Below are 243,793 nucleotides of genomic sequence, written 5' to 3' on the forward strand. Positions count from 1 at the left end.
TGGGTTGATGACTCATGAAGACTCACATTACTGATGTATCTCAAATCGAAGCTGTCGGCAGTTCCCATGACTCCGGCGTAGAAGATCCAGGTTGGATTGAGGATCGATGTCCGCCCACAGAACGGCTCCTGGTCGATGACACGAGTTCCGTACTCGTTGCCCACGGCCGCTGACTCATAGTCTTGGGAGTAGTGCGCTTTCCCGCCCCCGCTGGACGTACATTTGACCTTCATCATATCTAAAATTGCGTCTCGCACCTGCGGATGAAATAGTGTTGCTTTTAGATTAAATTAGATTAGAATTGTTTTTGTTTCATGTGCCCGCTGAAGAAGCATTGAATTCTTATAAGCAAGCAACCAACGGCTTTGAGTCTCCTCTTCATGACTTCGTAATGAGGATAAACTGAAAATGCATTGCCTTGTAATGGAGCGCAACCAATACAATCAGGGTAACCAGTGATATCGTTATTTATAATTTGCGGTCTACAGAAGAAACTGAGCAACTACCAAGATACGCGTAGTTTTCAGTCTAAGGGAGGGATGACATATTGCTGTTCATTGTATTGTGCGTTAGCTTGCATAAAATGACTGACTTAAAAAAATGAATATGATGTCTTGTATAAGTAGCTCAAAACTTAAGCTCTTAAACCTTGCCAGCTTAGTGCAACACCAACTGAGGTCGCAAAGCTCTCGCGAATGGTTACGACCCGTGTTGCGCATTAAAGTTTGGAGAGTGGTGGTTCGCTAACATACATTAAAAAAAAAAAAAAAAGTGGTGGGGATGACTATTGCGCAAACTTTGTTTGGAGGAATGTAGTCTCAAAATATAGTGGCTGGCGCAAAGACTGGTTTAGCCCTTTCAAGACACGAGAGTTGTTTGGAAAATCTGACAAAGAAACAACAAGAACAGCAATCCTGTCCTACACACAACATGAGCAAAAGGGCGCCATCACTCAAGACCATGGAACAATAAAAGCTGGCCTAAAGTTACCCTCTTTATATGGAAACCGAAATCATGAATACATGTAGCTATATGCACTCACTTCATCTTCGGTGGAGTCGAATGTCAGCGTAGAGGAGGTTTGGCCATCGTAGAGGATTTGGAACTGAGATGGTTTGGTGCCGTTAACATGCCCATGGGTAGTCCGAGTAATGTTCACCTGGATGTCGAGTTCATTTGTTGCGTCTTCTATCAATGCGTATGAGGCTGTGGGGTGGGATGGGCAATGATTATCGTATCAAATTAGTGACACATTAACCACCATTCATGAAGATGAAGACGCATTAACTTTTTCCAACAACTGATCGGCAAATTGCCCTTCATCGACGTATATAAGCACAGATTATTCAAATTTTAAATTGATTTGCATGAATACCCAGTACCGGCTGCATGCTGTGAGGATTAGAACTAGGACTGGCTGTCTGGCGGAGTCTCGGTAGTCTAGGGGATACGACGCCTGCCTGGTAAATCAGGAGATCGTTGTTTCGAATCCAGCCCTAGCACGCATGTCAACGATGTTTATCATGGCTACTACTAAAACATTCAATAATCGGTACTTATTTACATCGAAGAAAGGCAATCTCTCGATCAGTTGTGAGCTAAAACAACATCCGTTCTGAACGTGATCATAAAGTTTACAGACAGTTAGCAGATTAATATATTGAGTCAAAGAGGCGCCCCTATGTTTTGCTGGAGGAGGGAGGAAGAGTATATGAGGGAGGCGGAACACAGGATCCTTCCCACCTGCCTAGGGAGAGGATGCGCAAGTGTGGGACATTAATTATCATTCCATCGCGTCTTCTGGGTCAGTCTTATTTTACAGAACGATGTACATATGACCAATTGAAGGTGTTAATAAGAGATTTCTTAGAAATATTACCTAACATGCTCATAGTTCAACTTGTAAAGCGTTTGAAAAGTGTAACATGTAAAAAAGAGCAAATTGAAATGTGTATGGTCATAAAAAGTAGAATTTTCGTGGAACTTAGTGGTTCTAAAGGTATGACGTATAATCGATCAATAAACTTATATTTAGATATGTTGTTGTAACTCACCATAATTGGATGCGAAAACGACTCTGTACACAGTTGTGTCCCCTTCTTGATAAGATGTTACTTCAACTGGAGTGGCTGAAAGATTTGCCAGGCCGTTGAGGGCGATTTGGACTTCCAGCGCTGAGGCCCCAACTTCCAACTCATCTGTTCAATCAGCGGAAAAGGACATGTGTCAGGCAAATAATGAATAAAAAAGTATACAGAGTGGAACACAACAAGATTTCATAAACACTGTGCTACCCCATCTCATGAATACAGCATGATATGAGATGATATACACACGTTTTATAAAAAAATCACAACTTTCAATCAAAATAAAAAAAAAATACAAACGCCACTGTACGTAATCATCCACACAGAAATAGCAACACGCTGGAATTGTGCTAATACCAGACACTTTGATTGCACACCCATAACAAAAACCCACCCCAAACAATTGATTATCAAAAAAGTGTGAATGAGATTTTATGGCTATACAACACTCCTGCTAAAGTCACTGAAGTTCAACACTCCTAAAAAATAAATCCAAAAGCTAAAGGCCTCATATTAGCAAGCTGCAGCATATTAACATAAATTAGTACAACTTCATCTTGAGTAAGTGAATGCCACAGCCTACAGATGATCGAAACGTCTTTCTGAAGTGAAAAAAAAAAATGCACATACTAATATCATATCTATTCACATGTCATTGTGGTGTGTTCTTCCTTACAGTAATTATTAAAAAAATATGAATATTGGGCAAAGTTTTGTGAGTTTCCCATGTTAATCGTTACACTCTTGCTTCAAGCAAAATTTTACGCAAATCGAAGCGCCTTCAACATGTTTCACATTCTACGCCGAAAAGGATTTTTAAACACAGCTACTAGTAGCTAGTCTTATCTTACCAGTCGTTTCGCCTCCATAGGCAAGGATGAAGGCACCGGCATACTCGTCACCACTGCCTTCGTCATCAAATGTGGTCATGTTTGCGGTGCTGTTACCATCACTGGTGTAATTTGCTGTGGTTGGGATCGACGTCGAGTTCGAGGCATCACTTGTGGGAGAGTTGGTGGTGATCCAGCTCTCATCGTCGTCATCACAGAAGATGCCGACGCAACCGTACCCGACCCTGATCTCCTGCACTTCGTGTAGCCCAGCTCCGTACGTTATAGACTGAGGGAGGGCAAAAAGAATGTTACATTCGGTAAGGTAAATTAACACAACAGCAGCAACAACTACATCACAGCTCAAATATACCACAAATTGAAACAATTCCATTTGCGAAAGATTTTTTTTTTTTTTGCTTACTAGTAATGTCTTGAGCAGCCAGCATCGACCGACAATCTCAAAAATCGCTGATTTAACTTAATTGTTTGAGTATGTGTGTTTGTGCGTGTGTGTGTGTGTCTTTTTTTTTCTGCCTTGTTCATATCACTACTGTATCGCACCTTCTCTATGCTGTTCTTCAATTCTGAGAGCGTGAAACGTATAGCGTTTCCTTTTGTGCGTAGAGGTTGACGTCGAAAACAAACAAACAAACAAACAAACAAACAACAACCACACAAATAAACGAAATCTTTAGACTTGTTAGATGCTTAAGAGTAAAGAGTTCAAACCTGAACTTCATTCTGGACGTCGGAATCGATGAAGATACTCTGTTCTTCGCTGACGACGCCGGAGTACTGGGAGGCTATGAGGGGAGTGTCGAAGATGAAAACACCAACTTTGAGGTAGTCGTTCCCTACCCATTCGCGCATCCGGGCCTCGAAATAGTAGTTCTCGCCTGCCTGGAGGTACATCATGTCAGACGTCTGCTCCTCATAGCGAGTGAAGCTGTTGGTAGCATGGGGACACTCGGCTATCTCCTCCTGCGGGTTCGGAAACAGATAGACAGATAGATAGACAGACAGATAGACAGACAGAAAGAAAGACAGACAGACAGACAGACAGACAGACAGACAGACAAATAGATAGATAGATAGAAATATGGATAGAAAGATAGAAAGAAAGAAAGATAGATAGATAGATAGATAGGTTGATAGATAAATAGATAGATAGACAGATAGATAGATAGATAGATAGATAAATAGAAAGATGGATGGATAAATGGATAGATAGATAGATGGATAGATAGATATATAGAAAGATAAATAGATAGACGACAGATGAATTAATTAACATATGTATAGATAAATCAACAATTGAATGAAATAAATGAATAGATGAGCAGACAACAATGAATAAAAGAATACAAATATACATAGATATTTGCATGATATACGTATAGGCAAATGAACTAATAAATGAATAAATAAATGCATGATCTGTCCGAGTCTACTTCAACGCTTTATATCAGTATGCTTATCTTAGTATACCCCCCCCCCCCCAACTTTCTGCGAAATGGTTTTGACAACGACGGTCCCTGCAGTGACACCTTGTAACGTTACAAGACAATGAAGCAATAGTCTAGTCATTTTTTTTTTTTGTCTGAAAATTTCTATACAATGAGACAAGACAGTTTTAAACATTCAAGTACGTCGATGGCATTGAATATTAAATGAACGCTGTTTGATGGTCGAGGGAAGATCAGATACCTTGTCCGAGGGAAACGGTGTCTGACTGAAATAAAGAACAGACGCATCGTCACTGTAGATTAAAAACGAGTAGTTCCCATCTGATGGGGGCACGAAGAATCCTCGAAGGCGAGATATGTACTGGTCTGACTCGCTACACAATTTGTAGTCTGGTGAGCTCGAAAACTCGCGAGTCTCGGAGCAGTAGTCCGGAGCTGATGTGTTCCAGAGGGAATCATCTCGCAAGCTACAGACGGACAGTGAACAAAATGGAGAATAACTTTGTAAGATTGCATGACAAAAAGTATGAGGTACTCAACCACATGTTTGGTGTTTGTTGGTTGGTGGGTTTGTTGTTTGTTGTTGTTGGTTGGTTTTGTGTGTGTGTTTGTGTGTGTGTGTGTGTGTGTGTGTGTGTGTGTGTGTGTGTTTCACATCTTAAAACAGAACGTAGAGATGAAACATAGAAAACTACGAGAAAAGAAAATAGCCACATATATACACGTTGCATGAATTATGCAAAACAAAGTTACGAACAACAGGGAAAATTTATTGCAGTATTAAAGGAACAGAAAAAAAAAAAAACATCGGGTGGGAGAGTAAGGAATTAAGGGGATATTGTTTCAAATCTTGCTGATACTCACTCTCCGTAGGTATCGTGCCAGACCTCACGCGTGATACCGCGTGCCCCGGGAAACACCGTTGCGTTGTTGTGCAAAACTCGCTCGTTTGCTGCATTGGTGCGACACAGGATTTCTGTGCTGCTGACGTTGTAAATGTCACAAGGAATACCTAAAGACGAAAAGGAGGAACAATTATGCTAAACATGTTGCCAAGTGACAAGCAGATTTGTAGAGCAGTTACTCAATAGAAGAAGCGAAATGATCATAAACAAACACATGGAAACATTTCAAAACAGTAGGTTATATACATGTATAGAATTATGGTACAGGTTTACTTCTTTTCTTGCTTGAGTTTGGTTTTGTTTTCAAAGAAGAAAAAAATAAAGATACACACTAAACAATCAAATCTCAACAAAGACTCACATTATACACTGCGTTTCATTTACCACGGTTTATGATTGATATTGGCCTTTTGTATCGACACGATGTACCAACACCATTTAAAGGTGCAGGATTCTTACCTCCAATGAAAACGGCCAAATCCGGATCGGTGTAGTCGAAGTACGATCCTTCAATAACCACATCGGTGCCTCCCGAAAGACTGCCCTCTTGTGGCGAGACAGTTGCAACGTCTGTGTTTCGTAGAACACATTGGAACCAATGGAGGGAATGAGAGGAAGAGACAGGCACAGCGAAAAAGAGATATGGAGAGAAATGGCAAGAGCGAATTAAGCAACATTCATGTCCCCGCATTTTTTATCAAATCAAACGGAATTGTAAGAGTGTATATTGAAAACATAATTGGCAGTAAAAGAAAGAGTTCTTTTACTGCCAATCTTTTCTTTGTTTTTCTATAAAGAGAGTTAATCCAGATTTAAATCTTACCCTGAGAATCACAGTACCTAAGCTTTACAAGAAAAGTTCACATGTATTTGTAGATCCTATATGGGACAGCAAACGAGAAATATTGTTCAGCTTTTGTTCTGTTAACAAAATATCATTCAGATTAAGATTACATGAATATCTGTATCAAAGTACCGGTATTTTTCATGCATAAACGCTTCGTCCATACCACTGTGCTATGGGAAGTCTTCTTTTTGAAATATATGAAAATTATGAAAAAGAACCATGAGTTCAATTTACCCATTCACATTTCTCGAACATAAATTCATAGATTGCATGCCCATTCGATTCCAATTCGAATGAATAAACAAAATATGATGCTCGTAGGACCTATCAATTTTTGTTTCAGCAGCAGCAATCTCGAGTTATATTATTGAGCAAAAACTGATTAAGACGCGTGATCACCAACCATTATTATATTAGCCTCAGACGTGCTTTAAGAGGCATGACTGATTTGAAAGGTACTTGTCTGTCAGCAAACATAGATATCAATTACTGGGACTAAAATGTCACACCTGCATGTGTCTGGTAGTGGTAGAGCTTGTGCTCGCCGCTGACGAAGAGCGATGCCGGCTCGGACAGTGACCGACCGTACGAACCAGACACCAAGTATGTCAGGCGATAAGAACCTGCAAGAGATAAAAGACAATATAAATTCAATCACAAAACAAAACATAAAATACTCGAGAGGAGCCTTTATATGAAACCATGATGTATCATTATCATTTCATGAATTCCTAATCAACACGTACGTGGCAGTAACTGTCATGATGTCACAATCTGTTTGTGATATTGCAGTGTAATTTGAAACAGAACTTCATATAAGAAACAGAAATAGAAAAAAAATTACAATTCTAAGCATAAAAAGACGATATACAATCTTGCCGCTTCGCAAATATGTCTCAATAAATGTATTGAATTTTGCTTGCTCGAGTGTTTGCAAAGTTTCTGATTTTTTGTTTTACCGTGTGTACGGCATAAACGTGTTTCAAAGGAAGCAAGATAAGTTGCATTCTTCCAAAGTTTGGGAAATGAAGAGCTTAATTCCTTTTGCAACACTTCATGAAATAGTAATAAATAATCTGCTTTTACACTAGGCATTAGAAGATTTGATTACCTGAAACCTCTCCTAAAACTCGTCCAAAAACAGATGGAGGTTCAGTCCGTATACAGTAAAAAGCAAAGATCTGTCTTGTATCATAGTCATTGACGGCAGAAAGACTGTGCCTAGACAAGTCGAATTGTCTTTTAAGAATTAGTATTTGCATTCATATATCTTGCGCTGGGTGTCTTTTGATAAGTACTGCAATTTCATTTAGTTTTCGTTTTTGCGTCAGCAGCAGTTTCTTTTTTTTATTTGCACTTTTCATTTGTCGCGATAATCACTGTATCAGAGAAGAGTTCTCCACGAGGTGATCACATGATCGCCTATAGACAGACTTTCTCTGCAGACATAATGGCGCTCTGATTGATCAAGGCAAGAGTAGAAAAGAAAGAAGAGATCGATAAAGAATTCTATGGGACCTGCTGTTCAAGGAACGACGATGGACGGACGAAGACATAGATTTTACGTAACAAGCACCATGATGGAATTCTATAATCATCAGCTATGCGTTCTTGTTTGTGTGGCTATAGCCATTAGTTTCTTCAACTGCAATTTGTCTAGTACGTCAGCTAATCCTACAAAGTCATGCGAAGCAACTGCCCTATGTGAATATGAACTCGCCTAATAGAGAAAGCACGTTTAATTTGAATTCATATTCTATGCAACAACAAAAAACAATTCCTTGTTATATACCCGCTAAAATGTTACAGCAAATAAACTCTAAAACATGAATGATATCTCTAAGTCTGTATAAAGGTCTACGCCTATCATACCAAATGCTCCAACGACAATCTAGAACATTGTTATTTTTCTCCTGTGGGATAGTTCGGATAAGTTAGACATTATTTTGTGTAAAAAAGGTTAGATATGTCAGTATTTTAGGGAAATATATAAAGAGTTTGTATGCAAAAAGATAAACGTCATTCAGAATTTATTTGAGTAAGACCATCATAAAATAGAGCAAAATTTGATATTTTCAATTATGCTGCTCTCGTTATATTGAAATCATTATTTTTAAAGATATTATTAGATATTATCACATACGTCTCATTAAATGTCCTTAATTTTACAGCAGCTTCGATCTCAAGTACCTCAGGTTAAATGATAAAAATGGATATGTCGGTTTTTGCATTTAAACTCTTCACCTCTGTCTGAATTTGTGAATATTTTATTATATCTCCTTTGATGTTCGCCAAGTTTGGCTAACCCATCATCGACGCCATTTCAAAATTGTCAGTGTTTCAGCGTTCTTCCTGAAACACTATTAACCATGACGTGCAAATAGCATGAAAACGCTTTGACTGATTAATTGATTGAAATCGTCGCAGCAAGATAATGAGGGATATTGAGGTCGGGAGAAAGCAACCCCGACACCGATACGGTTCAGTTCAATGAGCTCAAACTTTTTGTGTGTGTTTAAACAAAAGATTATGATAACCCTTGATGACTTAACACCTATGACGGTGTCCTTACAATGACTGATGACAGAAAGATGACAGAAGTAACAGCGGTCTGACACCTCTAGCAGTCAAGCAGCCAATATTGACATTTGGCCACTAATCAAACATTTTGCCAAGTATCACGCAGTTTGCACAAACACCACTTCCCTTGTCATTCTAAATGATGTTTATTAACGTATATCTCACACCGGATGAATATCGCCCTTCGAATCTTCCAGATGAGCGCTCATTATGAGTTCTGTTTCGTGGTTACCAAGGAGAGGCGATGTCAACAAGTTAACCAAAAGAATTTATTTACTCAGGTGGAGCCTGTCGTGTCTGAACAACACCGGACAATCACAACATGGAAGACCGACGATTTAATGACGTCGCCGTTCAACCGTAAGATCACTCATGCCAATTTGATCAGTCCTGAAATTTTGTCGCTGATCCGTGATACTGACAGAAAGGTTACTAAAAAACATTAAAATGCGCATGAAAAAAGAAAACCATTTACACTTCCATCCATGCAGAGAGAGACGAATTTCGCATTCACGCACATTGTTCACACGGGTTGACGATATACTGTATTCCCTCAGTTTTTTTTTCCCTCCTATTTTCGGTGGGGGGAGGGGGAGCTACGGAATAATGACATACGTCAGTGGAATCACAGATTTTCTGTAAAGACGAAATATTGTTTTTTACTCATTGTATTCTCCAATCTCTCTTTTCTTTTGCTTTTCTTACACGCACGCACGCACACGCACACGTACACAAACGTATCATCTGGGCCCTGTTTTATGAAGAGTTAAAATTGATTATAAAGTTGATTTCTATGATAAGTCTATGGCAGCCTGTGTGTTAAGGTAATTTGAAATATATTTTATTAGATCAATTTAAATTTCCTTACTTCACGGTCTTCCATAGACTTACAGTTGAAATCAACTTTATAATCAATTTTAACTCTTCATAAAACAGGGCCCTGGACTCTTAACAGGATATGCACACTCAAGCTGTGTAACTTACCCACGAGAGTCGAGTCGGGCCGACAAATGATTTCGCCATACTGCGAATCCTCGCTGTCGAGTTCGATGCCGTAGCTGAGATCGTTTCACGAGAGAGAAAAATATTCAAGAAATATGTGACCAACTGCGATGGAAGTATTGATCAGCCACTCCTCCTTCTCCTTCAAAATGGCGACATGATAAGTTTCCACGAAACTAAGCCATGATTGGGTGTAAGGATTTGCCCTATCCCACGGAAAAGATCCACTCCAACAGTGTTTCTTTAACAGATATGCGCTTCAGACGGCCTATATAATTATGCAATGTACCACTCGAAGTTCCCTCAAAAGTGCTGTCAGTGGTCGTCAAATCCGAAATTTACGTTTTGAATTTATTAAAATACATACATAATTATATTTCAGGGCTCTTTTTTGTTGTTGCTTAAAAAACGGACAGAAAACAAACAAACAAACGGGAAAAAATGACTTGACACTTCGTAAAGTAAACAGATTACGGGAAAGCAACCTACTATGGGAAAGAGGTTATTAAAACCAGTACGAAATTTTAAGAATTAAAGTATTATGCAATACTGGACTCAATATGAGTCATTAAGCATTTACGTGAGCACAGTAAAATAATGGAATTGAACAACATCTCACCAACCCCTCCCCAAACTGATTGGTAAACATTTAGCCACTCTGATACTCACAGTTCTTCCGTGGCCGGATCTTCTGGATCGCAAATAATCTGAGGCCCCCAGTAGATGCTAAAGTAAAGAAAAACATAGGGAGAGGAGATTGTTTAAACAGTAGAGAACAGAATCACACCCACTGCGTTTTTTCCATCATCCTTATTGTATTTCCGTATTCAATGATCTCTGTCGCCGTAGATATATTGATTTTCAATCAGCCTATACAAATGTTATTTGGCAAAACAATCAATTTTGACAGAATAATAATCTCAGAAATGAATTCTCTTGAGAAAAAACAATGAAAAATAAAATTTGGAATAAATACATTATCAGACAATGCATATATCATTTCAAATGATCCATTTTAGGTTATTGCAGACCATTATTTCATAAAAGGGTCAATGTTACTTAGCGTAGCTAACCATCCTTTTATTCACAATATTATCATCATTAGCTCCATTAGTTTTCATGCATCACGCTAATATGTAAATTCATATAACTAAGGAGGTATACAAGGCCAGCAATGTAAAAACCATGCTTGTTCCCGCAAAGGGTTCATTTTCTACTACTTTACAATAATATAAACCTTACCTTACCCCTTCTTACCCCATAACGGCACTACACTGCAAAGCAACAAACACACACACACACACACACACACTCACACATACACACACACACAAACACAAAGAACAACTTATTCCTTTATCCTTGAACAGTATATACTTAACACGCTTTCTCATGCTTAATATTCAATTGGAAGGAAATTGTTTCTGAAAAAAAAAAATCGCCATCGCTAACACGCGCATAAGCATTGAAAAGACTGTATACTTCCATTCACACTCATTCACGCGTATTCTGTCTCTTCCTCTGTTCACTCTCTCTCCTCTTCTACTTCTTCTTTCATAATATCATGTGCTCTAATTTGCCTGACGTGTGAATATGAAACAAAAGAGACCAAATACGTACCGATTAATGAGCAAGTAATCATCGTCATAATCTTCGATATCCTTTTCTGTAAACTGAAGCGAGTCGTAGTATTCGGTGAAAATCCGTCCGCGAATAGTCACTGGTGAGCCTAGTAAAGAAAGAAAAAAGAAAAAAGAAAAATTGTTTTGGAACTTTTTCTGTCTTTAATATGTTGCGCTATTTTCCCCTCAATCATCATAATTGAACGTGATTTTTCATCTAAACTGATGTACAATGAGGTGTACATTTGTTATTTTTTTGTGGTGTCCTTATATTTTTTTTATTTTCATTTCCTTATTTGAATGTACTTCTCAAACTCTCATTTCACCAACGTTCAGTGGATTTGATCTACCCCTTTCGGTCCAGTCCGAATGTTGTAGCAATATAAAACTGCTCCACATACTTTCAGATGTGGTGTGATAACATTTCCCACTGTTTTTTCATAATTTTCTGTATTCATTATTACGGTATACATGGAGAAAATCTAAAATGATTGTTACAAGAGAGAGAGAGTCAAAGGTCGTAAATATGTATATGAAATGATTAAATATGCGCAATATCATTGAAAAATCAAGATACTTATGTAGAGGAAATGTTTATTGACATCATGACTATTCCAATAATAGCATATTGTCTGAATAGAGAGGTATATAACATGCATGTTAAGGTTCACGGAGAGCGAATGCACCCACGCCATGAACATTATATGGCAAGGGAATTCTGAGTGAGACCAAAATGTGATATAAATATAAATACAAAATATATATATAGTTGTTTACAATACCAAATTATGCGAGATTCTTTCAGGCATGATCATAGTGAAGCACACCACCTCAAGAACAGACCTTTTCCTCGTTTGATTTTTATTTCGCCTGGATCTTTCGAGTCTTGTTGAATTGACCTAATACTCGGTTATAATCAGGATTTTTGCATAAACTTTTATGGCTTGCACAGAGATCATATATTATTGACAAAGCAGTGTCCTTTGGGGTCAAATGGGGCTAGCTTGGCCATTTATTTTTTCTAATCACCAAATCGCTCGTGTACCTTTGGCGGAAAAGTCAACAAACCAACGACAAGTCGGCCACTGTATGACAAACCATTATGCAGTACACAAAGCAACTGAATTATGTGTGATTTTTACATGCAATAAAACAAAAAAAGTACCCCCCAAAAAGAGATCAGCAACTTGACTTGAAAATAGTTCAACTCCGATGATAAAAAACATAAGCACGAACATGCTATAATTCGAGAAGTTGACTTCGATCTACTTAGATAATATAGATTAATGATAAAGCAAAAAAATTAAAGCACTGCGTGTCTGGGAAAGAATCTATCATTCACGAATGATAAACTCAAACAACCTTCATAACGTTTACGTCATTAGCACTGTCATCACTGAAATCATTACCATATTTTTTTTTCTCAATCAGTGGTGAGGCAGCTGCACAGTATAGTAAAAGACGGCCGGTTTCAAAATCATTCTTTCACGCTTCTTTAAGTTTTCCCGTCCGGTGTCGTCAACATTGCAAATCATTTAACAATGCGATCAATCGGTTTCGAACGATTTGAATGAACACCGAAATCAACATTCAAAAAGCTATGTAATTTATCTAATTCAATGTCGTCTGGATGCATGCAATTTCATGATTCTCTTCAATAAACGTGTATAAAAGAACGTTCATACTAACAAAGCAAAACACGTAAAATGCATTGAAATTCGCACTTGCACCGCTCTGATAATCATGACTGGCAAACATTTACAGCATTTCGGCGGTGTCTTTTTTTTTTTTTTTTTTTTTTTTTACTGCTTACGTCGTCGTTGTTGTTGTTGTTGTTTTTTTTTTTTACTTTTCGCCCACTTGCATGAATTGGGCAAACTCAATGTTCTTTGAAATGAGGCCATTGCCTTATACTGAAATTTCTAAGTCCATCGACAAACTGTTATCCAAGCAAGAGCTCACATAACTGTGATACAGATACATTCATTAATACACAACTATGGCCTCGGCTCGAGGAGAGTATACATGAATAATCTACACTCTAGGAAAAAAAAAATAATTAGGGCTAAATCGATTGGGGCAATGGGAAGTGGACAATAAAACAAAATTTGAAAATGAAGATTAAATTATAACGATTAAAAAGTGAAAAGAGGTGAATATGACGTGAAAAAAAGGTATGACTAACATAAAATTACAAAACAAGCTTAACATGTTACGTGAAATTGAATGTGAACTTTACAGTGCGAGGTGTGTGCCTATAAATGAACTTTAATGGATAATTTGGGCATGCTGTGTGAAATTGAATGTCTTCCCAGCTGGTGCGAAAATGATGTATGGCAACTTCGCATTATCATATTGAGTGACATTCTACACTGAAAGAAGTAAAATCTATCAGAAATTATACAGCATGGAATTTAATGCTCAGGGCATCGCCTATTCATTTTATTTGAATACAACTCTGATGAAATCGGTGGGGGGGGGGGGTATTGAGCTTGTCCTCTACATAGCGACACATTACATGATGAAATGATTTTACCAAGCAAAGACGAACAGATTATCACTACAACCTAACCAAAACAACACAAAACCAATGTACAATGTGACGGACGTAAACAATGGTAAAATGAATTGATAAATTTAAAAGGCGTATATAGCGTAAAAAGACAGAAACAAGCTTGGCCTTACCTGGTACGTTGTACGTAGGAGTGACCGAACTAATGGTTGGAGTTCGACCTGATTTATACTGTAAGAAAACATGAATGAGATTTTGTGAGATTTATACGAGGTACTGCTGTCACGGGATTGTTCGTTTTACTTTGTGGCAGTGTTAAGAGTACTTAGAAAGATCTAAGAGCAATCTCTTTTTGCGGGGAAATACAGTTGAGCTTTTTTTTTTCCCCCCACAAATAGAATTTATTTACTTATCACAGTCACGTACTGTACAAACAAATGTCACATTATTATGATACATAAAACAAATAGCACACTCTGATAGGCAGCTACATACAGTCTAAATAATATCATGAATACGATTCCAAATTATACTGGATACAAAACCTTTAGTTTTTTATTCAGACATAATCATCTACTTTCTTCGCTTGCTTTAAAAATTTGCCAAATTTGGCAAAAATCAAATGATTTCCTTTTATTTCGGGCAGAAAACATGAAATACTTTGCACACAAATAAACCACATTGTAACGTTTTAAGTTCTCTGTAGAACCGAGTACAAAAGTTCTTCTAGTAATTTGAGTTTGATTCTGTAAGATAAGTTCCTCTATTTGAGAAATTGTGTAACATCGCATTCCCAAATTAATATGTAATTGTTTCTGTGAAACAGAACGTACAGTGGTCGGTGCTAGAGATTCCCATTGCAAAAAGTAATTTATTGACACATCAGATATATTTCTGTGCAAAATGTTATATTGAAAATAACGAAGTCTTTGATTGAGGGTAGATCTATAAGGAACATTGTATATATTGATCCATTTTGGTAAGATATTTCTTCCCATTTCTTTTCAGGTTAAGGTGGTTAAAATATTTTGTCGCATAATTTTCGGTGTATACATTCTCATACTTTGGTTAATTTAAACAAATTAGATATTGTATCTTCTGCTTGGGTCATTATATCGTTATCATTCACTAATTTCTTTTCAATATGCCTTTCCACTCTAAATGTATTGCAGTTGATCTTTGAAATACAAGTAAGCCAATAGACATTTACACATGTATATAATACATACATATACCTCCGCCAAGGGAGGAGGTTATGTTTTCATTTATGTAATGTAACCATTGCACATGCAATAACTTAGGCTGTTCTTCGACATTACAACAGGTTTGGTTCGCAATATGAACGTTACTACGCAACTGTACCAAACGTTAACTCAAGCTTTGATAATAGTCTTTAAGACAGGCATTTTTCCCGAAGCTTCTTACAACATACTTGCATAGATGAATAGAACAGACACAAAAGCGGGGGAAAGCAACCCATAAATCTGGAAGCCAGAATAATGCTGCTGTATAGTCACCGTCGAATATTCCGTTTGTGTATATGTGAGTATAATGTGTGCGTCGTGTTGTGCTTTTTTATGGACTTTTTTTTTTTCAGGTCTTTTGCTTGCGTATACTAAACTTACGTGTTCCAACGCAAGTTCAGATGAAGATTTTTTTTCTTTTCTTTTTTTTTTTTGGCCTGTTTCAACGTGAGTTGAAGCCACTATTTTACATTGAGAGCAGTGATTATACAGTTTGATTATCACATTTAGTACATAAATTTAATAAAGTTGTGTCACAAAACATCCTGTCATATAGCAACAAAACCGCAAATGTAAGGAGATATCACTAATTTTCTCAATAGACCGTAACTGTGAACGGTTTATTTTAGAAACGATTTTGATAAACCTAACGTTCGCATTTTGTATATTTAACAATATTAAACATTGATGATACTGGATAACATTTTTACATTGGTTGTTTTTATCTCTAACTCACATTTTAGAACTATTTTGAAACACTAAAGCTGTTGTGTGTATGTGTGTGTGTGTGTGTGTGTGGGGAGGTGTGTGTGTGTGTGTGTGTGTGTGTTTCATCTGCAAATTATAAATAGTGGCTGTAAGATAAAGATGTTGGATTTTCAATTCTCGACTTTGGATTATTTCTCGACGATGCACACTCTTCCTTTGGCACCGCCGAATCTAAAGCCGAGGAATTAACGGGGCAAGTGCAAAATAAGGATTACCTTCTATTAAATTAGATGATCAGGACTTGACGAACCGTGGTAGCAACAATTACCCTTATTTTAGAACAGGAAAAAAACTTTTTTATTAAGCTATTATGGCTTTCAAGGTCACTGCTCTTTATTTCTTGCAAAATACAAATCACAGTGACATATCATGGTATTTTATCTCGCATGTAAACTGCAGGGGGTCTATTATTGAATAAAAACAGATTTCTGTAGACCCATTTTGAGCGTTGAGCTTATGCACAAACACAAAACTATTCCCGCGCGGGGGTAAATTCCTGACTTTGTGAGAACAAGGCGAACGCTCGTCGAGTACTATAGTAACGAGCAGGAAGATTACGGCTTCATACAATATTTCGCGGTTGAAAATCTTTCTTGATTTTCTCTTTATTGTATTTCCTCGTCCGTTCTTTCTATTCCGCATAAATGACATCCGAGAGTGTAGCTTTTCTCTTTGCAGAAGCAAAACGTGCCTCGCAAAGAGAATTGAATGTCGTTCCTTGGCGTCGATTTGTGCACCAAGGCGCGGAGACACTCAATAATGCTTGACGTAAGCGACAGATTGCCCTGGATTCGGTTATTGAAAGCTTTGATAATGCCTTGACTACGGCCTCGGCAATCTTGCTGAACGCGATGGTGCTCTGTCTTGCACCAATTGGCGGACATTCTATTCAAAACCTGACGCAGATTACAAGCGCGGGTTGGCGTAAACATTGCGTTGCTATGGCAGATGCTGAATGGGTTTCCAATGATGGAATTTTACGAGATGATCACCTCAGTTAATTTCACCCAGATACCTCTAAAATGTATGATTAAAAAGAAAGAGAGAGAGAGAAAAAAAAAAAACCCACCTCAAACATGCAGTTAGAGGACCTCGAACAGTATTGTCCTCCGAGCTGCTCGATGGACTGACCGTCGACTTCGATGTAGACGTCGAAGTATCCTGCCGAAGCAGATCTGGGCAAGTCAAAATGAGAAATACAGGATTAAACATTTGCGGATGCAATAATTGACATCATGATTATAACACATATCGCCAGGAAGACTTTACTTTTGATATTTTCCTTCCTCCTGTCTAATTTGTTATAAGTGTACCAACTTTCTCTTTTCTTCTTCTTTTCGCATTCAGAGGAATGTTATTCTTATTTGTGACTTTAATTCTTTAACAGGTCTGACTTGATACAGCCATCGGCGCAGAAAATGCGCGATGCACTTGACAAATTAATTAAAGTCTATCAATTCTGTGTGACTTATGCGCATTCATCACTTCATGATTAGAACCTAACTTCATCTTCCTAAATTAAAGTAAATGTATAGAAACGAACGGTGGTATTCAACCCTCCTGTAGACAGAAGTGGGAACAGTTGACAAATGTGCCGTCATGCACATTCTAAATCAACGTTCAATAACGACAGTTTGCAGGAAATGCATTATAATCTAATACGGGCATGTGTTTCCCTCATTCCTACGTATTTTTATGTGTATGTTATACCACGCTATTAACATTAGAGGAACATTTAATTTGACCAGTTTGAACTTAATTTTTGAACGTACCTGGTGTCGCAAACAATTTTGTCTTCGTTGGTGAAATAGTTTATAACGTCACATTCGACCGATGTCGTTTCGTTGACAAACCACACCCGGTTTCCCTTGTCTTCGTTGCCCTCACCGAAGCTGAAAGGGTCGTTACTGAAGCCTGAAACCATATCATGAAAGATTAAATACATCTTATTAAGCTCATTATTAAAAGGTGCGAAGCTGTTGTCAGAATATCTATACTCCATCCCATTTAATATCTTGGGGTTTTTATTCAGATCATATTAAGATCTATCACTATAGTGAATTCATATCAAATAAAGATTGTGGTGTTTAAATTGTCAAACAAACGCTTCTTTCTTCTTCTTTTTTTCAATTCAAGTCTTTGGCCCGAAAAACGGCAGCAAATCGCTAACCAGCCTGCCTATTTTTATCGAGTCAACCAAGATAAAGCTGGAAGCAGCAAAAAGGCAGTTTTGAAATGAATAGTTTAAAATTGAATTTAGTTTTCGTTTTCTTTTAAGAAAAAAAAAACACATTAAAGCCTCGGATCAGTCTTAACCTTTGTTTGAACGAAAATTGTTACACGTTATCACAGTCATAAGTTTTCAGGTTTGATATGATCAATGCTTTCCATTGTGTCCTAAATTATTACCTATAAACTTAGGTCTTTTGGACCCAGTAACATCTAACATATCACCTGGTCACTGAAGTACGTTTTCTTTAAGATATCTTGACGTTACCTCCTAAAAAAAATCATCACTTGAATCAATTATATTGAATTAGATTTATGGATGTTTCTTGTAAGGCGGAGTTAGCAATCTGTAATCCCCTCACCTGATGGAGTTGTGTGATATAACTCCATCACTTCCCAAATCAGAACCAATTTGCATTTACTTGTAGTTTCCCGAGGACAACTTTGATGTCGGTGAAACTTTTGTTGTTGTTCTGAGATTAATAGGCCGCATCACATTTGAATTCATTACGAAACTCCCTCGCTGCATGTAACATGGCGGCGCACTGACAAATATCATCGCCTAAATGAGGCGTAGCAAACAAGACCTTCGGCTTTATTTCATCTCTTGAGCACATTTCCCCGTCTCTACCTCTCTCTCATCTCTCCCTCTCTCTCTCTCTCTCTCTTTACACTTTTGTGTCAATACAAACTGTCGAACCTCAACACAAATTGATTCCACGAATCTTGTACACAGACGTGCGATCTTGCTCATATATTCCCCTCCCCGCGAAAAGAAAAAAAAAATAAACAGGACAATTACTGTATACCGGCCTATGCATTGCAGAAAGAAGACAAATAGGGACAAAACAATGATAGAAACAAGCCATCTTCTTCAAGGAACCACTTTAATATTTACGAAAATTGATGACGTTCTCATGATTTCGATGACTAAATACAATTATTTTCATGTTTCATGATGCGTCTCTTGCCATTTCTAGCGGCGTCCAGATTTTAGAACATCTAAAAATTAAGTTACAAATACGCGTGTTCATAATTTCCATATGATTATACAGTACAGATTCATACAAATCATGTGGATATGATGATTATGGTAATCAGATAATATAAAGAATGCATTATACCCAAAGAGTTTGTTTGTTCGTTGTTCGTTATGTTTGTTTCTTTTTTTCTCTCTCTCTCTCGTTACGCACTTCTGCTAGTACTCTCTCTCTCTCGCCCGCCAACCAGGGCAACATTATGGAGTGTGTCTCAAAGATAACACTTGTCACAAAAGGCAATTACCGGGCAATACTCTCTGCAGGGCAGCGTTTCTAGGCAAACATCGAGTACAATGACTCGATCATCAGAAGAGCGCGATAACGCGTTTACAAAACAGGGGACGAAATCTTCGATAGTGTCGTACCGACACGGTGTTGACACTGCCTTCTGGTCATTAACTGTACGGGATGAAGGTGAACAGCGGCGGAGTGTACGCCTTGAATGTAAATTGGTGTATATTGGTTTATTCGGGGACGGGAGTCTTATCTATGAAAGTGGCGTGATGAAGAAGCTCGTCTAAGAATACAGTATATAGTTCGCATTATGTAATATCAATCGATCGATATTACAGCTTGATACGGCTTTCACAACAGACTGTCAAAATGTGTCATTCAGATTGATTGCGTTATTTACATATGCTGAATGTTAAAGGTTGTTCGTCAAACAAGTAGGAATATAACATTAGGTATAAATATCCATTTATATTATATATATATATATATATATACATGTGTATAATTATCTGAATTTAGATCTTTCAAGAATATGAACGTACATGTACTGCTGCAAGCTATGCGACAAGCTAGATTGTGGCAACGATAAGAGTAGCATTTCTTACAGGCAATTCCGACAAATTCGACAAAATTCCCTGTTTTTCAAGTTTGTGACTTTAAATATCTGATCGAAAGTATTACGGCAACTGAGACAACACTTCATAAGCATGTTCTCTTTCCGGTGGATGTTGGTATCGGTTTCATCCGTGGATGCTGAGTCTTACCCGATCCGTAGATCTCCACCCTTGTGGCGCCTCGTAAACTCCCCTGTCTCGGCGTGATGTAAGATACGACCGGAGCGCTCAGGCACGATTGTAAGCAACCTGTTGGGAAAAACAAAAAGAAAACATAGACATGTTTCAAAAGTGAAATGTCATCCTACTGCACTTGTTAGAAGGAACTTTGCCTTTTGCCCTCATTCAATTTGAAATAAGAAGCAGAACAAACATCTGAACAAACATATTACTGGATTTTATACATATTTAAGGTCTTTCCGGACAGTTATTGCACCTACTTATTTTTAAAGATGAGATGTTTGAGAAGCCTCTGACAGTGTCAGAGTGCCATCATCTTAACTTTTATACGTGTATTTTTATACTTTGAGGTTCAAAATGAATAATAATCTTCTTCTGCACTTTTAGAAATTTGCTTACTGAAAATTAATCGTCTATTTAGTAACCAATGAACTAGGTTTGCCCACGAACTTTGTAAGAGCAAAGGCCATGGCTCGCTTCTAATAAGAATTTAACCACAAGTTACCAAGTCTGTTTAGTTCTCAGGTATTGCTGCTAACTTTGTTTATTTTTGCTTGGAACATGAAAAAAAAAATTGTGATGCAGTTCTCAGATATTTCTTATCATGTTAATTCACTTTAAAATTTGATCGTTATTGGTTTTGGGAATTGACATGTCTCCGAGATAAATAAATAAATAAATAAATAAATAAATAAATAAATAAATAAGTAAATAGATAGATAGATAGATAAATAAATAAATAAATAAATAAATAAATAAATAAAATATTTAAATGAATAAAGATATGAACAAAGAAAATAAACAAATAGATAAATAAATAAAAATGATAAATAAATAGATAGCTAGATAACTGAATAAATAAAAAAAAAATGACGAGCAAAGAGAAAATAAATGGCGGTGGATGCAAAGTAAGGAAAATCTAATGACCGCTTATCCCACATAGATGTTGACTACACTGGAAGCCACCATATAGTAAAAAAAAAGGGGGGAGGGACAACACAAAAAGAGAAAGAATACAGAGAAAGGAAAGGGAAAAAGGAAAATTGAAAGGCAGTTTGAAAACAACCATTCATCCAGACGGTACAATCATACGATTTCAGGCAGGGAAGAAAAAAAGAACTCGGCTTGCAAATCCCGTCTGAGAGGAGAAAGATACCCAGGGCGTCGTTCTAAAGTAATCGCCGTGAGACAGGGCTTAATGAAGCCTTTATGGACGAAGGGTCTGACAGTCCAAAACCATAATTGCCTCCGACTCAACCTTTACCTGGGAAATGAGTTCCTACACTATTTACTGGGAAGAACTTTCCGAAAGTCTTATAAATAAAAAAAAGAAAGAAAATGAATTCGAAATTAAACTTCGTGCGACGTTTCGCCGATTAAGAAACAAGCAGAAACATTTCAGAGATTACATTTCGACTGGATGAATAAAAATCTACATCAGATTACAGAGAAGTACTTCCCTTAAAAATTTTAAATGTAGCTGGAGTGAAAACAGGGAATGTGTAATTGAGGTCGGACCAATGCTCAACTTTTCAGGTGAAAGTGAAGAGAGAAAGACCTACAATCACTTTTGTACTTGACTAAACACTCACTTTTTTGACAAAGAATATAAGAATATGGTATTTGATTATTCGCTTGTTATTATAAAGTTCATGCGATGACTTTGTCCGTAAGAGAATGTCCATTACCTATGCTCATTCGTTACCAACTTTTCGAAAAGTTTCAGTATCATTTTAATCGTCGTACAGCATGTCACTGCATGTGGAGAAACTGACCGTTTATACTGTACTTTTTGTTACTTTCAAAAGGCTGTGAGAATGATTTTGCTTGATTGTCTTCAAATTGCCGCAAACAACAATTAGACAGCAACTTAGTTGTTTTGCGAGACAAGAGATTATGTGCAATGTTCGTTTTTCCGAAGGTGAATTAATCCGAAAATAAAATAAGGTTTGTTTTACGAAGGGTCGAAATTCCTAAACATTCTTTTCCAACACCTAGACGTGGGTGATATTCGTAAAATGAAATAATTCTCATTGATCGTAATCCCGAGGGTTCGTTAATCCGAGGATAAAAAGTTTCGCAGTTCTGAAGGTTTGTTAATTAGAAAATCGGAATAACGAAACTTCGTACTAATGAAATGACACCGAATTTATAAACATATTATGAGTAACATATTGCATGTGCATTTTAGTCTTAGTCATAGTCATGATGCCATTGCCACAGACATGACTTATTTCCAAATAAAAGAAGAAAGACTTTCATTTGCATATTGTTGAGTGTAATGAAATTTACTACTCTGCGAGTTTGACATCATTCATCTCTTTTTCACCTGATTTATGTCGACCTGAATAAGTAGTTTAGCTTTAACTTTGATTGGAATTGGAGACAAATAAGGATGAAGCACTGATAGTATGCATGTATGTGTTGTTACGTTGTTATTCATTTCTAGCTGATAAGTTAAAGTCGCTGAATGGCGAACACCTCAAGAAAATGTACAGTATTTTTTTTTTTTCAGATACATGGAAGCATTCGGGTTTCTCTTCTGATTGCTTTAATAATACTCCCAAATATCAATTTTCATCTTTTTTTTTTCTTTCATGCTGAGAACACAAGTTATTTATTTCTCTGTGGAAACAGATAAAACTCGATTACGTCCAGCAATGTTTCAACAAAGTGTACGCATGGAGTGGAGGGGGATCGGCGTTTTATCTTTTGATTCTCAACATCTAGCCTTTATCTTTAGATCCGAAGTTGAATTAACATAACAAGCATTGCATGGGCAAATACTCAAAGGAGTGGTTTCTGTTTATTTTCATGTATCATTAATTTTATATTATAAGAATGTTGACCTACCGTTTCAACAGGCTTTCCCAAAATCAAAAAGAAAGGAAATGGCCCCCAAATAATTGTGTTATTGTTGAAATGAAAACAAAATCAATAAGATGTATTTCACTGTTGATGTACAGTCATGACTGTAAGCAACAATTTCCAGTTTAGAGTATGTTTGCGAGCTTGTGCACGCATTTTTTTTTTTTTTTTGCGAGCTTGTGCACGCATTTTTGGTAATCACAACTCATCGCACAAATGGAAACTTTAGCTCTATTCATTGTTACCTTACAACTTCCGATGTTATGCCGTCATCACTAAAGGCAGGAGAAAGTCTAAAAGAGTGGACGAAAGCTCACCCATAAATTGCTCAAGGTTGGTAGAAGCCTAACTTATGCTGCATGTATAGCTTCCTATGTTATAATGGAGGTGTACCCCCGTCCCCCTCTCCATCCCACCACAGCTCTTCTAAGTATGCTGGATTTGTTGTTGTTGCTGTCGTCATTATCTATTCTATTGAACTTTCCAGCCATTATCTCTCGAGCTTCGGGCGGATTACGCTTAAACTACAATGCCACTTTTGACATCGTTTCGCTTCAATGTCCCCTTTTCCCATCCTCTTCCTAATGCTCACAAAAGCCTTGATATACAGCAGCGAGCTTTGAGACATAAGATATAGGTAGAAAGAAATCATGGCCTCTATCAAGAGACGGTCCAGAGAAAGTTTACTTATCACATCACCGTTGTGGCTTCAAGACGTTCAGTGTCTCATCTTATAGATCCAAGTTCTCCGTCAAAAGAGATCCAAATGTTAAGTAATCAATTAAGATTGAAGCCCTAAACTGGGCTCATAGAAGACTCACGAAAGACTTGATGCAGTAATTAAAAATACATAACGTCTTTGACCTAAATAATTGTAGTGGGTTTTTTTTTTCCATTTTCGTAAACATTAAACCGGTAGATTAAATCGGCAGTGTATCTGACTACAGACAGAGTCTCGTGTCTTTAGACGAGGACAGCATTGTTTGGTTGTACCATGGAGCTCTATGGTTGTACACCGGGTTAGTGTACTGGGCGATTTGAGTCCTTTGTCTGAGCCGACGAGGACATGAGAATCCATATATCCCAGGAGTTTCTAACCTCATTGGTGAAGTCTTCCTTCGAGCGAAAAAAAGTGATTTCTCTTTTTAAACTATTTTTCTGGAGTATGCAAAAATAAATGCCCAAATACTTTTCTTAAAGAAGCTTTGGACATCGCAATATTTGAACTAGTGTACTGTAGCGTTTGACAATTTGTTAACGCATTGCGTAGTGCAAAGGCAAATTGATAAAATGAGTTGCAGCGAAGAAAAGAGGCAGAGAAGTGAAGAGAGCAAATATTTTGGACGAATCATCCTCTTACTTGCTAACATTTGTCCGAAAGAGTTATGTGGTAATGTAGACTGTCAAGATTTAATCAATACTGCCAAAGATTTCCCCTAACTACTTGCCTAAAGCAATATCTACTCCAGAGCTTGGTGTTTGGTTTGTTGAAGCAGCCTTTCCCAGTCTCAGCCTGGGAATAATGTCTGTTTGCCCAGTACCATCCCGGCAGTTTCTGTTATCACAAGAGGTTCATCAAGTAATATTCGACCTGTCCTTACTGTCAACTCTTAACGAGTTCATGTGATACTCAAACAGCGTATGATACCACTGAATTAAAGGCAATGATGTAATATCATCATGATGTAGGTATGTACTCACATGCGACAATGACGATTACCACGAGTAGGTGAGTGCCGACCTGTCTGCGGCAGGGCCGGTGTGCTGCTAGGGACGCCATGCCTTTAGGTCCTACGCCGTCAGGCGGTCCAAATGACAGCTAACAAAATTACCCTTTAGTCGGGTGCCTAGGCGTTCTCATCTGAGAGCCTGTCCTTTGACCTGGGACTCAGGAAATTTTGAGTCAGATCAGCATGAGAAATAGTATTTTGGAAGGTTAATAGCGAATTATGATACCACGTTTATGCAATACGAACTCCAAGGCAGTTTCTTTAATCTACCTTGAGCGTGTTGCCACTACTGGTCTAAAACCGACGACCGCATTCTATGCCAAGCCTGAGTGAGCATTGGAACTCTAACAGAGGCCGGATGATCGATCCCAAGATCTATTGTATCTGATGTAAAAGCCAAGCAGCTAGACTAATCCTAGAACTGTCCAATCCCGCTTAGACTCTCACAAAGATTTCTTTCTCCTTCTCGCCTTCTCTTTCATAACACAGTTTGCACAAAGCAGCTCATCTATTAGATAGTTCAGGTTGCTGACGTCACTAACCTCTGTCAGGTAGACCAAAACTCTTTGTCAGTTCTGAGACGAATCGATCGAGCTTTCCTTCTGATTTGGTGGCACGTTATAGTACGGGAGAAATATTACGCAACAACAATCTCAAAGCCTCCACACGCTTGTAGAGGAAAATATCCCAGCATTTACTTAGTCTTAACCCAGTCCCTAGAATTCTGAAACGATGAGCATTAATTTTGGTCTCCACAAAAAATACGCCATCGCTTACACGTGATCGCATAGTTTGTAGAAATTAATTCCCACTTTCTATGAACAACTGACAAATATATTTTCTTCATATGAATATTAATTGCTATTATGTCCATAAATCATCATCAATCACACATTTCTGACAACACAAAAGTTCTTCTACGATATGGCAGCAAGGACTCTTTTGTAACCAATCACGCAGTCGTGAGGGAGGTCGACCTGGCATTTTGAGGTTGGCCTAGATATTTTGCCCGATAAGAGCTCCCCAAGCAATGTTGTAATCACTTTAATACACAAACTAGGTGGATGATAAGTGATACCATCGTTCCTACGATTAAACCGATTGAATCTAGTGTCTTGTGTCTTAAACCATCAGTCACAATAAGACAAAAACTCCCGAGATGTAAACCAGACCAAGGTACGCATTCTATTTCTTTTGCGGGAGTGAAGTTTGGAAATCCTTTACCCAAAGTATTCGAGAGGAGAGGACAAGGTTTGCATTTCATACAGATCTGAAATTTCATTTCTTAACAAAGATTGATGATAAAGTATAACTTTATTATTCTTGAACTGAATTTACAGTTCTTTTTGATTGTCAAAATGGAGATTCATCAAAACATTATAGGTAATTAATATAAGTGTATGCTATGTATTATGATTATGTACATATTTTTGTTTATTGTATTCATGTTGTCATACTCTCATGATCTTGCAAATATGTACGTTATGTATTCGTGTATTCATGTAAATACGTTTGTTATTGATATACTCACCTCAACTCAGCTCGTGTTCGTATTGATATTAGTATCTAACACTATTGTGGACACTATCTCAAATGTTAGAGTTTACGTTGGTGCCACGTATTCTATATATGTATTTATATAATATTCAAGGCGCTGTTTATGACAATGACTTTTGCTCCATTAAAGTAAAAACCTGTCAACCTGGGGAGGACAATATCCCATTTAAGATTCAGTGAACTTCACATACCACATCATATGGGCACCAATATTCTATTATTCCAATAATGATAAAGAGTTTAGGTGAAAAAAAAAACAGTTACAAGATTAAATTTTGTTGGTTTTATGTGTTTTGTGGTATACATTATTAAAAGATGTTTGTGTTACCGTTTCAGTGTTAGTGTCGCCTTGATGAATATATCTATCTGTCGATCTATATTATCGATCTATCTATCAATATATATCTGTATCTGTCTGTATATATATATATATATATATATATATATATATATATATATATATATATAATGTGTGTGTGTGCGTGCATTTATACAGATATCATCTCCGATTGATCCTGAATACACAATAGTAGATTATGTACTAGAAATGCATAATTTGTCCAAGTATTATATCACGTTACAGATTTGCTCGAGACTAACATCCTGACTAATTTCGGCGCAATTGTAGCGTGAAATATCCAGAATGGTGCATGGCAGATCATTCATCATATCTGATGTTGACTGAAACGTATCTATAAAACTGATCACCTATGCATGAATTCATAATTACATTACACAATCGTGTAGACCATTGAATAATGACGAAAACGATTTGACATCACCGATAATTTCATAAATCACAAATCAAGTTAATAATATACATAATGTATTTATGTATGTTATACTACTAGTTTCAACACCTCAAGATATATCACGCGAAAAGAGTTATTATTGTTATAATTCTTACAATCATAAAGAAATTGAGAAGAATCATGATAATAAATGATATTATTAACAGTACAAATAAGAGCAGTAAATGTGTCAAGACTGTTCATGAAACCGTCTAGACCCTAATATTCATCTCGTAGCAGACTAAACTGTCAAAGCATCGGGCTTTAACAAACAACACCCGAAAATGTTGTTCTCCTCTGTGTGATGTATTATAATTAGCGCTACTCTGTCATATTTATAAAAACAAAATGAAGTTTTTGATCTCTATCCATCTGTATGAATAAATGAACGAATAAATGTTCAATATACGTGTATTTATGTATATATTTATGCAATTTGAACGTGTAAGTTTATGGAAAATGCGCTATATAAATGTATTGTTGTGATTATTGTAATTATTATCATTATTATTAATATCATTATCATTATTATTATTATTATTGTTATTATTATTATTATTATTATTATTATTATTATCATCATGATCATGATCATCATTATCATTATCATTATTATCAGCTCATGACTCCTTCTCACCTCCACCTTCCCCATTCCTAATTGAACTACAGAAGGCTCCCTTGTGAAGGGCTTTGTAGGGTTTTCAGTTTTGTGGTCAATGTCTGATGTGTTTGTTGTCACTTTACACTTCTCTGCCCGTACATGACATTCTAAATTCTTAATAACGGTTTTGAAGGGAATGCACATTACAAGCCCTGCTTTTTAGCTTCCCCTCCAATTCTTAACATTTTCGAAATGTAGTAAATACAAAGCATCTAGGCTTCACATTTTTTTTTTGTGTGCTCATCTTTATATTATTTGGATACTAGTTTATTATGTAGCTTAGGCCTATATAGGTTTGTTATTGTTGGGTGTTTTTGTTTTGTTTTTTGTTTTTTTTGCTTCATAATGCTTGTTTTGTTCGATAATATTGTTTGTTGAAAATTAAAAGAAAATAAACGAAATGAAACATAAATTGGATAGACGATTAAACATGTATTATAAACACATAAAAGACGAAGGCATAAGATATGGAAGGGTTATTTGTTGTACGCATCTTTTCCTCAGGATCAGTCGCATCAAAGTCTGAATCGGAAAGCCCGAAGAACGGCCGAAGATACGGAAGACTAGAAGGAGACATGCGCGTGGCGCCAGCCAGCACTACAGGACGCAATTTGGGAGTTTCGAAGTTTGTTTGTTTGTTTGTTTGTTTTGCGATTTGCATACCCATAGACGTATTGATTTGACGTACAATTTTTAACCGTCAATAATAAAAGTGACAACGATTCAATTCAGTTAATTCCTTCTTTATGTTCAATTCCAAACATTATACATGGACAACGCAACCGTCAATATAATGGCATATTTCTTGTAACTTAGTGTCACAATTACATGATCAGTAGGAATACATCTTGCGTCAGTATAAGGACTTGATGGAAATGAAAATTGAGGCATCAGGAACTGGACGGAAAACTTCATTTCACTGAAAATTGATTGTTTATCACAGGCTTAATTTGTAACCATATATATCACACTTTTGTCCACAGAATCAAGGATTTATTATCTTATTTGTATTTTGAAGACTTCCAGAACAATAAGGTATGTTGCCTGAATGTTTGTGGTATATTGATCGGCGACTTGTTTTCTCAAATGCTACGGAAGACAATTGTGGAACAACCACAACTTGTATCAATAAGATGCGCATTCCAGTGTCGCCTTAAACTCGGCAGAGCATGGATACACCCTCGCGACTTTCTATCACGACTGCAAAAACAAATTGTTTGTAAGAAAGTGGAAACTTGTGAATGGGTTATGACCTCATGATCACGTTTAATTGGTTTGCATATAAGATTGCACGAGTTTAACATACCTAACTTATGACATTGACTTCGCATGTTCAATAGCTTTTGGGGGTCAATATCTTTCTGAATTCTTCTGTATGTTTGACTAATTTATCCAGTTAAAATCGTAGTTTTGACTTAATAACCCAGTTAAAATCGTCATTTTGACTGTGGTGAGGGGATTCTCTGTAACGTATAGTCCCGTACCGTTTGTAAAGGCAAACATATCGAATGCAACCGTCGCAGTACTATCTTTTTAATCGATAGCTTACAAATCACCTGAACAATACTATTATTATTTGCCTAAGGTTAAATGTAAATGATATTCTTTTCATGACACCAGTCTATTATGTTTTAATTTCTAACCGATATAATTATGTTGGATAGTGTACTACTAGCATGAAAAGAAAGATGATCTTTACTATTAAAAAATAATGTAAAAACATTAACTTTATACACACCATCAGAACAACGATAGTACCGGACGGAGATCTAAGAGGCATATGGTAAAAAAAAACAAAATGGATCTTCTTGCAAGGTATCAGTTGGAGGGGGATGCGCGGTCCAGTGAAAGCAATTACTTAGATAATTACGCAAATGAGGCAAAGTTTCGTCAACTTGTGTTTTGGTGTTTGTTTGTTTGTTTGTGTGTGTGTGTGTGTGTGTGTGTGTGTGCGCGTGTGTGTGTTTGTGTGTATGAAAGTAGAAAATATAATATTCCAAATTCACACTCTAAAAAGATCCGGGTCAGTCTGACCCGGAAAGGGTTTGTTGGGGCCACTCTCCGTTCCGCGTCAGAAATGACAAGGAATGGGGTCAGATTTTATGACCCCATTCAGAGTCATGAATCAGGCCTGTCATGAATTGGGTCAGAGTGACCCCATTCCGGGTCTTCATGACCAAAGTCCAAGTCATTTTTAACCAGGAACGGAGTGTGCCCCCAACTGACCCTTTTCCGGGTCAGTTCTGACCCGGATGTTTTTAGAGTGCAGGATTACTGAAGTGATGTGATCCAACCGGACGAAGCAACTACTGAGAGTTCTTTTTTATTTGTTTTGTTTTGTTTTGTTTAGTTTGTTGTTGTTGTTGTTGTTGTTGTTTTTTGCTGGTGTCTTAATTTGATGTTTGACAGTTCGTTATCGTCTTCTTGCTTCGTTACTGTATTTGCTTGTCTTGTATTTAGGCCTACATCAACACGTAAAGTGATCAGAAAATTTTCATTTTTCCCCTCAGTCAACATTCAATGTTTGGAGGTTGTATTGGAATGTCAAATGTATTTATTATAGGCCAAGTAGTAAAAAAAAAAAAAACGACGAAAGGACTGATAATTAGTATTCATCATAACAAAGTAAACTAAAAAAAAATGCAAGACTTGCTGTCAAAATAGAAAATGGGGTAAAAACGCCAAGATGCTAACTACCCACTCGCTTCGCTGTAATTGGACTTGCGGAAATGGGAAAGAATGATTATGACCATGATGACGTCAGCCATTTCTTAGAAATCAAACTGTGTGATGTGAATGAGTACAGAATCCAGTCAAAAGCAGCACATAGCAAAAAAATTGCATGTGTCATTCACAGTCAATGGGGAGTTTGGCGACCATCACCACCACTACAAAAACGAAAACTGAAAGGGGATTAAGGATGAATACTTCTGTCGATTGGCTAGAGGCCGCTCCGACCCTGAACGGGTCACCGACCATGGTTAGTCACGTGTACGATTAAGAACGACACGAGTGAAATGATCTCCATTGGGGCGTTACTTAAAAAAAAAAAAGTAGCTCGATGGTCCATCACAGTGTTAAAGTGAAGGTGGATAAAAATTGATAACTCGTCATACAGGTACGATGTGGACTAGAGCAGTGCTTCTCAACGTTTGCCGCATAGCTCTAACAGGTGGCTCTCACGAGGTCTTTCTAAAATTTAAAAAAACAGAAAGATTTGTATTCGATCTACACATGTAACTGGGTTTCAGAAAACTTTGTAGGAGCCGGAGGGGAAAAGGGGGTTGAAAAGGAAGGGATGAAAGGACGAGGCTTACATCAACCAGGATGTCATGATGACTTACGTATAGGCCGTCCATGGAGGCGGGGCTAAATGCATTGAAGTTATTGACAATAAAATCTATGTCAACAATATTAACCCAGTATCATAATTTGCAGTGTCATTCTGTGATTTTAATAAAGAAAACCGCATCTATTCTCAGTTTCTGACACCTTTATAATAATTATTTGTCCAAAACAATCGAATCCTTTTCGAAAACACTGATGCACCTGCCGCTTTGGCTACTCGAGTGGAACGCCCGTCATGGGTGCTGTACTCGAACAATAGACTTCAGCTTCGATCAAGGTAAGGTCAGGTACGTGTTATTACCGCTGAAGTCAAAAGGTCGTTCGATTACATGATCAAGAAACTCGCTTGGAAAGGCTGATGATCATGATGATACTGTACAATATTTTCATCGTGTTTTGACTTTTGTGTTCGCTGTGGACAGCAATGAATAAATGATATTCTGGCAGTGAAATAGAAAGTTAAATGCTCTTGAATGCTAAATGAGATCATTTTTCTATCTGCTATACAGTTTGTATATGGTAGAATGAAAAGTAAAAGGAGCGAAATGTTGTACAACATGTATACATTAAGCTTGAACATCCGTCATGAAATGCCCTCCTACCTACTCGTGTTGAAAGGTATAATGTTCCCTGTTTTCCCTGTGGAACACTTAAGTATCTTAAAACTGTAAGACAATGTTTTTTAAGGAAGGGAGCAAAAAGGGCTTCTTATTCTTGTTATAAAACTTTAAATTTAGAATTGTGCAGATTGATTTTTGTTTAATGCAAGATCACGGGAGTACAATTATTTGCACAGTTTCACTTAGTAAAAAAACAGCTTGTTGGAGTAAACGTTATTGAAACTCAGAAAAAACCTATTGAGGTATATTGTTTAGTATGACGTTGACCCCATATGTTAAAAAAAAAGGACATGAACGATAACTGCAGAAGTTGCAGTAACTGTCATGATAACTATCAATCTTGGCTCACCGAGTTAAATGTATCCCTAAAATTGAAAGGGAAATCTTTTGTACTTAATTCCGGAAGTCTGAAGGGTGGTTATAAAACGCCTTTCCTCCTGCAATTTGCTGCAGTAATGTGCGGTTAGCTGCTTCGGAAAAACAATCAATATAAGGCAACAGGGAATACTCGGTACAGGCAATAGATCGATTACACACCAACCCGCATACCTTTACCATCTCCAGGTTGTTTAAACACCTTTGACCAACTACTTGAAACGCTGAACAGGTCCTGTTCGCAGTGAAGTATTAAAATGCATAACAAGCAATGTCTGTCTAGGGTGTATAGTCTGAGAGTTCGTCGATTGAGTTAAAGCACTGTAAAGGGGAACTTTCCTTAGACTAACTATGGATTAAGCAAATACAGAAGAACAGTGATACACATCAGCAGATATTGAAGAAAACCGGACAGTCGGTCAAGAACTTTGGTTTTGGTTGAAAACTTGTGCTGCCCTCTCTAGATACGAAATGAATAACATTGTTTGCTGTCACAAGTGTACTACAGTATGAACAAAGGGAAACACACTTAAATGTATATATATATATATATATATATATATATATATATATATATATATATATCATTATTATTATTATCATTATTATTATTATTTTTATTATTATTATTACCTGTCTCCCTTGCAAGGCATGGGAAAATAATATCGTGGGGAAAGTGTGATTGTTATACAAGATTGCACTTTGTGAAATCGCCTCCCGCCCCATTTTTTTTGGTACCATACATAGGAATACATAAGGTGTCACTCCCCCCCCCCCCCACACACACACACACACATACTTCTTCTTTTTTATCACTCGGAAGTGTCACTACAAATAGAATGAAACCTTGAAGTGTGAGTGTAAGTCCTTTGTTTTAGAGCCGAAGACCATTTTTTCTTTTGCTTGTTCGCTGATGAAACCCGGAAGTGGGCCCCCACACTTTTAAAAACGTAGCGCCGGCCATGATGTGTACATGTTTATGGAGATATCTGAAGTCTAATACATAATTTGCTGTCAAAACTTCACACTATGACGTCAAAGATCAGAATTTCTTCAGTATTCTAAAAGTCAATCCAAGCATATTTACGACGTAGGAACACTGCACTGATAGTGCATTTAACGTATCAAAGAGAAACGCCATTTACGTCCAGTTTCCTTTGACAACAACGACGACGACAACAACAACAGCAAAGCCCATGAAAAGAAAATATTTCAAATGAGCGAATGAAAATGCGAAGAATGGATGTTTAGAGTTCATTATCAGTTCCACGAAACCTTTTTGATGGGGCAACAGACTCACACGCACAAATTATGAAATGCGATAGGGTCTTCATCGATCGGAAGCTAATAGCAGTATAATATACCAATAAAATCATGATGGTCAATAAACATTATATTTCAGCAACTGAGAATTCTGCGAAAACAATTATTGAATGAATGATATAGTTTATAAAAAAAGAGCTGCAAATCGAGTATTGAAAACGAAGTATTGACTGGGAGGCAAATACAAAGGAAAACTTTTTAAAGAATAAGTTTTAACCCCGTTCTCAAAGTACATCGCAATCCTCAGAGACACAGTTATAAAACGATAAAACAATATTCAAGAAACAATGTCATTTTGGGAAGACTCTTAGGAGAACGTTAGGGATTTTGTCTCTTTCCTCTTCGGATTTCCTCTCAATTTTGTCTCTCTGTCTCTTTTTTGTTTTTGTTTTTTTTTTGTCTTTCTCTTTGTTTGCTGCATTTCTCTTGTATTTCTCCTAGTGAGCGTTGTTTGGTTGGTTTGGTGTCAGTACAACGTATTAGTTCGATTTGAATTTGACTTTTAATATGTTTTTTTTTTTTTTTGTTATGGGGGCGCGTGTTCGTAAAACTTCGTTTTCCTTGACAATTTAGAATTTATGTATCTTTACCTATGTCTGAATGTGTTTATCTGATTGAATGAAATAAATACGAATTCATTTGTTTGCTAGGCAGCTAGTGGTTGATGCCTTTAGACATGCGCAGTAAGGCGAAGTTAAGATGGTACCTCGATGTGTTATCATTATATCAATCTTACATCGTACTCACAATGTGTATCAAAACACCAAACAGAACGAAGTCTTTCGTAGAATTTTGGAATTACTGCCTACTTCAGATCGAACGCACGACGCTGTGATTTCCAAACGAGAGAGAGCGCGCGCGCACACACACACACACGCTCACGTGACTGTATACTATGTCCAATTATCTATCTATTTATTTATTTGTTAATATCATTGTTATTGTTATTATTATTATTATTATTATTATCATTATTATTATTATTATTATTATCATTATATTTGATATTACATTACAATATTTTTTATATCATTATATATCATAATGATGTATGTACTGTTGCACTGGATATTTGCCGTAATCGTATCGCTGTTCTGCTTGTGTTCAGCTCTGTGTTGAAAAATTGCTGGAGATTTTAAAGGGAATGGCTAGTAACTGATCAGTGGCAATCAGTGGGAATGCTGGGGGATGATTGTTCCAATCCTTATGGGATTCATTTAAGAGTACATTATATATCTATTGTGTGAAAATTATTTGCTTCAGAATGGTCTCATATTCAAGTAATGTGCAGTTTAATGTTTCCAGGTTAGCATGCCTGTACAGTGACGGGGCATTAAGCTGCACATTACTTGAATATGAGACCGTTCTGAAGCAAATAATTTTCACATAACAATATAGATATATAATGTACTCTTAAATGAATCCAACAAGAATTGGAACAATCATCCCCCAGCATTCCCACTGATTCCCACTGATCAGTTACTAGCCATCCCCTTTAAACGTGATGTTGATCCATGTGGTTGCATCACGATGCAGTCTCATGAAGTACGTGCTGTAGGCCTACAGGAGAAGCCTTATTTAGAGCGAAAAGGCGACTCGGCGACTTCTCTAACTCGCTTATACATTTTACGTAGGTGGTTTCATATAAGACAAGAAGGGAAAAAGGCGACTTCAGACTAGCAAAGGTGTCAAGACACCTCCTTGTCTCCAAGCGGAGTTTAGAGAAGTCACGTCCTAAACAAGGCACCTAGGTGAGTTTCAACAAGTCGCCTTCTCGCTTTTTTACATGCCTTCTCGTCCTGAACAAGGTACCTTACAGGGGCGGATCCAGGAATTCCGTAAAGGGGACACCTTTACAAAATTTAAAAGGTGGTGGTGGGGGGAGGGGAGGGCATGCGCTCCTTTCCCATTTGTTTCTTTTTATTTCTTTTGTTTTATTAAAAAAAATAATAATAAAGAGGGGGGGGGGGGCGCCCGGTGCGCTCCCCTCTGGATCCACCACTGCCTCAGCCTTCTGGAACACTCTTTGTGAACAAAGCACCTACGCGAGTTTCTGCAAGTCATCTTCTTGAGTGTCTAAACAAGACATCAATAATATTATGTGCGAGTTTCGATTCGTCCGTTTCTCATCCCCTCGCCCTAAACAAAGCGGTTTGGCGAATATTAGTAGGCGAAGTCGTTTTAACGTCTTCTGATCTTGAAGCAATTAAGGCACCTAGTAAGAGTTTTGTCGCCTTGCAGCACGTTACGTTTAACCTTCTGTAATTGAGGCTTTGCGCTCGTGGTGTGCATGCAGTAGTTGATTTAACTGCGGTCTTTTCCAACGTCAGAAGGCCTCGAAGTCATTGTATACGACGTAACCACAGATACCCGAGCCCGTGCTTATGTGCTAGAAATCCAACGAACAATAATTATACTGCTATTGATTACAGCTGGGACCTCGCACTTCTCGGGGCTAATGTTCTTTGTGATAGAGTCCCAATTGAATCGATTGGAAAGAAGTTGAACCGACCTCTCGATAAAGATGCTGAACAAAGTGGGATTAAGATCTTGGCTTAACAATGGTTAAGAGAATGATAATTTTACATCTGCTTTTCATCGCCAGCCGATTACCAGCTGAATCAAAGACTTCGTTATTTTCAATACAAAGTTCAGCGCATAAATATTGGTGATAATAAATTACTTTGTGCATTGGGAATCTCTAGCACAGACCTCTGCACGTTTTGTTCGAGCTCCATAAAAAAAAAATACACATTTGTTTTGGGAATGTGGTGTTACACAAAGATCTATTTCTCAAATACCGGAAATTATGTTACAGAATCAAACTCAAATTACTCCCAAGTACTTTCATACTCGGTTCTAAAGAAAACCATAAGTGGTAACCATAAGTGGTGTGTGTGGGTTTTTTTTTTTTTTTTTTTTTTTTTTTTTGGTATGCAAAGTACTGTATTTTTTTTTTTTTTGCCAGAAATAAAAAGAAATCATTGGATCTTTGCCAATTTAGTCATTTTTCAAAGCAATCGAAGAAAGTTGATGAATATATGTCAGGAAAAAAAAAAACTATAGTTTTTGTATTCAGTAGTAACTGAAATCTTCTTTATACTATTTAGATTGTTTGTAGCTGTCTGTCAAATCGGTGCTTTTTTTTTTAATGGATCATAAGTTATCATGTCATAATTATTTGCACCTGAATATTGATAAGTGAATAAAAATTCTTTGTGGAAAAAAAAAGAGTACCAACTAAAATAATATAGAGCCAAAATAATCTTTAAAGTGTCCTATAAAAAGGCTGCTACTGATGTGTTTCGGTGGTAATATTGCACAATATTTCCATTTCCAATACACTGTACGTTGATGTTTTTCCCCAAATTCAAAATGCTTTCATTTCCAGAAGGTGCAATGTGTTATCCAACAAAACACAACAAACATACATGTATATAAAGCATAACAAAACAAACACACGAAAAGCTATGGACTTTCAAGCGCAATATTGATCATGTGGGATTTACTATTCAGTAAGTCTTCTTGTTTATCTTTTCCACGGTATGACTTTGTTGTGCATTCATTGGTTGTTGCTAAGTCTGGAAGGCTATGGGAAGACCTCGAACGAGCCTCGTTGCCAAGTAACCCATTTGACGTAAGTTGGTGGTATAAAAACTTGAATACGTTTAATGACCCGGTTCACTGTATACGTAACAATGCAACATCGTTCACTGCCTGTAATTCCATCAGACGCTGTTTTTTGTGACGACTTAGCCACTTAAGAAGCACTTACATACCTATGATCAGACGTGATCACGTACAGGAAGAAATGTAATATTGAGGGGTCAGTCATTACATTCACTTTCTTTTATCTTTTTCATTTTCTTATTGGGCGCAACAGCTGTGGTCTTTTAATACGACACCAACGTCGCATAGGTAACAAGTTGGACACAGTCCATCAGCCAATCAGCTTTGAGCTTTTAAACTCTTCCTATGGCATTATCAATACCAGAGCTCAAACTCAAGAGTCTCCTGTTGAAGCGCGATCCTCATTATCCTTGTTTATCTTCAACTCCAAACAAAAACGTTTTGTCGGGGTTTTTTGTTGGTTTTTTTTTTCAAAATTTTAAATGTTTAATCGCACTCCTTGACAAGCGTCTTCAGTTACCACATGACTGAAAACCCCGAGACATATTGGAAGTCGAGTGGAGTAAGTGCATTCATTGATCACTGATAGACGCCTAAGAAGTTTATTTCTAAACTCTGGGTGTCAAAACTCAATGGAGTCGAGACATTATACGAATAGATAATAAGATGGACTCGTATCATGATTAAAAAGACACTAAATGATATACAAGTATTTTGAGAGTATGAAGAGACCGAGGATCCATTTTAGTAAAGTCTTATTCAGTGGCGGATCCAGGGGGAGCGCATCGGGCGTGCCCCTCCCCTTCATTTTTTTTTTCCAAAACAAAAGAACCGAAAGAAAAAATGGGGGCGCATGCACCTCTTTAATTTTTGAATTTTGTAAAGGTGCCCCCTCTTTATGGAATTCCTGGATATTTTAAATACATGTACCTTAACAGACTCCTTTACATCAATAATACGGGAAGCAACACTTCTTTCAATCGTGCTTAATGTTCGGTAACATAATCATGGACCCTGAATCAAAGACTTCGTTATTTTCAGTATAAAATTCTGCATGGAAATATTGGTGTTAACAAATCAATTTTTGTAATGGGACTATCTAACACTGACATCTGTACGTTTTGTTCGAGCTCCATAGAAACAATTGAACATTGTTTTGGGAATGCGCTTTTACTCAAAGGTTTACTGCTCAAATTCAAGAAATTATGTTACAGAATAAAAAAAAACTCAAATTACTAGAAGTGCTTTTATACTTGGTTCTACAGAAAACCCAGTGTAACAATGTGATTTATTTGTATGCAAAATACTTAATATTTTCTGTAAGAAATAAATAGAAATCATTACATTTTAGCCAATTTTGCCAATTTTTAAAGCAAACGAAGAAAGTAGACGAATATACAAGTATGTCTGAAAAAAAAAACCCTGAAGGTTTTGTATTTGATATTGATATGGAATCGTATTTAATTATTTGGATGTTGTGTAGCGGCCTGTAAATTTTGTATTATTTGTCTCTATGCGGATATGTGACATTTATTTTGTACCTAAATTTTTAAGTCAATTTGCTTGTGGAAAAAAAAAATGGACTACTGAATGATGGATGATTACAGTTTGCACGCTCAAGGATTAACTCTTAACAAACATGAGAGATTAACTGCATTCTATCAAATTCGAGCTCATTAGCGTTTAACCCTAACTAGGCCGGGGGGGGGGGGGGGGGGGGGCGACGTTCCGCGCGATATATCGCTAACGCGAAAAGCTATCGCCGCGACGTTTCATGACTTTTTTCTTTCGAGTTTCCCGCATCTTTTGACACCAAATTTGCGATGCCCGGGCGCGCGGTTCCAAAGTTGCGCATAAATATGTACGTGCATGTCAGACCAAAAATTGCTCAAAAACGTGAATTCGTGTACAATTTCAATATAAACTGTGCTTACAGGCAAATTTCATAAAAGCATGATTATTTTGGGGTTTTATTGATTAAAATCAAATAATAACATATTTTCTTGTTCGGAACAATGTCGCGGACAAGTTTCATCGAAAAAACAATGAAAAACATAAAGTTAAAAAAAACAAGGAAATACATAATAAACTAGAAATATCACTTAAGGTGATTAATACCCCCGCCCCGTGACGACAGTCTTACTCAAGGAATGATCTTTCCTTGATCTTCTGCCATTTAAATGCCGTTACTATGGCAACGCAGCTTCCGACACGTCCGAAAAATATGTCTTGCACATCTTCCCACCAAGACTATTGTGTGTGCCACATTTCATAAGCTTTTGTCAAAAACTGAGGAAGTAGTTCAATCCACAAGATCTTTCCTTGATCTTCCGCCATTAATATGCCGTTACCATGGCAACGCAGCTTCCGACACGTCCAAAAAATATGTCTTGCACATCTTCCCACCAAGACCAATGTGTGTGCCACATTTCATGAGCTTCAGTCGAATACAGAGGAAGTAGTTCAATCCGCAAGATCTTTCCTTGATCTTCTGCCATTTATATGCTGTTACCATGGCAACGCAGCTTCCGACACGTCCGAAAAATATGTCTTCCACATCTTCCCACCAAGATCAAGGTGTGTGCCACATTTCATAAGCTTTGGTTAAAAAACTGAGGAAGTAGTTAAATCCGCAAGATCTTTCCTTGATCTTCTGCCATTAATATGCCGTTACCATGGCAACGTACTTTCGGGTACTGTCAAAAAATGCGTCTGGCACATCTACAACCAAAGGCACACATCTGTACCAAGTTTCATGGAAATTGGGCAAAAACTGAGGAAGTAGTTTGCAACACAAAATTTTCCATCATTTTGGCTCATAATATGTGAGCTGTTACCATGGCAACATACTTTTTGTCACTGTCAAGAAATGTGTCATGCTGACCTATATCCTAAGACAAACATTCAATATGAATTCCATGAGAATTGGAAGAACACTGATGAAGCAGTTTTGCCATGAAGCATTTTGCCCTATATTTTACCAATAACATGCCGTTACCATGGCAACGCACTTTTTGCCACTGCGGAAATATGTGTCTTGCACATTAACATATTCAGATGAACATCTGTACCTAATTTCATAAAAAATGATCAAAAACTGTGGGAGGCGTTCGCGACGCAAGATTTGTACCCATTTTTGCACATAATATGCCGTTACCATGGCAACGTACTTTTGGGTACTGTCAAAAAATACGTCTTGCACATCTACAACCAAAGGCACACATCTGTGCCAAGTTTTATGGGAATCGGTTGAAAACTGAGGAAGTAGTTCGCGACGCAAGATTTGCAACGGACCGACCGCCCGACCGACCGCCCGACCGCCCGACCGTCCGCTGATTCCTATATACCCCCTTCAAACTTCGTTTGGCGGGGGTATAATTAAAAAAAAAACAATAAAATACTCAGGAAATCTTTTCTAATGGCGCAATTTTTTTCTCTTATATTTGCTCAGGACACTAAAAAGAATATTTACACAAAAAATGTGCCCATTTTGAGCTTTATTTAGTAATTTATACCAAATTGTCTGATTTCATGCATCATTAGGCATAAATTAGCATAAATGATAATTTTAACAAAATTTAACTTCGTGGTACTTTAGATTACATCACAGGCAATGTGTGTGCCAATTTTCATCGCGATCGCGCGGTCGACGGCCGAGATCTGGAGGGGGGCCTGGGAGGCCCCCCCGGCTCTATGATCTACCTAAATAGCCCGGCCTAGTTAGGATTAACTTCCCATTTGCTCAAAGATATAACCTTCAGCGCATTTACACTGTGGTATAGTGGATAAGACTCCCGATTCAAATCAAAGGACCGAGGTCGAATCTAGCTCCGTGCTCAACGTCCTTGGATGATCCTTTTTTTTTACCAACCACAGGACCATATTCTTCTCGACCCAGGTGTATAAATGGGTACCTGGCAACAGTAGGGTAACAATAATGGCAGGGTCCTCTGGTAGAACAGTGGCAACACTGACGAGACTACCCTGGATAAAGAAGACCATAATATTATCATTACTGTTTCATTATCATTACTAATATGATAAAAATTTAGCTTTTATGGACTTTGACAAATACACTGAAGTAGTCAAGGAGGATGTTTTAGCGTCAAAAGAACAATTTAATGACCACATGTATAATGTAATATTATCTTATTTGTTCATGCACATAATCATGCATAATCATACATATCTGAATCTGAATGACTTTTCATTTTATTTTATCTTTTTTTTAGAAATTCATTCTTTGTGTTAATTAACAAAGTTTACTGTCATTACGTCTGAAAAGAAATTTTCACGCAAGATTCACCGCTGCAAGAACATACCAGACGGTTACAGCGTTTCGTTATCACTTTGCTGCTTCATATTACCCGCAAACTTGTCATTTTTGTGACATGGCTTATCTGCCATTTGGACAGCCCAACCATACAAGCTAAGACCAATATGTCACACATTCATTTGGGAACAAAACGTTTGCATAAAATTTGAGAGCATAGTGCAGTACTGAAAGAGAAAAGATTAAAGCATACAAATGGTGTCCCAAGTGTTGCTGGGGTGGGGGTGGGGGAGGAGCTGGTTTTGTAACGTGCCATCAGATTTTTGACATGGCCAAAGCAATCCTACATCAACCTCCAGTAATTACTGCCTAGAAAGTATACTTGGAAAGTATACTTAGAATGAAGAAGACACGCAGAAGAAACCCACATATGCCACTTAAAGTACATGATTCCCCCCCCCCCCCCACCCCCTCCCTTGAATTATAGCTGTAGTGGATGCAGGTACTACGTGTACAGAACTGATACGTAATATCTAGTAACAGTCTTTCTTTTCTTTCTATTGATCCTATTTCACAAAGTCAACGAAAGGAGACACAAGTGTGAGCCACTACTTATAGCATAAGTATACCTTGACACCAGCTGGTTTTGATTGCAAAGTCACGTAAGACTTTTTATTCCTTTTTGTGCCATTTATTTTTTCTTCCCTTTTTAAATTTTGCCCAGGGTAGACATTCATATGGGCATTCTCTGACAAAAAAAAAAAGAGGAAAAATGCAATAAAAACTTAAGAAACAAACAAAAAAATAAAATACCAATGTTCAAACTGCTGAATCAGAAATGATGGACCATTTCCAAATACAATATCAACACACTAAACTGTATGGAGCTTACTGCATACTTTGAGTAGAAAGTATTATCTGGCATTGAACTTAGACATCTGCATAGTTTTACAGAAATTGTTGGTCTAGTCAAAAGTCAGCTCTCTAGACACACTGTTTACCAAAAATCATCTTTAAAAAGGAGATGGGTTAGGCCATCGGGTTGGGTCAAAATATTGCATGATGTCCATGTAACAGAGGTATCAACTTCTTCATTTCACAACGAAGATGCATTGTAATTTTAAATGTGGTTAGTGAATATGAACTTTGTCCCTTGCTATAGTGACGCATGTTTAAATCAGAAATCTTTCACAGATTTGCTGCACTGCGGATTATTTTCTTACCTTCATCACAGGAGCATCACATTTATATAACACTGGCGTTAATCTCTGGTGTGATATTGCAATACCCATGATGCTTCAGCAGTAAAACTTCGTGGGATACTGTTTTCTTTCTGAAGTCATTACTTGCAGATATTTGACTGGCCTTGATCTTTAGTTCTAGTACATGTATGTTACAAAAGATGACACAACCCTGTGGAATGGCCCAGATGTGAAATACTGCGTGTTTGCACTCATTTGTCTGTGGGACACGTTAAATAGTGATCATTAGCATATGACCTTTTGGGTTCACATTCGTACACGAGATGTGTATATGAATTATATCACAGGTATTCCATGATGAAATCAAATCTGCCGCCGACCAACCTGTGTGTAATGACCACCTGTACAAAAAGGCCATCTATAACATTCCCTCAAGTGGCTACTGCATACAGGTTGACAGTACTTTCATTGTGGTGCACACATATCACACACCGTAATACAACTGAGTAAATGTCTGCAACAGCAGATCAGATTTCTTTGTCAATCACTAAACTCAAATGTAAATAATTTCTAATGAAAGATATAATCCCTACCTTTGCTATGTTTAGTCAGCTAAAAACCCTTAACTATAAAAGAGATACCGGTATGCATTCACTGTGGATTATTTCTTGTTCCCAACTGATCATAGTCATACATAAATGTCATTCTGGAGTAATCAACATTTAAGTTACGCTATTGCCTTAACATCCACATAATGCTGTGAATGCTTAGCTTACATATTTTCATCATTTTCAAGAGAATTTATACAAAAACTCCTATTATTTCAATGTAAGGAGTTGTACAATATTATTTGCACATTTTCAATTCAGTTTTTGAGCCTAAGATATCCCACAGTGTGTACCAATGGGGGAGAGTGGCAGAGGGAGTAAAGATAATTTTTGCTAATAAATCTTTACAAACAGTACAAAATTATGTATAATCCAGAAGTTGGTAATTAAATTTTCAAAATGACAGCAGAAAAGTAATATCTTATTGCTTTTGTAATACACTTCTTTGGAATTCTGCTGTTCAAATTTCTTCATGTATCTTCGCATACCCTAAAAAAAAGGAAAAATAACAACAACAACCTCACCTTTCCTAAAAATTTTGAACATGAGAGTTCAGATGAAAATGATCTGAATAGTAGATTAAGAAACCACATGAAAATAAAACATTACAATCAAGATAACGACGCTTCACTTCATAACAGTTCACACAAAAACAACACTGTTTGATAGATAATTCAAAAGTAGAAAAAAAAATCTTGTGAAATTGTAGTTGAAAGGAAAATGGTCCCTTGGTGGATAAAAAATGGGAAATACATGAGATTGTCTTTATTAAGCTTTTCCCCTGATGCCACTTTAATTAAAAATGGCAACGACTCAACCCTTTACATTCATGCTCAATGGAGATTTGTGATCTTGGATACCGAGACACAATCCTATTCACAGAGTACATTGTATTTCCAATCATATCTGAAATCTCTGTTTGGCCTAAGCATGAGATTTGAGCACCTTCCTTACAGAACCGAGGGCATTGTGATGCAGTGGGCAAGACTCTTGATACTGAAATGGAGGCTCCCAGTTTAGGTCCTGCCAAGCGCTTGCATTCTTGGACGAGATGTCTTTACCCACCCTGTCCCTCTCTACTGATGTGTCTTAAAGGATGCCTAACAATGCAGGGGTAATAATAATGGCAGGGTTCTATCTCTGAAAGAGGAGTGCTCAAACCAAAGAAGCCACCATTGCTGAATAAGATCATAATTATTGTTAATATTCTTATCATTCTTACCTCTAAACTGCCAAACAGGAAAAACTAAAATGCCTGTAGAAACTGACTTCCTTTGTGGCATCAAAGGCACCAACACAAATAGATTCAACCAAATACATCAAAGGTGATACATGTATAAGACAAAGAACAGTAATACCAATACTTTAGGCTCACACACATATTTGAGCCTGATCCCCTTTTTCCTTTTATATCCAAATGAGGTCACATGAACCGGTACAAGCCTTTCTTTTGTTTGCGAACAAATGTTCTCCACTTCACTTCCGTCATTTATCAAGGTTCTCCTTTTCAGCCAGATGCCTGTAGAAGAATTGAACGGGAAAACATTTTGAAACATACAGACTGAGAGTAAGAATTTCCAATGATGGCTACAAAGTTGGACTGCATACATTTCCGCTAGCAAAAACTAAATTTTTTTACTTTATATTCTGGAAGAGGCATGAATTCCAGTAAGGGTATGTGAAATGTTATGGTGACAGACAAAACATCATTAATTTTGGATCTGACTGAACTTTCAGTCAGTTATGTACAATAGTCCTGTAGGTTCATCTGGCTTGCAAGTGTTTGTAGATATTCACAAACCAGTAGTGGTGTGAGTGAATTTGGCAACGCACTTTGTTCTTCAGATACACACGCATGACACACCTCAAAAACACCCTGCAATAGACAACATACATTCTCTTGCTCTCTCTATAACACACTCGGATATCATGCCTTTCTCCTCTCTACTTTTTCATGATCTATGCCCAACAAAATGTTCTAAGTTCATGGCACTACTTTTGAAAAAAAACAAACAAATAAACAAGCAACACATCAGGAGCGGATCCAGGAATTCTGCAAGGGGGAGGCGCCTTTATAAAATTGAAGGGGGGCAAACGCCCCCTTTTTTTAAATTTTTATTTCTTGTTTTAACAAAAAATAAAGAGGGGGTGCCCGTCCGGTGCACCCCCTTCTGGACCCGCAACTGCACATGTATGCATGTTTGAGACTGATCATCATCTTTATCTCACCTCCTTGCACTGGCAAATAAAGCAGCTTTTCTTTCTTGTAGAGATTTTTGTCTTTCAACTGAGGACTTCCCGAATGTAGCTGCAGCAAATTTGGTGCACTGAAAAAAAAAAGTCAAAATCACAACAAGAATATCACAGATATAAAGTGTATCCCACGTAATGTGGCATAAATGCTAGACTTCCATGTTTGTTTCTTCAGAAATGTGCAACTCCATTGCCAGGAACAAGGATATTAATGCTCTAAAACACATGCTTTAATGAAAGATTATGTGAACAGGATAGTTTCCCACATGGTTCTAGCAAATGCAGATTGATTAGGGAAACGTTTGGGTGTTTCTATGTGCTGCCCTCATGTGACAGGATCTCTACAATTCATTTTTCTAGGATAGTAGAATATCGAAACAGCACCAACTATGATCATTCAGAAGGCCTGGAGAATTGTAATATGCCTAAACCCTATAAAGTTCAAAGCCTAAAGCCAAAGCCAAAATCCTCATGACACAGCTCTGTGAGTTACAACCATTACCAAATGCCTTGGCACATGAGCACTGATATTGTGCCACAATATTATTATGAGTGTCATGTTGGCTTAGAATTGACCGCACAATCTCTATGTGCAAGAGTTAAGTGTCAATACTGCTTAAAGCATATCACCCTCGCTGCTAGCTTAACATGCACAAAGTTAAACACAGATGCAGTTAGACATGGACGAAGTTCTGCTCACTGAGGGGGACGTCGACTGTGAAGCGGCACTACCGGTCCCTGGTTCATCCCGGGGCGACTGGTTGGGGTGCGGCCTGGGAGAGTTTGCTCCTCCTATCGACGAGCTCCTCCCAGCATCCGATGTGGTAGGGACCTCGGTCACATTCTCTAGTAGATTAAAGATTGTGGCATCCACAGAATTGGTAGACTCTGAGGGGGAAAAAAAGAGAGAAAAGTACAAAAGAAATTCACTTCATGGAGAAAAATGAGTGACACAATTCTGTCAGAGTGAAACTGACATTTGTGTATGTGTGTGTGTGTGGCCTTTTTTTTTTTTGCTACCAAGAGAGGGCGCAAGTCAGGGTGAGATCTCACATAAGCTATGAGACAGGGCAGTTGGATTTGAGAGCTGGTCATGAGAGGTTGTCCAAGGATGATTTAACACAACAATACCAGAGCCTGACAATTTTTCCCCAGATATTCAGCTGTCATCCTTGGTGCCCTCCTTGGACATATAGTGGGGGGCCTTGCATGTGTTATTTTTGATTTTCAGTTCAAGTTGATGTAAAAGTTTAATTTTTGGTACCATTGTGTAGGTAATTGTCTATAGATCAATTTTGGTTCGAGTGTCAAGCACACAAGTAAGAAATACTCAAAATGGCCGCCAAAATCCAAGATGGCCGCCAACTTCTAGACTTTTGTCAAAAAATTGGATAAAACTCTCCATTTGAAGTGATTTAAGTGCTGAACCTGATATTTTCAAGGGTAATGAGATTATTGGACACATTTAGAAATAAAAACAATTAATGCCTTTCGCTTAATTTGCATAAATTCCACTTTTTAAGCTTTTTTCCTTAAAAAAATACAATTATTTAGAGACAAAATGTATATAAAAAATGAAATAATCACAAGGAACTGATAATAAGGAAAGAATTACAGCGAAATCTTCCAGAAATGTCCTAAAATACATTTTCAGCACATCCGATGAATAGGGGGTCAATAGCTCCATGTTTTACAGAGGCATTATACTCCAAAGAAAGGTCCTGGAACTGCTAGCGCACCCATTTGAAGTGATTTAAGTGCTGAACCTGATATTTTCAAGGGTAATGAGATTATTGGACACATTTAGAAATAAAAACAATTAATGCCTTTTGCTTAATTTGCAAAAATTTACATAAATTCCATTTTTTAAGCTTTTTTTCCTTGAAAAATACAATTATTTAGAGACAAAATGTATATAAAAAATGAAATAATCACTTTCAAAGCAATGTATCGATACATTGCTTTGAAAGTGATTGCTATACAGAATCAGAACGTATGTGAGTTTTGTCCTGGAAGCTCATATTACAGGATATAACAGTAGTTGTTGAATTCATGTTCATGGAATACAGCAGTGAACACAGAAATGTACACATGCACGTTACATGATCAGGAGTTGATATTTTCACATGTTGTTAGATTTGCGAATAGTACCCAGATCGCAGAATTCCAACAAATAACCCCAGGAAAACAGGTACGGTATGAAGTCTCATTAATAAAGATCGTCTTTGATGCGTTTGAGGTGACAAAAAATGATGTCAAGTATCAAAACTAAATGCAATCGTAGAATTTGCTTTGTGTTTGCTCTGTGTTGTGGGCTGCTCAGGTACAGCCCTTTTGCGATTTATACAGCGACTGGGCTGTGTATAGTTAGTGTACAGTGTATTTCGTCGCTGGGGTGACAAAACCTCGTATCTCAAAATTGTCAAATGTTCAGGAGAGCGAAAAAACATGGCGGCCAAAGCACTATAGTGAATGGGAAAGCCTTCTCTTTGACATGTCATGGTGGCTTCATTTTTGGAGTAAGACAGTTAGGATTTGGCCAAGACATCACTTGACCCATTATTTGACCATTAAGCTAAAAAAAAAAATTTTGACATTTTTGAGATACGAGGTCTTGTCACCCCAGCGACGATTTACATAATACATGTATGTGTATGCACAGGCCTGTCACATCATTATCACAGCAAGTCATGACTGGTACTCTTAGTGGTCTCAGTCTGGTGGCCCCTGGCTGGGCCCCCTGCCTTGGGCCAGCACTTAGGCTCCTGGCCTCGGCCCGGCCTTGGGCCCCTGGAGCCCCATGGCCACCGGGCCACCGGGCCACCGGGCCCCCGGGCCTGGGCCCACTTGGGCTCTGGGCCCCTGGTTCTGGGCTAAGGCCCGTGGCCTTGGGTCCGGCCTTAGGCCCCGCCTTTGGCCCGGCTGTACTTTGTACATGGTCTATGTGAAATCAAGCTTGTCTGTAACTGTATAATTACAAATAATTACAAATAATCACAAATGATCAACAGGTCCATACTATGAATATATGAATATATAAATACATGAATATATGAATATATGAATATATATGTGAATATATATATTATTATATATGATTATATAAATGTGATCAGGCATTATGTTACGGTGTCAGATCTGCAGTCATTCATATATAGTAAATTTTATGCATGTATAAATGCCGCTATGAAGTAACTTAATGCTCTACCGGGAAAACCGTTCCTTACTGGTAAAATATTGTCTTACCGATCTGCTTTCATTCAAGCATTACCGTTTGAAAACCGTTGCAAAGCTGACATGACTACCGGGAAAATACTCACGTAAAAAGAGGGCTTACCGTTGGCACAACTTTTACAATACCGTACCGTTGTTACCGTACCTTTACCGATAGCGCGCGAGTACTGCAGAGCGCGCGCGCCCGCAAATCTGTACTTCTACTAAAGATAGTAGATAACAAGATACGAAGGCGCGCGATAAAAATGGACACATTATGGCTACCTTACATGACGGTACAAAAGAGAGCTAAGTACAAACTCAGTACACCTTGGAACATCATTCATTTCCAAAGGTAGTGGTATCTTTATTATCTTAAAAAGATTTAAAAATTATAGTCGTAGCTTTTTTTTCGATTAAGGGGATTATTTTGAAGAACGAGATTTTAGAGTAATAAGGATTATTTCGTGGAGGTAAAAATTTGGCAACAACATGATCTCACAATCAAAACGCTTGATAAACAACAACAACATCTTCAAAGACAGCGCGTCTCAGGCAAAAGACACACATCACCTGAGACGCGCTGTCCCTGAAGCCGCTGCTGCTGTTTATCAAGCGTCAAGGTATAAGTGTCCTTGTTGATGTCGGTGTCAAAATCCTAATGTCATCAATACTGAAAATACTTAAAAGGGATGACTAGTAATTGATCAGTTGGAATCAGTGGGAATGCTGGGGGATGATTGTTCCAATCCTTGTGGGATTCATTTAAATATACATATCTATTATTGTGTAACGATCGCCCCGTCACTGTACAGGCATGCTAACCTGGAAACATTAAACTGCACATTACTTGAATATGAGACCATTCTGAAGCAAATAATTTTCACACAACAATAGATATATATTGTACTCTTAAATGAATCCCACAAGGATTGGAACAATCACCCCCCAGCATTCCCACTGATCAGTTACTAGCCATCCCCTTTAAGTTAGGTTAAAATCGTAACAAACTTGGACAAATGACATGAAGGCTGAAATGGCAGCCAACCCTATTCATAACCACACAAGGAAAACATACTGTGGTCGTAATGGTCATTGTAGACAGGCTCGATGCTGTATGACTGTACTGTAGAACTGACTACCATTCACATACAACTGTGTGCTTGTGATTTGCTTTTTGTCACGCTTGCACATTCTGTTTAGGTGTTTTTGTATGTGTCTTACAGCTTATGAATTTTTTTCTTGTCTAATCATGTCAGGCTGAATGAAGACAAAGATGATTTTCATTTAGTGAGATATGAACCCTGGTCAAAGGGCAATTGGGCTTCCAAGCCCTAAACATTGCCTTTTTTTAAATGAAATGGTCCTGGAAAGGGGCACGAAGGTTTAAAGAACTGACAGGGAAATATCGGTTGACAACCCTGAAAGAGGATATTGTGTTTTCCCTATATTTTCTCGATCTGAAGGTGATTACTGATGCTCCTTGAGGGATTGAGTGGATGTTGTGCACAGTGACACTGCAAGGTTGTCCAGTGGAAACCAAATTTGCGGTCGCTACACACAGGTTCCTAACTACATGTTTTCTCAGCGGGGGATTTCGATGTGGTTGTAATTGGCAGGTGGTCATTATGGTGATTGCTAGAGCAAGAGTGGCTGTATTTGAATTTATGATCATCATCATGTAGCATACTTCTCAATCTGCCCTCTTCATTATGTGAATACGATACCTGGTGCATAGAGTCCACATGAGCTCTGTATGTCCACTATGAATAGTCTCATTTTGAAGGTGGATGTGTCAAAATGTAGTCTTGGGAGATGTGTGAACATATCACACATATGATCAAAATCATTTAAATATTTCCTTGAATGTGGGGAAAGGAGGAAATAGATATTTCCTGTACCTGTCACTATTCCAGCTGTCATGAAAAATCCATTGGATACCCAAGTATTTAAGTGCTTGGGTCAGATGGAATGCTTGTCTAGTCTTACTAAAATACTCAATGACCTTTTGGTAGTGGTTCATTGCTTTCCCTATAAAAAAAACAACAACAACAAAACTTAGTTAGGGGTGTATATTGACCTCTAAATTGAGGTTTTCCCAGACAGTCCAGATCACTATGGAGTGAAGGAATTGAAACCTAGGTAATCAGGACCTTTGTCTGTGTGAACGACCCTCACATCCTGCAGGTCGATGATAACCATGTGCTATCTAACGTACACTTTTCCACATACACACACACACACACACACACACACACACACACACACACACACACACACACACAAAATCTACCATACTCGCCCAGGTGAAAAACTGAAAGTCAAGCGCCTGCTTCTTATCTGACAGAGTGAGTTAACCTATCGTCTAATCAGCCACACTCTAGTCTCACTTGATTATCTGGGCATATCAAACTCAGAGTGCTTTGACCCTGTACATGTAGGCTTGTCATGCTGCTCTTCAATGATAGTATACATTTCACTCAAAAATCATTAATACTTTTCAAGCAGTAGGTAGCATTTGTTTCATTTCACTTAAATAAATGTCAATTATGGACCCTCTGTAAATAAAGTAAAGACCACAACTAATATCTCCTTCTCAACTTCAACATCTTTCATACCAAGGATTTTTATGGTGCTGATTGATATTACTGCATATGCCAAAAAATTTGTGCGGTTTTAATTTTTGAGAATTTTGTAAGTCAGGTGCTATTCACGAAAATATTGACTCTGATCCCAAACATGAATGTCACATGCAAGTATGAATTTCTCCATACAGTATTGCACTCCACAATTGCGAATTTAACCACTCGAAAAATCGAAAAGTCCTGATTTGCGAACAATTAGACGCTCTAATCATATATGGTGTATGTGGTAATTATGTCACATTTAGTGGTGTTGCTATCCATGGAACGAAATGGCTCCAATCACAAGCTTAGAATCCCACCTCATTCCAATTTTCACATCACACCCATGGATTGCTCTTGTACCTAGATCTTTCCTGATGATGTGCTGGGGTATGTGAGGCAGTACATCATGAACTTGTTTGACCATTCTTTCAAGAGGTCCATCCATCTCAGTCGTTTGCGGTTTCTCTTTCTCAGTAGCGGCAGGGGAGTGAGCAGGAGCTCTCTCTGAAAAATGAAACAATCAAGCACAACAGTGAAAACAAAAAGAGCCAAACAAGTCAAACATATAAAGTAGTACAAAGCAATACACATAATGCTTACATGAGTACATAATATTTCAAGGAACTTTGAATCACATCACTTTAAAAACTTAATCCAACACCATAATACACATGCACAATATTTTTCATATAAAGTCAGAGTCAAATACAGCTTTCTTCGCAAGAACTACACACATGGTCACTGATACATATATTATGGTAAAGTGAAAAGGATAATAGCATACTTAATGTCAATTTAGAAAAAAAAAATAATAATCCTATCCACATGATACAGCTGTATCTCTGAATACTTTTCATTACAACTTTTCAGTTAAGCAATGTGTCACATATCATGTGAATAAAACTGATCTTGGCAAAGAAACCAGCTCAGTCACATGGCAAAATACAGTCCAGATAAGAACCTGTGAGACCTGAAGGCTGCCACGATGATAGCTCTCTTGGTACAAACCTGGTAATCTTGAGTCGACGCTGATCCTCTTGATATGCTCCGCTTTGTCCGCACTCGTAAATGGAGTGGCCTCCACGTTTAGAGCCTGTGCCATCAGCCCCTGAACGGCTCCCGAGTACTCGTCCGCCGTCTGGTAACTCTCTCTTTTCACAGTAGGTAATAGCCTGAAAGGTACACATATCGAACAGGTGCCAGTTTATCAATGTCTTTGATGAGTATATTAAGCTAACTGGTAGATATCGATTGTGTATATTAGTTGATGTCAGTTCCACTGTACCAGTCCCAAGTTAGTATATTTGATGAATAGTGTGAGTGGGTTTTTTTTATTATTATTATTAGTAATTTGAAAAAATGATAACATTGCAGGTTCATTCTTTACTTTTAAAGAACAAGATGTGTAACATTCCATTTCAATTCTACTTGAGATATCTTGACCAAATATTTTTCCATAGTTGTCACATTCATATCTTTTTTGTATGAAATTACTTGTGGAAAAAGGAAATTTTGCAATTTTCATGAGCATAAGTGTGGTAGGTCAGTAACCACTAAAAGTTGCTTTTGCCTCACTTTCACACACATAAGACAAAAACAAAAACGTTCTGTACATGTATCTTCCTGTTTGATCAATCATTGCTGAAGGGCAAAAGTCAACACACAACAAAAACATCCTCTTACAATAAATACACAATTGCCTCAAACTGCCTCATACCAAACAGAACTTGAGTTTTGCAATGGCACAAATTGCCAAAACAGAAAAAAAAATACATTAAAACTAGAAATGTCGCTATGGCGACTGGTGTATGCCTCCGCCATAATGCATGGTTCTCCTAATAGGTCTATAGTACAATGTCTTTACAATGTGTGATGACAGTTTCACACAATTGGCAAAATATTAAAATGACAGGTTTGCCACAAATGTGCTGAATGTTCACTTTCCTAGAACTAGGTTCAATTGGATGAATGATTAAAACGTCAGAGTGCAGGTATTTGGGGGAACTGATGATTTTCACTTGACTTTTGACCCTTTTACAAGTTTATGCATTGAGTAATTTTCAAGGTATTGAGAAAAAGTATAATTTCAGTATCAATTGGTAAAATAGTATTATCGAAACCTGGCCTTTGACCTTTGACCCCACGGTTCCAAAGAGAATCACTGTTAGGTAGAACATGCATAAATATGTAAGTTTCATGATAATACCTTGAGTTACTTTTGAGATATGGAGGAAGAAGTGCAATTTAGCACTTTCACTTGACCTTTGACCTTTTGACCTTTGACCTTTTGGCAAGAAACTTCCCACAGAATATATATTGGGTTATACATGCATACATCAAGTTTTTTAAAAATCCTTCAGGCATTGCATAAATATAAGGAAAATAGTGATATTTTGAGGCGTTGACCTTGACCTTTGACCCCCTGACCTTTGACCCATGACCCCCAACTTCCCTAGATAATCACTGCCCATCGGTACATGCATATATACTAAGTTCCATGAAGATACCTTGAACCATTTGCGAGATATGGAGAAAACATGAAATTTCAACCTTTTTTTCACAAAATAACCTGTGACCTTTGACCTTTGACCCCGTGACCCTAGAATCGAAACAAAGTATTATCCCCCAAGGATATACCCTCATACCAAGTTTGATGCAAAACCACCTCACGGTTCTTGAGATATCGACAAAAACAAAACGGGACGGACGGACGGACGACCCGAAAACATAATGCCTCCGGCCACTTCGTTGGCGGAGGCATAAAAAATAGAAAACAAGTTTGTACAGATTTTATTTTACAGCATGCTCTGTATAATTTGTAACAATTTACGTTTGTGTGGGGTTTTTTTCTGTGATCATTATTTTCTATGTGCTGGGCTATCATTCGTTCACAAAGAAGATAATCATGTGTCTCAACAAATGCAGTTAGACAATTGTGTAAAATCAGCAGTCATCATAAAAGTATTTTGTGGGCAGTATCTGCACAGCTAGTCTGCAAATGGCTCATCTTTGTTAATCTGTGGTCCAAAACAAAAATTTTCCTCATTGAAGTGTATGATCTCAATTGGGAAGTCCTCCCCTTCACACCCACACTCCAAAAATAACCTTTCTCGTGGGTGTAGGGAAATGTTTTCCCATTCAAAAGCTCAATTTTGCAATGTTTTGAATTACCAGAATATTTACAACTGAGAATTCTTTTGCATTTGGGAGGATTGTGCGAGATAACATTGTTAATGATGGTAAGCTCACAACCACAGACATACAAATCAAAGTGGTGACAATAAATCTTTAATGATATTTCTCTGCTACAGCATTTCAGCCTGGAGTAAAAATGCCTCCATTTTCCTCTAACCTTGGCCTGGCCTATTGATTCGGTTATAATCCCCTCCATTCTCCAACAACAATGGAAGGCCAGAAAAGTTCAGATTTGCGATTATAGTTTGCTATTGTGCATACATCAGCAACTGAGCTGCTCTTTATTATGTATCGCTTGTTTGTCAATTAAGTGCAAGCAGTGATATTCATTTGGGGATCTGGTGGATGTGTCTAAAGTGTGAATTGTGCAAGCAGACAGGTCAACCGTTCTTACCCCCTTTATACTGAGCAAAAAGGAGGTTGTGAAGCCTCCTACAGCAGCCTCGAGCAGCCTTTTAGCTCAGTATAAACAGACAGAATTCAGAAAAGGAGATCCGAACAGGTCAGGTTCTGAAACCACCTACAGGGGGTGGTTTCAGAGCCTGCCATAGCGGTCTCACAGAGGCTCGGCTGCAGTTTAAACACTAGGGGGTTCGAAAAGTCGCTTTTTTGACGACCTGGAAGTTATCGCTAAAGGCCATTGCCAGCTAACAATAACAATCCAGCTGTCGCGATGAACCACCGCTGATAAATGCCATGCAACTTGCACACTCACGCACTCAATTTCATTTGTGTAATTCAAAAGCCTGAGCCGTATATCATGAATGGAGACAGTTGGGTCTGTTAGGGCCTGCTTTGGGCATAATATAAACAGATAAGTGACCGCTTTTTCAAAGCAGGGTTCTGAACTTTCTCGAGAAGGCTCTGAAACCTGCTCACATTGTAAACAGGGTATCTGATGCTTGAGCAGGAATCGTACCTGAGACTGAAAACTGTGCAGGGCACAAAGAGAAACCAGAGCATATCTTGCCACAGACTGCTACCGACGGCTTCAATGCTGATGTTAACCACCGGTCTGTCGGCAGTGAGGATCAGAGGCTGTACATCTTGGTCTATGCAAAATGCCCACGTGCTGCAATGTGAAAAAGAGGGACCAAAAAAGAAAAAGAAAAAAAGAAACAACTACCAGCATCTCTTTATTAAATGAATATACAAGTCTTATGCTTGTTTATGCAACATAATTGGATTACATTACACTCAAATAAACAGATTCTTGTAAATTCAATAACAGCATTCTATTAAGATATCACTATGACTATTCACATACACTTTCCTTCATGTCCAATGAGCTACAGAAGTTCCAAATATGCCTCAAGTGTTATCACAATATCTTCCTTAGACTCTTCCCGTACTAAACAAGCACTGGCTGATTTTTGTTTCATGGAAGTTGGGCCTGAAGATAATCAAAGTTACCGGTATGTGGTGTTGAGTTCACAGCATAAATCTTTAAATTCAATTTACAGTAGAAAAAGAACATTATATATTTACATGGCCAAAAAAAAATTGTAGCCTCTGGATTAACATGTGCATTTTCGAAGTGCTTAACAATTACAAAAGGGAACAAACATATACACTGTAAATGAACTATGAGTACAGAATAATCCACGATTACATAATCATTGGTTCTTTTCTTGAAGTGAAATAATGGGTTTTGAGGTTCTTTTTGAAACTGTCAGTGGAGGAATACGACTGAATATAAGTATGGAGTTCATTCCAGAGAAGTGGAAAACTTACTTTTTATAATCACATGATTTTTATTCCATGACCCACAATGTTGACATAGTTCTTGCTCCGCCTAATGCCACTTGTCAATGTAGCACCACTTTAAAGGCCTTTTTTGCATACTCTGTATGGCCAATACAAGTAATTGATACTGGCAGAAGAAATATCTTTAAAATTTTCTTACCATGACTGTAACACTTTAGCGTACCAAAGTGTGATGTCATAGCCATTCATTGCCATGGAAACTGGTTCTAAACAACCTCACCTAGCCCGAGTGTCTATGCACACCTGGTTCCAGCCCAAGCTATAACATTAGACTGTGACATCATCATTTACGTACTCTATGCACATCTCTTTCAAACACTAAACAGCACCCACACCGTTACGGTGACCGCGCTTTCTCTGTCTGTGCCCCCTTCTCTGGAACAACCTCCCTGCTCATATTCAGTCCTCAACCTCCACTGACATTTTCCAAAAGAAATTAAAAACTCATTTATTTCACTTAAAGAAAAGAACCAATTATTATGTCATTGTTGATTATTTTGTACCTGTAGTCAATTCATATATATTTTGTTCTCTTTTGTTGATTGTAAAGTGCTTTGAAACATTTTTATCTTAAGCGCTACATGGAAATATTCCATATTATTATCATTATTATCATATGACAGCAGCCAAACATAGTAGGTAGAAGGGGGAGAAGAGTGCACCTGAACTTTAGCAGACCAGCTCTTCCATTTGTCATGGCTCCTTCAGGGAAGGCAAGTACTGGCAGAGTATTTTGTTGGCAATGCCTCTTCACGTTGTCCAGGAATACTTGTCTGCCATCAGCTGCACCCATGCTGGTATACCCCAGTGTCCAGCTCAGGATTGAGGGTAAACTCCATACGTTTGGCTTTAGTGGTCAACATGGCCCAAAACAAAACAAAAACAAACAAAACAAAACAAAACAACAACAATATTAATTACTGCTTAGAACGAGCATCACTCATATCATATACAGTACATACATCAGTGTCCATCATATATTGACTGAACAGTTGAAGTTGAGACATTCTAGATCAAGCGCCATTAGCACCCTTCAAAGGCATATACCAGCGCTACACAAGAAGCCACCATCATCATCATCAGGATTGGTACACATTCTTTTTACACACTGACTCATGTTCTTCAGACTGTGTCTACATACAATCATTCACAAAAGAGTTGTAATATCGAGTTGTGAAATACACACACATATGACAAGATTCTTCATGGTGGGTTAGTCCTAAAGGATACATAATGTGAGTGGGTAGACCTCTCCTACCTAGATGCTGCAATGTGAGGTGTATCAGGGCAATTATCCCCCCCCCCCCCCCCCCCCGCCTGAATACTGGTTAGTGATAAGGTAAGTGTAAAGATTAGGGTTAGGGTTAGGGCTCAGTTTAGGGTTAAAATTTGGGTTAGGGTTAGGAATAGGGTCAGGGGAAGGGTCTGGGGCAATTGCCCAGGGGGTAATTACCCTAGAACCCTGTGAGGTAATAACTCAGCTTTAGATGATTCGTCAACTGCTTCCTTTTGCCAATAAAAGGCAAAATACATACATAAATACTGTCACTCTGAACAACTCTCTTGTACTCACGACAACTGATGGATACAGAAGCGAAATGACGAAGTGATCCAGAACTGAGATGTGATTGACAACGAGCACTTTGGCATCTTCGTCTCTCGGCTGACCACTGGAAGGGTGGATTACTAGGCCAAGGATGAGACACATCATGCGCAAGAGATATCTGGCAAATGAAGGCACCCGTAGTGCACACTTCTATTAGATGTATTACCTAACCAGGTTTGTAGTGTGTACGGTCTGTTTGTTTGGGGTTTTTTCAGTAATCTTGATTTCATTCAGTACATAATTACTGCACAAATCATAAACTTCCACTAAAAAGTGTATAAAGCAGGCAAATGAAAATTTCAGTGCATGCACTGATTGCAATCATCAATCATTTGAAAACAATTTTTTAAGCTCATGATACAAGCATACTGTGTATGCTGAATATTTCGCGAGGGTTTTTATTTACGCAAGTTTTCACGAGTCAGGTGCAATTCACGAAAGTAAAGACACATGAAAATATTGACTCTGATCCCGATGTGGATGTGACATACGCAAATACATTTCTCTGTTCAGTACAGGACTCCACAATCGCGAATTTAACCACTCACGAAATCGTCGGTAAAAATTTATACTAGCAAAATATATGGCGTCTACAGTAATTTCCTAAGAATTGCATTTGTGCAAAAATAAATGTAGGAGAGGGTTTGAATAGAATGATTATGTTGGTAAACATCCTATAGCATCATCTAGTTCCTTGTCTCTTAATTTATCTACACATCATTACATATCATGTACAATGTACAGTGTAGTTAGCAAAATTTGGCAATTCCATGAATTTAGCCACTGCCATATCAATGGGTGACTCTCAGTTTTCATACAAGGAAAATGAAATTAAACTAGAAATGTCGCAATGGCCACTGGTATGCCTCCTCCATAATGCATGATTCTCCCAATAGGTACACAGTACAATGTCTCCACAATTTGTGATTACAGTTTCACATAACTGGCAAAATATTGAAATGATAGGTTTGTCAGAAATGTCTTGAATGTTCACTTTCCTTGAACTATGTTTGCTATTGTCTAAGAGTGCAGGTACATGTATTTGGGGAATTGAGGATTTTTACTTGACTTTTAACCAACCCTGTTACAAGTTTATACATTGAGTAATTTTCAAGGTATGAAAAAAAAATGTGTACCGTAATTACAGTATAAAATAGATTTTTTTTTTTTTCATTATAGCCTGGCCTTTGACCCTTATGTAACCTTTGACTTTTGACCTTCTGGCAGGGAATTTTCCCAGAGAATATCCTTTAGGTAATACATCCTGTACATATATTAAGTTTTAAAAATAAAAAAAAAAGCATTGCATATACTAGTATATGAGGGAAATAGTGAAATTTTAAGGAGTTGACCTTGACCTTTAGCCCTGACTATTGACCCACGACCCCTAAATTCCCTAGATAATACCTGCCAGTCAGCACATGCGTATGTACCACGTTCCATGAAGATACATTGAACCATTTGCGAGAAAAGTGAAATTGTAATGTTTTCACTGACCTTTTCACCTTTTCACCTTTGACCTTTTGACATGAATCTCTCTGGAGAATCTTTACGCAGTAGTACATGTCTACACTAAGTTTCAAGAAAATACCTTTGGGCATTGCATAGATATGGGGGAAATAGCAACATTTTTTAGCATTTGACCTTGACCTTTTGACCTCTTGCCAATTTCACTAAAAAACTACTCAACTAATTGCCCCATCATACGTCATCCTTGGACCAAGTTTGGTGAAAGTTGCTTCGTCCAGTTCTGAGTTATCGCATACTTAGTAAACAGATAAACTTTAGGATTTGACCTTGATCTTTGACCTTTGACCTCTGTCCAATTTCACTCAAAAACTAATCAAGTAATTGTCCCATCATACATGTACATCATCCTCAGACAAAGTTTGGTGAAATTTGCTTGATCCAGTCTTGAGGTATCGTGTAAACGGACACAATTTCATGATTTGACCTTGACCTTTGACCTTGACCTTTGACCTTTGGCCAATTTTACCCAAAATCTAATCATGTAATTGCCCCATCATACTTCATACTTGGACCAAGTTTGGTAAAATTCCAGTCAACATTACTAAGTTATTGAGTAAATGAATGCGGACAGATGTACGGACATATGGATGTACGTACAGACGGACGGACAACCCGAAAACATAATGCCTCCAGCACCACTTCGTGGCGGAAGCATAAAAAGCTGACATTCTGAAAATTTAAAATTGGCCAATAATCACAACTGTGAGATCAAGAAAAATTTTCAGTTTCTCGCAAAACCGTTTAAAGCTACTATTGTCAATCACGCAATATGCAATATCTACCACCATTACGTCTTCATTCTACGGAATTAAAAGCACACAAAATTCATCTTACCCAGCCCAGCACACAGACACAAAAATACTCATGCCAAACTATCTACTTTTAAACAGTATGCAAAACAATATGCAGGAAATAGCTTGTATGTGTCAGTACCTCCTGATGGGCAATTGCTTGGGCAGAATGCATGCAATGATGAAAACGTGAAGACCGATGAAAATACGTAGAAGAGCAATGAGGAGGCCCAGGGGCAGGTACACGGCAAACAGGATTGCTGTTTTGCTGTCCTTTATTCTGTAACAAAATCAAAACATTTCATATTTGAAAAGAAGAATGATACTTGACATACTTTACCCCAGAAAACAAAATTACAGAAAATAAGAATGAAAAGCTGCCTATCTGAGTCTAAATGAGTCATACAGAATGCAATATCAACAAAAGATTTTCAATTAAAGCTGTATTTGTGTACATATAAACACTATAATTTTGCCGTTCAATTTCAAGCGCCTTTCTCAAAATTGAGTTCCTGCATTCTGGGCATATGCATGACTGTGTCCACACTTGTTTAAAGCTTGGTGTAGAAATTCTTATGTTGTTCATACAAGTTGAACCTTGTGTGTATAGTCACCTATCCATATGCTGTACAGTGCGCTCCCATTATAACGAACACAGTTATAACGAAATTTCGGTTACGGCGAAGTAAAAATTCAGGCCTCAACATTATCCACTCTATCTCATGCTTTTTATTGTTTATTTGGTCAGTTATAATCAAATTTCGATAAAATAACGAAAGAAAACTGCCGGTCCCAAGTACTTCATTATAACGGGAGTCCACTGTACTCTGCAATGTTGTCTGCTAAAACCTATTGTTTGCATTACAAGCAATCTTTATGAACAAAAGAATTTCACATGATTTCTTTTTTCTCACTCAAAGAAGAATAATACCTGGAATGGCAATCGTTAGCAGATGATGTGTCATAGTTTATGAACAATAACTGATCATAATCCGGGATAATTCCATTGAATGGAACACTTGTAAAATTTTAGATTGCATTACTTCACTGCTTGGACTTTTACATGGGAAAAAAAAAGAGAGACTTTTTTTTGGCACCTACAGTAAACCTCGGATAAGTCGACGTCGAGTGAGTCGAAAATCACTTAACTCGAAGCAAAATAAAAAGTCCCGATTTTTCCCTATGTATTTTCTCTAAGAAATATTTGGATAAGCCGAAGTACGAGAGTCGAATTTCGGCTGTGTCGAAGTAAAACATTCAGTCCCTTTTGTACAAAATACACGTTGTTTACATCACTTGAGCCGAAGAAGATTTATCCGGCATTCTCATTACATAGAGGAGAACAAAAAAATCGGCATGTCGCAGAACCCCGTCCCTGACCTGCTGCAGGTAAGCATGCACACTCACCGTACCGCTCCGCACGCATGTCGAATACTGTACATACACATGTATACATCATTGTATACACACAGCACATCGATCCATATTTTATCCATACACACAGCACATCCATACTTTATCCATGTCAAGCCAGAACTCCTTGGTCAACCAATCGCTGCTTTAATATTTTAGTGACAGGCCAAGTGGGCGGAGCTTGTTTGTGCCTGCCCGGCTGGCTGTATAGTTTTGTTCAATGGAGGTGGGATGGGCCTGGGAGAGTGTTTGTCTCAGGGTAGGTTGACAGAGATGGCTACCTATGTTGCACCATAGACATAGCACAAGCATTAGCGCAGACATTCTCAGAACTACGTTTAACTACTAGTATTGATACAAATTCCATGTTCAATTTAGAACAAAATAAGAACATTATCTTCAAGAACAAACAAATTTGAATGCAAACACACACACGCACGCACACACACACACACACACACACGCATGCAAATATACTATAATACATGTACATAACTGTGAGTCGAAAAAAATCGACTCTCGCGAGAGTCGAAGTTCACTTAAGTCGACGCATTTTTGTCAGTCCCGAGAGCTTCGACTCATGCGAGGTTTACTGTATATGCTTCTTTTTCCCCAGATTGTTAGACTTTGACCTCTTGACTAAGATATGTACAAGAACATGTACGAAATCAAAACATCTCAGTACAATTACTTATCGTCACTGGGGTGACAAGACCTTGTTTCTCAAATTTTGGTGAAAATGACCTTTAAAAAAAAGAATAATGGTCAGATAATCAGCTGAGTGATGTATTGTCCAAATCCTTGCTGTCTTTTACCCAAAAAATGAAGCCACCATGCCATGTCAAAAAAAAAAAAAGAAGCTATTCCATTTGATATAGTGCAGTAGTGCTTTAGCTGCCATGTTGTTTTGCTCTCCTAAACATTTGACATTTTTGACAAACAAGATTATGAAGGTCAACTCAAACATGGATTTGCATACCATTACAAAAAAAGGGGGGGGGGAAGAATATGATTCTGAGAGAGTGGCTATTGATACATGTAGACCACTGGAGTAATACAGTATGCACCAAAAACTGCAATTCCTCTAGTACTATCATTGGTAAAGATGGAACTGTAACAGGCTGCTGCATAAACACAAACATTTCAACACTCAAGAAACCCACAACAATCCAGAGTCATGATACATGCACATTAAAAAAAAAGAAAAATCACACTTCTGAGAAAGCACCCCCTTTGTTCCCATTGTACATCATACCTTTGATGACTGAACAGTTGAACTATTTCTACTGCCATCTTGAGGGTAGTTTCCAGAAGTATGTTTCCTCTCCAGACTGATATTCTGAAACAAAATATTATAACAAAAAGACAGTTGACTGCAGTGCTCAACTATGACTATGTAAATATGACTATGACTACGTAAAAACTCTATGACTATGTAAAAATAGAGCAGATATGTTTAAAATGTGATGTAAATTGAACAATTCAATGCCCCACCCCATTGCTGTATAATTTGTAATTGTAATGGTCATCATTCTACCATCCCGGGATAGACTCTTGTTCCAAGGAGCTGCTGAGAAAGGGATTAAGACTTCAAAGTTTGAGGTTCAAGGTCATGTTCATGAGAATTAAACAATGAAACATGTCCCATTGTGCAATGTCTGCATTTTCTTTCTCTGTCAAAAGGACAATTGCAATGCGAACAGATGCAACTGTAGACAAACAAACAATTGAACAAAGACAACTAACACAGGATTTACACCATAACTAGCTCTCAGACATATTGACCAGGTAATTTATCAATTATTTGACAAGTTTGGTTACACATCTAAGACAACTCTAGACCATACAAATGTACAGTAGGGCTTGGGGCCAAAAGCAGGGCCACAGGCTGGGCCCAAGGCTGGACCCATGGTCTAACGTTACGCCCGAGGCCCGAGGCTGGAGGCCCAAGACCGGGCCCAAATCCGAGGGGGTGCTCGCAGTGCTCACAGGTACACTTGTACAACACTGAACAGTCAACAGTCAAAATACAGTATCTGATGCTGAAAACTTAATTCATCACTGAACGTCTGAAGTTTTGTGAAAGGAATTGTACATTGTATTATTAGCCATGGACCATGGTTTTGGTGCTGGGCCTGGTACTGCCATTTATATTAGACACAATAAACTTATAATACCAGAGTCAAATGCTGACTTTCTTCATTTTATAGTCTTGAGTTAAAAACTTGAGAACCACAATGTAAATCCAGTGGGCAACTGTTCTTCAACAGTCTGCATGACACATATGGTCTCTGAATGCACAAGTGAAGCATTCCGTGATAATAATTATTTTATAACAAAACACCTCACTTACTCAGCTCAGCTCAGCTCAGCAGGTTTGACGTCAGCGATCCAATGCCGTCTTCCTTGTCACTCGCCAGATACGCGTCTTTCAGTATGTGGGACTGCGACTGGGCAGTGTGAACAAACGCATTACCACATCCCACCACCACAGCTGCCTTAAAATGACTGCGTCGAACAGGTCGTACGCTCTCTTCTGTCTAAATAAACATCGAATGCAATGTCGACGTCGATTTATGCATATGAATATAATAAAACTCTTACATTTGGCTTGACCTTAGCTTACCCAGCAAGTTCTTCAAGGGGTATAAGGATAACCGCTCCGTAGGTCAACACGCTCGTGTACAGCTGCTTTCGCAAACTACCTACATGATCAAAGGTAGGATCCTACGATAACACCATTGAAGATCCTACACTACGTGTAAGATCTTTGATACACGAGAGAGCAGTTGAGAGTCTACATTAGGGGAGGGGTGGAGGGGGGCTCGTGTAACCCGTATATAAATTTAAAGGGATTGTACACTAGGCCCTACTGGTTGAGGTGAGGATTTCAAGAAGGATTCAACGTTTATTATTTTGATGAAAATTGGCCTTGAAATGGCTGAGATATCAACAACAACAAAAAAGCGATCCTAATAAAATTGATAGGCCACGACTTTTATTAGGATCTCTTTGTTTTTCCATGTTTTTAGATATTTTTTTAGATAGGCCTAGTCATTTCAAAATCGATTTTCATAGAATAAACTTTTGATTCCCCTTAGAATTGTATGCTCTTTAACATTTCATATAGAGTGGTTTCTAAATATCTCGCAAAACGTTACAAGCTGAATCCTCACCTCAACCAGTACAATCCCTTTAATGTTGTATTTTACGGTCCTTTCAAATTCAAATTCAAAAGATTTTATTTCCATATAAAGTAATATAAAACAATATACATAACGCTTACATGAGTAGGCCTACATAATATTCAAAGGAACTTTGAATCACATACTACAAGTAAGTTTCAGCAAAACATGGATACAATAGGCCTATTATAATGATATCAACTTTGGTTTTTAGATAAATAAACAAGTAGGCCCTAAGCAATACAATTCTATTTTGTAACTCTAGGCCTATATGGAAAAAAGGAATTCACAAGAAAAGCATAGCTTGTAAAATTTGTGAATTACTCTAGGATATGAGGGCATCTCAAGATCCGTAAAGGACTCCATGTATGAAAATTTTGATATCCTGACTTCAAGCGAAACAAACAGAAAATTTAAGGACTACTATGACAAGGACAAGAACGAAAGAAGGGACGGAACAGGCAGGAAAACAAACTAAAGATAGGCATAACAAAGAAAGGGAGAGAAAAAAAAGTGTCTACAATAATTCAGTTATCTGGAAAGGTCACCAAGACAAGGGTAACTTAAACAACTTAAAATTCTGTATAAATTTGGCTTATAATAAAATACAAACTCTTAATGATTTGATAGATACTTATCATTTATTCATTCATTTGTTTATTTCTATGAAAATGACAAAAAAAAAATATCTATTTGTTTGTTTTTGTGAGGATGACAAAAGATTTTTTTTTTCAGTTTTGATTGAAAGGAAGGAAAAGTCAGAGCATCTTTTAGAGTATTGTCAAGACTGTTCAGAACCTCGACTTTAGGCCTACATGGGAACCGGGACGTTGATTTTTGCTGCCACTTGTCACTTACCAAAATCCACCAAAAAAAAAAAAAAAGAAAAACAAATACAAATACAAAGGTCTTCACAGTATTCGCTGCCAATTCTTTACCAACATCGCCTGAAATTCTATATTTTCTGCAAAAAAAAAACAAACTAAACAAAACAAAACAAAACAATACAAAAGTTGGAGAGCCTAAAGAGTCAGGCCCTATATCTTCTGGAGAAAAAAAAGAGTGGGGGTCCAGTTGCTCCAGCCCTGTTATCTACAGCTGCTAGCCTTCTGCCCTTAGGCCCTATTAGCAATTCTAGGACCTACTACAGTCGACTCCCATTCAAATTCCTCGGGACAGTTTTCTGTCGTACTATATCGAAATTTCGTTGTAACAGAACTCTAACAAGAAAAGATATGGAGCTAATAATATTGGGGCCTGAATCTTCAATTCGTTGTAACCGATTCCGTTATAATCGTGTTTGAATAATATACAAAACGGGAGTGCACTGTACCAGCCTGCTTGCTATTTAGACTGGGTGATGCCAACCAGTTTGCGTGAATGTGATCTGTTATGGTGGGCACATACTCGCCCAACAGCGTGTGGTCATGTTTGGTGGCCCGGGCACCCCCTGAAGGGACAACGTATAATGATGGATATGGATATTTATTATTGATAGTCTACATGAATTAAAAGCAAAACTTGATAGCGTTTTTTACATAGTATTGTTATCATCGATAGAAGTAGAGGTCTATGTCGACATATACGTCATTGTTACATAAACAATATTTTTGTTGTCACTATTACAGTACATGTATTATCAATTATTTTTCATTTCTATTTTTTAATTTATACTTATCGAGACTTGCCAATGACTTACACCCAATAATCTGGAAATAACTCATTATTGTCATCACTGTCATCTTGCATTAATACCATCTCTTCTATAAAGTGTTATGTATACACCACATTCAATAGATTTCAGTAGTGACAAAAATCCCCCTAAGATCGAAATACAGTATACATTCAGATCAGGAAAAGAAAGAAAATACGGGACCAAATTATACATCTAATGATTTTCAATATCATGCAGTACTGCATAAGAGAGTGGACGATCTTTGCATACTGTACTAGTAATTGCGTACTAGTAATCTATTTCCTAAAGCACATCGGTTTTGAAGCTTAACCCCTAATTCACGAAATTGTATGTCGTCATCATGTTTTCACTGAATGGTTGCGTCTTTGTTTTGGAATCTTGCCAGTCTTCATTATTTTATTTTGATAGTGTTGTATCTCACGGCTGCCATAACATACACAATAAATTATAGATGAAAATGGAATTGCTAAGTAATTGAAATTGAAATTAGACGTTTATCTATGTTTAGGCCTATATAATGTGTTTACAGTGCTCTTCAAATCCGTGTGCTATATTTACTATATAGGTTACAAGGGTATGAAATATAGATTTGTATTAATCGGTGAAGGATAGAGAGAGAGGGGGGTGGGGGAGAGAATGTTAATCAATCCCATATCAATGTGTTGCGTTATTTTTTTTTTCATTCATCAATTCAATTGGATTTCTACCATCTGCAACAGATGAGTTGGAACAGCATGCAATGCGGCGTGTTGATAGAGCCTTGTATACCAGACAGCGGTTACAGTTCGTTATTCCGAAGGTTCGTTGTTCCGAAGATTCGTTATTCCGAAGATTCGTTAATCCGAAAATGTGATAAGGTTTCTTATTCCGAAGGTTCATTAATCCGAAAATGAAATAAGGTTCGTTTTTTCCGAAGGTTCGTTAATCCGGAAATGAAACAAAGCTCGTTACTCCGAAGGTTCGTTACGGACTCTATTTCATTTCGGATCAACGAACCTTCGGAATAACGAACCCTATTTCATTTTCGGATCAACGAACATTCGTAATAACGAACCCTATTTCATTTTCGGATAAAAGAGCCTTCGGAATAGCGAACCCTATTTCATTTTCGGATTAACCGTCCTTCGGAATAACGCCATGAACGTTCGGAGTAACGAACCCTTCTTCACTTTCGGATTAACGAACCTCTAGGTATAAGGAATTTGTGTGTTTCGGTTTAACGAACCTTCGGACTAACAAACCTTCGGAATAACGAACCTTCGGAATATATAACGAACAGCACCCCCAGACAGCTATAGGGGTAATACGCTTGTATGGTACAATGAGCGTATTTTTATCCGACCTCTGGTTTTTAGTCACAGTATCCTTAGAACCCACGATTTACATTTTAATGAAATGAGGGGCATTTGTCTATATAAAGAAGGGGAATTGTTGGTAGTTGTGTCTTTTTCGGAATTTATTGTCCTATCTTTCCCAATGGGCCTAAGTGTCTTCAATTCGTGTTCGTTTACATTTCATCAGCAGCCACTCGCAAAATCCTGATAAAGATATCCCACGGCTTGGTCGAAATTGTTGAATCGTCTGTACTTCTATCCGCGTTGGAGTTTATGTGACGAAAATGAACACAATTCTATTTTGTTTGTGTGTGTGTTTTCCATTCGTTTAACCCCCCCCCCCCCCAATCTGTATAATCGGTTATGATAACGGTTTTGTCTGCAAATTTCAGGAAGTAACCTGGGAAGACGAACAATTACACACACACAAAGGTGCTTCATCATTGTGTTTGTGGTTGTCTTAATTTTTTAAGACTGATTATTCCAAAGGTTTATCGATCCGAAAATATAAAGACGGTGCGTACTATCGAACCTTCGGAATAACGAACCTTACTTTATTTTCAGCTTAACGAACCTTCCGAATAACGATTTTCCCCTTTGTTTTCAGAATAGTGAATCTTCGAAAATACGAACTGTTTTAAAGCATCTCATCATACACTGAAGACACTAAGCAAAATACTCCGGAAATCATGTGGCTTCGTAGTGATATAGGACTGTCTTTTCCTGGCAAAGGACCTGACCTTTGATCCGACGAGCAATCGTGATACTACTTTTTAGCTTACAAAACCAAACAAACAAACAAACAAGCAAACAAACAAAACGACTGCAAATCAATTCTTGCGTAAATCATGTAAATTATAGTCACTTCGTTGGGGCAATCGAGCATTGTTTATACCCTTTATTTAAATCCAGCTATACAATAATTACCAATAGTTTACATCCCTTCTAATATCACTCGTATAGGGAACGAAAAATGGTAGTGAATTCGACTGTACAGTTCTGTTTGTGATCACAATGAAAATCATTCGTAGTATCAAATCTTTATTATCCGGAGGTTAGATACTCTGTCATATTATAATGGCAGTGAACGATGAACTAAAATCCAACATTTCCTTTGAGAATGTCCTCTCCTATAGCAATGCTCATATTTAGTTTGTTTCGCAATCCCACTGTTATTTGTTGTATTACGTTTGGGGGAATGCACCCTACAACCATTGCTTTTTAGCATTCCTCCTCATTTCTAGCATTTCTGTAAATTATGTATACTTTTAGTGTTTTTCAAACGTATGCATTTCCTTATGATGCATTGTGATGCAATCTATGCATTCAACTTCTGCATGTTTCTGCTGGAAATGGAAAGAGTAAGTGAATGAATAAATAAATGAATGAATGAATGAATATTAAAGGCATAATTTACTATTTGCAGATGAAACAAAAACCCAGTAATAGTGCTTTAAAATAGTTCTAAAATGTGAGTTAGGGATAGAAACAACCACTGTAAAAATTTGAATCCATACAAATTGATGTTAAGTATTGTTAAATACACAAAATGTAAACAATACAGTTACGATATATTGAAAAAAAATGCTGATATCTCCTTATATTTTAGGCTTTATTGCAAAAAAAAATAGGATATTTTGTGATACAACATACCTACACATATGCATCAAATGTGATATCTTGAACATTTTTTGAATCACTGCAACCAAAGGTAAACTGGACCTTTAAGTTCGATCCAAAGTAAATTGCATTCAAGGAAATAAAATTATGCAATGCAAATGCATGTTGACTTGTATACCCTGATCATCACTAATAACTATGTGGCCAAAAGAAGATACCTAGATATGTGCCATACATTTTTATAATAATATTTCTACTATTTTTCTTTAGATTACTTGGATGACATGCCCACAGAAAAACCTGCCAGGCCAACATTCTCCCTGTTGAGGTTATGAATCAACATACATTATTATGATCAACACAAGTCAACATGCATTTGCATTACAGTCCCTCTTAACTTTGCGAGTAAGACGAGTAGTCAAGGAAAACTGAACCCCTCCACTGCAAACTCAGAACAACAGCAACAACAACAAGAAAGTTAAGAACTGAATTTCAGTGACTGATTATTGAGATGTATATAGGATCCCTCATAGTGTCCACACCGTTTAGGCTTCTCTGAATTCAAATCAGCAGCTTTACCAACACAACGGAAGCTCCACAGAAAAATGCAGCATGGCACAATGGGCAAAGTAAACATGTATGTCATTAAGGGGACAAAGACGTCGAAATGCAAATATTTTCCCCGCCTAATTTCAGGAGACTCCAGCTCGACATGATATAGGCGTGGCAGTTAACACAGTTCGTAAAACACAAAGGATGGTTGACTGTAACAAACAATTATTTCGAAGACAAGCAAGAAAATATCAAGTGAATATCATTACCTGTATTGCTGTGTCGTTTATCCATGAGATACATCTTTATGTCTCAACCGTGTGGATACATTTCTAGTCCCTAAATTATGCGTTCCTGTGTTCTTTCTGTGTAGGCATGGTATAGGTCCTGTGTGTGAGGGGGGGGGGGGGGACTGCATTGCAATGAAATGGAAGGTACATCTAGATTATTATTGTTTGCGTGATGGAAGGGTACAAGTAATACTTTGGCCTTCATCGTGCAGATTAAGCAAATTGCTCAAGGCAAAATTAAGATTTTGTCTTGTTTAATCGATAAGCTTATACAGGTGTGTGTGTGTGTGTGTGTTTGTCTGTCTGTCTGTCTGCCTGTCTGTCAGTAGGAGTGCGTTTATACATACGAAGGAATGGACCAATATGAGTACAACGAATTGAAATTGAAACAGTCATCCACACTTGAATTAGTTTGTCATTGTAATCCATTGCCCTCCATGCCTGTGACGTCATGTCGACTGGTAACATAAGTAAAAAAAAAAAAAAAAAAAAAAGCGACGCGGTTTTTTTGCACAGGTTTGATGCAATATGAAACATAGATTTTATGTGCTTGAAGGTACATATCAAATGGCTGAATAAAAAAGTAGAAAAAGGAACTGTATGACTAACCTCCTTAATTGGCTGCTTATATCTCGAACCTTTTTTGACGTTAATCCGAAGGTTCGTTGGTCCGAAAATGCAATAATTTTCGTTATTCCTAAGGTTCGGTAATAATAAAAAAATAAAATAATGTTCGTAACTTCGAAGGTTTGATAATCTGCAAATGATATAAAGTTTGAGAGGGGTAATTTAAATAAGATAGATTCGTTATTCCAAAAAAAAAAAAATAGGGTTCCATATCCCGAAAGTTCGATAGTCCGAAAATGAAATAAGGTTCGGTATTCCAAAGATTCGTTAGGCCGACAATGATATTACTGTTTTATAATTCTTTATTTTCTAAAGCCATTCACTCGGGCAGCAATTGCTCAGATGAAATTAATAATATCAAGATCCTTGATCTACGCCACGTTTTGCTGCAACACGTGTATGACGTGATTTTTTCCGAAAATGTACACATGTAGCATATCCTCCCCTGGCACTATTCAATTTTCATTACGTAATTTCCAATCATTTTTCAATTGCAACACGGTATCTTTTCACTAAAAGAAGCTTATTTCATGTTGGAAATTACGAAGATTTTTTTCACTTTCGAATTAACCTTCGGAATAGCGAACCCCGTTTCATTTTCTGATTAATAAATCCTTGAACTGTTGAAAACAAACATTTTGTTTTTCATTTCCGGAATTAAAAACCTCAGAAAAAAAAAAAAAAAACGAAACAAATTTCATTTTCGAATCGACGAACTCTTTTTTCATTCCCGGACTAATGGAGCTTCAAAATAAAGAACCTTCAACCTCCAATTGCTGATAACCAAATATTTTGTCGTATATATATATATACATTTCAAATTGATGACGTCCATGTTCTGCAGACCTGTCTAGATGTATCAGTTTGACGGACACGTGCTCTTTTCGAAAATGCATATCGCCCTCCGCCGGCACCATACCCAATTTTCATCGGGTAATATCCAACGATTCTTCAATCTCAACATCGTATTTTGTTATAAAAGGAGTTTATTCCATCTTAGGATTTACGAACCTTAATCATTCTAAATATTATATCAGCAAACCCTATCTAATTTTCGGGCAAACGAACCCATTGTCATTCATTTTCGGAATAACGAACATTATTTCATTTTTGGATAAACATACCTTCAGAATCACAAACTTCATTTCATTTTCTGACCAGCAAACCCTTAAAAAGGGACCTTTTTTATATTCAGATTAACGGACCTTAGGAATAATGAACCAGAATTCATTTTTGGATTAATGAACTTTTTTTCATTATCGGACTAATGAATCTTAATAATTTTCATTTTTGGACTAAAGACCCTTCATTCTTTGCTAATAGAACTTTCGGAATAACAAAGTTTATTTCATTTCCGGAATTAAAAACCTTCGGAATAACAAACTGTCAATAACAAAATTGTTGACGTCCCTGTTTCTGTTTATACCTACATGATACAACAGGCTTTCTAGTTACAACAGTTTTCGAAGCGCTAGAAACCATAAGTGCGATATAAATATTCATTAACGAGACTCTTTACATGCATTATCTAGAACATACAATTTCAGAATGGTATGTTTTGATAACAAGGAATCCTCAAAGTGACTGAGATGACATCACTATTCATTAGAATCCACATGATTTGACAGCAACAGATTTCTTAAAAGCGTCCTGATGTATTCCTCCTTTTGAACCGTGGACCAGCGGCCTTTTGTGTATTATGCGATGTTTTCGCAAGCCAGTTTTGTTTCGTGGTTTGTTTGCAGACTTCCAGCCATCACCCAGGCTTAACCCGTGTCCTCCGAGACTCAGAAACCTGCCTGTACTTCGAACGGTATACCATCGGGTTCCCGGAGGCAAAGGTTTAAGTAGAAGCTTTCACTTGGCTGTCATCGCTGTTGTGTCGCCGAAGAACGTCGAAAATAATCAGAAACCGTAGAATATCGGCGAGACTATATCTTGTCTTTACGTTACGGTCCGACTACCTAGGAAGTAGGGTAGACTGAAAGAAAAAAAAATATCCTTCGAATCTGAAAGATCTCGCATTAGTCCCTCACTCTTCTTCATTTCATAACTGTGAAAAATGTTGAATTGAAATGTTCTCCCTTTCTCACATCTGTTGACCTGTAGAAAATTGTGAACTAAATTTGAAGACACTACATTGGAGATTATGTTATACTTACAAACAATGTGTGAATGCTGTCTTACCTGTCCGTCTTCCAGTCAAGCTATGTAACACTGAAATTAAAAGGAAAATAAGATCAAAATCACATCTTGTTTTCCAGAGACGATGCTCGTTACCTTTTGAGGCACCGTTTCCAATGGCGTCATACTTACAGCTACTGGCAAGAAAAAAAAGTTTTCCAGTTCAAGTTTTCAAGTTTTCAAGTTTTCTAATTCGAATGTATTACATTTTTAAACAATACAGGTAAGTGTGTATGAAAGAATACACATAAGTGTGTAAAGGTATTCTCTTCACATCGCCACCTTTAATGGCATATCCAGTGTCATTAAGGAGAGCAGTGCTTATGACACAGCATTTCTCCGACGCATCGCGAGGTGAAGCCATATTATTCACGCCATGAGAGCACAGCACACCGTTTTAATTCTGTACGAGGAAAACTTGCCGCTACCACATTTTTTTTTCATCCCATGTAAGCATTCAGTGAGGCTAAACCAGTCCCCCTAAACTTCGTTTGATAAGTCTGAAGAGATTCTCCCTTTTCTCCTTGCTGCAGTTTTATTAAGTGCTCGATTTGTGCCAAAGTGCTTCGTCACAGGTTTCATGGCCAAAACCTTTTGGATGATGGAGAGAGCGCCTTCTTGATTGCACACTATCCATTCTTTTCATCCACTCCCCCCAAAAAGCTTGAGTGAATTTGTTTTGGCCGCTTCGGTCATGAAAATAGCACTAAACAAGCAGAGGGTCTGAATAGAGAAAGCCCCTAATCCCGGTCCCTGTGCCACAAAGCGCAGAGACTCACAGTCTCGCTTTTGTTGTCTCGCTCCCACAGAGACCCCAGCAAAAGAGCGCACAGATTTGTTCGTGGCGGGTGAGATCGAGACCGACACTTTTTTCTGGGCTGCCGACGTGTCTCCTAAACAATCCGCCATATACCTTTTCACATCATTTCATGATTGCCATGTCGACACAGTTGTAGCTCTGTGGCCTTTGCACGCCCACGATCCACAGAGGTCGCTGACATGATTTTCATGAGGTATAAAGATGTAGATCTGAGTTACTTCTGTGAGATATAGGTAGTCGCCATCGTTTGTGTGTGTTTTTAGCACGTCTTACGCAAGCTGAACACAACGGGGACTAGCGGTAAACGCTCGTAAGTACATCCAGACTCCTAGTATGTGAAACTCAAAAGAGATTTGCAGTTCTGTAACTTTAAAGCTTTATGTTGGGATGTGCTTCTTAATTATCCCTTGCTTGAGGTATCACCTTCTAGTGCTCCTAAGGTGAGCAGGTTTCATGGCTCACTTCACAACTCGCTATAAAGTTACAAAATCAGTAATGTCTGGGCAATCTCGATAATGTCATGTTTAGACAGAGGTTCTGTAAGTGCAGGTAAGCTGCAGCATGCAAAGCTTTATGTCACTTGGTAATACTGCTATTCATTGGCGGGTAACAACGTGTGGATGTATTTAGTTTGGGAATGGGCATATACGGTGTGTATGCATATTACGTATAATATATATTATCTGGCATGGCTACTTTAAATTGAGGGAGATGATCTATGTTAGTTGTATTAAGGTGCCTGTTCCTGAAGGGTATAGGCGTCTCGCCCTTGAGATTCATTGTCACCACTTACACCGTCATTTACTACATGTATGCATGACATGAATTTACGTCACTATTAAAAACAAGCAATATTTTTTTTTGTCTCTCCTGGAAGGAAGAGGTGTGATTGCGCAAGAAATTCTTGGAATACATGTGTTATATTTAACACTCGCCATGTAGTTATTTCATTTGTGCAATCGTATATGAATATATATAGAACTGAGATTTTCAAAAATCAATTGCTGTTTGTTTGACGTCATTCAAAGGTACATTTTGAAAATTGGAGACAGAAATACCCATTTGATAAATGAATGAATGAATAAATAAATAAATATATCAATTAGATAAATAGATAGATAAATCAATCAATCAATAAATAAATAAATAAAACCAAAATTATACCTGAGTCATATTTTGCTTTAAGTTTGATAAATGATTTAGCTTGAATTCGTGGTTCCTTGTTAATAGAAGTTAGCTTAACTGATGAAACCGACTGATTTTTAGCTCGACATTATAGAGTATTATGGGTAAGATATGTCGAACATCGTTGAACAAACTGTAAATGATTCAGCCAAATGCACGATCTTTGTACAGCCTCTCTGTTCAGCCATTCGTCAGGTGGTCTGTCATTTGAAGACGAAATGTTTCATGAATTGAGATTAATAGGTATCTAATCTCCTCACTAGTGGTAGAATGGTTTGCTAATCATAATTATATTCGAAATCTATGCGCACTTAACAACCGGAAAGCTTGCTCAAATCTTTCTCGTCATTCGACAACCGATGCATGCACTTGATAAATATTCATTTAGATATTCTTTACTGCAGACATGTATCACCTCTTACATTGCCATAAATTTCTTTTTCTCCCTGTTCATTCTGTCTTCCTTTCTTCAACGTAGATATGTATGTATGTATGTGTGTGTATGTGTGTGTGTGTGTGCGTGTATATGTGTGTCTAAGAATATGTGGTGGTTTTGTTACGTCACCAGAGGGTACTGATGCTGCGTTGTCGCCACTGTTAGTTTTAACCGAAGCTATGCAACTTCAGATTCCCTATGCTTCCTTTTGTTTCCGTTACATTGTACATGCAAACAGGCAAACACAAGCACACTATCGCTTCTGCGTAACCTCACAGCACTCAATGCTTCAGTGCTTGTGCTCCTCCCAGCTTTAGATTTTGGTTGAATTTGCAAAACAAAACAAAAATGATTAATGTAAAAAAAAAAAAAAAAAAAAAAAAAAAAAAACGTGTCATGAAGGTCGACATTATAGTTATCTCTTTCTTGTTCGATTGTGCCCAAACACAATTTGTAGGTCTTCAACTCGCCACAATGAAGCACACGAATCATCGTCAGATCATGATACGACATGCTGTATTAATATTCCAAGACCAACGCCTAAATTGATTACCAAGGCAGACTCGTCGACAGTAGTATGTGTCGGATAATAGGGTGCCTTAGTGTGCAATATACATTGTATAACTTTCGCGCAATGATGACACATGTCACGTGTCACGTACCTTAACCTATATTTAGATATGACTGGAAAGTACAATCATAAGTCAGCTAATTTCAGAGGAGGGGGTCTTTTTAATAAGAGATCCCACACCATACAAAGTTGACCTTAAAGGGATGGTGTAGTTTTGGTTGAGACGCGGATTCTTTTTTTTTTTTTTTTTTTTTGAGAGAGAGAGAGAGAGAGAGAGAGATAATTAGAAACTACTGACACGAAACATTAAGGAGCATGCAATTCTGAGAGGAAGTGAAAGTTTATTTGACAAAAATCGGTTTTTAAATAGTTGAGATATCAAAAAGAAAACAAGGTAAAACACTTTGTATATGGATATCTCAGCCATTTCAAAACCGAGAAGAATAATGTGGATATTTATATCCTTGTACACAACAAAAGATAATAACAATATGCCTACATCCATTGAGCTATAGTAGTCCCATGTCATATATGTGATATGTGTTTGCTCATTCATTATCATTATCTCCTTTGTATTTTGATTTTAAGTGAGAGAAATTACTCAAGTTTTGTACGAATTGCATATTTGTGAAGCGAGGGTGTTATCACCCATTAAACCCACATATTGGATTTTGAACGATGTAAGTTTCTTGAAAACAAGATGAACTCTTTCCTGGTCTGGTTTTCTTGAATCTTTGACTTCTCTGTCTGAACTTTCTATATCAATAAAAATTCACATGTAAGTAGAGTGAAGTTCTTCTTTTAATCAAGCCTTTTCCTTGATTCCTTTTATTTTGGTTTATCGCATTTCATTCCCAAAGACTTATTCGTCAGCTATTAAACCGTGAAGAATCACAAGACATATGGCTTACACTTCAAATTTTCAGTATTTTTCTTTTAATTGCACTTCCACTGTCAATCAATCGCCGAGATTTGATTGATCATTTAAGACAATTTAAAGAAATATATTAAAAATTATCATTGATAGTAATAATACTCTCAAAATTGGCCTTCAAATAGATTGAATGATCGGCGGAATGTTTTTCACTGCTTTGATTAAAAAAAAAAAGTGCTTATATGGTTAAGGTAATTCCTCATTTCATAACCGACCTCGACCCCAACCATGCTTTCATCCTCTGTTAGCCGGATTAATTGTCAACCAGTCTTTCAACTATGTTTGGTTTATCCAGGACACCCAAGTTTGAACGAGCACACTTCTGATTGAAAGGAATTATGTGGAGAAACTTTGTTTCAAGATGAGCAGAATTGACCTTCATTTACCGGGTAAGTCTCCCATTAAACATCTCTACATGCCTGTACGATCTTCAGCTACTACAAAGTTTATAATTTCAGATCTGAATTGTTTGATCATCTGTTGCTGGGTTTTTTTTTTCTCTAATTTTGTTGGACGTTTCATTACTTTTCGTTTGCCAGAAATCTTGCCACTTACATATCCCGGGAAAGGGGACTATCATTCGAGGTGTTTGTACCAGACACCAAGATATAACATGTCGGATGTGACGTTACTAAGGTTCAGATTTCGATGAAAATGCACAAAACAGACGAAAGTGAGGGATACTTTGCAAAACAAGGCCTTATTTTGTCAGGCACAAATCAATAGGTTGCCTATGCCAATTCTAATGGCATCCTGCAACCATTTGTTCAAGTTATGTGTGGTTTAGGCAATACACGTAAAAAAAAAAAATGAGGACTATAATCACCAGGAGCCGCTCACTCGATAAAATCTCCTTCATTTCCTGAAAAAGCCAAGCCAAATAATATCAGCTTTATAGTAAATGATACGGTGTAAATATTTCGTACACAGGATTCAAAGTGACAATTAAAAACAAACAATGATGATGCATGAATAATGTGATAATCACGAACTTTATTCTAAACCTTAATGACAGAATTGAAAGCAAGCGATATCATCAAGTTTGTCACCAGTGTACGCCCAACGAATCTAAATTCATAGCAAAATGTTATCAAGGAACTGAGAAGGCTGTTTTGGTGTACATATTGTAGATACTTTGATATTATTGTTTGTTTGTTCCCGGAATTTTCATTCTTTTCCCCTTTTTTTGTGGTTGCGCATTTTGATGCAAAATTTTCCTTTGTCATTGGATGTCTCCTATGCCTTGTATGGCACACCTTTAAGCGTGTTTCGCCGTAACAGATGTGCCATCTATATAAGACACTGCCTTACTATGAACTAATCAATATGAAATATCACCACCAAGTATACGTAAAATATGTTTATCTCAAAACCTGCCCCTGCAAAGCCTCTAATAATAAGGCGAAAACTTGACATGTACTTCTTTCCCTTTTCCATCGATTTCTCCCTGTAAAGGGATGTTTTATTTCTGATTGAGAGGGGGACTCAGGCTTCAACTTTTTAAGAGATAATTTGAAACTAGCCTACTCAATAAAATACAAAAGAGGATACAATTCTAAGAGGAATTAAAAGTTTATTTGAAGAAAATGGTTTTAAAATGGCTGAGATATCCGAAAATAGAGTAAAACAAAGTGGTTCTAATAACAGGTGGGTCCCACCTTTTATTAGGACCTCTTTGTGTTTTAATATTTTAGCCATCTCAAAACCGATTTTCGTCAAATAAACTTTGAATTCCTTATAGAATTGTATGCTCTTTGATACTTCATAATAGGTGCTTTCTAATTATCTCACACAAAAAAAGAAATACAACCTGAATCCATGTCTTAACCAAACTTATACCATCCATTTGAGGTAATCTGACCCATTCTAGGCAGGGATACCTGTCGAATTGTTCCCCGCGCAATATCAATAGTATGAAAACTCTTTATGTGTTTCCCATTATAGTTCAAACGTATCCTGGCAGATAAAGAAGATGGCGTCTCAACCTGTTCACCCACGCTACGGTCAGTATCGGCGCCATCACGTACAGACAGGGAGGAGGCTGGACTCCCTAAGCACTCTCCCTCCGATACCGCCCGCGAACCCAAGTAATACGGGATCGGATAAGATTCACTGGCAAGACAAACGATTAGATTCTACGACGGGTGAAAAGACGCGGGGTCGAAAGCAAAGATCACTTTTTAATGGTGGTAGCAAGCTAAAGTCTAAGACAGTGTTAGGCGGGCGTTCCACAACAGACAGACATGCGATACACGATCAAACAGAGAAGAACGGAGTTAGTGCAGAGGGCCCGCAGATTTGCCATAGTGACAAGCTCCAGAGCGACGGAATGCCATCTGGTAGGGAGAGTTCCGCGAAGCGAATGAGTTATCCCCCTAGCTATCCACCATTTCTAATCAGGAAGAACTCTCCGGAAGATATTAGACCAAGAGAGTTACGACGTGAACTTTCGAGATCCTGCCCTGCTTTATGTGATCTTACTCTGTTTGAATTTCGCGAACAAAACGATGAACCGTATACGAGAGAAAACTTAGATAGAATTACCAGCATCACACAGCAAATGACATCTAATGATAATCATGTTAACAAAGTAGTAGCGGACAAGGGACGCCCGCGATCGAAAAGTAAAAAGTCAGGGCATACGAAATCGAATGACTGTGTAAGCTACAGGCCACCGAAACCACCGTCATGGCAGACGGTAACGACCGATCCTGAGCCAGTAGCTACAACTTCAGGCAAGAAAGAACACGACAAGATTGTTCAGCCTGCAGAACCGCCGAAAATATTGATATCTCCTTCACGCGCAGACAACCAAGTGCAGAGCGCCGGTTCGTCAAAGTCTGGCAGGAAAATTCAGCAGGAGGACCTGGACGAGACTCTCTCCGCCAGTGCGTCAGAGTCGACGACGCCATCTACGGCCAAACTTCGCGAGTCGCGGAGGGCAAACATCAAACGGACGAGAAGTCGCGTCATTGATGCTCGGGAAATTCCTAACCAAGAAACAGTCATACCGCTGTCCCAGACCAGACCGCTAGAATTCAACTTGCGGAAGACGCATCATGACAATGATGTATATTTGAGCGAAAATGCACAGCGATGTCGCCTGTGGCTGCGAGGTTTGCGGGAGGAGGAGGAGGATCCGGTTGGGTCCAGTGGAGCAGCATCAAGACATCCAGCTAACTCAACCTATGATGATGACGATGATGATGATGACAACGAAGATGAGTTAGTGACGTGCGATTTAGAACTTTCCCGGGATAAATGGATGTATGTCGGCTCGCCCTATCCATCATCCAGCTCTGAAGAAGACTCCTAGTAATCCCCCTCCCCCCCCCCCAATTGACGGAACGTCACAAGAAAAAGATTGTTCACATTTAAGATATTGTAAATTATAATAATCATGGTGATCTATATAGTGTCATGACGGCACATATCTATAGTATCTCGACAAAAATGAGGAATATCTCTGTTGACGTTTGTTCTTGTTAGAGTGTCTTCTGGTTCCTGGCATGGCCGTTACGTTTTACCAAACGCCAGCCCTTTTTTTAAACGATATCTTCCTTTTTGAGTAGCTGTCCAAGAATGAACGAAAAAAAAAAATAGATTCAGAGTGAATTTCAAATCACCGTAGGGTAATCTCATCCTTGATAATAGTGCAATCTTACCATCAGCAAATTGCGCCCACAAAAATGGTTTAATGTGACACAGACAGAAGATGTCGTTATCAATCACACGGTGATTATATTCTCCTTGTGATAGACGTGTTCATTTCCATCCATTACTGCTCATCAATTGACCGTTCATTCGTTTTCTTGTAAAAAATATCATACCTAATGTCAAAGAAATGAAGTTCACACTCAACTGATTGTCAAGGGAATCGTCTGCTATATTACCCTCAGCACGTATGTGTTTCCTGATTATCCTTGTCGTTTGAAAAATACGAATTTTAGTGCGCCAGACTTCGTTGTCCTTGTTATGCTTTATACTTTTCGTTTTTCTATGTCTTTTATATCGTATGTTTTATACTGGCCATTCCTCCGCACGATTGAACAGACAGCTAATTTTTTGTGCAATTTTTTTTTCCTGATTTACGTCGCAGTAAACCTCCAACGGCGGTAAATCAAATTTAATTCCCCGACAGTGACGAAAAAGTAAACTAAACCCCTAGTATGAATTGTAAAATAACGAAGTTGGTCTGTCCTTTTCCCTCGAAGATTGCAGTTTTGACCAAGAAGAAAAGTTAGTCATCTCAATAATCTTCGTTCTCCAGTCAGGAGAAGAAGAAAAAAAAAAGAGAATTAAGAATGATATCTTATAGTATTGTTGTAATGATTAATTTTCCTCGTTTCAGTTCCAAGGATGACGGTATTGATGGACAGACAGGTTACTGAATAAGTAATGATAATGAAGGACAATCGAAGAGTGCAATGCACAAATTAGATCTTCCAATAGGTACACTCGTGACGTTAGGAGAACGTCACGAAGGAAAACAGTCACTTTTACAAAGTGTTTTCCTGTAGAAGAATTTGACGACAAAAAGTGTTTTAGACTAAATTAATGATTACATGTTCTTTATATTGCTGTATTTTCAGTCGCATGACCGATAGCCTCTTTTGAATAAGGTACGAACTGCATGAAATGTAATTCACATTCTCTGCATTGAGTTGTTTGTGTGATGATACACAGACTTTGTAATTCATCAGTTTTATGCTCCGCTGAAAATAGAATAAAACTGAACTAAGTAGATTGATACAGTGTTTCTACTTATGAAACCGCGTCACACAGTGTGATTTTGTCACTGGATTAAAAAGATAAAATGCGACTTTAAAGGTGCATACTTCCCTCTGCCCTGTCGACAGTTTGACTGTGCACTATAGGTTCTGCTTGCCTGGACGTTTTGGGACCAAAGTCTATTGAATATCGCTGATGTATACATGCGTAAATTTTGGTCCCAAAACTGGACGTTTTGGGACCAAAGTCTATTGAATATCGCTGATGTATACATGCGTCAATTTTGGTATCTTCAGCCGGGCCGTTTGTCCTCAAATCATTGAGATTTCTTTATTCAACTCCCGCTCTTTTTTTTTTCTTGAAAAGTTTGCAAATTTTAAAATGGTATTTTATCTGTTTATTTACAGCAAGTGCGTATGATCCTAAAAGTATGATGTATGTCTGGTCCTCCATCTTCAATTCTCTGCGACGTAACTCATGTCACCAAAATTGTTTACAGACTGAATTTTACTCCATATTGAAATGATGAAAACAATATATATACAGTGCGTATCAAAAAAAGCGCAGCAAGATTTGATTTCAAACTTGCGAAGATTGGGTTAACGTTACACCAAAGTGAGTAGCAACATCTTAAAACCACATATCTCCTCTTTCCGATGATATCTTATTTATTCATACACGGTCATGGATGGCTGAGTAATCATTCTTTTTGGACAATGGGTCAAATTGGACTTGGGACCAAGTTTAGACACTGCAAGAATCAATGCACCTTATTAGAAATTAACTTAACAAATGGAATAAATTAATAATCACAACTTACCATTGTCTTCTTTCGGATATCTCTTTTTTAACATTACATCCCATGCCCCTCAACATGGCCACCATTCCTTTCCACACAGAGATTAGCTCTTTTCTCCAGCTCATGCACAGCCCTATACGAATCATTGGGGCTTGGTGGCGTAGAGCTTCAAACTCATCAGTGATTCTTTGTCTCAGAGTTGCAATGTCAGGTGATGGGGTAATGAACACTTTGCTCTTGAGATAACCCCAAAGAAAAACGTCACAACAAGTCAGATCCGGAGATCGTGGTGGCCACTCGACATCATGATACAAGGCAATCACCCGATTTCCAAATACCTGTTCAGCCAACCTGTTTCTTACTGCAACTAGTCGATGGGCTGATGCGCCATCCTGTGCCCACCATAGGCGTCTGAACACACCCCTTTGTTGCACAGGAAAATTTTCCATTAATTCTGGAATCACATGTTCACTTAAAATGTGTTAAGTATCCATTTCCGTTCATGTTGTTTTCAAAGAAGAAGGGCCCTAGGAGCAAACCGTTTCCACAACGTCCAGCCCAGGCATTCAGCTTTTCTCTACGAAAATCGAAAAGGATTTATGCTGGTCTTACTAACTGAAACTTGGTCCCAAGTCCAATTTGACCCATTGTCCAAAAATAATGATTACTCAGCCATCCATGACCGTGTAAGAATAGATAAGATATCATTGAAAAGAGGAGATATGTGGCTTTAAGATGTTGCTACTCACTCTGGTGTAAAGTTAACACAATCTTCACAAATTCGAAATTAAATCTTGTTGCGTTTTTTTTTTCTTTGATCCGCACTGTATATTATATATATATATATATGTATATGTATATATATGTATGTATATATATATATACATATATATATATATATATATATATATATATATACATATATATATATATATATATATGTGTGTGTGTGTGTGTGTGTGTGTGTGTGTTGTGTGTGTGTATGCATATGCTTTATTAATGTGTAAATACAGTTGGATATTTTGTTAGGCAATATAATTAAACTTAAAAAACTCTGAGAGTTAAAACAGCTTATGGACAAGTAGCGCTGTCCAAAAAAGCCCACAAATAAGCAAGCACGCAGACACACACACACACTTGCATCCCTATCAACAGCGAGTATTCGAAAATCATGAGTCGAATTATGATATACAGCACTGCATTTGTTTCTTAATATGTTGTAGCATCTTTTCATAAACAATATTCAGTTTTATTGTTTTACACTGACAACAATGCATTCTGAGGTTCTTTTCTTGCAATAATAATGATCCTTGTTACAGGCAGCAAGCCCGAAATAATAAAGAAGTGCAACTGTTACACAGCATTCTGTAGACACTTCAATAACGTCACACCAGATATACTTACTAGTATTTCATAGCAGAGTGATTGAAATAGGAAAGGTGACAAAGAAAAAAATGCATATAAGCTGTTTCACAAAATGCATATCACTGATTGAAAGATTACTCAACCTTGACTTAGTTATTGCACATTAAAGAATTGACAGCATCCACAAATCCACGATATCCATCCATAATACTCGTTCCCAGTGCGCACCTTCAGTACGTTATACAACGTGTGCTTGCTCGTTGGGAACATAACGCATACAAAAACATTTCTAATATTCTTCCTTAGCCAAGGATCAACTCATTTTGTGCATCATGTCTGATTTCATGAAATTATTCTTCTTGCCATATATAAGAAATAAATACAAGGAGAGAAAGATATTGCACTATGCATACTTTGCGGCTATAAGGTGTCAGTCAGTATGTGCACTGCATGTATAAATCATCATGTTCTTCGGCATCAGGAAAACATTCGATAGAAATACGCTGATTCGTTCCCCCTTCTTTGTTTCTTCGCAAAGGGAGGAAAAAACAGGCAGGCTACGGCCTTCGAAGTTTCGGCGATGATCAATAGAGTCTGGTGAGTCTTGGTGTGATATAAGAAACAAAAGCAATAGCGAGCTTTAAATAGCTCAGCAGCCTACACCCCGACGGGCACTCCAAACTGCACAATAAGGCTCAATGCAAAGAAAATAAGAACAACAATAACAATAATCTCGTTGGCTGTCGGTTGAACCGAATGATTGGGTTACGTAGTATTTTCTATGAGCACATACGTGGCGTACCACTATAAAGTAATTTCGTTTCAGTAGGTCTAAACCTGTATTGGTACGAATTCTGAATCACATAACTATAAAGCTACATTTGGGTCACAGATAGGTATGTTTCAATGTTCCTAAACGCTGAGTCATGCTGAAACCTGAAACACCAGTTGATTGCTATTACAATGTATTATGCGCTGTTTACATGCGATGCATGTAAGTGAATGATAGTGCGTAGTCTTCCAACGTAGATTAACTGTAGGCCTACATTAATATTGAACCTAAAAGAAAAAAAAAACTCTTGTCAAATTTAAAAATACCATGTTGGGTGAAAAATATTATTGTTACTTTGGGGTTTTTTTTCCCCTTTCGTTAATCTAGTTGTAGACTAATGTCTAAACAACCAACATGAATAGTTTATTCGCTACTCCTGAACATCAGCAGTCTTTCATTCAGTGTTATTTGTTTATTTTATATCTGAATCACATAGTGTAATCAGTGATTGTTATGAAAATATAAACATACTTAAATGCTTAATTAAAACACTGGATCGCAAAAATACAGCCGCATTAATAGCGCGCAGCTATTCTTCCTTTGATAGGGTCACCGCATTCGTCTAATTGCGTCACTATAACGAGAAAAATATAAATCAAAGAACCGCAAACAAGACCGGTGGCTTGCCAACTTACATAATTTGAATTATCACCCGTTCGTAGATTCAACATGAAAACCAAATTTAATGTCGAGGTAAAGAATGAAGTATATATTGTGCTATTAGCTTATCCTATTATGTTTACAAAGAGCCTGCTCAGTCATTTCGAAAGTAAGTTAACACGACTTCGCAAGTCAGACAAACATGAACAATTTGGCGAGGCTCTATTGCATGATTTCAGTATGTTCTGAAACGTGTGCAATTAAGACCTACTGACAAGATTTACTCTGCTTATGGCTTTTATGGTGTAGAATTAGTCGGCAGTATATACTCTCAAGGAACGTTTTGTCTTTGCAAAGATTTCATGCGTCGTACGCTTCTTCTTTCACGCAAGGCACGTTGAGGATGATCTTCCTGCGTGGGATAGCGTTAGGTGAGTGGTCGGGGGAAGGTGAGGACTCTACGGGTGGACAGTCGTCCAGCCAGAAATTAACCAACTTCTCCCTCGGAACTTCTTCCTTAGGAATGACCCGCTCAGTCTCCGAGGCGTGAGACTGCGCGAACGACGACGATTCCAGAGCGAACTTGACGCTCTTCTCCTGCTGGTACTTCCTGGAGAGATTGTTCAGTTGCATCACCATGCTGCGTTCCCTGACGCTGGAAGAGGGCTGGACAATGAGCTCCAGGTCTGGCTTGCCTGAGTTTCCACTCGTGACAACTGGTGGAGCTGTCTGTGGCTTCAGAAGAGCAATGTCCTGATCAGCAGCACTTTGCTTTGACTTATGGTTTAGTATGATCAGTCTATCAAAAGTCCGGACACTTCCACTCTGCAGTTCTCGGGGCATCGCATCGGGTCGTCTGCTTTTGTCCAGTTCTTTGTTGAGGATCTTCATCGTGTCTTGGAAACTCTTCATCATTCTGTGTCGGTTCATGGGTAAAGGTTTGGCGCAGAACCGCTTGGGGTTGCCTTCACCCCGCGACACGGGTTTCGACCCTATGGGTGGCATGGTGATGCGCTCCAAATTTGGACTGTCGTGGGCATCCTCATCTTCCGACGATGTTAATGACTTTGCTGGACTCGATCTCGGACTAGAATCTCCCCGCTTGGACAAAGCGATTGGTGTGACCGTGAATGGATTCCAAGTCAAGTCGGAAGACCCAAGTCTCGACATGGCATTGGTGGTTGTTGCCATAGTTGGTACCGATCGTTCCGAAAACAGCTTGCTACTAACCGAACTGCCGTCATTTGGCGGAGCTGCACAAGACGCATTATCCTTTTCAGTATTGCACCTGGACACAGAGGCTTTCTCATTTTCGCACTTGAGGCTCTGAAAATCTGGACTCAGTCTGTTTAGATCACCGCTCTTGAATGATACCGTTGAAACGTTCCCGTGAAGTGCCTTGGCCGTCCCTTTGATGGTAAAGACGCTACCCTCATCACGGATGTCTGGCAAGCTCTGTCCTCTTGCGCTAAGCCGGTTAGACACATGGAGGCGTTGCTTTACTCTCTTTTGACCACCGCCACCACCGCTGCTCCTCGTTGAACTTCGAGAGGGAGCTCCTTCCTCTCGCGATACCCGTTCCGGTCTCAGCGAGCGCACGAAGATCGGAGGACCGTTTGCACCCCCGAGACCAACCACGCAGAGCTCTGCATTGAAACACAAAATTTAGTGCATAAGAACAAAAGTTACTAAAACTTTTCTTGCATTAGTTTCAAATAGTTGGCCACCATGAAATTTATTTACGTGGCGAATAGATGGAGGTTCTCTTTTGACAAGCATACTTTTCGTTCAAGTTTCTTTATCAAATGTCCAATTGCATATCAGTATTGAAAAACCATCTCTGGGCTCACTTTTGTAAACGTGATTTGAATATGGGTTACTATTTTATATTTTGTAGCATTGCAAAGATGACCAACGTACAGTGGCACCATGGTTAAAATGCAATTCGTGTGTATTATTACGTCTCTGATCAATATTGGTCGATGGCTAGCCTTATAGATTTTATATATGAGTGTGTGCTTAGGTAAGCAGAAAAAGTTTTTACACACATATTGAGTCATATATACAACATCGTTTGTACAAGAATGGATGTACAAAAATAGTGTAACATCACTTTTAAACGCCTTCTTCATTTCTCATTAAAAAAAAATCATATTCACTCTACAATTCCCGAATTTATGAATTGTTATTTCATATTTTCTCTGAATATGTGGAGAATACGCCACGGGAATGTTTTTTTTTTCTGCGATGTCTTATGTTGTTCGGAAACTGAGTTGAATAATCTACAGCAAGCAATTTAATTACCTCAAAATATGACTATTGTTTCTCCTTTCATTAAAGGGACTATACAGTACTGGTTGAGGTGGGGATTCATGTTTTGAACATCCCTAGGTGAGATAATGAGAAACCTCTTATGAAATATGAAAGAGCATGTAATTTTAAGAAGGATTCAATGTTTATTTGATGAAAATTGGTTTTCAAATGGCTGAGATATCCAAAAAAGTGATAATAATAAAAGGCGACAGGCCACGCCTTTTATTAGGATCTCTTTGTTTCACCTTGTTTTTGGATATCTCAGCCATTTCAAAACCGAATTTCATCAAATAAACTTTTGATACCCCTTAGAATTGCATGCTCTTTGACATCTCATAGAGTGGTTTCTGAATATCTCGCAAAACGTTAAATGCTAAATTCTCACCTCGACCAGAACTGTACACATCCTTTAAGTCATTAAGTATAAGTGTATGCCATCTGCATCAACAACGTTTTGCACGGTAGGAAAGCCTTCGGTTGCTCTTCATAGTAAATCAGCTTGCTTTTTGTTTTCATCATTTACGGAGTGGTTTGCACTGAGTAACATGCAGCGGCATTCTAACAACATAAGATTTCAATACAGCAGAGTTCTTGAAATATTTTTTTCCAACGATGCAAATGTAGAAAGCACGCAACCTGATAAATCGAATCCGATACTTAAAAGATTATCAATTACAATCATGTAACTCATGAGAATGTCTTCTCATTCATGGAACACAGCTCTTGGTTTCATACAGCAACTGTACTAATGCGATAATCTAATCTAAAGAACGTGTCTCGATCGGGATAGACAATGTACTAATAACTATTACTTCACGCAATTCTAGTATTAGAAGAAAAAAAAACAAAGCAAAACAAAAGAAGGGACTTGCCGTTTCCTGCGTGTTGTTTCCAGTGCATCTTGGATTAATCAAAAGTAAAAGCGCAATGGAAACAGGTCAATGTTGAGCTCCATCATGGTCAAACATTGCAGAAGTGAAGGGGCAGTTCGTAACAAGTGATAGGAGGGTGTAGCATGGGTGACTGATACTGGCGTTGCCGGGGGGTAAACATGATCAATAGACCACGGGTGACCAACTCTATACAATTGCGGTAACAATGTCTTTCGATTGAATGATCAATACAGCGCCCCACGAGTTCACACTTGTTTTGCGATGGCCAAAATAGTATATATCACTTCTCTGTGGTCACGGTACGCGAGACATATTACACGAAACACCTTCAAAACTTGGTTTGAGGGTCAAAATAGTAGATATTCACTTCTCTGTGGTCATGGTACGTGAGACATCTCAGACAAAACACCTTCAGATAAGTTCTCTTCACATGTGCGAACACTAGTCCTCTTTTCTTGAAAAAAAAAAAGACCTTTGTAATATCAATGAACAGTGCTCATCAAAAACCTTTACCAAAGTAAATTTGTTTGTTTGTCATAGAACAAGACAAAGGCCCTTATAATACAAAAATATGTTTTGTCGGTTAAAGTTCATTAATCCAAAAGCTCGTTAATCCGAAAAGGAGATGCATTTCGTTATATTCCGAAGGTCATCAATCAGGAAATTAAATGATAAGGTTCTTAATTTCGAAGGCTTGTAATATGCATCTGGGTTTTTTTTCTCTTTCTTTTTTCGTTTTCGAATTAACGAGCCTTCGCCACAAGCATAACAAGTATTCGGATTAACGGATATTTTCGGAATAACGAACATCTAGGTAAGAGGATTTTGTGTGTTTCGGAATAACTCCTTCGGAATAATAAACCTTATTTCATTTCCGGATTAATGAACCTTTAGAGTAAGGAACAAAATCATCTGTGTGTTTGAGTGGTGAAAGACAATAACCAGTGCACAAGCACAATGTGAATGGAACTCCGTACCTTGCGTGCACATAATCTTCACACTCGTCAGCACGGCTTGTCAAAATGACGAGTTTATCTTCAGTGTGTGAACGCGGCCTCTCCTTTGTGCCGCGTTGTGTAAGGCTATAGAAACATATGTAAAAGTTGAAAAAGATGTTTGGGGTTTGCGTCTCTTACGACAAGGCCGCGCGGTCGAACGCTCCTTACCAACCAAAACGTCTCGTAGCCCTTATCAATTATTCACGAATTGGCATCAATAAGAGACTTGGTTGTGGGACAATGCCTTTACATGACACGGCGACAGGCGATCCTTTGAGCCAGACGGGGAAGACATTCCGAAGAAACTGTCTGAGAGGGTGCTTGTCAATACACTTTCCATGAAGGATGATGATCAAGTATAGTGCCCTTCCCCCCCCCAAAAAAAAAAAAGCCACACAAACTAATGTCCACATTCACTAATTTATTCGCTGATCTGTCCACATTTGTGTACATATTCACACATTTACTATCTATTCATCAATAATTACCTAATATATCATTATTTCTGTATTCATTCAGCTATCTATCTATCTATCTATCTATCTATCTATCTATCTATCTATCTATCTATCTATCTATCTTCATATCCATCTATTCATCTATCTATCTACCTCTTTTGATTTTTTTGATTTATTTTTCTTTTTACATATTCTTATTCGTATTTTGGGGGTATGTATGCATGTATCATGTTGTCTATTTGACATTTTATACATTCCCTTTCATTTGGCTACTAGTTTTGTTTGGTGATGAACAAAACATGTGGGAGAAAAGTTTATCACATCATGTTCAAGTTGACTTTAATTTATCAAATAAATTAAGTCAAACAACGGATACAAGGGTGTGGGATTTGACCCAATGACATTTTTCTCGTTAAATCGGCTGACAAGCCAAATGAAAAGAAAAGGAAATAAAAACTAAACAAAACAAAAAAGTCTTCACATTTTTTGCTGCCACTTCTCTCCTGAAATCGGCTGACAAGCAAAAAAAAAAAAAACCACCAAAAAAACCAAAAAAACCCAACAAAAACAAACAAACAAACAAACAAAAAATCTCAACTATTTGGTAACGTTGGGCTGAGCCTGAGACAGGGTGCTATAGGAACATACGTCTGGACACATGCACATCACATGTTCATTTGGCAGAGGGGGGGGGGGGACCACCGACAATGACAGTGATGATAATTGTGATTACAATAATATTTAGCTTATAGACGATATTACTTATCGGTGTCATTAGCGTAAGGATTGTCATTTCCATTCCCATTGTCATTCCCATAGTTATACATGTATGTATATTATACATACAAACTTCAGTTCAAGATGTACTGTGTATTTTTCCCAAATCGTTACATTGCATTCGCATCAAAGATAAACGAGTATCGCTCACTTGTATATCTATAATCAGTGGTATCGCTACGTCCCATATCTGCATGCTGCCCTCTCTGGCTTTGAACAGGATAATTAGTAGTGATGTGAAATTTACATTCAACGTCAGGGTGCGTGGTCAGGTGAGGAGACACCACACCAGAGTGAGCTGCTGCCATCATTACCAAGAAGTATCGAGCCAAATCCCGCCCTCTACGTTCAGCGTCATAGTAGGGCTTTAAAAACAATGGTAAGTAAATTATGCGTTTGAATATTTCAAATTACGGCCGAGTGCTAAAGAAAAAAGAAAAGTAGCGTGATGTTAATTTTCTGGATTGATTTTAGCGAGTCTAAAAAGTTTGTTTCCTTCAGAACTAAACGACTAGACTGTCAGAGAATCTACTTGGAAAAAGTAAACCTCGCTCTAAAAAGAGTAGCACAAGTCCCCAAAACGAGATAATTGATGATCACACCAGTACGGCGTAAATTCTATATAGCAAGATTCAAAGTGAAAAGTGTTATGTGAAGGTCAAATACAATTGGAAGAAGGTTAATTTACCATAACAAAGAATTTTGAATATGAATTTACTCTTAATATCAGTATATCGGATAAAAAGACGATCTCTTCGTCGAAAACGGCGCAACGTCTTACACCAATTCTTGGGACAGAAATTGTATTTCCGCTGCCATAATCATGATAAAAACTGAAAGCAGTTTTACTCTCCTACTACGAGTCGTCTTTTTATCAAGCCTTTGACCATTATAGTTATATCTAATGTGTTATATGTGTTGATGTGTGTATTTTAATGTATGTATATAATCATATATTATATGCAGTGAAAACTTGGAGCAAATTTATTTTTTTATCAATTGTTTCTGGTCAGTTTTCTCTTTGTCTGTTTTCATATGCATATAATTATACTTTCCTTGTGTCCAAACTTCTGTTTCCTTTTATGATTGTTGTTGTGTTTCATATCCAGTGTTGAGCATGTGATTACTATGTGTGTAGCCAATACAATATGTTCGTAGAGATGCTTTATCAACACCCTCATGAAAAGACGAATCAGATTCACAAGCTCTTTTCATGGCTTTTTGCTTCTCCTGGAACTCAGCGACTGCTAACTGATGCTAGCAGTAGGTCTACTGATCAAAGTTTGTCTTTTATAGGGGTGCACGACACGAGACCGACACCCACGAGTCATACAGCTCATATAAGTAATACAACCCATGAGTTATACAGCTCACGAGTCATACAGCCCATTAGTTCGACACTAAGCTAACAAGGTCCACGGGACCGACACATTAAGCCCCGTGTTGGAACTTTCGAACTCGTGGGCTGTTTTTACCTAAAGTGTCGAACTCATGGGCTGTATGACTCATGGACCTGTTTTCAATGTCGAACTCGTGGGCTGTGTAACTCGTGGGTGTTGGTCTCGTGGGATAACCCCCATACACCTCGCATCACTCTGCTATCACGCCAAATTTGGACCACAGTAAGCTACCTGCTCTTATCCATTCACACACAGGTTACAGCGTGTGACAATCTTTTCCCGAAAACCAACACTATTTTCACGCATTGATATCCGTGGTTTTTATTTCAAAGTAAACAAAGCTTATATAATATGATTTCACGTAACGAACAATGTGGAACAAGTTCTTATATAATTATTATTCAGCAAAAATCTGTGATATAAATAGTACAAATGTGTATACGATAAAGAATAAGAGATACGTATGTATAGGAACATAATAGGTGAAAGAAACAGCAATCAAACGAATGAAATCGTCTTATTGGCACAAGTAAGGCAGTCATGCAGCATTTTGTCAGTAGGAACCGTAACAGTCAAATTTGTCCGGTCACGTTCAACTGTAGCAGCTCATCATGAGTCTTGATTGTACAAAACCCTAACGATACCACTTAAATACCTTTCAGAGATATTCATTTCTGTGAGTGTCCAAGGTCGAGGCGTATCATTATTATACACCAGTTGATAGAAAATTATTTGAAAATTCCCTTCTGGAAAGAACAGTGTCCCACAGTGTGTTCACAGTTTGTTCACAGTGTGTTTACAGTTTGTTCACAGTGTGTTCACAGTGTGTTCACAGTGTGTTCACAGTGTGTTCACAGTGTGTTCACATAGTCGACAATGTGAAAACGTTCGAATTTAACAGTGGGAAAATTATTTCACAATGTGTTGCGGTTTTCACAGAGTGTTCACATATAGTAATACTTTTTTTTTCACACTGTGAATTGACGGCTCACATTGTGTTCACACTGTTAAAATGCTCGTATTTGACAGTGCGAGGAGATTTCACACCGTGTTCACAATATTCACACTGTGTTTCTCACATCGTGGGACACTGTGTTCTTTCTAGCAAGGTTAAGATATTTCATGAGTTTCCTGAGAATACAAATAAGTACAGTATATCAAATGGTCCACATAAGTACTTGTCGGTGATTGGTCATAATGTAATCACGTGACTAAGGTAGAGTGGTTCGAAATCGTTATATTGCCTGTATAGTGACGTCACGTCAGGTATAGTCCAAGAATCTGACGGGCAGCCAATTGAGCTAGAATCTAAAAAAAAAAAATGTATTTCATGTGGACCATAAATATAAAATCCGTGTATATTGCCTTGTCTATCGTTTTGATAAAACACTTGAAAGTCCCTTAAGTGTTCCCTTATGGACGATATTTCCCCCAGCGCTACGTTCTTCAGGAAAATAGTAATCAACTTGGGGAGAACATTATAGGCCTACTCCCATGGGATGTCAAGTGTTATATTCACACATACATGTATCTGTATAACATTGTTAGATTAGGCTTCCATTGTTCTTATTTTCTATTCGATGATATCAAAATGTGTTTGTTGGTTAACTTCCTCTAACCACTTGACGATCCATTCCGTCTTCTTCTCATCACAGAAGTTCACGTGTTTTGACGTTTTTGACAGGGCTTCGTGGATCATTTTGATTTCATGTTCATTATCATTGTCATGGATCTTTAAAGTTTCCGACTGTTTGCTTTCTGGCTTGGTATCAGTCTTACTGTTGCTGCTGTCCTTGGAAGCCCGCAGCTTTCTCGCTCGCTCTAACCACACATCGGGAGTCTCTTTATGGTCGTTGGCTTTGCCTGTTGCTATCTCCGTGTTTGAGACTGCGGGTGGTTTTCGGCGGCTGGACGTGGCTGCGGACCGGGATGGGGACGTGCTTTTCTGACTCGATCTGCGACTGTTAAAACCCTTCGCATTCTCGTGATGTTTTAATACAAGAACTTTTTGATCCTCGGAATCTTCAGTCAGTGGGGTGTGATCGGCACTCAGGAATCGAACTCGTCGAACTTTACCATCAATGGTGACTTTTTCTCTATGCACCCGGATGATTGATGCTGAAGGCCTCACGTCTGATATTGCTGCTACCCCACTCTCATCCGCCGCAGGAGACGGCCACATGTTCACCGTATCGAACGTTCCGTCACTCAGTCGACGATCTGCTTCGGTAGAGGCAGGCTCAACGCGTGATCTTAAATTCGCCTCCGAAAGACTGTGCCTCGTGATCTTGTCTTTGATCTGACGGCGGTAGCTGTGGTGATGATGCTGCTGCTCCGGGTCGGAGGGAGTTCGCCGTTTCACAAAGATCGCATTGTCGTTAAGCATGAACATGCGCGAAAAATCGCCATGTGCAGGAGGAGCGACCTTAGGCACGTTAGGGGAAGGATGCATCTCTTCGATGGATGGAAGTCTGTTTCGACCTCCCACACCCAGTTTTTGATTCATGATGTTCTTGATGTTATAACCCGTCTTTATGAGCCATGAGTTGAGGCTTTGAGACGGCGTGTTCATCGCCGTAGGCACGTTTCTCTGGCGCGTCAGATGATGTGCAGGGAATATAGAATCAAGGGTCATGATCCTTGCTGTCGGTTGAGTCAGTCCGGACCAGGGACGCAGCGGATGTCGAAGTGCAACGTGCCTTTTACGTGCAGTACAGGATCACTCGTAGCATTGTGTGTCTTTATGTGAGGCCGTCTGCTTGACCTATAGGTGATTGAAAGAGAGTACAGTCATTTGATTAATCAATTAATTAATTTATTCATTTATTTACTTATTTTTCTATTTCTAGCAGAAACATATATATATATATATATATATATATATATATATATATATATTATATGTGGACACATTACATTATAATGTACGATAAAAGGAGTGTATAAGTTTGCAAAATATTGAAATTATACCGAAATGCTGGAAATGGGGAAGAATGGTAAAAAGCAATGCTTGTAGGATGCATTCCGGTGTAAGATCTCCAAGATACGTTGCAAATTATACGAAGGTTGTTTTTTTTTTTTTCTAGAGACGTGACGTGATATAATCAATTACATTCTAACAAAAAAAAAAACAACAACAACAACCATGTATTATTCACTCAAAAAACAAACAAACATGAATTATGGAGTATTGCATCCAGCATCATAAACTTATATCGAGATAACTACAATCGTAGCGGACTTGAGTGAATGGCAGCACCAAAGATGAACGATTATTTTTAATCAATAAAGTTGTAAAAAAAAATGCTCAACCAGAATGGTCTTTCTGTAAACAAACAACAAACCAAAAGTAAAACAAACTCATGAAATCGTTATGATATCGACTTAAACGTTATTTGCATAAACAACTTAAGTCAGAATGTAATGCGTTTATGACATAAAAACATGTCAATGATACAACGATTTTATTGTCGTTCTTGACCATCCCTCATCTGATTTCTACAGACTTGTCCTTTATCATTTTGAATGTTGTTCATCTTTATTCTTTTCCAATTCTTCTAACAGATTTATCCGAAATAGAGAACAAGATTCTTCTAGAAAATACTTGAAGAGCACTAAAAATGACTACTGTATACATGACAAAATATAGGCACAACGGAAGACTAATCCAGAACACGAGGAGTTGGAGATGTGACTTTTCTGACTTTTCTTCTGACATATTGTAGACACAAGGCATTTATACCAATGAATACCATGAACGCAATGAACAGAGAAACACAGCCAGCGTTCCTTTGCTCGCTAGCAAAATGAAATTGGCCTTAAAAACAAATCCCTACACTATCCATAATTATATGCCACCAACTTCGTCTCTCGGAACTGGGTAACTCTACGATGTTTCACTTCAGAATGGTAACACGTGAAGCATTTTCAAAGCAAATCGGGTTCACTTCTGCGTATGAGTAAAGAAGTCATTATCAAAGTACAGTCATTAAAAGCTAGAAAACTTCACAACAAAGATGACAAGAAATCTAGTTTTGTCATTTTAAGTCCCAATATTAACAGGGTTTTCTTAAGGAGTCCTTGCTTCGTTTTCGCTGATTCCCATTCCCTCTAACCGTCTGTATCTTCTCGCTCTTTTAAGAATAACAGTCGTAATAACAGCCACAATGATATTCTTACCTCCTGAATTGGACGGTCATATCTCTAAGTGGAAGTTGTTGTTCACTTTCCTCCGAGAAAACACAAATTACAGCACATATTGCCCTTTTTGCACTCAAAATCATGCCATCATGACGTGCTGTGGCAGCCTCTCATGGATGTATAGAGGAAGATGGCTGCAGCACCAGTCAATACACATCTCAATAGCCGTATCTAGAGCGAGCTCTCTTCTCCCTGCATCCGTAGAGATACATTGTTTTGGCATGTATTGATTGAGCGGCTCTCCTGCAACCCTACCTGGGTTTTATTGAAAAGAGTCTCTTTATGGTGCATAACTAGCTTATTGATTCCGGCTGTTATACATAGATCCCTAAAGCTGGAACGGAACGAAACAGGATGAAAGCAATCTGCATGTTGCCATTGTCGACTTCACATTGTTCTCACGATCCACACGTAGTAACGAGCGTGTGAGGGCGTAATTATCTTTTGAATAATCAGCTTATGGGCAGCAAATAAAAAGGGCAAAACCCAAGGTCACCGAATTGGGTATTTACAATCAAAGCTGTTCCAAATGCAGATCGATGTTGTGTCTACATTCGACATCCTGGTCACTTGTTCATGTCCTCAGGGCCGATCTCTTCTTGTTATTACTAATATACTGTTCACAATTTTTCATAAATAGTTATAATGTACATCAAGATTCAAATAATGCTGGGTCTAAGCAGCTGATAAGGACGTACATATATATGTTTGATATCTTACAACTGCGATATAAATAAACAGCAGAAACAATCTAAAGTGAACGACGAAAAGTCTGACTACTCGGCGCTGTTTATTATAATCAATTTGTTGTTTTTTTTTTACCAAATAAAATTGTGTGTATATATATATATATATATATATATATATATATATATACAAATAAGAGACAGAGAGAAAGATAATAAACATATGAGTATATGAATATAAGAACGACCCAAGTCCAATTTTTGGCCAAATTCAGTTTGACATGGGAAATTGTAACTTATGCATGGACTCATCTTGTGTGTAAATGATAAGTCCTAATTACCCCCGGAAGTGCCTGAAATAAATGAGTTAAATCTTATATGAATGTAAAAATGAAGGACTTGGGTCATTCTTACATTCATATTATAGCGCCCTCTCTCGTCCTTCTCTCATCTCTATAGCAGAATATCATGTATATGAATCAAAGAACGACCCAAGTCCATATGAATCAAAGAACGACCCAAGTCCATCACACATAATGGCTTCTCCACAATTAATGTTAATGTTAATTGTCATAATAATATATGTTCTAATTTGTATATACAATGTTGCCTTCCCATCACAGTTAAATAAAATATTATTTGACAAACAAAAAAAGATATGAAGTTTTTTTTTAGTTTACTCGAAATGGTCTTCCATGGACTTGGGTCGTTCTTATATTCATATACTCATATGTATATGTATGTATATGTATACATACATATACAATATTCATATGAATATATATACGCATATACACTTTATTATTTGTTGGGGAACAGATAAAAACAAAGCGAGGAAGACATCGGGTGACGAGAATCACGGAAAAAATCACGGAATGAAACCTTAAATTTCAGTTTAGACTGCCTATATGATAGAACATTCCCACAAGAGTGTGACTTTTATTCTCTTCGTATAGTTGGGAATTCACACAATGCAGTATTCATCCTATTCCTTGTAACATATTTTATAACATTTAAAAGTTCATATTGTTCAGTGGAGTCTATAAAGTGTTGGCGTAGATACTTATCACTTGAACGTATACTGCATAGCGTAATATTCTTGGAAGTAGAAAAGAAAAATAACTCTATATTATGGTTTCAATTATTTTAATGTCGTTTAATTTCTGTATTTCTGTATTTTTTTTTTTCCGGTACAGTAACGGATGAATACAAAGTACGTAAAGAAAGTAGGAGATAAAATTCAGTGATGCAGTAATTCTCAACAGACGTGATAGGATAGTAGCGACGCGACGTAGCGTCATATATGTGAAGGAGGGAGAACACAAAACAGGATACAGTAATCATAGACAGAGCTTCAGTTAGATGGGACCAAACCTTAGAAAGATTATATTTACATCACTGCACCGCTACTTCTACATTTACATACATATAACTTAAATATAAGTTTCTTGACATTACTAGTATTTGATAGTCTATAGTCATAACAGTTTGCTAGGTTGACAGTAGAAGATGGTCGTTGATGATGTATATTCTAAATGGGCATTGTTTTACTGTATTCCTCCTGTGTGGGTGTGATAGTATGCAGATAGTTGTCCTTTTGAAGTCATTATCAAAGAGAATATGGACACAGATGTCTAAAATCAAAGAAACTTTCTATCAAATTCTGAAAATCTTATTGCAGGGCACAAGTGTTATCTGTGTATTTCCACAACTATGTAATTATATATATATATATATATATATATATATATATATATGAAGAGTTTGTTTGCAAAAAAAGATAAGTCCGTATTTGCCAAATGGAGATATTTGCGATTAAAGGTCAAGAAAAAAAGAGAATAATAAGAAAATAGTTGCTTCTTTTTACCATAACTTCAAAAATATACCTTTATATGTAGTGACCAATATATCATTTAAAAGGTATTATTTTGTACATTATGACAGAGGTCGTACTTCAAAATGTTCAAAAATGGACTTATCGGTTTTTGCAAACAAACCCTTCATATATATATACATATAATTGTCACAAATGTACACACTAGTAATTATGTACATGTATGATGTACTGCATGCATGGTTGTTTTAATGTGTATGTACACAGGTTGACCAGATTAACGGAGAACATTCTATGTGGTATAGATATAGTACATACAGGCTGACCAGATCAGTGGAGAATTTTCTAGGTGGTATACAACGTAGCTATACAGTACATGCATGTAACAGGAAATACATTATAGCTCACTCTATCTAGAATGATTTCACCCATTCCAGAATGTTCTGGGGAGTGCTTACATGTTTGGCTGAGTGAGGCACTGTCCCTGTAGCCCAATGTGATTGGTAGTTAATTTTGGCAATGATGTTATGTAGTGAGTCATCCAGGAATCCTGAAACTAGGACTTGCTAGTATGTTCAGGTATGTGGCCCCAGGTTGGAGAGGGTTACAGAATGTGCTAGAAAGGGGTGAATGGATAGTATATAAGCCAGAGAAATTCTGCAGTAGGCAGAGTACCCAACACCTCTGCTCTGAGAGTTACGTCACTTCTGGCTCTGAAGTGACTTGTTATAGTCAGTCCTGTGTTACCTGCTCACCTGTTATGTTTGTGGAGATAAGGCCTGGGAGACATTTTGCCTGCAGAGAATTTATGTGCCCTCATTGGAGATAGACTCCATTTTTGTGTCAATGGACAATGCTACGGAAAAGCTGTGACGGGCTGGATTTCTAGCTGAACATTACTGAACGAATCATCATTCAACGCATCGACTGGACGTGGTCGTCATAACGTTGAATTCTGCACATTTTGCTGTGAACATTATACCGTGGATCTATTGTGGACATATACCCTGGATTTATAATTTCGGACTATTGTAACCTGTGCCTCTGGATTAATACGTCGAAGGAATCATTCATCGGTGCATCGCGGATCATTCATTTGTACATCAAGCATCGTATTTGGACACTACCAGGGAACTGTAGGGATTTCGTGATCTAAGATTTGGATGCATGTAAGTGATTCCACTACCGATTTGTAATTGTTTCTATTGATCATTATTGTACTGATGTGCAACCGATTACGAATCTGTACCCTCAATATCGCTGTTAATAAACCGCTTGAACATCAGTTGATTGTTTCTTTTGTGCGATCATTCTCAGAGTGATTTTGGTCGTAACAATATATATATATATATATATATATATATATATATCCATACATATATTTCGACACCGATTTATAAACCTTAGGAAAGATGCAATAGTGTCGTCCTTCAGAATATCATTCTCCGCGAGAAAAAAATATAGACTTGAGAGACGCTTAACACTTATAAATATACTATGTAAGTATTTAAGACACTTTTATCTAATATGTATCCAGTCCAACTATAATGATTAATGTTTTAGTATTATGTAATATTATATATCCCGGACAAATATAATGATTTACTGGATTTGCACATGATTTCCTGGAAATGTAATATGTATCTTGAACAAATTTAATGATTTATTGGTTGTTAACACTTAAATACTTATGTAATATGTATCCTGAATGAATACGAATTAGTATTTTGATTGACATTTAAACACTGGGGAAATGTGCCATTATTTAATAAGATTATTGTCTGACAGCTTTGTCAATCAGTGGTTCGGGAGCTACGAACAGGAAACAATATGTCTCTCTAAATGGGTGTAATTCACAAATATTAAGTATTAAATGTGGTGTTCCACAGGGAAGTTGATTAGGTCCAATATTGTTTAATGTTTATATAAATGATTTGTGTAGATCATCAGATGTTCTTTCTTTCATCCTCTTTGCAGATGACTCAAATTTATTTTTTTTCGCACAATAATCTTCTAATCCTTGTTAAAACAATAAATTCAGAATTAGAAAATGTTGCCCAGTGGATAAAAGCAAATAAGTTATCTCTTAATCTTCAAAAAACAAAATAAGTGATTTTTAGCAATTCTACTGAGGCATTACCTGTTGACATTGTTTAAGATGGCACTCCACTCGAAAATGTTTCCCATGTAAAATTTCTTGGAATAACAGTTGACAATAAGCTTTCGTGGAAATTTCATATTGACAGTATATGTAAAATTATTTCACGTAATATTGGTATAATTAATAAGCTTAAATTTTGTTTTCCTTTGTCGTCCCTGCTTATTAGGTGATACGCTATCAGCGTATCACCTATTGTGATTGTCAAAATCTCTCTTTATTAGGTGATACGCTATCAGCGTATCACCTATTGTGATTGTCAAAATCTCTCTTTATTAGGTGATACGCTTTCAGCGTATCACCTATTGTGTTTGTCAAAATCTTCCTTTCTTTCTGGCACATTTTGTGTCGTGAATATCTCAACATTGACATGACGGAATAACATGACATTTTCAGTCAACATGTCTCATGACAACATCTAGCCACAATAAGGTTTTCATGACAGTAACATATCTATGACGTCATCTAGGCGCCATTTTGTGATTTTCGGACCATGTTACATGATCGATCATAACTTCATAACTAAAGGTCATTTCTGTATCATTTTCATTGAACATAAAGTTCAGGTCACGCTCTATCTTACTTTTTAATGCTAATTACCTAGGACATCATTACGCGCGCATTAGCGCGCGTCAAACTTTTAAAAGGCTCAAAACGACTTCCCAATGGGAAATCTCGAAGTTTCAGACAATTTTAAGCGTTCCGCGCGTTCGCGTCCGTCCGCGCATTTCCGCGCACAGTGCGCGTAAGCAAGATGAAAATGCACATTTTTTGACAGATTTGGATTCCTGATACATTAGGTAACAGTATCCATTGATTTCCGATCAATTTCGACCTATAACAAAGGAATGCGCTGGCGTCAAAGTTGAAATTTCGTGTGCGCGTCTATGTGGAAATATAGCGAAAAACATGTCTGTTTATTTCGCCATAGCTCTTTAAAACGTCAGGTGACCCTATGTTTTTATTGCATATTACAAAAGCATATGAATTGAAAATAACGTTTCAAGTATCAATATTTCCCTAAATACATTATGACGTCATCATATCATCATCTGAAATCAAAAAAGTGGAATTAATTTTTTGAGGTACTGTTTCTGACATTCATTTGCTCGTATCTCTGTTGTTTAAGCTCAATATTATCCCAAATTCAGATATGTTGTACTTTGAACATTTGCCTTTTGAGTCCATGTCATGGTTATGAAATTTGATGACGTCATCATACCTTAAATTGTGATTAAAGGTAAAGATGCAAAATCGGACCATACTACGTGTTATGTCAATGGGAGGTGATTTTTTTTTTCAAACCATGCATTGACTTGACAACGTTTAAGCACCTTTATCTCAGCTGATTTTGCTTCATTTCTTCTGAAACTTAAGTATGTTGTAGCTGAGACAATAAGCTTTAGTAATCATGCATTTTATTTTTTGAAATCCTATCATCAGGTTGACAATTTTGCAGTTTAAAGCTGAAAATGAGAATGGAATGTGGACAAAACGATTCCCGATTCAGCTTTCACATACATAAGTTTACGTTCCTCATATTTTCTCGCCGAGACGTATGGCCGAGTGGTTAAAGGCGACGTCTCAGAGACGTGAGGTTGCGGGTTCGAACCCCACAAGATCACGAAACAAAACACTTAGCTATTTTACTTTTTTTCTTCAATTTTGTATTACATATTCGTCCATGTAGAAATCACGTTCGTATAAACGCACCTATACACAGACACAGACACACACCATATCCCTTTTTTTTTGTGTTGGAGACCACATTGCTTCGACTGCTGCACAATTTTGTAGGCTGACTTTGTCAAACCGATCATAGTATGTAATGACGACGACGGAGGTGTTGTACTTTGAACAATTGTCTTTCAAGACCATGTCATTGTTTTGTACTTTGATGACGTCATCACACTGAAAATTGTGATTAAAGGCAAGGTATCAAAACTAGCCGATTATAGGCTTTATGTCTACGGCGCGTATTTTTCCCAAGTTGCCAGAAATGGCATAGCGACATCAGTCGTTACAAGGCCGCATTTCCGTCTAGCAATGCAATACATGTTCACGCGGCCACGATTGTTGAGTGGGCATTGACTTTTTCCCCCTGTAATATCCATACATTTCTTTTTTGCCTTACCATGTCCGGGGATGTCCCGTGGCCGAGTGGTTAGAGAAACGGTTTTGCATGCACGCTCAATATAACTTCAAGGTGCCTATATCACATTCTTTTCTTTGTCGATCACAGATGACCGACACCTGATGACCCCAAGCGTATCACCTAACTCGTCAGCGTGACGAGTTTCATATCTCGTTTTTTTTTATTCTTCTTTCTTTCTGGACAATTTTGTGTCGTCAATATCTCAAGAATGACATTACGAAATAACATGACATTTTCAGTCAACATGTCTCATGACAAAATCTAGCCACAATAAGGTTTTCATGACAGTAACATATCTATGACGTCATTTAGGCGCCATTTTGTGATTTTCGGACCTTGTCACATGATCGATCATAGCTTCATAACTACATGTCATTTCTGTATCATTTTCGGTGGACATGAAGTTCAGGTCACGCTCTATCTTACTTCTTAACGCTAGTTACACAGGTCATCATTACGCGCGCGTAAGCGCGCGTCAAAATTTTAAAAGGCTCAAAACGACTTCCCAATGGGAAATCTCGAAGTTTCAGACAATTTTAAGCGTTTCAAACATTTTCTCGCGTGCGCGTCCGTCCGCGCAATTTCGCGCGCAGAGCCCGTAAGCAACATGAAAATGCAATTTTTTTTGGCTGATTTGGATTCCTGATACTTTGAGTAACAATATCCATTGATTTCCGATCGATTTCGACCTATAACAAAGGAATGCACTGGCGTCAAAGTTGAAATTCCGCGTGCGCGTCTTTCTGCAAATATAGTGAAAAAACATGACTTTGTTTATTTCGCCATAGCTCTTTAAATCGTCCGTTGACCCTATATTTCTATTGCATATTACAAAAGTATATGAATTGTAAATAACATTCCAAGTATCAATATTGCCAGGAAAACGCGATGACGTCATCATATCGTCATTTTAAATAAAAAAAGTGGAATTGATTTTTTTGAGGTACTGTTTCTGACATTCATTTGCTCGTATCTCTGTTGTTTAAGCTCAATATTATCCCAAATTCAGATATATTGTACTTTGAACATTTGCCTCTCAAGTCCATATGATGGTTTTGAAATATGATGACGTCATCATACTAGAAATTGTGATCAAAGGTAAAGACTCAAAATCAGACAAGTTTACGTGTTATGTCTATGGGAGGTGATTTTTTTTAAACCATGCATTGACTTGACAACGTTTAAGCACATTTACCTCATCTGATTTTGCTCCATTTCCTCTGAAACATACGTATGTTGTAGCTGAGACAATAAGCTTTAGTAATCATGCATTTTATGTTTTCAAATCTCCTCATCAGGTTGATAATTTTGTAGTTTAAAACTGAAAATGAGAATGCAATCTGTACAGAACGATTCCCAATTTTTCTTTGCAACTGTATATTGATCGAATCCACGCTGCCACTTGTGAGAAGTTGAATAGCGCCATCACATTTCAACACATTCACAATGGTATTTAGATTTAAGTTTCACACTCAATCTTCAGGACAGCCGTGTGGCATAATCGCTTAGCGCGCTGGGTGTTCATAACGCCTTACCAGAATGTGAGAAGTTCGACTCCCGCAGGACCTTTTTTTCCGTTCTTTCTTTTTCTCTCCTTTTTTTTTTTTTTTTGGCAATTCAGCTTTACTCCGATGTCATTTATCATATTATTTTATCAAGTGTACCTAACCCGTGAACACGGCTGCTCTATTTCCCTTGTTTTGTATTGGAGTTTGGAGATTGGGTTTGCTTCATTAATTTTGTCACACTTAATGTTGTAAATTGCCCCTTGTTACAGTGTCCCGCTTGCCACCTTTCGTTTGCTCTTTCCTTTTCTCTTCATTGGTTATTGTTATACTGTAACAGGATAGGTAGGAACATGTACGTTTAAATAACTTGCAGGAACGGGAGCTGAATTGATTAACTCTAGGCCAGGTGTATGGCGTCTCGCTCATCTCTTTGAAATTCCAGGTTGTTATTGTTTGACCCAATAACGGAGTTGTAGACAGGTTTTATGTTGCTATAGAGGTATCTTGTGCCACATGAATGGAAGGCATCACTGTTTAGTAGTAGTAATGAACTTTTTCATGTTGTAAATGGTATAAAGATTTAAGATAAATAAATAAATAAATAAATAAATAAATAAATAAATATATATATATATATATATATATATATATATATATGAGATTAAAACCTAAAATGGCATTAAAACGCTTTATCCTGGCGAGGAAAGCGCATGTTTTTGAAACAAGACACCAAACAGGTTAGTCATCGCATTCTTCATCAGCGACCAGGATGCGATGTGATGTTAGATTAAAAATCCGTTTCTGAAGCAGAACATACACACAAGGGTTTATATATATATATATATATATATATATATATATATATATATATATATATTAAAGATACATTTCACATCCAATCTTCGGTACAGCCGTGTGGCTTTATAGTCGCTTATCGGGCTGCATGGTCATTATGCACTACCTTAGAAGGAGATGTTCGAGACCCGCAGGACGCTATCATTTTTTTCTCTCTCTCTTTCTTTGTTCTTCTTTTGGCAGTTCAGCTTTATTCCTATCGATGCCATTTATCGTATTATCTTATCAATTATACTACCCCACGACACACAGTCACTCAAGTTCCTTTTTTTTTTTGTCGGAGGCTGGAGGTTGGATTTGCTTCATTTATCATACGTATTGTTTAAATTGCCCTTGGTACAGTGCCCCGCTTGCCACCTTTCCTTTTCTCTTTCCTTTTCTCTACGTTTGTTCCTGTTACACTGTCACAAGACAGGTCGGAAAATAATTCACATAACTCAACAGGAGCAGGAATGGCAACTGAATGAATTAACTCTAGGCCAGGTGTATGGCGTCTCGCTCATCTCTTTGAAATTCCAGGATGTTATTGTTTGACGCAATAACGGAGTTGTAGACAGGTTTTATGTTGCTATAGAGGTATTGTATCTTGTGCCACATGAGTAGAAGGCATCACTGTTTAGTAGTAGTAATGAACTTTTTCATGTCCCTCCATGTCAATTATAGTGTGGTTTAAAGGGGTTGTGTGTCTATCTACCAAAGAAAAGGAAAAACTTATTTTCGTCAGGGCTGTTTCTCTATACGTAGCCGTAGGTAATGAGTGTTGTTGGTATCTGAGCAGTGAAGAACAGAGCGTCAGGCTAAAATCCCCTTTAGTTATACGCGCTAAGCGTTCAATAATCTTTCTTTATGTAGTCAATCCCTGCTAATGGAGTTACAGAATTATGTTATGACACGTTTCACTGAAAGTTTGTAAAGCAAAGTTTGTGGACAAGGCAAGCAATTGTACATGAATAATACCTACCATTGATTTCAGAGGGAAATTATGGTATGCCTAAATGTAAGGGTATCATTACTTTGGAATTGCTGAGACAATATGCTTGGCGCGGGGGCTTCCACTTCTAATAACTGATCCCTTTGAAGATGTGTCGGTCACGGGTGATCGTCATGATTCATCTTTCACGTAGAAGCTTACGTTCCACACTCTTGGTTCGAGAAGACTTACCATCATACTTCAAATTGTTATTAAAGGTAAAGACTCAAAATCAGACAAGTTTACGTGTTATGTCTATGGGAGGTGATTTTTTTTTAATGTGCATTGACTTGACAACGTTTAAGAACCTTTATCTCAGCTGATTTTGCTCCATTTCCTCTGTAACTTAAGTATGTGGTAACTGAGACAATAAGCTGCAGTAATCATGCATTTTATTCTTTGAAATCTCCTCATCAGTTTGACAATTTTGCAGTTTAAAACTGAAAATGAGAATGGAATGTGGACAAAACGATTCCTGATTCATCTTTCACATACATAACTTTACGTTCCTCATATTTTCTCGTCGAGACGTATGGCCGAGTGGTTACAGGCGACGTCTCAGAGACGTGAGGTTACACACGTGCGGGTTCGAACCCCACAAGATCACGAAACAAAATACATAGCTATTTTACTTTTTTTTTTCTTCAATTTTGTATTACATATTCGTCCATATAGAAATCACATTCGTGTATAAACGCACCTATACACACACACAGACACAGACACACACACACACACACCATATCCCTCTTTGTGTTGGAGACCATATTGCTTCGACTGCTGCAAAATTTTGCAGGCTGACTTTGTCAAACCGATCATAGTATGTAATGACGACGACGGAGGTGTTGTACTTTGAACAATTGTCTTTCAAGACCATGTCATTGTTTTGTACTTTGATGACGTCATCACACTGAAAATTGTGATTAAAGGCAAGGTATCAAAACCAGGCGATTATAGGTTTTATGTTTACGGCACGTATTTTTCCCAAGTTGCCAGAAATGGCATAGCGACATCAGTAGTTACAAGGCCGCATTTCCGTCTAGCAATACATGTTCACGCGGCCGCGTTGGTTGAGTGGGCATTGACTTTTCTCCCTGTAATATCTATACATTTCTTTTTTGCCTTACCATTTCCGTGGATGTCCCGTGGCCGAGAGGTTAGAGAAACGGTTTTGCATGCACGCTCAATATAACTTCAATGTGCCTATATCACATTCTTTTCTCTGTCGATCACAGGTGACCGACATCTGATGACCCCAAGCGTATCACCTAACTCGTCAGTCTGACGAGTTTCATATCTCGTATTATATTCATCCTTAATATTGCCATATTTAAATTACGGTATTCTCGCGTGGGGAAATACATATAAAACACTTTTAGATAAATTACTTTTATTGCAAAAGAAATCACTCCGTATCATAAGTCATACTGCATTTTTGTCCCATACTGACCCACTATTTTATGAGCACAAAATATTGAAAAATAATGATTTGTATTTTTTTAATTTAGGACAATTTATGTATAACTATAACAAAAACAACCTTCCAAATATATTCGAAACAATGTTTCAAAGAAATCAATCCGTTCACAATTATCCAACAAGGCGATCAAATGACTTCCATTTGCCATTTCTGAGAACTTTGTTGGTTCAAAACACATTCATCTACGATGGGCCAAAGTATTGGAATTCACTTCACAACAATATTACAACAGCTCAATCTCTGAACTCCTTCAAGAATAAATTAGAATTATTCGTATTGAAATCTTACAACATCCAACCGAGTTGGTTTCGTTTTACCATCTTAGTCAAGTCATCATTTCTTTGAATATTAAACAATTATTATGAACTTATTTTTTTTTTTACATAAGTCCTCCTTACAATTATGTTCCTGTCAGTGTTCCGCATATATCGATGTGTCTATTCTCTCTTTCTCCTGCATTCTTACCAATATAATTATGTATGATTTTTTTTTTGCATTATATTCAATCCAGGTTGTATTTCATCACTTATTTTACATCATGGAATCCAGATTGCTTGCGTCCACGATAGCACGTGCTGTATTCCCCCCCCCCTTTTTTCCCCTTTTTTTCTTTCTTTTTCCCTTCCCAATTATTTTGATGTCAGTTGACATCAGTTCGTTTTATTTTGTTTCATCCTCATCCTTAGTTGACATGTATTATACGCTTTATGTATATATCAACAAAGATAATTGCGGGTTTTTTTTCCATCTGCTTCTCATTTTCATATGTACTTTATCAAATCACATTCTGCAATTATTACAAATATCCTGTACATATGCAATGTGTATAATTTCTTTGTTTATTTGATAGAAGTGAAAATAAATTTGAATCTTGAAGCTTGAATCTTGAATCACCAACATTTTGTTGAACGTATTTCTATATCATTAGAACTTGTTCACTGTTAGATTTGTGTACATGTGTTACCTGTCGTGTGTCCAGATAGGACCATGGACTTGGTATCACTATGTTAACACTTTTATTTTTTTGTTTATTACCAATGAAGATATGATTACAACACACACACACACACACACACACATATATGAATATATATATATATATATATATATATATATATATATATATAATACACTCAGCAAAAAAAAAGAGAAAATAAACACTGGTTCAAGTTTATATTTCTCATAGAATTTTTGATTAAATGTTAATGTATTATATACCACATGACAGGTAATTTAATTGGCTATCAACTTGGTAAGTCAATAAAAAGGGAAACCTTACGCATGAGTGAACACGTCTGTTTTTCTCTTCCAAGGCACAAGAGTAAATATTGCAAAAAGGAACAAGATGTCATTCAATATTCACAAAAATTACATAATTTTTAATTGATTTGTCGATTGAGGAAAATTTTGAATTATATTTCGTTTTTTAATTTGTCTCATGAATTCGGAGATTACTAAAATGAATGAATGAAATTTTGATTTTTTTAAAGACATTTTGTTCATTTAATCACCTTTTTGCCCTTATACTCCTAATGTCATTTGAAGTTTGAGTTGACAGAAAATTCTAATCCCCCCTTAAGTTTCCCACTTTGATTTTGAGGCTATAAGGAGATAAAGAGAACGAAAAATTATTTTTGCTATTTCATTCGTGTAGCTCATTGTGTAAAACTGGTCTTTTGTTATCATTGTTCTCTCAAAAGACATTTGCAAAGGAAAGACATTATGTCAATTTTTGTCACTTTTACTTTTTGCCTTAGAGGACAAAAACAAAATGTGTTCACTTATGCGTAAATCAGTTTCCCTGCACATTGATCTACTAGTTTGATAGCCAATTAAATTAACTCTAGTATAGTATATGATATATTGATTTCCATCAAAATCTTCTATGAAAATTATGAACTCGAAAAAGTGTTTCTTTTCAGTCTGTTTTCGCTGAGTATATACATATATATACATAATATGTATGTATATATATACATATATAATATGTATGTATATATATATATATATATATATAATACAATAGGTAGTATTAAAGAATGTTTTAAAACGACAAGGAATCTTTCAGATAAAAGAGCTTTCAGATAAAAGTACAGTAATAAATGTTTTATAACTGGAGTTTGATAATGGAGAAGACCTGATGATATCATTTATGTAAATATTGAATGATAAGAGCCCGAAATAAAACATTTTGATTGTACCCATCTTTAAGAAAAACAAATTGATCATCAATAAATTGATCTTACCCATCTCTAAGAGAAATATTTTAATCTATTCAGTTTGAGGAAACAAAAAAGTTCTGTTCTGGTTGTTTCTTTGTGCTGCCATGATATACCTCATGTGCAGCCTAAATCGAGGTCATTGATCACGACATATACGTTTCAAAATCTTTGCTGGACGTTGTGTTCGATAGTTGATTAATTTCCTGTCTACAGTTGATTACATTCAAACGTTTATCAGTGTGAAACCCTTTCATATGTTTAATGTGTACACCACCAAAAATATCATTAATGAAAATCTCCTTCATCTGTAAGGCCATGACACACACTCCAAAATCAAGACTCGAGGAGATGCCGACACATTTCTTCCCCTCAAGCGTCTTTTTATATCGCATTAATTCAAAGTCCAACGGAACACAAAGAGAAATAAGTCGGAATATGCAGTCGCTCTCTCCCTGACATTAGCGAGCTTTTGATCTGCGACTCGCGCGCTAAGACGACTCTAATTAGGCAAACAAAAAAGAAAGAAAGAAAAAAAAAGAATTCATGTTCTGCACTTGCGCGACGCAGTTGTTTCCATTGTTCAACTGCGTCGTTTTGGCGTTCCCGTCGCAGATCTAAAGCTCGCTATTACAACTGTGCTAACCCTTGCCCAGACTTAATCACCCCCTTTCTTTCCCGTCATACTATCTACTGTCTTACACCTTTTTTCTGGCTCTCTCCTGTCGTTGTTTCCACTTCATTTGCATGTACAAGATATACACAAATAATCCATTACCTTTTCTCACTAAGAAGATGACTTGAAACCGTCACACATGTGCACCTAACTTTATTACTTCAAACAACTGCCACCATCGGCAATGATTCCTTAACAATGTTTCGACCAAGTGTAGATCGATACTTTCCCAAACCTAAAGACAAAGTAGGTGTCCTTATAAGAAAGGAAGAGGTGACGTATTAGGGTGAAAGGATAAAAAAAAAAAATCGATGGTGAAAAACAAACAATGACGGTACAAGGCTTCCGCCTCTTCACAAGCGACTGCAATTATGAGTTCGCGGTTTAACACCTGACCTGGATCCGTCGATACCAGTAGAATGAGGAGGGACTAAGAGGTGCTATGCGTGACAAGATGAAAACTGCGGCACCCCGAGAGAGCATCACCACAAACAAGACTTCGGCAAGAACGGGATGGCACCGGACACACCCTGCAGACAAACATACAGGTAAGGTCTTCTTCATGCTATCTGAAGATGAATAACCTGTTTCGTTTAGTGCTTTCTATAACTCATGAGGTTTAATCACATGTTATAGACTCATGTATAGTTTTGAATGCATCCGTGTATATTGTATTGGGTTATATACGTGTATGTATGGATATACGTAAGCGCCTATCATGTACACTTATGTGTGTAATGTACATGTATGAGTTTGATGAGAAGGCATGATAGTTTGACTGTATAGGAATAAGATACTTTCACTTTCATCCCAAATAGAAGCATTTTGCTGACAACGGAGAATATCGTCGTTGATATTTTCTCTGCCTTTTGACACTATTACTTCGACCTCGTAGGGGTCGAGTGCCGTTTTAACAATCTAGAATATGCATCGTCAACACTAAAGAGGTCAATTCATCACATTTCTGTGCAACTATTTTCAAACACTTCCCAAACCTAGCAGGTCAATAAAATATTGTGTCGGTCCAGCATTACTTTACACCTCTTTTACGTCATAAGCAACCCTATGTTTTAGAAATGCAAGCCCTCACTGTCAATGACGCTGACAATTGAAATTTATAGACAGAGACATAGACTTGAGCTCAAAACTAGACATTAGACAGTGGTCACAATCACCTGTTATCTGCAAAGAGAAGACGGAGAAGAAGAAGGAAAAAAAAAGGAGGATAGCGATTATACAAACACAACCTCTTCCCCTCCCCCACGAAAATAGATGATAGTTTCAAAATACAGTGTTCTTGCACACTTCAATTTTTCATTCAATATTTTGAATACTTTTCAGATTTTCCATCTAGAATAATGTAAAATTTGTAATGATATTCCTCAGAATAAACATATCTTTTTCTGTTTATATTTCATATTTATATTTCATATATTTCTGTACTCATGATCTAAAAATACAGTGCATTTCTAGAACTATCGGCAAACACCTGCTGGGAGTCGATGGTCTACTTTGGTGAAGAAAATATCCAATTTTGCGTTTGGCTGATAAAACTTAAAACCTGGTTATTTAGACAAGCTTTTGTGTAAACATTTCCTTTATTCCTTTTTTCATACCTCTTTTTCATTGGTATTTTCTTTTTGCCTCTTTTTCTTGCGCAATGAGCATCTATTCATGATGGATACCGGCGCATTACAAGTGTTCATATTATTATTATCATTATTAAAACAGAGGTCTTTTAAATTAATTGCCAGAATACATCCAGTCCTTCAAACTCACTCCACTCGGCTGCGATTTCAGAACCAGAAATATGTGGTGAACGATAACAATAGCTCAAGGCAATACATCCGTCTGTTTACTGATAAAATGTATACACCAAGCAACCATTGTGGCACCAATTCTGGTTTCGAGCACTAAGAAAGGGAAAATTTACTCGTCAGTTGCAGGGAGGGGGTATCTGTTAGGTGATGAATGGTTATATAATTGGCCTGCGCAAAATAGTCCTATTCAAGTTTCAGTTTCCTCTGAGACGCAGGGTCACTTGAACTTCAAGTGGTCCGAAAACCTCGATAGAGGGTCTTTGTCTGGGAGGGTAGAGTCAAGACAAGTGTACTCGACAGATTCAAGAAGGTGATTAGGAAAGCATCCGTGACAAAAAAAAAGGGGGGGGGGCTTTCATTTCAGGGGAACGAATTGCGAGAAAGAAGTGCCCCGTTATATGCATATAAGTTTCCACTGATGTTTACGTGTGGGGCAACCGAGGGGAGTTTGAAGATGGCAGCCCCCCTCCCCCCGTACTCACAATGGATGAGTTAATAATGGGATCAAAGGCAGAAAGTAGCAAAGAGAGAGAAAAAAAAAGCCCCTCTTCGTTATATCAGGCAACAACATAGGTGCATTCTTCCAGGTGTTCACCATCGGCCGTAACTCTTACCCAGCGTACGTCGAGCTCCGTTTCTGTTTTCTGTCTTTATTAAACAGCCAACTTTGTTCGTTTCAATGTCAGCTTATATTACCCAGCCCTCTATCTCTTTCCGACTCTATCCGACTATACTGAGTCTAAGAGCAAGAAAACGGATATACACTCAGCAAAAAAAAAAGAAAGTAGACACTTTTTCGAGGTCATATTTTTCATAAAAGATTTTCATGAAAATCAATGTTTTATATACCAAATTAAAGGTTATTCAATTGGCTATTAAGCTTATAGGGTAATTAGAACGATAACTTTACGCATGAGTGAGCACATTCATTTTTGTCCTCCAAGGCATGAAATCAAAAATTGCAAAAATTGCCAAGTTCTCTTTCATTTGCAAATGCCCTTTACGATAACATTGACAACAAACCAGTTTAACACAATGAGAGATATGAATGAAAGAGGGAAATAGGTTTTTGTTCTCTTTATCTCTTCATAACCTCTAGGAAAAACAAAGTGGGAAACTAAAGGGGAGAAATAAGAATTTTCTGTCTAGTCAAACTTCAAATGACATAGGGAATAATAAGCATAAAGATGATTAAATGAGCAGAATTTCTTTATTTATTTCTTTTAATTTGGTTATTTAAAATCCATGTGACAATTTCAAGACCAAACGTTATTTACAATTTCCTAATTTGAAAAAACCCCTCAAATTTATATAATTTTTGTTAATCATTACTTCTTCTCTTATTTCATTTGAATTTAGATTTGACATAAAAGATGCTTAATTTTCCTCCATTATTTTTAGCCTTCATTGATCTTTTGGGCTTTAAAGATATCATAGAGATCAAAGGACTATTTTGCAACTTAATTCATGTTTCTTTTTGTGTGAAATTTGTTGTTTATTCTTATTGTTCCATGGAAGAGCACATACACATGAACGACAACTTGTTCAGTTTTGCAATTTTTACTTTTGTGCCCTGGAAAAGAGAAACAATGATGTTCACTCATGCGTAAAGTTTCCCTTTTTGTTGACCTACCAGGTTGATAGCCAATTAAATTACCTTAATATGGTATATAATACATAGCTTTCAGCCAAACATTCTATGAGAAATCTAAACTTGAAAAAGCGTTTACTTTCTTTTTTTACTGAGTGTACATAAAACAGTACGTCTTATTGATCGTTTTGTTCGTTAGGTAGCTTGAGTGGATGATTGTGTGAGTTGTGCCGCCAACTAAACTTTGATCAAATGTCTCAACGAGACCGATCCCTTAGACTATGGAAATTAAGGTTCGGCCCCTCATTCTAATGATTATCATATTCCACTTTCGGAAGTCCCAACGTTACCAATTTATCTCCGTTTCTCTTCTGTATGTTCTTTTATCCTGTACAGTTAAAGGGGCTGTTGAATTACGATACAAACAACGCTGCTCTTAATACTATGGAAGCTGATATTCGTGCCAGAGCACAGTTGTAATGGAAGGTGAGAACTTGTCATTAGTTCGACAGAAGAAGAGAAGAGAAGACAAGAAGAGTGTGTCATTTTGTCTGCCCCCAGAGAAAAGTCCAGCCGCCAACAATAAAGGAAGGATTCCTGATCGCTTCCTACAACGCGTCAAACACAACTCGTCAACGCGGTTCTCATATGGACAGCCGTGGAGAAGGCGAACCGCATCCGCGCAAGCTGCCCGGTTCCTACCACCTGTTTCCATCACAGGGCAGTCAGTCCAGAGCAGTGCGTTCCGTCCCCCACTGAGGCGATCCTATTCCGCTCCTGTCGGCTTGACGATCAGCGACGCTCCTTCGCCGCATCGCCGACATTCGTATTCATCGGTGGTTAATCAAAGAATGGTGAGAAAAGCGGAGAAGGACTTCAACAGGGTCGCGGCAAAAGTCAGCGACTTCTGTCGACGGGTAGAACACCAGACACACACCGAATCATCACACAATAATTCAACTCAATTCCAGTCTTCGCCTGAGGAATATAAGCAAATGGAGGGCATAACACATCGTGGACGCAGATACAGAACACAGCTCAATCAAGGCGCCAAGCCAGCCGAAGAGCAGAGCGAACTGAAAGCTGTAGGACTCAAACTAAGGCTACATCGTTCCGATCATGAGCCCGAAGGTAATAGTAGCCATGGTAACCACAAATGCGAGAACATCCAGACGGCCGAACCAGCAGAAGATGATGACGAAAACCAGTCGGAGCTGACTGAACGCATCAACAAATGGCTTGATGACGTCAGCACGTCTCTTGATGAACTGAGTCTTACTGATGACAAAAGTGATGTATCCACTAGCATCACTGTTATTCCGTTGACGAGAGACAGAGTAGCTTAAAAAGATATTGAGAGAAAATGTTCATTACTTGAATAACTTGATAAAGAAGACGCTACGAGATAGAAATTGAAGTGCACATCCGGCAAAGACGCAGAAGATTTTTGCATCGTAGTTCATCTGTAAACTCTCTTTCAATTTCTGTGCTACGTTCAATCATCTTTCATCACGTGTGGCGAAAATAGAACAGTTTGAGATTTTTAACCTCTAATCTTGCCCTCTTCTAGTACATCACATTTCGTGATCGCATGATTACGAGCGAAATGTAATCAATCACATCATGGTTTAAAAAACATCAAGTATAGTGTTACTTTCGTTCTTTTTTCGTGACAACTGTTCACGTTTGAACCGAACACGTTGAATGATACAGATTTACTCTATGTTTATCGAAAATATATGTTTTTGTGCACATGCCCCTCAAGAAATGAATGAGTGAATACATACATACATAAATGAAGTGAAATTATATTTTCATAAATTTTTCGTCTATTGTTACTGTATTTTGAAAAGATATACGGAAATATATAAAACCTAACCAAACCTAACAAACCAAGTATAAACGGCTCATAGACTTTATATGTACATGTTTCACTCTAAGCTGTGTTCTATAGGTTTTTTCAGATTTTTGATATCATATATATAATGAATATATTATATATGATATATGTATATGTATATATATATATATATATATATATATATATATATATATGATATACAGAGAGAGAGAAACAGAGAGGCAGACAGACAGACAGGGAGAGAATATAATTAAGCCAACAGACCCATGTACCAACATTTCACCATTTGCATGGATCTCACAAGAAGTAAACCTTACCCGAAAGATATGCAAACTGGATTTTAGGTATAAAATGCACTGGATATTTAGGGCGCATTGTTCATTACTAGGTCGTCATAAGAAAATATCCCTTAATTTGAATGTTTTAGTTATTCTTTCTACAGACCCACTCGATGGGCTTGCCAGTGCATTTCATTTCAAAGGGCATTGACGTCATCTTCATCATCATCATCATCATCTGTTATGTTTTCTTTTAGTACGGTACTCAGTAATCTTTTCATTTTGGGGAAACTTTCCTAATTCAAACCAGTTTCCAGGTAAATGAGGAGAAATAGTTTTCAGAAGATGTAAACTTTAAAGTCGCCTTTCATTTTTATCAAATCGCAGTCTTCTAAGCTTTTAAACATGATTATTTAGTGTTTCTTCTGGCGTCAAACTCATAGCTACACTAGGTAGGTTTTCAGAGGAATCTTGATGCTTACTTGACACGATATCAATCATTAACATATGAAATTCGTTTTTGATTTCAAGTTGAAAGTGATCAGCGGCGACATCCGAACTACCATACCGCATTTTTATCATTGATATCACTTCCAAGCACAAAGTATAACAGCTCCAAACTTTCGCCTAGGGCCACTGATTCACGAACGCCATAGAACTGTGTATTCATCTGGTTAAAAGATTAAAAAAAACGTTAACCCACCAAAACATACCAGATGCACATTTTGCCAAAAATGGAACTGTCCTGAAAACGTCATCAAAATGCACTATATTACGAGCTAACAATCAAACAAACAAACGCAGGCAAACATATAACAGTCTTAACAGAGGTGACTAGTGAAAAGTTAATAGATCCTAGCAGGATATGAACTTAAGTTGGCATGAAATACTCTGTGGGCGAATAGAGACTTCGGACGACCATTGTTATTGTTTGAGACTGTGGTGAAATATGAAACCCCGATACAAGCAGCAATTGCAGCCCTCTGTCCTACTTCCTTGCCTTTTCATCCCTATTTGTCTTTACAAAAAACTATACCCCCTGTGGACAACTTGGAACAAGCTCACAGATGTCACTAGGAAAATTTTGACTAATGGATGCGTTGAATGAGTGGTATTAGTCGTTTAGTGTGCCGGAGGGACCGGTGTCGATTTTTCTTATTGATCACAAGAAGAATATAGAAAGAGTAAATTGAACTCCCTTCATGACAATACCAAGGGGATCGATATATCACAAAAGCAGCTAAGGCTCCCTGGGCTCCGCGTTATCCAAAGAAACCAGGGCTGACGATATCAAAAACAATACAAACAGATAACTATCTAATGAACTTTATGATTGTGATAAAAGAGAGCATTGGTTTTGCCGTGATGACTGTTACATCATATCAAACTGGCAGTTAAAGAAGAAACTCTGTCTTCATCACGTCACTAACACAGTGATTATTTTCATGTTACAGTGACATGAATGATCAACACACTCATAAGGTATAATCGCGATACCATCGATCGATACTCTACCTTGTTCCCAGCACAGTTGAATAAGATAACATCAAGAGCATACATCTACTACTTTTTGCTCGTCTGCATGTGTTCATTACAGCTCGAGAGCTTGAGATACTTTGACGTAATCCCAGTGATCGAGACTGTCTTTTGTACAGTCCATGCAGAAAGGAATCAGGACAAATCAGTCTAGAAATAGGACTGATATTGTCACATCAATTGTTCGAGAGCTCGCAAGGGTACAGTGATCTGCCCATCGTCTTCACCTCGACTCTCTCTTCCCCGGACTCTATTGCGGTAAGGTCTTACTGCCGATTAAGCAGGCTATTTTATCTTGAGGTTTTGCTTCTATATTTATAGGAACGATTGTCTTTCTTGATAATTCACTGGAACGGGCCAAATGATTGCATCATGTCGTATATCAAGTATGATAATTAACATCATTTCTGAAAATCCAATCATAGATATTTCATTGTATACTGTTTCATACTTGTCCCTTCCCTTTGTTTTATATCATACTTCAGTGTTTATCTCGTTGCAAAGCCTGTTAAATTGTTACGAACATAGTTATGTAACATTCCCACGTTTATGAGTAAACATTTGACTGAACATGCAATATACTACTAGTATTATCCACTGTAGATGTGGTCGTTATTAAACAGTGGAAGTTTCAAAAAGAAAGAAATGATTGTTACAGGTTGAAAGAGATCCCTATATACGAGGTCATCATTTATCTTCGCAATATTTGGTCAGGATAGACACAGGAAAGTACAAAGATTAAAATCATGCAATACTAGTACTTCAGATTGCTAGTCAAAAATTCATAGGGATAAAAGATTAAACGCCTAAATTACACAGGAGCAAATAGGATGGAAATAATGCTGCCGAAACTTGAACTGGTGCAAGACGAATCATCGACCATGTTGCAGTGTCATGTTTATCACGGTTCAAGAGCGTGGTTTCTTTCAAGGCGCCAAACTTCAATAAACGTAGCAACAATAAATATTTGATAAATTTATTATTACCTCAACACTTACAGAAATTGACATGAAAATATAAATCTTAACTTATGACATTTTTTTTTCATTTTTAACTTTATCATATAAAGTGTAATGTTACAGTAAGTATAGGTTCCCCACTTACTGTTGTACGCGTATTCTTAGTAATATTTCACACTGAAGAACAGGGCAGAAAGACACAAAATCATTAAAATCAATTAATCAAATTTACGTAATAAACTTCTAACCTCGTTTTCTCTGTCTCTCTGTCTCTCTCTCTGTCTCTCTCTCTTTCCTCCAGGTTACTGTTGTGTTGTTGTTGTTTTAACTCTGGAAGATCTTAGGATCTTAGGAAGGTACCTCAATCATTCAACGCTTCGGCATGGTGTGTGGTTGCTCTTGAAAATAGCAATGTGTACGATATACGAGGTTTTCAAACAGGTCTACACCCCTACCAACGACCGTCTCTGCGGGGATCCTGTACCCAAGTTAGATCTGGCCGACTGGCAAAGTGTTTCTCAGTCACCCAGCGACACACCACTTGACGTCGACGAATTCGACGATGATGAATCATGCCCTTCCCCTCCTCGGGTTGTCTCAGAAGAGCCTCCCTGTCGTAGAGGCAGCAAAAATAACGAGTCCGCCCTTCCACGTGTAGACGATGCCTTGGTAGATAATGATTTGGGATCAGAACTTTCAGTCGACTCCCCATTGGCAAAGGTCGAGCTCGAAAACCTTTGTCCCAGTCGCAACTGCAGCGCAAATATTAGACGGACTTTTTCGGCGTCCACATGGCCAAGCAGCAAACCTTTTGACAAACACATGTTTGAAATCAGACGAGCCATAGGTCGTAGAACCTTGTCAAATGGAATTGGATTTAACTTGCCCGCCAGTCAGAGTAAAATATCCATCCAAACTCACTTCAGACCAGAAATGTATGGCTTGTACACATCTCAATTCCGAATGGAGCATGATCTTTGGAAACAGAGTCGAGGTGGGAAATCTCCACGATATTTGGTTCAGGTACCGAAGCTCCCACCTCCTGCTTCTACGCGGTTCATCCCAGATATTAACCACAATCCTCCCCAACAATTCGGAATCGGTGATAAAACTTTGCGCGCCAAGTCGGCTTTCTCCACTGCCGATATTGACGGCGGTTTCGTGACTTTGCCCTCGGAAGGCGTACCGCAGCCTCGACTTCGACGCCAGACGCTGATGTCGTCTTCGAAAAGTGCATCGATAATCGACCTCCAGAAAAAAGCCATAGCGTTGTTCGAGAACAATTCGAAACAGACGGTGATTAATCTGTTCCGGAAGACTCAGAGTAGATGGCAAAGGGGAGCTGCAGATGATAACTTTGAGAGTAGAGATAGGAACAAAAGAAACAGAAGCACGAGTAAACGTGTAAGCATAGCTTGGTAAGGGTCTTTATTCATCTCAAGTAGGCCTATGCTGTTTCCTGTTTATTTGTCAGTGGACAAGACAAAGTTGCGCCGTGCGTCTGATAACATTTGACCACTTCGCCGCTTATTACAGGAGCAGAACTACAGGCATTTTAATGTGTCGTAAACAATGGATATTGGAAATAATGATAATAATAACAATAATAATGATGATAGTAATAATAATATTAACAATAATAATACAATAATGATAATAAAAATAAGGTCTCTTTTATCCAGGGTAGCCTCGTCAGTGTTGCTACTGTGCTACCAGAAGGCCCTGCATTTATCATTACCCTAACGTTGCAAGGTCCCCACTTATACACCTCGGTCGAGAGGGACATTGTGAGTAAAAACGTCTTGTCCAAGGACGTAAGCACCGGACTGGAATCGAACTCCGGTTCGGAGTCCGGAGTCTTATCCACTATATTACAGCGAACCCATGGGATATGATGAGGCGGCATCTTTCTTTTCAAAGGTGTCTTCTTAGAAGAAACAAAAAGTTTGTTTTTCGGATAAATGCAAAGAAATCGGAAGTTAGGCATGTTGTATTGAATGTCTTATGCTCCTTTGCTCGGGTTTTCGAAAAGGTCAAGATGATGGTAAATATGTCACTTCCAAACAAATTTGCTTATTAATTACGCAGTCTGTGAGGAGTCAAATGTGGGGGATAAGACAGGGAATAAACTATGTTCAAGTTTCAAATGATTAAGTTCATTAGAACGTGTCAAACGATATGACTACTTGGTCAAGTATTGGGTGATTCATCGCGATATAACAGAATTCCGATTTTTGAGATAACAGAGAAAGATAAAATGAAAGACATTAATAAAGGTATATTCATTATAACATCGTAGATTATTTAATGGATTATGCAAGACGATCTTTTTTTGGATGTTTTTTAGTCCTATCTTGTTATTTCTTTCAAATAATAGTATGAAATGTGAACATGTGGTATTAGATTTAATGAAAGAGATCACATCATCCAAATGGTATTAAATGAATTTGCATAACTGATCAAAATTTATAGAATACTGTCATGACTATAATTGAGAGAATGTAGAAAAGAAATAAGTCGAGCTCTAAGAGTTCACTTTTACTGTTTTACTTCGTTCTTTATCATAGCATGTTAGGGCTTATCGCACTTCCTTTTTATTGCTTATGTTTTCAAGATGAAAATTTGCACAGAACGGCATAGGAGTATAATGTCAACTTCATTCTCCACAATGGATACAATTTTTCAGAGTTCAGTTTCCTTAACAACATGCATAAAGTATAGGTTTCTATCAGGATTTTGAGTCTTTCGATGATAACAAAAGTACGCCAGCTGAAATAATCATTAGCCGCTTAGCGATGATCAATTTCGTGCAAAAACGAAAAAAAAAACCAACTTGCATTTCAATTAGAATTTGTCATCTTAGACCGCCGTCATTAATTTTTTTTTTTATTTTCCTTTCTAGAATTTGTTTGTTGAATGAAATCATTTATAATACCAGACGTACTGTTAATACAAAAAAGAGGAAAAATAAATGAAACATGCATTGCAAAACGCTTCGAAGAATAAAACCTGACGGACGAATAAAGATATTCGTCGGATCTGTATTTACAAGCATTATATACATACATATATATATATATATATATATATACACACACACATATATATATATATATATATATATATATATATATATATATATATATATACATATATATATATATTGTAGTTGCTCCGCGTATTGGCAGTACTAGAAATAGCAATAATAATGTCACAATAGAGGAATGCATTAAATGTCAATTGCCTTGATTTTAATTCAAAATCCAAATTTTCGGGGGCCTCCCCCTTCGTCAGGAATGACAGTGCGAGCGTGTGTGTGTGTGCGTGTGTGTGTGTGTGTGATTGCGTGTGTGTATGCGCACCATTTCATTTTAGCCCCGTTAGTCATCGGCAGCCAGTCAAATTCTGAAATTATATTACCTGACGTGGAGTCACTCCTTGTAATATACCGGTTCCGATCCTCGCAGCATTAGTCACATGTTTGCAATAATATGACCAATCAGTACTTATGTATAATAAACCATTAATGTCACATTATGTTATGTTACATGATATAATATGATTATATTTTATCTTTATGGCGCACTAGTCCTGTCAAGTCGTGGCTTTACTAAAAGATAGCAATAACATCTAAAAAAAGTTGCGAACAAGTAAATCCAAAATAATCACAGTCACAACAGAAAGAATTGTCAAATACAAAAACTGTATATAAACTATAAGATAAAGATAATATTTGGAAAAAAATATCATCTTGACCTTTCACACTCAAAAAAAAATGTGAAGATCACATTTGAAAAAAAAATACAGTCACACACAAGCGAAGAATTCAGAATCGTCCAATTTATTTATGGCTTGTCGAAGCTTCGTTATCTACATTCTGTACTGCTTAACAAATTGTGAACTGATATTGACACTAATGACACATAATTCATTATATACACATGTTAATCGTCAAGAGTGAAAAAAATGAGTCAAATGATTCTATCAGAATGAAATCCCACTTGATTTGTTAATGGATTATCAAGTGATATCATTTTTACTCAACAAGAGCTTAATGTAACATTACACACTTGTTAAAAAGTATGACCGACAATAGAATACCTGCTAAGAAATCTGTCTATACATAGCAAAGTATTTAATAATGATTTTTCTACACATATGTAATTTCAGTGCCCAAGGTATGGTACAAGTATATCCTAAAATATTTTCAAATTGTTACAAAACGGGTGGCTGTTTTTTTTTTTAATGTAGCCTTCTAACTCATATGCACCATTTTAACTCCTATTGCGGACCAGGGATGACATCTCATAGCGCTTTGCATCCAGTGGAAAAGGTGCTCTAAAAATATAAACTATTATTACTATTATTACCCTTTGTTGTTTTCAGACTATGTACAAGCTTGATCAATGGGAAATGAAAAAAAAAATATAAGTATGTTGGCAATTTCTTTGATCAGTGATAGTTTTGCTGTTGAAAAGTCAGGCAGTTGGAAGAGAGTAAAAATTTGTACACATGTTACGATGCCACAGAAATGATAATCTCCATTATAAGAAAGTTGTAATCCCGTTTCTTCAATGAGATTCTGAAACCCCTTCCCTGGCAAAGTATTTATTTTGCACTGGATGCATTGAGTGTCCGTATCACTGATTGTACTGGTTAACTATTGTGGCGAAGACACAGCGTTCTACATCGAGTGCTATTCGTCAAAGGAGGGGAAAAAGAAGTTTTTTTAAAAAGTATGATTTACATCCCCTCAATGTTGGCATATGTGTAGTCTATGTCATACACATAATCAGCCACGTTGTTAGTATGTGTATCCGAGTTAAGAACGCATCGCTTCATCGTAGTCTGGGCGGCACGATGAAAGTTCACCGACAGGCAGAAATCATCCTTGGTACAGTAGTTGGTGCAGTCGGCGAGGCTGTACGCGTCTACCTCGTAAAGGGCGTGGTTCGTTAGTTTGTAACCTTTGACCGTGTTGAAATAGGACTGCCTCCACTGAGAACCTCGAAGGACTAAAATAAAGCATAAGAACGATGCTATGTCATATGATGCAGAGTTAATAACTTGACAGTTCATTGTACCAGCACACAATGTCGCTAGTTTTGAACGGTTTTGACTGATTGTTCGTGGCAGCAATAGAAATGACGGAAAGAATAAAAAAGTGCTATCTTTACTTGAGTGAGGTTTATCGTTTGTATATCTTCCTCACCGAACTTCTCAAGGAAGAAATTACTGTAAGCCGATCTATTCAATTACTTTTGATAACTCTGCTGTCAGAAAAAAAAAAATCAGCAAAAAAAAATTCACATAGAGTGACTATTATGCCAACTGGTAGAGTTACTTATTAAATAAATGCGAAAAATAAGAAAAAAAGTAATTGGGCCCTACTGAAAACAATTTGGCATTGGCAACACGATTACGCCAGGGTGTCAACAAATCAAACGATATCTTATGTGCGGAGTGACGAATAAAGTCAAATGATGTTACTCACATGCTGTCTCAGTCGTTCCGTTGACAGGAGGGTCGCTCTCCGGACCAACCCCGTTATTGTTCACCGCCACGATGGCGAATTCGTATGTCGTGCCAGGAGTAAGTCCAGTCAGGTAATAGGACGACAGAGAGCTCGACACATTAACCACCTGTAAGTTCGTATTCCTTTCGTCCATGGGCCAGTACAAAATCTGTGAGTAGCGAAAAGACCGTAGCGGCGTTACTCATACGAGAAATGACGTTCAAATACGAAAGCGGCTTATATACTGTACAGGAATACATTGGTTATGAGATGAAGAATACTTACCATTGAAAGTTCCCATACCTCTGCATGACGATATCAATATTAACCCTTCTCTTCCCTTCCCCTCCCCATCCCCCCAACCCCGTTACCGTTATTTCACAGTCTTACAATATCACGAGGCAATCCGGTTATAGCAAAGTCCTCGGGACCAGCACTTTTCTTTGGTTATATCGAGATTTCGTTATGGCCAAACATTAAAGTATATATTGATGGTTACCTGATTTTTCACTTTGTTGTTAGGACAATCTCGTTATAATCTTCGTTACAACGGGAGCGTAATGTATCTTGTGCAGGAGTTGAAGTACAGTGTCGTTTGTCTGAAATAACGCGGGTCACGAATGGGTTAAGTCTTTGATTACCAGCATTCCCTTCATCATTGCTCTCGTGGGAAGTTTATTGTAACGACTGGCCATGTTGCTCGATACAGGCAGCTTCAAAAAAAAAAATAATGATACTTGTATCACCAACAAATAATATGAAATCACATTATCATGATGATTGATCACCTTTCAGTACAATAAGATAAGATAAATAGATCAAAACATTCCGCGGACGACAATGGAGGATCCCTTACACTGTATATGTTGACGTCCGAGTTCTGCTCGGATTGGGGTGTAACCCCCCAGGACAGCAGAGCAGCCGAAGGTCCTTTTACATCTGCGCTGAAGTCATTTGGATAAGAGGTTGGATCTGCAGGTTCATGGCACAGATGGAACGGAGACATTACAAGGGATGTTCACATATTCAATCGTTAATCTTGATTGAGTTCAATTATTCAGAGATATCCAGTGGGAAACAGCAGTAATTGTGAATTATCAAGTGAACTCAACAATACTCTTTAAACATTTTTGACTCTTGTATTAGTAACATCGATATTACATAGCATCATGAATATAAAATGCATAAATTTTGCTTTGCTTTCTATCTTGTTAAGTTGTGTCTGTGTCATACCTACAAGGTTGAAGGTAAATCAGGCCTGTGTGGCTGTGATAGGGTCTTCTCATTGGTATCAGACTCGTTTTATGGCACCAGTACCAACGCTCAGCTCATTACGTTCACACCCACTGTAAACCGAGACACGGGGCATGCAGTCATTGGAATAAAGACAATGGATGCGACAAATGCTGCACACATATATACAGCTTACATATGTCTTGTTCGCAGATGTAGTACATGGCGGTGGAGCAGGTGACATCGTTGTAGCTGTTGGAGGTGTAGAGCTCGACGCACTCCTCGCCAGAGTTGGCCCCGTCTGGCTGGCCGCTCAGCCAGTGCGAGCTCGTCACCGGCAACGTGAAATGTTCTGTCTCCCAGCGATAGACACCTGACAGGAGGAACGGGGATGAAAATGACAAAACGAGGATTTTTACAGAAATCAATTGTAATTGAAAAAGAAAGCACCGAACAATCGAAGTAGCTCTATACAGTAAATCAGGATGATGTTTGCCCTTACTTGCTTGGTATAGGTCAGTTTGCTTTGCAAATACGGCACTAAATGAATAGCAATACACTAAAAAAGGGTTTTTATGTTTTGTATTCTGTCTTGAAAAAGGATATTTATCTAAAAGACCACACAAGAGATATCATGGGCATTATGTTGTTTCAAAGCAGAAGAGATAAATTCCTTTATGAAATCAAGGAGATGGCATGTTGTTGGTCATTTCTGTTCTACAAGCGAGTATGACGAGTCTTACGCACGAGGGACATCAGGTGATCTGGTCACGTGTCCGAGACCACTCTTGGTGGTTCATTGAAGGGGAGGACCTTCTATATTTTGGGCATTCAACATAGCCATAATATCCCCATCATTTTAAAAGTGAACCCAACTCTAATCAACTCAACATTTGCTAAATTGTGTTTACAAGATCCAAAAATCGTCAGAGTTTTTGAGCATTCCCTAAAGACTGAACCGAATACGTATATTTCATTTTGGAAGGCAACAAAGCTAGTTCTGTATACCTTCACTGGAGATGTACGTTAATCCGATCCAGTGTCGCCTCGTGGAGAATCGGTATCGATAGTGATTGACGAGGAAGTTGAATTCCCGATCGCTCTCCACGGTCACGAGATCGGCTCCTTGATCCCTGCAGTAATCCTGAGCATCCGACCACGATCTCGTGTCCGATCCGAAGAGATAGCAGCTGTGGTCGTCCCAGGCCCAGTCGCTGCTACTGCAGAGAGGGTGTGTGGTGGGCTGCGCTATTGCCGAGGCGCCTGTTTGAGAAGAAATACGTACAAACAATCAACCAGGGCCACGGACAGATGGACCAGTGGACCAGAAGGGGTGTGTATTGTATACATTTGTAATGGTGTCCATGAAAATGTAGTCAGAAGTGTTTCATCAAAACTTCTGTTCACATTAGTTTCATACAATGTGTAGGACATGTAATTCTCAAAAGAATATGTCAAAATATCTTGATTGTCAGAGAAATGAAGACCGTCCATTGTTTTGTCAAACAGGAATAAGTAAGGTAGTGCTTAGTGGACGACTATCAGTCCTATACCAGACATGTTTAGAAACTATAGTCAACAACTCTTTGTAGAGTAGTTTTGTGGTTTACATCAAAATACTATCAGAGTTTCAAACTTCCGCTGCTTAGAAATGTCAAATCTCTCGGTTGGTGATCTTCTGTAATTATTTGAAATGCTACAAGGGTCCTTTCGAGGCTTGTAGATTCTTCTTGTGTTCTGGGCTTGTAATAACTGCACTGAAAGGCCTCTGGGCATTCCAGACGATCTATATAACTATACATCATGTATTACATAAAGATTATGAGCAGATAAATCAGTACTCTGAAAAAAACAAAACGAATACATGCTACGCTGAACAAGGATGATGATATGGAAGGCTCACGTAAGCAAGTAATAGGCCTAAAGCGATCTAATTACATTACAATACCACTTGCTTGACAATTTAGTTCACCTGTGTAGAACTCATGCATGCTTTCTTTTTTTGTTTTGCTCCCTCGAGCACCTAGTCATGCAATCATAATTATGTGAAGCTGCTACGTCATCATCCTTTTCATCGTGATTTGTTATAAATTACAAAAAAAAAAACGTTATTCCTCATCCAATTCAACATTAATTCTGAATATCTGTATCAAGTATATCCAATTTAAATATGTTAAAGTGCAAAAGTCTAAAATCATCTGGAGGTCTCCTTTAATGTTCCTCTGTCCGAGATCTACTCACCAATCGCTGCCTTGCAAACAGCGGGGTACGTATTTTCCACGCTGGTATCAATGTATTCATTACTCGCGTGGGTATACATGACGACGCCATTCTCCGAGTCGTCTCCGTTTGGTTCCCCGCTATGCCATCGCAGGTAGGTTACGTCATTACCCTCGGGGTCCTTCCATGTGCCTAAGTGAGAGAGGGAAGAGGAGGAATTGGTCATATTATGACGTCACAATATAATACATCGTCAAAGCATCCTTCAAGGTACTAGTATCCTTTTAAGTAACCATGTTTTGGCTTCAGTTTAACTACACACTTACCCATGAATATTCATGCAAGTAAGTCGTAACATGGTTATACCAGAGAAATGAAATCAAGGGTTCAGTCATGAACTAGGAACATTTCCAGCGGAGCGCTTCTCACTCATTGTCTCTCTCGGAGTGTCTCCAAATCTTTGCAAATGGATTCAGCAACATTAACAATTAGAATTTAGAACATAACGGTTGATATAATATATCTTTGCAATAATGCAACGACTAAATCTTAGTCGTTGCAAGAAAAGTCGACGGGTCAGGGCATAACTTTCCATGCTGTTATTCGTAAAACACCAATTCATAACCTGTTACAAAGGTACCACAATAACCATATTTGTACAAAGTTGTGAAAACACTTTGGCTCGTCGAGGTTTATATCCCACCCCATCCTTCCCCAGCCAGCGCGCTTTCTTTTCGTTCCTTTAACTTTGCTGCTGCTGCAGTTTTTGTTTTATTTTTGTTATTATCATTATCATCATTATTGTCATCATCATTATCATTGTTATTACTACTATTATTATCATCACCATTATTATTATTATTATTATTGCGTTGTTGTTATTATCATTATCATTATCATTATTATTGCTGTTGTTGTTGTTGTTGTTGTTGTTGTTGTTGTTGTTGTTATTGCCAACCTTCTTCCTCAATGTCATTGAGGCCAATCCAGAAGACGTCTTCGGTGGGTAGAGACCAGCGAATAACTATCTTGGCAAAGTCATATTCATCATCGTCGGCAGGAGTAACAAGATGGCCTGGGGAAAACAAAAACAAGAAAGGAAAAGCAGAGTAATCATTTCTGATGAAAATAAAGAGAAACTTTTGAGATTCAATTCAATGTTCAAAATGAGACTTATAAACACACACAATATTAGGTATACATGTGTTTGAGATAATTTTCTTTTTAAACAAACTTAGCTCTTCAAACAGGGGCTTTTAGTTTGAAATCATCTTGTAGGTCATAATTTGGGTTCATCCCACGAGACCCGACACCCACGAATCATACAGTCCATGAGTGCGACCTGGGCAAATAAACCTCATAAGTTCGATACTACTTAGGCGTTTTTTGCGTAGTATCGAACTCATGAGCTGTGTAACTCGTGGGCCTATCATGATTGTTGTCGAACTCGTGGGCTGTATAAATAGTGGGCTGTATGACTTGTGGGCTGTATAACTCGTGGGCTGTTTGACTCGTGGGTATCGGTCTCGTGACGTGCACCAATAATTTGAAGAGCAAATCATCATTTCTAGATTCCTAGTTAGAAATCCTTACCTCCCTGCTCCTGGCAATACACTTCGGCGTCGTACCAGCTGAGAGAGGATTCCACGGGGAGGTAGCAGGCTGAGTTATATTCGGCCCATCCACTGTTACAGTTGTTTGTCTCTGAGGAGTAGCAATAAAAGCATGTTTACTTGGGTGCTGTTCGTTATTCAGAAGGTTCGTTATCCCGAAGGTTCTTTAATCCGAAACACACACTGAATTCCCTATACCTAGACGTTCGTTAATCCGAAAATAAAAAAACGGTTCGTTAATCCAAACATTTGTGGCGTTATGCTGAAAGTTCTTTATTCCGATGGTCCGTGAATTCGAAAATGAAATAGGGTTCGCTATTCCGGAGGCTCGTTTATCCGAAAATGAAAAAGGGTTCGTTATTCCGAAGGTTTGTTAATCCGAAAATGAAATAGGGTTCGTTATTCCCAAGGTTCGTTGATCCGAAATGAAATAGGGTCCGTAATGAACCTGCGGAATAACGAGCTTTGTTTCATTTTCGGATTTACGAACCTTCGGAATAACGAACCTTCTTTCATTTTCGGATTAACGAACCTTCGGAATAACGAACCGTCAGAATAACGAACCTTCGGAATAACGAGATGTAACCGTTTACTTATGATGGAACACTGCATGGCAAACATGATTGTGTGTCGCAAAGTGTGGAAACAAAAGCATAAAACCCTTTCTCTTTGCATCCGTAACTCTGTGTTCCTGTCACTCCCCTTTCCCTTTTCTTGTTTATGTCTCTGTGTATATAGAGTATACATTCGCTACATTATGGAAAGATATATCAGATTTGAGATTTGTACGTTAAATTATGATTATATTATTTATCAAAGTCTGATGTTGCACCAATTTATAGTACAACTTTTCTCGACAAATCTTATTCAGTTATTTTGATGAGCATTCCTTTAATGGCTCGATGAAAACTCTAACAATTTGATCTCTCATAGGTACACATTTGATCAGTTTGTCGTCTCATTGACACCGAAATACTAGAGCTCCATGTTTGGAGCAAAGTTTCAACATCACATCACCGTCTCTTCAAATCTTTGTTCCCTTGATCAACATCCAAGTCGTTCTTGCAGTAATGGTTTATAATGATAATAGTAATGATAACAATAATTGACAGTACTTATATAGCGCATAACACAGAGTGATAATGTCCCTATGTGCTCAAAAAAGGAAAGATTATACAAAAACACACAATTTCAATAATATAATTCCAATTATATATCAACACTTCTTCATTCTTCGTTCTGGAAAGTAAGAATGTAAGTCATTTTCAGTTGAACTCGGTTGGTTGGTTTCAATGCCCAGAAACAAAATTATTCAGAATATGAATCCGCCGATATATCTCATACATGTCGGAGTAAGCTTTGCGTTACCTGCTAATGGGTCTTCTTTTCGATCAACTGTCACAAAGGAAATTGAAGAGAAAATGAAGAGACAGGGAAGAGAAAACGAATGAGAGTAATCTAAAGACTTTTGTAATCAGAATGAGCAAAAATATCAGAATTAACGGTATGGTAAATAGGTCTGAACGCAAAGAACAAAGAGAGGTATTAACCGCATCAGATTATCGTGGAAACAACAAATTGACAACATAAAATGCCGTTTCATAGGATTTAATGTGTATGGTGGTGCTAAATTCACCTGTTGCAAACACAGATGTATGATTAACTGATGTACGTTTTGAAAACTTGTGCACAGTACAATTATTCTTACAGAGCTGCATACAATTATTGATCATAAATCTGTAGACTACACTACCGGAGTTTCAAATAAATGACCAAGTAAATATCTCGTCATAATCCCTACTTCGAATGTTTGAATATAAAACACGATGCAAATTCAATTTTGAGTATTTCACACGTAGGTAGAGGATCGTTGCACTCTGTTTTCATTTGAAACAATTCTACTTACAAATGCGAATGTATAAGTGGTAGGTGGAGTAGGTGGATGCGCTGGTAGTCTGATCATTCTCTTCGCTCAACCAGCAGGTGTTTGAAGATGGCTCGAAGTCAAACGATCGGCAGGTAAAGGTGGTTCGAGATGCGCACTCCGCTGCGCAGTCGTTCGGCGTGACGCTGTAGAGGACTTCGTTGTTGTAGCCTGAGATGGCCGCATCCTTGATGAACATGAAGTCCGTGCGAGATGTCACCAGAACTGTGAAGAAGAAGCATTTCATCAAAAAAAAAAGTGACGGTAGACTGTCCAAATGGATAATACAACAGATTCAGATACACTGCACGGTCTCTTGTCGGAATAACTGCTACATCAACTGACGTTAAACTTCTTTTACGAGCATTCTATTAAAGAATTTCATTCAAACACGACCTCGTCTCCACGTACCATTTTTTTCCATGATAAAACAATGTCGTGTGTTAGAAAGTTCAAGAGCTCAAATCTTGAAGAAAGTTCCAAAACAAATGGAAATGGGCAACATATATGATATCATTGCAACCCCATAAAGTTCATCCCAACGAACAACACAGCAGCTGCAAAATGGTGTAAGTCAGGCAAATAAATTTGTAACAGTAGCCACTTGGTAGCGGTACTAGTAAAAGTAATAAGTTCAATGCAGTCGATACAAAGGTTTATCAAACCAATCAAAAACTGTTTTCTTCTTCTTGTCTGAGTGATTGGTGCATTAGATAGTCAATCCTTTAAAAATTTGTCGCATATAGAATGCAGATTTAATACAAGGAGTCAGGGGGAACACAACAAGCAATCGATAATATCTTTGAAATTATTTTGGCCGAGAATGAATTTCACAGACTTACAAGATTCGTCGCCCTTGCAGTAGAAGGGTTCAAGGGTTATGTAACCCTCTTCGCTACCGTCCCCGGTATCACCAAATCGAATCTCGGTCACCGGTAAGGTTGTCTTGTCCGTTAGATATCCCTCGTCAGTTCGCCAAGTCGCATCGTTGTTGTTGCAGTTGCAAGCCTGTGAGTTTGTGCACGTTCCTGCCAAATTATTATAGTAACAAGAATATAGCAGAAAGTTTTCACCGGATACATATCGGATAATTGGATGTATGGTATATGTAGATCTTATCTTGTTGGTTCGCATACTGACGACTCTTGATCACACAGAACATTGCGTGCACCCAAGATACTATGCATGGTTGCATTAAAAGTGTGTGCGAAGTGTTATCGGGTGGTAGACTGCGATTAAAGATATCCACTCAAAATGCTAAAGATAAAAAAGCCTTGACGCAGATGCCAACGACAATGATAATGATATCTAACCATCATTCTGATAAAGGAAATGATAATTACAAACAATATTATAACGAAGGTTGACATTGACGATGATAGCATTGGAACATGTGTGCTGAAGGCAATGATATACCAAATAGCTGTGGTTTAAACTTCCCGCGCTATTAATGTTGTCTGCGCATTTCAAACTATCGGTATTTGCAAAGCATGTAATATCTATCATTCATCTCCTCTGTCTTTCTCTGCCATACATCTTTGCATACATACACAAATATAAACACACACACGATTGCGGGTAAGGACACACAGCCACGGATGCTCATGCCATGCATAATATCATACATGTTAAAACCTATACTCATTGATTACAGCTGAGAGGATATTCCTTCTTCGTTTGACAATTTTGACACTAATGACAACATAGAATCTACAAAACTATGCAGACAGATGTTGACAGAGGGGGTAAAGATAGTGTGTAGAAAGAAAACAGCCTTAAAGTGACGCAGTCTTATTGTCAGAAATTTACCTGCAGTTCCGCAGCCACACTGGCCACTGTCCACGCCGGCGCCACCCCAATAGTTCTTGTAATTTCCGTCTCGGTCGTACCACGCGGTGTATCCCGAAACATAGGAGCCGTGGCACTCCCACTGCAGGAAGTCGTTGTGACGTCACAGAGAAGAAGTAGATGGTTTAACATTACCAAACTGCTCAAGGGAACTTGGTTTACCATGCATTAACTTTAATAGAATTTATCAAATCTCATACACGTCATAGGCAGCGGGTTAAACTAGCGAAAACTCGTGGTGACCCGCGTTGAAACATTCTATAAAGCAATTTCTTAGTTTCACTTTGCACATGAGCAGAAAATGATCATTTTTTTTTGCCATCAGAAACTTCTTTTTTTCTTCCACTGAGGTAAGCATCTGTGATGTAATGAATATTCATAAGATTCTTATAGATATATGCGGCTTAAAGGAAAATCCACCAGACAGCAACAAAGTCTTTATAAAAGCCCAGTATTTGGCAAGAACAGAAAATGTTTGTCATGAATGCAGAAACTCCGAATATGCCGCAGTTGTTGTTTTTTTTTCCACATCATATTATAATACTGATGTTTGCCTTTAGTATTCTGTTATTTTGATTTCATAGTGCATCAAACATGATAAGTCAGCTTTTAATACAGTGTATTTGAAATGAAAAGTACACATTGCTAGAAGATCAAAGTGTGGCTGATTTTAATAGTGCGAAGCGTGCAGGCGTGATAGGCAAACCAGTGGAAACCCTACGTGATACCTTAATGTGCTGGTAGCATTCATTGCTGATGTCGGCGACAGTAGTGACTTGGTCTGTGCTGAGCTTTTCGTAGCGGATTGACCGAGAGTAACTCAAGGCACTCTCGTGTCCGGAGATTCTTGATCGATACGCCTCATTGTGGGTGAAGGTAGTGATACCTTTGATGCAAACGACAACAAAGCATTCATTAATCAGTTCAGTCTGGTCCCGAGACTAACTCGGTCAATGCATGATAAAGTACGAAATTATCTCTTATTTGAAACACTGCAGATAGGTGTTATGTGTCGTTGATTTTCTTCTGTAAGAGATGCTAAACCTAAACTCTTCTAATATTTCGAGTGATATACATGTATATTCCATGCGGAGTTGGCTTGTCACCTTTACATATACAGTTTTACGATAAAGTTTGGAGGCGGTTTCCGTGATGAACTCGTGTGTTTCGATCAATTTCAATCCAACATTTCGAGGGGGAAAAGACATACGAGTATACTGCTCGTATTCGGCTGGTTTGTTCAACGTTATGTGTCCAACTGTCCCAATGGCACAAGTCACAATAACATACTCAAATTATTGAATTCTTGTGTTGAGCTGTTTTAATTGCAACTGATTGACAAATTGCCTTTCCTAGCTCGACGTAAATAAACACCGATCATTTAGTGGCATAGCAGAAGCCATGATAAAATAAGAGATTAAATGGCATGCACACATACGCTGAATAATCGGTGCTTATTTACGTCGAAGAAGGGTAAATTGTCAATGAGTTACAATAACAACGATAACCAACTCTAATTTCGTACAACATTCTTGCAAGTTGACCATGCTTCTCTACCACACTTGTCTTGGTTGAGAACCTACCCGTGTTTCCGTCGGATGACATGTCGCAGTAGACTCTGAAGGGGTCCACACCGTTGTTCCTCCCGTCAGGGTCTATGGTGAAGTACCCACTGGAGGTATAACCCTTCCGTTTCCATTCGGCACATGAAACTAAAAAATCGTACAAGAACATGGCGGACGATTGTGGTCATTCATAACGCTTGTACAAACCTTACTTTGCCGCCTTATTCTTTCTTGTCCACTGTCACATGGAACATGAAAGTAGTACCTCGCACATCGGAGACACATTCATTCAAACACATACTTGTTGACAGTCATAAGTATTTCACGAGCAGCCGATTTTCATGTTTTCTCAGATGTCTTGAAATGTTAATAATGACAAATGACCTGTACTAAATTTTTTGTGTGTGTCTCGTTATAAATTAAACAAATGAAAATCATAAAACAAAGTAATCGAGAGGAAGCACTATAAAGCATATGAACATCCAGTTGTGTTATGTTACCATTGCCTTTCAATATAACACTTTAAAAGCAGCACCAATCACTATTTATATCATCCAGAATACCCAACGCTATAATGGCACATGAATACACACTCTGCTCCTACTCAGTAAAGGCTACGTAGCAAACTGTCATCCTTCCCCAAATGTGTGTTCGGCTTTATTTTGGAGCCATTTCCATGCTTCATGCTCAAGTTAACACGGGACCAACCACTTTAGTCCCGTCCAAAGGACGGCACACAATGACAATGAAGTACCTTGCCCATCATAAGGAACACATAACATTGAACACGCGGAGTCTCCACATTATCTTAGAGTGGTGACGGTCGTCTGCCAAGCCATTGCAGCACCTCAGAAACTATTCATCTTCACAAATTTTTGTAGTTCGATGCTGTATATATTTATCTTGATATTCATATTTATCAAATCATTATATTTATTGCTAACATTTCATTAATTATAGAACAAATGTATAGTGTTTCATATGAGCCTCATTCTAGTCATTTACCACTATAAATTTCGGTTGGGCAATGATATCATTCCAAGTCTCTAAATTGTTAAATTTACATCTCATACCCCATGCGGCAAATGTTTGATTTTGAGAAGATCGGAGTATAAGATTTAAGTGTAGATTGGCAGATTTTGTATATTTCTGATTTTATAGTTTTATAATAATTACTGGTCCCATTTTATCTTTCTCTAACACAAGACAAACAATAGAATTTAGAGCTGCCAAATGACAGACCTCTCCTTTCCTTTTCTCCTTTCTACTGTCATAATATATCTCTATCCAAGTCATCCATCCCTCTTATTTTCTTTCCAATGTGTATTACGTACGGGGCTGCACGTAAATAAAGCGACGCGTATGCTGTAGCCCCACTATATTATTCATTGCTGTATTGCTGATACGTTTTGCTATACATTGTGTAAAGGCAATGTAGAAAAAATACTTTGTTATACAACTATTGTTTATGTATATAATAAATGGCACGAACAATGTATGTATATATGCATGAAAATGTACCATGATAATACAGAAACCATTCAAATCAAATCAAATCAAATCAAATCAAATTGATATGGACAAGATGTTACTTTCGGCAGCAAAATCATCCACGGATTTTCAGTTTCAATTAATATCATTTCGACACGGTCACTCAGTTCAGCCAAAGACTGCTCTTCGGTGAGTCCGTGAGGTGGTAAACACAAATGAAAGTAACATAATACAGCATTTTATACTTAGTATACATAACATAAGAAAAAGAAACAAACACAATTATTATACACTGTAGATCAACGCCATATTCAAGATTAATAAACTATGATACAAATTATCGGCTTCATTTTAGTAGACACAATTACTAAAAAAAAAAGAATACTACCATTTATACTGAAATAATTCCATAAGATTACTTACGCATCAAAAAGAAGAAAAATTTTATATACACATGTGATAAATGAAAAAAAAAGTTGAAGGGTAAAAGAACTCGTCAACACGAGGTCCCAACGACAAGTGGCACATTTTCCTACCTGTGTTCAGCGGGTACTTGCAGATGTACCCGTAGGTAGACGAGCAACTTGCATCGTTCCAAGATCCATCTTCACTCCATCTCAAGACTCCACAGTGCTCCGTCCCTCCAGCTGAGAGATAATTATTTAGACAATAGAAACCATTATTACGTCATAAAGAGTTTTCTAACTGGCATAATGAGTTCACATGACCCTTTACTGTGCATTGATGTCAATAAATAAATATCTCACGAAAGAATAACGATATAGCATTTATAAAAACATTTTACAATGATAATGTTCCAGTACTACTGCAACACCTCCATGAGCTCTTGTGTCTTTGCTGGGAAAAAGGCCACGTACCCCAAGATATGCGTGATGCCAGTATCGTCACTGTCTACAAGAACAGGGGAGACCGCAGCAACTGCAACAACTATGGAGGCATCTCTCTCCTAAGTGTTGTGGGAAAAGTCTTCGCACGTGTAGTTCTGGCACGCCTGCAGAGTCTTGCCTCCCGGGTGTATCCAGAGTCACAGTGCGGCTTCAGGGAAGGCCGATCTACAGTAGACATGATCTTCTCACTACGCCAGCTCCAGGAGAAGTGCCGTGAGCAGCAAAAGCCGCTGTACATTGCCTTCATAGACCAGACGAAAGCCTTTGACCTGGTCAGCCGAAGTGGACTCTTTAGTCACCTGCAGAAGATTGGATGCCCCCCGAGACTGCTCCAAATTATCATTTCCTTTCATGAGAACATGCAAAGGAGAGTCTGCTACAACGGGAGAACTTCTGATGCCTTCCCTGTGAATAGCGGTGTGAAGCATGGCTGTGTCCTCGCACCGACACTTTTTGGAATCTTCTTCTCCATGCTCCTTCAGTACGCCTTTGTTGACTGCACAGAGGGCATCTACATCCGTACCAGAGCGGATGGGAAGCTATTCAACATCGCCCGACTGCATGCCAGAACCAAAGTTAGAGAGGTTCTTATCCAAGAAATGCTGTTCGCTGACGACGCTGCTCTGGTATCGCACACAGAAGCGGGATTGCAGAGGCCTGTTGATTGTCTGTCCCATGCCTGTAACGAATTTGGACTAACCATCAGCCTGAAAAAGACTAAGATCTTGACCCAAGGCACTGACTCTCCTCCAGACATCTCCATTAATGTCACACATCTGGAAGAAGTGGACTCTTTCACCTACCTTGGTTCAGCAATCTCCAATTCCCTCTCCCTTGACAATGAGATAAGCAATAGAATAGGGAAAGCTACCGCAGTCATGGCCAAACTGAACAGGCGCGTATGGAACAACAGTCAGCTGACCAAGAACACCAAGCTCTGCGTTTACCAAGCCTGCGTCCTCAGCACCCTGCTATACGGCTCTGAGTCCTGGGCAACATATGCTGGCCAGGAGAAGAGCCTCAACACCTTCCACCTCCGTTGCCTCAGACGACTCCTGCACATAAAATGGCAGGATAGGGTGACAAATGCAGAGGTCCTCCAGCGTGCCGGCATTCTCAGCATGTTTTCACTCCTCAGCCAGAGACGCCTGAAGTGGTTGGGTCATGTGTGTCGAATGGAACCAGGTCGCATCCCGAAGGACATGCTGTATAAAGAGCTAAGCGAGGGGTCTCGTCCCATGAGAAGGCCGCATCTTCGCTTCAAAGATGTGTGCAAACGTGACATGAAGACGATGGACATCAACACCAACACATGGGAAGGTGTAGCTGAAGATCGTCCGCTATGGAGAGGCACTGTCAGGGAGGGCGTTCAGAGAGCTGAAGCTGTAAGGCACGTACAGCAGACCGACAGGAGAGCTAAGAGAAAGGCACTGGCAGTCTTAGTATCGGCCCCAACAAACTTCATCTGCTGCAAGTGCTCTAAGGATTGCCACTCAAGAGTGGGGCTTTACAGCCACTCAAGGCAGTGCAAACTTCTCGCCTAGCTAGTGCTACGCCATCGTTTCTCGAGACGAATGGATGCCAACAACAACTTCTGTGATCAAACCAATACGAAGCAATCCATGTTGATATAATTCAGGGAAGTGTCACCGTAATGATACTATCGTACCAAAATGTGTACATCGTGTGGCGTGCATTACAGACTGTCGCTAAACGTTTTTAGAGATGTATGAGGTGAGACATGAAGCAAAAATTGGTCGAGAGTTTTAAAAGTTGGTGGATGTGACACTCGCTGTCTGTACAATGTTTGATAACTATAAGCTACAGATACTGCTTAAATGCAGCATGAGGGGGCGTGTATTGTACACAGCTTCGTAATTATATCATTTTATTCAGAATAGTATGTCTAGAAATATCAAAATGCCATGGACCTCTTTTTCAAGTCAATGGGCACAACCATTATTTCTCTCATACAATTATCTACCTGCATAATTCCTTCGTGGCGAGACTTAATTGTAACAATATCGCCTCAAGGCTTGTTGAAGAGGGGTCATCCCACTAGACCGACACCCACGAGTCATACAGCCAACGAGTTTGACAGATACAACACGGAGCTTAATGTGTCGGTCTTGTGGACCTTGTTGGCTTAGTGTCGAACTAATGGGTTGTCCCTTCAGCTGTATAACTCATGGGTTGTATGACTTGTGAGCTGTATGATTGTGGGTGTCGGTCTAGTGGGATGACCCCTCTTCAACAAGCCTTGTGTCGGTCTCGTGACGTACACCCGTTGAAGAAGGCTCTTTACACTTACACGGCTCGCCCGAATTCCAGTTGGTGTAGGCCTCTGGTGTCCCGTCCGTCCACTCCCAGGTACCTTCCTCTGTGAGATCGTTGAAACCTATCCAGTAGGCGTTGGTCTCGAATGTGTGCCTGACACAAAAAATGCAAGATAAACTAAAGTTAACGAAAATAAACCAAACATAAAGAAATATAAACATCACACAAGCAAACACACACACTCACTCTCCCTATCTTTCTCATAGATAGATTGACAAATTACAGATAAAAAGACGCAATGATCGGCCTGTTGTACGTAGGTAATCATGTCGAAATATAGTTATGTTCTTTGTCCTCTGTTTGTGACAGATGTAATGGCGTCATTGCCTTTACTATGTCGCCAGATGGATGGTTGTGTTTGTTTTCACTTTGTATGACAAACCTCGAAAGGGTGAGGATAAAGTCGTTTTCGTCCTGATCCATGACGCTGACAAGATCTCCGTAGTCGTTGAGGGAGCGGCAGTTAGCGAGAGCCGTGGTGTAGTCGACGGCGGTCTCGACCAGCTGGTAGCAGGCGTTCCCGTTGCGGGTCCAGCCACTGTCGCATATCGTTGTGTCGTCCGTACCGTCGTCTAGAATGCGAACCAGAATCACACTATTCACACATTCCGTGAATCTTTTGGTACTCGTCAATAAGCACATACTAGTAGTTATTTGCATGGCGTCGTATGCCTCATTTCCCTTTCTTGGTCTATTTTCGCACGACATAAGTTAGAATACAACTACGTCAGTGCGTGGAGCTCGTTCTCTATCAACTTAGGTTAACATTTGCAAATCATTATCAATGTTCCTTTTACCCTGATGGGAAAGACATGGGTACCTATCAATGTAAGGGTAAATGTTTGGGCAGGAACCACTGATCAGGCCTGCTGAGTGAACAGTGTTTTGTAATATATGACCATGTGGGGTTTTTTTCCCCCACCAGAAGTATATCCCTGGATTATGAATAAAACTGCTCGCAGGAGTTCTCATTGGACATGTTGGAGGGGAACGTATCACCATAATTTAGCGCAGCGCAGTTTTCTGAATGATAATAACATAAGAGATTCAGGCATTGGAGAAGGCAATCTTCATGTCAGTATTGCTAACAAAGATTAAAGTTACCACAATAATCGTACTGGCGACTGGTAGACAACATTGATGCACACTTTACATCAAGTCAAGATAATCAAACATATTTTGTTGACGCTCTAAAAAATGAGATTCAAAATTCCTTACAATATTCTGTACTCATGTAAGCGTTATGTATACTACTTTGTATTACTTTACATGGGAATAAAATTGTTTGACTTGGATTGCATCAAAACATCAACATGGCCACACATTGTGTAGGAAGTCGGCATTTCTTGTACAATGTCATTACTTACCGACATACTTATAGAAGATTGCAAATACATCTGGAAACCCTCGACTCCCTGGCAAAGAAATGCAACAAAACCAATTTGACAGAATGATATGAGAATGATACAAAATCTTTTTCATTTAGATTGAGATTCTAACGAAATAAGTCATTGAGTTTTATACTAGTAAGTGGATAGTCTATTTGCAAATAAAAGTTTAATTGAATTAAAAAAATTTTTGATTAACTAAAACAAAATCAAAATCATGTGACACTATTGCAAGTATAGAATATTCTTAATAATAATGTATAATCTATGTTACAAGAATATATCATAATTTTGTGGTTTGTGTTATCATGTATATTGTCCGGAAATGAAAATAAAACAGGAATAAATGAAAATTAAAGTGACTTGACAGCAGATACGACTGTGGTTACGATGAATGCAAAAAAAATAATAATAATAATTAAGAGTGCTCCGTGACTTTGAGCAACATTTGGACAAACTTTGAACTTTGAACTTTGACTAATTGTTTGTACAAGTAACATCTCTTGTACATGTACGCATGTTTACTTTCTCCTGAATGAAATTGCACTGTTTGTGTAGTCAAGGATTGCTCATGTGTGTAGAACCACATAATTCAGAGTACACTAAATTGAAAATACTACTCTGAATGTTACATTATCGCACCTATTTGTTATTTACAACAATACTGAAAAGTATATTTTGATATATGATATAATATTCATGCTTATTATGGGGGGGGGGGTTCCTTTTTTTATGAACTCAGTAAGTTGGACTTCTTTTTCATCCTGGTTGCAAACTGTTACTTTTATTCTCACTCCTCATTTTCTCATTTTCATGAAATACTGTTCTGTTCTGTTTGATGTATTGAGTTATGTTAATATCAATTGTTGTGATTGTTATCTTGCATGTATGTGTTTACAGGGCCTCCTGGAAAACAGTACTTGATTACTGAAGGGGCCACCGTGTATAAAAAGAACGAAATAATAATAATGATAATGATAATGATGATGATGATAACAATAATAAGAGTTGACAAGTATGGTCTTTATAGCAGGAGACGCACACTCTGCACTTCCCAGAGAAACTAGTTGTTAAATTCGTGACAGCGGAATGGTAAAAGCATCATTATAAATCAATTTACCTGACTCCCAAACCGTATACGCGGTAGAAGAGCTGTATATGAAAAACGGTGTGGAGTAATAATTGTCCCAGTTACAGCCGTAGTTGCTTCCGTGGTCGACGACTACCACCCAGCCGTTGTCGACGCTGCATCCACCGTAGGCCCGATTCATGTAGAAGCGACGATTTCCACCAGACGCACTATCGATCCGAAGATGGAAAGACAAAGAGGTTAATCAGATCACATTCATGGGTGTATTACAAATTAATGAATAAACACAAAATTACAAGAACAAAACGATGGGGTTTGCCCTTTTCATAAGTATCGGATAACTATTTCCTAACTTTATGGCACCCCCCCCCCCCAACGCACACATAGTCTTGTGTGCATACATTGATGTTTTACACCCACGTTTAAGAATGTTTGAAACTCGCTGGGTCAGGCAGACAAATATTATTCCTGTTGGCAAACTTCAGTTTCATTACACTTTTATAGCCTCAACGACCTCCCCTTTCCAATATCATCATGTCAATCATCGTCTCATTATTGGCAACTACCAATTATAATGTTCTTCCGTATCAGGGCAATTACAAACCGACTAAATATTGGGTAGTGATAATGTTAAAGTAAAAAATAGGGTTAGCTTTAGGGTTACAGTTTGGGTTAGGGGTAGGCTTAAGTGCAGGATTTATTGGATCAGGGTGAGGGTCAGGGGAATGGTACCCGGGGTAATTGCCCAGGGATAATTTCCATAGACCCTGTTCATCATAGGACTTATACGTGTACGTCTTCACAGTTTGACTCCCTTGGCACAGCTACGTCGATAAGTATTATCCCCATGTTAACAGTCGATGATGTCAAAAAGCGTCCAACAGTGCGAAGGTCTCATGTCTTACCCCGCCATAGACTCGTAGTTCTTGGACTGGGACCAAATGTCGGTGTAAGGTGCGTATGTGAGGTAGGCCGTGGCGTACCAACTCGTGCGACTCGTGCCCGACGTAGTGAAGGTTAAACTCATCATCTCCACTCCGCTTGAGAAGAAGGCAAACTTTACCTGGTGTACACAGTGTTAGAGAAAGGAGGAGATGACGCACAAAATTGTCCCATTATGGCGTCACAATTGTGAAGCATGTACTTCTTTCCGAATTGGCTCTTCTCGTTTACAACACACCGATACTGCAAAACACAAAATTACTTTGACACACTGACTGAGCTCAATGTGATGCATTTATGACAAACCCCGTCTTTTCACAAAACGAGCAGGGAAGCATTTTGGAGATAAATTGCGTCCAAATTCGGAAAAGGCAAAGCAAACAAGGCGAAAACCCACTGACCTCTTCGATGTCGCTGGTGTCGTAGCTGTTGGCAGCCGAGCTCTTGTACGACTCCGACGTATCCGTCAGTATATTGGCAGTCGTCGAGCCGTCGTTGTACGTATCCGACCCGGTGTACAGGTTGTATGCATTCAGGGAGGATCCTCTGAATGTCTTGAAAACCAATTGCCAATCTGTGCACACATTTTAGAAATATCATCATTAAGGAGTTTTATTCTTGACCCGAGTGGGAAATGGAGAATGACCAGTCAGAGGCTTCGGAAATCCGTCCGCAGAAACAGTGGTGTTTTTTTTTTTTTCGTCCATTCTCTATTCTACGTCAACAACCTAGAAATTTCAGCCCTTGAACCACAGAGGGTGTCCTGAAGACCAGGATCATTGGGTTATTATGGCAACCATAACATCTGCCTATGTTGTGTCATTTTAAATGAGCAAAATGATTATGTAGGATATGGTTATCTATCGGCGGTACGTAGCCTCGTAAGTATTGAGAAGGCTTTCTTTGATAGCCCCGTCATTATCATTGTCTTTATAGTTAATGTCAATTGTACCTCTTCACACCTAGGCCAAGAGGGACACTGTGAGCAGTGATTTTGTCCAGGAATTAATTAATGCACCAGACAAGATTCGAACCCGGGACACTTTGTTTATAGATCAAGACCCTTATCTACTGTACCACGGAGCTCCCGTTGTACAAGAAAGACTTACTTGACTACCCTGTGGTCACTTAGTTGCGCATGCATCTCTTTGAAACTAAAAAAATGTACTTTTTATCGAATAAAAAGATATTAAATGAAGTAGAACGGTATGATTTACATACTACTTAGACAGAAAGGAATATGGAAGTAGAAACTCTGAAAAATCCATGAAAATGATTTAATTTCATCTTAATAGTTCTCTCATAGCTTGCAAACATTGTCAGTCATTGCTTGAACAAAGGGGAGAGCTTGTTGGTCATGACAAGACAATGACATAACGATTGGATTGAATATAAAAAACATGAAAGAAATTTAGCGACCTTTCAGTCAGAACAATGTCCCTGGGATTTGTCTTACCGTCGATGATTTCGTTTTCATCGGAGCCACACTCGGAGTAGCTGGAATAGTAGCACTCGTTTGGGTAGACCGATCCGCAGTGAGTACCCCCGGTGAAGCAGCAGGCACAGTCGGTACGAGTCGAGTCAAACGGGCAGGCACACCCCGTCCTGGTAGCAGTGTACTGGATCAGGGCTGAAAACAGATGATCATACAGTCATTGCCTGGGACAATTTACCCTCAGCGTATAATCAATATCACAAGAGCTTCAAAATGGTGAAATATTTTCATCATTTGACTGGGTTGAACCTTTAATATCACATTACCCTGCCGGAAAGAACAGAATGAGTTCACACTGTGTTCACGTATAGTCGACTACTTAGTAGGCCTATGTGAAAACGTTCGATTTTAACAGTGTGAAGATTATTTCACACTGTGTTGTGGTTTTTCACAGGTTTTTCACATACTAATGTTTTGTTTCACACTGTGAGTGATGATTTACACTGTGTGGTGATTCACAATGTGTTCACACTGTTAAAACGCTCAAATTTAACAGTGTGAAGAGATTTCACACTGTGTTCTTTCCGGCAGGGTATATAACATTATATAGGCATAGCAAACACATCATGTTAATGTATCACGCAAACAAACTTATGATTATAGTCATGATAGTGATGATTATTGATAATAACAATGATGATCGTAATGATTGATAATATCAATAATGATCGTATAATGTCCTTATATCATTCGGCTTACAATACAGTATAAATCACATGATAACGTTTGTCTTACCTTTACAAACACTAACTAGCTGCGATGTGCATGGGTAGTCGTCCCATGTACCGCTGGAATAGATTCCTCCGCAGTTGGTTTGGTAGTTGCCGTTCGGTTCGCCACCGTTCCAGTTGGTGTAAGTATCCGTACTACCATCGTACCAAGTCCATGTTCCATCCGCATCCAAATCAGTGAAACCTGCGTCACGTGATATCAGCCAGTCATGACATGAAGTGAAATCGGCGCAAGAATCGATGTTTCTCATCACTCTCGTTGTGATGTTTCAAAGAGTCACCAAAAGTTTGTTTTGGCCTCTTGTGACTCCGAGACTGAAACTCTTCCTGCATGACATTCATCATATTTGGTATAAGAAATATCTTTGGGGTTCATTTTGACATTATACTATAAATCATAGATGGGAAATAGCGTAGTATCAGTAGGCCGTGCAGTTTCAAATTTCCCAGTAACATAGGTATTACTACTCATTTGTTACCATTTTATGATTGCCATATATCCGTTTCCCACTACAAAACTAAGTGATCACTAATCACTAATTCTATAACGAATTAACGTTTAACCAGAAATTTGGGAGATTTAACAGTGAAAATGTGGGAGTCGATGTCACGTTAGAGCAAGCAATTTAATCAAGATTTAAGATTTAAGATTTCATAATCATGATATACCGATATGAGCTTTGGAGTAGCCGCTGATGACGCTGGTCACGTGACTGTTGACGCCACTGTCGGCGATGCTGGCGAGATTCCCGCCCTGCGTCACGCACCATGCTTGGGCGTCTGGCCACGTCAGCGTGTCCGAGTTGAGGTAGTAGCAAGCCGTGCCGTATTGCTGCCAATCTCTACGGCACTGTGATGCGCCATCTGAAAGAGAAGAAGAAGATGATGATGATGGAGGAAGAAGAAGACAAAGAAAAAAAGAAGAAGAAAGAAGAGAAGGAGGAAAATAATTCTTAGATTTTTGTCCGTCATTACATTTCTTTCAGGCTCTTATTTTTCTTTGAAAGCTGAATGTATATTATTTTATGCATGGATATTCATGCCGATCAAGAACATAGAACACGCCCATACAATATGATATTTACTCTTTCGTAGTTTTTTTTTTTTTGATATCTTGTATCATTGCTTTATAAGAATGGTAAACATATAATCTATGATAGATAAATATTGATTTGATTCTTAAATTGCAACACATTCCAGAAGACTAAAGTTCTTTTTCCCTCCGAAATTAGCATTTCTTTCTTCTTCTTCTTTTTTGTAAATGTCTTTCTACTTATTTGTGCAGATTAGTGAATACAATTATATTACGGTTCCATAGTATCTTTGTCAAAATGATACAGAATAGTAGCAAAACTTAGAGGTGCCATTTTCAATCATGATAATTTTTGCTGCAAAAAAAAACCACAATAACCCAACATTAGTGGTAAATGTTGGTATTAAGTAGTTATCTGGTTTGAATTCTTCTCATTGATTCAAATAATTGTAACGATCTATTCATCTGTTTGTTTGTGTGTTTTTGAGGTGTGACGAAAGAGGCATCTGTTGCCACAAAGAATGACAAATATTATTTACTTAGACGTTCATGGGATTGCTGAGGTAAATAACTTTTTAATCATAATGCACAGAGTAAGCGAACGGCAAATTGTGCTAACCTTTACAACATTTGCAGGTTTACAAGAAATGTCATTTATAATGCTATACTTGATTTTGGCCCGAGTGTATGTCTCTACTTGCTTATCTAAATTCTGCCAATGATGGAACATAATCCCTGTCAGTTAGAATCGAGATCGTAGATGTGGTTGTCCTGAGATGTGTGAAGTTCACACATCTTGTGAACACATGTATTTTATCATAAACTTCATTAACATTCAATACACGTTTAGCCCAAATTGAAAATACCGTATCTCCAGAAGATTTTGGAAAGAATCCGTCTTACCGACGCAGGACTTCGTGACCAGGAGCACGATGAGAACTATAGACAAAGAGATAGAACCAGTAAATAGGTTGACTGATTTGGTACAGCATAGACTAAGATAAGAGTTATCAAGTTTTTCAAGCTTCTAGCTATCAAAAGAAAAATGTAGGGTGACCATTATAAGAAGTAGAGAGATCGTTTTATTAGTACAGTGTATATGAATGCTTACGTACATTACGCCAATATTGTTGCTTAGCATGTTAAGAGAATGGAAACAATGATTTCATACTAAGTATAAAATCAGTTCAACTGAAGTTGTATTGAATTGTTCAGATTTGAAATGAATTCAACTTCAATGAAACTAAATAATAAGGACGTACAATGGCAGACATTAATACAAATTATAGAGAGCTCGAAATTAGCAAACTACAGGTGCCCTATATTCAATTTGAAGTCGTCTGAAACTTTTCATTCACATTGACATTCAATAAGTGATTGTCTAGTCCCTATGTACACGCATCTATACATCTTACATGTTTTAAGACATCCAAAGATTTAACGCGCATAATGCTTCCACTAGCAGACATTCTGATAAAGTGACAAGCCTGAGCATAATGTCTCACAAGTATATGTAAAAATAATAAACCAGAGTCAATAGTAGGCGTAACAATTACCTGAAATCCACGCCCTCATTTTTGTGGCCATGGGAATAGAGAAATTATTCCCAAATCTTCCAGATGATATCCCACGGATCATACAGCTCGGCTCGCATCCCGTGCGACATAAACATCACCTACTACAGCTCCTTATCGATCGTTTCTTACACCTCCCAGAGATTTTACATAAAGGGAGTCCTCTCGCGAAGATACGGGAACCTTTCTTGTCTCTTTAAGTAGAGCGACGATCGATAATTTGCACCACAAATGACTATGCAGTAAAGTCTTCCTGTATAACACACTGCATATGAAATAAGCCTGCTCGGCTGTTCACGGAGCTATTCGCTTTGTTTCCTTAACACATCTGCGTTGTCAGAGAATGGAACATGCTTTGTCCATTATCTTATACATATTGTTTAGAGCGGGAAGCTACAATCATTGTGACATACTAAAGGTGACTATACCGAGGGAACACATGACCAAAATTCATGTAAATAAACTCAGATAAAGACGTTGAAAGAATTTACGAAGACTGAACAGGAAATGTTAATTGTCAAAAATTGTTTTAATTGAAGTTTCAGTCTAATTGTGACAATCAAGCTCTGTATTACCGTATACTTATCTACTTGGATACATGAGTTTGACTAAGTGTCCATTCAAGTCACTCCTGTACTCTTCTGTGTATAGCACACAACGTTGCGTAAAATCATATCTAAAAAGTAATTATCTATCGGTTTTTTAAATATATTTCTGCTTTCATCACGGTGTAAATTTACATCAAATTCTTTTTACCAATGAAAACGAATGCAAAAATCAAGCAGACAGCCAAAATTAGAATATCAATTTTGGTGACACGAGAGAGTAATACTAATAATTGGCATGGAGTATTGCGTAAAAGTGGTATGCTGGTACAGCATGCTTCATGAGCATGATTTGCATTGTTTCAGACAAAACAAAACAGAACACACTTAAACATGTTCAGCATCTTAAGTCTCAAAAGTGGCTGTGTTTCAGGAGACTTTAGTGAGCAAATGTAAAATGTGAAATTTGTTTCACATGATAAAAAAAATCTGATGCTGAAAATCAGTTCATGCAGTTGTAACATACAATGAATATAACAGAAGAAACTCAAATGATGTCATAGCGATTAGATACATCTTTGCTTATTCAAGTACAAACTACCTCAATAACGTTTCTTCAGTTACAGCAACTTGAATATATAGGGCCTATACTCTAATGATTGACATTGAACAAAGATCAGATTTACTAAGAAGTTTCAAATTAAATGCTTACCTTATCACTGCCACATCTTGAATTCACAAAAAAAAAACCTGCTGTCACATGGGAGGTTCTCTAGACCAGGGAGATGGGAAGAAACTAAGCTGTCATCCTTTTTTTTTTACAAGGGACAGAAAGTTCTATTGGTTATTTGAGTTCATTTTACACAATGGCTATGTTTTCATCTAGTCTCTAGAGTATTTTAGTGATTTTTGGTAAATAGTCGTATCGAAATGTTTGTATGTTGCGACAACAATCACTATACATGGTGCGCTGGGGTTTGACTGCCGCAGTTAAATTAGTATATCAGATTTTTTTAAAGGTACGTTCTGAGATCTTGTACATGTCAGGCAATATACCTTACGTTTACCAGATTGATCGAAATTGAATGTCGACTGGAAGGCTATCAATTCTGGACTTTATTTGTCTTAAATTGGACAACACTGTCTAGATCTCCTGGTCAAGACATGTATTACAGCTGCATGGGGGAAGATTTCTGCGATGAGAGTTACTTAGATTCAGAAAAAGTTATGGAGATCCATAATGATTTATGTTTGATATTGTTACGTGCCAGTGAAATCAATTGAACAATAAGAGACGAAGGATGGACAATTAGCTGAGCACAATCTCCACCTATACCGCAATAACATGTCAATTTTCTCGTCATAACATGACTAAGAAATCTCTTCGGTTGTATGAAGATTACTCGATCTTTAATATGGCTGATGTACCTAGGTGTGGTTAATCATTTTTTGCATCGGCAAGAGAAGTTTTGACGTGCCCAGATCGAGTTCAGGGTCAGCTCAAAACTATTGAACCTCGACTCCCACTAAACCATTATAGAGACATCGGACCTAGGATCTATCAAAGTACTTCACTCCACCAGTTCGCTCATAATGTACATTGATTAATACAATGCGAAGCCTTATGTGACATCTTTTATGAAATTACTACAGTTTAAATTTTACATAAGTGCAAAGGTGCAAGCAGAAGTGAAAAAATGCCACATCTGTGTAAGCAACAGAAAGTGGGTTCATACGGTAACTTAAAGTCCATCAATGCTACCGTAAATATATTCATCGTCACGAACAAAGTCAGCATCATAATTGGTATGTGTTTCACTGTTTAAGACGCAGCGCTTGAGTGATGCATGTGTCTTTCTATGAAAGTTCACCGAATAACAATTGTCGTCTTTGGTGCAGGAATTTGTGCATTGCGACATCTTGTACACTTCCACTTCGTAGAGGACGTGGTTCACCAGCTTGTAGCCGTTTTGCATCACGAATACCGCATTCCTCTCTCTTGAACCGCGGACAACTGGAATGTAACTATGGTAACGGGGTGCACGTCAACAAATGAAATAAATTAATCAAAAAACTTTAAAAGTGGGCATGTATGTGAATCTTTGGGGGCAAATTGTGTACAGAATACATAACTATAGTACATTTTGTGGATTTCGAATCACAAATCTTTATGAACTTATTAAAGTTCTAGATACAGTCGAATAAAGATAGCAGGAGATAAGACTACCTCACATAGAGGTAAATCGGGGAGGGGACAAATATAAAACTTTGCACCCCCCCCCCCCCATATCATGCGTTTATTAAAACCTGTTAAGCTCTAAAATTCCGTAACTTTAAAGTCTGCTCCGTTTTTAAAATTCTGATGACAATATCTTGTCTTCTCTTTGTTTTGATTATAATATAATTTCTAAAGTAGTTGAAGAACACGGAGTGAAGCTTTCCACAGCCCTGTTTCAAGACGTGCGAAAAAAATGTTGATACTGCTCCTGACTACCATGTACAAATCTTGATAATATGGTGCTTATATTAGTTTGTGAACATACCGACTGTAGTCCCGGCAATACAGCAAATACAATTTTCAACAATGACAAGTAATGGAAATGATAGAAGAGACTTAACTTTACAAGATCTATACAGTGAAGAGGGTGCGCATTAAACGGCAACCCTGTGGGATGTGCCAAAAATACTCCACCCTCACGGCAATATAGAAAACATATAATATATAACGCGAATATATGTTCCAAACGTATATGTTTTCGAAATTCCACCGTGCCTTATAGCAAAGGCACTTTTGTATCGAAAAATGTAACCAATTACTAGAGGAAGCATTGCTCTACAATAACTACATTGTCAAAAAGGTGAACATTCAAAGGTAATCTGTGGGGAGGTGTCTACATTTACACCTACGCTCACGGCCTTTATTACAAAATACGGATATTCAACGCAAATACAGTTGTTCTAGCGTGAATGGTTTTAAAAGTAGGTCCGGCAATGCAGCAAATACACTCTTACATCAATGAAAAGTCTGGAAATGATAGAAGAAGATTTACCTTACAAGATCTACATAATAAAGAGGGTGCTTATTGAAGGGCGATCCTGTGCCGTGTGCCCCCAAATGCCCTTTGTCCTCTTGGCAATATAGAAAACATATATTATCATATAACGCGAATATATCTGTTCCAAACGTACATGCTGTCGTGCCTTTATTGCAAGGGCACGTTTGTTTCCAAGAAATGCAATGTAATCAATACAGGAGGCATTGCTTTACAATAGAGTAAAATGGGGTGTACATTTAAAGCGACCCCTTGGGAGGCGCCCAAAGTTACCCCCTTAACCCCGCGTCCCCATCTGCAAAATGTGCATTATGCCAACGTGAGTACTGTTGTTATGAATGTACTCTTACATTTACCACTAATTTGCATTTTATGTAAATTATTTCTGTATGACCAATTCGAAAAGGCATCCATCGTGTTCACTGACCTACAAAATATAAGTTCATACATTTAAATCTTTAAACTTGGATAACGGGAAGCGACAATTACTCTAGCAAAATTGCTAGCAAAATTGCAGTCCTCACTTAAGACGCCATTTTGATGACGTCATTGGAGCATGTTCCCGATTAGATTTTCTGGGTAAATTTCATGTGGGATATTGTGAGGACGTATACTTTTTTTAAAAGTTAAAATTTGCTTGTTATACGATAGTTGCCAGTTGAGCCTTTTTTAAGCCACTTTTTGGTCATCGTCTGCAGGCCTATTATGATCTATAGAATTTCACATCATGTAGTACGTAAATCGATAGTGCCATGTATAGGTTTGTGGAATTCATTGTGGTCCTTGAGCAGATGAAGCAATACAAACCAAAGATCGACATGCTACAATGAGCAAGGATGATGACATAGGAGGCTCACGTAATCAAGTAATGTAGCAATTTAATTACATTAAAATACCACTTGCTTGACAAGTTCACCTGTGTAGAATTCATGAATGATTTCTTCTTTTGTTCTGCTTCATCGAGTACCTAGTCATGCAATAATATGTGAAGGTGCTATGTCATTATCCTTATTTATCGTGATTTGTTATAAATTAAATAAAAAAGTAATCTTATTCCTCATTCTAATCACTATAAATTCTGAAAAATCTGTACCCAGTATATCAAATTGACAGATGTTCAAATGTTCCTCTGTTCCGCTGCCTTACAAACAGCGGGGTACGTATTTTCCACGCTGGTATCAATGTATTCATTATCCGCATGGATATACATGGCGACGCCGTTCTCCGAGTCGTCTCCGTTTGGTTCCCCGCTATGCCATCGCAGGTAGGTCACGTCATTACCCTCGGGGTCCTTCCACGTGCCTGAGTTAGAGAGGGACGGGGAGGAATCGGTCACATTATGATGTCACAATACAATACATATTCAAAGCATCCTTCAAGATATCCTTCTAAGCAACCATGCTTTGGGTTCAGTTGAACTACACACACATGTTAGGATATTTATGCGAGCAAGTCGTACCTTGGTTTTTAATATCAGTAAAATCAACTTATGGGTTCAATCAGGAAATAAGGACATTTTCAACGAAGCAATTCTTGATTATTTTCTCACTCGGAGTGGCTCCAAATCTTTGCAAATGGATTCAGTGACATTAATAATTAGAATTTAGAACATAAGAGTTGATATAATATATCTTTACAATTAGGTAATAACTATATCTTGGTTGTTGCAAGAAAAAGTCGATAGAGACAGGGCACAACCTTTCATAGCACTGTTATTCGTAAAACGCAATTTCATGGCATTTTACAAAGGTAACACAACAACCATACATGTGCAAAATTGTGAAAACACTTTGTCTGGTAGAGGTTTATACCCCCCATCCTCCCCACCCAGCGTGTTTTCTTTTCGTTCTTTTAACTTTGCTGCTGCTGCCGCTGTTGTTGTTGTTATATTATTATTATTATCATTATTATTATTATTATTATTATTATTATTATTATTATTATTATTATTATTATTATCATTATCGTCATCATTGTTGTTGTTGTTGTTGTTGCTGTTGCTGTTGTTGTTGTTGTTGTTGTTGTTGTTGCCAACCTTCTTCCTCAATGTCATTAAGACCAATCCAGAAGACGTCTTCGGTGGGTAGAGACCAGCGAATGACTATCTTGGCAAAGTCATATTCATCATCATCAGCCGGAGTAACAAGATGGCCTGGGGGGAGCAAGAACAAGAAAGAAAAAGCAAAGTCATCGTTTCTAATGAAATAAAGAGAAACTTTTACAATTCATAACTTTTTCGTTCAATATGAGACTTTTTTAAAAACACACACAACTAGGTTGGCATGTGTTTGAGATAAATTTCTTTTTAGGCAAACTTAGCTCTTCAAAAGTGGTGCTTTATTCAGGCCCGTAAACTAGGATTTTTTTTTTTTTTTTTTTGGGGGGGGGGTTCAAAATTGGAAATAGTGGACCTTTCTGAGGGAGTTAAGCAACCAAGCGGGATAGGGTCTCACTCTGGGAGAGGTATATTTTCAAACGTAAAAACAATCAATTCTTCACCTTTAATAGTTCGGTTTGACACATTGTCTGCCATGAAGGAAAGTCTCTGATCATCTTCGTGCCTATACAAGCGCGGCGGAACACTTTTTTTTTTTGGGGGGGGGGGGGGGGCAAAATCTCGATCGACGGGGGCACATTGTTATGGTGTGAAATCCTCTTCTTGTAAAAACAGAGTACAAAAGTCACATTTATAGAGCATTTAAAAGCAAATTTCCAGGAAATTACACATAATGGAACAATTTAGTGCCCAAAAAGAATTTATGGGGGGGGGGGGGCAAGTGCCACCCATGCCCCCCCCCCCCTTCCGGCGCCCTTGTTCTTATACCTATTATCTATACCAACTTCAGCATCATCCTTCTTGGATTTGTGTCGCTGAAGTTTTCAAGCACCTCTTCCAGTTTGATCACTGTGTGGTAGTAAATATGGAGAAGCGCAAGAGACGTAATAGTCGAGTTTGGGTCATGCTGGCTTTTTGTTTTTGTTTTTATTTTGGTTATTTTCGTTGTTGTTTTATCTTTAAGAATCATTCTTCTGTCGTATTTGGAGCTTTGGGAAAAAATTTTCACTTTTTTGTTTTTTGTTCAAGCGGACCCTGCTCACTAGCTGGGGGGGGGGGGGGGGGGTTCGTTCGAACCCCCTGAACCCCCCCCCCCTTCCTAGTTACGGGCCTGTTATTTGAAATCCTCTTGTAGGTCATAATTTGGGTACATCCCACGAGACCCGAACCCACGAGTCATACGGCCCATGAGTTCGACACTGGGCAAATAAAGCTCATGAGTTCAATACTACGTGAGCCCTTTTTGCCTAGTGTCGAACTCATGGACTGTATAGCTTGTGGGCCTATTATACTTGATGTCGAACTCGTGGGCTGTCGTGGGCTGTATGACTCGTGAGCATGGTGGGTATCGGTCTCGTGACGTGCATCCATAATTTGAAGAGCAAATCAATAATTATTTCTGGGTTCCTGGAAATAGAAGTTCTTACCTCCCTGCTCCTGGCAATACACTTCGGCGTCGTACCAGCTAAGGGAATACTTCACGGGGAGGTAGCAGGCTGAGTTATATTCGGCCCAGCCACTGTTACAGTTGTCTGTCTCTGTGAGGAGGAGCAATGGAAGCATATTTACTTATGATGGAACACTGCATGGCAAACATTATTGTGTCGCAAAGTGCGGAAACAAAAACATAAACTCTTTCCATTTCCATCTGTATCTCCGTGCGCCTGTCACGTCCTCCTCCTTCTCCCAGTTTTCTTGATTGTGTCTCTGCCTCAATAGAATATATTATATTCGCTATAAAATTATATAATACAATACGATCAGATCATTTATATGGCGCTCTTACACAGTCAATGACTGATTTCACCGCACTTTACAACAAAAAATTCAGTCACAGATTGGCATTGAAAAGAGAAGTCTTCTTGAAGAATTTTATCGAAAAAAAGATAGATTTGTATATGTTCACTATGATTTCGTTTCATCAAAGTCCGATGATACACCAATTTACAGCACAACTTTTCTGGACAAAATAATCACATTCAGTTATTTTGATGAGCGTTCCTTTATTGGCCTGATACGAAAAGTAGTCACAATTTGATCGCTCAAAGGTGTAGCTGAGGTACACGTTTGATCAGTTGTTCAGCCACAGCGAGATACTAGTGCTCTATGCTTGAAGCACAATATCAACATGGCTTCACAATCTCCTCAAATCTTTCTTCCCTTTGAGCAGAATCCAATCATGACAAAATGTGTGAGTCGTTCTTATCATAATCGGTTATTAACACTTCGTGATTCTCCGTTCTGGAAAGTGAGAAGATGTCATGTTCAGTTGAACTCGGTTAGTGGTTTCAATGCCCATAAACAATACATGGATTATTCAGAATATGAATCATGGCGTCGGTATATTCCATACATGTCGGATTACATTTTGCGTTACCTGCTACTGGGTCTTCTTTTCGATCAACTGTCGCAAAGGGAAAAGAAATAAAAAGGAAACACTGAAAGAGAAAACGAATGAGCGTAATCTCAACACTTTTGTAATCAGAATGAGCAACAATATTAGAATTAACGGTTTGGTAAACTCGGCCCCGTTTCATAAAACTTGTTATCAATATCAAGTTACGATAGTTGCTTATATAAGCATGATAAGCTACCGAAATCCTTGCATCTGATTGGCTGAGAGCAAATTTGTCATAGAAATATGGCAGTTGTTACTGATAACAAGATGTATGAAACGGAACCCAGGTCTAAAGTCAAATATCTTTTAAGAATAAAGAGGGATATTAACTGCATTGGAATATCGTGGAAACATAACAACAAATTGACAACATTAAATGCCGTTTCATAGGATTTCGTGTGTATGGTGGTGCTAAATTCACCTGTTGCGAACACAAATGTAAGATAAACTGATGTACGTTTTGAAAACTTGTGCACAGTGCAAAATTATTCTTACAGAGCTGCATACAATTTATCATAAATCTGTAGACTACACTGCCACAGTTTCGAATAAATGATCAAGTAAATGTCCAGTCATAATCCCTACTTCGACTGTATATAAAACACGATGCATATTCAATTTTGCCTAATTCACACGTATAGGTAGAGAATCGTCGCTCTCTGATTTCATCTGCAACAATTATACTTACAAATGCGAATGTACAAGTGGTAGTTGGAGTAGGTGGATGCGCTGACAGTCTGGTCATTCTCTTCGCTCAACCAACAGGTGTTTGAGGATGGCTGGAAGTCAAACGATCGGCAGGTAAAGGTGGTTCGAGATGCGCAAGCCGCTGCGCAGTCGTTTGGCGTGACGCCCGACACGACTTCGTTGTTGTAGCCTGAAATCGCCGCATTCTTTATCAGCATAAAGTCCGTTCGAGATGTCACCAGAACTGTGAAGGAGCATTTCATCAAAGAGGTAATGGTTAGACTGTCCAAATGGATGATACAACAGATTCAGATACACTGCACGGTCTCTTGGAATAACTGAGACATCAACTGACGTTAAATTTCTAACGCGAGCATTCTATCAAAGAATTTCATTCAAACACGTCTTCACGTAATATTCTTTTTCTATTACGAAACAACGTCGTGTGTTAGAAAGTTCAAGAGCTCAAATTTTGAAGAAAGTTTCCAAAAATAAATGGAAATGGGCAACAATATATGATATCATTGCAACCCTGTAGAGTTCATCCCAACGACAAACACAACAGCTGCAAAATGATGTAAGCCAGCCAAATGAAATTGTAGCAGTATAATAGCGGTATTAGTAAAATTGATAAGTTCAGTGCAGTCGATAAAAAAATTTCATTCAACCAATCGTTAAAAAGAAACTGCTTTTTTTCTTCTTGTCTCGGTGATAGGTGCTTTAAAAAGTCAATACTCTTAAAATTTGACGCATATAGAATGCATGTTTAATACAAGAAGTCAGGGGGAACACAACAAGCAATCGATAATATCTTTGAAATTATTTTGGCCGAGAATGAATTTCACAGACTTACATGATTCGTCGCCCTTGCAGTAGAGGGGTTCAAGGGTTATGTAACCCTCTTCGCTACCATCCCCGGTATCACCAAACCGAATCTCGGTCACCGGTAAGGTTGTCTTGTCCGTTAGATATCCCTCATCCGTTCGCCAAGTTGCATCGTTGTTGTTGCAGTTGCAAGCCTGTGAGTTTGTGCACGTTCCTGCCAAATTATGATAGCAAGAAAACAGCAGAGAGTTTTCACCGGAAACATATCGGATAATTGGATGTATGGTATAGATGATATCGTGTTGGCCGGCATACTGACGACTCTCATCACACGTACACAGAACATGACAATTTTGACACTAATGATAACATAGAATCTACAGAATTATGCAGACAGCTATTGACAGAGGGGGTAAAGATAGAGCGTAGAAATAAACCAGTCTTAAAGTGACGCAGTCTTATTTGCAAATATTTACCTGCGGTTCCGCAGGCACACTGGCCACTATCCACGCCGGCGCCACCCCAGTAGTTCTTGCGATTTCCGTCTCGGTCGTACCACGCAGTGTATCCCGAAACATAGGAGCCGTGGCACTCCCACTGCAGGAAGTCGTTGTGACGTAACAGAGAAGAAGGAGATTACCCCATTGCTCGCGGGAACTTGGTTTACCATGCATAATCTTTAATGAAATTTATCAAATCTCACAGAAAGCGGGTTAAACTAGCGAAAAGTCGTGGTAACTCGCGTACAAACAGTCTATAAAGCAATTTCTTAGTTTCACTTTGCACATGAGCAGAAAATGAATGTGATGTAATGAATATTCATGAAATTCTCATAGCTATTACTTAAAGGCACATCCACCAGACAGCAACAAAGTGTTTATAAAAGCCCAGTATTTGGCAAGAATAATAAAAGATGTTTGTTATGAACTTAGAAACTTAAAATATCCGCAGGTTTGTTTTTTTCCACATCATGTTATATACTGTTATAATTTCATTTTCATTTCATTTCATTTATTTCCACAGGGTAGATAAAAAGACATACAAACATTACATGAGCGCAACTTACATCATGCAAGATGCAATGCAATAAATATACACACGTGGGGGAATCAACAATAGGCCATAAAGGCCTTTCAAAGGCTGATCCCTGACAATTAAAAATGGTACAATTATTAATTACTATCACAGAACAAAACATTACAGAATACATTGGACTATACAGATGACAAAACATTACAATAAACAAGTGATTAGGCAAGCAATATATTATCTAAGTCATTCATGCGTGTGTCAAACGAGATTACTAAATCAAAAGAAATTGTTTATACTTTCTTTTAAATGACGAAAGACTAATGGTACTTTTAATGTTGTCTGGTAAGTTATCCCACAAAAGTGGGCCAGCATACCTTATAGTACGTCTAGAAGCATTGTATTTATAAAATGGAATGTATAATTTATCATTTTGACGAGTACTGTATACAACACGAGTATTGTTTTCAATGAAGCAGTTGCCTAAGAAATGTGGCAAGATGTTGTTGATATAGAAATATGCAAATGTGCAGGTAACAAATTTATTAATTTCATACACAGAAAGCAATTCTAGCTTTTTAAACAAGAGACCTGTGTGAGCTTGGAGCTGTAAATGGGTAATAATTCTTATTGCACGTTTTTGTAAAATATAAATACGGTTTAAAAGAGATTTAGCACATTTCCCCCAGATGATATTGCAATACATGAAATGAGGGAAGTTCATGGTATGATATAGACTTAAGAGTATGGCAGGAGGAACTATTGCACTTATTCTATTCATTGCTCCAATTGCCCTCGATACTTTAAAACATACATCCTCAACATGATTTTTCCATGTCAGATGATCGTCAAGTGTAACTCCTAAAAAATTTACTGTATGTACAATGGGAAGGCTGATACCTGCAATACAAATATTAATATCATTAACTTTTATCACTTTGTTTCTTGTTTTAAATATCCATGATGTCTTATCAATATTCAGCTTTAATTTGTTTGCTAAAAACCAATCTTGAACTTTGGCTAATTCATTATTCAATATTGCACAGGTACTGGTGATATCATTGCCAGAGATAAATAGATTGCTACCATCTGCATATAAAACTGAGTGTAAAATATTACTTGAATACTGCAGATCATTTATGTACAATATAAAAAGTAACGGACCTAAAACATAGCTTTGTGGCACACCAACACTAATGTTTTGAGTTGGAGAAGAATAGCCATTTACATATAGATACTGCTTTATACGATTTTGTAGATAACTTATATGAACCATTCTAAAGCGATACCTCTAACACCATAAAAACTTAATTTGTGTAAAAGAATATCATGGCTTATGCAATCGAATGCTTTAGAAAGATCTAAAAAGACACCAATAACAAACTCCTTTTCTCAAATGCCTGTGCAATGCTATGGCTATCACAAAAGTCAAGAAGAGCCATATACGTTGAGTACCCAGGTCTAAATCCAAATTGTTTGGGATATAAAATCCTAGCATGACACAAATAAGAAAGAAGACGTTTCTGTACAAGTTTTTCGAATAGCTTGGAAAAAACAGATAAAATAGAGATTGGTCTGTAATTTGATAAACTAGAAGTATCACCTTTCTTATAAATTGGTATAACTTTGGCAACTTTTAATGATGTTGGAAATACACCTTGTTCAAGAGATTAATTAAGGATACTGCACAGTGGTTTGGCAAAATTTTGAATAGATTGCTTTAACACATAAGAATCAAATTTGTCACAGCCTGGACTCTTGTTGTTTTGAAATGTTAAAACAACATCAAATAATTCTTTTGGCTTTATAGGTTTCAAGAAAAAAGAAGCAGAAGACTTTCTAAAACAGAAGTAATCACTGAATTTTATGGATGTATTCGGTATCTTATCTACTATATCGGACCCAATAAACCTGAAGTAATTATTAAACAAATTATCATTTTCTTGAGGATCAGATATGTCTTTGTCTTTGTGTTGAAGATGTATATATTGCACTTTGTCCCTTGTTTTATTCAAAATATCATTTATTATACGCCATGTCCCTTTCATATTCTTACGTACTTTATCAAAACGGCTTTTATAATAATATTTCTTTTGTTGACGAATACAACGGGAAACTATGTTTCTGTATTGGGTATAAACCGATTTCCTATAATCTGTGGGGTTCTTCATGTATTTACGATTATGGTTTTTTTTTTTTCTGTACAAATTCTTTTCAATTCTTTTGTAAACTATGGATTTACATCTGTTTTTTTAATACAATACTTCTTTCTGAGGGAAATATTCATCATGAACAATAGACAGTTTAGTCATAAAAATATCAAATCTGCCGTCAACATCATTACTTTCATTTACTATTGTTCCATTCTACAGATTGTAAAAAACTATTAAATCTATTAATACTATTGTCATCTACAAAACGTTTACATCATTTAAATTGGGAACATTTATCTTTTTGATGATTAACAATTGCAAATACTCTTAGATGATCACTAACATCATTTACAAGAATACCACTGTTTAGAATATTTTCAACATTGTTAGTGAATATATTGTCACTGAGGGTAGCCGTCTCATGAGTTATCCTTGTCGGGTTTAGAATCAGTGGTATACAAGAAAAAGATGTTAAAAGATCACTAAAACTATGGACATGCTGAGTGGTGGCCAAAAGATCTATGTTAAAATCACCTACAATAAAACACTGTTTATTTTCACAACTTATTGCACTTAGCGGTTTTTCCAATGCAGATAAAAAGTCATATATATTTTGCCCAGGTAGCCTACAAACAACAACAAAAATAATATTACCTGCTGTAAAAGATACTTGTATGAGTATGGTTTCTATGCATGAATCAAAAACTTCTAGATCTTTGCGCCGTTTACTCCGTAAGTCTTGTCTTATCAGACAACACACCCCACCCCCACGTTTATTATTTCTCCCACTTCCAAAAAACTTATAATTTGGTATATAAATAGAGTCGACATCTGTTAACCAGGTTTCTGACAATGCTATACATGAAAATTGGCAAGAAATCACTAGCAATAATGCTGCAAAGGTTATCGAAGTTTTCATTCACACTTCTACAATTGAAATGTACCATTGACAAAACATTGTTGTTTTCTGAACAAATGTTATTCATCAAGTCGTTAAAATCATTTGGAAGAATATAATTCACATCATCAAGAGTCATATATTCACTGGAAATGCTTTCGTCTTCATGACCATTCAATATACACGCGTCACAATCTGAGTTGGAGGTATTTAATACAGTTTGCCTATAAAACACACAATTTGGACAAAGGAAACACACACATACACAGGGTTATAATTACATTCACAAAAATACATTAAATAAAACTGCACACATGCATATCAAATATCAACTGAAAAAAATGCAAGTAGATGTAGACTTATGAAGAAAAAAGGGTATTGAAGTATGCAAAAGCTTGCCTAGAAAAAAAAAGTACTTATCAAAGTAAATCAAATTAAATTACATTACACCTGGAGATCTATTGCCAAAGAGCCAAAAGCGGCCTTTTTTATGTCATACATTATAAATACACTGTGTGTCGATTCATGTTCGTCGTTTCACATTTTGGCAAGATTTCACAAACTATCCAAGTCTCTTCTAGAGTGTACCAGCTTCTTCAGAGTACCGCCACTTGATGTGTTGATCGACACACAGATTCTGCCATCCACACTTATGCATGGGCGATTTTGCTGTTTGGCTTGCCTATCCTGGAGAAGGCATCCCACAACAATGCTCTATTTGCATCTGTCAAGTCTTCATGGATCGAGATCCCGGTTTTTTTCTCCTTCAGTTTCTTTCTGTTCATCAGCAGGGCCTGGCGGTGCTGGTATGAAGTCAGCTTGACGATAATGGGTCGTGGCTTGCCGCGCATTCCTTCCTGATGAGGATTCCTTCGTCGCACCCGATGACTGCGATCAATGGCGCTGGACGGGAGATCCACACCAAGCATCTGCTTGGCGATGTGGCATATTGTCTCGTTGGTGTTCTCTTTGTCTGCCTCTGGGACTCCAAAGAAACGAAAACAGTTCCTTCGGGAGTATTGCTCCTGGTCATTCAGTTTTGTTTTGAGCTTGCTGATCTCATTCATTGCACCTTCTCTCTCCTTCTTCAGTTGATCAAGGTCTTTTTCACACTTGTCAAGTTTGCACTGCAGGTCAAAGACTTTGCCCTCCTGTTTTTCCATGCGATGGAGGAGTTCATTCACTTTGACTTCAATGGCCTCTGCAACAGCATTTTTGATGGCTGTTAGAAATGTATTATCCTCAAGAATTTCCTTCACTAATGCTGCTGTTTGACGGGTCATTGTTCAGACCAAAGGTGAGAACACAGGATTGCGGAATATCAAATAAGTCAGGTGTCCTGTGAGGGATAGATGCTGGTCACCGACCCGTACGTGTGCACTGTAGTATAAAGGTCTGGGAGCTGGTAAGAAAGAATAAATCCACCCCACTCCAAAAAGATCCTGTGGTACTATACGATATACTTTGCCGCAACAGTTTGAGAACACCATACAAAACTATCGGATATCACTCAAGAATATAAAGTTTTGGATCTCCAGGTGTTCAACTTACAGCTTATTCAAACATGCAGAATCCTTTCTGTAGATGTGAAATCCTCCAGCACAGTCCAAAAGTCAGAAAATAAGACAAATTAACACGACATCCTTCCACACAACCACACACAACACTTCACATGACACCTGAATATAAATAATAATACTGATGTTTGCCTTTAGTATTCTAAAATAATGCTGATGTTTGCCTTTGTGATACCTTAATGTGCTGGTAGCATTCATTGCTGATGTCGGCGACAGTAGTGACTTGGTCTGTGCTGAGCTTTTCGTAGCGAATCGACCGAGAGTAACCCAAGGCACTCTCGTATCCAGAGATTCTTGATCGATACGCCTCATTGTGGGTGAAGGTGGTGATACCTTGAGGAAAACGACAACAAAGCATTCATTAATCAGTTCAGTCTGGTCCCGAGACTAACTCGGTCAATGCATAATTAAGTACGAAATTATCTCTCAGTTGAAACACATCTTATTGGCGTTTTGTGTCGTTGCTTTTTTTCTGCAGGAGAAGCTAAACCTACACTCCTTTAATCTTTCGACTGATACATATTTCAAGTCAAGCTTGTCATTTATTTTTAAGATAATGTTTGGAGGCAGCTTTGTCGATAAACTCGCATGTTTTAATCAATGAAATTATTCTAATTCAATATTTCCAGGAGAGAGAAGAAAAAAAAAATACCTCGCTGGTATTCTGCTCGTTTGCCCATTGCAACGTATTATGTCCAACGGTCCCAATGGCATAAGTCATAATAACGTTACTCATATTATTGAATTCTTGCGTCGAGTTGTTTTTGATTGCAACTGATTGACAAATTACCCTTCTTCGATCATTTGGTGGTATACCAGCAGCCACGATAAAAATAAAAGCATGGGCATATACATAATTAGGATACACTAAATAATCCATGCCTTACAGAAGGACAATTTTTTTATCAGTTGCAATAGATACAATAATGTTAATTTCGTACAACATTCCTGCAGGTCTTCCATTCTTCCCTGTAACTCTTTTCTTTGTTGAGAACGTACCCGTGTTTCCGTCGGATGACATGTCGCAGTAGACTCTGAAGGGGTCCACACCGTTGTTCCTTCCGTCAGGGTCTATGGTGTAGTATCCACTGGAGGTATAACCCTTCCGTTTCCATTCGGCGCATGAAACTAAAGATCGTACAAGAATGACAGACGATTGCGGTCATTCATAAGGCTTGCACAGAACTTAATTTGCCGCCTTATTTTTTCTTGTTCAATCTCAAGTGAAAGTGGTATCTCGCACATCAAAGGCATATTCATTCAAACGCATACTTGTGGACAGCCCTTAGTATTTCATGGATAGCCGATGTTCATGCTTTCTCAGATGTCTTGAAATTTTATTACTTTCGGCGTAAAGAGATATGATCTGTACAAAAACTCTTTGTGTCTCGCTATAAATGAAACAAATGAAAATCATGAAACAAAGTAATCGAAAGGCAGCACCATAAAGCATGTGAACATCCAGCTGAGTTATGTTACCATTGCCTTTTAATATATGACACTTTAAAAGCAGCATCAATCACTATTTATACTATCCAGACGACCCTTCGTTATGACACATATATAAATACACATCGTTATCACAACTTGTATTCTTGTATTCTTGCATGTTTTTGTTGTTTTTTTGTCATTGACATATTGTAGTAAACGCTTAGATGGAACCTACATCCTTCAAGCTTTGCTTTTGATAGGTTTCTCATAATTACACATCACTTGTCCTTTACACATTTATTGTGCAATTTTGTTTCAAATTGACTGTTGTGTTTAGCATTTTTTTTCTTCTGAAATCAAATGGAATATAAAACTTGTACGAAATGTGGAATATGGAACAAGAATAAAAACGAAAACAAAACTTTACTCCTACTCAGTAAGGCTACGTAGCAAACTTTCATCATTCCCCAAATGTGTGTTCGGCTTTATTTTGGAACCATTTTCATGCTTATGCTCAAGTTACCACGGAACCAACTACTTTAGTCCCGTCTGGAGGACGACACGCAATGACAATGAGGTACCTTATCCATCATAAGGGACATTGCATTCAACACGGAGTCTCACATTATTTAGAGTAGTGACGGTCATCTACTGAACCACGGCAGCACCTCAGAAACTGTACTCGAATTTCTCTAGCTTGATGCTGTATATACTTATCTTGATGTTCATATTCATTATCTATTAAATCATTATATTAATTGCTAGCATTTCATTAGTTACAAAACAAATGTATAATGTTTCATATAAGCCTCATTCTAGTGATTTACCACTACAAATTCCGGTTGACCAATTATTCCAAGCCTCTAAATTGTGAAATCCACATCTTATCCCTCAGGCGGCACAGTATTTTGAAAAGATCAGAGTTTAAGTTCTTTTACCCTTCAACTCCGTGGATGATTTGCTGCCGAAAGTAACATCTTTTCCATATCAATTCAGCAGCTCTGAATTCAATTGTGTGTCTTGTGTCGCGGAAAGACTAAGTGGAACCAGTGACTACAGTGTATTTATAAAACTACGAAATAGAAAAACAAAAACCTGCCAATTTACTCATAAACCCTTAAAATCCGTCAACGCAAGGTCCCAAAGACAGGTGGCGCATTTCCTACCCATGTTCAGCGGGTACTTGCAGATGTACCCGTAGGTAGACGAGCAACTTGCATCATTCCAAGATCCATCTTCACTCCATCTCAAGACCCCACAGTGCTCCGTCCCTCCAGCTGAGAAACATTTGGACAATAAAAATCATTGCTACGTCATAAAGAGTTTTCAACGGGCATCATGAGTTTACATGATCCTTTACTGTCCATTGATGTCAAGGAATATTATCTCATGAAAGGAAAACAATATAGCATATTAAAAAGAAAAAAAAAATCAATTATAATGTTCCCGTACTTCTGTGATCAAACCAATACGAAGCAATTCATATCAATATAATTTGGTGAAGTGTCACAGTAATAATCCTATCGTACCAAAATAATTGTGGTGTATCATGATCGTGTGGGATACATTACAAACTGCCGCTAAACGTTTTTAGAGATGTATGAGGTGAGACATGCGGCAAAAATTGGTCGACAGTTGGAAATGTTAGTGGAACATCAGATTGGGCTCATTCAATGCTTGTAGAATGCTTGATGACTACACGTGTAAGCTACAGATACTGCTAAAATACTGCACGAGCGAGGGGCGTGTATTGCGCACAGCTTCATATATTTCTTTATTCCGAATAACATGTCTAGAAAAAAACAAAACGCCATGGACCTCTCTTTCAAGTCAATGGGCTCAATCATTTATTTCTCAATCTACCTGCATAAATCCTTCATGGCGAGACTTAGTGAACAGTAGTTTGTAACCATATCGCCTTGTTGAAGAAGGCTCTTTACACTTACACGGCTCGCCAGAATTCCAGTTGGTGTAGGCCTCTGGTGTCCCATCCGTCCACTCCCACGTACCTTCCTCTGTGAGATCGTTGAAACCTATCCAATAGGCGTTGGTCTCAAATGTGTGCCTGACACAAAAATACAAGATACACTTAAGTTAACGAAAATAAACCAAACATGAAGAAAAATAAACATCACACACACACACACACACACACTCTCTCTCTCTCTCTCTCTCTCACTCTCTCTCTTTCTCTTTCTCTTTCTCTCTTTCTCATAATGCAGATAAAAAAAACCCGCAGTGATCGGCCTATTGTATTTATATGATTAGGTAGATATACACTGTACGTGTTTTTTTTTTTCTTGCTCTGTTTATGACAAATGGAATGACATCATTGCCTAGGTATGTTTAGAGTTGGATGGTTGTGTTTGTGTTCACTTTGAATAACAAACCTCGAAAGAGTGAGGATAAAGTCGTTTTCGTTCTGGTCCATGACGCTGACTAGATCTCCGTAGTCATTGAGGAAGCGGCAGTTAGCGAGGGCCATGGTGTAGTCGACGGCGGTCTCGACCAACTGGTAACACGCGTTCCCGTTGCGGGTCCAACCGCTGTCGCATATCGTCGTGTCGTCCGTACCGTCGTCTAGAATGTGAACCGAATCACACATTCCGTGAATCTTTTGGAACTCGTCCATATTGTGGTTTGTATGACGTGGTATGCCTCATTTCCCTTTCTTGGTCTATTTTCGCATGACATAAATTACAATACAATTACGTCAGTACGTGGAGCTCGATCTCTATCAACTTAGGTTAATATTTGCAAGTCCTTTTCAATGTTCCCTTTACCCTGAATCAGATGGGAAAGACATGGGTATCTACCAATGTAATTGTAAATGTTTTGGCAGGAACCTCTGAGCCTGCTGAATAAGCAGTGTTTTGTAATATATGACCATGTTGGGTTTTCTTTTTTTTCCGCACCAGAAGTATATCCCTGGATGATGAATAAAACTGCTCGCAGGAGTTCTCATTGGAGGGGAACGTATCACCATAATTTAGCGCAGCGCAGTTTTCTGAATGATAATAGAGATTCAGGCAGTGAAGAAGGCGATCTTCATGTCAGTATTGTTAACAAAGATTATAGTTACCACAATTATCGTACTGGCGACTGGTAGAACATCATTCCGATATTAATGCACACTGTACAAATTTACATTAAGTCAAGATCAGATAATCGGTTCCCTCTCTTGGCATGTTTGGATCTTTTTCCTCCATACAACATGTACAAGAGCCGTTGTTCCTTAACACTGAATACAGTGGTTTGTCGGGGATTCTTTTTTTTTTTTGGGGGGGGGGGGATAACAAATGAATTGTTAAACAGATAATGAAATGAAATAAAACTTAACATTTCAAAAAGACAGTTCCGATGGGTTAATCATGTTAATTGTGTCAGGGAAAGACTACGGTTCCCTTTTTGACTGGATTTCCCTTCACCACTTGTCAGATGCTGGATATACTCATCGTTTGGTGACAGAATGAAGTTATTCACTGGCCAACTCGTTTCACTCCTGTTATTGTTGTGCATTCTGTTGTGCCTACTGAGACATTAGCCACGTTCTACATGCTGTCTATTCATTGTTTCTTATATCATATAATTTTCTATTACACTATCAGCACTTCATTTCTCGTTAACAGCCAACTAGCCTTGTTATACAGTCCGCATGAATACAAAGAGCACAGTCACGCATGATCGCTGCCCACTATTCTACCTTGCATTTGCTTTTATTCCGCAGTATCCTGTTTGGTTTCATCAATGGCGCGGATAATATACCTAGTCAGTAATGTCTCAATCCAGAATGGATGACGGAATAGATGTACCTTTTCATTCTATGTTAGACGATGAGTTCTTTGATTTATTCAGACCAACTACGCCTGAATCTGATCCCTTAGAAAGAGAAGTTTCTAACAAACGTGCATTTTTTATGAGGACTTTTTAAATTCAATCATATTAGCAATAGTTCATCCGAACCATTTTTGAGGCGTAGGGCAACCCAAGAAAACTTGTCTTCCTTTTGTGCTTCTTTAGATTATCTCAGTTGGGATTATATGTTTGATACTGATGACATTGATTTGGCTTTGAATAATTCTTTGGACATTTTTAATAATCATTTGGATATTTACATCCCTAAAAGAAAGGATAAACGAGGGAGTTATAAAACAACACCAAAGCTTCCTTGGATTTCGAAGTCCATTTTACGTTCGATAGATAGAAAAAAAAAATAAATTATTTTATAAACTTGTATTTAAAATGAAAAAAAAAAACTGAACAAGCACGATTGAAATATACCTCGTATAAGAATACCTTTATTAAAGGACAAGTTCACCTTCATATACATGTGGATTGAGTGAAGACAACAATGTTAGTAGAACACATCAGTGAAAGTTTGGGGAAAATCCGACAATCCGTTCAAAAGTTATGAATTTTTAAGATATCTGTGCAATCACTGCTGGAGGAGAAGACTACTACAGTGTATGATGTCACATGCGTACAACGATATAAGGAAAATAAAAAGAGAATTTAACAAAACTTGACTTTTTGAATAAAGTGCACATTTCCTCGAATGGTTACTGACTTATGTTAGGGGTAATATTATTCCCCCTGACTTCTGAAAGAGAGAAGTCGAGTGTTCTTTTATTGTGTGAGAAAAGTGAGAATATCTTGAATATTCTTTATACTTTCTTTATATAGATGTACTCATATGACATCACAAGCTATAGTAGTTTTCTCATCCAGCCGTGACTGAGCAGAAACTTCAAAAATTCATAACTCTTGAACGGATTGACCGATTTTCCTCAAACTCTCATTGATGTGTTTTACTAATATTGCTGCATTCACTCAACCCACATGTCTATAAAGGTGAACTTGTCCTTTAAGATAATACGTATTGAAAAGAAAAAATATTATTATAAGTAATTAGAAAGATATAGATGTGATATAAAAAGTACATGGAATGTATTAAAACAAGCAATGAATGTATCAAATGAAAAGTTTGGTATATCGAAAATAAGATTTAATGATGAAATTATTGATGATTCTGCGGATATTGCAAGTATTTTTAATACATATTTTACAACAATTGGAGAAAACATCGCTCAACAAATTCCTGATACTAATAAACATTTCTCTGATTTTTTAAATCAGTATAATATGCATTCAATATCTTTTACTCCTACCACTAGATATGAGGTTATTGATATTGTATCAGGCTTGAAAAACAAAAAAAAAGTTCAGGTTATGATGACATAAGCAATATGACATTAAAAGGTGTTATATCTTCTGTTGCGGATCCTCTGGCACATATATTTAATTTGTCAATGTCAACGGGTGTGTTTCTAGAACAAATGAAAGAAGCTAAAGTTATTCCTATATATGAGAAATGAGATAAGTTAGATATAAATAAATATAGGCCTATTTCTCATTATCTTGTTTGTCCAAGATTTTAAAGAAAATTATTTATAAAAGAACGTTGAATTTTCTGAAAATGTATGGTGTTTTTACAAATTCGCAGTTTGGGTTCCGAGAAAAGCATAGCACCTATCACGCTTTGTTAAATTTTTTTGATAAAGTAGCACATGCTTTAGATAATCACTCTCATTTGATTGGTATCTTCCTGGACTTCTCCAAGGCCTTCGACACTATAAATCATGATATTTTACTATACAAGTTGTCTCATTATGGTACACGCGGGAAGGCCTTGGAGTGGTTCAGGAGTTATTTAACTGATCGCAAACAGAATGTTTTTTATTTTTAAACAATCATGACTCTGATATGAGAGAATTTAAGTGTGGCGTCCCATAAGGTAGTTTATTGTTTACATTAATGATTTTTGTGTTTCTTCCGATGTGTTATCTTTCATACTTTTTGCCGACGATTCAAATGTATTTTATTCACATGAAGACCCAAATACCCTAGTGCAGACAGTTAATTCAGAGTTCAAAAAAATTATGTGAGTGGATACGAGCAAATAAGTTGTCTTTAAATATAAAAAAAAACAACATATGCTTTTCAGTAATACTTTAGAATTATTTGAATATGGATATTTGTTTTGGTGATGCTGTTTTTGAAAGTGTTTCCCATACCAAGTTTCTCGGAATTACAGTCGATAATAAACTTCCCTGGAAATTTCATATTGATAATGTCGGTGAGAAAATTTCAAGTACCATAGGTGTTATTAATAGACTAAAATTGTCTATACCTCAATATTCGTTGTTTACATTGTATTCATCTTTGATATTACCCTATTTAAATTATGGAATTTTAGTATGGGGAAACACTCATCAAATATTATTGGATACGGTTTTACTGCTACAAAAGAAGGCTCTTCGCATTATTTGTAACACCGTTCCATATTCTCATACAGATCCTTTGTTTTTTGATAATAAGATTCTGAAAATTAAAGATTTATTTTTGTTTCAACTCGGGCAATTTATGTATACTTATGATAATAGCTGCCTTCCTTTTATCTTTAACTCCATGGTCATGAGCAACCGGACATATCATGGATATCCAACCAGACAGTCAAATGAATTTCATTTACCTTTATTAAGAACCGTGCTTGCTCAACAGACTTTCATTTATGTAGGTTCAAGATTCTGGAACTCCCTTCCCATGGACATAAAAAATGCACCGTCATTGAATTCTTTAAAAAGAGATTGAAGATTTTTCTTCTGAAGTCTTATAATGCAACCGAATAAATATAATTCTGTAATGTATTTCGTAAGCACGACATTTTCTCCTCTTCTTTCACCATAGGCTGCGTTCTCTTGAGGCATCGACCATTTTTTACCGCGTTTAGTATTTTTGTATTCCATACGTGCACTCACGGTTACAGTGTGTTCCGCTGGAAAGCAGCTCAACACTGTTTCACTCTCGAAAACGCGTGGCTATTTGTCTCTGTGGGCTTCGCCCCTTGGTGTATGCATCAAAATAATTTAGGTTTTTTTCTCTCTCTTTCTCTCTCCCTTCCTCTTCTCCCTATTTTCTGTTCCCCTTTTTCACACTTTTGCTTTCTTTTTTCTTTTTTCTTTCTTTCTTTCTGTCTTTCTTTTTCTTTCTTTTGTTTTTCTATTTCCGACTTTCCCAGTTTCCCGCACTCTTTGTTGTTGTAAGTTTTCACCCCCTTTACTTCCCCTCTTTCCCTCAGAGGTACCCACATGTTACAAGCATAGTCTTTTGAGTGGGTACCTCCACTTTTTTTTGCACAGAGTGTATAAATAGAGTGTATGTTTCTTTTTGTACTGAACACGTAGACATGAACATGTTGTTATCCCTGTCTGACTGTGTATATTATCAACGACTCGCATGTCAAACTTATATCATATTGTTTCTTGTACATTCTGTTGGAAAAAAAAAGTGAAAATAAACTTTGAACTTTGTCTCAAGAAAAATGAATGAAACATTCACGATTGAATAAGGGTTTGAGGGGACGTATATGAGCTTTTCATCAACAAAGGTGATCATAAGAAAGATCGTGGGACTTTGCTTTCGTCATTTCATTCAAAGTTTGATATTCCAGGATTGCAATCATACATCACCAAGGTTACTATAATTGTGTAAGAAGTCGGTATTTCTCGCACAATGTCGTTACTTACCGTAATATTTATAGAAGATTGCAAACACATCTGGAAACCCTCGACTCCCTGACAAAAGAAAATGTACCGAAATTAATTCGACATTGTGACATGAGAATGGTTCGGGTTTTTTTTTTTCATTTAAATTGAGATGTTCACGAAATATGTCATGCATTACTTCTGTTCTAAATTGTGATATTCTATTTAGAAATAGAAGTTGAATTGAACTAAATCAAATTAAACTGACTTTTGAAAGCAGATAGACTGTGGATACGATGGGTACGGAAAAAAAATAACTAAGACTGCTCCGTGACTTTGAAAAAAAAACTTTTGAAAATTTAGAACTTTGACTAATTGTTTGTACAAGTTACATCTTTTGTACATGAATGCATGTATCATTTCTCCTAAATGAAATTGCACTGTTTGTACAGTCTAGGATTGTTCACATGTGTAGAACCACATAATTCAGTGTGAACTAAATTGAAAATACTACTCTGTATGTTACATTATTGCACCTATTTGCTACCCATACAGCAATACTGAAAAGTACTTTCATTGGTAATAAACGTTCACAAGTATGGTCTTAAAGGTAGGGAATACCTTTTACAGACCTCCCAAAATGCAGCAAAACATTAAATATGAACCTCAGGGGACTTGTTTAGGCCACTGCTGAGAATTTTGGAAGTCAACAGTTATCTACAATTTGAATAATGCACAAAACTCAACTACTCAGTAGTTCTGTGTGTCAGCCACACTTAAGCCTTTTTGTTGCAGTCTTCTGTATTTTTTATCTATAAACACAAATCTAAAAGTATAAGAGCTGATGTGATAACATATAGAGTGTGTGGCAAGAAAGTATATAGAAATGCTTGTAAGTTTTGATGAACTTTCTTCACAAAATATACATGATGGATACACATGCAGTGCATGGGTCTGCAAAGGTAGCCTAGTAATGTACTGGAATTTACGGTGAGCCCCGAAAAAAATTCAATTCAAAATCTAACGGTCAATAAAAATGTACTAAATGTTACCTTCCACTTTCAATACTTTATGGGAGTTTCTAAAATGATACTCTCTTCAACATACCACTGCATTTATACAACTCTTCATTTAAGGCATGCAAATGGGATTCCCTACCTTTAAGCAGGAGACGCACAAGGGGGACAATCTACATTTAGAGACTAGTTATTAAAGTCATGACAGCCCAATGGTAAAAGCATCATTATTAAATCAATTTACCTGACTCCCACACCGTATACGTGGATGAAGTGCTGTATATGAAATACGGTGTGGAGTAATATCCATCCCAAGTACAGTTGTAGTTGCTTCCGTGGTCGACGACTACGACCCAGCCGTTGTCGACGTTGCATCCACCGTAGCTTCGATTCATGTAGAAGCGACGATTTCCACCAGACGCGCTGGCGATCCGAAGAAGAAGAGGTTAATCAGATCACGCTTTTGGAGCATTGCAAATTAATGTGTAAACACAAAATAATACGAACAAAATGATGGGGTTTCATGTTACGTAAGGATCTGATAACTATTTCCTAACTTCATGGCACACCACCTCCCCTCCCCCCTCCCCCAAGACACACACATTCATGTGCGCATACTTTGATGTTTTACACCCACGTTTAAAGGCAGCCGATTGCCATCCCTTATGGTTCGTAAACTACGAACGACCGAAGTTTGTGCATGCAATTGCGCAATGACAGACTTGGTGCTATATCCGTAAACGTGTGGGACAATGCTGCCACTGAGACACGTGTGTGTGTGTGTGCGTGTGTGTGTACACATCATACACAAACATTGTCACCGCGAGCTGCGGTGATTGGAGGAGAGAGGCCAGAAGACGCGTGGCTCTTTTGGCCTCTCTTCATGCGCATGCGCACTGAGAGTGTGCGTCCATTCGGAAGCTCTCGTGGCTCGCTCGGACATCCATTTTGGGTTAGGAGATTTGTAGCATAGAGCTCTTGTAGGTTAGCGTGTTGTTCGCTGACCCATTGAGCCAGCGCTATTCTCATTCGGGGTCACTACATTTGATACAGAATGGGGGTGGCAGCGTGTTGCGTTCGTCTCCATGCCGCACAAACCACTCGCCACGACTGAGTGCCTTTAAGAATGTTTAAAACTCGCTGGGTTAGGCAGACTAGTGAAATTCCTGTTGGCAAACTTCATTTTATGAAACTTTTTTAGCCTCAAAGACCTCCCCCTTCCAGTGTCATTATGTCAGTCACCGTCTAATTATTGGCAACTATACCAATTATAATGTTCATCCGTATCAGGGCAACTACCCCCGAGGGCAATTACTCCCCGGCTAAGTACTCGTTAGTGATAAGGTTAGAGTAAAGATTAGGGTTAGGTTTAGGGTTAGAGTTTGGTTTAGTGTTAGGCTTAAGTTCAGGATTGGGATTAGGGCTAGGGTCAGGGAAGGGTCCGGGGTAATTGCCCAGGGGATAATTGCCCCAGACTCCCGATTCGGACTTATGCGTGGACGTATTCACAATAAGGACTCCCTTCGAATAGCCACGTGATCGGCAAGTATTATCCCCATATTATCAATCGATGATGTCAACAAGTGTCAAACAGGTGCGAAGTTCTCATGTCTTACCCCGCCATAGACTCGTAGTTCTTGGACTCGGACCAAATGTCGGTGTAAGGTGCGTAGGTGAGGTAGGCCGTGGCGTACCAACTTGTGTGACTCGTGCCCGACGTAGTGAAGGTGAAACTCATCATCTCCACTCCGCTTGAATAGAAGGCGAATTTTACCTGGTGTAAAATGTGTTAGAGAGAGGGAGAGATGACGCACAAAATTGTGCTATTATGACGTCACAATCGTGAGGCTCAAACTTCTTTTTAAATTGGCTCTTCTAGTTTACCTATACTGCAAAACTCAACACTGACTGAGCTCAAAATGTGATGAGTTTATGACACATTCTGTCTTTTCACAAAACGAGCAGGGAAGCATTTTTGGAAATGAATTTCACCCAGCTATTTGGAAATGGCAAAGCAAGGAGGCGGAAAACCCACTGACCTCTTCGATGTCGCTGCTGTCATAGCTGTTGACAGCCGAGCTCTTGTACGACTCCGACGTGTCCGTCAGTATGTTGGCCGTCGTCGAGCCGTCGTTGTACGTATCCAACCCGGTGTACAGGTTGTATGCGTTCAGGGAGGACCCTTTGAATGTCTTGAAAACCAATTGCCAATCTGTGCACACATTAAAGAAGTGTCATCATTAAGGAGTTTTATTCTTGACCTGAGTCGGAAATGGAGAATGACCAGATAGGTGCCTGGGCAAACCGTCCGAAGAAACAGGTATTTTTTATGGTCCATTTTCTATTCTCCGCCAATAGCCTAGAAATTGCAGCTCTTAAAGGTAGGGGATACCTTTTACAGACCTCCCAAAATGCAGCAAAACATTAAATATGAACCGCAGGGGACTTGCTTAGGCCACAGCTTAGACATTTGGAAGTCAACAGTTATCTAAAATTTGAATAATGCACAAAACTCAACTACTCAGTAGTTCTGTGTGTCAGCCACACTTAAGCCTTTTTGTTGCATTCTTCTGTACAGTGCTGTATTTGTGATCGATAAACACAAATCTAAAAGTACAAGAGCTGATGTAATAACATATAGAGTGTGTGGTAAGAATGTATATAGAAATGTTTGTAAGTGTTGATGAACTTTCTTCACAAAATATACATGATGGACACACATGCAGTACATGGGTCTGCAAAGGTAGCCTAGTAATGTACTGGAATTTACGGTGAGCCCCGAAAACAATTCAATTCAAAATCTAACCGTCAAAAAAATGTACTAAATGTCACCTTCCACTTTCAATACTTTATGGGAGTTTCTAAAATGATATTCTCTTCAACATACCACTGTATTTATACAACTCTTCATTTAAGGCATGCAAATGGGATTCCCTACCTTTAAAGGTAGGGAATACCTTCTACAGACCTCCCAAAATGCAGCAAAACATTAAATATGAACCTCAGGGGACTTGTTTAGGCCACTGCTGAGAAATTTGGAAGTTAACAGTTATCTACAATTTGAATAATGCACAAAACTCAACTACTCAGTAGTTCTGTGTGTCAGCCACACTTAAGCCTTTTTGTTGCAGTCTTCTGTATTTTTTATCTATAAACACAAATCTAAAAGTATAAGAGCTGATGAAATAACATATAGAGTGTGTGGCAAGAATGTATATAAAAATGTTTGTAAGTTTTGATGAATTTTCTCCACAAAATATACATGATGGATACACATGCAGTGCATGGGTCTGCAAAGGTAGCCTAGTAATGTACTGGAATTTACGGTGAGCCCCGAAAAAAATTCAATTCAAAATCTAACGGTCAATAAAAATGTACTAAATGTTACCTTCCACTTTCAATACTTTATGGGAGTTTCTAAAATGATAGTCTCTTCAACATACCACTGTATTTATACAACTCTTCATTTAAGGCATGCAAATGGGATTCCCTACCTTTAAGAGAGAGAGAAAAAAACTTATTGCGCATGCTAACATTCGCTTATAAAAATCGTCCTCGCGTCGTGTGAGTTTGAATTTTCACTGTCGGTTCCGGGCCATTTTTGCGTCATCTCAAATTCACACAGCAGAGAGCTACTCGATACAATGATCCTATGGGGGCGCCATTTTGCTTTGTAGAGGTTGCGTCCTCGCGTGATCTATACACAGCTACTAGGGAGTTTTCGCTACACTACGAGAATATGCGGAAGCAACAGTCTAGTTTGCAGGCACAAACCCTTGTTGGTCGTAAGGGAGTCTGCGTGCGCCAAGACTAATACATGCACCACTGCACTGCAGGTGGAGTGGTGCATGTACTAGTCTTGGCGTAGACTCCTTTACGACCAACAATGGTTTGTACATTATAGAACCTCTTTGTTTGTGCCTGCAAACTAGTGACAGTCCCCGTACTCGGACTCTCGTCCCCATATCCAAGCAGTTTCGCTTTCCTGTACAGGACGGAGGCGTGGGGACAAGATTGCTGATTGGCTGGCTGGCTGGCTGGCTCACTCCTGCCCAGCATCGGGACCGTTATTTTGGCCACTCGTTTTCCCCAGGACGGGGACGGTACGTTCAATTCCCGGTCGCGTCGTGCTTGCGAAAACTCCCTATTTTGCAACACGACGCAGGGAGAGAGGAGAACAGCCAATGAAATCGTCATCTTAAACGTCCGCGTCGCAAATATAACACTCCCTTATATCATGAATGTCAACTGGAGAGTTCTATTGCAAAATGAGCTAAGAACCATTTTTAAACATTTCAAAGTAAGTACATCATCATAGAGCAAAATCAAACCTTTCCATTAATACCTCACTTGTGACATAACAAGGAATATTCTAGAAGTTTTGATTTAGAATATCCCGTATTTTTTATTATTTTCTTTGTTTTTAGCAGCTTTTATCATGAATATCTCAACTTAACGAGAATGTATCTAGTTTGATCGTTTTGCGATAAAAGTCTTCAATTATTGTACCCCTTCACACACCTATAGGCCAAGAGGGATACTGTGGGCATTAATTTTGTCCAGGAATTGATTAATGCACTAGACAAGATTCGAACCCCGGAGACTTTGTTTACATATCAAGACCATTATCCACCATATCACGGAGCTCTCATTGTATAAGTGAAAGAGGTTATAATCTGTTCAGACTTATTTGACAACACTCTTTGGTCACTTAGTTGTACTGCATCTTACTCATATTCAATTATGAGTGCATTATATAATCAAATGAAAAGAAATTAAATCAATGAAGTAAAACAGTATGATTTCTACATTATTTACAAAAAATTATGGGACTAGAAACTTATAAAAGACAAACAAACAGAACCGACTCATCTGCTGAATTAATACGTGTATGCGCTAAATACCTTTACATTCTATTCGCGCCTATTCACCACACTACCTTACCTGTCACTTATACCACTACCAAACCGCCTTGTAGCGAATGTCACGAAAACTGACAACCTCATACGACACATGCTATTCATCCATGAAAATCATTTAACTTTATCTTAGTCCTCTCAAAACTCGCATACATTGCTAGGCATTGCTTGAACAAAGGAAGAGCTCGTTGGTTATGACATGACAATGATATAGACGATCGGATTGAATACGAAAAACAAGGGAAAAAATAGCCACCTTCCAGTCAGAACGATGTCCCTGGGATTTGTCTTACCGTCGATAAGTTCGTTTGCATCGGAGCCACACTCGGAGTAGCTGGAATAGTAGCACTCGTTTGGATAGACTGATCCGCAGTGAGTGCCCCCGGTGAAGCAGCAGGCACAGTCCTTACGAGTCGAGTCAAACGGGCAGGCACACCCTGTCCTGGTAGCAGTGTACTGGATGAGGGCTGATGAATGTGTGGAGAATACAGAATGATCATATAGTCATAGAGGGACAATTTACTCTGTGTGTAATCAATATTACGAGAGCTTCAAAATGGTGAAATATTTTCATCATCTGACTGGGTTGAATCTTCAATAAGGTGGTTATCACATTATATAGACATAGTACACACACCACGTTGATGCCAGTATCACGCAAACAAACTTATGATAATAGTGATGATTATTGATAATAACAATAATGATAATAATCTTATATATTTCAGCTTACAAAACAGTCAAAGTCAAATGACAACGTCTGCTTTACCTTTGCAAACACTAACTAGTTGCGTCGTGCAGGGATAGTCATCCCACGTGCCGCTGGAATAGATCCCTCCGCAGTTAGTTTGGTAGTTGCCGTTCGGTTCGCCACCATTCCAGTTGGTGTAGGTATTCGTACTGCCATCGTACCAAGTCCATGTTCCATCCGCATCCAAATCAGTGAAACCTGCGTCACGTGACATCAGCCATTCATGACATGAAGTGGAATCGGCGCAAGAATCGATGTTTCTCATCACTCTCATTGTGATGTTTCAAAGAGTCAACAAAAGTTTGTATTGGCATCTTATGACTCCGAGACTGAAACTCTTTCCGGCATGGCATTCATCATATCTGGAAAGAAATATCTTTGGGGTTCATTTTGACATTATACTATAAACTATAGATGGGAAATAGCGTAGTATCACTAGGCCGTGCAATTTTCAATTTCCCAGCAACATGGGTATTACTCACTTGTTACCATTTTATGATTGCCATATTTTCGTTTCCCACTACAAAACTAAGTGATCACTAATCACTAATTCTATATCGAATTAACGTTTAACCAGAAATTTAGGAGATTGTAACAAAGAAAATATGGAAGTCGATGTCACTCGCACGTTGAAGCAAGCAATTTGACCAAGATTTAAGATTTAAGATTTCATAATCATGATATACCGATATGAGCTTTGGAGTAGCCGCTGATGACGCTGGTCACGTGAGTGTTGACGCCGCTGTCGGCGATGCTGGCGAGATTTCCGCCCTGCGTCACACACCATGCTTGGGCGTCTGGCCACGTCAGCGTGTCGGAGTTGAGGTAGTAGCAAGCCGCGCCGTATTGCTGCCAATTTCTACGGCACTGCGACGCTCCGTCTGGCAGATAATGATAATAATAATGATAGTAATAATAATAACAATAATAATAATAATGATAATAATAATAATAATAATAATAATAATAATAATAATAATGATAATAATGATAACATTATTATTATTATTATTACTATTATCATCATTACTATTATTATTATTATTATTATTATTATCATATTGATAATAATGACAATATATTGATAGCAATAAAAAGGAGGAGGAAAATAATTCACAGATTTTTGTCCGTCACATTCCTTTCGAGCTCATTCTTTTCTTTGAAATCTGTACGTATGCATGGATATTTGCATGCTAACCGAGAACCTAGAAAACCCCCATTATACACTATGATATTTACCAGAATGAAAGGAGCCGCATTTCTGTTATTTGTTGAAGTTTCTTTCTTTCGTATTTTTTTTAATGTTATGTCATTGCTTCATAAGATTTGGTAAACATATAATTCATGATATATATGATCAAATACTCATTTGATTCTTCAATTGCAGCACATTCTAGAAGATTAAAGTTTCTTTTCCCCTCCGAAATCGGCATTTCTTTTTTCTTCTCTTTTCTTTTAATGTCTTTCTACGTTTTTAGGCAGATTAGTGAACATAATCATATAACGGTTCCGTAAAATCTTTGTCAAATAGAGAACGTGTAGTAAAATTTAGAGGTGCCTTATTTTTAATCATGATAACTTTTGCTGCAAAAAAAAGAAAGTATTAGTAGAAAATGCTAGTATTAAGTAGTCATCTGGTTTGAATATATTCTTCTCATTGATTCAAATAATTTGTAACGATCTATTCATCTGTTTGTTTGTGTTTTTTGAGGGGTGACGAAAGTGACATCTGTTGCAACAAAGAATGACTAATACCATTTATTCAGATTTTTATGGGATTGCTGAGGTGAATAACTTTTTAATCATAATGCAAAGAATAAGCGAATAGCAAATTGTGCTAACCTTTATAACATTTGCAGGGTTTACAAGAAATGCCATTTATAATGCTATACTTTTGGTCCGAGTGTGACTTACGTGTCTAAATTCTGCCAATGATGGAACATAATCCCTGTCAGTTAGAATCGAGGTCGTAGATGTGGTTGTGAAGTTCACACATCTTGTAAACACATGTATTTTAGGATAAACTTCATTAATATTCAATACAAGTTTAGCCCAAATTGAAAATATCGTATCTCTAACAGATTTTGGAAAGAATCCGTCTTACCGACGCAGGACTTCGTGACCAGGAGCACAATGAGAACTATAGACAAAGAGATAGAACGAGTAAATAGGTTGACTGATTTGGTAAAGCATATCAGAGCTATCACTTGTGAAATCAAAGAAGATTTTTAAACTTCTAACTATCAAAAGAAAAATGCAGGGTGACCATTATAAGAAGTAGAGAGATCGTTATATTAGTACAGTGTATATGAATGCTTACGTACATTACGCCAACATTGTTGCTTAGCATACTAGTGTTAAGAGAATGGAAACAATGATTTCACACTAAGTATAAAATCAATTCAACTGAAGTTATATTGAATTGTTTAGAATTGAAATGAATTCAACTTCAATGAAGCTAAATAATGAAGACGTACAATGGCAGACATTAATACAAATATAGAACTCGAAATTAGTAAACCACAGGGCTGCCTATATTCAATATGAAGTCTTCTGAAACTTTTCAACGGACATTCAATAAGTGATTGTCTAGTCCCTATGTACACGCATCTATACAACTTACATGTCTTAAGACATCCAAAAATTTAACGTGCATAATGCTTCCACCAGCAGACATTCTGGTAAAATGACAAGCCTGAGCATATCTCACAAGTATGTTATGTGAAAAGAATAAATCAGAGTCAATAACATGCGTAACAATATTACCTGAAATCCACACCCTCATATTTGTGGCCATGGGAACAGAGAAATTATTCCCAAATCTTCCAGATAATATCCCACGGATCATACAGCGCGGCTCGCATCCAACGCGACATAAACACCACATAGTACAGCTCTTTATCGATCGTTTCTTACATCTCCCATAGATCTAACATAAAAGGAGTTCTCTCACGAAGATACGGGAACCTTTCTTGTCACTTTAAAGCCGTGGTCACAACTCGCCGTGCGTGCTTTTGGTCCGTATGTTTTTGGCGGAGGCCACGGCATTCACGTTTTGTCAGAAAACGTGGGGAAGGAGTGACTATAGCAGGGAGGAAGTACGTCAACGCACGACAATCGCACGGTTGCGCAGGGTGTAAGTACGAGGCCTGCACGCCACGCCTGGTCGTGAGGGGTTACGTGGATCGTACGTTGTGCACGTGGTAAGTGAGTTATACGTGTTTACAACGTACAATCTCCGTGCGATTGCCACGTTATCTTGCGGAGGCTGTAATTACACGTACTGGTCACGTACGATATCCCTATATACTCTCTCGCATGTTGTAAGTGCGTGCAAGCGCGATGATTTTTTTTTTCCGTCAGATGTTGGGGGTAGGCCTATAGGACCACCTTCTGAGGTTCTTCAGATAGATAATCATACGTCTTCTCCATACGTGTACATGGCAGTTCAATCTCCTGTGTGCCCACTTACATGTCCATAGGATTGTATGTGAAATGTGAATATTTGACTCTCTGACAGAGAAAGGGTTAATACATCAGGTATAAACATATTGTATACAATGACATCGTATAACATAATTTTGGTTGAAATAGCCTAACACACTGGCACTAGAGATGAGCTGAGAATAGACGTTTGTTATTTCAGATGCATATGATTTGCTGTTATGAAGTCTGCCATCTTTACACCCAGTTTCAGAAGTCGCCGGTAGTTCATTTCAGCCATCCAGGCATATTTTGAGCTAGATTAACAGCATATTATTGCTGGAACGATGAATGTAGGCCTATGGTTTTGCAGTTTTCTCTGAGTCTGAAGGTGTCACGTTTGCAATCTATTTAAGGTAATACTGCTATGGCTATCGTAGTAATTTCTTCCTTGCTTAATTTCAAAGTACACATTCTCAATTTCAACTAACTGAGAATTGTACTGACTTTATCACTGCTCTATAAAAACAATGATGACCAATGCATTTTAACCAAGCTTGTGCAACTCTTTAATGTAACAATTTTTCAGAGATAATTAGCATTTGCTTTGTTTCCTTCGACACATCTGCGTTGTCGGCGAAAGGGGCATGGCTGCATTGCCTATTATTACTAACATTGTTTAGTTAAAGAGCAGGAAACTACGATTATTACAACCGACTAATCGTGACTATCACAAGAGAAGACACGACCGAAATTTGTGTAAATAAAATTATAGTCAGATAAAGACGTCAAAAGAACATACAAAGACTGAACAGGAAATGTAAATTGTCATAAATTGTTTTAATTGAAGCTTCACTCTAATTGTGACAAATAAGGTCTATGTATTACCGCCTACTTATTTACTTGAATACATAGTGATTTTTTTATGTTAAGCATTCATTCAAGTTATTCCTATTCTATGCACACGCTGTACTCTGTCTGTGTATGGTGCATGGTGTTGCATAAAATTACATCTATCTGTTTTGAAATATATTCCTGTTTTCAATCACGACCTAAATTTACATCAAACTGTTTTTACAAATGCAAAAATCAACAGGGCAGAAAATTCAGAATATTCCTTTCAAAGAGACACCAGAGCGACATTGGCATGGAGTATTGTGTGACAGTGATCATGATGCCCGACATGTTTCTTCAGCCACGATTTGCATTGTTTCAGACAGAACAAAAACAGTACACACTTAAACATATTAAAAGTCTCAAGTTTCGAAAGTAGTTGTGTTTCAGGCAATGTTAGTAAGCAAATGCCAGACGTGAAATTTGTTTCACATAAAAAAGTCTGATGGTAAAAATCAGAAACAAAAGCCTGACTCTGACTAGTAGATTCTAGCAATGTCTACAGTGCACCTATCTAAAAGGACACACCGTCTTGTCTCAATCTTTCGCAAAAAGTTCACGCAGTTGTAACATACAATGAATGTAACTGAAGAAACTCAAATGTCATAGTGATTAAATACATATTTGCTTATGCAAGTAAAAACTACTTAAGGACCGTTTCTTCAGTTACAGCAACTTGAATATATATGTATACATATATAGCGTGATGATGCTGATACTCGTACCGTACGCCTCTGTCATCTTAGGAAGAATTATAGTTGAGACAATGTAGATGACAAAAGATGTCGCATGAAGCCGGCTATTACGAAGCTTTCGACCTTGGTCTTCCTCAACTTTATTATCTGTTTATGAAATGAAATATATGTTTTTGAGCATAACAAATCTGGAGTCATGAACACAATATATTAGATACAAGTTCAGCATGAGTTAATAGCTTCATAGCTTCATGTTGAAAACTATGCTATGAAGCTATTAACTCATGTTAATGCTGAGGAAGACCAAGGTCGAAAGCTTCGTAATAGCCGGCTTCATGCGACATATTTTGTCATCTACATTGTATACATATATATATATATATATATATATATATATATATATATATATATATATATATATTTATATATATATATAGAGAGAGAGAGAGAGAGAAAGAGAGAGAGATTAGGTTGTCCACGTGTTGGCAAGAAAAGATAAGAAACAAAACTGGAACAAAGTTCATGCTGTATTCACCAACGGTTTATTTCTGCCCACAAATTTTCGAGCGTCTCGCCACCCTTTCTCAAGTGTTGATAGGAACAAAGTTCATGCTGTATTCACCAACGGTTTACTTCTGCTCACAAATTTTCGAGCGTCTCGCCGCCCTTTCTCAAGTGTTGATCAAGAGTACCAACACTTGAGAAAGGGCGGCGAGACGCTCGAAAATTTGTTAGCAGAAATAGACCGTTAATGAATTCAGCATGAACTATATATAGTGAAAACTTTGAGCACTATTTATTAGTTTTTGCTTATCGTTCCCTTTCTTTGTTTCAATATATATATGTATATATATATATATATATATATATATTTATATATATATACACACATAGAAGGAAATTGACCAAAGATCAGATTTACTAGGACGTTACAAATTAAACGCTTACCTTATCACTGCCACATATTGAATTAAAAAAAAAAAACAACCTCCTGTCACATGAGAAGTTCTCTAGACTAGGCTGTCATCCGTTTTTTACAAGGGACAGAAAGTTCTATTTGTCATTTGAGTTCATTTTACAAAATGGCTATGTTTTCATCTAGTCTCTAGAGTATTTTAGTGATTTTTTTGGTAAATAATCATATCGAAATGTTTGTATGTCACGACAACAATCATTATAAAATGGGTTCAAGAATGTAGCCAATTGGAAGCGTTGAAATGAGTCACGTGTGCGTGTATTAATTTCTCACTAACATGCATGGCCTGACGTCACAATGTTTACACTAGCAGTGCGCACTCAATCAGTTGTTACAAGTGCGTCGCGCGCTACTATACGCGCTGTCAATCCTGTACAACTTCTAGTTCGGGCTGCCGGCCGGCCTTCCTTGTGTGCATAACATGTGTGGCGTACGTATACTCTTATACGTACAGTAAACTTACTTATATGTGCGGGATTTCCGAGTGCGACGTGCGTAAATGTCTGGGACGAACATCTTCGGACATCTTGACTCTTCAGCGAGTGCTACATGTAGCTGACTGGTATTGACCCACAAAGGTACGTGAAAAATGCTGTTAGTTTTCGACCCATTCTATAAAACAAATGATGCACAGGATTATTTCGTGGCGTTAGTGGAGATGCAGCTCCACTAACGCACTCTATCCTGTGCATCATTTGTATACTATACATGGTGCGCTGGGGTTTGACTGCCGCAGTTGAATTAGTATATTAGATTTTTTAAAGGTACGTTCTGAGATCTTGTACCGTACATGTTAGGCAATATCCCTTACGTTTACCAGATTGATCGAAACTGAATGTCGACTGGAAGGCTATCAATTCTGGACTTTATTTGGCTTAAATTGGACGACACTGTCTAGATCTCCTGGTCAAGACATGTATTACAGCTGGAGGAAGATTTCTGCGATAAGAGTTACGTAGATTCGGTAAAAGTTATGGAGATCCATAATGCTTTATGTTTGATATTGTTAAGTGCCGGTGAAATCAATTGAACAATAAGAGACGAAGGAGGGACAATTAGCTGAGCACAATCTCCACCTATACCGCAACAACATTTCAATTTTCTCGTCATAACATGACTAAGAAATCTCTTCGGTTGTATGAAGATTACTCGATCTTTAATATGGCTGATATACCTAAATATGGTTAATCATTTTTTTTTTTTTTTTTTTGCATCGGCAAGAGAAGTTTTGATGTGCCCAGATCGAGTTCAGGGTCGGCTCAGAACTATTGAACCTCAACTCCCACTAAACCATTACAGAAACATCAGAACTAGGATCTATCAAAGTATTTCACTCCACCAGTTCGTTCATAATGTACGTTGATTAATACAATGCGAAGCCTTATGTGACATCTTTTATGAAATTACTGCAGTTCAAATTTTCACATAAGTGCAAACGTGCAAGCAGAAGTGAGAAAATGCCACATTTGTGTAAGCAACAGAAAGTGGGTTCATACGGTAACTTAAAGTCCATCAATGCTACCGTAAATATATTCATCGTCGCGAACAAAGTCAGCATCATAATTGGTATGTGTTTCGCTGTTTAAGACGCAGCGCTTGAGGGATGCATGCGTCTTTCTATGAAAGTTCACCGAATAACAATTGTCGTCTTTGGTGCAGGAATTTGTGCATTGCGACATCTTGTACACTTCCACTTCGTAGAGGACGTGGTTCACCAGCTTGTAGCCGTTTTGCATCACGAATACCGCATTTCTCTCTCTTGAGCCGCGGACAACTGGAATGTAAGCATGGTAACATGATGCAAGTCAGAAACGAAAACAATACCATCAGAAGGTTCAAAACAATGAATAAGAATCTGGATCTTTCTGGGGTATATTGTGTGTAGAATGCATAATCTAGTACACCTGTGAATACTATCTAATTTATATAGCCTCCTGAAAGATTAGAGTGCTAGCTTTAGAAGCTATAGAGATAAGACTACCTCGTAGGTCAAGGGGGGGGGGGGGGCAGGGGGAAATGGCACCCAATGAAGACGATGGGGGAGGAGCAAACACCCAAAGATATCTTGAGTTTGTTATAAACGTGCTTAGCATCACAAATCCATAGCTTTCGAAGTTTTACCCATTTTTTTTACTATTCTGATAAAATTTCATTTCTTCTCTATGTTTGGATGCATCATTTTCTACAAAAGTTAATTTTACATGGAGTGAAACTTCTCTAAGGCTTATTTCTAGGCGTGCTCCCAAAATGATGACATTCTGTCGGACTACCTAAGTATTAGAAGATTGTAAGAATCCTGATAATTATGATTCATATTGTTTGCCATACAGACGACTATTTTGCTTCTAAGTAGTCAGGATACCTGCAGTCTCCGTAGTGGCGTTGAGTGGAGGGTCGCTCTCTGGGCCCACTCCATAGTCGTTGTACGCTTGGATAATGAACTCGTAAGATTCGCTGGAAGCCAACCCCGTCAGAAAGTAATAGGACTGAGACGCAGGTATGTCGATGGTGTTGTTGTTCGTATTCCTCCTATCTCTCGGCCAGTAATAGACCTTTGACGTGAAACGAGATGAACATATTATTATCATCACACATTATAAGCACAGGCAAGACAGGTACGGCACTCAAATTATATGACCGCAGTGAAACACACAAAAAAAGGTTCAACGCAATCACGAATCCAAATCAAGCACGCTTTAAGCCACGATCCCACCATTTAAAGCTAAATCAAGAACGGACCGAATTCTTTCCGGGGACAATAGATTTTTATCTACAGAAATTAAGTGATATTCCAAAATTATGTCTAAATTATGCAATAAAAATTTGATTTAATTTCATAACCTATCGGAACATGCAGAAGAGGTTGCAGAAGAAGTATATGAATATGATATTCAGTGATACAACTGCAACCTGTCAGTATCGTATGGTAAAACAAAGCAAGTTAAACCCAGAGAACGCACAATGAACGCAGACATAAATGGAAGCTTGTCTAGGGGCAAAAAGTTTCGCGCTTATTACCAAGTGCGAAGGGAGGAAATATAATCATGTGAACATAATAATAAAGATGTGAAGAAAGTGAATTTATCAAGAAAAGATATATCTCGCAACCGTCAAAATCCTGTAAATCTAACTTTTCACTGATAACGTGGATAAGATAGGAATCACCAACTGTGACAATGTAAATCAAATACAGTTTGTATATCTTTTGTGGAAAGATAAGAGAATAAAAATGACATTCTTTATTACCATTCCCCACATAATACACCAGATTGTTGGATGCGTTGAAAGATATTGGGAGATGCAGGTTGTTAGTCTTCTCTTTCGGCCTCATTCTCGATATTTACATCAGATAATTCCGCTCGGCTTAAGTTTATGCCAACATAATAGACCATTTATTAGAAATTCTCGTTTACCAAACCTCTCTAATACTCGGTATATAGTTCAGTTAAGCCATCCAATAACAGTAACTGCGGTCTTTTAAGAACAGATTTCATGTTACTATTTTCTATAGTTACCCCGGTACTACCAATACAAAAACTGACTTCAACAATACTAATTAACAGTAAAAGAAAGTTGTTTGCCTCTACATGACTTACGTAATATCCCACCACATCTGCGTTCTGCACAGTCTGTGGCATGGCTCCCCACGTTAAGAAAACGGAAGTCGGTCCCTTCACCGCTACACTGAAATCAATCGGATACGACGTGGGATCTGATGGGTCAATGAACGAAAACAGGAACATGATTACGGCATCTTGATAACACGTTCAGATTTCATCGCATTCCTATCACTAAGGTCAATTCATTTTATGTCATTTTTTTTTTCTTCCACAGAACATAAACACGAAAAAAATCACAAATGATCATGAGTTCATTAGAGTTGACTGTACCATAAAAATTAGAGGTAATTATGAATTGAGAAGCATACATAGCAACAAATCAACTTTGTTAAATGTTACATGATGCATGCTCCGAGAAAAGAAAAAACTAATTGAGGAGTCCACTAAACAGCAAAGCTTGAAATTTATGGACAACTCATGCAATCGATTAAAAACTAACAAGAGAAAACAAACTATAAAGACATTCTGAACAAGACAAACCTTACATCACAGACAGGACAGAAAGAACAAAAAAAAACAAACACAAATACAATATCACAAGAACATAACGTGACAGTATGATGCCTGCAATGTTTATAATGCCTGACTGAATAATGCCTCAGCAAACATCACCATAGCTGCCACCATAGAGTTTCATCCTCAAAGACGACGTCACTCCTAGGTATAGGGGATGTTTCCCTATAATTATTATCCCTATATTACAGCAGTAAACTATCTAGTAATAACTCGTTTAGAAAATAAAAAGAAAATGTTGATATAAGGTATGGGGGTGGAGATGCAGGTGTAGTAATTCAAATGATTCGTAAGTTCTGACGCTAAATCCAGCCAACATGTACCAACGGTGGCAACTCACACACTGAGTATTTGATGAAAGAAGAATAGATCATCTCTTGAATAAGACACATTTAGACAAAAAGATATTCCCACAAACTTCCCACCACAAATGAAGTCAATAACTTTGTGCCAATAAAAGACAAACCATTTTTTTTTCGTGCAAAACAGGTTGAAAGTGTTGCAGCTATTGAGCGATGGTGAGCTCTCCACCAAGATAATTTTCGATGACAATTCACCTTCTGAAGATTATGATAATTGAATGTAACTGATGAAAAAAAACAAACAATTTGTCCGAATTTTCAAGAATTCATTTTGATCCGCGTTGCGCCGTTTAGTGAGCTTGTTCAATGAAAAAACCAAATATATATATATATATATATATATATATATATATTATAATGACTTACATGTGTCCATTTCACAAATGTAATAAAGTCCGGTAGAGCAGGCCTCGTCACTGTAGGTGTTGGATGTGTCCAGCTCGACGCAGTGGGCACCCGACTGACTCCCATCAGGTTGCCCAGGCTTCCAGTGCGTCCCCTCAAGCGACTCGTAGAAATGTCTGGTTTCCCATCGGTAGGCGTCTAACAAGATAAATCACAAACAAAAAACAAACAAACAAAGAGATTGCTTATGTAAATTCATGTACTATCTACAATAGCATATTTTCGGGTTTAACTTATATGTGGGAAAAACGCAATGCATGAAACAAAGAATTTTCTTTAACATTATTTTTTTTTTCGGCAAGTGATGCATTCCAGCGCAACAAATGCCTGGGGCAAAAAAAAAAAAAAAAAATCGATGTTTTATCATTCATGTACAGCCAGAACAGACAAGGGTAATTATCGCCACGAAAAGGGCAAGACCGACAGAAAAAAAGAGACATTTCATGCAAAGAAACTTGTACTCTTTCATTACAGTTAGATGCGATAGTAACACAGCGATATTCGTAGCGTTTCTAAAGAAACGTGGAAAGGCAAAGGTCTAGGGTGACACGAGAGAGATACAAAACTATACAGCAGTATGCCAAAATGCCTAAAGTATATTTCCGTAAGATATGAAATAACCATAGAGATTTATCCCACACACACAGGCACACACATACACACACACACACAACAAAAACAAAAACAGGAGAGTGCTAATTCGCAATACACATAAATATCATCGATTTTGAAGTAGATTCATCTATACTCTAGAAAAAGACCGTTTTCACTTAATTTGCTAGTGGCTATAATTCATGAACTAGGTAACTTTTCTCTGTTTTTGAATGAGCTGCGAAAATTTCTTGTCGTTTTTCGATTAGATTGTTCTGTTGCTTAAAGTAGTGATATGATGTCAGGTTTCCTACATAATGGTACTTTGAATTTGATGAGGTCCGCCCTCTATAGTTCCCCAATGGAACTTACCATCACCAGAACGGTACTTCAGACCAATCCAGTGTCGTCTTGACGAAAATCGGTATCGATAGTGATTGACTAGGAAGTTGAATTCCCGATTGCTCTCTACCGTCACGAGATCGGCTCCCTGATCCCGGCAGTAATCCTGACCACCCGACCACGACCTCGTGTCCGAGCCGAAGAGATAGCAGCTGTGGTCGTCCCAGGTCCAGGAGCTACTGGGGCAAAGAGGGTGTGTGGTGGGCTGCGAGATTGCCGATGCACCTGTTTCACAGAAGAACCGAAAAGCTTGGTATTTTTTGACATTTCATTTCAAAAGATTGAGGAAAATTTTGGAACAATGTCAAAAACGTATACGCTGATATGGTACATTTGTTTGTGATGTTTTCTTGCAAGTTCCCTGGCATCGGCCTACTGGAATTATGACCGAAGAAGTATTTGACTTATTCGCAGGGCAGTGAATATTTCAACTACTGATGTCTTTCAAGGTACGTGATATAAAAGAATACTAATATTTTTCTTCCAGAGTAATCACAACTAGGCACTTATAACATGATTTATTTATTTTTTGTCATCTGCAACAGTTTCTCTTCTTTGTATATAAGTTTCCTCTTGACCTTACATTTAGTGTAACATAGATTTCAATAATATAATATAATATAATATAATATAATATAATATAATATAATATAATATAATATAATATAAATCTTCCACCTCCCTGATATAACATAATATAATACAAAACAATACAATACAATACAATACAATACAATGAAATACAATACAATACATTACAATACAATACAATACAATACAACACAATAAAATAATGACATTCATCAACATTTGACAAAGGGCTCAGATTATTTAGGTATAATAATGTGGATTATAATGATAATAGTATCAAGAATCAGAAATTTCTCATGAAACTAATTTGTAATCGTACCGGCCTTCACGTTTCTCGTTAAAAGTAATCCTCGTTCTTATTATAACATTCTTCCCAAAACAGATTACCATTGACTACGTAATACTCGGCCCCTTCCTGGGGGTCCCTCCATCCCGGGAAGCCTACCACAATCTATGTACACATTGATTTCAAAGATCTGGTTTCTGAGAGAGCCATATTTAAACTCACCTATGGCAGCCTTGCACATGAAGTAGTAGGAATTCGCCACACTGACGTCAACGTACTCCGTGCTGTCGTGGACGTACATGACAACACCATTTTCGCTCACCCCGCCATTCGGTTCACCACTCTTGAACCTGATGTAAGTGACGGAATTACCTTCCGCGTCCTTCCAAACACCTGAGTGATAAATGCAGTTTTCATGGTAAACGAAGAACGATCTGATGTTATGGTTGCCCTAAATACTGTCGTAATTTCCATTACCACAGTTTTGAATTTTCGTCACAGTTGTCAGGTGTATAAAAACCAGTTTCAGTTTCATCATTGATAGATACAATGATAGGAGAGTACGTCTTTAGATTGGAAAACGTGTCTGTTCATGAAGTCTGAACAATTTGCTTAGTCTCCTCACTTCAGACGTCGATGAATTTCCGTGACGTGAAGGTTGTGAGTGAAAGGAGAATCGGATTAGCATTAACGAACAGAGAGAGTATAGACGTTTTGCAGGTCAAGCAGAAATTGATTAAAAAGTGGATTGCCTAACACTGCTTCCGGCGACAATTGCACAAAATGTGCGTGATTTTACTGGATTTAGTGAGACAATCAATTAAAAAGCAATAAAGAATTCCAAGTAGCTCACAATTTGGTCAGTCACTGCATTTATTTTTTTTTTCATATCATTTTTTGCAGACAATTCAGAAAATAGTATTATCTTCCTCATCGATGTCATTGACAGCAAAAATAGATTAAAAATATATTGCATAACACTGTTTCATGCGACAATTGCACAAATCTACTTGATTTTACTGGTGAGACAATCAATTAAAAAGCAATAAAGAATAAAAAGTAGCTCACAATTTCTTCAGTCAGGGCATTTATTGTTTTTCATGTTATCTTTTGCAGACAATTTAGAGACTAGCATTACCTTCCTCATCGATGTCATTGAGTCCGATCCAAAAGACGCTGGTAGTGGTGATGGACCAACGGAACATTTTCCTCATGTAGTCGTACTCGTCATCACTCAACGGTGTCGCCAGATGTCCTACGAATTCAAGAGATACAACCATTATACGTGTCAGAACGATCAGTATCAGTGCGATTTCTGCTACTTAAAACTGTCAACTCAAAATAAATACTAGTAGACGAAATTATATCATGTACTATCTTATACTCTAAGGGGTATGATATACATTACATACTGTTTGTACTTTCCGTAGATTTTATTATAGTCTCGACATATTGAATTATTGCATGTGTTTCGTCATCTTTCGTAATTACCATGTTGTACTAAACGCTTGTATTGGAACCTACATCCTACAAGCTTTGCTTTTTAGTAGGTTCCTCATATTTACACATCATTTTATGTCCTTTATATGTGCAATTCTATCTCATATTGACTGTTGTGTTAAACATGTAAATTTGTTGGATTAAAAAGTAATCTAATAGACCATGAGGAGGGACAAATCCAAATAAGATTATTAATTTCAAATCTAATGAATTTAATTTCTAAATCAATTAGACTAAGAATTGTAATCTCATGTGGATTTGTCCCTCCTCATGGTCTTATTAGATTACTTTTTAATCCAACGAATTTAGAGTGTATCTAATATCGAAATCAAATGGAATATAAAGCCTGAATATGAAATATTGAATATGGAAATGAATGAAAAAATGACTGCTATAGAGGGCTTTGAAAGACGAGTAAAATGTATGAGAAAGGTAGGCATGTACGACGATATAAAGTGCAGTCACCTCCTTGCTCTTGACAGTATGTTTCCGCATTGAGCCAGCTGAGAGAGGAGTGAACAGGCTTGTAACAGTACGAGCTGAACTCTGTCCAGCCGCCGGGACAGTTGTTACTCTCTGGGCAGAGAAAACCAAAAATAGTGGAGAGGAAACATCAGCAGACGATTAAAAAAAAATTAAATGTTTCATAAAGCTCATAATCATTTTGTATTGGGCATATTTTGCTTGGTAATCATGGTTAAGCATGCACATATCACAGAGACCAATGCAGATGAATAGCTGTTAAAAAAAATGACACCAGATGTACTCCATTTTGATACTCCGCATTGAGCATGAGATGCGTGTGAAAACTGGCTGACAATCTTTTCAGCAATAGTCACATTTGTGATGGTTTAGGAGTGAACGATATAACATTCTGTAATCACAGGGGGAAAAATCAGCCAAATCTGCTCCCTTACCGTGTGACGCTTTTCATTTTTTTTTTAATTATATAATTTATCACTCCATAATTATCCATACAAGCCTCAATTTCAAAACGCAGTTTAGATTTAAAGCACCATACATGTTCCAAGGGGCTGACTAAAAACGTTACGGTTTAAACCGTTGACTAAATTTAGTCGGTGATTTAGAACATTGCCTAAATGACATCATAATTATGACGTATTTAGAACATGGTCTACGAAAATCAGATCACGTTTGGGAATCCTGGTCACGGGGTTTGTATCTACGTCATAGTAATTATGTATCATATCATTATCGTGTCGTGCGGTACTCACTTGTCTCGCTCACGATAGCATTACAACGGTACTTGTTTTGATGACGACATTTGAATAGCTTAAGTTTTACACTTATTACGGGCTGTCACAGAAACATAGAAAAAATACAAACTATTTAAGGCTCTGAAATAATGTATCAAACGTAACGTTAGAAAGAGACACATAATAAAATCAAGAAGCATACAAGTTTTACAAGTGACATTACCTGTGAACGGATCTGTGACTTCGTCAACTGCGAATTGAGAACAAAAGACAATAGGTTGTTATATAAAGTGTCGCATTTTGGTAAAATATCAAACTACAATATCGCACATAGAACTAAAATTTCAGTTGTACAATGGGCCCACGTCACGAGTTTGACATCCACGGGTAATATAGTCCACGTATCATACAGCCCATGAGTCACGAGTCGACATTAAGCAAACAGGCCCACAAGACCGACACATTAACCCAGCGTCGAGCTAATGGGCTGCCTGACTCGCGGCGCACATCCCTGTATGACTCATGGACCTTTCTGTCAATGTCGAACTCGCGGGCTGTATGATTCGTGGCTGTCGGTCTCGAGGGATGACCCTTTTTTATAATCACGGACAAACTTAAAGAAGAAGAAGAAGCAATAACAGTACCTGAAATTCAATAGACGGCTGGTAGTTTTTCAAATTAATTGTTGTCAAATCGTTTTGACCTGTTTTCATTTGTTCATAGAATCAAAAAGTTAAATTGGTTACATTCAGACGCGAGAGGAATTTACACATTTACGAAAGGAAGATGTGTCAATTTTCAGCAGAAACGAAACTATGACCTTACACTAAAAAAAAAGAAGAAACTTCAAGGTTATACTTAATTAAAAGATTTAACAAAAGGTGACATCAGATATGTAAGACAATGACATCAAATGTATAATGATTATTTATGCATTTGTTTTTGAGTGTATAAACTGTTATATGTGCTGCTTATATCTTAATGCCTTTCATTTCTTTAAGTTTAATTCTCGTCTTGCTATCGAAAAGAAATAGTTTTGCGTTTCTTTGCGAGAAGGTGATAAGATACACTTAGGTTGTGATTATAGCCAGTTAAGCTTAACAAATGATTAACATAGGGGGTGTTGCAAGAAAGTCGAGTTGAAATTAATTGCAACTTTCTTGCAACTTTCTTGCAACACTCCCATAGACTGGTTATCATTAGGGTACCATAAAATGCAAGGCAAATATCATGAGACACAGAATAACTGAAAAAAAAATTAAATGAAATATTCACACACAAAGGTGTGACAAACTCATTTTAACCTGACGATTTCTTTTCACTCAACAAACAGACCTCGCACTTTGCATTGTTTCATTGATACCTCGTTTGTGTAAAAATCACACCTAGGTTTTGTCGTTTTGCCTGAATAAATTATTAAGACCGTGTCACACCTTTCCGGGCAAGCCTTGCGTGCGACTTGCAAAGAACAATTTTTACTACCCGGAGGTCTCCGGAATGAGCCGCACATGACAGTACCTGGCACGTATCTCATCCGTAGTCACCCGGAGGTGTGCACGCAAATCTTTTTACCCGCAACCATGTTTAGGCCCTGTCACACCTTTCCGGGCAAGCTACGCAGGCTTATTGCGTGTAGGGATTTTCCAGCATACCGGACAATTTCTGAGGGCGAACAAGGATTTGGGCGAGTCAGTGCATGTGTCTTACTTGCTGGACGCGTTCTACTTAAATTGTACTTGCGGGTATGCTGTGCGACCTTTGTACCAGTCGCCTGGGGGCTGACAACTCAGTGAAGGAATTCCTCTGAAGGAATGGCAAAAGTCCCACGGAATGTCATTATCTTGGCTGCATACGGGGACTGCGAAGTACCTGCCTGAGTGGGAGTTGCCTCGGAAGTGCTGCCGCTAAGGGCCTCCTACTGGCGTTCTGCATGGACCTCTCCGGACATCCCCGCGACTCACCCGGAAAGGCCTTGAGCATGCTCAAAACTTGTTCCGAGTGAGTCGTTGGGGTTCGCTCGCAGAGGTACACGCAGAACACCAGTAGGAGACCCTTACCGGCAGCACTTCGCAGGCAACTCCAACGCAGGTACTTCTCAGTGCAAATATGTCGCTCGTAACAGAAAACGGATAGGTTTCAAAGCTCTCACGCAGGTCACACGGAATGCACGCAAATAGAAGCTAAGTAGCACGCGTCTAGTAAGTAAGAAACAAGTGCGAAAATTGCAAACATTCTTGTTCGCCCGCGGAAAATCTTCTCCGTGCTGGAAACTACCTCCTCGCCACAAGCCCGCGTAGCTTGCCAGGAAATGTGTGACACGGCCTTTACAATGTAGGCCTATGTTCATACTCACAGATCCGAATGTACAAGTGATAAGAGGCGGTCGTGCTGGCACCAACAGTTTGATCATTCTCTTCGCTCAAGTAACAGGTGTTTGAAGATGGCTCGAAGTCAAAGGATCGGCACGTAAAGGTTGGTCGAGATGCGCACGCCGCTGCGCAGTCGTTTGGCGTGACGCCGGACACGACTTCGTTGTTGTAGCCGGAGATCGCTGCATTCTTTATCAGCATAAAGTCCGTTCGAGATGTCACCAAAACTGTTGTGAAAAGCGAGTGTAAAAGAAACATGGGTTGATATGTAGCTGGTTTGTTACGAAATAAAGCATCAATACTTGGAAACTACCTTGCACCAATAGAATCATGGACCACAAACTGTCTTTCCTCTATCGTTTTTATTGATTGTACCACGACTAATTAATATAACAACCCCATGATAGTTACGAATTAAGTTAGTGCTTCAGAGTGAATCACTTAAGATCTGTTATTGAATTGACAGAAATATATTGGAACAAACTAAACGACTGCAAAACAATGAAAGCATACCACAAAAGCATGATATGAAATAATGTTTCAAAAAAAAGTCGAAAGACAAAATCGCAATCAACATTATGATTATTTTTTTCAAATGTGAACAGTGAAGGATCCCCCGTGATTATCCCATTATTTATTTTTTTTTCTAATTTCCATCCAACAAAGAGTGTGTATTACACAATCATATTTCATTTTTTGTTGAGTTTGGAAGACTGTCAATTATATGATAAGATATAAGATTTTATGCAATAAAGTACAATAGTAAAGAACAAAAAAAAAACACACACCTTGAAGGTCGACAGATAATTAGCAATGAAAAGAGTAATCCACTAAAAAGCACCATGGTCTATAACTCAGATCAATCCTGGCCATAGCTGTCTAGGCATGTTCTCGATTACAATTAGTTTAAAATTAGAGCATACAGACTACAATACACAGGCTGACATAAAGTATTTGATACATGATACATGCACTTGCAATAGTTAATATAGTGATAGTGACAAATTGGAGGGGAGCTGGGGTATGATAAGGCCCTCAAAGTTCATATCTTTGTAAGATATCACGAGATTTCACCACTATAGGAAAAGGAATATATAAAAAAGCACATGTACCGTTACAAGACAATTCTTACGTATAACTTTGAGATTTGAGTATTCACTTACAGGATTCGTCGCCCTTGCAGTAGAGTGGATTAAGGGTTATATAGCCTTCTTCACTACCGTCCCCGGTATCACCAAATCGAATCTCGGTCACCGGTAAGGTTGTCTTGTCCGTTAGATATCCCTCGTCGACGCGCCATGTCGCATCGTTGTTGTTGCAGTTGCAGGCTTGTGAGTTTGTGCACGTTCCTGTGAGAGTAAGATAATCCGTCGCAAGAAAGTTTTAACCGGATACCATTAGGTATATGACACACACACACACACACACACACACACACACACAGACACACACACACAAACACACAGGGCCATCATTTGTCTTACATTTGGCTCATTTGAGTTCACACGGTCCAGAATGTTCTATAGGTAGTGCCTACATAACTTATTTACCTACCGATATGGTAGAAGACACTAGAAGAATCTGATAATGTTAAAGCACAACACTTCTGAGGGGAATACCCTTCAGACACGTGTGTGTGTATGCTTGTGTATACAACACGTCCTTAGCATTATGTGTGCGTAAGTCAATAAATGCAGTATAGTGCAAGCTTTGAAATGAGGTCATGCACATAGATAGACAATGACCGAGTCAGGGCTATTTGATAATACGGTCGCAGAGCTTTACAGAATGTGCCAGAGTGGTTGCAGGAATTAAGCGGTTAAAGATCCTTACAGAACATTCAAGAAAGGTTGAAGGGATCTACATACAATAAGCCACAGAAAATTACGAAGTAGGCAGAGTACTTCCCGCAACTCATTTGCTCTGAGAATAACGTCACATCTGGCTCTGAATAAAAAGCGACTTGCTAGTAGTCCTTCGTGGGGAAAATCTTAACTTGCCTACATTGAAAGTGGATTTCGTGTATTAGGATATTGCTTCATTGAAGCTGTGACTTGATAGAGTATCACGTTGCTTACTTATCAGTGGCACGTTGGCTGATCGAGGTCGTCACGAAATTTTGATTCTACACGTATCACTGTGGATCTTTGGAATACCGTAACCTGTGCCCTTTGATTTACATCTGAGTGGATAATTCATATGATTTTTTTACTTTTCCTAGGGTTTACTTGGAATCAGTGGACATCGAAATCATCATTGAAGTTCATTAAGACACGGCAGATGTAAGTGATCGTACCATTAAAGGGATGGTACAGTATTGGTGGAGATGAGAATTTGGCTTATAACTTTTTGCGAGATACCAAGAAAACACTTATGATATAGTACAGAGCATACCATTTTAAAAGGAATTCAAAGTTTATTTGATGAAAATCAGGTTTGGAATGACTGAAACATCCAAAAACAAAGTAAAACAAAGCGATCGTAATAAAGTGTGGATCGCACACTTTATTAGAATCGCTCTTTTTGGGATATCTCAGCCATTTCAAAACCAATTTTCATCAAATAAACGTTGAATTCCTCATAGAATTACATGCTCTTTCATATTTCATAAGAGGTTTCTCATTATCTTACCAAAAATTTTAGAAATCTGAAATTAGGTCTCAACCAAAACTATACGATCCCTCTAATATTGTAGGGCCTAATACTGATAGTGATTAGGTGATGTAAATGCTATTATTCATAAGCCACCTGAACATTAATTCAGCGTTTTGTGCGATCATTCTCAGTGTGATTTTGGTCGCAAGAACATCATTTCGATATGGATAATCCATTTTTACCTGAGCTTCCGCAACCGCATTGCCCACTATCAACATTGGCGCCACCCCAGTAGTTCTTGTAGTTGCCGCTCCGGTCATACCATGCAGTGTAGCCAGATACGTAAGAACCGTGACATTCCCACTATGTCGAGAGAAACAACAAAACATGACTTAAAATTAGACTAGTGAGAAAAAAATGAAAGAGTTTACAAATATGTGACAACTGACAAGAATGTATCATCATTGGCTCTTTCAAAATCTGTCTATTATTCTTCAACGAGTGTCAACCGTGTATCTTATATTGGCGTGATAGTGATGTAGCGAGGACTTGATGTAGTAGAGATATATGTATCGATTTAAGATCAGATGATTTTACTAATTGTATCAGATAATAGCCTTCAATTTCATACATCAGCTCTGGCTTCGCGAAATGGAGGGAGATGTGAGAGGAAACAAACAAAATGCCATGTCTTATGGGGGCGCTGTGGCATATAGTGGATAAGACTCCCGACTCCCAATCAGAGGACCCGAGTTCGATTCCCGTCCCGTGCTGGTTTATTGCCACCTAGTCAAATATCAGATGGTCTACTTTCCACTTCGTCTAACATCACTACGGCTAAATTCTTTCGGTCTACTATCAATTTCGTCTAATGCCCATTTGGTCCAATTCTCACTTGGTCTAATGCCAAGTTTGGCTAATCATCGTTTCGTCTAATAACCAGATGAACTAATTGAAATTTTGTATTCTTGGATTTTTCCCATTTCGTCGAATAAACCGTGGGCATTAGACGAAATAGGCAGGGCCCATATGGGAATAGACCAACTGGTAATGAGAATAAGTGGCAATTGGACTAAATGGCCATTAGTCGAACTGGTTGTAGATGAAATGGGATTAGACCATATGGGACGAGACTAAATGCTTATAGACGAAGTGGGAGTAGACCAAGTGATAGATCACAGTGCTTATAGGCCCTATATACGTCCTTGGACAAGATGTTTCCACCCACAACGTCCTTCACGACCCAGATGTATAAATGAGTGCCTGACAATGCTAGGGTAATGATAATGGCAAGGTCCTCTGGTAGAGCAGTGGCAACAATGAAGAAGCTACTCCGAATAAAAAGACCTTATTATTATTATTGTTATTATTATTATTATTATTATTACCATTATTATTAGTATTATTATCATTATTATTATTATTATTATTAACATCAAATTCTTCAGAATCAATCACAAGTCAGTCTAAGAACGCAACTGCCTCATACCTTGATGTACTGATAGCATTCAGAGCTGATGTCAGCTGCCGTAGAGACTTGGTCCGTGGAAATCTTTCCGTAACGGATCGACCGAGAGTAGCTCAGAGCACTCTCGTATCCAGAAATACGAGACCGGTATGCTTCGTTGTGCTCAAACTTCATGATGCCTGCAAAACAACGTTTACATTCGTGATTGTCACAATCATGAGTTTAACAAGTGATAATCAAATGGATACAATCTCTCATCTCTGATTTTAGAAGTGATACTTTCTTTCAGAAACACTGAACGCATTTCCAATATAACTACGGAAATATAAAAAAACGGGAAAAATGTAAGCGATGAAGTTATAATCAAAGAGATTTAATGCTGTGATAAAAGCGGACACTATGCCCAAACAAATGCACACACACATACACACATGCACACACACTCAACACAACATCATTTTGACATAAACATTTACGCTGAAGGGGCAGAAAACACTATACTTTTATAACCATCCACTATTAATGAGAAGTCACTGTAATTCAGAGGAATATTTTTGACTATTAGAGTCTGTACCGTTCAGTTGGTTGTTCCCCCTGCCATTAATTGGCGGCATTATGTGCTCATGTCAACAAAGGTATACTCAAGGTACGGATATAATCATACAGATCTCTTTTGAATCATTTAATTTCGTCGTCAAGTGACGTGTTTGGGAGAGAGAAGAGAAGATGGAGGGGAGAGGGAGGGGGCAGCGGGAAGAGCTGGAAGAGGAACTTTTTACCCGTGTTTCCGTCCGATGACATGTCGCAGTAGACTCTGAAGGGGTCCACACCGTTGTTCCTTCCGTCAGGGTCTATGGTATAGTACCCACTGGAGGTATAACCCTTCCGTTTCCATTCGGCGCATGAAACTTGAAAGAAGAACATAAGAGGCAGAAGAATTCCTTGCATTCTCATGTTCACAAAATCCAGTTATATTTATGAACTACATTCGTTTCTCTATGCAGTACGGTTACTGCATGCTATATTATAATCTTTCTCGCATGTGTGCCACTTGTCCATGTTTTAAACATGTCATGAATCGTTGTTTTGAAAGTAACATTTAAAGATACTCGGGATATTATAGAGATATGTTTTCGTTTACACCTTGAACAAACGGAATAGCTGAAAAAGGTCATACAATGTCATATTGACCATTAAGAGAATAAAACAACAATAACAACAACTGCATCGTCAAAAACAAGCCTCAAACCAGTAAATTTCGACAGGTAAACCTGACACCCTCATATACCGATGACAATGCATAGACTAAATATGTATGCATATATATATATATATATATATATATATATATATATATATATATATATGTATATATATATATATATATATATATATATATATATATATATATATATATATTCAGCTTTTGTAATTGGGAGGAAAAAATCAACCATTATCATTTATAAATTCTACGAGCAGAAACTACTATAAACTACAGATTAAAATAGGAAATGCTATGGAGATTGATTCAATAAGGGTATGGAGTTCGTATCCCCTCAAGACAGACATTATCTCGCTGCGTATCGTCACACAGGGGACCTACCTGTGTTTAGCGGATACTTGCAGATGTAGCCGTAGGACGACGTGCAACTGGCATCATTCCAAGATCCATCTGTACTCCACCTCAAGACCCCACAGTGCTCCGTCCCTCCAGCTGAATCAGGAACATTATTGGACGATAGAAATCATTGTTACGTCATAAAGAGTTTGCCAACATCCACTATAATCATGACTATACATGACACATTCATACTCAGTGTCCATCAATAATTTCAAGGAATATGATATCTAATGAAATCACTCCGAAGCAAAACAAAACGGTGGTCATGATGTTATTAGTTTCCTGCATGATTACTTTACAGTAGACCATCTCACTAACTTCACATTATTCCAGAGAGAGGGCCTACACATAACGTTCTTGGAAAACCTCTAAGAAAGCAGCTATTCAGTTCATTCCCTGTGATCAGAGAATTTAGTAAATGTCCATTTAAAATCATCCTCCCTTTAAACGAGCAACTCTCAAATAAACAGTCCACACTCGAAAATGTGCATATTCAACAATTTCAAGAACTACCTCGTTCAAACAAATTTCAAAATTTGTCTTATAGAACAGACATTATTCGTCTTTGAATTATTACTTACCTTCCTCTCTTTCTCTTTCTTCCTTTGAACCGACTTTAAACAAAATGCCTTCTAAGAAATTTGACATTTCTAGACGGTACGTTAATCATAGGCAAAGCTGCGACCATACATTTTAAAGAAACAACACCGCCGAAAATGTATGATGTGCAGCCATACAGTAAGAATGTAATGCGAAAAAAAATAAATCTGCCAATCCTTTGTCTACTTACATGGCTCGCCCGAATTCCAGTTGGTGTAGACGTTAGCCGACCCGTCCGTCCATTCCCAAGTTCCTTCCTCCGTGAGATCATTGTAACCAATCCAGTAGGCGTTTGTGTTCAACGTGCGTCTAGTCAAACAGCGACAACCAGGAACGAAATGATGATTAAGAGGATGAAAATGATAATTATAACGGCAATGTTAGCAATGATGGTATTATCATCTTCCTCACCATCTTTATTATCATACATCATTACCATGAGTACCGGAAGTAGTAGTAACAATAAAAGTAGCATAATAGTTCCAGTGTTTTGGCTCAGTCGGTAGCTCCTTTTCCTCCAGATCCGAAGGACCCAGCTTCGATTCCCGACTCTAACAGAAAAATGTTGTGTGTCTTTTCCAGTATAAAGAGGCAAAACACTCTGTCCCTCGGATCGCACATAAAATCCAGGTCCCATATATGTGAGAGAGACACAACTCATGCACATAAGAGACCCCACTTCATTCTTTCGTCGCAATTAACATGATTAAGACATTTGTAAGAGCAGGGCGCATAAGCCGGTGAAGTGGTCGCACCTTACATCCAACAGGCGGACTGCATGGACGATCAGCTAGTGTAGCTGAATATGGGCAATCCAGTCATCAAATGATAGAAAAATGAAACGAAAATACATAAATCGCCGAGAATATTTTTGTCTCTTCAAGAGCTTCAATCGCTACAACTCCTACATTTCTCGTGTATCCCTTCATTTTATTCATGCTTATGATTTCATAATCTTGAAAATTTGTGGGACATCACCGTCAGTCTTCAATAAAACTGCATAGTCCTCCCATAAACTCCCATAAACCATTAACCATAATACATGTATTATGAACATGCACTACGCGCAGATATTACTCTTCGATATTTCATTGACGTGCTAACATTATACTACTATTTTACTTGAATTGAATGGAAATTGTCGATAATATACCTCTTCGGTCATTGTAGTAATTCATATTATTCACCAGCTAGGATTTTTTTTTCGGTTTTATATGCGAGTATGAGTATTCTTCTAGTCTTAACAAACCTCGAAAGGGTGAGGATAAAGTCGTTTTCATTCTGGTCCATGACGCTGACAAGATCTCCGTAGTCATTGAGAGAGCGACAGTTAGCCATCGCCGTGCTGTAATCCACGGTGCTCTCAACCAGGCGATAGCAGGCGTTCCCATCTTGGCTCCATCCACTGTCACATACCGCGGTGTTGTCCGTACCGTCGTCTTTAAATGAAAGTGCACAAAGTATGAATTTTCTGTAACTTTGAAGGGTATTTAATACTTTTTATAGGTGTAATTTCCACACAGCGGTAAGTTAGATACAGTCCTTATGTGATCTTTGTTAAACATTGTTTAGAAATACAGAATGTTATATTTTGTTGAGCTTTATCTAAACATTAACAACTAAATGCTGTTATGGCAGCGTATTTATGTGAAGAGAGCAGGTGCTCATATATAGCTTGCACGATATCTGTCATAATGATATAGAATGCAACGGTTTCTTTCCCAAATGAAAATGCAATATCGTTTGATTCACTTATTTGATTTAAAGGCAATATTGTGTCGTGATTATTGAGATTTGGGTAAAGAGAAGAACACATATGGTAACATTTCTATGCAGCCATAGAAAATGAATGGAATTCGGTTTCATATCATGCTTTTCTACTTCGTTAATGGTATTCCTTGCTTTTTTCATCAAAGCAAATCCCTTAAGGTATAGCCTTAACCTAAAACGTATGTTAAGCACACTCTCGAGGAGATTACAGCTAGCTGGTCTGTAACCACGACGAAGGCCAAATAGTGTCGCAATTTATTTGACATAAGAAGGCATTACTTAAAGAGTAAGACAGTAAGATGAAATCACATCAGCGTTATTACTTACCGTAGTATTTGTAGAAAATCGCGAATACTTCTGGAAATCCACGACTCCCTTTCATAAGAAAAAAAATTATATGCATTATGTATATATATTTGACATTGTGCAGTTTCAGGTTACATACGGATAATCAATACAGAGAGTAATAAGGACTACTCTATATTATACTTGGTACTTTATACACGTACAATATGCCTGACATTTTAATGATAGTGAAAAATGCAGAGAAATAGCCGATGGGATGAACTCGAAAATACAATCACTTGCATAGTAGTTAGTCAAACAAAATTATGTCCCGTATTGATCGTCATGTCCGTGATCATTCTTTCATGATTATGATGATTGGCGGTTTGCGGGCAAATGAAATGTAGCAATGATACAGGCAATGGTATAAGGCATTTATTACCATAACTTGAGGAAAAATACATCATGGACTTTCATAGAACGTGGCATTGTCTTCATTACAGTTTTTTTAGCTGAGTGTGCGACAGTGCAATCAACAGAATAAGTCATTTACCTGACTCCCATCTAATATACGCGGTAGAAGCGCTGTATATGAAAAACGGTGTGGAGTAATAATTATCCCAATTACAGCCGTAGTTGTTTCCGTGGTCGATGATTACGACCCAGCCGGTGTCGACACTGCATCCACCGTAGGCCCGATTCATGTAGAAGCGGCGATTTCCACCAGACGCACTTTTGAATATCAAACAAGCAAAACAAATGAATAAACAAAAGTGCTAACCATTTCAAGTTTCGATGTGTCAGCCATGTCGGCAGAGAATACTAAGAGTATGATCAATGCAGGTTCAAAACTAGATATAACAAATGTGGGTGATCGAGTGATATTCGTTATCAGAAGGTTTATTGTTCTGAAGGTTCGTTGTTCCCAAACACACAAATTCCTTATAGGTCTGTATACATAGGTGTTTGTTGGTCCGAAAATGCATACATTAAAGTTAATCAGAGCATTAATTTGTGGCGTTATAACGAGGGTTTATTTTTTAACTGTATATTGTATCTACATGATTTATCGAATTTGTTTGTTATGAACTTGGGAGTGGTAACTTTATTATTCACAAAAAAAATACAGTTTTACCAAAAGATCTTGTTATTGTTAAATTTGTGTGTATTGTATTCTTTAAAAAAAGTTGACATAAAATGAAATTGAAATTGAAATTGAAATTGAAATTGAAATTGAAAGAACTGAAAATAATATTAGGATGCAATTTTCCTTAAAGTGTTAAGCCCCTCGATCATGATCTAGACAGTGTCTGTCAGTCCACGTCGACAACAGTACTGTCCGCCATTATAAGTACCTATGGATAACCTGTTTACATACCCATCAAAAACAATACAAGTATGAAGTCATTGTGACGTCACAAAAAGGACCGTAACTGTGTACACCATAAGAATGTCTTACCCCGCCATAGACTCGTAGTTCTTGGACTCGGACCAAATGTCGGTGTAAGGTGCGTAGGTGAGGTAGGCCGTGGCGTACCAACTTGTGCGACTCGTGCCCGACGTAGCGAAGGTTAAACTCATCATCTCTACTCCGCTGGAGTAGAAGGCAAATTTTACCTGGTGTGATGGAAGCAAAATTAGACAGGGGCATCAGTGGCTGTTCATGAGTTCCCTCCCCCCCCCCCCCCCTGTCTATCTATCACTTTACCGTGTACAGTTATAAACAGATACACAGACACAGACATAGACACGCATGCACATATATCTATTTATCTATTTCTGGCTTCCATTGCAAAGTGTGCATTGTTTTCTCGATATATGATTATCCGAATACATATTTTGAAGTATATTTCATGATTTTTTCTTCCAAATTATAAATTGATAAAGACATAGGCCTACTTTGCATCATGTATCACTTTGTTGATGAAAATTGAATTGAAAATGGGAGAATTATATATACAGGTTGTATATGTTTATGAATATAGTTAAGTATATGTGTATTATACATACATGTATAATATTTAAATACATGATAGTAAACATATATTATATATGTACATATACATAGGTCCAATACTATTATATGCACATATTCACATGGGCTAATTGTAAAGCACACGTCTACACAGCATACATAGTGCAAAAGGAATGATCACCAATGCGATTTATGTCTAACATTTTGACATTAACTTTGCTTTTTCTATTAAAAGAGAATGCCTGAGAGGAATAGACACACCCACTGACCTCTTCGATGCTGTTGGTGTCATAGCTATTTGCCGCTGAACTCTTGTACGACTCCGACGTGTCCGTGAGTATGTGCGCAGTCGACGAGCCGTCGTTGTAGGTACTCGACCCGGTGTACAGGTTGTACGCATTCAGGGACGATCCACGGTACGTCTTGAAAACGACCTGCCAATCTGTGGTGTCAGAGACAAAATGAACAGCGAACTTTGCGTTTGAATTAAAACACAACGCTTTTAGCTCTTCATATTATACAGCAAAGCTCCAGATGTTTTCTATTTGTATCTTAAAAACAAAAGGCAACATTGCATGTCCACGCAACACTGTGTAGCAAAGAACTGGTGGGGGGGGGGGAAGGGGTGATAAGAATCGAATATGATCGACTGTTCAAGTGTGTATAATGGGGTAACTTTCCGAAACGAAAAAGAATGACGTCCTCTATACAAGCACGCAAATCTAGAAACATTTTCAAGTAGGCTTACACTTTCCTTTAAAATCAACTCAGTCGTATACTTGTCATCATCTATTCATAGTTCATGTCTGGTTTTTCCCCTTTTGCGTCCTACGTTGTATACTAAAGTGTTCATGTTCATTATTGTACTTGTATGAAAAAGTACATGTCTATATTGTTTTCTTGAAGTATTGATACATGTTTTATTCTGTGGTGTTTCGCCAACAGGAATAATAAGTGTTCACTCATGATCCCCATTCCCACTTGTGGATGTTGTTTAAAATTCGAGACACGAAAACTGGCCGAAATCAACTGATCAGAAAGAATGAACACATGCACATACACACGAGTGCGCTCATACACAACCTCATACATAAATACAATATTATCGCGCATATCCATTATGTATAGCTATACAGTATTAGCATCTTTTTATTATACAAAAATAAACATTGTATCCGCTTACCATCGATAGGGTCGTTTTCATCGGAGCCACACTCGGAGTAGCTGGAATAATAGCACTCGTTTGGGTAGACCGATCCGCAGTGAGTACCTCCGGTGAAACAGCAGGCACAATCCTTACGGGTCGAATCAAACGGGCAGGCACACCCCGTCGTGGTAGCAGTGTATTGGATCAGGGCTGGACGAAGTGAGTGAAGGAATGGATTCGTCATGAATAGTTTGTTTGTTTGTTTGTTTGTTTGTTTGGTTTGTTTGTTTGTTTGTCTTAGATGGCAAATCATCTAGGGAAACTCTGAGAGTGAATCTCGATAGTCTTATACTTCTGTGTAATTATTATCATGGCATTCAGCAATTTCTTTCTTTCGGTGGTGACATTGTTTTAAATCTGTATTAACGTGAAGTGCAATATCAGGTAATTCCATCACGGAGCCAAATTTTGGTATCTACTATTGTGTATGATGCAAATACAAGATGAATAAGTTTGTTGCATGCAAGGGCGTACCGAGGGGGGTGTTTTGGGTGTTCAAACACCCCCCTTTGCCAAAAGGGGGGTGTTTAAGGTGTTCAAACACCCCCCTTGGGCAAAAGGGAGGTGTTTGAGCTATTCAACACCCCTCTTCAGCAATGCTTAGTTGACAATGAAACAAAAGCTGTCTTTACCGCTTTTATTTCCGTTTTGAATTCCGCCTTTCCTTTCTTTTTGCGTTCATTTTCTCTCTCTCTCTCTCTCTCTCTCTCTCTCTCTTCCTTGTTTTAATGTTTGTGTGGATGATGATACATTATGGAGTTACATAATATCATACGCACTAAAGAACTCGTGTACAGTACGTGGTAATACTACGTTACTGCACCGCGCGCGAAGCTGACGCGCAAACAGAAAACCAAATCAAACAAGATAAAAACAAAACATGAATTCCATAAATTCCATGTTTTGTAACGCTGAAATATAAAAATGTTCGTCTCGCTCGCTGCGCCCGCACGCAAAAATTTATCAAAAAGAAAAATAAAAAGAACAAAACGTAATGATGACGTGGAAATATAAAAATTTCGGCTCACTCACTCGTAGTAATTCACAGTATTTTTCCAAGTCCTTAGTTTGTTGGCATAAATCGTTATCTATGCAGCCGTCACTATATCTTGATTAGAATTGTAAGATTTAATAACCAAAAAATGACAAGAATTCCATGTTTTGTAAGGTGAAATACAAAAATTGTCGGCTCGCTCGCTGCGCTCGCTCGCCAAAATTTATCAAAATTTATCAGATTTTATATCACCCTAAAAAAAACCTTTTAAGTGCTCGAATTGTAAGATTTAATAACCAAAAAATGACAAGAATTCCATGTTTTGTAAGGTGAAATACAAAAATTGTCGGCTCGCTCGCTGCGCTCGCTCGCCAAAATTTATCAAAATTTATCAGATTTTATATCACCCTAAAAAAAACCTTTTAAGTGCTCGAAAAAGCATATCAAGTGGACTTTTTTTAAGTCCCTACCGGGATGGGATTGGGGTTGAACACTGTTGGTATAAATCGTTATCTATAAGACCGTTACTAAATCTTGATTAGAATTGTCATTCGAAGATTTAACAACCAAAAATGACAAGAATTCCATGTTTTGTAAGCTGAAATACAAACATTTTCGGCTCGCTCGCTGCACTCGCTCGCCAAAATTCTTCAATATCTATTACATTTAAACACCCTCAAAAGACCCCTTCTATAAGTGCTTGAAAAAGCACATGATGTGGACTTTTTTAAGTCCCTACCGGGATGGGGTTGGACACTGTTGGTACAAATTGTTATCTATAAGGCCGTCACTATGATTAGAATTGTAATTCGAAGATTAAATAACCAAAAATGACAAGAATTCCATGTTATGTATAAAGCTGAAATACAAAGATTTTCGGCTCGCTTCCTGCGCTCGCTCGCCAAAATATATCAAAATTTAGGGTTGCCTATTTATACATTTAAATCACCCTCAAAAGACTCCTCTTAAGTGCTTCAAAAAGCATATCATGAGGACTTTTTTTAAGTCCTTACCGGGATGGGGTTGGGGTTGAACACTTTTTCAGAATTAGAGGCGCAATTTTCGCGCTTGCCACGGGCGCCGTTTTCCCTAGATACGCCACTGACTACCATGTACAGTCAGTATAGTAGCCTACTGGAAGCAGCAAGCTCTGGAAGCTCTGGGAGTAGCAAGTTACTTGCTACTCAATGTAATTAGTAATAGCACATGGACTTGGTAATCTTTAGTAAAAGTAGATATGAATTTTTTTCAATGACTGAAAGTTAAAACTGAAAGATAACTGAGTGTGAGTCTACAAATTGTGGTTGGATGACTTTATTGCGCCTAAAATTCATTAGATATCTAGGTCTAGGAGCAGTGGCGTAACTACGGGGACATGGGGGGGGGGGCACGTGCCCCCCCCCCCCCCCCCCCCATCCGCTGATTAAAAAAAAAAGAAAAAAGAAAGAAAAAACCTACGAAAATGGTAATTCAAGGGTTAGTAAACTGCTTTTGAAATCGACATGAAAGGATGATCAAGAAAAAAAATATTTTTCTAAGATTTCTTTTAACCATATAATTAAAGTGGTATAACATTGTTAAAAAAGCCCGGAGACGACAAAAGATTGTGATTCAGCGTGATTCCTGGTTGGCATTTTGAATACAAGCAGGATGTGCGCAGTGTACTCAGAATATCGGAATGGCAAAAAGAGTCGCTGCAATGTTGCGCAATGTTTGATAGGTTGTACACATTTGCTATCAAAGCTTGATCATTGATTTTGCAGTGTTGCTTTACATACTAGTCTATATTAAAATGCCTTGCATTGCCAATAATAAGACTTGACCTTGGCTATTTCCTAACTTTTCCATCTATATGAAACACACACACTCACAAACACAAACAAATTAGGGGATGCTCTATATAAAGTGCAGATTATGGACATCCTTCTCCCGCTTGGTCACTTCGACGCCCCCTCGCTGGTCATACCTCCCCCAATCATGAACATAAACCGACACCCTTGACTACCAGTGGCGGATCCAGGGGGCGCACCGGGCGCCCCCTCCCTCCAATGCGAAAAAAATATACATGTAGCTACAAACGACAGTTTTTGGACGGTAATGTCAAAATTTTCAAGCTCGCTCGCATTTAACCGTTATATGCCATTCTCCTGATGTTACTGCCAGTACCCCCCCCCCCCCCAATTTCCAAAGCAAAAAAATATAGCTACAAACGGCAGTTTGGGGACTGTAAAATGCCAAAATTTTCAAGCTCGCTCGCTTCGCTCGCTCGCATTTAATCGTTATGCAATTCTCCTGATGTTGCTGTCAGTAATTGCCAGCAGTTGCGCCCGGTGCGCCCCCTCCCATTACTTTCTAAAGCGAAAAAAATATAGCTACAAACGGCAGTTTGAGGACTGTAAAATGTCAAAATTTTCAAGCTCGCTCGCTTCGCTCGCTCGCATTTTATCGTTATGCAATTCTCCTGATGTTGCTGTCAGTAATTGCCAGCAGTTGCGCCCGGTGCGCCCCCTCCCCTTAATTTCTAAGGCGAAAAAATATAGCTACAAACGGCACTTTTGGGACTGTAATATGTCAAAATTTTCAAATCGTTATGCAATTCTCCTGATGTTGCTGTCAGTAATTACCAGCAGCTGCGCCCGGTGCGCCCCCTCCCCTTAATTTCTAAAGCGAAAAAATATAGCTGCCAACGGCAGTTTGGGGACTTAAAATGTCAACATTTTCAGGCTCGCTCGCTTCGCTCGCTCGCATCTAATCGTTATGCCATTCTCCTGATGTTACTGCCAGCAACTGCCAGCAGTTGCACCCAGTGCAACCCCCTTAATTTCCAAAGCAAATATATATATACATAATATGTATATATATATATATATATATATATATATATATATATGTATACATATATTACGGCAGTTTGGGGACTTGGGCGCCCGGTGCGCCCCCTCCCCTTAATTTCTAAAGCGAAAAAAATATAGCTACAAACGGCAGTTTGAGGACTGTAAAAATAAATGTCAAAATTTTCAGGCTCGCTCGCTTCGCTCGCTCGCATTTTATCGTTATGCAATTCTCCTGATGTTGCTGTCAGTAATTGCCAGCAGTTGCGCCCGGTGCGCCCCCTCCCCTTAATTTCTAAGGCGAAAAAATATAGCCACAAACGGCACTTTCGGGACTGTAAAATCAAAATTTTCAAATCGTTATGCAATTCTCCTGATGTTGCTGTCAGTAATTACCAGCAGCTGCGCCCGGTGCGCCCCCTCCCCTTAATTTCTAAAGCGAAAAAATATAGCTGCCAACGGCAGTTTGGGGACTTAAAATGTCAACATTTTCAGGCTCGCTCGCTTCGCTCGCTCGCATTTAATCGTTATGCCATTCTCCTGATGTTACTGCCAGCAACTGCCAGCAGTTGCACCCAGTGCAACCCCCTTAATTTCCAAAGCAAATATATATATATATATATATATATATATATATGTATATATGTATATATGTATACATATATTACGGCAGTTTGGGGACTTGGGCGCCCGGTGCGCCCCCTCCCCTTAATTTCTAAAGCGAAAAAAATATAGCTACAAACGGCAGTTTGAGGACTGTAAAATGTCAAAATTTTCAAGCTCGCTCGCTTCGCTCGCTCGCATTTTATCGTTATGCAATTTATTCTTCTGATGTTGCTGTCAGTAATTGCCAGCAGTTGCGCCCGGTGCGCCCCCTCCCCTTAATTTCTAAGGCGAAAAAATATAGCTACAAACGGCACTTTTGGGACTGTAAAATGTCAAAATTTTCAAATCGTTATGCAATTCTCCTGATGTTGCTGTCAGTAATTACCAGCAGCTGCGCCCGGTGCGCCCCCTCCCCTTAATTTCTAAAGCGAAAAAATATAGCTGCCAACGGCAGTTTGGGGACTTAAAATGTCAACATTTTCAGGCTCGCTCGCTTCGCTCGCTCGCATTTAATCGTTATGCCATTCTCCTGATGTTACTGCCAGCAACTGCCAGCAGTTGCACCCAGTGCAACCCCCTTAATTTCCAAAGCAAATATATATATACATATATATATATATATGTATACATATATTACGGCAGTTTGGGGACTTGGGCGCCCGGTGCGCCCCCTCCCCTTAATTTCTAAAGCGAAAAAAATATAGCTACAAACGGCAGTTTGAGGACTGTAAAATGTCAAAATTTTCAAGCTCGCTCGCTTCGCTCGCTCGCATTTTATCGTTATGCAATTCTTCTGATGTTGCTGTCAGTAATTGCCAGCAGTTGCGCCCGGTGCGCCCTCTCCCCTTAATTTCCAAAGCGAAAAATTATAGCTACAAACGGCAGTTTTGGGACTGTAGAATGTCAAAATTTTCAAGCTCGCTTGCTTCGCTCGCTCGCATTTAATCGTTATGCAATTCTCCTGATGTTGCTGTCAGTAATTGCCAGCAGTTGCGCCCGGTGCGCCCCCTCCCATTACTTTCTAAAGCGAAAAAAATATAGCTACAATCGGCAGTTTGAGGACTGTAAAATGTCAAAATTTTCAAGCTCGCTCGCTTCGCTCGCTCGCATTTTATCGTTATGCAATTCTCCTGATGTTGCTGTCAGTAATTGCCAGCAGTTGCGCCCGGTGCGCCCCCTCCCCTTAATTTCTAAGGCGAAAAAATATAGCCACAAACGGCACTTTCGGGACTGTAAAGTCAAAATTTTCAAATCGTTATGCAATTCTCCTGATGTTGCTGTCAGTAATTACCAGCAGCTGCGCCCGGTGCGCCCCCTCCCCTTAATTTCTAAAGCGAAAAAATATAGCTGCCAACGGCAGTTTGGGGACTTAAAATGTCAACATTTTCAGGCTCGCTCGCTTCGCTCGCTCGCATTTAATCGTTATGCCATTCTCCTCATGTTACTGCCAGCAACTGCCAGCAGTTGCACCCAGTGCAACCCCCTTAATTTCCAAAGCAAATATATATATATACATAATAGGTATATATATATATATATATATATATATATATATATATATATATTATATATATAGTGCATGAGGCTGAATGCACTATAACAATATAAGCACCGACAAATTCTGAATTTGCCCCGAAGGCCAGTTATATTCAATGAGGCCGCAGGCCGAATTGAATATAATTGCCTGAGGGCAAATTCAGAATTTGGAGGTGCTTGGTACTTGTTATAGTGCAATAAGATGTCATGCACTATGTGTTATATAAAATAGCATACATACCCAGGCAAGATAAATTGAAAAAATACGAAAGCCTAGATCATTTAAGACTCTAGGGCCTACACGTGTCTAGACAAGCAATAATACCATTTTCTTTGAACCTGTGCAGACAAAATCCTGCCGTGTTAGGGTCTACGTGGTTATATCTAACGATTTCTAGGCCCTACGATAGATTAGGTCTAGGGGCCCTGGCCTAACGTTATACTACTAGATCATGTCTACGTCACTTACGAGCGACAGAGCTAACGTTAGTTAACACTTGACCCTACAATAGGTCTACCATGGATCTAACAGTAACACGTTAGACGCCCTAAGTTTACTTACTGCACTGTGGGTCCAGGACCAGGACTAGATGATGTTTTGTAGGATTAGGGATCTACTGGATTTAAACACAAGGCTCGTGCCAGGCATCATTGAAGTCACCATTGCTGCACAAGTGGATTCCGAGAGTGTGTTGTAAATGTCGTAGTAAAAGTTCATAGCATAGCGTAATCAAAGAGCGCTTAGCGTATACCGTACACACGCTACCCATTTCCACGGCGCACTTCCGCGTAGAATGTACGGAGAAAGCGGCACAAATCTTGGGTTGACTTGCTCAATATCCGTCGGATTGATTCCTTTTCAGAACAGTAGGAGTCCAAAATTCGTAGGGCGTATTTGATGGCATCCTTTGTGTCCTTATTGTCTAAGATACTGTTTATATAGATCAGTCTCTGTAAAAGTAGCGAACCTCTTCATTTCAGCTTCCATGTTTGAATCTACCGCTGATAGTTTAGTCCCACACAGATAAGTTGCTGGCATAGCCAGCGAGAATCGAGAATAACGATAATATCGAGCAAAGCATATCGCGGTTGTGGCGCAATCGCGTCGATGAGGTGCGGGATTCAGTATTCGATGATTAAAATGAGGGAGCAAAAACCGATATCAAATCGATAGTGGGTTATCGTCTGCAATCGTTATATTTTACGTGCACTATAACTTTTGTCATGCACTGCCGGCCTGTATCATAAGTATGTATGCTATTATATATATATAAAATAGCATACATACTTATGATACAGGCCGGCAGTGCACGACAAAAGTTATAGTGCACGCAAAATATAACGATTGCAAACGATAACCCACTATCGATTTGATATCGGTTTTTGCTCCCTCATTTTAATCATCGAGTACTTGAATCCCGCACCTTATCAACACGATTGCGCCACAACCACGATATGTTTTGCTCGATATTATCGTTATTCTCAATTCTCGCAGGCTGGCTATGCCAGCTACTTAACTGTGTGATGGGACCAGACTTTCAGCGGTAGATTTAAACATGGAAGCTGAAATGAACAGGTTCCCTACTTTTAAAGAGACTGATCTATATAAACAGTATCTTAGACAATAAGGACACAAAGGATGCCATCAAATACGCCCTACGAATTTTGGACTCCTACTGTTCTGAAAAAAGAATCAATCCGACGGATATTACTGAGCAAGTCAACCCAAGATTTGTGCCGCTTTCTCCGTACATTCTACGCGGAAGTGCACCGTGGAAATGGGCAGCGTGTGGTGTGTACAGTATACGCTAAGCGCTCTTTGATCACGCTACGCTATGAACTTTACTACGACATTCACAACACACTCTCGGAATCCGCATGTGCAGCAATGTGGCCTGGCACGAGCCTTGTGTTTAAATCCAGTAGATCCCTAATCCTACAAAACATCATCTAGTCCTGGTCCTGGACCCACAGTGCAGTAAGTAGGGCGTCTAACGTGTTACTGTTAGTGTTACTGTTAGATGCATGGTAGCTAGTGTTAGACCTATTGTAGGGTCAAGTGTTAACTACTGTAGCTCTGTCGCTCGTAAGTGACGTACAGTACCGTACAGTGTACGTAGATCTAGTATAAAAACGTTAGGCCAGGGCCCCTAGGGCCCTAGACCTAACCTGTCGTAGGGCCTAGAAAACGTTAGATATAACCACGTAGACCCTAGACTCTATAGTTGACTTTGGATCTTCAGGATTTTGTCTACACAGGTTCAAAGAAACTGGTATTATTGCTTGTGTAGACACGTGTAACTGTTAGAAATGAAGGCTTATCTTGCCTGGGTATGTATGCTATTTTATATATCACATAGTGCATGACATCTTATTGCACTATAACAAGTACCAAGCACCTCCAAATTCTGAATTTGCCCTCAGGCAATTATATTCAATTCGGCCTGCGGCCTCATTGAATATAACTGGCCTTCGGGGCAAATTCAGAATTTGTCGGTGCTTATATTGTTATAGTGCATTCAGCCTCATGCACTATATATATAATATATATATATATATATATATATATATATATGTATACATATATTACGGCAGTTAGGGGACTTGGGCGCCCGGTGCGCCCCCTCCCCTTAATTTCTAAAGCGAAAAAAATATAGCTACAAACGGCAGTTTGAGGACTGTAAAATGTCAAAATTTTCAAGCTCGCTCGCTTCGCTCGCTCGCATTTTATCGTTATGCAATTCTTCTGATGTTGCTGTCAGTAATTGCCAGCAGTTGCGCCCGGTGCGCCCCCTCCCCTTAATTTCTAAGGCGAAAAAATATAGCTACAAACGGCACTTTTGGGACTGTAAAATGTCAAAATTTTCAAATCGTTATGCAATTCTCCTGATGTTGCTGTCAGTAATTACCAGCAGCTGCGCCCGGTGCGCCCCCTCCCCTTAATTTCTAAAGCGAAAAAATATAGCTGCCAACGGCAGTTTGGGGACTTAAAATGTCAACATTTTCAGGCTCGCTCGCTTCGCTCGCTCGCATTTAATCGTTATGCCATTCTCCTAATGTTACTGCCAGCAACTGCCAGCAGTTGCACCCAGTGCAACCCCCTTAATTTCCAAAGCAAATATATATATACATATATATATATATATATATATGTATACATATATTACGGCAGTTTGGGGACTTGGGCGCCCGGTGCGCCCCCTCCCCTTAATTTCTAAAGCGAAAAAAATATAGCTACAAACGGCAGTTTGAGGACTGTAAAATGTCAAAATTTTCAAGCTCGCTCGCTTCGCTCGCTCGCATTTTATCGTTATGCAATTCTTCTGATGTTGCTGTCAGTAATTGCCAGCAGTTGCGCCCGGTGCGCCCCCTCCCCTTAATTTCCAAAGCGAAAAATTATAGCTACAAACGGCAGTTTTGGGACTGTAGAATGTCAAAATTTTCAAGCTCGCTTGCTTCGCTCGCTCGCATTTAATCGTTATGCAATTCTCCTGATGTTGCTGTCAGTAATTGCCAGCAGTTGCGCCCGGTGCGCCCCCTCCCATTACTTTCTAAAGCGAAAAAAATATAGCTACAAACGGCAGTTTGAGGACTGTAAAATGTCAAAATTTTCAAGCTCGCTCGCTTCGCTCGCTCGCATTTTATCGTTATGCAATTCTCCTGATGTTGCTGTCAGTAATTGCCAGCAGTTGCGCCCGGTGCGCCCCCTCCCCTTAATTTCTAAGGCGAAAAAATATAGCTACAAACGGCACTTTTGGGACTGTAAAATGTCAAAATTTTCAAATCGTTATGCAATTCTCCTGATGTTGCTGTCAGTAATTACCAGCAGCTGCGCCCGGTGCGCCCCCTCCCCTTAATTTCTAAAGCGAAAAAATATAGCTGCCAACGGCAGTTTGGGGACTTAAAATGTCAACATTTTCAAGCTCGCTCGCTTCGCTCGCTCGCATTTAATAGTTATGCCATTCTCCTGATGTTACTGCCAGCAACTGCCAGCAGTTGCACCCGGTGCATGCAACCCCCTTAATTTCCAAAGCAAATATATATATATATATATATATATATTTATACATACATATATTATTATACAGCTGTATATAGCTACAAACGGCAGTTTGGGGACTGTAAAATGTCAAAATTTTTAAGCTAGCTCGCTCCGCTCGCTCGCATTTAATTGTACAGTTATGCAATTCTGATGTTGCTTCCATGAGGTGCCCCACCCCCCCCCCCAATGTCTTGACCCACGGTACGCCACTGAACACCCCCCTCTAAAAAATCCTGGGTACGCCTATGGTTGCATGATATTACATCTTCGGTCTGTTTCCCCTTACATATGGTACTTCGTAATCCTATAGAATGTTTACGTGATGGAATCGTAATAACAATAATGATAATGTTACTATACTAGGGCTACTACTACAACAACAATAACAACTACTACTACCACTACTACTACTTCTACTACTACTGTAAAATGATGATAAGAATAGTAATAGTAATAGTAGTAGTAGTAGTAGTAGTAGTAGTATAGTAGTGGTAGTCAGTGGTAGTAGCGTGGTAGTAGCGGTAGTAGAAGTAGACTATTTTGATTATTTTGGTATTCATAATGTTAGTAATAATAATGGTAATGATATTATAGAAAGTAGGATGTAATTTTCAAAATGGAGAAACCAATAAAGGGCTGTAGATCACACGCTAACTCTCAGATCTCCCCCCCCCCCCCCCCTGCCTGCCTGATGCCCCGAAGAGGGGGAAAAAGAAGACAAGTGCTTTCGTTGTCAACTTCAGGCGCGGTGGAGCACCCCAATTATCTCGCAGAAATCCATCGGCAGCCGAGCCTCATTTGCATAAAGTAAACAACATGTACTCGCGTAGTTGAGAAAAAGTAAACAACTTCTCACGCTAATAACAATTTAAGGAAACCTATTTTTGGATTAAAATTGAGTTAGTTTGAATTTGAAAACATGTCCGAATATTCACATATAACATATCAAAGGATTTGACAATGATAAAATGTGAAATTTTAGCGAAAACCTGGCGAGCAAAATTACCAAAAATATGCCTCGAAAATCATCCTAAGATTCACGTAGTGTGATTGCGGAACAAAAGCGCCATTCGGACAAAGTACACCGACATTTATTTATCTGCTTGCATTTTAAATGTCATACCGTAATATTCCCGGCCATGGTTGTGTCGGAAAAAACCAGAAGGCGATGTCAAAAATGACACGAACGCTAAGCGTACAGGTCGGTCCCATGTATATATAATCGCGTCACTGTAGCGTTGCATGTCACAGCACACACAACGCATTGCTGCATGCAGCGTGCGCGGCAGCAGCTCAGCAGTCACCGCCGTGCGACACTCGGCCACTGCACTTTTATTTGATTGAATAAATGTAATTTCTTACCTTCTACGAAGGAGATATTTTAACAGAAACAAAAACACGAGAAAGTAGAAGTATGCAGACTGAACTGAGCTGACATGTTAATCTAAAAACTGAGAACTGTGTTCTGAGACAATATAGATCTAAATGCAAAAATCTACTCCTGTGTCACATTACATGGCATGTGTGTGAGGAAGAAGAAAATTTGGCCTAGGGAAGGGGGAGGGGGGAGGAGGAAAAACTATTTGTTCATAAATATTCGATGACACAGAAAATCCAATCTTTATCATTTTTTTTTTATTTATATGATTATTATTTAAATTATTATTTTTTTTTTGATTACCTTCTACTGGGTGGATGGCATAGTTGGACGAAAGCAGATGGAGGGCCAGTTTATGTAAATCTGAATTATTTTCAGCGGCATGTTCTTTATTGATGTACATGCAGGTAGGCATTAATTTTGTGTGTGTGTGTGTGTTTATCACTATCATGTGTGTGGTACTGTCTTTCTTCCTATGTACATTGTTTTAAAGTGTTTTTATGTATTAAGTACTAGTAATTTTTGCTACAATTATGTGTATGCACCTTCTTCCAACAAATCCTTCCATATTTCCTCTCAGATGTTGTCCACATTTACAAAATCATGTATCATCCTCAGGGCTGCCAACTCTCACTCATTGAGAGTGAGACTCACTCATTTTGGTCCTTTCTCACTCTAAAACTTTATTTCATTTGCATGCATTTCTATTGATCTCACTCATTTTGACTCCGAAATTATAGCATTGGCCTATGGGAGTCTCACTCTCAAGTAGTTTCCAATGTTGGCAGCCCTGCATCCTTCTCACACATTCCAATAGCAGCATCACTTTCCTCAATGATTGCCTCTTCCAACTCGGTGCACATCAATCGTACAGAAACGCATAAACAGAAGTATGCATCCCACTGAAGCTACGGTCACAGAAGTCCTTACGAACACTGTAAAAATGACCGATTTGTACAGCCCCAAATGGACAAAAATCTGTGTACGGCATTTGCAGGGATATCTGTGACCGTAGCTCTAATTCCGAGAGAAGTAATATTAGATTCTAGTTCACAAGTTAACAGAGGGATGATCTGCATGATTGAGTGCTTTGATTTCTACTTGAATTTTATTATAATTTAGAGTTTAAATGTTAGTGTTACTTAAATACGGTGTTATTCATTCAGCTTTGCTGGCCATGGTCATTGCTGAATTCATAACTAGGAATAGAAAATTTCATAACAAACACATTCCTGCTTATGATTTTTATGAAGAAGTTAATCGCATGTGCTACCAAAATCGCAAAAACAACGCGCAAAATCACAAGCTTCACACCCGGGCCTCACACATTCACAAACACAATCACAGGCTCCGCTCAGCTTTCTACCAACTGCTAAGGTCCACCGCCCGGGCCGGCCTGGCCGGGCCGAACCTCGAGCTCGGCCTCGACAGAGACGCGCCGCAGAGTCCGATCAAAACCACATCATGTCAGACCGTTACATTGTTATGATTATTTTACTCATTTAAACGAAACATTAAGATGTTTGTAAGAAATACAACATTCAAATATGATTATCACGAATGAAATTTCATCAAACTTCCTACCCATGTGAAAAAGTACTTCAAGTACTGCAGGAAATACTGCAGTATTATTGCAGTACTACTGCAGTACTCGTAGTACTTTTGAAGTACTTGCAGTAATCATAGTATATTTGCAGTACTTTTGAGGTAGTACTGCAGTACTTCTATGGTAGTACGGCAGAACTACTGCAGTACTCGTAGTACTTTTGAGGTACTTGCAGTAATCATATTATATTTGCAGTACTTTTGAGGTAGTACTGCAGTACTTCTATGGTAGTACGGCAGAACTACTGCAGTACTCGTAGTACTTTTGAGGTACTTGCAGTAATCATAGTATATTTGCAGTACTTTTGAGGTAGTACTGCAGTACTTCTATGGTAGTACGGCAGTAATTGCAGTACCTTCGAGGTACTTGCAGTACTCACGCTATTCTCATTGTAATTTTGCAGTACTTTTGAGGTAGTACTGCAGTACTTCTATGGTAGTACGCCAGTACTATGGTAGTACGGCAGTAATCGCAGTACCTTCGAGGTACTTGCAGTACTCACGCCATTCTCGTTATTTTGCAGTACTTTTGAGGTAGTGCTGTAGTACAGTACTTCTATGGTAGTATATATACGGCAGTAAATCGCAGTACCTTACATCGAAATACTTGCAGTACTCATGCCATTCTCATTTAAATTTTGTAGTACTTTTTTGAGGCAGCACAGTACATTGTAGTAGTATTGCAGTACTTGAGAGGTAGTTTTATTGATGATTCTTCTGCAGTTTATAATTTGGAGTACTGCAGTACTTTTGATTTTTTTGAAGTGGCTTATTGTCGGTACTACTATTATAAGTAAATCTGCATTACTGTTTAAGTAAAGCTATTGCAATAATAATTATGTAGAAGCTAAGTGATGCTCATGCATGTATTTATTTCTGCTATAAAAAAAAAAATCATACAATGGACTAAAACTCAAATCTCTTGGTAGTACCTGTGGTTAACGCTATTTTAACCTCAGACCAGATCTTTACTGACGGGGGCAATTTAACTTTCATATTAGAAAAAAAAAGAATTCGCTATCTATTTTTAAATATTCCAATTTATGCAAGAAATCATATTTTGACTGAAACAGAGCTGCCAACCTCTGGATGCATGATTTATTAATTTTTCCAGATTTAGTAATTTTTCAAGAAGTGCCCATTTCAATATCTTAAACCTATAATCAATGACTTAATACAGCACAAAATCACACCGTAAGGTAAATATTTTAGCTCAAATAGGTTTTTACTGTTCTTACATTGTCACAAAATAAATCACACATTGACATAATTATACTATAGTGTGAGGTTCCTGCCCTTAAGAGACTTTATTCTTGCCAATGTTTGACTTCATTAACATAGCAGCAGTGAAATACTCAACATTCTACAATAGCACTGTAATTTGTACATGACATTTTTGGCCCCCACCCAAAGAAAAATAGAATTACACATGCTTATAAAACTATACTGTATAGCTCTTTGTATGAAAACAAACATGCTCTGATAATATGTTCTATTGTATTCTAACCTCGCTTTTGATTATAACATCGTCAATAAACTGACATCAGAAAATTACTTTCAGGGTTACTGTGTTTCCTTGTAAGACATCTTGCACCATCCACTTGATGGTAATTTACGTGATACATGACATTAACCTTTGGATCAAAATCTAACCTTTCACATGCATGGCTCATACATGAGTTATTACACAAATACCATACCGTAGGTTAACCATAGACATTTCAAATACTTAGATCAATTCATCAACATGCCAAAGCTTATTATACCGCATAGGAAATTAACTTGTAATGTACAGTATTTTTAACCAAACCCCATTCATATTTACCTAAATCTCAAATAGCAGAGTGGCTGTCTAAATAGTTCCATTATTCAGGGATGTAATAGATACCCTAAGTCTTAAGATCACAATTTGGACATCCTCAAACATTTGGACATCCTCAATTCATACATTGGTGTGTTCCTTGACTTAATACCATTATTTAATATCTAAATTCTCTTGTTCACCCTTAAAAAAATACTTTGAATTAATCATGTCATGTTAAATAAAACAATGGATAATACACTTGAAAATTCTATATAGGCGACTATATAAAATCATGAGTTGTAAGTCAAGATACATAATGTTCATCTAAATACATTGCTATCATTGACTCCATACGGCCTTAAAGTCTTTGCTTCAAAAACAAAATCACCTTTCTATTCAATATACCATAATCATGTATTGGTCTCAATCAAGGATTCACACCCTATGGGTGACACTGATAAGTCAACCCATTGTTGTTGTGAATGGCTGAAACAGCAAAGTACTATACATGTATAGAAAAAAAGACAGTATAAAACAACCCAATATTCACACACTATCAGAAATTTCTGTTGTAAATGGCAGAAACAGCACATTACCTAAACCAACATTCTTCATTGAAATATTGATACAATGAAACCCCGCTGTAACGAGGTCCGTGGGACCGGCGATATTACCTCGTTACAGCCGGTACCTCGTTATAACCGTACGCATCAAAAACAAAGAAAAACACAAGCACGACGTCATAATATACCCATCGATGAAAGTTTAGAACATCCTTTGCATTGTTATCACACAATATGGGTAATTATTATCGAGAGAATAAAGGTAAATTATTTGTGAATAAGGCGAAAAAAGTCGGGGTTGAAATGGATATTTTTCTTCCAAAATCTCTTCGAATATAATAGAGCACGTTACATTCTTGAGAAACATGGGCTTTATTACATTATTATCAAAATCAGATTGCATAAAATGTGTTTAAGTTTTTCTAAACACCAGCGCAAATAAAGTAACATACATGCGTTGTTTACTGGACCTTGCGAGGCATTTTTACGCTGATTTCGAGCGGGAATGGGATAATTTCATGAATCACATCGGCTGTAATCTTATACAATTTATGATTGTAGCGCCCGAAAGGATTAAAATGCGTTATTTTCTTTCGAAAATCTCTTCGCGTTTTGTCCATCCGTTCTTGAAAAATAAGCGACAGGAATGAATCTAGAAGGTTGTGATTCTTTTTACACATCAGATCTGTTCCTAATAGACCATTCTGAAAGAAAGAAAATGTTCATTGTGAAATGCATTGTTAAAAATTGTGGTTATGAACAAACCCAGATCTATTCAAATTGTAAATGCGTTAATTTCTTCTTCTGAACACCGACTAGGTAGCTTAACATGCGTTATTCAACTATTTTTACGCTACTGTCCACTGGCGAGATCGCGATGATTAGAATAACATAACATTATGTGTCGTTTATCGTAACTTGTGGGATTTCTTTTTTTTTTTTTTTTTTACGCTGTTGGTGCCCAGCGGGAATGTGATAATTTCATAAATTATTTCGGCTGTCATCTCATACAATGTATTATCGTTGCACCCGAAGGGATTGAAGATGCGTTGTTCATTTTCTTCTGAAAATCCCTTCGCGTTTTGTACATCCCTTCTTGAAAAATATGCGACATGATTGAATTCAGAAAGTTGTGATCCATTTTACGCAAATCTGTTCTTCGTAGACCATTCTGAAGGAAAGAAATATCTGCATTGTAAACTGCGTTGTTAAAATTGTGATAATAAACAAACCCAGATCTATTCAAATAGTTAAATGCGTTTGTTTCTTCTTCTGAACACCGATTACGTAGCTTAACATGCGTTATTCAACTACTAGTATTTTACGCTACTGTCATCCGGCGAGATCGCGATGATTTCAGAGTATACGTGCGACGTTTATACCTTAACTTGCGAGATTAGGTTATACGTTACGTTGTTGGTGCCCATGCAGCGGGAATGCGATGATTTCATGAATCATTTTGGCTGTATAATCTCACACATATCATTGCGCCCAGGATCAAAGATGCTTCTTTATCTTTTCCCGAAAATCCCTTCGCGTTGTATACATCCATTAAATTAAATAGAAATGTGACAGGATTGCGTTATTTAACATTTTTTACGCTACTGTCAACCGGAGAAATCGCAGTTGTATTAATTATTTCAGCTATAATCATATATTCGTACAATATTTTTGCTAACCAGCAAAAGAACTGGAAGTCGGGACTACAAATGTTACCTCCATTTTCTTATTTGGCACCATGACATAATCTGGTCTTGACTTCTATCCGTTCTCCGTTTCTTTTTCGCAAACACTGATTACTCGGGGCTTACAGCCAAACAAGATATAGGTCCCGTCATACTTCTCTTTAATCAACCCCATTTCGATTTCGATTTTGACCAGTTATCACTACATGTCGTTAACACCATGTATTTTGTGTTCCACACATTGTAAAAAAAAAGTTAAAGAACTGGTTTGATTTCTGTTACAATGCTCATGAGAAGTATGGAAAATAAATGAATTGAATTGAATTGAAATGGAAAGGTTAATGTTGAGTTTTACACGCATTCCAATTTTCATATTAGCCACGAGTGTCGCCTAATAAAAAGTTGGAGTGCTTTTTTTGCTTGTTGCATTGTGGGCTGACCTAAAAAATTACGCACACGAAATGATTATGTTTGATAATTAATAGCAGGAAGATCTGATGGTATCTTATTGCATTTTTTTCAAAGAAACATGGAAGGAACCGCGGTCTCTGCAAAATGGGAAAAACATGGGTGGTGTAAATTCGAAATTCCGTGTTTGAAAAGCGGCAAGTCTACAAATGGTACCTCGTTCACCTTGTCTACTATTACGCTCATCCTAACAGAATTTTGTAACCATGACTACCTCCGTGTCTCAGAATAACGTGGCACACAGGGGATTTCCACCATGGCACATAAGGAGTTGAAATCCGATCAAATTTCTTATGTTTTATTCAATCATGCTGCGCCGAAAATGTACTAACCGGATCTCCGATAGCCCCCCCCCCCCCCCCCCCCCCCGCCCCCCGCCCATTCGTGTCTACTTAGTATTTTGTGGCGCCAATCGAGTGCACGTGTGATCGCCAGCCCGCGCGCACGCACATATTGCTTCTATGACCACTGAGTGGGGTTATACATGTAGTAGCTACGCGCGCGTGCGTGCGCGCACACTCGAGATGCGAGTACAGTGCATGTATTACGCAACGAGTCGAGTACCGCCGTTGAGTTGCATTTTCAAATTCTGTTACGTTACGCGTACAAAGCAAAATGGCAGCGCAGAGAACGAAGAAATTTTATGCCCTGTGACTGTGATGACAGCGTTGGAAAAGGTCCTGTGGTGGACTGGATAAAGGACAATGCCCAATATTCACGTTGTTGTTCCCATGAGGAAGTGACTGTAGTATAATGGGGCAGCGGAAAATCTGCATCAACACATCAAGCAAAGCTGCTTGCAGCTAATGCCATGGTAAGTTACGTTCAACTGTATACCCTACATGTTGATTGTGTGTATGATTGAGGGTACCACCTATCGTCACCCTATTGGATTTGTAGCTTGTTTATTCCAAAAATATATTACAAATTCGCCTAAATCTTACCTCAAATATGCCATAAAAACTACAGTTTCGAATGTCGTGACCGTCTTGTTGGTTTCAAATCTCCGTTTTAAAATAGCGCAATTTTAGTGCACGCAATCCGTTTTCTTCGCGCAACGTTACTCTTAGTTCTAGCGATCGGCAACCCTCCCTCCATAGGTAATACACGTCAATTTCACAGCCATGCGTCATTACTGAGCGCATGTGTAATTGTATGTAATGTGTAATTGAAACATGTCTAGGGCTACTACTAGTTTGGTTTGTTAGTTTGTTTGTGAGTTTGATTTGCGTTTCTTCGTTTTTATTGTTTTCAAAGCTAATGACACTTACTGTAATACCGCGCATTCTTTTTCGTTCGTACGCAAACAGCCATGATAAATACACAGGGAGCCAGGGTGCCGATGTCAAGCAGGTACCCTGCCGATAGGTGGTACCCTTACCATAAGATATAACGTTAGAATCTATTTACATGTATGTTAAGTTCAGCCGGGGGAGTTTTCAACCGCCTCGAGACTCTACAATCAACTTTGCATCATACCTTTGCCTAACTGCGACCAGCCCCAACACGCAGTGTTGGGGCTGCGCATTGTAGCAGACATGATCATGACAGGCGAAGTATAGCGCCTAAAAATCGATATGAAATCGCAAAAATTCTGCAATATGAAGACTTACAGGTGAAGATGTAATGTTGAAGACTGACTGCGTTCAATTTTTGGTTCTGGCAATAGTCCCTTTCTGCTCGGTTTGATGAGTTAAATGCGACTCGGTCGAGAGGAACTCGGGACAACTACATCTTATACAGTCAATGGATTTGAGATTTGTGCGCATGCGCTGGCCGTCAAGTCGTGTAGCTTTGTGGCAAGGCCTTATCATACTGTTGGCAAACCCTCTCGCTGTATATTGCGTTGCTTTCTGGGTGGGTGCGCGCGCGCACGCCTTGTCAGAAGGCTAAACGCATTGCGACTCCGCCAGCACATGAATATTTACGTGCGCAGTGTACTGCATACTGATTTCGAAAATGGTGAATGGGATGGGGAGCTAGGACTACGGACCCGTATATGGCCGTGAAAAAAACGTTTTTTCAAGATCATTGGACCAGTGTGAACAAGAACAAGGTGAACGAAGGGTATTAATTAGATAAGAATCTTATGTATACTATAAAAGTACGTTTTTTCCTCGTGATATTCGAAACCTACGGAGGTGCGAAAATCTGTGACAGACTGTGTATGTTTTTCAAGCTTACCGATATAGCACTCTATTGACTCAGGACGCTCCCACAGTGTGTAACTGTGTATACGGAGCGTCCCGGGGTTAACCTTTGCCCAGATATCCTGAATAGTAACCACCTACATTGTAAAAACCTATGTCACATTCATAGCCACAACTACTCACCTACTGACTGGGAACCTGGCTGTACTATTAGATCGTTCAGACCTAAGTTGACCTTTTCCTCATTTTACTTTCAAAAATGAGAATTTGGACACAGAGGCTCAGAATTTGATTTTGCACTTCCTTACGCGTGCAGCTAACTGTAAGGAGACATACGTTTAGATTTAAGACATTCCTTGTCAAATTCCTTATGATTGTGACAAAAGTTCTTGTCAACTAAAGGCTAAAGCTCAGTCTTACCGTTAGGATACACCTCTTCACTCCATCACAAGCATTTTGCAAGTAACTTTCTGTGAGATTTGTGGGTTTAACCACTTGGCTGCGGACCACGTAATATCCTTGGCAACATTCCATTGTGTGCTGAGCATGTAATTACGTCTTCATATAATGTGCAATTTGAAGCCTCAGCGCTGTGCTACCCCTACCCCGTGACATGATTGAATGTACATGTACGGGCAACAGGTGCCCCCCAAAATCAGTGATTTAGCTGAGATTTGTGAGGGTTTTGATTGGTCTCCAAGGTGAAAGTTTCTATAGAGTCTCAATTCAAAATGGCGACCTACAGTGGGAAGAAGGGTTTTGATGAATCTTTTGATGATAGTAAGTAAAGCTGCTCTTTGTGAAGGGTTTGTGGAGGTATCGCAGATCAGGAGAGGATGATGCCTCACTATTTCATATTTCAAGCAATATAATTCTGGCCAATCTTTCGCCTTCTGGAAGGCATGTTTTGAGATACACATGCATTATTATGCATCAGCACCCAGGTGTTCAGTGTGCGTAAAAGCCTGCTGCAGTCCAGTGGTTAATTGTTTCATCCATTGTGAAGCATTATTATTATTATTATTATTACTTATAGTGCGCTTTTCCCACAAGGCCCAAAGCGCTTACAATCAATTCAAAATATGCACGACAGTATGCACGACAGTACGTCTTTAATCTTTTGAATGCTTTTCTTCATCTGCATTTTCAGATCAGAGGATGTTCACTCTCCATAGGCTTGAAGTATTGGAGAGGCTAGACCAACATGAGCAGGTGTACATTCAAATTGCAGAGCGCCACCACAGCAGGTTGCTTTACCAGTAAACATGGAGATTGGTGAGCTGAGGAGACTACAATGCCGCCATTACCCCCTCGAGAGTAAGGCAGCTTTCCAGGAGCTCGACAGCCTTCTAGCTTCTGGAGATTTCTTATGCTGGTAGAAAGATATTGGTGAGCAAAATACTAGTATTCGAAAGTGTTGCCTATATGTGTCATTTTTCTTTCCCTTGACCTCTGTCCTCTGTAATCTGTTGTTAGTTTTTAACCAAATCAATTCAATAACAGTGAACATAGTGTTTATATGAAGTTAAATGTCACATAAAATGAGAAATGAGATTTGAATGTTTTTTTACATGTATACAAAAGTAAGGAATTAATCATTTTTCTTGTCAGCTGCTTGTTTATGTTTAGTAAATTCTCTTATTTTATTTAAGGATTTGATCTTTTCAACTCTTTTTCAGACATGCATCCTCAGAATCAGTGGATCCTAATGGCAGGCGGTGTGCGGCAACTCTCTGGAGAAGATTGTGGGTCATGAGATCAGAAAGACCTGCATGGCAACAACAGGTCGAGCATGAAGGGGACATCTTCGTTGGCAGATTTACAAGGTTTCCATGCTTTCGTCTCAAGTACTATTTTCAGTAAGTCAAGCCAAACCCTCTTCAAAAACAGAATTACTTTATTAGCCATTTGGTTTTAAATTTCCACATTCAAAGTCTTTTTTTTTTCCTTCGTTTTTATAGGATACAGAGCTCTGTCATAAAGTTTTGGTTGAGACTTGGCTTAAGGTTTTTGTCATGTTTTTGTTTTTTTGTGGGATAGTGAGAAACCTCTTGTAAAATACAACTGTATGAAAGACCATGTAGTTTCATGGGGATTTAATTTTTTTTTTTTTTTTTATGAAAATCAATTTTGAAATGGCTGGGATGTCCAAAACAGAGCAATCCTATTAGAGCGTGGAATCCAAATTTTATTACAATCTTTTAGTTGTACTTTTTGGATTTTGTAGCTATTCCATATCCGATTTCCATCAAATAAACTTTGAATTCCTCTTACCCCTAACCAGGCCAGGCCCTTTTTAGTGTTCTGTGGCCTGGGAGGGGTTGATTCAATTACCCCCCCCCCCCCCCCCCCCGAGATCTCAGCGTTTGATTGCACAATCGCTATGAAATTTGGCTTGTTCATTACCCGTGGTGTAATCTACCAAGCTATACAAAAAGAAATGGAAATTTTTGTCATACAGTATATGCATAAAATCATGCATTTTGCTCCCTATCAGATATTAGAGCTCCTAGAATCCTATTTTTTGGTGAAAACATTCTTTGTGGCATTTCTAACAATGAATTTGAAAAAAAAAATAGTATCAAAATCAATTTCTTCAGTATTTTATTGTTGTATTAATTTCTTGGTAATCTTAGGTACATGTATTTTTTTTGTTTTTTCGGCCTGTTGATTTATCATTTTTTTCCCACAGAATTTATGTCAGAACCTATTTCAAGCATTATCATGATAAAATTAATTAGTTTCAGCCCATGAAAGTGAAAATGATTAGATTGTGTTTTCTCTTCTTATTCATAAAGATATAAATATCTTTATGAATAAGAAGAGAAAACTCAATTTGCATAGACTTTATACACAAAATCATGTTTTGAGCCATTTTCAGTCTGACAGGCATACATAAAACGTCATGCAGCGTCATGACAGTATCAAAAGATGTGCAAGACTTCAAAGTAAAAGTCAGGGAACGATGCAGTCAAAAAATTTCATGTGGCGGAGTAGTCGCCAAAATGTGGAGGGGGTTGATTCAATATCTGGATACTTGGAATAAAATTTCCATGATGTTTCATTTTTTCACTCTTGAAATACATGTATGTATATACACAGGTATGTACTGACAATTTAGCATTTCTTTTTCTATCATCTTTTCTACTGCAGACATGATACATTCGTATGCACAAGCAAAGGGCTGCAAGATACCAGCGAGAAAGAGACCACAAACTGGGCTTGCCACTGGATTTCCAACTCGCGTGATCATAAAGGAAACATGCAGACGAGGAGGAGGACAAAGAGTGTGCAAGAGGCTCCAGCTGGAAATTAAGAAAAAGATTGACTGTCGCCTTTGTGATTGTAGACTATGGTGGGACATTTATCACATTCAGTGACATTTCTTCTCTCTTTTTATTTATAAATGAGGAGAATGTTGATTGTGTTATCGTGAATGAAAAGGAAAAGTGTCAGGATCAAGTCGGCTATGTACTACTACTTGGACTGTAAAATCAAACCAAGTATTGGAAATTTTTTCAGGCATCATTTTTATTTATATGATCATCATTGAAAATACATATAATTCCTTATACATGTACTGTATCATGATATTGACAGAACATTACAATTTTTTTTCTTGCATGCATTGTGAATACGTTCCTTCATTTGCTGGACTTTCCATAATAAATAGTTTAAATTTTATGCTACATCAAGTCTACTCAGATTTAAGTTCTTTGTGTTCTCTACTCCTCTCAACTTAACATCAGGATCAACATCAGGATTGCATGTTTTCGTAATACATGTACATCATATTGATCATTATTCCTGTCAGCGCTTGAAGTGTCATCTCTTGTGCCAACAAACCGTTTCTGTAATATATTACATAACAGCTTACGGATATTTCTTTTCCAACAGCCTAGAAATGAAGCATATCATTCACCTGCTCCCTTCCACTGAGTTCCACAGACATGAATTCCCCTGGCTGTTGCTGGTTTGGGCAAGCCTTCAGTCAAGCTTTGTGGTTGTTAAGGTTCAATTTTGTGAAGAAAGCATGCATAAAATCTGACTAAATTGCAGAAGCGGTCTGTTGTAATTCATCTTCATACATTTACTGTATGTTTTTTGTTATTTCATTACTTTGCAAACATTCACATGAGAGAAATCTGTGTTTCCACCTTGGAAAACAAATTTCCCTTTCAACCTAGCTACACTTACACTGTAGAATATCTTCTAGATTACGTGCCTGCCCTGACAAAACCAATGTGGGCCCCATGTGGTGTATATGGGGAAAATATGGAACTAAATTGGCAAAGCCCATTTGGCCCGTATGGGCCCCAGATGGGGTGTAGGCCTACAGGGAAAAACATACATGGGTTTCATGTATACTCAGTACTTGAATTCTAGAAAAAAACAAACATTGTATTATATTTTATTGATTGTTTATGTATGCTATGAAAGCAGATATAGATTGTCACTTGTTTACTGTAGTACTACTGCAGTACTGGTACTGCAGTACTACTGTAGTACTGGTACTACTGCAGTACTGGTACTGCAGTGGTACTGCAGTACTACTGCAGTACTGGTACTGCAGTGGTACTGCAGTACTACTGTAGTACTGGTACTGCAGTGGTACTGCAGTACTACTGCAGTACTGGTACTGCAGTACTACTGCAGTGCTGGTACTGCAGTAGTACTACTGTGGTACTGCAGTACTACTGCAGTACTGGTACTGCAGTACTACTGCAGTACTGGTACTGCAGTACTACTGCAGTGCTGGTACTGCAGTAGTACTACAGTGGTACTGCAGTAGTACTGCAGTACCACTGAGGTACCACTGCAGTACCAGTACTGCAGTAGTACTGCAGTACTGGTACTGCAGTACTGGTACTGCAGTACTACTGCTGTGTAGTACTGGTACTGCAGTAGGCCTACTGGTACTGCAGTACCATACTGCAGTACCAGTACTGCAGTACTACTGATGCAATGACTACTGCAGTACCAGTACTGCAGTACTGCTAGTACTGCAAGGAAGAAGTGAGGTAGTACTGCAGTACTGGTACTGCAGTACTGCAGTACTGCAGTACTAGTACTGCAGTAAAGTGTCCAATTTACTACAGTACTTCTGCAGTACTAGTACTGCAGTACTACTGCAGTACGTGTACTGCAGTAGTACTGCAATACTTGTACTGCAGTACTACTGCAGTACTTTTTCACAAGGGTATACTTACCAAATCACACAGCACGAGAATCCCAGCTGGCAAAATTGACTGCGGCCGCACAGCGTCACATGCAAACCAACAACAACGCACGAAATCCTGAATCTCACGTATCCACGCACGCATCCCCATGTTACGGGAAAAGAAATGACGTCATTTTCAAATGTTTCGCTGACTACAATTTTCTATTCCAAACCCTGTAGAAACAAGTTGATTTCTCAAAAAGTACAGGTGGAATCAAGCGAAAACTTTCACCATACATGGATTGAGGCCTGATGAACTTATGTTGCCAATTTCGGACACATTGGAGCCCGGCCATGGTCCAGTCGTAAAAAAAACAGAGAGCATGTTTTGCGAGAGGTGATTTTCAAAAAGCTTTAATATCTCAAGTTCTAGTGCAGCAAATTTCATAATTTTTTCATCAAAAGGAAGATTTTTAAAAACTTAGATAGTGTGGGAAGTTTGAGTTTACTAGCGGCACGCATAGCGGCACAAGGAGAAGGTAAAGATTTGACTTTTTCATGCACTCAGTTTCGGGCAGCCGTGGATGCCCGTTGGAAATTCAAATAGAACGGGGCGATAATGAGATGCAAATTGGGGTGCTCCACCGCGCCTGACTTCTTCCCGGGATATTCAAAACCTAGTTGAATAATCCACTTTTAAAATCAAGACATTTTCAGATGGAATGGAAGTTATTCATCCAGACAGAATCAGGCGCCACTTCTGATGAGTAAACCCCTCCCTAGTGGTCATTCCACTATAGACCGACATCCACGAGTCATACAGTCCACGAGTTTGACATTGAAAACAGGTCCATGAGTCCTACAGCTCACGAGTCATACAGCCCATGAGTTCGACACTATAGGCAAATAGAGCCCATGAGTTCGACACTAGGTAAAATCAGTCCACGAGTTCAACAAATATAGCACGGAGCTTAATGTGTCGGTCTCGTGGACCTTGTTAGCTTAATATCGAACTAATGGGCTGTATGACTCGTGGGCTGTATAACTCATGGACTGTATGACTCGTGAGCTGCATAACTAATGGGCTGTATGACTTGTGAGCTGTATGACTCGTGGGCTGTATGACCCATGGGTATCGGTCTCGTGACGTGCACCCCCTATTCGCCGGGTGCATTGCTTCTTACCTTTGCATACGCTGACCATGGAGGTACTACACGGATAATCGTCCCACGTTCCGCTGGAGTACATCCCGCCGCAATTCGTTTGGTAGTTGCCATTCGGCTCGCCTCCGTTCCAGTTGGTGTAAGTACTCGTACTACCATCGTACCACTTCCACGTACCATCCACGTCGATATCACTAAAACCTAGCAATGACATTTGATGTATTAAATTTCGCTGTTTCACACTAAATTGTTGTCTTATAATGGCATTCTGCGTATTTCATTTCAGTATTCCCCACTTGGTTATTGGCTGCGCACACATCAAATCTCCAAAGTAGCCACAAGGCAGTGACACTGCTGCATTCTAAATGTCCCCTGTACAAAACTACATCAAAGTGAAGGTAAGACTATTAAAAGAAATATTTTTCAAGTGTTCTAAAAAGCAAGGAAAGGTCCCAACATACAAACAAAGGAGGCCAGTTTTAATTACTCTAGCTATGACCGATCAAGGGGATACGATTGGTAAACTTGAAAATTCAATTCTTAACTCTTTGTTGTTGTTTTTTGCCAGATACTTAAGAAATCATTGCATGAAATGTTAAAGAGCATACAATATTCTAAGAGCAAAGTTTATTTCATGAAAATCGGTTTTGAAATGGCTGAGATATCCATCAACAAAGCAAAACAACGCGATCTAAATAATGGTGCATATGGTTCCACCTTTAGTTAGGATTGTTTTGTTTTGGATATCTCAGCCATGTTTCAAAACCGATTTTCATCAAATAAACTTTGAGTTGCTCTTAGAACTCTATGCTATTCCATATTTCATAAGAGGACACCTGGTTTCTCAATATCTTAAAAATGATCATTTTCAACAAACGTTGGAAACCTCAAGCCCCATCTCAACCGAAACTCTACCATATCCCCGTTAGCCAACGCACATGATCCCCCCCCCCCCACACACACACACAAAATGCATATCGCTATAAAGAGCTTCAGTGATACACATAATTTTACCGATATGTGCCTTGGAGTAGCCACTCATGACGTTTCTGACATGATTGTTGACTCCGCTGTCTGCTATGCTGGCCAGGTTCCCGCCTTGTGACTCGCACCAGCTCTGTGCATCCTCCCAGTTCAGACTGTTACTGTTGAGGTAGTAGCAGGCGGCGCCGTACTTCTGCCAGTTTCTGCGGCACTGCGAAGCGCCGTTGACGTAATCTTCAGTTAAGGGGAAATAATGTTCAGTTAAAGATATCGTTTATACCACTGGGGGCCATGATTTAAAAAATGTTCGAGATATCACATGTGATGCATGTATAGGTCAGTTGTATCACAAAACACCCTATTACATAGAACTTTTCGCAATAAAACCTAAAAATGTAAGGAGATATCATTACGTTAGTCTACACTCTTAAAACATCCGAGTCAGAACTGACCCGGAACTGGGTCCGCTGGGGTCACACACCGTTCCGGGTCAGAAATGATAAAGAATGGGGTCAGATATGAACCATTCAGAGTCATGAATTGGGTCAGAGTGACCCCATTCGGGGTCTTCATGACCAAATTCCAAGTTATTTTTTACCCGGTGTGTGACCCCAACGGACCCAGTTCCGGGTCAGTTCTGACTCGGATGTTTTAAGAGTGTACAAACGTTTTTGTTATAACTAGGAATATTGTTCAGATTTTGAATATTTAACAATACTTAAATTGATTATACTGATTCAAATTTCCACATTGGTTGTTTCTATGCCTAACTCATATTTTAGAACTATTTTGAAGCACTAAAGCTGGGTTTCTGTTTCATATGCAAATGCTAAGTGATGCCTTTAACATTGTTGAAGAATGATGTTTCATTTTTGTTTCTTTCTTCCTTTGTTTCAAAAATGTGCTACATGTTAATTATATATGTATATATATATATATATATATATATATATATGTATATACATATATATAACGATATGGCTAAATACACAAGCAGTTATAATTATGAACGCACGGTATCATGTTTATTTTTAATTTTCATAGGTGTGAATCGTCATAAATCAGATTAAAAATTAGTCGAATTAAATTCTCACAAAAAAAGATGAAATATTTTAAACAACTTTGCAGGAACCTATCAAGTTTAGAAGCGACATGTTATTGTTTCAATCACTTCCATTAGAGCATTTATTAACATATGACGGCAGAGGATTGACGCAAGGAATTAATTTTCAGAAACGTGTTCTTACTTTACACACGTTTGCAGAAAGTGTATCAACATTTTTCTTTTAATTCTATATTGTTGCCAGGTGAGTATTCTCTGTCATTCATCATGACACGCATAAACTGAAGCTGGGTGACTGAGATATTTCGGGGTTTTTTAAAGCTTTTTAGAGTGCCTCAAAATTCGCTAAAACTGTTCATAAAACTAAAGCAATTGATACACTAGTTATAAATGTTGTCTTTCACACGCACTGTAAACGGCTAACAGGATAAAAATCGGATTAGTTATTTGAATACACGCGTCTTAAAGGTGGGGCTACTTACTTGCATATCCAAAAATGAAGAGGAGTGCTCCTGCAAATACAATTAGAGAGACAATTGATTAATTGTTATTATCAATCTTTTTGTATATTATAATAATTTATTTTTGATAACATGAGAACTTTTAAATCTACAACGTGTTCATTTTCCCCTTGATATGTACAGAATATCACTACAAAACAATAAATACATGTACTAGTAAATACGTATCGACGTATCGTGGCGCCCAAATCAACTTTTGGTTAATGCATCATCGACAAAACTCAAATGTCCAAAAGATGTCAGCAACAGCAATAGTGTGCTAATTAACAGGTATTGAAGTAACTCGTCGCTCCGTTGGACAACGCACTCGAGGATGCTCCTTCATCGAAAAAAAAAAGGATGTGCGCCAAAACATAATAAATAAAAGCTTACCTATGACATGCATTGTTGAACCATTGAGATGAATTAGATGGTGAAACAGTGTTTTTCTTTAAACAAAAATTCTGCAAAAGTTGCGGGAAAAGGAATTCCGCCTGGTGCCATAAGTCCAGATTAGGAACCCCGTACGCTTGATTCTGGATCACCCGAATTTTGGTTCTTTCTACGCAGGGGTTGAGAGATAACTGGAGGGATTATACTCCTCGACCCCCTATTGTTTGTGGAAGTCTTCTTGCCCCCTACCGGTCCGCCAATCGAAATATTGAACCTTTTTTCCCTGTCAAACTTCATAGGCATTTACTTAAGTCTTTGAAAGTCACCAATGCGCAACTCATTTTGACCAGGTAATCGATCGGGGTAACCAATAGCATCTTTCAGCTTTATTGAGCTATACCAGCAGCAGGTGAATGTGTATGATTTGTTGTTTTTATTAAGGGGCGGGTGTATTCGTGTGTGTGTGTGGGGGGGGGGGGGTCGTTTATCGCTTTCTTTCCGAGAGGGGGTGCCTCAAGTGAACGAGGAGGGGGGGGGGTTGAAGTGTTGGTGGACTCATCCCCTCCCACAAGCACTCGCACACCGCAAGCCTTCCGATGTAGGCCTAGTGCTTCAAGCTGAGTGACACCTTCCGCTGATATTTGGCGCCAGAGTACTCATATCAGGGAGGTGGGAAGAAATCTTACCACCTCATGTTATAGCTATGTTCGTCTGTCGCCTCTGCTGCGCTGGAGTAAAGAAACTGTCATTTCCTTGAGCAAGTACTATAGTAATAGGGCCTATACAGTGAGACAGAGAGATAAGATTAAAAAACATACACGCATATACCACCTTCATTTTGTTTGCGTTTATTTCAATTCTTTCAATGATTCAAAAGTTCTTTTCACAATGAAACAATTACACACAAATATAATTGACTGCATTCTACTCATTAATGTTGCTTGATCACATAAATGCACGCATACAAAGAAACAATTGAATAAAGGAAAGCCATAACACCAATATCTTGATTAACACTTAACGTCTTGATTAAACTAGATCAAAATAAATGCATTTTCAACATTTCTCTACCCTCTTGTCTCGTTACGATTTTGCTTGTGATAAAGCTTGGTGTGTGTGTGTGTGTGTGTGTTTGTGTGTGTGTGTGTGTGCGTGTGTGTGTGTGTGTGTGTGTGTTTATGTGTGTGTGTGTGTGTGTGTGTGTTTTTAACCGAATTGGTCTGCGATGGGTCAGCGCTTCACTGGTTCCCGTGGTCGGTTGTCTGTCGGATAAAATAATAATAATACACTGTACTAATATAATACATGTAATGTCTTATTTACCAAGGGTAGCCTCTTCAGTTTTGTCACTGCTCTACCAGAGGGCCCTGTCATTATCATTACCCTAGCGTTGCCAGGTACCCATTTATACATCTGGGTCGAGAGGGACATGGTGAGTAAAACCATCTTGTACGAGGACGTAAGCACTATGGGCGAGAATCGAACTCGGGTCCTCCGACGCGGAGTCGGGAGTCTAGGTAATCTAATATACCACAGCGCCCCGGATATGGTACATGTTCAGCAGGGAGTGGATTTTATCCCACGACGAAGAAGTCTATGACATCTGTGATAGCTATCATATAATATATAATAGCTATCACAGATATCATTTTCAATGATATTATCATTGAAAATGCTACCGTGGACGCCCATGTTTTGCATGACAGAAATGTATGACCGACCGCCACCCATAAAATATTCATCGACTGCAGCCTGGCAACTCCGAATTGCTGCTGCATCCACACAATAATTACTTTTGTAGACCATAAACCTCCAATCACTGTCGACTGATATGAACACTAGTAAGATTTTTTTTTTTTCAGCTGAAGATTTATATGTTCTGTTAACAAGAGTTATCCCTTAAACATACAAAGGAGGGACCTTCTCTTCTACCCTATACAACTACACTGATGTACCGTTGTTCACAACGTATCACACATGCGTGAGAATTATCATTGAACTGTAACTGTTGGAGACAAAATATTTATTTCAAACGTCATACTTCTCTAAATTAACAATATTTCGAGTGGATTTCAGCTTATTTGTTTGTCTGTTTTTTTAGATGATCATCATGCATAAGACTACTCACAAAATTGAGCATCTATGTTTGCATCACACCTTGAATACAAGCAAAGAGGAAATTACATTAACTTATACTCAGTGAAAACTCTTTACGTTAACAGGAAGTTACTCATATCTATAATATAACTTACACTCAAAGAGTGCATCTTCTTACAAGTAACGGTGCTCATAATGAGCAATGCGGTGTATATCCACAAGGACTACTGAACCATCAGCTAGTGTCTTGGTATAATGAAACAATACTGAGAATATCCTACAGTACTAATCATACTGTATGTAATTAATGATAGTAATAATACTGGAGGATACATCCACAGACGAAATGAGTCAAGGTTTTTAAGAAAGTACAGAAGTGCATTGATATCAGGACCCATGTCTGGAATAAATTAGTCGGATACAAAACCTGATATTTACATTTGTGCTTTGTACAATGTATCGATCACCCTGATAGCCGGTTTGTGATAAAATGAATATACTTTACACCACATACAATGACATAGACTGGAACAAAACAGCATGGAATAGAATCGTATTCAATCATCGCAAGATTAAGCCTTCTCAGCGTATACACTCCAAGGTCATTAACATGACATATACAATTACATCAAAGGACACATCTGTTAATCGTATGAGGTTACATGATTATACAGCATGTAGTTGTGAGAATATCTGTAATCCAAAACCACGTCATAACTGGTGTAACTAAAAAATAAAGTAAATTTTACCTAAGTCGAAAAAAATGCTACTTCGAAGAAAAACAAACAAACAAACATCCCGGATGGACATAAATATGGCTTTGCTGTGTAAGTTGATATTCACGTAAGTGGAAGCATTTTGCTCGTACCCTTTGATTCGACTGAAAAGATGTTGACTGCATCTTGAACTTTATCTTAACCAGTGACATATCATTTTCCTACTCGAGATATGCTACCTTTTTAATGATAATAAATGCAAACAATGGAAAACTGACCAGAAATGTATGTAGCCTAATTCATAAATAGAAAATTGAGCAAAGAAAATGAGATTCCATCGGGATTCGAACCTGAGACCTCCGGATTGCAAGAGAATTGGTTGCAAAAGATGAGTATTATACATTTATACCTACATCATATAGGACACATCAAAATCCTCCTCATGAAAGGGTATAGATAGCATTCATTTTACCAAAGAAGACACGGGACTTGTCTGCAATAGATCTGTCCTCATGACGGAGGGTGAGTTTCAGACGGACAGAGCGCCACCGACCATCCAAGACATGACCAGTCTTTTGTACCATCAAGTTTTGCTCGTTACCAATAAATACATAAATAAATAAATAAATCCTGCCCAATAAAATGTTAGGATTATGACGAACAAGGTTCCATACAGCATAGTAAACTTTCAAAAGGAAAATACCCGAGCTTGATATAATACATACATTCACTTGACAGTAGAAAAATGGGTGAAGGATTGATACAGTATAAAGAACGATGTATGTGAAGTGCTATGTGTCATGTAAACATCATGAACAGCTTCCACACTCCAGTAGAGAAAATAAACACCAGTAATTGTAACCCTTGCTCAATCTTGTTGAACTTGAGAATTAACTTGTTGGGTTCAGTGTAACGCCTTACACTACCTGTCTTCATTTTACCACATATCAGGAAAACATTAAGAATGATACCTCTATTACATTTTGTGACATACGTCTGTACGTAGTTACCCTTCTAAACGAAAACACACAAACAAACACACACGCACACACACATACGTACACACAAAATATTTAAAGAGCACCAAAGCACTGCATGGTGGCGCCTAGTTGAGTACGTTGGTACGCTCTTTTCAGTTTTTGACCTTTGGGAGATTATTAAACTGACAGAAACTGGAAAAAAATTATAAAGTTACATTGTTTCATAACGGAACCAAATTATTATGACCAGTTGAATTTTTTTGAGAAACAGCATTTGAGGGAAACATCACAATTTAATAATCACAAACTCATCTTTGGAGGACATCTTCACAGTCTAAATGATTCTCTCATACATTTAATGTACGATAAGACAGAATGCGGTTGCTGGTGCTCAGCATTTGTTTTCCATTTCCATTTAAAGAAATAACACACGTAATACATTAATTTGCAATATAAATCACTGCATGTCATGTCTGGCAAACTTCACCAGAACGAGCATGCTGGTTCAATTTTCACAAAGGCGGCGGCTTTTTTTGTAACACGCTTAAGACTCAGCTTAGATTTCCCGATGTGTTAATGAGTTGCTCTATAGGATGTATGGTAGACTTCTGTCTGTTGACAACACTCTATCATTAATATTATTATTATTTCCTTTTCAGCCTAAATATTATTCTCAGTTGGATATCTATTTTGAGCCCGATATCCCTTTAAACCTTATTGTATCCTTTTCAGCCTGATATCCATTTCATTGAATTAACATCGATTTGTCGTCGTTGAAAGCAAATTTACAGGTTCTGTTCACGTTATATATTCTGTTGTCAGTAACGTTGAAAAATAGTTATTAACAACGTCATTTTGTACTGAAATATTGGGAAAAAGCAGAAATAAACCCAATCCAAAGCAAACCAAATACCACTTATATACAAACCTTCACTATAAGAATGTTTTCATTTCATGCACGTTGTTGGCAAGTATTTTTGAAGATCGTTATACATAAATTGAAAACTATACAAACATTATAAACAAACAGATGATCTATGACTGACATAACTAAAGTTACAGAGCTAACACATCATAAGGATCATAGCACTTTGAAACACACTTTGGCACAAAAAAAAAAAATACATATGTGTGGCATTATCTTTGACATGATCATCTATAAATGCAGCACTACATAGCAGATGTTGCAGGACTTATGCACAGTGAAACAACTTTAACAACAAACAAGAAACATACTCTCCAAGTTCATGTTTTGATCGCCTCTGGAATACACTGCCACCAGAAACGAAAATGCACTTTCCACAGAAAGGTATAGGCTTACCGAGAATGTATCGAACGACGACATAAATTCGTCGTCGGCAATAATTGTCCCAATTTTCTACTCTCATTGGCAAACGTCTGCCGAAGAATCCACACGACTATCATCACACACAAACAAACAAGTATTAGAATTGATACAATGTAATCCTTTTGGTCAATTACTCCATCATGGGGGTCCAGCAAATAGACTGCAGATAGAACCACCAAGAAGACAACCATCACCACCATGTACATCACCGCCTTCAGAGTAGGTGTTTGGACTGTAAGGAACCAGCGTGGGAGAACACGGGCGGCAAAGGCTTCCAGTTGGTTCCAGTCCTCTGCATCCATCTCCACCATCTTATCCAGTCGGCCGCAAATAATGGCGAGGGAGCAGAGCTTGAAGACCGTCGGCTGTTTGGTGCGAAAGTTAGCCATCCTCGTCTCCTTCAGCCGAGAATGCCCAGAGGGATCCTCTGAACTGAGAGGCCACTTGAAGTCATGGGCAATCACCGCAACATTGGATCTTCCTATACACACGGATACGCCGGGGGAAAAAATGGACAAAAATATCATGACAAAAACAGGTTTCTGCAGAATAATGTAACTGAATGACGCTGATAATTAATTAATAGATAGAGTAAATACATCTTTTTTTGCATGTCTGCACAAAAAATACATACATATTAAATATCTCTGCCTAGTATACTGCCGTGAACAATTAATTGCAAATTTGTCAGCTACAATCGACCATCTAAAATTTGGCCAGTGACTTAAAACTAATCTGCATCTCTAGATTTTTTATAAAAATTAAACTCGAAACCAAACATGAAAATCTTACCAAACTTCTTAGCTGCATGTCGGAGGAATTCATTGTAGAGGGCATCCGGTACATCAGTGATGGAGAAACGGCGATTGTGGATGGAGTGGCAGAGAATTAGCCCATCAATCTCATCAGCTGGTAGCTTGTAGTTCTCCAAAGCCTTGTTAGGCAGATTAATGAACCTAAATCGTAGACCACGAATCCCTCTGTCCAGTTTTGAAAGCAGACCGTGGATACTGGAATTTCCGGATGATGTACATACTCCTAAAGTCGACATGATGTTATCTGCTTCAGGTAGCTTGTGAGGACATTGTAAAGTAAAAACGACATTACAAATGAATGATTTTCAATCTAGATTTATTTCTCATTATTACTTCACAATGATCAAATACAATATACATCATTGAACAGAGCAATATTGAAATTATCAAAATACAATTAAAAAAAGAAATATAAACTAGCGACAAAAGTAAATGCTATGATATGAACATAGCTATTTTTCAATTATGATGGAACCAAACTTAGGTTCATACGGTAAAGACAGAAATGTGACGTAACCAACTAGGAGCAATGCTTATTATAAGGACTAGTCGGTTATTTCGGTTGAATGCGTTATTTTGAATATAACAAAACCAGAACTAAATTTTGGAGATATGAATTGTTCGAGGATTAGGATACTCAGTTTTTGTTGATAATTATGATTTTGCACGTGGAAAGAGATTAACATTCTACAAAAATTCATCAGATCTTGACATTCAAAAATGCAACAAAATTAAAAAAACACCGAAACAAAACAAATAGCATGCACCACAGTATCAGTTGGTTTAGAATATGGCATAAGAAACACAATGTAACATAGTTTAATTTG

At 38.2% G+C, this 243,793-nt stretch overlaps 7 protein-coding genes and 1 long non-coding RNA gene across 9 annotated transcripts in view; 1 reads left to right on the forward strand and 7 right to left on the reverse strand.

Annotated features, from left to right (window-relative positions):
- The window catches only part of LOC140241444 (fibrocystin-L-like), a 65,613-nt gene extending 40,802 nt beyond the window's left edge, over nucleotides 1-24,811 (reverse strand). The window contains exons 1-17 of the mRNA XM_072321173.1: nucleotides 24,733-24,811; nucleotides 20,134-20,232; nucleotides 17,639-17,780; nucleotides 16,936-17,041; nucleotides 14,028-14,085; nucleotides 11,341-11,449; nucleotides 10,390-10,446; nucleotides 9,703-9,776; nucleotides 6,648-6,761; nucleotides 5,751-5,861; nucleotides 5,251-5,398; nucleotides 4,628-4,853; nucleotides 3,650-3,901; nucleotides 2,939-3,206; nucleotides 2,055-2,198; nucleotides 1,043-1,206; nucleotides 27-257 (exon numbers count right to left, since the gene is read on the reverse strand). Of these exons, the coding sequence (XP_072177274.1) occupies nucleotides 27-257; nucleotides 1,043-1,206; nucleotides 2,055-2,198; nucleotides 2,939-3,206; nucleotides 3,650-3,901; nucleotides 4,628-4,853; nucleotides 5,251-5,398; nucleotides 5,751-5,861; nucleotides 6,648-6,761; nucleotides 9,703-9,776; nucleotides 10,390-10,446; nucleotides 11,341-11,449; nucleotides 14,028-14,085; nucleotides 16,936-17,041; nucleotides 17,639-17,780; nucleotides 20,134-20,232; nucleotides 24,733-24,811 (2,382 nt within the window). The remainder of the gene's footprint in view (nucleotides 1-26; nucleotides 258-1,042; nucleotides 1,207-2,054; nucleotides 2,199-2,938; nucleotides 3,207-3,649; nucleotides 3,902-4,627; nucleotides 4,854-5,250; nucleotides 5,399-5,750; nucleotides 5,862-6,647; nucleotides 6,762-9,702; nucleotides 9,777-10,389; nucleotides 10,447-11,340; nucleotides 11,450-14,027; nucleotides 14,086-16,935; nucleotides 17,042-17,638; nucleotides 17,781-20,133; nucleotides 20,233-24,732) is intronic.
- Nucleotides 24,812-41,163: 16,352 nt separating this feature from the next.
- Nucleotides 41,164-64,155, reverse strand: LOC140241343 (lipid droplet-regulating VLDL assembly factor AUP1-like). Its single transcript, XM_072321076.1, has 11 exons — nucleotides 63,898-64,155; nucleotides 62,800-62,883; nucleotides 60,274-60,411; nucleotides 57,778-57,928; nucleotides 56,867-57,051; nucleotides 55,357-55,509; nucleotides 52,251-52,414; nucleotides 51,603-51,746; nucleotides 46,103-46,290; nucleotides 45,379-45,476; nucleotides 41,164-44,668 (listed from the first exon to the last, which is right to left on the reverse strand). Exons 2-11 carry the CDS (start codon nucleotides 62,835-62,837, stop codon nucleotides 44,635-44,637), a joined length of 1,293 nt encoding a protein of 430 aa, XP_072177177.1. The 5' UTR covers nucleotides 62,838-62,883; nucleotides 63,898-64,155; the 3' UTR covers nucleotides 41,164-44,634.
- A 21,510-nt stretch (nucleotides 64,156-85,665) lies between these two features.
- Nucleotides 85,666-88,518, reverse strand: LOC140241446 (uncharacterized). The gene is made up of 2 exons (XM_072321174.1): nucleotides 88,491-88,518; nucleotides 85,666-86,951 (listed from the first exon to the last, which is right to left on the reverse strand). Exons 1-2 carry the CDS (start codon nucleotides 88,516-88,518, stop codon nucleotides 85,666-85,668), a joined length of 1,314 nt encoding a protein of 437 aa, XP_072177275.1.
- Nucleotides 88,519-93,717: 5,199 nt separating this feature from the next.
- LOC140241447 (uncharacterized) lies at nucleotides 93,718-94,779 on the reverse strand. The gene has a single exon (XM_072321175.1). It carries the CDS (start codon nucleotides 94,777-94,779, stop codon nucleotides 93,718-93,720), a length of 1,062 nt encoding a protein of 353 aa, XP_072177276.1.
- Nucleotides 94,780-122,787: 28,008 nt separating this feature from the next.
- On the reverse strand, nucleotides 122,788-147,838 carry LOC140241448 (C-type mannose receptor 2-like). Its single transcript, XM_072321176.1, has 26 exons — nucleotides 147,820-147,838; nucleotides 147,167-147,238; nucleotides 145,900-146,094; nucleotides 145,235-145,414; nucleotides 144,461-144,634; nucleotides 143,406-143,578; nucleotides 142,968-143,125; nucleotides 142,093-142,271; nucleotides 140,952-140,999; nucleotides 139,967-140,156; nucleotides 139,559-139,677; nucleotides 136,876-136,986; nucleotides 134,867-134,995; nucleotides 134,012-134,169; nucleotides 133,245-133,365; nucleotides 132,278-132,463; nucleotides 131,418-131,660; nucleotides 130,880-130,906; nucleotides 129,492-129,602; nucleotides 128,857-128,973; nucleotides 127,920-128,090; nucleotides 126,687-126,941; nucleotides 125,875-126,051; nucleotides 125,302-125,417; nucleotides 124,425-124,614; nucleotides 122,788-123,945 (listed from the first exon to the last, which is right to left on the reverse strand). Exons 1-26 carry the CDS (start codon nucleotides 147,836-147,838, stop codon nucleotides 123,674-123,676), a joined length of 3,891 nt encoding a protein of 1,296 aa, XP_072177277.1. The 3' UTR covers nucleotides 122,788-123,673.
- A 2,286-nt stretch (nucleotides 147,839-150,124) lies between these two features.
- LOC140241449 (uncharacterized) lies at nucleotides 150,125-181,516 on the reverse strand. The gene is made up of 23 exons (XM_072321178.1): nucleotides 181,486-181,516; nucleotides 180,824-180,895; nucleotides 179,406-179,600; nucleotides 178,738-178,917; nucleotides 178,262-178,435; nucleotides 175,089-175,261; nucleotides 174,666-174,823; nucleotides 173,294-173,472; nucleotides 172,076-172,123; nucleotides 166,880-167,069; nucleotides 166,436-166,554; nucleotides 165,656-165,766; nucleotides 164,058-164,186; nucleotides 163,234-163,391; nucleotides 157,878-157,998; nucleotides 157,430-157,615; nucleotides 156,578-156,820; nucleotides 155,869-155,895; nucleotides 154,919-155,029; nucleotides 153,471-153,587; nucleotides 152,577-152,737; nucleotides 152,243-152,256; nucleotides 150,125-150,407 (listed from the first exon to the last, which is right to left on the reverse strand). Exons 1-23 carry the CDS (start codon nucleotides 181,514-181,516, stop codon nucleotides 150,125-150,127), a joined length of 3,180 nt encoding a protein of 1,059 aa, XP_072177279.1.
- Nucleotides 181,517-185,552: 4,036 nt separating this feature from the next.
- Nucleotides 185,553-243,202, reverse strand: LOC140241450 (uncharacterized). The gene is made up of 26 exons (XM_072321179.1): nucleotides 242,944-243,202; nucleotides 242,399-242,632; nucleotides 235,085-235,288; nucleotides 234,092-234,271; nucleotides 208,061-208,234; nucleotides 207,147-207,319; nucleotides 206,362-206,519; nucleotides 205,456-205,634; nucleotides 204,945-204,992; nucleotides 204,097-204,286; nucleotides 203,038-203,156; nucleotides 202,230-202,340; nucleotides 201,406-201,534; nucleotides 200,648-200,805; nucleotides 199,401-199,521; nucleotides 197,727-197,912; nucleotides 196,548-196,790; nucleotides 194,418-194,444; nucleotides 193,443-193,553; nucleotides 192,616-192,732; nucleotides 191,700-191,870; nucleotides 190,571-190,825; nucleotides 189,569-189,745; nucleotides 188,304-188,419; nucleotides 187,070-187,259; nucleotides 185,553-186,481 (listed from the first exon to the last, which is right to left on the reverse strand). The coding sequence occupies exons 1-26, from the start codon at nucleotides 243,200-243,202 to the stop codon at nucleotides 186,210-186,212; spliced, it is 4,302 nt and encodes a 1,433-aa protein (XP_072177280.1). The 3' UTR covers nucleotides 185,553-186,209.
- Nucleotides 226,187-231,435, forward strand: LOC140242070 (uncharacterized). Of its 2 annotated transcripts, none has more exons than XR_011902119.1 (4): nucleotides 226,187-226,410; nucleotides 228,897-229,135; nucleotides 229,426-229,605; nucleotides 230,900-231,435. It is a non-coding gene; the product is annotated as an uncharacterized lncRNA (long non-coding RNA). The 2 variants fall into 2 exon arrangements; XR_011902120.1 differs by lacking the exon at nucleotides 226,187-226,410 and adding an exon at nucleotides 227,082-227,211.
- Nucleotides 243,203-243,793: the final 591 nt, after the last annotated feature.

This window comes from Diadema setosum, chromosome 18 (assembly GCF_964275005.1).
Source record: "Diadema setosum chromosome 18, eeDiaSeto1, whole genome shotgun sequence".
NCBI classification, from domain to species: Eukaryota; Metazoa; Echinodermata; class Echinoidea; order Diadematoida; family Diadematidae; genus Diadema; species Diadema setosum.

What these genes read in the sequence shown, in the direction of transcription:
- LOC140241343 (XM_072321076.1), bottom strand. Translation starts at nt 62,837, where the DNA reads ATGGCAGTAGAAATAGTTCAACTGTTCAGTCATCAAAG. An exon ending in AAGCAATTGCCCATCAGGAG is followed by an intron (nt 57,929 to 60,273) that starts GTACTGACACAT and finishes TTCATTTGCCAG; the next exon opens with ATATCTCTTGCGCATGATGT. An exon ending in CACAGTCGACGTCCCCCTCA is followed by an intron (nt 45,477 to 46,102) that starts GTGAGCAGAACT and finishes TTTTTTTTTCAG; the next exon opens with TGCACCAAATTTGCTGCAGC.
- LOC140241446 (XM_072321174.1), bottom strand. Translation starts at nt 88,518, where the DNA reads ATGCACTGGAAACAACACGCAGGAAACG. An exon ending in GAAACAACACGCAGGAAACG is followed by an intron (nt 86,952 to 88,490) that starts GCAAGTCCCTTC and finishes GTTTCAATGCAG; the next exon opens with AGCTCTGCGTGGTTGGTCTC.
- LOC140241447 (XM_072321175.1), bottom strand. Translation starts at nt 94,779, where the DNA reads ATGACCCTTGATTCTATATTCCCTGCACATCATCTGACGCGCCAGAGA.
- LOC140241448 (XM_072321176.1), bottom strand. An exon ending in GTGTGGCTGCGGAACTGCAG is followed by an intron (nt 132,464 to 133,244) that starts GTAAATTTCTGA and finishes ATAATTTGGCAG; the next exon opens with GAACGTGCACAAACTCACAG. An exon ending in CCACTTATACATTCGCATTT is followed by an intron (nt 130,907 to 131,417) that starts GTAAGTAGAATT and finishes CCTTTGTGACAG; the next exon opens with TTGATCGAAAAGAAGACCCA.
- LOC140241449 (XM_072321178.1), bottom strand. Translation starts at nt 181,516, where the DNA reads ATGGCCACAAATATGAGGGTGTGGATTTCAG. An exon ending in GGTCACGAAGTCCTGCGTCG is followed by an intron (nt 179,601 to 180,823) that starts GTAAGACGGATT and finishes ATTATCTGCCAG; the next exon opens with ACGGAGCGTCGCAGTGCCGT. An exon ending in AAAAGAAGACCCAGTAGCAG is followed by an intron (nt 155,030 to 155,868) that starts GTAACGCAAAAT and finishes TCCTCCTCACAG; the next exon opens with AGACAGACAACTGTAACAGT.
- LOC140241450 (XM_072321179.1), bottom strand. Translation starts at nt 243,202, where the DNA reads ATGTCGACTTTAGGAGTATGTACATCATCCGGAAATTCCAGTATCCAC. An exon ending in TTTATCCTCACCCTTTCGAG is followed by an intron (nt 203,157 to 204,096) that starts GTTTGTTAAGAC and finishes CTGTTTGACTAG; the next exon opens with ACGCACGTTGAACACAAACG. An exon ending in CAGATGTGGTGGGATATTAC is followed by an intron (nt 187,260 to 188,303) that starts GTAAGTCATGTA and finishes TTCACGTCAAAG; the next exon opens with GTCTATTACTGGCCGAGAGA.